Here is a 288358-nt window from a genome sequence, read left to right on the forward strand (position 1 = left end):
CACTATGATGGAACTTGTAATTAATGAGACAGACCATTTGGCTTAGTGAGAAGATAGATCTGAGGGTACACTCTGAATTCACCAAGAGTCGCTTGGCACCAATAACAGCTGGTTACAACTTTGCCAGAATTTCCAGATGTCCTTCAACACAAGGAATGCTAGGGGCATAAAGGCTCAAAAAACAACAGGTCCATCAGCAAGGAAAACGGCTCTATTGAAAACAAAGGGAGGGGAGGTCATCACCGACTGCAATAAACAGTTGGAGAAATGGGTGGGACACTACCTTGAGTTGTACTCTAGGGAGAACACTATCACCGAGGAAGTTCTAAACACCACAGAAAGCCTGCCTGTCAGTGCAGAGCTGGATACCGACCCCACAGCGGAAAGATTGAGCAAAGCTATTGACTCACTTGCCATGGACAAAGCTCCAGGTGCTGATGCTGTACTGAGCTCATCAAGCACAGGAAACCGGCAGTTCTGCAGCACCTGCATGAACTTCTCTGCCTCTGCTGGAGGGAGGGGTCAGTGCCCCAGGATATATGAGATGTGACCCTGTGCAAAAACAAGGGCGATTGCAGCAACTGCAACAACTATCAAGGCATCTCCCTGCTGAGCAACATGGGCAAAGTATTTGCCCACGTTGGCCTTGTCAGACTGCAGATCCTGGCTGAACACATCCACCAGAATCCCGGTGTGATTTTCAAATGAGAGGATCTACAGTTGACATGATCTTCTCAATCCAGCAGCTGTAACAGAAATGCCGTGAAAAAAGATCAATATATATTGCCTTCATTGATTTTACTAAGGCATTTGATTGTAACGGCAGAGGTGGTCTAATTAAGCCGCTGTAGGAAAATAGCAGCCTGCTGAAGTTGCTCAATGTGATCTCTTTCCATGACAACATGCTGGGTAAGGTCAGCTATGATGGGGGTGACCTCGGAAAGCTTTGAGGTCCGTAGTGGGGTCAAACAGGGTTGTGTCCTGGCACCAACACTCTTTGGCATATTCTTCTCTTTTTTGCTGTCATAAGCCTTCAGGTCATCCACAGAGGGTGTCTACTTATACACCAGAAAGATGTTCAGCCTTGCTCATCTGAAGACAAAGCTATGCCAAGTCCTCATCAGAGTATTTCTCTCTGCTGATAATGCCACACTAACATTCCATACTGAGGAACAACTTCAGCAGCAAATGAACAGACTCTCACACCTGTAAAGAGTTTGACCATCAGCATCAAGAAGACAAATATCATAGCCCAGAATATTGCCATACCACCATCTATCAGCATTGACAATGTGATGCTGGAGGTTGTTGATAGCTTCACATATCTAGGTTCTACAATCACCAGTAATCTGTCACTTGATGCTGATATCAACACACACATCACAAAAGCTGCAGTTGTTATGTCTAAGCTAAGTAAGAGGGTGTAGAACAACAGCATTCTGACTGAGAACAGCAAACTGCAAAGCTACCAAGCCTATGCCCTCAGTGCACTCCTCTACAGTGGTAAGACCTGGGGCAACATATGCTAGGCAGGAGAAAAGGCAAATAGTTTCCATGTTCGCTCAGACATATCCTTGGCATCTCTTGGCAGGACAAGGTCACCAAGAGGTCCTGGAGCATGCTAATTCCATCAACATGCACTCATTGCTAATCCAATGACATCTACACTGGTTTGGCCATGTTCATTCGATGGATGATGGCCGCAAACCCAAAGACCTTCTGTACGATGAACTGGTCGCTGGGTCACGACCTCCTGGGAGTACATACCTCCGCTACAAGGACACCTGCAAGCGAGATACAAAGATGACGGACATTGATACTGACAACTGGGAGACAATCGCTGACGGCCGTGACCTCTGGAGGCTGACTGTTTGGAAGGGAATTGGAAGAGGTGAACATAAATGAAAAGCTCGGCTGGCCAAGAAGAGGGTCCAGAGAAAACAAAGACCAGAGAATCATGAACCTTCTCAGTTCAGTGTCTTCCAGAGACTGCCGTGCCAGAGTGGGGCTCCTAAGCCCTATCAGGTGACGCTTAATACAGAGTTGACCACCACTGTGTAAACCATCGACAGAAGGCTGCCACGATGTTCCCACAATACACAAGGACATAAGAAATAGGAACAGGAGTAGACCATTCGGCCCCTCAAACCTGCTCCGGCATTCAATAAGATCATGGCTGATCTTCCTGTGTTTTGAATTCCACATTTCCATCTACCCCGATAATCTTTGATTCCCTTGCCTAACAAGAGTCCATCTACTTCTGCCTCAAAAATATTCAGTGATCCCACCTCCACCGCCTTCTGAGGCAGAGAGTTCCAATGTCACACAACCCTCAGAGAGAAAAAAGTTCTCCTCATCTTAGTCTTAAAAGAGCGACCCCTAATTTTAAAACAATGCCCCCTAGTTCTGAACTTGCCCACAAGAGGAAACATCCTTCAGGAAGTATTTCATTGGCTATAAAACACTGCAGGGTGTCCTAAGGTGGTTAAAGGCACTATATAAATGCGAGCTCATTCTGCCTATCATAGAGGACTGAGGGAGGCGGTCAGTTAGATTGTGAGAGAAGACTAGGCTAGGAGTAGGGGATTTATTGCCAACATAGTAAGGACAGAAGGGGAGGGTGGGTTATAGTTTTTGAAGCTTGAGGAACAAGAAAGGAAAGGTTACAGAAGCAACACACAAGGTGGCAGGAACAAAATAGAGAGAGAAGTCGGAGGAATTGGGACTCTAAGCTATAAATGGTCCGGAAAGTCACCATGCTACAGTGCACACCTCCAAGCGGGTAGGATAAATTTCAGCCTCTGGTACAAACAAAAGAATGTTTGAGATAAAAACACTATCCAATTGGCAAAATTCAACATGGACCTTTGACACTTGCCATTGCAACGGAGAGTTCTCTTGTTGAATGCCTATTCCCTGGGAATTGTGCACTTTATAGTGTGTTTAATAGGCCGGAGATTAGGACAGGTGATCAAAATCTTGGTCAAAGGAGTAGGTTTTAAGGGGCAACTTAATGAGCCTGAGTCTGAGACAGAGTCGGAATTCCAGGACTCAGGGCTTTGGCAGCTGAAAGCAATGAAAATTGGGGATATGCAAGAGTCCAGAATTGGAGAAGTGCAGACAATGGGGAGGATTGTGGGGATGGAGGAGATTGCAGAGATAGGGAGGGATTTGAAAACAAGGATGAAAGTTTCAAAAACCAGACTGGGAGCCAACGCAAGTCAGCGAGCACAGTGGGTGATGGGTGAATGGTACTTGGTGCAAATTAGGGTACAAATGCAGGTCAAGTCTTTACCAAGAAATTTGGCTGCGGGGTACTGCAGGAGTAAAGAGGATTTTAAAATGTTTCTGTCAGCCAGAGTCAGCTTAGCAAGAGGAAGAGTAGATATCAGGTGTCCAGCTCTTCTTCAGTTGGAGTTGCCAATTTTTGTGGAGCCTCTGTTCGATCTGATAGCTTCAAGAAAGCAAAAAGCTAAAACACAAGATACAGGGGGCTATTGGATGACAAACTGATCAACGATGTGTAATGAATAAACAGTATCACGTCAAGAATCACAAAGGTTAAGCTCCTCAGGTTTGTGGTGTTACAATGATTTGTGGAGATTTTCTTTGAACATACGAATGAGGAGCAGGAGTAGGCCACTCGGCCCCTCGAGCCTGCTCCGCCATTCAATAAGATCATGGCTGATCTGAATGTAATCTCAACAGCCTACCCCTGCTAACCTATCACCCCCTTGTTAATCAAGAATCTATCTAGTTCTGCCTTAAAAATATTCAAAGGCTCTGTTCCAAAGTTCCAAAGGCTCACAACCCTCTGAGAGAAAAAAATTTCTCCTCATCTCTGTCTTAAATGAACAACCCCTTATTTTTAAACAGTGACCCCTAGTTCCAGATTCTCCCACAAGAGGAAACATCCTCTCTACATCAACCTTGTCAAGATCCCTCAGGATCTTAAAAGATTTCATTTAAGTCGCCTCTTACTCTTCTAAATTCCAGTGGATACAAGCCTAACCTGTCCAGCCTTTCCTCATTCCTGGTATTAGTGTAGTAAACCTTCTCTGAACTGCTTCTAATGCATTTACATCTTTCTTTAAATAAGGAGGCCAGCATTGTACACAATATTCCAGATGTGGTCACACCAATGCCCTGTATAACTGAAGCATAATCTCCCTACTTTTGTAATCAATTCCTCTCACAATAAATGATAACATTCTATTAGCTTTCCTAATTACCTGCCGTACCTGTATACTAACCTTTTGTGTTTCATGCAAAAGGACACCCAGATTCCTCTGAATCTCAGAGCTCTGCAATCTCTCACCATTTAGATAATAAGCTTATGTTTTATTCTTCCTGCCAAAATGAACAATTTCACATTTGCCCAAATTATACTCCATTTGCCAGATCTTTGCCTACTCACTTAACCTATCTATGCCACTTTGTAGCCTCCTCACGTCTGCTTCACAATTTACTTTCCTACCTATCTTTGTGTCGTCAGCAGATTTAGCTACCATTCCTTCAGTCCCTTCATCCAAGTCATTAATATAAATTGTAAAAAGTTGAGGCCCCAGCACTGATCCGTGACACACCACTCGTCACATCCTGCCAACTATAAAAAGACCCATTTATGCCAGCTCTCTGCTTCCTGATAACCAGCCAATCTTCTACCCATGCTAATATGTTACCCCTTATACCATGAGATTTTATTTTCTGCAATAACATTTTATGCGGCACTTTAGCAAATGCCTTCTAGAAATGAGTACAATACATCCACCGGTCCCCCTTTAACCACAGCATGTCAGTCCTTCAAAGAACAATAAATTGGTTAAACATGATTTCCCTTTTACAAAACCATGTTGATTCTGCCTTGGATTTTTCTAGGTGTCCTGACATAACATCTTTAATAATAGCTTCTAATGTTTTCCCTATGACAGATGTTAAGCTAACTGGCCTGTAGTTTCCTGCTTTCTGTCTCTCTCCCTTTTTGAATAAAGGAGTTACATTTGCTATTTTCCAATTTAATGGCACCTTCCCTGAGTCTAGGGAAGCTTGGAAAATTAAAACCAATGGCATCAACCTTTCCACCACATAATGAAGACTCACATAAGCCTTTAATGCCAGTTTTAATTATAAGGTGTGTTAGATGCTGGAGGAAGAGCGGAAGAAGTTTCCGGGCAGAATAATTGGCTGGCTTATCTTAAGTCTTAATTGTTTATTATTCATTCTTTGGATGTGGGGGTCAAGGTAAGGCCAGCATTTGTTGCCCATTGCTAATTGCTCCTGAGAAGGTGGTGGTGAGCTGCCTTCATGAACCGCTGCAGTCCATGTGGTGTTGGTACACCCACAGCGCTGTTAGGGAGGGAGTTCCAGGATTTTGAACCAGAGACAGTGAAGGAACAGCGACATATTTCCAAGTCAGGATGGTGAGTGACTTGGAGGGGAAACTGCAGGTGGTGGTGTTCCCCAAGCATCTGCTGCCCGTGTATTTCTAGGTGGTAGGGGTCGCAGGCTTGGAAGATGTTGTCAAAGACGCCTTGAGGATTTGGTGCAGTGAATTTTGTAGGTGGTACATGCTTCTGTGCACTGGTGGTGAAGTGAATATTTAAGGTGACAGATAGGGTGCCAATCAAGCGGCTGCTTTTTCTTCGATGGTGAAAGTTTCTTGAGTGTTGTTGGAGCTGCACTTTTCCAGGCAAGTGGAAAGTATTCCATCACACTCCTGTCTTGTGCCATGAAGATGTGCTTTATGCCAAATAATGATTTTTAATCCACTGGCTGGAAACCTGAATTGAACTTTTAAAAACAGACTTTAAAAATATAGAGCCTATAACAGTGACTTGAGCTCTCAGCCTGAGATAGCTAACCCCAATTTGCATTACCATACATTCCACATTCCAATTCACTGGAGCGGAGTCAGTCTGTCTGTAATATCCATCAAAGCCAACGACTTTAGGGGAATGTGAAGGACTCTCATCTTGTCTCATTAGCAAGGCATCCATGGCAACCACCTGAGTTATTCAACTGTTGGAGAAAAGCTATTAAGACTAAAAGTCAGTTTTGGAATACACGGACAATTTATTTTTTTGAAATCCCCAGCAATTGGAGAAGGAAGGTCACATTACAAGCCAACCCTTTGCCTGTTTTAAGCACGGTTTCTCAGCAGAACCGAGGACAAGCAGCATCGGGAGAAGACCTAAATGGGATCCCTCCTGCCTTCTTTTCACTCCAACCCACCTGCTAAGCTTTGAGCTCTGTTTGCTCCCTGCTGCAGAGATTTCTTAAAAGAATTCAACCCAGCACAACTGCCTCTCAAAGAACAACCAACTTGGTCGTCTGTTTTAAACCAGAAGCATCAAGACCACTGCATTCGGCCCGACGCCAGCCAAGGCACCAGCCTACAGGCTGCATACTCTACTTTTTTATGGTCTCTAATTTGGCCAACCTGTCCTTTCTCACTCTGTGGTCTGTATTTGTGTGAATTTCGAGTGTTTATGTGTGTGTGAAAGTATCTTATTATTTTACTTAGATTGGTTTAATGATAATAAAGCTAACCTCTTTGTTGAACTCAAGAAAATCTGTCCTTTGGTTCATTTTTGATTACAGCATGTAAAAAGTTAAGTAATCGCTGAATTAGCAAGTATTTCCTTTTCAAACAAAAAAACGTTGCGGTCAAACACAGAGAGGGCAAAGAGGGGAGCCATTCCATCCCTCCTCACCTGGTTGTAGATGGTGGACATGCTTTGGGGAGTCAGAAGGCAAGTTACTCTCTGCAGAATTCCCAGCCCCTGACCTGCTCTTGTAGTCACAGGATTTACATGGCTGGTCCAGTTCAGTTTCTGGTCAATGGTAACCCCCAGGATGTTGATAGTGAGGTATTCAGCGATGGTCATGCCATTGAATATCGAGGGGAGATGGTTAGGTTCTCCGTGTTGGAGATGATATTGCCTGGTACTTGTGTATCATGTTACTTGTCACTTATCAGCTCAAACCTGAATGCTAAGTTTTGCTCATTGTGGACATGAACTGCTTCAGTATCTGAGGAGTTGTAGATGGTACTGGACATTGTGCAATCATCAGCGAACATCTCCACTTCTGACCTTATGATGGAGGAAAGGTCATTGATCAAGCAGCTGAAGGTGGTTGGGCCTAGGATGGTATCCTGAGGAACTCCTGCAGTGATGTCCTGGGACTGAAATGATTGCTCTCCAACAACCTCAACCATCTTCCTTTGTGCTAGATATAACTCCAGCTGATGGGGAGTTTTCCCAATTCACATTGACTTCAATTTTCCTAAGGCTTCTTAATGCCACACTCAGTCAACTGTTGCCTTGATATCAAGGGCAGTCACTCTCACCTCACCTCTGGAATTCAGCTTTTTTGGCCATGTTTAGACCAAAGATGTAATGAGGTCTGGAGCAGAGTTGCCCTTACAGAACCCAGATTGGGCATCAAGGAACATTTTTCCTTAGTTCTGGTGAAGAGTCATACGGACTCGAAATGTTAACTGTATTCCTCTCCGCAGATGCTGTCAGACCTGCTGAGTTTTTCCAGGTATTTTTGTTTTGGATTTCCAGCACCCGCAGTTTTTTGCTTTTATCAAGGAACATGTTATTGTTAAGTGCTGCTCGATAAAGTGTCAGTTACACCATCCTACACTTTGCTGGTGATTTGACAGTGGACTGATGGGACTATAATTGGCCAGGTTGAATTTGTCCTGCTTTTTGTGGACAGGACATAACTGTGTAATTTTGAATGTTGCTGAGTAGATGTCAGTATTTTAGCTGTGCTGGAAAATGAGGCACAGCTAGTGCTGGAGCACACATTTTCAGCACTACAGCTATGAAGTTGTCTGGGCCCATAGCCTTTGCTGTACGCTGTGCTCTCAGCTGTTTTGTGGCATCAGGTGGAGTGAATTGAATTGGCTGAAGATTTACATCTGGGATGCTAAAGACCTCAGGAGGAAGCCAAGATAAATCATCCATTTGGCACTTCTGGCTGTAGATGATAAATTATTTTCCAACACATGTCCAAAATGGACGTGGGACCGGAGTCACATATAGGCCTAGGGTGGGTAAAGGATAGCAGGTTTCCTTCCCTAAAGGACATTAGGGTAACAAGCAATGCTCAGGATTACCCCGCTTATTTCCAAGTTACGTTGTTATTCTAACACGAATTCCATTGAAAGCTCCACAAGTAATCCCAAAAGAAACCAAAGGTAATGAATCCAGGTACTCATGGACCCCAGCTCCCCTAGTTTGAGAATGGAGATCATTGTGATGTCAGTGCAACAGTGTAGTAATGTCACATGATTCAAAGGAGGCTGTAACAAGGGAGAATAAGCCCAATATTCTTTGACCTTAACCCTCCTACCTCACAATCAGGATGCGACTACCCCTACCCTGCTTTTGCAATCCTAACAGTACAGGTTATAGTATTCCTTATAAATGCTTAACTGCACTTGTTCTCATTTTCCTTCGGTATGTGTTTGAAGCAGTAACAATTGCCTACTTACGAGGAGCATTCATTTTACGGCTGATGAGATAAACTTGGCTTCTAAAGCAGATGGTGGTACAGGTCCGTTGACAGATGTTTAACTAAAGCCCTCCTCCCCTCTCAAGTGTGTCAGACTGGGCTATCCCCTATAGCAACTGTTGCTAGGGTTGACAAAGAAAGCAATTTCCCTCCCTTTTTCCTCCATTGTTTCCTTTCATTTAGCCTTTGCTGAACTTTGTACCTTATTTATTTGCAGCTTTTATTTGGTGCCCAAGTTACGTAAAGTTAAAAGAAGAATAAAGACCATTCTTAGCAAAAAGAAAACAGCTTGAGGAAGAGTGGAGCCAACTCAATTCCTATTTCACCTTGAATGATCCAAAGGGTTTGACATCAAAAACATGTTACTATGCTGTGCGTTTGGAGGCTGTTGCTTCGAATCAAATTTGTTCACCAGGCTGATTCCTGGGATAAGAGGGCGGTCCTATGAGGAGAGATTGAATGAGAGATAACTTCATTGAAACAAAATTGTTAACGGATTTGACAGGGTAAATGCTGGGAGGAGGTTTCCCCCGAGCTGCAGTCTAGAACTAAGGGTCACAGTCTCAGGATCAAGGTCAGCCATTTAGGACTGAGATGAGGAGAAATTTCATCACTCAGCAGGCTGTGAATCTTTCGAATTTCCTATTCCAGAGGGCTGTGGATGCTCAGTTGCTGAGTATATTCAAGACAGAGATTAATACATTTTGACGCTAAGGGAATCAAGATTATATGAGGATAGACCAGGAAAGTGGATTTGAGGTAAAAGATCACTCATGATCTTACTGAATGGTCTATCGTACTTATCTTATGAAAGTTGTGTTAAACTCTCCAATGTGACATAATCAAAAGGTGAAGAGTTAATGACTGTCTAGGTCATGGAGTCTTCCAGATGCCAAGGTGCCTCCACTGCTGAAGGTTGGCAGCCTGAAGTACTGTTTATCCATCCTAAAGAACTCAACTGCCTCTGAGACAGTCCAAGCAGGGCTGTGCTAATACAACCAAATAAAGACAGACTTGTATTTATATACAACCTCAGGATGCCCCAAAGTGTTTCACAGCCAATGAATTACTTTTGAAGAGCATCGCAGATGTAATGTAGGAGAACATGGCAACCAACCTGCACACAGGAAGTTCCCACAAACAGCAGTGAGATAATGACCAGGAAATTTTTTGAACTCTGGGGAGAACTCCCCTGATTGTCTTCTAATAGTGCCATGTGGTCTTTTACAACCCCAAGAACGGACTCGACTTTGGTTTAATATTTCAACTGAGAGACAGCACCATCGACATTGCAGAACTTCCCTCAGTACTGCACTGGGAGCGTCAGCCTAGATTTTGCCCAGGAGCAAAATAAACTACAGCCTTCTGATGTGGAGGTGAGATTGCTGCGAACTGAGCCACGGCTGACATTTTAAGGGTAACGTATATACTCTGAGAGGAAGAGCCCGAGAGTGAAAACCATCCTAGCTCTCAGGTCCATGAATCAAGGCTCTGCAAGTGAAAGTATGAGTATGGTGACGATCTCAGGAAACCTTTGGTACCCAGAAGTATTGAAGAAACCCCCTGCAACAGGTTGAGAAGTTGCGAGGTCTACAGTCGGTCAGAGTTAAAAAACGTCACATTCAAAACTCTGGCCATATTTAACTTGGGGATATGGTAGCATAATTCTAATAGTATTAGACGAATGATCTGAGCAAACAAGTTCAAATCACACCACAGCAGCTGGAGAATTTAAATTCAGTTAAATAAATCTGGAATAAACAGCTGGTCTCAGTAATGGTGACCATGAAACTACCAGATTATCATCAAAAACCCACATGGTTCACAAATATCCTTCAGGGAAGGAAATTTACCTGGTCTGGCATATATGTGACTCCAGACCTGAAAAGGCTGAGCAGTAAGCTATTCAGTTACATTCAAGGCAGCAGCTTATCACCACCATCTCGAGGTCAATGACACAGACACACCAAGGCTGAATAAAAAAAACGTAAGCTGCCCTCTGCTATTGCAAAGCTGAGAAAAGACTGTCAGTGACAGAAGCTATTGGGGGAAAGAAAGCGATTCGAAGAAATGATTCTGAAAGATTGTTTATCTCAGGTCTTGGCCCATTGGGCACTGTCAGGAAGTTATTACCTACCATGTAGGGTCATCATTCTCTGAATGACTAGCCTCTCTACAGTACATTACTAGACAAAGAAATAACTCCAATGGCCTGGGGCACCGGTAGATCCCATCATTCAAATTGGAACTAGACTGTTAAATGAAAAGGAGCAATGTGCAGGGTTATGGGGAGAAGGCAGGAGAATGGTACAAAATAAACTGCTCATTCAGGGAGCCAGTGCAGACACGATGGGCCTAATGGCCTCCTTCCATGCTGTAAAAACTCTGTGATGATACATGCTTAGATATGGGCTCTTCATGTCTATAAGGCATCAGGGCCAGCAAGCCAACAGAAAGTTTCTCTGCACCAGAGACGACTTTACTTTCTCCAAATGGCCCATTCTGCTGAAGGACCTGCCTCAGAAGGATGAATGGGTAGGTGGTGGTGTATGGAGATAGATAATTTGAGGAACAAAGACACTGTTACACACTAGAGAAACTCTTCTTATGGTTGGTACTGCTTAAACGATGAGAGTTTCATCCAAAAGGATGGAAAATATCTGAGGTTTGGGATTTAAAATGCTTTCCTGTGAACCCAATAATTCACTTACATTAGTTTTAATCAGCAGACAGAATGATGACACCCAATTGCAACCCACTCTTCTGATGGCCTTCACTACACATCCGAATTTGCAACAAAGACACGGCTTCCACATCTCACACCAGCCTAAAGCCGCGTTGCAGCTTTAGTCTAGATTAGGAGCAGGACATCAGGATGCAGTATCATAGAATCACACAGTACAGGAGGCCATTCAACCCATTGTGCCTGCGCCAGCTCCTTGAAAAGGTAATCCAAATAATCCCTCTCATCTTTCTTCATAAACTTACAAACTTTGCCCCATTCAAGTTATTATCCAATTCCCTATTTAAAGTTATTACTGAAATGGTTCCACTGCTCTTTCAGGCAGCGCATTCAGATCACTACCCGCTGCATATAAACATTTCTCATCTCCCCTCTCGTTCTTTTGCCAATAATCCAAAATCTGTGCCCCCCTGGTTACTGACTTTCCTGCCACTGGAAACAGTTTCTCAATTATTCTATTTAAACTCTTCATGAGTTTTGAGTTGCCCTGTTTGAACATCTTATCCAAAGGACTGTGCTGCATTCTCTCAAACTCGATTACATCCTCCGCAGAACTCCTGAGCTGGCCCTGAGGCACAAGAGCTGAGCTCCCACTCAGGCTGTGTTCTTCTGCCAACAGAACAGTCACAGCCGATGAATGAATTCATGTTGAAAAGTCACAGGAATTAAACGGAACATCCCACAGTTCATAGGCTTAGAAAATTCACACATATTTTATAAATAGATTGAACCACAAACTGTTTTTTTTTTTGGCTTTCAGGTGCAGGGTAAAGATCCAATTATGAGAGACACAGATGGCCAAAAATGCTGTGAGTTCAGGTGGAACATTCTATACATATCCCCCTAACCCACCGAAGCTTCACCCTTTGACCTCAAGATGAGTTTTACTTGCAGAAAGGTCTGGGTTGGCTCTGTAGTCGTTGGAAAGAGGGCCAGAGATTTGAGAATCTCAGAAAGCGTTCAAGTCCTCGGGTCCGTTTTGTAGGCAGAGGCAGGATGGCTGTAAAGGCACGAGAGTGAACTTCTCATTCGAGTCGTCAGGGAATGGCTGAACCTCCATCGGAGCTCTCTCTCTCACCCCGACCCCTGGGAGGAGGGACTCGGCCTCACATTATCACTCACAGTTTGACCCCCTGCAGGTTCTGTCTCAGGTTCAAAACCACTTGCTCCTGCCGCGCCTTCTCCACTTTAAATGCATTTCTGTTGGCTTTTTTCTCCACTCTTCGTTCCTGCATGGGAACCAGAGAGAGAGAGAGAGAGAGAAATGGTTAAAAGAGGCAACACATTTTCAGCAAGTATAATAAACTAAATATTAACGGAGAAATGGGAGAAGCTGGGATTAGACACGTTAGAGCACAGATGGCTAAGGGAGGAGATTTAATAAATCATGGTGGGTTTGATAAAATAAGGAGAAACTTTCCACTGGCAGGGCTGTCGATAACCAGGGAACACCGGTTGAACATAACTGACAAAAGAACAGAGTTGTGATCTGGATGACTGCCAAAAAGGGCTGCTGAAGCAGATTCAATAGCAACTTTCAAACATGAATTGGAAAGGAGTAAGTTTCAGAACTATGGGGAAAGAGGAGGGACTATGGGGGAAGAGGAGTGGGACTAATTGAACAGCTCCTTCAAAGAGCCGGCACAGGCACAATGGGCCAAATGGCCTCATTCTGTGCTATATCATATATCATAAATATGGTGAAGTGCCCTAGTGGAGTGGAGGGGAGAGAAGAGCAGCAGGTGACATGATCTGGGACCAGGTATCAGCTCAGACAAGTTCTCCTTTCAGGTGTTGTGGTAGCAGCAATGCCATCACAACAAAGCTGCTTATTTATGTTGTTTGATGAAGTATTTTACAGTCAGCCAACATTCAACAACATCCATTCCATGCAACCCACTTCATCCCTGCCATCAGTGATTCGAGACGTTTAGACACTTGCAGAGTGAATCTATTACGGCGTCACAATAATAAATGCCACCCAATAGCCATAGTTGAGTTGCATATACACACTAGCCAATCAGAACTTAGTTTTACTGAATCACCTTTGCTTATTACAGCAATCCTCACAGATAAACTGTACCAAGTCATTAAATATTTTTTTTAAAAAGGAATGAAAAGCTATTTTTCTATGGCCAAACTGCATCTTCCTGTCCTCTGACACACTCCTCACTTGTGTGTTATTGTGTACACAATACAAACCATCTGAACTCCTGGCTGTGATACTGCCCCATGATAAAGCCTGGAAACACGCCACAGAGGGTATGTTCTGTTTTTTATAATTCCTTAATGAGATGTGGGTGTTGCCCAGCATTTGTTGCCCATCCCTAATTGCCCTTACTAGGGCCATTTCGAAGGGCAGTTAAGAGTCAACCACATTGCTGTGGGTCTGGAATCACATGTAGGCCAGACCGGGTAAGGACAGCAGATTTCCTTCCCTAAAGGACATTAGTGAACCAGGTGGGTTTTTATAACAATCATTGATAGTCTCATGGTCGCTGTTACTGAGACGAGCTTTCAATTCCAGATTTATTAATTGAATTTAAATTCCATCAGCTGCTGTGGTGGGATTCGAACCTGCCTCCCCAGAGCATTAGCCCGGGCCTCTGGAGTACTACTAGTCCAGTGACATTAATATTACCACTACGCCTCCATGTCCCCCCGAATGACACTGCGACATTGCCCTGTGATAAACCCCAGTTACTCTCTGAGGAGTGTATGTTCTTGTGTTACGGAGCACACGATGTTCCTCACCTTCCGTTCTCCTTTAATTTTCTGTTTCCGGATTTTCCTCTCCTCTTTGCTCTCATCCCGTGAACGGGATTGCGTTGAAACTCTGGGTAGGTCGCTGATGTTAATTGTTTCTAGTCGTTCCAGCTGTTTAGCAGTCAGACTCCGTCTGGGTAAAACATCCAGTGGAATCCCAGTTTTCTTGGACACCTTGATTGGATTGAGCTGAAAAGAGGAAAAGTCACAGCCTGACGATTTACAACTTGTACTTATAAGGCACCTTTGACACAGTAAACCATTCCAAGGCATTAGGACAAGCACTCAAAAGCTTGGCCAAAGAGGTAGGTTTTAAGGAGCGTCTTGAAGGGGGAGAGTGTAGTAGGTGGAGAGGTTTAGAAGAGAATTCCAGAGTTTAAGGTAACTCCCCAAACCACAGCCACTCAGCTCCATGTCCAAATATAAAAAGCCATGGAATGCTTTGCTACGATTAATTGTTTCTTAGAAATGCAAGTCCTGTATAATGTCTGCACTGGTGGGGGAGACCAGAACCAGGGGTGATAAATATAAGATAGTTACTAATACATCCAATAGGGAATTGAGGAGAAATCTCTTTGCCCAGAGAGTGGTGAGGATGAAGAACTGGGGGACCCCTCTTAAACATGGCCCAGATATACTCCCAACCACTGAGCCTCAAAGTGTGTGTTCCAATAAATCGACTGCTACTCAGCTGGGGAGGGCTATCTGTGGCAAAACCCTAAACCCCCACCCACTTCATCCTACAGCCCAAGAGGTGTCTCAAAGGGAGGCTGCAGGAGGTTAGGAGAGAGGAACAGCATCAAATAAATGACACACTGTGTGATATAGATGAGAGAAGCTGGCCGATACATTCTGCCCAGAGAATCTCAAGGGAATGCCTGTGGTGGGGCATTCTGACTTTGACCAATTGCGTAAAGCGGGTGATACTGATTCAGCCACCTGTTATACATCCTGCCCCAATCCACTGACATCACCCATTCTACATTATAATTCAAAGTCAAAATCACCCCACACCACCGTAATCGCATGGTGGACTGTGGGAGAACAGCAGGTTCCCCTCGCTGAAAGATATTACTGAACCAGCAGGGTTTTTAACAACAATTTGAATCCAATTTTAACGGAAGTAGCCCAAAATTCACCAGGTTATTTAGTTTAATTTCACAACCCGTCATGGCTGGATTTGAACTCATGGCGTCTGGGTTTTACTGGTCCAGAGTTAGAAGAACAAGATGCCGTTCAGATGGACAGGGATTAAAGTTGCCTCCACTCTGCTGCAGCCTTGGGCCATCCTGCCCAGGCCAATACAACCTCACAGCCGCAGTCTTAGCGGGTGGGAAAACCTGGTATGAATAGGCAAACGCTTGGCGATCACGTGACATTCCTCACATCCCGACCCCCCCCCCCCCACCCGCACTTAACAAGAGGCAGAAATTGAGACGCATGAACATTCACAGCAGCATCCGTTGCTCATACCTTTGGTGGATCAGTTATCAGCTTCGGATGGTTGTACAGATTTGAATAGGTGCCTGTGCGAGAAAAAAGATTCAAACTGAGGATTCAAACTAATAGATCGTTACAATTCCGTCACATTGCCCCTCCTAAGCTGGGCTGCAACACACCACCCTGAACTGCACCAAACACAGGCCTCTTTGTTTTGGTGATGCTGAATGAGGAATAAATATTATCCCAGGATACTGGGGAGAACTCCCCTGCTCTTCCAAATATTGCTGTGGGTTCTTTCACATCTACCCGAAAGGGTAGATGGGACCTTGGTTTAATGTCTCATCTGAAAGAGCACCTCCAACAGTGTAGCACTCCCTCAGTGCTGCACTGGGAGAAGTCCCCGGAGTGGTACTCGAACCCCCAACCTCTTACTTAGAGGGGATTATGCTAGCTGCTGAGACACAGCTGAGACTGTGAAGATATTTTGATGGAGGAGGAACCAGTACTTACTGAGGATGGATTCACAGTCCCATTGTTCTGTTGGTTCTTCAATGACCAGCACCTCGATCTCTTCCTTCTCCTCTTCCTCCTCCTTTAGTAGGACGTCCCCCCTTGGCCCCAGGTCATCGGGCATTTGACAGCTGCCGGCAAGATTGAGAGAGTTGAGAATCCCCTCAAAAAACAAAGAAAATGACACAGCCCCCAACCCCGACTGAGCTGATAAAGGGAGCGGGTATCTCTGCACTACAGGACTTATCCCCACTGAACATTGATGGAGTTTATTTAAGGAACACATTTTCCTAGAATGGTACAAGGGGTGAGGGATTTCAGTTAACTGGGGGACACTGGAGAAGCTGGAATTGTTCCCAGTGGAGCAGTGGGGGTTAATGTGAGATTTAATAGTGGGCTTCAACATTGACATGCAGTTGGGAGGACACAGATTTAAGACAATTGGACAACTAACCAGTGGTGGGAGGATGAAGAGAATTGTTTTCTGCCTCATGTTGAGTGTTTAAGACCTGGAATGTGCTGCCTGAAAAGGCAGTAAAAGCAGATTCAATAATAATTTTCAAAAAGAAATTAGATAAATACTTAAAAAGGAAAAGAAACAGCAGGACTATGGGGAAAAACCAGGGGAGTGGGACTACACAGAATCTTTACAGGGCAGAAGGCCATTCAGCCCATCAAGTCTGCACTATCACCCTGAAAGAGCATTCTACCTAATCCCACTCTCTTATTCTTATTCCTGTAACAAAGCACATTCATTCCTTTCAGATAACAATCCAATTCCCCTTTGAATATATCAATCGAACCTGCCTCACCACCCTCTCAGGAAGGACGGTCCAGACTGCAACCACCTGATGAAAAACATTTTCCTCCCATCACTATTACTCTTTTTGCCAATTATTTTGAGTCTGTGCCCTCTAATCACCTCACACTTCTCTGCATTGTACGTCATCTGCCACTTGTCTGCCCAATCTACTAACATGTCTGTCCTCATGAAGTTCAAAACTATCCTTATCACAGTTGACGATGTTTCCAATCTTCATATCCTCTGCAAATTTTGAAATCATGCCCTGAACATCACAGTCTAGGTCATTAATATATATCAGGAGTAGCAAGGGTCCCAACATTGACCCCCGGGGAACTCCACTACAAACCTTCCCCCAATCTGAAAAACAACCATTTATCACCACTCTCTGTTTCCTGTCACTCAGCCAATTTCTTATTCAAGTGCTTACTTTCCCTTTTATTCCATGAGCTAGAATTTTGCTCACAGGTCTGCTGTGTGGCACTGTATCAAATGCCTTTTGAAAATTCATATACACCACATCAACAGCATCGCCCTTATCAATAATCTCTGTTATCTCCTCAAAAAACAAACATGATTTTCCCTTAATGAATCCATGCTGGCTTCCCTCAATAATCCTGCACTTGTCTAAGTGACTATTGGTTTTGCCCCGAACTACAGTTTCCAGAAGTTTCTCGACCACTGAAGTCAAACTGACTGGTCTATAGTTACCAGCTTTATCCTTGCACCCCTTTTTGAGCAAGAGTGTAACATTCACAATTCTCCAGACCTCCAGCACCGCTCCTGTGTCTAAGGAAGACTGGAAGATTATCACCAGTGCCTCTGAAATTTCCACTCTCACCTCCCTCAGTATCCTCGGAGGCATCTCATCCAGTCCTGGTACCTTATCTATTTTAAAAATAGCCTTCCGAACATCTCCTCCTTCTCAACGTAAATTCTTCTAGTGTAACAGTTACCTCCTCTCTCACCTCGGTGAGGGCAGCACCTTCTTCCTTTGTAAAGACAGATGCAAAGTACTCGTTTTATACCTTTGCTACTTCTCCTGCCTCCACATGCAAGTCTTTTTTTTTTATCACTAATTGGCCCTACTCTTTCTTTTACCACCCTTTTATTGTATGCTTATAGAAGGCCTTGAGATTCTGTTTTATGTTCGCTGCCAGTCTCTTTTCATGCTCTCTCTTTGCTTTTCTAATTCGTTTTTTTTCACTTCCCCTCTGGTTCTTCTGTATTCAGCCCGATTCTCCATTGTATTTTCTACCTGACATCTGTAATACACGCACTTCTTCATTTTCATCTTCACCTCTAACTCTCTTGTCATCCAGGGTGCTCTGGATTTATTCACCCAACCTTTCCCCTTCAAGGGAATATACCTTGACATTGCCTGCAATACTATTTCATTTAAGGTGGCCCATTGTTCAGCCATCGTCGTTTCTGCCAACATTTGATTCCAACTCACTCGACTCCGATGTATTCTCACCCCATCGAAGTTGGCTTTCCTCCAATTAACTATCCCTGCTCTGGATTGTTCCTTGTCCTTTTCCATTGGCCAATTTAAACCATATGATACAATGGTCACTGTCCCTTAAATGCTCTCCCACTGGTATCTGATCCACTTGGGCGAACTCATTCCCAGAACCAGGTCCAACAGTGCCTGACCTCTCTTTGGATCGGAAACATACCGCTGCAGAAAATGATCTTGAACACATTCCAGAAACTCACGCCCCACATCCCTTTGCACTATTCCTATCTGAGTCTATACTGGATAATTGAAGTCCCCCATTATAATTACTCTATAATTCTTGTACCTCTCTGTAATTCCTTTGCAAACCTGTTTCTCTACATCCCTCCCACTAGTTGGTGGTCTATATACTACACCGATGAATGTTATTGCAATTTTTTAATTCCTTACCTCTAGCCAGAGATTCTGTCGCTGACCCCTCTGGAACATCTGCTCTCTCCAGGACTGGAGCATCATCATTAATCAATACTGTAACTCCAACCCCTCACCGTCTCTTCTTCCTTTCATGTCTCTCCTAAAAACCTTGTACCCAGGAATATTTAATGCCCAGTCCTGCTCTTCTTTGAGCCAGGTATGTTATACCATAATATCATAATTCCATTTGTCAACCTGTGCCTACAGTTCACCAATCTTATTAACCACACTCCCTCCATTCACATACATGATTGAGGCTTTTTACTTTCCCCCTTACTCTGACCTCATCTAATGACTTACTATTGCCGACTCTAATTCTGTCAAACTCCATGTATTCTGTTTACCATGATACTACTCTCTGATACATCCTCCTTATCAGTTAATACTTCTCTACTTCCCACTGCCAGTTTTTCTCCTCCCCACTCTGAATTTCCCCTCAGGTTCCCAACCCCTGCCAATCTAGTTTAAACCCACCCCTAATTTGATAGCTCTTTCAAAGGGCCGACACAGGTATGAAAGGTTGAATGGCCTCCTGTGCGAAATCATTCCATTCACATTTTACATCCGCTTACTCTTTTGCTTTTTGAGTGCGATAATCACTGACGACTTCATCCAGCCGTGTGCTATCCACCTGAATAGGTCCTTCTAGTTCATGGTGATCCAGAGCTCCGATCTCATCATCATCATACTCTTCGTACAGCTAAAGCAGACAGAGACAGGGTTACTGCACGGAACACCACCTGAAGGGTTACACCTACTTTCAACACCTTCTAGAAGACAGATGTTTAAAGCAGAATTTCTCCAGCGCTGAGGAGTTCCATCTCTCCCGTTGCTGACAGGATAGGAGAGAAACTCGGCTGAGACTGAGAGTGAGAGAAAGGGAGAGAGATGACAGAAAGAGAGGAAGGAAATAAGAATATAGCACCTTTCACAACCAACGAAGTACTTTTGAAATCTTGTCACTGTTGTGATGTAGGAAACACAGCAGCCAATTTGTGTACAGCAAACTCCCACAAGCAGTAATGTGATAATAGCCAGACAATCTGTCTCTCTTGTGATGTTGATTGGGAGATAAATATTGGCCAGGAGACTGGGGATAGCTCCCCTGCTCTTCTTGCAATAATGGCCATGGCATCTTTTCCACCCACCAGAACAGGCAGACAAAGCCTCAATTTAATGTCTCATCCAAAAGACGGTAGCTCTGACAGTGCAGCATTCCTTCAGTACTGCACTGGAGTGTCAGTCTGAATTCGGTGCTCAAGTCTCTGGACTGGGAGTTGAACCCATGACTCAGAGGTGAGTGTGCTGCTCACTGAGCCACAGCAGACAGCATGGACTTTATCCTGTGTCTTAGTCTAGTATCTTTTGTGTAAACTGACCTTCTCAAACCGATCATCCAACAGGGTGAGCTGCTCGTTTCGTCTCATCACAGATGATGTCATGGAGTAGGTGGTAAAGCGACTCCTGGTCTCCTCCTCCATGAAGGGGAACTCTCTTTCCCTGCCCTGGCTGCTGGCAACCCTCGAACCATCATCATTAGAGAGAGCATCAGCTGAATCAAAGTCTTCATCCTCTGTATCCTCCCACTCCTCTTCATCATCCGAATCCCTAAGGAATGCAAAAACAATCTATTCACTTTGACATCTCATCACATCTCGGGTTGTCCCAAAAGAAAGCAGGTCACTGACAAGGAAACATTGCAGGAGCATCGTCATAACTGCTCTGAGGCAAAAACTGAGGCAAACGCAGCTGTTAATTTGTGCACAGCAAGATCCACCAGATTGTGAATGAGGTAAATGATCAGTTAAGTATGTTCAGGTGCAGTTGGTATGAGGCAGGAACGTTGCCAGGGGGTTGGGTGGCACCGAGAAAAATTTTTCTTTTCCTTCAAATAGTCCCCATAGGGCTTTTTACTGTCCGCCTGACCAGGAGGCAGGGGCGCATGAAAATAGGGGTCTCGCTTTAACAGCTGTGGGGCGAAAAACAGCCCTAAAACGACAGCACTGAGGTGCCAAGTTCATGTCACCAGGCGGACACGGGAAGAAACAGCCCATGCCCATTGCAAGAGTTTATTCCTCGTTCGGTTTGCGCTGCCGAGATTGTGCAGCAATGGGGAGAGGGTCCGTGATGTCGGGGTAGCATTGTGTCAGGACAAGATCAAGGGGCTAACCTCCACCCCTGTACACATTGACGTTAGGGGGTTGGGAAAAAAACAATGGATAATCGGGAAGGCCAGCACACTGTTATAGAGCCATATCACAAAACCTACACGTAAATATGCAAACAACCTATATTACAACCCACGATCGATCAAATAATCTCACCTTAATAACTGTACGAGGTGGCACAGAAAGCTCCCTCGGCTTACCGAGGTACTCAGTTTGTTTCAAGTTAAATGAAGGGTCGATGTCAGGAGTGAGCCCTGAAACAGGCTGTCAGCCTGTGCAGTGAGTGGGATTCACTGAATTCCTCTGAGCAAGCGTGGGACCTGTTTCTGACTGGGGTGGACATTACTTCTTACCTGATTATGTTAATCAGGCACAGTGTGGCCTCCTACACTCATCTCAATTGACTACGGGGGCCAGAGAGCAAGTTCCAAGATTTTTCCCCTGTGATGAGCCTAGACTTTGATCTAGTTTTTCAACTGTCTCAGCAGATTTTACAGCTGAGTGCCTGGACTGAGATACAAGGTACATCACAACTGTACTGGACAGGCTGGGTGGAGCAGAGGGTCTCGCTCTGCCCATCTCTCCACACCCTTAGCTTAATCTAAAGCCCCCTCTGCTGACCCTTGGCCAGCAGGCTAACCCTCCTTCGGTATCCCTCACTTCCCCGGGTTTAAATCACATACATCTGAACATCTGCCTCACTCCCTCTCCCGACAGCCTTCACCACAAAGTCGTCTTCCAAAACGTTTTCCGGATCATCAAAGTCAAAGTCATCATCGAGGGCAGCCACAATGTCCGGGTCGAGGTCCAGGCGAGGCCCTGAGGGCAAATCCAAACACACCCTTAATTTACTGTCTCAAATGTGAACGTGAATCACTCCCTCACTCACTCAGGAGTAGACAGCTGGTACTAAATGTTTGGTATGATTCACTGTATGACACGCACAGCTCATACAACGATGATTTACTCCAAGACACAGACACTGAAATTATCTCCAGCTCTTTCTGGTCCCATTTACCCCTCGACCTCCCTGCTTGTGTCAGTCAATTTAGCTCAGTAGGTAGCACCCCTGCCTCTCAGTCAGAAAACCTTGGGTTCAAGTCCCATCCCAGAGACTGGGCCACAAAAGCCAGACCGATGCTGCAGATTGCTGAGGGGATCAGTGTAAAGCAGGAACCTCAGTGTTACCCCCCCACCACCCCAAGTCTTACCTCGCACAGGAGCTGCTTTGTTCAGCAGTCCAGTCTCCTCTTCAAACTCGGAAGCAAAAACCGACGACGGCAGGTTAATGGAATGAGTCTGAAATCAAACACATCACAGGTTTACAGCTCACTTTACAAAAGGCTCCAGAAACCCTCATTGATACAGACAGTGGGGGCAGAGACAAAGAGAGGGGAGAAAGAGACAGGGGGGCTGACAGAAGGAGGGGCAGAGATAGGGAGGAGAGACAGAGAGAGGCGGGGGACAAACAAAGAGGAGGAGAGACGGAGGGAAAATAGATTCCTGCTGCAGTGAATGCAATTGGTTTACCCCTGCGCCCTGGGGCAGTCAGTAACATTGCCCCTTTCAGAGCAGTGGTTCTGTGTCAGTTGACAAAATTCAACCAAGTATGTCACTCTCTACCACCCCAAATCACCCTGACAGCAAAACAGAATAAATCCACTGTAGTGAGGATTTCGTGGCTGCAGTAGGCAGCACAACCACTGGGGAAAGTGGTTGGTGGGGTGGGGTAGAATAGACTCTTTCTCCCTGCAGCTCATTGCTTTTCTGGTTATGGTCTTTCCCCTTTCCCCATTGTGCATACATTTACTAAGTTCCCTCTGAAGCCACTCAGTTGTATCAAACCTCTACCAGCAGTTCACAATGACCCACCATCGCCTTCTCAAGGCAATGACAAATGGGCAGCCTTGCCAGAGACACCCAGATCCTGAGAACGAATCTCTAACACGCCATGAACACATAGAGGAATCCTCACTGACCACAGGTCCATTCATTAGTAGACAGGGGAGATTTAGGTCAATATGTAGAGGGTCCAACAAGGGACAGCGCAGTGCTGGACCTAATTCTGGGGAATGAAGCCAGGCAGGCGGCTGAGGTGGTGGTGGGGGAGTATTTTAGTGAGAGCGATCACAACATGGTACAATTTAAGCTTCTTACGGACAAAGGGATAGACAAGTTGCAAAAAAATGTTTTGGATTGGGGGAGAGCGGATTTTAGTAAAATAAGGCAGGATCTGGCCAAGGTAGACTGGGAACAGCTATTTGTGGGGAAATCTACAAAAGAGCAGTGGGGGATGTTCAAAAAGGGAATGGGGAGCGTACAGGCTCAACATGTTCCCTCTAGGGTGATAGGAAGGAGTAACAAGCCCAGAGAACCATGGATGACCAGAGATATTCAGGATACAATGAGAAGGAAAAGAGAGGCTTTTAGCAGGTACAAGAGAAGCAAATCAGCAGAGGCATTAGTGGAGTACAGAAAGTGTGGGGTGGAGCTTAAGAAAGCATTTAGGAGAGCAAAGAGGGGATATGAGAAAGCTCCGGCTGGTAAAAGTAGGGAAAACCCCAAGATATTCTATAAGTATATCAATGGGAAGAGGATAACCAGGGAATGAGTAGGGCCCATAAGGGATCAAGGGGGCAATCTATGGGTGGAGCCAGAGGACATCACTATAGTGTTGAATGAATACTTCACATCCGTCTTCACCCAAGAGAATGAGGATGAAGATATCGAACTCGGGGAGAGAGAATGCGAGGTTCTTAAGCAAATTGATATAGGGAGTGACAAGGTATTGGAGGTGTTGGCAGGCTTAAAAGTGGACAAATCTCCAGGTCCGGATGATCTGTGTCCCAGACTGCTGAGGGAGGCAAGGGAGGAGATCGCAGAGGCTCTGACTCAAATTTTTAATTCCTCTCTGGCCACGGGGGAGGTGCCAGAGGACTGGAGAACAGCTAATGTGGATCCGTTATTTAAGAAGGGTTGTAGAGATAAGCCAGGGAACTACACACCAGTGAGTCTCACGTCAGTGGTAGGGAAACTATTGGAGAAAATTCTGAAGGAGAGAATCTATCCCAACTTGGAGAGGCAAGGTTTGATCAGGGATAGTCAGCATGGCTTTGTCAGAGGGAGGTCATGCCTAATAAATTTGATTGAATTTTTTGAGGAGGTGACCAGGTGTGTAGATGAGGGTAGTGCAGTTGATATAGTTTATATGGGTTTCAGCAAAGCCTTTGACAAGGTCCCACATGAGAGACTTATAAAGAAGGCAAATGCACATGGGATACAGGGTAATTTGATAAGGTGGATTCAAAATTGGCTTAGTTGTAGGAGACAGAGGGTGATGACAGAAGGATGCTTTAGTGACTGGAAGCCAGTGTCCAGTGGCGTACCACAGGGATCTGTGCTGGGTCACCTATTATTCGTCATTTATATAAACGACATAGATGACTATGTGGGGGGTAGGATTAGTAAGTTTGCGGATGACACAAAGATTGGCCGGGTGGTTAACAGTGAGGTTGAGTGTCTTGGGCTACAGGAAGATACAGACAGGATGTTCAAATGGGCAGATAAGTGGCCGATGGAATTTAACCCTGAAAAGTGTGAGGTGATACACTTTGGAAGGAGTAATTTGACAAGGAAGTATTCAATGAACGGCATGACACTAGGAAGTTCTGAGGAACAAAGGGACCTTGGCGTGTGTGTCCATAGATCTCTGAAGGCAGAGGGGCATGTTAGTGGGGTGGTGAAAAAGTCATATGGGACACTTGCTTTTATCAATCGAGGCATAGATTACAAAAGCAGGGAGGTCATGTTGGAGTTGTATAGAACCTTGGTGAGGCCACAGCTGGAGTACTGTGTGCAGTTCTGGTCACCACATTATAGGAAGGATGTGATTGCACTGGAGGGGGTGCAGAGGAGACTCACCAGGATGTTGCCTGGGATGAAACATTTAAGATATGAAGAGAGGCTGGATAGACTTGGGTTGTTTTTGTTGGAGCAGAGAAGACTGAGGGGTGACCTGATCAAGGTGTACAAAATTATGAGGGGCATAGACAGGGTGGATAGGGAGCAGCTGTTCCCCTTAGTTGAAGGGTCAGTCATGAGGGGACATAAATTCAAGGTGAGGGGCAGGAGGTTTAGGGGGAATGTGAGGAAAAACTTTTTTACCCAGAGGGTGGTGACAGTCTGGAATGCACTGCCTGGGAGGGTGGTGGAGTCGGGTTGCCTCACATCCTTTAAAAAGTACCTGGATGAGCACTTGGCACGTCATAACATTCAAGGCTGTGGGCCAAGTGCTGGTAAATGGGATTAGGGAGGTAGGTCAGGTATTTCTCACGTGTCGGTGCAGACTCGACGGCTGAAGGGCCTCTTCTGCACTGTGTGGTTCTGTGAAGGGACATGTTCCCCTAAATTATTTTGGCACAGGCTCATTTTTTGCTTCCTCCTCACTTCCCCTCCAAATCCCAGATTTGTCCAATGCCTCGCTCTCAACTATGCCTTACGGGAATCTGCTTCCCCTCCTCTTCCAGTCTTCCATCTCCTGTAGTTATAGTGTCCTGGCCCTCCTTCAGGGGTATGCTGGAGGCCACAAGCTCAGCGACTGGAGACGCCTCCTTCAGGTGCTGCAGGTAATTGTAAGTATCATCGAAGAAGATGCCATATTTCCTCTCCTCCTCCTTTCGCTTTTGCACATCCGCTCTCTGCAAGAAAGGTGTTAAGACCGGGTTATACTGGCAGCCGGAAACCAACTCAACTCACTCATAAGAATTGTGCAACCCTCCCCAGGTCAGCTGTGGCACTCTCATTTGTGAGTCAGAACATTGTGGGTTCAAATCCCACACCCAAGACATGGACCCATAATCCAGGCTGACACTTCAGTGCAGTGCTGCACTGTCAGCAGATTCATCTTTTGCACATGGCATTAAACCCTCTGCCCTCTCAAGTGGGCAGAAAAGACCCTACAGCCACTATGGAGCAAAGGTGGCTAAATGGAGTTCAGGCACAGATCAGCCATGATCTAACTCAGTGGTGGAGCAGGTTCGAGGGGTTGAATTACCTCCTCCTGTTCCTAGCTGGATCCAAAGATTAAATTCAAATTCACGAGGAAGCGGCCCACACCCAGTGCCGAGCCCTATCTCATCATGTTTGTACAGAGCTCTCAGCTACACATTAAAGTGAACCACCTCTGCCGGCAGTAGAACTCTCTGTGGGGCCTTCTCATCTGCGACCAATGGATCCTTCTGGCTTCTGTGCACCAGGTGAAAGGTCACTGATGACTTCTTCTGGATGAAGGGCTTCTTCTTTCGGTGAGGCTGAAGAACAAAATTGGAATCAGGGTTAAGACATGGGAATGAGGCGCTGAGACTCTGGCTCATTCGGAGATCAGTGGAGATAACTCCATACACATGATTCAGCTTCACACAGACTGACCTTTCTGCATTATAAACCCAGCAAATATCACACCACACCCAGCTAGTGACCTAGTACCATGTCACTCACTGAGGGGTACAATCACGTCAAGGATTTCAAGGCCTTGGAGAGAGAACAGAGGAGGATTACATTGAATTTAGTAGCACAGAAACAGGCTATTCGGCCCAAATGGTCGATGCTGCTATATATACTCCACATGAGCCTCCTACCATCATACTTCATCTCACCCTATCAGCATATTCTTCTACTCATTTCTCTGTCATGTGTTTATCTAGCTTCACTTGAAATGTTTCTTTAATATTCACCTCAACTATTCCATGTGGTGGTGAATTCCACATTCTTACCACTCACTGGGTAAAGGCATTTCTCCTGAATTCCCAATTGGATTTATTAGTGACCATCTTATATGCATGATCTCTAGTTATGAATTTCCAGCAAAAGTGAAAACACCTTTTGCTGGAAAGGTGCGAGGGATAAGAGGTTTTAGTTACGCAGAGGGACTGTAGAAAGTGTGATTGTTCTCTTTAGGGCATAGAGGGTTAAGGGGAGATTGAATAAAAGATATATAAAATTAAGAGCTGATTTTGAGAAAGTCAGAAAGGAACAGGTTCCAGTGCTAGGAAATTCAGTAACCAGAGGCTACAGATTTAAAGTAATTGACAAAAGAACTAAAGGGATAGATGAGGATGATTTGTTTTATTTACACAGCAGGTTGTTGTGATCAGAAATACACTGCCAACGTAGGGGTCACCGAGCACAGGGGATAGGTGAATGGAATTTGGTGTGAGTTAGAATAAAGGCAGCAAGCATTTTGGATCGTCTTAAGTTTATGGAGGGTAGAATGTGGGAAAGCAGCCAAATGTTGGAATAGTCGAGTCTAGAGGCAATAAAGACACAGGTGATTGTTTCAGCAGATGAGTTGAAGCGGGGGCAGGGAGTCGAATAATGTTATAATGGTGAATGGCATCCTTCTGTGCTGTGACCATCCTGTGATTCTATTCTCGGTGGGAACAGGGCTTCGGGATGATGCGGATTTGTGGTCAGAAACTCACCTTGGGGTCAAACCAAGGTTGTGGACAGTCTGGTTCCGCCTCAGACCATTGCCAGCGATAAAGACAGACACTGCAGCAGGAATGAAATTTGTGGCAGAAAGCAAAGGCATTTGGTCTTCCGGTGGGGTGGGGGGGCTGGTTGAGAGAAGTGGTGGTGAGATAGAGCCGGGTGCTGCAGCGTACACAAGGAACCTGTCATTGTGTTTTTGGACTAAGTTACCAAAAGGGCCAGGGAGTAGACGACAGAGGGAATTTGATCTATGCTTGAAAAGGAAATCTTTTCACAGCCTATTTTGACCAGTCTGCCACGCAGTGGACAGAACGGTCTCCGGGTTCACTCAGTAGCGAGCACCCTTGAATTCACAACTTTCTACCTCAGAGGCAAGTCCCACTCTAGAGACTTGAGCACAGAATGCAGGCCGACATTCCAAGAGTGCTGCACTGTCAGAGATGCCATCCTTCAGTAAACTGAGTTAAGCTGCCTTTCAAGGTAAAAGATCCCGTGGTTGATGAACAAGGAAATTTTTACCAGTGATAAAAACATGTGCCGACAAATCTCAGCCGGTCTGGCAGCATCTGTGGAGAGAGAAATAGGGTTAACACTCGAGTCGAATACGACTCTTCAGAAGAATTGGAAGAAGCTATTCTGAAGAGCAGTCGTATTCGACTCAAAACGTTAACTCTATTTGACTCTCCACAGATGTTGCCAGACCTGCTGAATTTTTTCGGCATTTTCTGCTTTTATTTCAAATTTCCAGCATCTGTTGTGTTTTGCTGTTAAATTTTCACCAGTGTCCTGGATGAATATTTATCCCTCAATCCACATCGCGAACACAATCTGGTCATTTACCAAGTTGTTGTTTGTGGGATCTTGCTATTCACAAACCAGCAACATTAGCAGGGAACACATTTAAACAGCATTTCATTGCGATGGGCTGGAGGTGATGGAAGGCGCTATAGGAATGCAGATCCTCCCTGACCCCCCCCCCGCCCGGGTCCGGCTCCAGGTCCGCGCTGCTCACTCACCATGGCCGCTGGAGGCTGCCGCCTGTCTCCGGGAGATCACCCGGGATGAGAATGCGCGTCTGCGAGCTGCCCCCGGCCTCACTGTCCCCTCCGAGCCCGAGGCACCGAATCAAAAAGCGCCGGGTCCCCGAGAATCAGAACCCTTAGGCCGCCATGCGACTGCACGCCCAGCGGTGATTGGCTGGAATTGTGATGCACTCTGGGATACTAGCTGAATGCCGCTCTGACCTCCGACTCCTGATTGGCTGGGGTTGTGATGCACTCTGGGATACTGGCTGACTGCCGCTCTGACCACCGACTCCTGATTGGCTGGGGTTGTGATGCACTCTGGGATACTGGCTGACTGCCGCTCTGACCTCCGAGTTATGTTGGAAGATTTGCAGTCACTATAAACCAGATATGTGGGGAGGGTGGGATTATGTCTTCCCACACATTCAATCCTGTTTAAAAATGGACGTTGCGTAAAGTGTAAAATGTATTCTTTTTTTGAGTTCCCTCCACACTATCCCCCAGTTTTAGAATCAAACACTCTCAGGACAGGCACAGCACGGGGTTAGATAAAGACCCTATTTACGTGGGAAAGTTTTGCTGACTTGCTGGAGCAGCGCTAGGCTAAGTGAAAGACTTCCGTGGAAAGAAGGCTGTGACGTTGGCAGCTCAACCAGTCTTATCACCCCACCAGCCTCCGCATTCAAAGGATCATCCTTTGCCATTTCCGCCAACTCCAGCATGATGCCACCACCAAACACATCTTCCCTTCACCAGCCCCCCCCAGCAGCATTCCGTAGGGATCGTTCCGGGACACCCTGGCCCACTCCTCCATCACCCCCTACACCTCAACCCCCTCCCATGGCACCTTCCCATGCAACTGCAGAAGATGCAACACCTGCCCCTTTACTTCCCCTCTCCTCACCGTCCAAGGGCCCAAACACTCATTTCAAGTGAAGCAGCATTTCACTTGCACTTCCCTCAATTTAGTCTACTGCATTCACTGCTCCCAATGCAGTTTCCTGTACATTGGAGAGACCAAACACAAACTGAGTGACCGCTTTGCGGAACACCTTCGTTTTGTCCGCAAGCATTACCCAGACCTCCCTGTCGCTTGCCATTTCAACACTCCACCCTGCTCTCATGCCCACATGTCCGTCCTTGGCCTGCTGCAATGTTCCAGTGAAGCTCAATGCAAACTGGAGGAACAGCACCTCATCTTCCGACTTGGCACTTTACAGCCTTCCGGACTGAATATTGAGTTCAACAACTTTAAATCGCGAACTCTCTCCTCCATCCCCACCCCCTTTCTGATTTTTCCCCCTCCTTTTTGTTTTTTCCAATAATTTATATAGATTTTTCTTTTCCTACCTATTTCCATTATTTTTAAATGTATTTCCATCCATTGTTTTATCTCTACCTTTTAGCCTTTTTTGATTCCTTCACCCCACCCCACCCCCACTAGGGCTATCTGTACCTTGCTTATCCTGTTTTCTAGCCTTAATTAGCACATTCCTTTAGATAATATCACCACCTTCACCCCTCCAGCCTCCGCATTCAAAGGATCATCCTCTGCCATTTCCGCCAACTCTAGCATGACGCCACCACCAAACACATCTTCCCTTCACCCCCCCCGGCGGCATTCCATAGGGATCGTTCCCTCCGGGACACCCTGGTCCACGCCTCCATCACCCCCTACTCCACAACCCCCACCTATGGCACCTCCCCATGCCCACGCAGAAGATGCAACACCTGCCCCTTCACTTCCTCTCTCCTCACCGTCCAAGGGCCCAAACACTCCCTTCAAGTGAAGCAGCATTTCACTTGCATTTCCCCTAACTTAGTCTACTGCATTCGTTGCTCCCAATGCGGTCTCCTCTACAATGGAAAGACCAAACGCAAACTGCGCGACCGCTTTGCAGAACACCTGCGGTCTGTCCGCAAGAAAGACCCAAACCTCCCTGTCGCTTGCCATTTTAACACTCCACCCTGCTCTCTTGCCCACATGTCTGTCCTTGGCTTGCTGCATTGTTCCAGTGAAGCCCAACGCAAACTGGAGGAACAGCACCTCATCTTCCGACTAGGCACTTTACAGCCTTCCGGGTTGAATATTGAATTCAACAACTTTAGATCTTAAACTCCCCCTCCCCCCATCCCCACCCCGTTTCTCCCCCCCCTTTTTTTTCCAATAATTTATATAGATTCTTCTTTCCCCACCTATTTCCATTATTTTTAAATGTATTTCCATCCATTGTTTTATCTCTACCTTTTAGCCTTTTTTGATTCCTTCACCCCACCCCACCCCCACTAGGGCTATCTGTACCTTGCTTATCCTGTTTTCTAGCCTTAATTAGCACATTCCTTTAGATAATATCACCACCTTCACCCCTCCAGCCTCCGCATTCAAAGGATCATCCTCTGCCATTTCCGCCAACTCTAGCATGACGCCACCACCAAACACATCTTCCCTTCACCCCCCCCGGCGGCATTCCATAGGGATCGTTCCCTCCGGGACACCCTGGTCCACGCCTCCATCACCCCCTACTCCACAACCCCCACCTATGGCACCTCCCCATGCCCACGCAGAAGATGCAACACCTGCCCCTTCACTTCCTCTCTCCTCACCGTCCAAGGGCCCAAACACTCCCTTCAAGTGAAGCAGCATTTCACTTGCATTTCCCCTAACTTAGTCTACTGCATTCGTTGCTCCCAATGCGGTCTCCTCTACAATGGAAAGACCAAACGCAAACTGCGCGACCGCTTTGCAGAACACCTGCGGTCTGTCCGCAAGAAAGACCCAAACCTCCCTGTCGCTTGCCATTTTAACACTCCACCCTGCTCTCTTGCCCACATGTCTGTCCTTGGCTTGCTGCATTGTTCCAGTGAAGCCCAACGCAAACTGGAGGAACAGCACCTCATCTTCCGACTAGGCACTTTACAGCCTTCCGGGCTGAATATTGAATTCAACAACTTTAGATCTTAAACTCCCTACCCCCATCCCCACCCCGTTTCTTCCCCCTCCCTTTTGTTTTTTTCAATAATTTATATAGATTTTTCTTTTCCCACCTATTTCCATTATTTTTAAATCTACAACTAATACCTTATCAGTCTTTCCACCCCATCCCCACTAGAGCTGTACCTTGAGTGTCCTGCCATCCATTCTTAATTAGCGCTTTTCTTAGATAATATCACCACCTTCAACACCTCTTTGATCCTTTTGTCTGTGGCATCTTTTGATTATCTGCTCCTATCACTGCTTGCTTGTCCCTACAACCACCCCACCCTCAACTTCTCTCCCCCCGCCCCCCACCTTAAACCAGCTTATTTTTCACCTCTCTCCTAACTACACTCAGTTCTGTTGAAGGGTCATGTGGACTCGAAACGTCGACTCTTTTCTTCTCCGCCGATGCTGCCAGACCTGCTGAGTTTTTCCAGGTAATTCTGTTTTTGTTTTGGATTTACAGCATCCGCAGTAGTTTTTTGTTTTTATCACCACCTTCAACACCTCTTTGTCCTTTTGTCTGTGACATATTTTGGTTATCTCCACCTATCACTGGCCCTCTATCCAGTTCTCCTTGTCCCAGCCCCCCTTAAACCAGCTTATATTTCACCCCTTTTCTATTTTTCCTTAGTTCTGTTGAAGAGTCATTCGGACTCGAAACTTTAACTGTGTTCCTCTCCGCAGATGCTGCCAGACCTGCTGAGTTTTTCCAGGTATTTTTGTTATTGTTTGCAATGTGAGGCTCTGGCACTAGGTGGTGGCATGAGCTCAGTACCAAGAGAACAACTTCTCAATGCAATTAACACAAGACAAACAGTGGATGCTAATGTCAAGTTGCAAAGGTTCAAACAAAGTCTCTGGTTTTTAATGCTACATAATACATGATGTTGAAACATAATAGATACTGACTCAGATTTAATGTGCACTGATTGTCTTATCATCTGTTTGGCTGAGTCAGTGTTCTGGCTATTATCCCCTGCATCCAATTTAAACTGACATTTCGGTGCTGCATTAAAGGAGTTCCCTATTATTAGAGGTGCCATCCCTCTGGATGGTGATTAACCTTGCTAGTAAAGACCTGTTTGCTTTATAATATGAAAAATGCATTCGCACATATTGAATAAGGTCAGGTGAAAGTGTCCTGGCCAACATCCCTCCCCACTCAAAACCACCCAGAACATTTTAAAGCATCAACTATCTCACCATTGTTTGTGGGAGCTTGTTGTGCACAAATTAGCTGGCAGCCTTCCCCACATTGCAACAGTGACTGGGTTTCAAAAGTACTTCATTGGCTGTGGAGTGTTTTGCAAGGCCCTGAAGACATGATAAGATATTATATAAATGCAAGTTTTTTCTTAATATTTTACATAATAGTCAATCCCATGATATTGCAAATGGCTAGTTAAGACCAAGTGATATTTCCAACAGGAATGGGGTTAGGGCTGGGGGTAAATCAAGTAGGAACATAGGCTTAATTCAGTCCTTAATTTAAAGTCAAACAATCTCTGAGTTTTTATATTTCCATTGTAAATTCTGACATTCACATTTATAATGCTAACTGCCTATGTAAACATGTCACGTTGTAATTATACCCATCTACCAGTGGTGGTGATGCAATGCCTCCATTGGAGAGAAGGGGTACAATTATAGCCTGACATGTTTTACAAAGAGTTAGAGAAATAACCGCACAGAAACGCCATTCTCTCTCCATTCTTCATCTCACCCTATCAGTATAAACTTCTAAATAAAAACAGAAAATGTGAGAAAAACTCAGCAGGTCTAGCAGTATCTGTGGAGAGAGAAACAGAGTTAACCTTTCGAGTTCAATGTGACTCTTCTTCAGAAATAAGTTTCTTCTACATTCTCTCTACACCTCCTCCATCAAACCACTTCATCATTTTAAAGACCTCTATCAAGTCTCCCCTCAGCCTTCTCTTTCCTGGAGCAAAGAATCTCAGCCTGCTCAATCTTTCCTGATAGTTATAACCCCTGACTTCTGGTGTAATTCTTGTAAATTTTTTTTCCACCTTCCCTAGTGTTTCTATATGTTTTTTATAATGTGCTTCCATGAAAAGAGGAATAGGATTATAATGGAAAAGAGTTAATCAGCAGTGGATGCAGGTTTTTAATGTGTTCATGGCCGATCTCTGTGGCATGATCAGAGAAAACAGTTGCTCTCTTTCCTGTCTCTATTACTGTTTCTCTCTCTGTCTCTGTTTTTTTGTTCCTTCTCTCTCTCTCTCTCTCTCTTTCAGTTCATTTTTCCTAACTTTGGAGTAGGAGTAGGTAGGTAGTATGGAGATGGGTGTCACAGTGTTATAACTGCAGCCTGAATTTTGGGGTGAGGGATGCAGTAACAACATAGCACCCAGAGCCTTCCATCCTACTCCTGACCCTATTGCTCATCAACCCGTCAGCCCTTCACTTCCATGTGTCTCCTGGTTCTTCCTACATTACAACAGTGACAGAGAATAGTCCACTGGCCATGAATCACTTTGAGACATCCCAAGGCTGTGAAAGATGCTGTAAAGTTGTGAATTCTGTATCACTGCCTGGTGAGGTCCTGCTGATCACACAGACAACATTCAGATAATCTGCAGTGGCTCATACTGGGGTTCCATGACAATAAGGACTGAGTGGTTCAAGAAGGCAGCGCTCCAACACCTTCTGAAGGGCAATTAGGGGTGGGCAAAAAATGCCAGCCTTACCATCAACATGCAGATCCCAAGGATAAGTGTAAAGGCTGGACAAGAGTGAAATAAAGAGTATTTTAAGACTGTGTTTTTTTGCTGTGCATTGCCCCAGGATATTATGATACACCCAGTTGGCAAAGTTGTAGTTGTGAGGAGCCCAGTGACAAGAGCCATTAATTTAGAGCTAATCATAAGTGTTACTACACCTCAGTGTTATTCCAATGCTCTTGGAGTCAGACTTCCAGCTTTCACCTTCTACCCTCTGTAGCCTTGAGCTCATCCAAAATCCCGCTATCCTCGTCTTAACTTGCTCCAAATCCAGTTCACTAATCTCCCCTGTGCTCGCTAACTTATATTGTTTCCTAGTCCAGCAATGTCTCGATTTTAAAATCTTCATCCTTGAATCTTGCTGAAAAGAGAGACATGTTGCTGAAACTTTCTGCCTTGCACTCATCAGGACAAACACAAGAATGCCAAATTTCAAATGATCACAATAATTTATACTACATGAGAAAAGGGTGCTGATTGGTTAGCAAGTCGACTTTGATTGGCCGAGGCATTGCAATGTAGGAAGCAATGGGGAATGGGAGACTTCCAAACTCCCTGGTAATTCAAAAAAGGCACAAGGCTTGAACATATTCCTTTTTTGTTTTGCAGAGGACAGGGACCCTGTGTGTCTGTGTTCATCCTTGCTTTCAAATCTCTCAATGGCCTTGCCCCTCTCTATCTCTGTAATATACCCCAGGCCTAGAACACTTCAAAAACACTGTCATCTTCCAATTCTGGTCCATCTTGTTCTTCTCAAATTTTCATGCCATGCCTTCAGCTGCCTGGGCCCTAAATTCAGAATTCCTGCCCTAAACCTCTCTGTCTCTCTATTGCCTTCTCCTCTTTGTTGCTCCTTAAAAAACCTCCCTCTTTGACAAGCTTTTGGTCCCACTATCTCTTTAAGGGGCTTAGTTTCAAATGTTGTTTGATAATGCTCCTGTGAAACACCTTGGGGAATTTTTACTATGTTAAATGTGCTCTATAAATGCAAGTTATTATTATTAGTTAGGTGTAGAGGGATCCTTCTCCATTAAGAGAATTTCTCACAAGATTATAATTGAAATAAAAGACAGTGAAATACAAACAAGTTGCCTGTTGTAGACACTCTGCCCAGACTATGAGGGATGTGGAGATATTAAGTTTTTAAAAATTTGTGTGGAACAAAGTCTTTTTCCAGACCAGGTAACATGCTGACAGGTTACTCTGTGGTGCCAAAGAAGAACTTAACGGGTTTCAGGAATTGCTAATTGATTCCCAGGATAATGGAGGTTTAGTTTTCCGTGAACTGGAGTGTGAGACTGATACTTTTTCAATTTTAGTTTGAGAATAAAACAGCAGCACAATTGCTGGAATTCTGAAAGGGGAGATGGCAAATGAGGAACATTTGGAGCTACATTGCAATGCCTCGGCCAATCGGAGTCAACTTGCCAACCAATCAGCACTCTTTTCTCCTGTAGTATAAATTATTGTGATCATTTGAAATTTAGCATTCTTGTGTTTGCCCTGATGAGTGCAAGGTGGAAAGTTTCCGCAACACATCTCCCTTTTCAGCAATATTCAAGGCTGAAAATTTTAAAATCGAGACATTGCTGGACTGGGAAACAATGTAAGTCAGTGAGCACAGGGGAGATGAGTGAACTGGGTTTGGAGCAAGTTAAGTTTGGAGCAACATCGGACAAGGGATATTACAGGAGGATGATCTGCTGTTCACTCATCTCTCACACCCTTGGCCGAGGGTGGGAGTTCCACAGCTGCAATTGGAGATTGGGGCTTGGGGTATGCGGCAACAGGGGACCTCACTGCAGGTTTACAGAAAAGAAATGGGGGCCGAACCTCCATGGGAATCTCTTCATTTCTAGTTGTAACATTGGTGAATATTTAACAGAAGGACTCAAGTTAATACAATAACTTTATTTACCACCTTAAACACAAAACAATTCCCAATGTGCCTCACAGGACTGTTATCCAATAAGATTATTAGATATCGAGCCACATAAGGTGGTATTAGGGCAGCAATAGCCTAAAGCTTGGTCAGTTTAAAGGAAGATATGGCAGTTGAGAGGTGAAGAGGTTTAGGGAGGGAATGGTGTAGGGGGCAGGATGTCGTTCAGACATATGGGAAAACTGAACCCAGAAGGGCCACTTGAACTCAGTGCTAAGTTCAAACAGACTCATTTTCACTGGAGCAAGGACCATTTCCTGCAGTGTGTGGCTTACAATTTTTAAGGGTAGATGTGACTGTTTGTAAAGGTGGATAAGTTCTGTGAAACTGTCAATCTGTCAAGTTATTCCCTTCTCTGTAAGTTTTGAAGAAAAAAAACAGCCTGCTATGTCTCAGAGTTAAAAAAAATCGGTGCTTGCAATTTCAATATTTGTTTGTTAACATAAGCCTGAGGGCTATCATTTATAGTATTATTACTGCTTGACTACTTCCACAACCTATCATTACCACAATGGTGGGGAGGGTGGATAGTGGGGAGAGTGCTATCATTTCACTGCTTGATTGACAGCTCCAAGTGGTTGTAAAGGGTTTAGAGGTCTATGATGTGGGTCTATGAATACAAATGTTTGCTTTTTTATAAGGGATTAAGTACTTGAAAGGATTTTAATGTATTGATTGGGCTTTTATCAATGGGAGTGTTTTTTAATATACTGAACTCTGTAATATATACTTGGAACTTATTTTACTTAATCACTGCATGGCTCCTGAGGTCTACCCATGGTGGGTACTAGGTGAGTTGGCATGGTAGGTGGAAAGGCAAAGGGTGGTTGGTGGGAGGCATGGGTAAGCATGAGTTGGCACTAAGTTACCACAGGGGCTATAAGGAGCCATGGGGGTTGGTAGAGATACAATGGTTGGCATGGAGAGTATGAGGGGCCATGGGGTTGGTGTGATCTCACCAAGACACTGTACAGCTGCAGTAAGACATCCTTGCTCCTGTACTCAAATCCTCTCGCAATGAAGGCCAACATACCATTTGCCTTCTTAACTGCTTGCCGCACCTGCATGCTTGCTTTCAGTGATTGGTGTACAAGGACACCCAGGTCCCTTTGTACATCAACATTTCCCAACCTATCACTATTTAAATAATACTCTGCCTTTCCATTTTTCCTACCGAAGTGGACAACTTCACACTTATCCAAGTTATGCTGCATCTGCAATGTATTTGCCCACTCACTCAACCTGTCTTAATCGCCTTGAAGCCTCTTAGCACCCTTCTCATCGCTCACATTCCCACCAAGTATGTGGAAAACCTGCTCAGAAAATGTAGCAACTCGCCCAACTATTTGGTCGATTCATGCTGGGCAGAACCAGGCATAGGTAAGATAGGGCGTAAAGGAATATCGCTTTTGAGAACCATACAGGACTTGCATCTCGGTAGCAATGCCGTGTCCATGTGCTCGTTCGACATTGCTAGCTTATTCACCAACATACTGCTCAAGAAAGCCATAGACATTTGCACCTCATCACTATATCACAGCGATCTAGATGTGTTGCCATTGTTTGAATCGGTATTCATTAAACTTATGAACTCAGCAACCTGTGCAGTTGAGTTTAGTGTGTGTCCAGATAGATGGTGTTGCCATGGGACCCCCTCCAGGCCCAGCTCTCACAAACATCTTTGTCAGTTTCTACGAGAAACAGGTTTTTGATGGAATGATACCTAACCTCCTGCCCTTTGCATATTTCCAATATATAGATGATATGTTTGCTATATTTGAACCCACAGCTGCAAGTAAGAATTTCCTTACGCACCTTAATGGCTCCATCCTGTGCTCACCTTTGAAATGGAGCAGTCAAATGACCGTCCCTTCCTTGATGTGCTAGTTGAGAAATCTGCCAGGGGTTCTCTACTATTGTCTACCGCAAGCCTACCTTCACTGGTCAACATACTCATTGGAATTCCTACAGTTCTATGCGCTATAAGATTGGCCTTATCAGCAACCTCGTAAAAAGACCCGAACCATCTGCTCACCGTGCTTGATGCTGAAGTAAGGTGCATCTATTCTATTCACCAAGGCTCCTTCAACAGCACCTTCCAAACCCACAGCCACTACCATCCAGAAGGACAAGGGCAGCAGACACATGGGAACACCACCACCTGGAAGTTTCCCCTCCAAGCCACTCACCAGCCTGACTTGGAAATATATCGCCGTTCCTTCACTGTCGCTGGGCCAAAATCCTGGAACTCTCTTCCTAACAGCACTGTGGGTGTACCTACACCACATGGACTGCAGCTCTTCAAGAGGACAGCTCACCACCAACTTCTCAAGGGCAATTAGGGATGGGCAATAAATGCTGGCCCAGCCAGTGAAGCCCACATCCCGTGAATGAATAAAAAGAACCCTGCGGGATAATGGCATCCCTGATCAGATCTTTGCTCACCGAATAGCACACAAACTCATGAATGGGCCTAAGGATGCCACTTCAGTCCTGAGAAGTGCCCAGTCTACCTCAGAATACCCTGGAAAAATTTGAGGAACAGGTGAAGCTAACCGTTGCACACTGCTACTATGCAGTAGCAACACGGGTGGTATTCTCCATTAACAAGATGTTGCCGTCAAGCCAAAAAGGTGTTTGGCTTTTCACACAAATGAATAAAATGCTATATGAATTCAGTGCCAGTGTGATGCCAGGTATGTACACTGTACGTCCCAATGACTAGCAGATCGGATCAAACAGCGAGTCCCTTTGGCTGTTCACAACAGGCAAAGTACTGACTGTACCCAACCAGCCTGTGCTTGCAAAACCCAAGACTGAGTGTCCAACATTAGATGTGATTCCGTGATTAAACGTGATTAAACAGCCCTGATTGTGCTAAGAATTACATTGACAACCAATTTATGATTATCAGTTGGGCTCATAGTGTGGATCACTTATCCATGCTAGAAGCTACATATATTCACACACAGGACCCTGTACTTTGCAGACAGAAGGAGTGTCTCCATGCATTGCACATTTTTCAATTGAACAAAACCTTGGAGAACAGCCATTCCCTGGTTCATTTCCAAATGGCAATGCCTGGTTTGAATTTAAACTAAAGCCTGACAATTAATTGCTCCCTGGTGCATTCTCCATGACAACTCATCTACAATCACAGTCCACTTGCCAACCAATCAGCACTCTTTTCTCATGCAGTGTAAATTGTTGTTTCCTTTATAATTGGTATTCTTGTGCATTGATGAGCGCATGACGAAAAATTTTGACAGCTTTTTTCAGCAATATAGTGCCATTCACAGCCACTGGTTGTCTCAAAGTCCTCCACAGTCAACAAAGTACTTTTTTGAAGTGTAGTCACTGTTGTAATGTAGGAAATATGGCAGCCAATTTACAAACAGCAAACTCCACAAACAACAATTTGAATGTCATCAGATAATCTGTTTTTGTGATTTTGACCGAGGGATAAATATTGGCCCGGACACCAGGGATAGTTCCCTTGGTCGCCTTTGAATTAGTGCTATGGGGTCTTTACCTGGAGGGCAGACAGGGCCTCAGTTTAAAGTCTTATTGAAAAGACAGCACTTCAAACAGTGCAACACTCCTCAGTACTGCACTGGGAGTGTGAATCTTTGTTTTTGTGCTCAAGACCTGGAGAGAGGACATGAACCTGCAACCTTATGACTCAGACAAGAGGGTGCTACCAACTGAGCCATGTCTGATACCTAAGCAGTATTGCACCGAGCTGGAATTGTGTGAAATGTTGGTACACTAATGAGCACGGCTGTGTTTTTGTGCAATATTGGTATAGTGGTGGACACAGCTGGAATTGAATGTGATACTGGTAGTGGTGAGCACAGCTGGAATTGTGTGTGATTCTGGTAGTGGTGAGCACAGCTGGAATTGTATGTGATGCTGGTAGTGGTGAGCACAGCTGGAATTGTGTGTGATTCTGGTAGTGGTGAGCACAGCTGGAGTTGTGTGTGATGCTGGTAGTGGTGAGCACAGCTGGAATTGTATGTGATGCTGGTAGTGGTGAGCACAGCTGGAATTGTAGGTGATGCTGGTAGTGGTGAGCACAGCTGGAATTGTACGTGATGCTGGTAGTGGTGAGCACAGTTGGAATTGTATGTGATGCTGGTAGTGGTGAGCACAGCTGGAATTGTGTGTGATTCTGGTAGTGGTGAGCACAGCTGGAATTGTGTGTGATTCTGGTAGTGGTGAGCACAGCTGGAATTGTATGTGATTCTGGTAGTGGTGAGCACAGCTGGAATTGTATGTGATGCTGGTAGTGGTGAGCACAGCTGGAATTGTATGTGATGCTGGTAGTGGTGAGCACAACTGGAATTGTGAGTGATTCTGGTAGTGGTGAGCACAGCTGGAGTTGTGTGTGATGTCGGTACAGTAGTGAGCACAGCTGGAATTGTGTGTGATGCTGGCACAGTGGTGAGCACAGCTGGAATTGTGTGTGATACTAGCACAGTGGTGAGCACAGCTGGAATTGTGTGTGATGTCGGTACAGTAGTGAGCACAGCTGGAATTGTATGTGATGCTGGTAGTGGTGAGCACAGCTGGAATTGTATGTGATGCTGGTAGTGGTGAGCACAGCTGGAATTGTATGTGATGCTGGTAGTGGTGAGCACAGCTGGAATTGTATGTGATGCTGGTAGTGGTGAGCACAGCTGGAATTGTGTGTGATGTCAGTACAGTAGTGAGCACAGCTGGAATTGTGTGTGATGCTGGCACAGTGGTGATCACAGCTGGAATTGTGTGTGATGTCAGTACAGTAGTGAGCACAGCTGGAATTGTGTGCGATGTCGGTACAGTAGTGAGCACAGCTGGAATTGTGTGTGATGCTGGTAGTGGTGAGCACAGCTGGAATTGTATGTGATGCTGGTAGTGGTGAGCACAGCTGGAATTGTATGTGATGCTGGTAGTGGTGAGCACAGCTGGAATTGTTTGTGATGTCGGTACAGTAGTGAGCACAGCTGGAATTGTGTGTGATGCTGGCACAGTGGTGAGCACAGCTGGAATTGTGTGTGATGTCGGTACAGTAGTGAGCACAGCTGGAATTGTGTGTGATGTCAGTACAGTAGTGAGCACAGCTGGAATTGTGTGTGATGCTGGTAGTGGTGAGCACAGCTGGAATTGTATGTGATGCTGGTAGTGGTGAGCACAGCTGGAATTGTATGTGATGCTGGTAGTGGTGAGCACAGCTGGAATTGTATGTGATGCTGGTAGTGGTGAGCACAGCTGTAATAGTGTGTGATACTAGTACAGTGGTGAGCACAGTTGGAATTGTGTGTGATGTCGGTACAGTAGTGAGCACAGCTGGAATTGTGTGTGATGCTGGCACAGTGGTGAGCACATCTGGAATTGTGTATGATGTCGGTACAGTAGTGAGCACAGCTGGAATTGTGTGTGATGTCGGTACAGTAGCGAGCACAGCTGGAATTGTGTGTGATGTTGGTACAGTAGTGAGCACAGCTGGAATTGTGTGTGATGTCAGTACTGTAGTGAGCACAGCTAGAACTGTGTGTGATGTCGGTACAGTAGTGAGCACAGCTGGAATTGTGTGTGATGCTGGCACAGTGGTGAGCACAGCTGGAATTGTGTGTGATACTAGCACAGTGGTGAGCAGAGCTGGAATTGTGTGTGATGTCGGTACAGTAGTGAGCACAGCTGGAATTGTGTGTGATGTTGGTACAGTAGTGAGCACAGCTGGAATTGTGTGTGATGTCCGTACAGTAGTGAGCACAGCTGGAATTGTGTGCGATGCTGGCACAGTGGTGAGCACAGCTGGAATTGTGTGTGATGTTGGTACAGTAGTGAGCACAGCTGGAATTGTGTGTGATGCTGGCACAGTGGTGAGCACAGCTGGAATTGTGTGTGATACTAGCACAGTGGTGAGCACAGCTGGAATTGTGTGTGATACTAGCACAGTGGTGAGCACAGCTGGAATTGTGTGTGATACTAGCACAGTGGTGAGCACAGCTGGAATTGTGTGTGATGTCGGTACAGTAGTGAGCACAGCTGGAATTGTGTGTGATACTAGCACAGTGGTGAGCAGAGCTGCGTCCCATGCTGTGATTCAAGTTTAATTCCCAATAAGAACATTAAGTGGCAGGGGAGCTCTGTGGAGCACTCTTGCCTCTAGATGTGCTCATTCCTACTCCAGGGCTTGAGACATGGGCCGGAATTTCCTGGCCACGCGTGGCACGACCCGCGTAGGTGACGCGGTGACCCAGCCAAAAGTTCGCTGACTCTCGGTGGGACTGGACGATCCCAGCAGCAGGCGGCGCCGGAGAATCCGCCCATGATCTGACACGTGAAAGCCAAACACCTTTTGCCTGCTTAGCTTTAGGTAAACGACCACATGGTTTTATATGAAGAGGAGCAAGGGAGGCCTGACAGCACCTACCCCTCATCAGCACCATCACAGCAGAATAACTGGTCATTTATCACTTTGCTCTTTGTGGGATCTTGCTGTGCCACAGATTGGCTGCCCCGTTTTCTGTGTTACAACAATGACCACACTTTGAACATACCTCACTGGCTGTGAAGATTTTGGGATGTGCTGAGGTTGTGAAAGGTGCTGTACAAATCCAAATCTTTCTTTTATTGGCTCCTGAACTTGTCCATTTTGCCACCCACTCACCCCCATCCTCGAGGCTGAATTTTATGCTCCTCCACCCTCGGATGGGCTTCCCAATGGGTTCTCGCCCACATTGACCTCTCTGAAATTTTATGCAGGGGTGGGTGGGGCCTTGGTTGGCCCACCTGCCCTTGACCCAGTTAAGGACCTTAAGTGGTCAATTATTGACCACTTAAGGGCCGAATCCCGCCAAACCTCAATTTCAGGCTGGCGGGAAAATAAATTGGGTTCAAGATTCGGGTGGGAAGGTGGGGCGCCTCCATCAGCAGGTTCCCCTTTAACACCGGGCCCCTCCCACCACAACCTTTTGGTCCAGTAACCACAGGACCCCCAACCCTGCCAAGTGAGGGGCGGAAGTCCTGCCTCCAGCCAATTAACACCCTGTGGAGCGTGAAATGGCTGTGGGGCGGGAAGGGGAACCCCGACATCCTAAAAACGCTGGCCTTGGTGTGTAACCCATGCTGAACTTTGACATGTAACTCAGACTTTTTTTTAAATTCGCTCATGGGATGTGGGTGTCACTGGCTGGGCCAGCATTTATTGCCCATTCCTAATTACCCTTGAGAAGGTGGTGGTGAGCTGCCTTCTTGAACCATGTGGTGTAGGTACACCCACAGTGCTGTTAGGGAAGGTGTTTCAGGATTTTGACCCAGTGACAGTAAAGGAACGGCGATATATTTCCAAGTCAGGATAGTGAGTGGCTTGAAGGCGAACTTCCAGGTGGTGATGTTCCCATGTGTCTGCTGCCCTTGTCCTTCTAGATAGTGGTGGTCGTGTGTTTGGACATGTCTAAGGAGCCTTGGTGAATTCCTGCAGTGCATCTTGTAGATGGTCCACACTGCTGCTACTGTGCGTCGGTGGTTGAGGGAGTGAATGTTTGTGGATGGGGTGCCAATCAAGTGGGCTGCTTTGCCCTGGATAGTGTCGAGTTTCTTGAGTGTTGTTTGAGCTGCACTCACCCAAGCAAGTGGGGATTATTCAATCACACTCCTGTGTTGCGCCTTGTAGATGATGGACAGACTTTGGGGAGTCAGGAGGTGAGTTATTTGCCGCAGGATTCTTAGCCTAGTATTTATATGGCTAGTCCATTTCAGTTTTTGGTCAATGGTAATCCCCAGGATGTTGAGAGTGGGGGATTCAGCGATGGTAATGCCATTGAATGTCAAGGGGCGATGGATTCTCTCTTGTTGGAGATGGTCATTGCCTGGCACTTGTGTGGCATGAATGTTGCTTCCCGCTTGTCAGCCCAAGCCTGGATATCGTCCAGGTCTTGCTGCATTTGGACATGGGCTGCTTCAGTATCTGAGGAGTTGCGAATGGTGCTGAACATTGTGCAATCATCAGCGAACATCCCCACTTCTGACCTTATGATGGAAGGAAGGTCATTGATGAAGCAGCTGAAGATGGTTGGGCCAAGGACACTACCCTGAGGAACTCCTGCAGTGATGTCCTGGAACTGAAATGATTGACCTCCAATGACCCCCTCCTTTGTGCTAGGTATGACTTCAACCAGTGGAGAGTTTTCCCCCAGAATCCCATTGACCCTAGTTCTGCTAGGGCACCTTGATGCCACACTCAGTCAAATGTTGCCTTGATGTCAAGGGCAGTCACTCTCACCTCATCTCTGGAGTTCAGCTTTTGTCCATGTTTGAACCAAGGCTGTAATGAGGTCAGGAGCTGAGTGGCCCAGGCAGAACCCAAACTGGGCATCAGTGAGCAGGTTATTGCTAAGCAAGTGCAGCTTGATGACACTGTTGATGACCCCTTCCATCACTTTAATGATGATCGAAAATAGACTGATGGGGAGGTAATTGCCTGGGTTGGAATTGTCTTGCTTTTTGAGTACAGGACATACCTGGGAAATTTTCCACTTAGCCGGGTAGATGCCAGTGTTATAGCTGTACTGGAACAGCTTGGCTGGGGGTGCGGCAAGTTCTGGAGCACAAGTCTTCAGTACTATTGTCAGGGCCCATAGCCTTTGCAGTATCCAGTGCCTTCAGCCATTTCTTTATATCACATGGAGTGAATCGCATTAGCTGAAGACTGACATCTGTGATGCTGGAGACTTCCGGACAAGTCAAGATGGATCATCCACTTGGCACTTCTGGCTGAATTTTGTTGCAAATTCTTCAGTCTTATCTTTTTGATGTACTGGGCTCCCCCATCATTGAGGGTGGAGATATTTGTGGAGCCTCCTCCTCTAATGGGTTATCTAATTGTCCACCACCATTCATGACTGGATGTGGCAGGACTGCAGAGATTAGATCTGATCCGTTAGTTATGGAATTGCTTAGCTCTGTCTATCACTTGCTGTTTATGCTGTTTGGCACTCAAGTAGTCCTGTATTGTAGCTTCACCAAGTTGACACTTCATTTTTAGGTATGCCTGGTGCTGCTCCTGGCATGTCCTCCTGCATCCTGCATTGAACCAGGGTCAATCCCCTGGCTTGGTGGTAATGGTAGAGTGGGGGATATGCCGGGCCATGAGGTTACAGATTGTGGTTGAGTACAATTCTGCTGCTGCTGATAGCCCCTCATGGATGCCCAGTCTTGAGTTGCTAGATCTGCTCAAAATCTATCCCATTTAGCACGGTGATAGTGCCACAAAACACGATGGAGGGTATCCTCAATGTAAAGGTGGGACCTTATCTCCACAAGGACAGGTGGTTACTCCTGCCAATACTGTCTTGGACAGATGCATCTGTGACAGGCAGATTGGTGAGGATGAGGTCAAATATGTTTTCCCTCTTGTTGGTTCCCCCACCATCTATTGTAGGCCCAGGCTAGCAGCTATGCCCTTTAGGAATTGGCCAGCTCAGTCAGTAGTGGTGCTTCTGAGCCATTCTTGGTGATGGACATTGAAGTCCCCCACCCAGAGTACATTCTGCAGCCTTGCCACCCTCAGTGCTTCCTCCAAGTGATGTTCAACATGGAGGAGCACTGATTCATCTGCTGAGGGAGGGGCGTAGGTGGTAATCAGCAGGAGGTTTCCTTGACCATGTTTCACCTGATGCCATGAGGCTTCATGGGGTCTACAGTCGATGTTGATGGGCTCCCAGGGCAACTCCCTCACAACTGTATACCACTGTACCGCCACCTCTGCTACCCAGGGATGGTGATGTCTGGGACATTGTCTGTAAGGTATGATTCCGTGAGTCAGGCCGTTGCTTGACTTGTCTGTGAGACAACTCTCCAATTTTTGGCACAAGCCTCCAGATGTTTGCAAGGAAGACTTTGCGGGGTCAACAGGGCTGAGTTTACTGTTGGCATTTCTGGTGTGTCCGGTTTCATTCCGTTTTGACTTTCTTGCAGTGTGATACAACTGAGTGGCTTGCTAGGCCATTTCAGAGGTCACTTAAGACTCAATCGCATTGCTGTGGGCCTGGAGTCACATGTAGGCCAGACCAGCTAAGGACGGCAGGTTTCCTTCCCAAAGGATATTAATGAACCAGGTGGGCTTTTACGACAATCGACAATGATTTCTTAATTCCAGATTTTTATTGAATTCAAATTTCACCATCGATCCCAGGTCCCCAGAGCATTACCCTGGGTCTCTGGATTACTCATCCAGTGACAGTATCACTACGCTATCGCCTCCCCTTATCAACCTTTTTTTGTTGTTGGGTCAAATGATGATCACTGAATGAAGTGAAAAAAAAGTGAACATGTGATAAAATTTTATTAAAGAAATTTTGACAGGTTACAGAACGAATCAGCCAAGCCATGTACTAAGGCACTTAAAATGTGCTGTGATAAAAACCAATAGTTTAGCTTATAACATAATGTCACATTAAATACTCATAAAAGAGCTTATTATACAATGTAGGAACTTTTAACACACACAAACACACACAAGTAACCTGGGTTGGCTGTAGAAACATAACAAGAACAAAGCATGGCCTTTAAAACAGAAAGAGACTTGGGGTCTTTTTTTTTTGGAAAATATATATTTGCAACACTTTACAAAAACACGCGGACAGATTATAGAATCATTTGCCGATTCTAGACAGTGTAGTTTTTTTTCCAGTTATTTACAACCAATACAATTTATAAATCAAATTTACATTCGTTTGTTGTACATCTGTAGAGATCCTCCGTCTACAAGACGAAAGACTGCACAAAGTCAAAAGAACAATAAGGTTTTTTTTTAGCAGCTGCCAGTTTTAGGTTGTCTGTTGTGCAGGACAGTTGGGAGAAGTTGCTTTGCTTTTCCTGGAGTATCTGATCAGACATCAACAGTCAGTCTTATTGCCTGAAATACTGCCCGAGTGAAATCTAGAGCCCTGTTTGAGAGGTTAATTAATTCTGGGAACAACAGGGAGATGGGCTGATCCACGTATCTTGAAAATAAAACTGAGGCCTTTGATTTCATACTTGCAAAGTACATGGCAAACTTGTGTGGATTATTTATGCAGGAAATGCATCTTTAAAAATTCCGATATGCCAGGGCAGCATTTTACGGATTAAATCTGCGCTTTGTCTTCTCTCTCATTTTATTGTGTGTTTCAGGCCCTTTCGAAAGATACAGATCCTGTCATAAGGGATGTGGCAGGAGTGCCAGCCGTTCCTCTCTCCTGCTCCTCCGTAAGGAAGGATGTTGATAAACACAAGAGAATGGGTCCTCCTCTCCCTCCAGATTCCCGAGCAATACGAGAAGGATCAGGGATCAGAGGACAGGGAGGAAAAAAGTTGCTGTTCCCAGTGTTAGGAGGTTTATAACAGGGTTGGATAAATGTGGCAGATGTCGGAGGCAAGTCTGAATAAGCAGCTCTCAATGCAGCACAACATGGGACAGTTCACCTGGCAGCGTGCTGGGTGTGCACACCATCATGTGCCAACATCCACTTCTTCTAAGCTCGGTCACAGTTTACGTGAGGACATTAAATTCACAATCAGTTCGTGCTCCTTCAATGACCTGGAACCCTTTGCTTTCCTATTCCCCTCGCTGCCTATTTACAGGAAAGTCAAGCTTCAACAACGGGTAGCCAATCACCCACCGCATATCTGACACAAAGCTGCCCTGGTGTTTGTAACTCTGGTGTCCCATCGCAACTCATTAAAATAAATGCTCTCCTGAAACACACTCTGCCTTAAGGACTCTCTCCGCTCCCTCCTCGATCAACACCAGTTAGCCAGAGGGAACGAGGTGCACTATCAGGCAGCCCGTGTCTGTCCCTCCCTCCAATTCCCCTGCTTTCTCCCATACAGATGATTAAGTATTAAAAACAGGCTGACTGCCACAATCCATTTGGTCCTTCTCATTTCCAATTGCTTCCTTCAAGGTTAGAAACAGTAAACACAAGTGCTAAAACACAAAATTCATAAGCTGATACCAAATCTCTCTCACTTCGTCTTTTTTTGGTAACTTACGAGAAACTGAGTCAATTGGATGGAAAATGGGGAGCTCATGCTTTGGCACACTGGTATGGTGCAGGGGACATACTCAACTCCCCAACCTGCAGTAAGACATGGTGAGCCATGACTGTAGCTCATGGACCCTCTTCCCGATCAGTCTTTCAGATTGAGGCATTTTTCCCCACCCCCACTTCCTCTCCCTGATGAAAGACTCATAATTTGCAGGTGCTAAAGTCTTTGGATGATACACGTATATCTGATCCAAAAAAGTCTCCATCATTTGCCATCCTGAAGGTCACTGAGGGTGGGGAGACACCTGGGGTGGTGAGAGACTGTTGCGTCTGTGAGGCGATTGCAGAACATATATGAGGAAATGTTTGCATTTACAAAGAGCCTCCAGATCTCATCGACCACCAATTGCACCTTAGAAGGAGGCACCATTTGCCCAGGGAGCACCGCCCCCTTTGTCCCTCAAGTGAACAGCTTTCAAAGCCAGAGGGAGCTGTAAGTCAATGTGGGGTTTGGGGCCAGGTGAGTTAAAAGGCCATGGCCATTGGGTCTAATCTGCTTCAACCTATGCAGATCTCTTCCATCATTGGGCTGGTCTACTGCAGGAGGAGAAAGGCCCTATTGCAGAATGTTGCTCAACAGGTGCCTGTAAAGTTACAACCCTCCCAACCACCAGCTCTCCCTCTTCCACCCAGTGGGAAAGATGCCACTCATCCAGTCCTTGACCTGCCTCTCTACAGCTCCCAGAAGTCTGCACACACCTCTCAGCGCCAGCTTTGCAGTGAGTTCATACCTGTCTGAAAATCCCGCTCTGTCTCATTTTGTACATTTTTGTCGAGACACAGCAAAATAATAATTTTTTTTGAGTTAAAGATAGTGTCAACGAGAGCGGTCATCAAACACCCATAAATAAATATCACTGGCTTAGAAAATTAGCAGGAGGGTGGAGGTGAAAGAGAGACCAGTAACACGACATAGGCTCAGGCTAGAGACTTTGTTTTGTCCAATGTGTATTTTATGCAGGATATGAGCTGTATACGGCTTTGAGCTTTCATCAGGACAGCGTTAGAGCTCGAACAGGTAATAGCAGTCGGTTTGCTGTTAGTTACATTAAGAAACAGGTTCCCTTTTCCAGTCTGATTTGCTTCCTCACAAAAAAGTGAGGAGAGCGGAAACCAGTTAGTAAATGGCAGGAAAACATTACCCTGACCACAATTCTCAATATGGGAGAACATGACAGCGACGCACGACATCGATTATTCACCAGCTGTCTGACAGCACATTGGCAGCAAAAAGTTAATGACATTTGCTCTGCTCTGGCCGTTAAAAGTGCCCTTAATTCTGTCTGGGTTCAGTTCCGCCCTCTACTGCCATCACATCATCATCATCATCATTTCTTTCATCTTTTGTTCCCCCTCTAGTCACAACAAAAGAAGCTAGCCTGCCTCCACTGAGAAAGAATCTTTTAAAAAAATTACTTAGATATTAAAACTTCTCTTTTTTTTTGATTGTTTTTGCTGTAGTTGTTGCATGGTCAGCCCTCTGTTGAACATCTGCGTCTGACAGGAAGGTGCACAGAACACACGTTAAGTCCGGCATAGCCTCGGTAGCGATTCCACAAGCGCACCGTCTTCAATACTCGACAATATGAGTCTCTCCTGGAGCCTCTCGTTGCTTCCTTTATGGCCGATGGAACCTGGAGACAGGAGGGGAGGAGACGGGTTGAGATTTCATTCGCATCGACACCAATAACTTGTATTCCTATAGCTTTGTGGATATCGTAAGAACATTGCCAAACAAAATTTGACCCTGAGACACACAAGGAGATATTAGGACAGATGGCCAAAGGCTGGATCAAAGAGAGGAAGTCAAGGACTAGTGGGGGAGGGGAAACAGTTCTGTTATGCACCATAAATTCTATTTTTATTTCAAATGGCTCCCGGTTGTCAGCTACAGTTTGGGAGTCAGCTGCACTATTGCTTTAATGGCTGAGTAATTCTGTTGGTGTTCTTGGTTTGATCGGCCAGCAGGGGGTTCAAAGTCTGGCATTTGAGAGGTGAGGCAGAGTGTAGGATGTCTCAAGTACCTGTAAGTGACTCATGTGCTAAAGCACTGGGGGTGGTAATTGCAGTCTGAACAGCGCAAATTCATCAGCTGCCTCTCCTGCATCAGACAGGGGGAGGGAGGGAGGGAGTAGGGGGATTGTGGGAGGACCTGATGTCATAATGCAGCATTGACAACAGAAACACCAAGGACACTGATAAACAAACACAGTCTGTTGTGACAGAAGGTGAAAGGCGACCAAGAGAGTGTGAGAGAGACAGAGAGAGAGAGGGAGAGAGACAGACAGAGAGAGCGAGAGAGAGAGAGAGAGATAAACATACAGTGTGGGCAGGAGATAGAGAGGGTGAGACAGAGAGAAAGAAAGCGATGCAGTCAGAGAGAGTGAAAATGACAGAGAGAGAGAGAGAGAGAGTGAGAGAATGACAGAGCACAAGAGAAAGAGAAAAGGAGACAGACACAGAGCAAGGGCAGAGGGGGAAAATAAATGGAGCCCCAAGTCCAGCTTACCTCGTTAAATGTCGGCTTTCTTCATGGACTTCCATTTCTCGGCTTTTGAATTCATTCAGTTCTTTCCGTATTGCAGCCTTAGAGGGAGAGAGAGAAAGGAGAGGTATCACATGACTGAACACAGCAGGCCAGGAATTCAGCTGCATCTGATTACTGGCACCTTATTGAATGCTAGGAGTCCTTTAGTATCAAGCCGCATTGTTTCCAACCCATTAGCATCACAAGCCTTTCACTCTCTGCAGAATCCTGAATCAGCCTCTCCTAAGCATCCAAATCACTTTGAAATCAGCCCCACAGAATGCCATGTAATATTTATTTTGAATAGGCTGGGCTCACAGGGGAAATGTTAACTCAATTTTATATTTTCTGCTACAAGCCCTGTCCATCTCTGCCAGATGGGATCTTTCAGTGCATCTCACTTGTACTGAAGGACCAATAGTCACATCTCTGCACCCTTGTTGATTGCCAGAAATTAAAACCGCCATTATATTTCTGTCTCTGCTCCTCCCGCCAATGTAAATGTTCTTGCCCCTCCCACCAATATTGGCCAGGACATTAGGGAGAACTCCCCTGTTCCTCTTCAAAATAGTGCTAAGGGAACTTACACCCACCTGAGAGGGCAGACTGGTCCTCAGTTTAATGTCTCATCTAAAAGATGGTATCTCCAACAGTGCAGCGCTCCCCCAGTACTGGACTGAAATGTCAGCCTGGTTCACAGGCTCATGTCTCTGGAGTGAGAGCTGAAGCAACTGTGACTCAGAGGAGAGAGCGCCACCCCACTGAGCTAGAAAAATCAAACAGACTGCTCACTGTGTGCAGCAACACCCTAACTACATCGAGAAAGGTCAGCTCTACGATGACACAGCACACACTGACTACAGTACCTCCTTTCCTGATTCCAATCCTCTCTATAATAACCAGTAACTCTACATGCACAGAAACACATCAGAAAAGGGGCCCAAAACAAAACAGTCAATGAGTTGGGGAGGGGCGAGATGGGGGGAGAAAGAGACAAATTGGCCTGATTGAGATTACTGTAAATCCCTCTGCCCTCGCTGGTCTACATTAGCCCCATTAAGCGACATCTCAGTTTTAAAATTCTCACCCCTGTGTTCAAATCCCTCAAGAACCTCACCCCTCCCAATTTCTGTAACCTCCCCCAACCCCATAACTGGGATATCGATGCTCCGCCAATTTTGACTGCTGGTCTGTGTTAATCAGGATTAGCGGAAAGTGCTGCAGGTTCTCACTTTATCAGCAGGTGTCAGCCGGGTCCAGGGCTTGTCAGCTCGCCGGTCATAGTCCTGGGCCTCTGTCACCTCCACATACTCATTAAAGCGAAGGATGCGGCGAGCTTGCAACTCTGCGACTGTCGGCCTGAGGCTAAGCTGTAAGGGACAGAACAGAAAGAAAGATTGATCACTCATTAACCACAGAAGGTCTGGTAGACACTGTCAATTAAACGTTTCATCAGCAAGAAACTGGCATTGAAGAGTATAGCGGGCACCGTGCTGAATGGTACCCTCCATCACGGGCGCATGATGAGCTGAATGGCCTCTTTCTCTACTGGAAGATCCTGTGATCTTTGGACTCAGCTGTGTTATTACTTATCAAACAGGCACAGTGTCACAGTAACAAACAATGGAGTTTTGTACAAGTTTTAAAAAATTCAATGACTGGGTCCATTGAGTGACTGTATCCGGGTAACAGAGTCACAAAGGTATAGAATTATTCAGCGTGAGTGCAAAATGGCAAATCAGCAATTCTGTACGGTATGGCTTTCAATGGAGCTGAGCAGAAAAGAAGCCTAATTTGGGGGGGTGGGGGGGGTGGAATAAACTGACCACAGGTGAGGCCAGTTGCCAGATTTGCTATCAACTGATTTGTCTGACAATCAAAGAGGAACTTGCACCCAGAGTGCAGTTTCTTGTAGTAAAGTCTGAGCAGAGACTCAACCCACATTGAAGCCCAAAGATTCAAATGTCCACGTTGAGATTGGCTGATGTTATGTCTATAAAATTGTATGGTCCTCTGTTCAGTCGATACCTGGCATTTGAAATTCCACCATGAAAATAGAAATCAAATGAAATTGCTCTGCTATTTGCTCAGGCACACGGCAGGTAATGGTGCTCCTTGCTGGTGAGTATGAGTTTTGCTATGCACGCACAGCTCCTCTTAAAGCCACCAAGGCATTCCCATGTCCTGGGCAGTTAGGGAGCTACTTTAAGGGGCTCCCAAAACCCCATTCGATGACTGGACTCCCAGTCTCCACCCCCCGGGACTGTCCGCAATGGGATTTAAACCCTGCACCTTCTGACTTAGAGGCAGGGAATGTTAACAGAGAGCCGGCAGCACATGCTTTCCCAGAATGAAGCTTTGTAAATGTCCTCGTATCGTTCAAGAGAACTTTGATTGTACAGAAGATTCATTTTTTAAAAAAATCTGCTGATTTGCTTTTTCAACCGCTTGCCCCGTGTGTCCTGTTCAATCCAGTGTCTCTGAGGCAGAACCATTGGGGTTTGTTGTTCTTAAATTGCTTCAGGCAATGATGAGAAGTGAGGTTTACCTTGCGCGTCAGCCGTCTCCTGATCTCCAGTCTTTCCTCATGTTCCTCTTCTTCGTTTCGATCTGTTTTTTAAACAAAGGGAGAGGGTCAGACTCAGTGGAAGTTTTTTTGCAAAGGCAACAGCAGTCATTCAGCGCAAGGTAGACATAGGGGAATCCTGCCTCCTCTGACTTCCATTCTGACAGCTGTGACGTGTATTAAGCCACCCCTTACAGCCATGTCACTATGCGTTCCATTGCCTGTACCTTCCTATTTTTGGCCCCACGTGATGAGAGGCACACTCAGAGAGAAGGTGGGGGAGGAGGAGGGGTGCGAGGAACACCGTGGTTGGAGGAGAAACTTGAGGCTCAGACCCGGGGAGCTGCTTGGCAGGCAGTCACTGCACTGGTTGCCTCTCCTGAGGATCCTCCTCCCTCTCCTGATGTAAGGCAGGAGAACGAGAGAGATATAGGAGGTCTCCGTTTGGAAGCACAGACAGGCTTGATATATAGTGCAGGTGAGCTGAAATGTGAACTGGGTAGGAACACAAGCACACACAGACACACACTCACACACACACACATACCAGCCAAGCATTTCACTCTGCTGTGGCCTGAGTGGTCATAAGCAGTGACCATAACTCCAGGGCTAAAACAACTTGCTTTCATATAGACCTGTTCCAAGCAGCTTTCCAGGAGTGCTCGCCAACAAAGCTGGTCACTGAGCCACAAAAGGACACATTAAGGGAAAATGGAATTAATCTTGGTGACTGAGGCAGGTTTTAATGAGCAACTTAGGGGAAGAGAGAGGCAGAGAGGTTTAGGGAGACAATTCGTGAGTTAGGGCCTTGGCAGCTGGAGCTGGTGGCTTCTCTGGGATCAGGGGGTCAGAAGCCAGGAGCACAGAGACCCAGAGGCCTTCATTAATGAATGGAAGCAGGTTCACTAGTAACTTCCATGTTGGTATGTTCAAAAGGGAGTTACATAAATATGTGGAGGAGGGAAAAATGCAGGGCAGTAGAGCATGAGAAAGAGCATTATCCCTTCAGCTCACTATTAGTCCTCAAGATTCTACATTACACAGACTATTTATCTTTGCCAGTGACAGAAACACGAGTTAAAAAAATTTAATAGGATATTAATAGGACTGTTATCATCTTAAATTCCTGTGTCCTCTCCCCACCTCCTCCATCCTGCATTGACAGCAATAAAGCTTAACACTGTACAGTGAACATGGGGTTAATCTCACTGAGGCTCTGATCATCGAATGATGCAGCACAGACGGAGGCCACTCAGTCCATTGTGAATGTGCAGTTTCTCAAAAAGAGCTATTGGAATGGTCCCACTCTCCATTCTCTTTCCTCCGAGCTCTACCATGTATCCAGCTCCCTTTTGAATGTTACTATTGAATCACCTTCTACCAGGGTGTTCGGGTAGTGCATTCCAGATTGTAACAAACAGCTGTTTAACAAAAAAAAACTCCTCATCATCTTCGCCTGCTTCATCGTCAATGATCTTAAATCTCTGCCCTCTGGTTGCCGACCCTCCTGCCAGTGGGAACAGTTTCTCCCCAGTTATCAGAATCCAAATATCCTGTTAACCTTCTCTGCTCCACGGGGAATCCCAGATTCTCCTCAACGTAACTGCAGCCTCTTACCCCTGGCAAACCTTCAGTCAGTGCCGGAATCTTTGCCGAGGCTGTGGGTGAACCACAAAAGGTTACCGCCAACCCCCACCCCCCCACCCCTCCACAACACCCCCCACCCAGGACATCAGCAGCATCTGTTTGTATCCTGGTGTTCATTGTTGGCTTAAACTAAACTAATATCTGAATAAAAATGAGTGGTTCGTTAATTCTATAAAGTGGGTGGATGTGGGGAGGGTGGTAGTTAAAGGTGCTGTTTCATAGCCCCCTCACCCACAAACAAGCAGCTGGGGAGTGGGGGGGAGGGGAGAGGGGGCAATTGGGGGTGGGGGGGGATTCATAAGTGAAGCCGGAAGTGAAATTCCCCAGCGCTGAAACAGTTACATTCCTGCATCAGCTGCTCTGTGACGTCCCAGGGAAACCTCGATGACGGAGCTGGGAGGTGGGATTTTCCATCCTGGTCGCTCCCACACGCCCAGAGGGGGGAGGAGGGGGAGGGGATGCGGGGGCGGATTCCCCCCCTCTCTCCCCCACCCCCCCCCCCCCCCCCCCCCACCCCCCCTAACCCTCCTCCACATAGACGTGTGGTGCTCTGCGGCAGATTGACTTGTCTGAAGCTTAATTCCAAGCCACCTCACCAGGAAAAAAAAAGGCATTTAACCTTAAATGGAAGGACCACATCATCCGCTGATCAGATTCTCCTGCATCACCCTTTCAATAACTCTCTCTCTCTCTCTCTCTGCAATAGCGAAATTGTCTTTATTTTTTTTTTTTGCAACGAGTTAATTTTTAAGTTCACATCCAGAGTTATTGTAATGCAGACAGTAGCCGGGATGATCTTTATATTTCTACACATCAGTCCCAATTCACATTCCATTCCAGGCAACCCGCTCTGGTGCAGAAATTCCGCTGCAGCTTTCGGTTTAGCTTGAGATTGCAATTGTTGATTCGAGCACAGCCGTGAGACAGGCAGACAGAGAGAGAGAGGGAGAGAGACAGAGAGAGAGATATATATACCCTCTGCACACACCAATCAAGAACGCATTAGCTAAGCAATAAGAGCAGATCTCATCTTACTTACATCTCAAGATGTTCCTCTGTTCCAGTTCTTCCAGTGAGGGTCTCTGGCTGAGTCTCCTGCCGAACACAATAACAATGGAATAGTGCACCATGTTTTTAAGATAAAGAATTCCTTCCCTTATCCTCTTCTAAAGCGAAAATCAAGAGCTGACTGCTGGGCAAGAGTTGATGTTTTCGGCTGCTGAAATCCCTCGGTCTCCTGTGCTGGCAGTAGACAGAACTGTATCACTGTCAGCTTGCGATGATTCACTGGCAGAGTCTCCACTGCCTTTATATACGCTCTAGCTGACGGTTCCGGAAGAGCTGGGTGGAGGGGGGAGGGGGGTGGGGAGAGAGGGAGAGCTAGAGAGGAGGATCTAAACATCGTAACAAAAAATAAGCCTGGTCACATTATACATCCATGTGCTTTTTTTCATTCTCTCTCTCTCTCTCTCTCTCTCCGAGGATTGTCAATTTTTTTTATGAAGATAAATAATAGGATTTGTTACCTAGTTAACAGTCAGAGGGAGCTGAGGTTTTTTCCGCCCCAGAAATGTACAACACCCCAGTGCACTGAGAATAGCAGAAGCCTTCCCTGTATCCGGTGATCAGAACAGACACCAGCCATCCTCAGCAGACACAATATCCTACCCCAAATACCACCATCCTCTTTGGATGGGTGAAATGCCTACAGGTCAGACAGAAAGTGTCTGTGGTCACTCCATAGGAGAGAGGGGATGGGGTTGTCTCAAATATCAACACACTCAATAGTGCCACTCTCTCCCCCCCCCCGCCAAACACAAGACCCAGATGCTGCAAATTGCAATGTTTCCCCGGGTAAGGGTTCTCAGACTTAGAAGACTTCCCATGTCTAGAAACAAGCAGGGAAGACTACAACACCCTATGCTTATGTTCGCTTCCCATAGCTTGTTTTGTCTGGGTCACCAGAGGTTATAGTTTGAGGGGCTCTGCCCTGCATCAAGCATGGCTGACCAGGAGACTCAGTGCCCAGCACAGGCATGTTGGAAGGATTTGCAGGCTGACACCCAACCTGTTTGACCATCAAATCCTGGGGTGGGACTTGAACCTGGAGCTTCATGGCTCAGAGGCAGGGACTCTACCCACTGCTCCACGAGAGGTCCCCTCATGAGGGTTCAGAGAAATACATAAAACATTACAGTGCAGGCTGGAATTCGGATGAAAGGTCATTGACCCGAAATGTTTATTTTGTTTCCCTGTCCACAGATGTCGCCTGACCTGCTGGGTATTCCCATCATTTTCTGTTTTTATTTCTGGGCTCATGGTGACAGAAAGGAGAAACTCTAAAGGAGGTGCCTTGTTGTATATGTACATAAGTCATTGAAGATGGCAGGGCATGTTGAGAGAGCAGTTAATAAAGCATATAGTATCTTAGGCTTTATTAATAAGGGCATTGAGTACAAGAGTAAGGAGGTCATATCTACTTGTATAAGGCACTAGTTAGGCCTCATCTGGAGTACTGCGTCCAGTTCTGGGCATCATACTTGAGGAAGGATGTGAAGGCACTTGGAGAGAGTACAAAGGAGATTCACAAGAATGATTCCAGGAATAAGGAACTGTAGCTATGAGGATAGATTGGAGAGGTTGGGACTGTTTTCCTTGATGAAAAGGAGGCTGAGAGGAGACTTGACAGAGGTATTCAAGATCCTGAGGGGTATGGACAGGGTAAATAGTAAGAAACTGTTCCCACTCAAGAGAGCATCAATAACTGAAGGGCACAGATTCAAAATAATTGGAAAAAGGAGTAAATGTGATGTGAGCAAAAAAATTTTCACCCAGAAGATGGTTGGAGCCTGGAATGAACTTCCTGGGAGGGTGGTGGAGGCAGGTTTGATTGAGATATTCAAAAGGGAATTGGATTGCTACCTGAAAAGAGAGAATGTGCAGGGTAATGGGGATAAGGCAGGGGAGTGGGACTAGGTAGAGTACTCTTTCAGAGAACCAGTGCAGACTCAATGGGCTGAATGGTCTCCTTCTGCACTGTAAAGATTCTGTGATTCTGTGACCTGTTCTCCCCAAATGTGTACTTTGTTGTTAAAAGAACACGAGGCATGGCTGGAGAGGAAATATTATTTTGTCCAAAAGTATTAGAACCCCGAGAATGTGCAGTCCTTTCAAAAAATTAAATCTTAGGATGTGGTGGTCGCTGGTAAGGTGGACATTTATTAGCCTGAGAGGGTGGTGGTGAGTCTTCTTAAATCACAGGTATCGTTTGGTACAACTGAGTGGACTTTTCAGAGATAGAGTCAACCATATTGGTGAGGGACTGGAGTGACATTTGGGCCAGATCAGATAAGACTGGCATGTTTCATTCCTGAAAGGATATTAATGAACAAGCTGTTTTATTTTACAACAATCCAACAGCTTCATGTTGCCAGCTATGCATTTCAACGGAATTCAATTTCTTGAGCTGCTCTTTGTGGGATCTGAACTCGTGTTCCCTGGATTATTAGCCCAGGCATGTAGGGCACTCCTCCTCCTGCAGGTATCGTACCCCGAGAGGGTGTTGACAACCAGAGACTTTCACTAGATTGGTCCATGATTATGTTTGGCAAAGTACTGCAGTGTGCATTTCTGTGACATTAGTCCACTAATATAACCTTGACATTACAGTAACCCAGTGAAATCCCAGCCTGGTATCTCAGAGTTAGCAGAAGTAACAAATAACTAGTAACCGATCAAGGAACATCCTTTAATCGTGATCTACTTCGCTTGAACAGGTGTGAACAGGAAGTTCATTTCTCAAACTGTGGAATGCAACATTTAGAAACTAACATTGAACATTTTCAAAGGAGCAGAAACAGGTTTTGTGACAAGGTTTTGCAAGTGTTAGTGGCATCCATAATACATCAGCGTCAGGTTTACCCAAACATACGCAAAAGTGCCAAGTGTGGCAACATGTCACACCAACAGTGAACTCTGCATCAACAATTCAAGCAATGTCACTGGGAGTCAGAGAGAAGATGCACTCACACCAGAACACACAGGAGAGCATGTAATAATTGTTAAAAATAGGTACCAAATAAAATGTCAATGGACTGACAGAGTTATCAATTAAGTTTAAGATCAATTAATCAATTAAATCAATAATTAATTAAATCCATTAATTAATCCATTTAAGAGGAAGCTAGATAAGGACAGGAAGCAGGAGCGGAACAGAGCAAAATACTGATAGGGTGAGATGCAGTAGAATGGGAGGGGGCTCATATGGAGTAATATATAGAGTATAGAGTAATTGGGCCAATTGGCTTGTTGGAAGATTGTACAGGAATATCAGAGATATGAAAATGACATTCCACACACCATTATAAGAAAGAGAATATACAACAGGAAGGAATTTTAATGAGCCTCACTATTGGACTAGATTTTCCATACATTCATTATTTAAAGTTTGAAACTCTAGCTCATGAATTATTGCCACTGGCCCATGGTACAGACCAGGAAGCTAGAGTGTGGGGCAAAAGATCCCTTGTTATTGAGCAGCTCAATCCTCACCCTGACAGATTTACACAATGGCTCATCCTGCTTCTAAAAGCAATTAGGGGTGAGCAGTAAATGCTAGCCTTGTGACGATTCCCACATTAATGTTGTTGAGAGAGAAGAGGCAAGAAACTGACCCACCTGCCTCCTTTGTTCCAATTGAATGAATGGTAGATGAGCATGCGGCGTGGGGGGTGGGGGTTGGGGGGGTGGGGGGTGGGGTGGGGTGCGGGGGATTACAAACAATTGCTAGTTAAACAGGTGATGGGCATTGATTATCCCATCTAAATAGAATAAAAAGTTACAGCTGGAACACATTGTGTGGAAGCTACTTGGAAGTCAGTAGCACTGAGGAGTTGGCTTGAAAATAAACCAATTTGAACCAAAAGACCAGCCTGGATTAATTCTTCCACCACAACCTCTTATTGCCAGTAACAGGGTGGGGGTGATGGGTGGAGGGGTGGAGGGGTGATAGGTGGAGGGGTGGAGGTGATGGGTGGAGGGGTGGGGGTGATGGGTGGGGGGGTGATGGGTGGAGGGGTGGGGGTGATGGGTGGAGGGGTGGTGTGGGGTGTGGGGTGGTGGTTGGCTGTTGGGCAGGAGGCAGTCAGTCTCTGTTAAACTGTTCTGTTCACTCAGGAGGACAGATTAACAGTGACAAAGGCCCAGATTTTACTGGCTCCGGGGAGGCAAGCTGGGACACAATGGAGGCTGGTAAAATTGTGGGGAGTGGGTCAACTCCTCAATGTAGTCCACCTGTCCAGGCATTTTCCCAGTGGTGGGACTGGATGCTGAGAGACTGTCCAGTCCAAGGAGGTGGGCAGCCAAGTACCAGAATTAAAGGCCCTAATAAGAGCCATTTTACAGTGCCGTTGGCATTTTGCCGATGGCGAGGCGATGCCCAGCTGTGTGGGTGTGTTGCCATCTAAATGGAGGCAGCCTCCCTGTGGCAGCCCAGGGATGGGGGTGTGATCAGGTTCAATGTCCCAAAGGTGAGGAGGGAAGGCAGCCCCCGTGACCTCGCCGATTACCATGGAAGGGTTTCCCCTCTGACCCTTGGCCCCCATGCATTTTATATTGAAACATACCTGGCCCAGCTCCCGAGTTCTCTTGCCTGAGCAACATCCACTTCTCCTAGTACGACTGCAGAGGTTTCAGCCCTCTGATTGGGCTGGCAGTATCAGGAGCCTGCCCGCTGTCTGTCATTGGACGGCGAGCTTGCAGGCAGCCAATTAGGAGGCTGCCTGTAGTAAAATTCAGGCCGAGGAGCCAGGAAGTGATGGGCGAAGGTTCTGATTCTCACCTTTAATGAGCAGCCCCAGAGTATTTCTGATGCTTTAAATACAACAACAATTTTCCTTTACATCGCGCCTTTAACGTAATAAAACATTTCGAAGCACTTCACAAAAGCGTTACCAAAGTAAATTTGACACTGAGCTACATAGGGAGATGTAAGGACAGGTAACCCAAAGTTGGTCTAAGAATGGAAGAGCTGCGAGCGACCGCGAGGTTTCAGGAGGGAATTGCAGATCTTCCAGCCTCAGCAGATACCAAAGCGCAGTCGCCAGTGATGGAGTGATTAAATTCGGAAATGCTGACCTTGCTCACAACCCACACATCCCGTGAAAAAGATATACCCATCTTAAAGTAAACTTTCGGGTCATTCATCCACTTCCTCATCCCTCCCAACAAGGAATAGAATTTGTCCTCTCCTCTAAGGTAGTCACAGACGGTTTCTAAATCATTGTGAATGATTGAATCATTGTGAATCATTGCTTTGCACTGACACAGCCTCTTACAAATTCCACTGAAATGATGCAGTTAAAACTGAAAAGGTCACAATGTTACTGGAAGATGAAAACATGAGCTGAAGAGCTAATTACTGTGACTTCATAGCTACACACTTATCTAGAACTGAGAATTGATAATAGATATTTCTATAGGAAGCAGTTAGCGAGAACAGAAAATAGCAACTGAACTAGGGCATGAAACTAAAATGTGATGGTAGAAACCTGTCCCTCATTCTCTTCCTCGATATCACCTTTCAGGCTTTACCTCCCATCGAGTGGGTATATAACCTTCCCTCACTTCCTACATCTTCGGAAATTGCTAACAGGCAGCTATAGAATGTAATATTCCGTCTCGTAATATTCTGCCTCTCTTCCTCCTTCATCGAACGATATAGCACAGTACAAGGCCATTTGGCCCTTTGTGCCCATGCTGGCCCTTTGAAAGAGCCATCCAACTCACTCAATGCCGCCATCTACTAATTGGCTGTCACATTTCCTGCATTATAAGAGTGGCCACTCTTCAAAACGACTTTGCCTGTAAAGCTCTTGGGGGTGCCCTGAGATCATGGAAGGTGTTATATAAATGCATGCCTTTCCCCGTCTGCCAATCAGAATCAGGCATGGCCAATCAGGTGCTTGTGTCTTTTTTATTCATTTACGAAATGTGGGTGTCACTGGCTGGGCCAGCATTTATTGCCCATCCCTAATTGCCCTTGAGAAGGTGCTGGTGCGCCGTCTTCTTGAACCGCTGCAGTCCATGTGGTGTAAGTACACCCACAGCGCTGTTAGGGAGGGATTTCCAGGATTCTGACCCAGTGACAGTGAAGGAACGGCGATATATTTCCAAGCCAGGATGGCGAGTGACTTGGAGGGGAACTTCCAGGTGGTGGTGTTCCCATCTATCTGCCGCCCTTGTTCACTGATCCTAATGCCCACTGATCCTGAGGTATCTTGGTGGAGGGGTTACCCACAGAGGCAGAGTTATACTAAGATATGCCACCAAATCCATGTCCAAATGCAGCAAGACCTGGACAATATCCAGGCTTGGGGTGGCAAGTAACATTCACGCCACACAAGTGTCAGGCAATGACCATCTCCAACAAGAGAGAATCCAATCATCGCCCCTTGATTTCAATGGCATTACCATCACTGAATCCCCCACTATCAACATCCTGGGGGTTACCACTGACCAGAAACTGAACTGGACGAGCCATATAAATACTGTGGCTACAAGAGCAGGTCAGAGGCTAGGAATCATGTGACAAGTAACTCACCTCCTGACTCCCCAAAGCCTGTCCACCATCTACAAGGCACAAGTCAGGAGAGTGATGGAATACTCCCCACTTGCCTGGATGAGTGCAGCTCCAACAACACTGAAGAAGCTGTACACTGTCCAGGGCAAAGCAGCCCGCTTGATTGGCATCACAACCACAAACATTCACTCCCTCCACCACCGACGCACAGTAGCAGCAGTGTGTACCATCTACAAGATGCACTGCAGGAACTCACCAAGGCTCTTTAGACAGCACCTTCCAAACCCACGACCACTACCACCTAGACGGATAAGGGCAGCAGGTAGATGGGAACACCACCACCTGGAAGTTCCCCTCCAAGTAACTCACCATCCTGATTGGGAAATATATTGGCTGTTCCTTTACTGTGGTCGGGTCAAAATCCTGGAGCTCCCTTCCTAAGAGCACTGTGGATGTACCTACACCACATGGACTGCTTGGCAGAGTCTGTTCAGAGAGTCAGTATCTCCACTTCTCCTGCTCTCTAGACTGAGGGTGAAGGGGTGATCTCTGGGGACGAGCTATGGAAGATACCCCAAGGCAGCACTGACCCTCTGTGAAAAGCATGCAGGTCCTCAAAGGGTTAACAGTGAAATACTGTAAATCAACAGCTCCCACTCCAAGGGCCCATCTGAAAGTTATCAGCACACAGGATAAGGAGAGGAGAGCTCAGTGAGATGAACCAGGGAACTGGTCATGATAGGCTTAACGCTGTGCTGAATTCAGATGTTTTTACACCACTAGGGGGCTGCCTTTCTACTGAAGCTGGTTCATTATATTGGAGAAGGGAGGGAGGGAGGGATGGAGAGAGGGAAGGAAAGGGAAAAGCAAAAGAGGAAGATCAAGTTTAAAAATTAAGCTCCTTGTTTGTCAACCCGTGACCCTTGCCTGGTCTGGGTTGATACTGTGTGAACACGGCAGGGAGGCAATGTTTGCTGACTTATTTATTTTTTCCTCAGTCATTACACTCCTCTGCTCAACCTTCTCTCAGACACACTCAGTCACTCAAAAACACAGTCACCAGGTACCCTCTGCACTTTAATCCCCACACAGACTGTATCACTCGTTGAGACGCACGTAATCAGACGCCCACACATACACATACAAACTCTCACCCACTCCCTGGCATTACTCTGATTGCAGGTTTCACAGAATAAATAAAACCAGGGATTGGCTCTAAGGATAATACTGCTGGACTTGCTGTTCCATTTCGCTATTTGTTTTTTTTTAATTTAAAAAAAAAAGCGATGAAAGGCAGTTCAGATCATCTGAGTCATCTCAATCAAAGGGAGTGTGATGAAACAATCTGTGTAAATGGGTGACAGGAAGTCTGTCTCTAAAAGGATGTCAAGTGATTTTGAAGCACTCACAGTCATCATGTGGTACCAGATCTGCTGCTGTCTTTTTACAATTCACTTTCACCTTTATGAATATCAGCACAATACCCAGTCTTACGTTCACAAGATGTCACTGAAACTATTGCACCTTGGAGGCTAGAAATCATGGTCATCACTTGACATTTTAAGCAGGTTAACACCTTGTTAAGGCACAATCACACAAAAACTTTCATGTTTTTTGGGTGACACTCTCACTTCTGAGTCAGAAGTTTGCAGGGTTAAATTCCCACTCTGGAGACTCGAGCACACTCTCCCAGTGATACTTGAGGGAGTGCAACAGTGTAAGAGCTGCCATCTTCCTGATGAGGCCTTAAGCTGAGGCCTCGTTTGCCTGGTCAGGTGGATAGAAATAAGGCCACTGTTTAAACTTAAACAAGAGCAGGGCAAGGCCAGACCGAGATGGGGTGACTGATTCCTGAAGGATGCTAGTGAACCAGTTAGGTTTTTACAACATTGTTCTAAATTTATTGAATTGGTACTTACAACTTACCATGGGGGAACTTACTTAGGGACAATGTTGGTAAACTGATGATGCTTCTGAACTAGTAAACCAGAGGCCTAGGCTAATGCTCTGGGGATGTGGGTTCAAATCCCACCACAGCAACTGGTGGAATTTTAAATTCAGTTAATTGAGTAAGATCTGGAATTGAAAGGTAGTCTTCAGAATTGGGTTCCATGAAACTACTGTTGAATCACTGAACGTCCTTTAGGGAAGGGAATCTGCCACCCTTACCTGGTCTGGTCTACATGTGATTCCAGACCCACAGCAATGTGGTTGATTCAGAACTGCCCTCTGAAATGACTGAGCAAGCCACTCAGTTCAAGGGCAATTAGGGATGGGCAACAAATACTTGCCTTGTTGGCGATACCCACATCCCATGAAAGACATAAAAAAAGACAAGGTAGGATTTGAACTGATAATCTCTGGGTCACTAGTCCTGTACTCTTGTCTATAATTGGATTTATTCAACATTAAGCACAACGGTGTGATCATTCCTGTGAGAAGACAAACCGAGGGTGGGGATGTTTGGTGTCTTGCTTACCTGATGAGTTTGGTCCCAATTTGCTGCCGCAATTCCATCCGCTCCTCGTCTGATTTGCGGGGCAGGATATTCTTCTCCTCCAGCTCCTGTTTCGTTGGTCTGTTGCGGAGTTTAATGGCGAGCGTATCTCTCCGCCGTATTTTGTTGGCAAGAACACCTGGCGAGAAAGTCACAAACTCAGGGTTACCAAACGTCGCAGCTTGTGAGAGGGGGGATCTGAACACAAAGAGCTGGACAGGACGTCACCTGTGTTTCAAATGAGTAAAGTGGTTTGACAGGGTCAATACAGAGAAGCTATTTCCCTTGGCAAAGGAGTCCAGAATAAAGCAGCAGAGTTGTAAAATTAAAGCCAAACCATTCAGGCGTGAAAAGCCCGTCTGCTTCACTAATGTCCTTTAGGGAAGGAAATCTGCCATCCTTACCTGGTCTGGCCTACATGTGACTCCAGACCCACAGCAATGTGGTTGACTCTTAATGCCCTCTGAAATGGCCTAGCAAGACAATCAGTTCTCAAGGGCAGTTAGGGATGGGCAATAAATGTTGGCCCAGCCAGCGATGTCCACGTCCCATGAACGAATAAAAAAAATCAGGAAGCACTTCCTCACAAAAAGGGCAGTAGTGGAAATCTGGAACTGTTTACCTCAAAAGGCTGTGAATTCTGGGGGTCGATTGGAGTTTACAGAACAAAAATCAAAAGGTATATTGGTCTTGGAGGGAGGGAAGTAGTTTTGGTGTGGTAATGACATCAAGGATCATGGAGAAAAGATGTATAGATGGAGTTAATGACCTGAATCTTCTGGTTGGCGTGTGGGGGTGGGCCCTGCTCATGAACACGTAAAATGACGTGTGGTGGCGTCAGCTGTGTGTCCCGACATCACCACGCATCATTCTGATCTTCAGTTCGGCAGGCGTGCAGCGGAGTCGGCTGTGTGCCCGCCAAACTGTCAAAGGCCTGTTCGGGCCATTAATTAACTCATTTAACTGATTCTCAGGGCTGCCCGTCCGACCTTAAGGTTGTTGGGCAGGTGAAGAGCCCAGGCGGCCTTTGCATTTATCACAAAACCTCATCCATGGGCGGGATAAGGTTTCATGAAGTGTTTATAAATTAAATAAAATGTTTTATTAAAATCCATTGACATGTCTCAGCTCATGTGACACTGTCACGTGAGGGGACATGCCTGAATAATTTTTTCTTTTTTTTTTGGAAGTTTTCATAAAGAAAATAATCTCCCTGGGGCATGGAGCTGCCTCAGGGAGATTTCTGCGCTCTTTCGTGTGCATGCGCATGCGTGAAAAAGCTCAGGCCCCAACTCTCCCTCCTCCCCCCACCAGCACAGGGGGAGCTCAGCGCTTCTGCTCCCACCTAACCCGCCCGATTGGAAGAAAATTCTCCCCAGTGTACAAATCAGCCGTGACCTGATTGAATGGTGGAACCAATTCAAGGGGCTGAATGGCCTCCTCTTGTTCCTATACTAATCATTTCACACAGTTTAGGTTATATTTCAGTCTTAGGGCGATCTCAATGGTGGCTTATGTGAAAACTAAAATGCGGGTATCTAAGGGTCAGAGCACATTGTTGGAGCAAGACAAAGCACTTTAATTTGCTTCCAAAGAAGAGTCATACTGGACTTGAAGTGTTAACTCTGTTTCTCTCTCCACAGATGCTGCCAGACCCGCTGAGATTTCTCAGCATTTTTTTGGCTTTATTAAAGATTGTCAGCATCTTCGATGTTTTATTTTATATTATTAATTTGGATCTAATCCAGGTGGGAGTGTCTTGGGGGGTAACACAGAGAGAGCTTTACTCTGGAGTTAGCTTTTGGCATACCTTTGCTGGGACAGTGCAGAGGGAGCTTTATTCTAACTTTAACACATGACATTCCAGACTAGATTTGCTTCTTGAAGTTGAGCACATGCTGCCCTACAGGTAAACTGTTCTGAGTTGGACCAGCTATCTTGGACAGACTTAATAATACACTTAGAAAGGCATAGTATGATTAGAACAAGTCAACATGGTTTTACGAAAGGGAAATCCTGTTTGACAAATCTATTAGAGTTTCTTGAGGATGAAACTAGTAGGGCAGATAAAAGAGATCCAGTAGATGTAGTATACCTAGATTTCCAAAAGGCATTCGATAAGGTGCCACACTAAAACATTCATAGGCAGAGTAAGGGCTCATGGAGTTGGGGGTGATATGAGTGGAGCATTGGTTAATGGACAGGTAGGGATAAATGGGGAATTTTCAAGTTGGCAGGCTGTGACTAGCGGAGTGCCAAAAGGATCAGTGCTGGGGCCTCAGCTATTAGACAAAGAGATAGAGAGTAATGCGTATAAGTTTGCTGACAACACTAAGCTAGGTGGGAATGTAAGCTGTGGGGAGGACACAAAGAGGCTGCAAAGAGATGGCAGGTGGAGTGTAATGTAGGGAAGCGACAAGTTATTCACTTTGATAGTAAGAACAGAAAAGCCGAATATTTTAAAAGGTCTGAAACTTGTAAACGTTGATGTTCAAAGAGACTTGGGCGTGCTGGTACAAGCAATGCAGAAAGTTAGCAGGCAGGTAACAGCAAGCAATTAGGAAGGCAAATACAATGTTGGCCTTCATTGCAAGGGGATTGGAGTTGAGGAGTCTAGCTACAATTGTATGGGGCTGAGACCACACCTGGAATAATGTGTGCAATTTTGGTTTCCATATTTAAGGAAGGATATACTTCCATTGGAGGTGGTACAGCGAAGGTTCACTAGATTGGTCCCTGGGATGAGGGCGTTGTCCTATGATAAGAGGCTGTGTAAATTTGGTCAATGTTCTGAGAAGAATCTCATTGAAAGATTCAAAATTCTGAAGGGGCTTGACAGGCTAGATGCTGAGAGATTGTTTCCCTGTCTGGGGAATCTAGAACACGGGGGGGCACAGTCTCAGGATAAGGGGCCGATCATTTAGGACTGAGATGAGGGGAAATTTCTTCACTCAGAGGGTTGTGAATCTTTGGAATTCTCTAACCCAGAGGGTTTAAGGCTGGGATAGACAGATGTTTGGTCTCTCAGAGAATCAAGGGATATGGGGAGTAGGCGGGAAAGTGCAGTTGAGGCAGAAGATCAGCCATGATTGTATTGAAGGGGCGCAGCAGGCTTGATGGACAATGTGGTCTACTCCTGCTCCTATTTCTTGTGTTTCAGACAGGAATTTTACCTGTGTGGATTTCTCAATAGTATGGCTTAGAGCACTCTGCAGCACAGTGATGGGTTTGTAGGGCTCTCAACCAAAGAAAACTCACAAAAGTACTGTACATAACTTGTTTGATATTTCACCCAGAGATGCTTCACAAAGACAGAGTGGGTGAGAAGTATTCTGCACTAGAGCAGGGCAGCTGCTGGTGAGACCACTTCAGAAAGAGCTGTGCTGCATCTCAAATGGGTGCAGTAGTGAAGTGGTTCTGTTGCTGGAGTGGCTATTGAGAGGCCTGGACTAGTCAGCAAGGCCGGAGTAGTTATTCAGAGTCCAACCCTCACAATGCACAATTTGAGAATTTTAAATACAGCGGAAATAAAAAGTTGGTCTCAGTAAGAATGACCATAAAGCTAGTGGATTGCGATTAAAAAAAACCCCAACCAATTCAAAATGTCCTTGAGGGAAGGAAACCTGCCGTCTTTACCCGGACTGAGCCTATACGTGACTCCAGTCCATGCAGTTGATTCTCAACTGCCCCTGCTCAGGGTAATTAGGAGTGGGCAATAAATGCCTGTGACACCCACATTCTGAAAATGAAATAAAACCCAATGAGACTTTTTACTACCCTGACTGCTCACCTGTTAAGCAACCTCCTCAAGTCTGACCTCTTTCTCATGTGCAGTGAGGTTGGAGCAAGAAGCTGCAGCAGTTTTAACTTTTTGTAAAATGGCTGGCAATCTTTAGTACCCATCCCCAGGCGCTCTGAGGCTACAAAGAGTCAACCACATAGAGTGAGACTGGAGTCACATGTAGGGTTGACAGGATCCCTTCCCTGAAGAAGATCAGAGAATTCCTGCTGGTTTTTTAACAACAGACCAGCAGCTTTCATGGTCATGGTATTTCTGTGGTGGAGCCTCAGATTCCTGGACCTAATTTTACTGAATTCCATGTCATGACTTGCAACTGTTGGGACCGGAACTGGTAACTTCTCAGGATTACTACTGCATTGCCCAAACCAAGAGACTATTGGGCTTTCTGGGAGCTCTTGACTGCAGCCAATTGGTGGTGGGGCAAAAGCTGCAGTAGGATGTTGGGGGGCTGGGGGGAGGTGAATGTAGTGGTGTGTAGGGGGTTGTGATGGCTTGGGTGTGTGTGAGGGAATGTGGGGGGGATTTGGGTGTGTATGTATGTGGGAAATGGTAGGGGTTAGGGGGGATGTAGTGGGTGTAGGGGGCCGGGTGGGGGGAGTGGTGTCTGTCAGGGCAGGGGTTGGTGAGGTGGGTGGTACTTAGCAGAGCACAATTATTTTCTTCCCCACAAGGGGAATCTTGATAAAAAGCTTTTCCGGCTCCTCCATCGATACAGAGCTACAGTGGGAGATGTGGGAAGGGCCAAATAGAGAGACTGGAACATAATTTGTAAAAACAAAAGAATAATTTGAAATTTGGCAACTGTCCTAAAATTCCCTTCTAGACTTAGGGGGTCCAGGGACAGAAATCACCAAAGTTTATAGGGCAGCTAATGGAATGTTTGTCTGTATCCCAAGAGTGCCAGAATGCAAAGACGTAGGAGTCATGTTACAGTTACATAAAATTCATGTCACTCTCCGACTGGAGTCACTGCATTCAGTTCCGGACAGCTCATCTCAGAAAGGATATAACGACCTTGGAGGGGATTCAAGACAGAGTCACTTGAATGATACCAGGGTTATAATGGTTAGAATACCCTTATCTAGAGGCTTGTTTTCCCCTTGAGTACAGGCTAAGGGGTGATCTAATTGAGGTGTTTATGATGATTAAAGGATTTGATAGGGTAGTTAGAGAAAAACTATTTTCTCTGTTGGGGAAAGTGCAGAACAAGGAGAAATAACCTTAAAATTGGAGCCTGGCCGCTCAGGCATGATGTCAGGAAGCACAAAGTGTAATGAAAACCTGGAACTCTCCCCAACAAAGCTGGTGAGGCTGGGGTTCAATTGAAAATTTCACAACTGAGATGGTTAGAATTTGGTTGGGTAAAGGTATTGAGGGACACGGAAGCAAAATGGAGTAAAGGTACAGATCAGCCATGATCTAACCGCATGATGGAATAGGCTGAAGGAGCTGAATGACCTCCGCCTGTTCCTCTGGACAACATACTGTACGAGGTGTTAGCGATAGCATGATCAGAGTTCTTACTGTTTAAACATTCTTCATCTTCATCAGATTCATCAGATTCAGTCTTGTTCAGCAGTGAGCTGTCAGAATCGGAGTCACTTCCCAGAGAATCCCGATAAACTGCACTGGGGATGATGATGACCGGTGAAGTAGTGTCCAGCTGCACATGGCTCTTCTTGGTGAGAGGGCTCACTGCTGTCTCCGGCTTCTCACTCCTGTCAACTTCATCGCAACTACTGCTCCAAATAAAGGATGACACATGTGGTTAACAAGCACGCATTAGAGAAAGCATCAATTCTTGGCCTGGACCTCATGGTCCTGGGTGCACCTGGTGCACCAACCTTACCCCATTTAAAATAACAATCCCTGCGCCCCAGCCAAATGCCTGCACCTTAGGGCTGTCAATATTCCAGGGTTTGTCTGGAGTCTGCAGGAATTGGAGTTTAACAATCAGGACACACTGCTGCGAACAACATCCTGGAGAAAAAAACATCATTGGGAAATTCCAAAACATTGTAATTTCTATCTTAAATTTCTTTGACCACCTTAGTCTATTAGTTATAAAGACAATGGAGCTTGGGGAAAGGTTTGGTGGTGGTTGGGGGTGGGAGAAGCTCATGTAATGGACCCTCTGGGAATATGTCCAATTAGAGGGCGAGAAGGCTAAAAATACATTGAATTCAAAATTGGGCCATGCCTATTTTCCATGTCTAAAACAAGCATTCAAATCCTTTCTAATGAGAAGCCTGGATTCCGTGGACCTTCACCAGAAATTGCACTGCCTTCTGTGGAGCCTGAGGCTTACTTGACCACTTCAGGTGCTCAGGATGTGGACCTGGCCCAGCCAGCAAACACCACTGAAAAGGTGGAGTAATAATTTATTTTGATTTTTAAGAATCTAGGCTTGGCCCTCCAGGGCTCGCAATACATTTCGCAGCCACTGCGGCCTGCTGTCAGCAAACCAGTACCCTCCAAGAATTCACCCTCCTCACTCAGACTTACCTGCAGGCTGCTGACCTAGAATCGAGTGCTTCCCTCTGGTGGGCAGCCATGTGGAGGCGATACAGGCACCAATTGCTCACTGAGCACTGAGGTGAGACTCGTAGACCAATTTATTGTGGTCGTCAAACCCAGAGATGGTTCCCTGTGGCTATTTGGACTCACGGCACACAAGGTGGCTATTCAGCCCATTCTGCCAGTACTAGTGCTTTGGGCCTGCTACTTTAATTAGTCCCACTCACCCCCCCACTCTTTCCCCATAGTCCTGAACATTTATTTTCTATTCAAATATTTAGTCAATTTCCCCTTTCATTACAACTTAGGGTTAAGGGACAATTCATCAGAGCTGACTTCCGGTATAAGATGAAAAAAAGGAAGAAACTTGACTAGTCTGAAGGCCAGGAACACTGTGTAAAAGTTGGGGCATGTCTGGACAAAATGATAAAGGTCTAGGGGCTGAAACTGAAGGGTGAACTCACAATGACCCTGGGCCACCTCTGATAAATCATTGCAAAAAACAGAAGAGGGAACAGGTACTTGTTGATGGTATAAAGCAAATTCCAGGTCCTTGTCCCCAGCTTCAGTTCTAGAAAAATACAGAAATGGATTCCATTTGAAAAAAAGATGAAATAAATTAAATGTGTGACTTGTAATGATGTCTTTCAGTAAAGCTCAGAGTTAGACGCTTACTCCCCTGGTCAAGGCCACGACTTACAAACTCGCAGAACTTGGTGTTCTATCACCGAGTTTGAAGATCCAAAATCTCCCTGCACAATCTGTTCCCTCCCACAGAGGAATGCCTGGTGACAGCAAACAGGGGAACAACCACACACTATTGTCTCTCGCTTTGATAAGGTTTTCAGGATCCTCCCAGCGCCATCATTTAGAAACCTACAGCGCTCCACAGCTTTGTTCCCCCATCCTTTCCTTTAGCTCCTTACCCCAGCAACCCACCCACCTCGCCACCCCCCCCCACTCCCCTCCACCCCCCCCACCCCCAACCCCCCCCCCATTTTCCCCCTCCTCCTTTGAACTGTGGCTCAGCACCTGGGAGTTTTATTCAAAGAATCTTTCATTTGCTGCTCAAAATCCACTCCTTTTGGACAAAACGTTGGCCACCCATCACCTCCATTGAGCCATAAGGGCAATTCCCATCTGACTATCCCCTTCCCTTGGGATTTAAAAAAAATTCATCCCTAATTGCCATTGAACTGAGTGGCCTGCTATTCCTGAGTGAACCACATTGCTGTGGTTCTATCACAACCAGAAAAGATGGCAGATCCCAATTAGATGGTAGCTGTCATAGCTAGCTTTATACACCAGTTTAATTGGGTTTAAATCCAACTACCCTGGTGGGATTTGAACTCATATCCCCAGGGCATAAACCTCAGACAGCAGATTACTAGACCAGTGACATTACCATGACACCACCACTTTTCCCCACAGATCATTTGCTCTGTGACTAAACTCTAGATCAGTGCGAGATTTTGCAACAGCTTCCTTGTCATCTTATTTTATTTTTGGCACAATGACATTTTCACCACGAGATTTTAGAGGAGTTTCAGACAAGGTCCATCATCCTTTAACATTAGGGTAAGCTTTAATGTTAAAGGAGTTAATCAGTACAGCACCAACTCCTCTCCCAGGGAAGAGTGAACACTCACACTCCCATGAAACGTTGCCATTGAAGTATCAACAAGATAACATGAGCCAATATTGATTTTATTTATATTCCTGGAGCAGCTTGATTTGTTGTTACAGTTCTGTGTGCGTGGGTTTTTTTCACTCCTGCCAATTCTGCCTTTAATCCTGACTGGGCCGCCACACATTGCTCCCTGTCCTTGGACGGGATAGTGGGCTCCTTTGGATTCTGCAACACCACAGTGAAACTGTTTACGTGGATGTTGAGGGACAGTAGTCTCTGGAGAATGGCTCTGTCCAATGTCACTCAAGTGGGATTGCCTACCTCATGCCAGTCAAACACAGCTACATGCAAATCTAATGTAAACATAGGGTGATTCTGTGCCACCTAATCTTCCAGTTGCTTTATACACTCCCAAACCAGCAAAATTTAATTTGGATTTCCTTGCTGCTGATGTCTATTAGTGTCCTGAAGGGGGTGCTGTTTCCAATTTATTCATTCTTCAGCATCTTTTACCCAAAATTGCACAAACCTTTCAACCAAAAAAACTGCGCCTTGTATTGACTTCTACAGCAGGAAAAGTTGACATGTTTAAATTTTTAAAAAATGGATTATCTAAGTCTTGGTAACCAGCCATGAGCGTTGGAGAGATGGTTATTCCAATGGATTGGTTCTTGGCAATTCATTCTCGGCATGTGAAAGTTCTGGGTTTGGAAGGTGCTGTCAAAAGAGCCTTGGTGAGTTGCTGCAGTACATCTTGTAGATGGTCCACACACTGCTGTGGTGGAGGGAGTGAATGTTGAAGGTTGAGGCATGGGCGGTGCCAATCAAGTGGGCCGCTTTGTCCTGGATGGGGTGTTGAGTTTTTTTGAGTATTGTTGGAGCTGCACTCATCCAGGCAAGTGGGAAACATTCCATCACAATCCTGATTGTGCAGAAGCTTTGTGGAATTAGGCAGTGAGTCAGTCATTGCAATATACCCAGCCTCTGTCCTAGTGGCCACGACATTAACGTGGCAGGTCCAGTTAAGTTTCTGGACCAGCAGCACAAACGATTTGGTGACTAGAGGATAGCATGATGGAACAAGCAAACCATGCCTGAGATTCTCTGATCTGCTCTCATTTCACTCACCTGGCTCAGGGGGCAGCACTCTCATGTCTGACTCAGAAGGTTGCCCCACTCCAGGGACTTGCATATATAATGTAGGTTGACACTCCAATGCAGTGCTGAGGGAGTGCTGCATTGTCAGATGTGCCATCTCTCCAATGAGACATTAAACTGCGGGCCCTTCTCCGGTGAATATAAAAGGCCCCACTGCATTATTTTAAGAAAGAGCGGGGCAATTCGCCCAGGTGTCCTGGGCCAACATTTATTCCTGATCACTATAGAAAAGATGATCTGGTAAATTTTTCTCATTGCTGTTTGTGGAAACTTGCTGTGCACAAATTAACTGTTCCAATGCCCTACATTACAACAGTGAGTGGACACAAAAAATACTTAATTGGCTACCAAGTGATTTTGCACCTGCTGAGGTTGTGAAAGTGCGAGAGAATTTTTTCCTCCAAACAGAAGATAGTGATTATAGACTCAACTGAAGGCCATGAGGTCAAATTCAACCCTGACAAGTTGTGTAGCTGAAATCGGTTTCACAATTTGTTATCTATTGTGTATCCTTCTGGACTGCTCAGCTACCGGAAACTCAGCTTCTATTGTCCATTGTAACCATCGTTAAACCAAAACACGTTTGTCAACTTGCCCCATATAACATCTAGTGATATCCTGTGGAAGATCAACAACCCCAACAAAGGATCTTGTGGTCTTACCCCTTTTGTGTTTCTGCAGTTACTGTCAGGTCTTTCTCAGTCTGCTCCTGGGATACCTCCATTTCTCCATCAGTAACATCAGGCTTATTGGGCTGCCTGGAGTCAGCAAGGGGAGCTTCCTTCTCAAGGTTCTGCTGTTGGGACGGGTCAGACTGATCGACCTTTTGGTCAACAACCATCTCAGGTTTTTCAATCTCGGCCTTTGTCTTCTCCTCATGGTCTCCGGGCTGAGGCGGTGGCTGGGTTATGGCCGGAAGTCCGAAGGGGTCGTTATGATTCGATCGCAGAGAAGGAGATCGAGAAGGAAAGTCGGAATGTTTCCCAGAATTCGTGAGTGTGTCCCCCGTGCCTGGGAAGCCTGGAAGCTCTTGGGGTTGATTAGTGTTCATCGCTGAATGACGCTGAGAGGGCGATTGAGGTGGTGATAATGAACTGGAGAACTTCGCTAAATGGCAGGGCTTACCTGGAATCAGGAGTTACAACTGTCAGCATAAAACCAAATCAAAATTTTACAAAATAATTTGCTAACGAGCTACAGTAAACACATGAAAATATTTGAAACCATGACTTTGCAAATTACCCCAGAAACATTCTGTCATCAGACAGAGAATGAAATGGGTTAAAGTGGCCCTCAAGTGTTTGTCAGCTGTGGCTCAGTGGATACCACTCTTGACTCTGAGTCAGAAGGCTGTGGGTGTAAACTCCATCCACAGGCTTCTAAAGCGTTAAGTATTGTCAGAGGGGCCAACTTTCCGATAACACTTTTAAACTCAGACCTGGGTGTAAAGGATCCCGTGGCCCATTGACTTTTTCCTGATGTTGTGGCCAATATTTATCCCTCAACGAGCATCAGGAAAAGCAGATTATTTAGTTCTTAATCCCATTGCTATTTGTGGGAGCTTGTTGTGTGCAAATTCCCTGACGCCTTGCTCTACTTCTGGGGTAGGGGAGGTGGGGGGGTGGCAAGATGATTTCCAGGGCTCTGTCAAAAATAGAAAAGGTCGACGTGAAATCAAGCAGTCAGAATTGGAGTCAGGACAAGCAGCAGGCAAGGTGCCAACCAAGGGGTTCTGTCCAATGAGAGTGGATCAGAGCTGGCGCAGCTTTGTGTTTAAACAGGTTTTGGTTCAAATGTGGAGAGTAGGGTTGCCAACTGTGATTAAACGTATTCCTGGAGGTTTCATCACATTACTTGCCCCCGCGCTCCAGCCATTCATCGGCCAACACATCCATCCTTGCAAAGCACTGACATCCTGCGCCAATTGGAAAACAAAAAGACTCATTATCCAATTGGATGATGCTTAACCGTTGTCAGCCAAACAGTCTCTTTTCCCATTTACAATCATTTTATATCTGGTAAAGAGAAATGTTCAAACAAAATGACAAAAAAAAAATCTTTCTTTTAGTGTCCCGGTAATTTTTCTGTAGCGCTGCACACAGCAGGTATCCTGGAGATTGATCCTCAATCCCTGGTATCGCCAGGCTAATTCTGGACAGAGAGAGAGAGAAATCAAGCCAGCACATTAGGTTTGTGCTCGGATGCAGTTTTTTTCATTCATTCCTTGTGGTCAGCATAGGCAAGCCCGTCCCTAATTGTCCTTGAACTGAGTGGCTTGCTAGACCGAATCAAAGGGCAGTTAAGACTATTTGCTCTAGGCCAGACCAGGTAAGGAAAGCAGATTTCCTTCCCAAAAGGGGATTAAGTGAAGCAGATGTTGGCGGGAGTGGCGGGGAGGGTCTTTATGACAATCACTGGTCACCGTAACTGAGACGAGCTTTCAGTTCCTGATTTTATTAACTAAATTTAAATTCCACCAATGGCTGTGGGAGGATTGGAACCCATGCCCCCAGGACTAGCCAATGACATTACCATTACATCACCATCCCAAAGGCAGTACGATCTGAGTGGAAAAACACTAGTCAAGACAGCACTTGTTACAATTGCCATACAACTGAATTATACTAAACCTAATCATTAGTAAGTATTGTATACTTACATGTCATAATTTTGTAATCTTGTGAATGAATTTATATTAGTGGGAAAGTAGCAATTAAGTTATCATCTGTTGTTCTATCGGGAATTTGAATTCTATCCAAAATCATAATTATACAGCGCATGCTTTAAAAAATCTTACTTAAGTCAGAAAGAGCTTACAAAATGGGAGGAAAATTATGTGAGATTGTCTGGTCAGTGTGGAGAAAAGAGTGAATGTCAGCCCAAGGAGGGGAAAACAGTCAAGTTTTAAGTAAAACAATATATATGTATAATTGTATAATTATTTTTTATACTCAAAATAACTTGTGTTAAAGAGGGGCCATGGGATTTTTGTAACATGGGAGAAGTACCTTAGAAACAACAGGTTTGAGAACCCCTGCTCTACATTACAACAACTACCACACTTTAAGAATATATACATGCTTAGGCTGTAAGGAGCTCGTGAGGTTGTGAAAGGCACTATATAAATGTAAATCCTTTCTTAATATGGGGCAGCCATAAACTACAACGCAATCTATTATAGGACAAGATTTTAACTCGTTCTTTAACTTACACAGACTTAAAATTGTACAGTATGACACAGGTGCGGAGTAAAGCTCTCTCTACATTTCCCTCAATTAATGCATCAATTGCAACAGTTTCAGATCGAGAGTGACCTTCGGTCCATCCAGCCAAACTATCTGCAGCATTACCTTGGTGCATCTCTCATAGCCCCAGATCCCATTCGCTGACAGAGGACCCTGTGTAGTTGTTTCTTGAAATGTACTGAGGTTTCTTATTCCACCTCCTGTGTCAGTAATCTGTTCCTCACACTTACCATCCTTAAGACCAGAGTCAGAAATTCAATAACACGTCTCCCGGTTTATACTCGGCTTTACTGCAAGACGCTGATAGGAAATGGGAACAGGATTGAGATTACTCAAACTTGTCTGGCAAAATCCCATGATCATCCAATAGAAGAAACTGCCATCTGGTTTTCCTGGGTTGAATTTTAAGCAGTTCACTCGGCCAATAGGACATTGCATTAACCAATTACAATTTAGTCAAGACTCTATGTGCTTCCCAGAGAAGACAGCTTAGTACTATCACTGAACTCAATGTGTAGATCCAACTGTATGTCTGAATTCAATGTTTGCTTTGAAATGGTGCTTGAAGGAAGTGATAGAAAATGGAAACAGAAAGGAAAGAATTATCGAGAGCCTTCTGGGTAAGGAGGAGAGAAAAACCATCTAGAGAGACTATGAAGTGGGAGCTATGGGTCCACAACTGTCTTCACTCTGATGGATTTACCTTGGGGTTTGCTAACTTCGAAATGATGGGGCAAAGGCACTGAAGAGTTAGAACCAAGTAATAAAATGCCACCAAATAGGTTTTACAAAACAAACCTAAAGTGTAACAGTGTGAAGCAAAAATTATTTTATGTTGAATTTAAGTCCTTTAATCATGAAAGTGGAAGTCAAGATGAGATTACTGGAAGTAATATTGTTCAATCAGTGTAATATATACCTTTCTTTTTGTTTAAAACAAGTTCAACCTTCACACACAATTAGGATTTGTTGTCATTTATCTTGGAACATTGCTAAAGGAGTTAAACATTTCTGTTTGGAGATGTGAGTGCCTGGCAAGGCCTTTATTATTGCCCATGAGAAGGTGGTAGTGAGCTGTTGCAGTCCTTACAATGAAGGTGCTCCCAAGGTGCTGTTAGATAGGGAGTTCCAGGATTTTGAGGCAGTGACGATAAAGGAATGGTGATATTGTTGTGATCTGGAATGTGTTGCCTGAAAAGCCAATTCAATTGTAACTTTGCAAAGGGATCTGAATATTTACTTCAAAAGAAAAGAATGTAGGGCTGCGGGGAAAAAACAGGGGAATGGGACTGATTGGATAGCTGGAGAGCTGGTACTGGCATGATAGGCCGAATGGCCTCCTTCAGTACTGCATCATTCTATGTGTCCAGTCATGCTGCTCTATGACTTTGGGGGAAACTAAGAAGTGATTGTGTTGCTGTGACATTTCTACTTTTCCCCTCCTAGTGGTGGAGATCAAAGGGGAGAGAGGTGTTGTCAATGTAGCCTTGGTGAATTCCCACAATGCATTTTGTAGGTGGTACATGCTGGAGGGAGTGGATATTGAAGCCAATGTCAAGGACGCTAATCAAGCAAACTGCTCTGGAAGGTGATGAGCTTTCCAATGTTGTCCCAGTCGGATCATTTATAAAAGGAGACTCTTTCTTGTCAGGTTAAATCATTGCAGAGAAAGGTCCCCGCCTTAGATTTCTTAAAGACCATTCTCTAGAGGGACGGAAGGTCCCTAAGGAAATAATTCACAGGTCAATGTCCTCTGATGGAAAGGCATGCAATGTAGGAGATGCTTTAAAGCGGTTATGCAATTTGCTCAATGATTGCAATAGCCCTATGCACAATAACGAGGAACAACACAAACTCACAAGCTTGCACAGGGTTAGGTTAAGGGTTGAAAGTCAGACAAGGCCCCTCCCCTTTTGAAGAATAACACAGTCTATTGCAATAGTCCCAAGTCACCAGCATAGCAACACATTATAGCAACATCAGCACACAGCACACAACTTACGCTCCATATTCATACTCCAGTTGGTTGGTTTTGGGGGCACAGGAGGATACTTAGACACAGGCTGGGGGGTTTGTTTTACAGATTCATCTTCTTTAGCAGCAGCAGCGATGGTGGAGGAGTCAAGGAGTTGGGACACTGGCAGCGGCGACAGCTGGGCTTCCTGAGAAGGTTGGACTGTGCAAACTTGGCAGTTTTCAGGCGTTTCTACAGGACAAGAGAGCAGTACAAGCAGCAAGTAAAGGCCACATAGAGCAAAGCTTTAACCTCTCTGCCCTGGAGGAGACTCCAACCCTACCCACAGCTAGATCACCACGATGAGCTGGTGAGGGTGAAGCGTGTAATCATCATCCTTGAAAGGCTGCAGTTCATGCAATATGTCAATGTTACAGCTACATATAACCCTATTATAATGTACTTTGCAGTACAGTAAAAATGCTGCAGAATGGAGCTCTTGTTTCTCATGACCATTTTTGGCACTAAGGTTTTCACAAAGAACAGGAACTAACTGCCCAGGGTTAGAAAAGCTACATCAGCCCATCCTCTAACATACTGAATCCATCAGTTTTGTATCCAACTGCATCCTGAACACCCTTAATATCTGTGTTTCTGTCCCTTGTGACGTTCCTATATAAATGTACTCTTTGTCCTTTTAATGGATGCCCCATAAGATCAGAATCATAGGATCGTAAAAAAACAGGTGCAGGAATAGGCTATTTGGCCCATCGAGCCTTCACTGCCGTTCAATAAGATCATGGCTGATCTGATTGTGGCCTTAAGTCCACTTTCCTGCCTGTCCCCCCACAACCCGTGACTCCCTTGTCAATCAAAATTCTGTCTAACTCAGCCTTGAATATATTTAATGACCCAGCCTCCACTGCTCTCTGGGGAAGAGAATTCCAAAGACTAATGACCCTGTGAGAGAAGAAATTCCTCCTCATTTCTGTCTTAAATGGGTGAGCCCTTATTTTTAAACTGTGCCCCCTAATTCTAGATTACCCCATGGGGGGAAACATCCTCTCAGTATCTATCCTTTCAGGCCCCCTCAGAATTGTATAAATTTCAATAAGATCACCTGTCATTTTTCTAAACACCAATGAGTATAGGCCCTACCTGCTCAACCTTTCCTCATAAGACAATCCTTTCAATCCAGGAATCAGCGTAGTGAACCTTCCCTGAACCACTTTCAATGGAAGTATATCCTTCCTTGAAGAGAATTTTCTCCCTGTCGGGCGGGCTGGGTGGGAGTGGGTGTGTAGCAGATCGCCGCCCACGATTGGCTGCGCACCGCCATTTTACGTGGGTGGGCCATTTAAATCCCACCCAGCATGACGCATACCCGGAAGTGCTGAGCGCTCTCAGTGCAGGCGCGGGGAGGAGGGAGAGTTGGGTCCTGCACTCGTTCGTGCATACGCGCGGAAGAGCGCAGAAATCTCCCTGAGGCATGGAGCTGCCTCAAGGAGATTAGTTTGATTTTGCAAAATTGAAATAAAGAAAAAAAACGATTCAGACATGTCCCCTTATGCGACAGTGTCACAAGGGCTGGGACATGTCGGTGAATTTTAACAAAAATTTTTATTAAACTTATACACCCTTCATGAAACCTCATCCCACCCGTGGATGAGGTTCCATGAAAAATGCGAAGGCCGCCTGGGCTCTTCACCTGCCCCCCCGATAACCTTAAGGTTGGACGGGCAGCCCTGTTAATTGTTACAATTGATTTTTAAATGGCCTTAACAGGCCTTTGACAGTTCGGCAGGAGCGCAGCCGACTTTAGCGTGCGCCCACCGAACTGAAGATCAGAATGACGCGCGGTGACGTTGGGACGCACGCCCGACATCACCGTGCGTCATTTTACGCTTCGGCGAGCGGGGTCCGCCCCCACACGCCGACCAGAAGATTCAGGCCCTTAAGTAAGGAGACCAAAACTATACGCAGTACTCCAGGTGCAGTCTCACCAATGTGCTGTATAGCTCTAACAAGACTCCCCTATTTTTATACTGTATTCCCCTTGTAACATTCCACTTGCCTTCTGAATTACTTGCATTACCTGCATGCTGACCTTTTGTGATTCATATACAAGGACACCCAGATCCCTCTGTACTGCTTTTTTATTCTTCCTGCCAAAGTGGGTCACCTCACATTTCCCCATATTATACTACATCTGCCAAGTTTTTGCCCACTCACTTATCTTTGTATCATCAGCAAATTTAGCCGGTCCCTTCATCTAAGTCATTAATATAGATCTTAAATAGTTGAGGACACAGCACTGATCCCTATGGCACTCCATTGGCTACAGTTTGCCAACCTGAAATGACCCACTTATCCAACTCTCTATTAGTTAGCCAATCCCTCTATCCCTGCTAATATATCACCCCCAACACCATGAGCTCTTATCTTGTGCAGTAACCTTATATGTGGCACGTTATCAGGTGCCGTTTGGAGATCCAAATACACTACATCTACTGGTTCCCCTTTATCTGCTCTGCTTGTTACATCTTCAAAGAACTCTAATAAATTTGTCATGATTTCCCTTTCACAAATCCACGTTGACTCTGCCTGATTGTATTATGATTTCCTAAATGTCATGCCACAACCTCTTTAATAATAGGTTCTAGCAATTTCTCTATGACAGATGTTAGGCTAACTGGTGTATAGTTTCCTGCTTTCTGTCTCCTTCCTTTCCTGAATCATGGTGGTACGTTTCTGATTTTCCAATCCATTGGGACCCTTCCAGGATCTAGAGAATTTTGGAAGATTACAACTAATGCACCTATATCCTCTGCAGCCACTTCTTTTAAGACCCTAGGATGCAGATCTCATGGTCCCAGGGACTTGTCAGCCTTTAAAGAACAAAGAACAAAGAAAAGTACAGCACAGGAACAGGCCCTTCGGCCCTCCAAGCCTGCGCCGATCATATTGCCCGTCAAACTAAAACATTTTGCTCTTCCGGGGTCCATATCCCTCTATTCCCATCCTATTCATGTATTTGTCAAGCTGCCTCTTAAACACCACTATCGTACCTGCTTCCACCACCTCCTCTGGCAGCGAATTCCAGACACTCACTACCCTCTGCGTAAAAAACTTGCCCCACACATCTCCTCTAGAGTTTTCTCCTCTCACCTTAAATCTATGTCCCCTAGTAATTGATTCTTCCACCCTGGGAAAAAGTCCCGTTAGTTTTCATATTACTTTTTCCTAATGATTAGTTCCTCTCTCCTTTTTGCCTCCAGCTTTTCTACTATTCTTGGGATTTTTTTTAATGCTTCCACTTTAAAGACAGATCCAAAATACTTGTTCAAAGTCTCTGCTATTTCCTTTTCCATTCCCATGGCCCTGTCTTATTTTGTGTGATTTAATTTGTTCAATCCATTTAGTTTGCTCAAACATCATGGAGTGAAGGCTCTGGGCTTTGATCTTGGAATTCCAACTTGAACCAAGCCACCTTCCTGAAAAGCTGTTGTCCCCGTGATACAAGTCCTCCCACAGTGCTGTTAGGGAGGGAGTTCCAGGATTTTGACCCAGTGACAGTGAAGGAACAGCGATATAGTTCCAAGTCAGGATGGTGAGTGACTTGAAGGGCAACTAGCAGGTGGTGGTGCTTCATGCATCTGCTTTTATCCATGCAGGTGGTAGAGATTGCGGGTTTGGAAGGCGCTGCCAATGGAGCCTTGGTGATTTGCCGCAGTGCGTCTTGTAGATGGTACACCCTGCTGCTACCAGGCATCGGTGGTGGCATGAGTAAACCCTTAAAGTGCTTGATGGGGTGCCAATCAAGCGGGCTCCTTTGTCCTGGATGGTGTCAAGTTTCTTGAGCATTGTTGGAGCTGCACTCATCCAGGCAAGTGGAGAGTATTTCACCACCCTCCTGACTCATTGAAACATAGAAACTAGGAGCAGGAGTAGGCCATTTGGCCCTTCGAGCCTGCTCCGCCATTCAATATGATCATGGCTGATCCTTTTTCTCAATGCCATACTCCTACACTCTCCTCAAAGCCCTTGATGCCTTTAGAGACCAGAAATCTATCTATTTCTTTTTAAAATATATCCCGTAACTTAGCATCCATAGTCTTCTGTGGTGGAGAATGCCACAGGTTCACCAGCCTCTGAGTGAAGAAGTTTCTCTTCATTTCCATCCTAAATGGCCTACCCCGTATCCTGAGACTGTGACCCCTTGTTCTAGACCCTTCCAGCCAGAGGAAACATCATCCCTGCATCCAGCCTGTCCATCCCTGTCAGAATTTTATATGTTTCAATGACACCTCCTCTCATTCTTCTAAACTCCAGTGAATACAGGGCCTAGTCAGCCCAATCTCTCCTCATGCGACAATCCTGCCATCCCAGGAATCAGTCTGCTGAACCTTCGCTGCACTCCCTCTATGGCAAGTATATCCTTTCTTAGGTAAGGAGACCAAAACTGCACACAACACTCCAGGTGTGGTCACACCAAGGCCCTGTACAGCTGCAGTAAGTAAGACTCATGCTTTGTAGATGGTGCACAAGCCTTGGGGAGTCAGGTGATGAGTTACTTTCTGCAGAATTCCCAGCCTCTGACATGCTCTTGTAGCCACAGTATTTGTATGGCTGGTCTAGTTCAGTTTTTGGTCAATGGTAACCCCTAGGATGTTGGTAGTAAGGGATTCAGTGATGGTAATGCCACTGAATGTCATGGGGTGATGGTTAGATTCTCTCTTGTTGAAGATGGTTATTGCATGGCACTTGTGTGGCATGAATGTTTCTTGTCACTTATCAAGCCCAAGCCTGAATGCTGTCCAGGTCTTGCTGCATTTGGACATGCATTGCTTCAGTATCTGAGGAGTCACGAATGGTGTTGAACATTGTGCAATCAGCAGCGAACATCCCCACTTCTGACCTTAGGATGGTGAGAAGGCCATTGATGAAGCAGCTGAAGATGGTAGGGCCTAGGACACAACCCTGAGGAACTCCTGCAGCGATGCACTGGGGAGGGGTGAGATGTTTGGCTTCCAACAACCAGAACCATTTTCCTTTGTGCCAGGTATGTCTCTAGCCAGTGGAACGCTCCCGTTGGCTTCAATTTTGCCAAGGTTCCTTAATGCCACCCTCTGTTCTCAGCTTTCAATTATCAGCTGGTACCAAGTAAGTGAAGAGATTAGTTTACTGTTGGCTGTGATGATCTTGGAACTCTTGGCAATCAAATTCTGAAGCTGAGTCACTCAGCTCACTTAAATAAAAAAAAATAAAAATAAAATGGTTGCTGAGTAAGAAGTGTTGTTCATAGTTCAACCACCAGAAAACAATTATGGGATATTTTCATTTCATGGGGAGGCTGCATTTCAGATCCTTGCAAATCGTGTTCTCTCCCTCATGATTTGACAACATGTCTTGCCAACCAAACAGCTTGTTAACTGTGATATCTTGCTGAATAATCAGAAAGCAAGTCACAAGGCAGCAGGTGCCAGCAGTTTTTTTATATATAGAGCAAATTAATGTTTAAACAATGCATGTCTCTTTTTTAACCACTGGTGTGATCTACATAACATCCAGTCACTGCAGTTTCTTATCATCTGGAAGTTTAAGAGTTATGTAGAATGTAGCTGAGCAAGTTATTACTGCCTGGCTTCTTGAATTTACACAAAGCTTGGCAGTCAACTGTCAGTCATCAGTTAACCAGTGTATTCTTCATGGCAACATTTCTACCTATCAGAGTCCACTTGCCAACCAAACAGCACTCTCTTCTCGTGCAGTCTACATTGTTGTTCCCTTTACATTTGGTATTCTTGTGAATTGTCCTGATGAGTGCAAGACGAAAAGTTTTGACAACATGTGTCTTTTTTCAGCATTGCTCAAGTTATTACTCATGAAAAGATACACAAAATACGCTAATGTGAATCCCCTATGGGAACACAGCTGGTGGATGGTCTATGCCATTTAGGTCTACCCACCTTTTCCCACCGGTTTCCTGGACTAGAGGAGCCTTCTTCTCCATGGCCCATGTTCCATGCTTAGCCCACCCCTCACTGCCGCGCCCCCCCCCACCCACAACCACCTGTAAATTCTCCCTGACCATTAACACTGCCTCTAGACCCATCTTATATTTCTTTATTTGTCCCATTACCATTTCCTTTTGCCATTTATCTCTCATGCCCTGGGTGATGGCAAGGTTGGCATTTATTATCCATCCCTAATTGTTCTGGGAAGCTGGACAAAGGACGGCAGTTAAGAGCTAACTGTGTTGGCGTGAGACAGGAGTCACATATTGTGACAGCAGGTTTAGTTCCCTAAAGGACTTGTGTTTTCACGCCAGGCTTGTCCAATGGAAGGTCTGCAGGCTGCATGTGGCCTGCAAAACCCCTCTATGCGGCCCCCGGAGCCAGTTTTCAAATTTCTGGTCAAGCAGGTAAGTTTGAGTGCAAGATTCTGCTTGGACCTGCTCCTCCAATCACAGGCCGCTCATTATAAGACCATAAGACATACGAGCAGAAATTAGGCCATTCGGCCCATCGAGTCTGCTCCGCCATTCAATCATGGCTGATAAGTTTCTCAATCCCATTCTCCCGCCTTCTCCCTGTAACCTTTGATCCCCTTACCAATCAAGAACCTATCTATCTCGGTCTTAAATACACTCAATGACCTGGCCTCCACAGCCTCCTCTGGCAATGAATTCCATAGATTCACCACTCTCTGGCTAAAGGAGTTTCTCCTCATCTCTGTTCTAAAAGGTCTTCCCTTTACTCTGAGGCTGTGCCCTTGGGTCCTAATCTCTCCTACTAATGGAAACATCTTCCCCACATCCACTCTATCCAGGCCTTTCAGTATTCTGTAAGTTTCAATCAGATCCCCCCTCATCCTTCTAAACTCCATCGAGTATAGACCCAGAGTCCTCAAACGTTCCTCATATGTTAAGCCCTCCATTCCTGGGATCGTTCTCGTGAACCTCCTCTGGACCCTCTCCAGGGCCAGCACATCCTTCCTGAGATACGGGGCCCAAAATTGCTGACAATATTCTAAATGTGGTCTGACCAGAGCCTTATAAAGCCTCAGCAGCACATCCCTGCTTTTATATTCTAGTCTAGTGAGCCTATCAGCAGCAAATGTAAGAGAGAAATAATCTGTGATAGGAGGAGCAGTGAGCATCAGTGGCGGTGAGTTCAGGGCCCAGGGAGCCAAGAGTTGGGAAGCCGAAGAGCGGGGCCTGGGGAGTGGGGCCCAGGCATCCAGAGCGGGGCCCAGGTGTCCAGAGCGGGGCCCAGGTGTCCAGAGCGGGGCCCAGGTGTCCAGAGCGGGGCCCAGGTGTCCAGAGCGGGACCCAGGTGTCCAGAGCGGGGCTCAGACGTCCAGAGCGGGGCCCAGACGTCCAGAGCGGGGCTCAGACGTCCAGAGCGGGGCCCCGACATCCAGAGCGGGGCCCAGGCGTCCAGAGCAGGGCCCAGGTGGGCTGGGGTGGCTTGTGAGAGAGAGAGTCTGAAGGGGGGAGAGAGAGAGAGAGTGTGGAGGAGCGAGAGAGCGTGTGAAGGGAGAGAGAAAGTGAGGGGGGATAGAGAGTGTGAGGGGGAGAGAGCTTATGAGGGGAGAGAGAGAGAGAAAGTGAGGGGGAGAAAGTGTGAGGGTTTTGAGAGAGGGAGGGTGTAGAGAGAGGGGAGGAGGAGAGATTGTGTGCACGGGCAGTGTGTGAGTGTGGGGTGTGTTTGTGTGGGGAGTGTCTGTTCAGGGGCAAAGAGCATCCATAAGTCTGGCTCACTCCCAGTCTCAGGGTTCTCATTCACCCTCACCCACACATACCATCAGGCACTCTGGTCCACTCTCACAGTGGGGGAGGGTGAGTGAGTGAGGAGCCTGAGACTGGGAGTGAGCTGAATGCACTCGCCCTCAAACTCTATTACACTCCAATACTCATCTTTACTTATTACTCTTTTTTTTTTGGTCAGCAAGTTGTTTCTTTTCATACCTCAGTTTTTTTTTGAAGTTCATGTTTAATGTGCTAAACTTTACTTTTTCCAAAATTTGTTCATTGGCCCCTTGAGTGAGAAACATTTTGAAAAGTGCCCCCCCCACCGCCACGTGTAAAGATTGGTCAAGCCTGTTTTACACCGATTGGCATACGCCAATTTTCATCCTCACTGCAACTAATAACAGCTTTACTTCGCCAGATTTATTTCTAAACTTTGATCACGGAATTTGAGCTCATCTGGATTAGTTAGCCAGGCCCTGGATTACCCAATAACAGAACCAACTACACGCTGCCATACCTAGCTGTTATACTCACTAGTGGCCTCCTTCAGCCCTGACCTGGCCTATATGTGACTACAAACTCCGAGATGACTCATCGGATAATGTAGCACAGAAGGTCAGTCAGCACAAAGAGCTATCCGATTAATCGCATTCCCCTGCCGCTTCCTCAAAACCCTGAAAATCTCAAGTATTTATTCAATTCCCTTTTAACAATACAAGTTAACCTGTTTCCAGCGGCCATTCAGCCAGCGTATTCCAAACCACAACTTGTTATGTAAAAAGAATTGTGCTCATCCTTGCCCCTCAGTTTGTTAAAACTATGCCCTCTAGTTACTCACCATTTTGTCACAGGAAACAGGCTTTCAACATCTTATAAAAACCTTGGTTTTTTTTAAAAACCTCTCATAATTTGAATCAGTACTTTCACCATTACCTGCTACTTCTGGTGGAGTGGCTGGCTCTGTAGAACCAGCTCCTGTCGTGCTTTCCGCTGTTGGTTCTATTCTGATGGGTACAGCATGTATCGTGTGTCCATTTCTGAATGTCGTCTCAGCATTTCCATCTTACAGAAAGAAGAGGGTTTAAATAAGGTGCCCGTGAGTTTGGCAGCAGAACCGATCTTGCGATGGGCTGAGTCTTAAACAGCGGGTCAGATTTGGTTCAACAACAAGGACTTGCATTTATCTAACGCCTTTAACCCAAGCAGCTTCACGAGAATGATACCAAACCTAATCTGACCCCAAGACACATAAGGAGATGTTAGGGCATTCAACCAAAATCTGGATCAAAGAGTTGGTTTTAAGGAGCGTCTTAAAGGAGAAAGGGGAGCTAGAGACGTGGAGAGGTTTAGGGAGGAATTCCAGAGTTAGGGCCCAAACAGCTGATAGCACCGTCACCAATAAAATTGGGGATGGGCAAAACTTCAGAACTGAAGGCAGCCAGAGGGTTCGAGGAGATTACAGAGAAAGGGAGGGATGAGGTTAAAGAGATTTGAAGTCAAAGATGAGATTTCACAGCTTTCAAAATCACGATTGATAGCTTTCTTTCTCCAGTCGTCAATGATCATTGCCCTTTGATACTGGGAAACCTCTGTACAAGCAACTGGAAAACTGCGCTGCTGCCTTGTATGTGCGACAAGGTGGGGAATGGCCATGGTGCCCCACACTCCGAGCAGTAGCTCTTTATGTTGCTACTGTCTTCCAGGATGTGCCAGAGAGGGTAAATCTTCATGGACCTCCAGAGAAATAGAAGCCACATCGGTTACCTATGCACAGTTTCAGGACCCTCATTATTGAGAAAGAGAGAGAGAGAGAGAGAATAAAGAGGAGAGAAGTAATTCTGAAGCATAGTCATTGTGATAATGCCAGATACCGTAGACAGTAATTAAACAAATGGTCAAATAATTGGTCCCAGTGATGTTGCTCGAGAGATAAATATTGGTCAGGTTACCAGGAAGAACACCCCTGCTCTTTTTTCCCAATCACATATTTTGTTTACATCCACCTGGGAGGGCAGACATGACTTCTGTTTGATATCTCATCTGAAAGACAGCACCCCTGACAGTGCAGCACTCCCGCGATACTGCACTGGAAGTGTAAGCCTGGAATTTTTGTTTTGTTAAAGTGTTTCGAGTGGGACTTGAACACAGGACCTTCCAACTCTGAGGCAAGGCTGCTGCCCACTGAGCTTAAAGTTGAAATCGTGGATTTGCTAAGATGACTTCTGGGATGGGAAGCTACAGTTTAAAGAAGAAACTTGAGGTTTTCCCACTAGTGCAGGGAAGGGTAAGAGGAGATTTAAAAAGTTGTTTAAATTACAAAGGGTTTCAGTGGGGTGAACATAGGGTAAGAGTATTTCTTGTTTGAGACAGGAATTTATTGTCAGTATGAGAATGGGGAGAGAAATGGAGGTAAATTTCTTGACATAGAATTGTTAGAGCATGGGTTGCTTTGGCACAGGGAATGACTGAGGCAGTAGGGAGCAATGCGCCTTTTAAGGAAAGATCGGATAAAATCGGGAGCAGAGGGAGATGCAAGGATATTGAAAGAACGTGGGGCAGTAGAAATAATTTTTGGATTGCTTGAGCTAAGATCAGCCATAGGCACCACTGGAGTCTTTCTATGCCATAGTCTTCCAGGGCTTCACTATAGAGCAATTCCCAAAATGGGCTGCAAACCTTTGTTATTTCATTCTGCTGAAACTTAATGATGTGAAAGAGTTTGATATGGTAGATGCAGAGAAGATGTCTCCACTTGCTGCCGGTGGGTGGGGGTGGGGACTAAAACTAGGGGCTCATAACTGTAAGAAAGTCACCATTATGGAGTCAGGAGAAATTTCTTTACCCAGAGACTGCTGAGAATGTGGAACTTGTTATCAGAGGAAGGAGTTCAAACAAATCACTCCCTTTAAGGGGGGGGTTAAAAATAAAAATACATGAGGGAGAAAGAAATAGAAGGTTATGCTGATAGGGTGAGATGAAGTAAAATGGGAGAAGGCTCATAGGTAGTATAAACACTGGGCCAAATGGCTGTAAATTCTAAGTAATTCTTCATAGCTTTAAAAACATCTATTAAATCTGCCCTTAGCTTTCTCTGCTGCAGGGGAAATAGTCTCAACTCTCTCTTCAAAACTTAAGGTGAATGCAGCATTGATGAAAACTCTTTGTGCTTCCCAAAGGCGCGATTTATTTACCATTGAAAAAGCTCCTGTTTCTCTCTCTCTCGCTTGGCGGGTAGCTTTTCCTGGCTGCTGCTCCCATTTTTTCTTTTCTTCCCAGTGTGTATGGGTTTGGCATACTTATCCCCACTCAGTAACTTCCGTTTGCCATCCTCGGCTACAGAGGTGCCAAACTGGGATGAACCTGGGGCAGTATTTCCTAACGAGATGGCTCAGAACCTCGCAATGGGATATGTCACTTTGTCGCACAGTCAGGGAAATAAGGCCATTCATTGTCTGGATGATGCCATAAAGTTTGTCATTCCATGTTGCTAAGCAAAGTAATCACTGTCATTCCGTGTTGCTAAGCAAAGTAATCACTGTCATTCCATGTTGCTAAGCAGAGTAATCACTGTCATTCCATGTTGCTAAGCAAAGAGTTGCAATGAATTGTTTCATGTTACAAAGTCTCATGATCGTGATGACGTCACAATCGCTCTCATTGAGTTGGGCAAAAAGGATGAAATCATCATAACTGATGATTTTAAAAAAAGGGAAGCTGGATTAATGGGGTAAAGGTACCAATGGTGTAGTCAGAGAGCCAGGCTAGAAAGACTCCCCGCCGCCTTCCCCTCCAAAGGTTTGACTCTGGATTGGATCAGCTCTGGGCAAATGCCCCCAAGTCCTCTAACTGGCTTCAGGGTTCCTGAGTTTGGGAATGAAAGAATATGTTCAAGATCCCCAATCTCTATCCACTGTCTGCCATCAGAAAGTGTGTATCTATGTGTACATGTGTGTACACATGTGTATGGACGTGCACGCGCGCATGTACATGGTACACCCCTCTTCCCAGTCACTTTTTAAGGCTGAATCATACCGTTTGTAACCTTGACACCCAACCTGGCCCCTACCTGAGCTTCTGAGATCCTGTATCCTTTCTACTACCAACATCACCTATATCATCCGTGTATCATCACCCTTCCCCTCCCCAGCTCATTGGCTGATGAAATCCTCATCCATGCCTTTGTTACTTCAAGATTCAACTATTCAAATGCACTTGTGGCTGTCTCCTACCCTCCATAAACTTCAGCTTATCCAAAGCTCTGATGTCCGTATCCTAAATTGCAACATATCCCTTTCACCCATTACCCCTGTGTTCAGTCACTATGGTGGCTCTCCACATGGCAACACCTCAGTTTTCAAATTCTCACCCTTGCTTTCAAATCCCTCCATGACCTTACTCCCTCTCTATCTCTGTAACCTCCTCCAGCCCCACAAGCCGCCAAGACGCCTGCAATTCACCAATTCTGGCCTCCTGCACATTCCTGATCTTATTCGCCCCACCAGCAGTGACCAGGCCTTCAGCTGCCTGGGCCCTCAGCTCTGGAATGCCCTCCCTAAACCTCTCCACCTCTCTCTCCTCCTTTAAGATATTCCTTAAAACCTACCTCTCCGACCCAGCTTTTGGTCTCCTGTCCCCAATATCTCCTTATGTAGCTCGGTGCCAAATTTTGCCTGATTTCACTCCCGTGAAGCATCATGGGACATTTTAGGATGTTAACAGTGCTATATAAATGCAATTTGTTGCTTTAGTAGCATCAGGTTCCCACCTGTCTTAGGCGGGCTGCTCATGAACCCAGAAAATCAGATGTAAAAGTTCCAGTGTAGTGAGGATGGAGTGGCTGTTTTACCAACTTTCCTTAACTGCCATGCTGGGGATGATCTGGAGGTTCCTGAATAGATGCGATTCCTGATAGGCTGCACTAGCATTGTGAGGTGCCAGTTAGAGCACAGCCACTTCCCTTTGGACTGTCTCAGGGCACTTTCCAGCCACCAGGAATAGATTGGCACGGGCTGAGGATTGGGACCAAGTTATCTACCTGGAACGTTGAGCGATTTAGGGAAAGCAAGAGAGTGATAGAGAACATGGAATACCAGGGAGGCCTCCCCACTCCTATCCCCGGAGAGGGACTTGAACCCACAAGCTTCTCACCTCAGTCAGCTGGGTCATGGGTTCCACTCCAGACACCAGGCTGCAGTACTGAGGCAGTGCTGCACTGTCAAAGATGCCATCGTTCAGGCAGGGTGTTAAGCCAAGGTTAAAATTTCCAGGTGGATGTAAAAGACCCCATGTCCACTATTGGAAGAAGGGCAGAGGAGTTCTCCAGTGTGCTGGGCCAATATTTATCCCTCCATCACCATCACTAAAAGGAATTTTCTGGCCATTATCACAAGGCCGTTTGCGGGATCTTGCTGTGCGAAAAAAAAACCTGGCTGCCATGTTTCCTACATTACAATAGTGATTACTCTTCAAAAGTACTTCATAATGGTAGGAGGATATCCTGAACTCGTGGGAGGTGCTATAGAAAGGTAAGTCTTTCTGCCTTTATTCCTGTTTCTGGTTTTCATTAGCTCTGTTAGTTTGACTGAAGCAATTACTGGGGTCGCAGAATGATAAATGGCTTGTCCATCTCTTCACTTCAAGCACCACAGGGTATAATTTATTTGTCCTTACTGGAGAGGAGTAGCACTCTACAGGCTACAGAAAGTTGTCCGTACGCACAGCGTTGAGAAAAACAGGTTGGTTAAACTAAAGGGTAAGCTGTGGTTGCTATAGGGATAAATGGCCAGTGATCAGATTCTCATTATGCCTTAAACCTCCTCTTGTCCCTCCTTTCATTTAACAGGAGGTGCATTAAACTAATCACGCACTTAAGAGGAGAGCTGATTTTGATAGAGACAAAAATCAAATCCATATCAAAAGAGGAATTGTTAAAGCTTGGGTGTCAGGCTGGGAGCCGCTGAGGTTGGGGAGTGATGGGGAGTGGGGCTCGATGGGGAGTGGGGCTCGATGGGGAGTGGGGCTCGATGGGGAGTGATGGGGAGTGGGGCTCGATGGGGAGTGGGGCTCGATGGGGAGTGGGGCTCGATGGGGAGTGATGGGGAGTGGGGCTCGATGGGGAGTGGGGCTCGATGGGGAGTGATGGGGGAGTGGGGCTCGATGGGGAGTGACGGGGAGTGGGGCTCGATGGGGAGTGACGGGGAGTGGGGCTCGATGGGGAGTGACGGGAAGTGGGGCTCGATGGGGAGTGACGGGGAGTGGGGCTCGATGGGGAGTGACGGGGAGTGGGGCTTGATGGGGAGTGATGGGGAGCGGGGCTCGATGGGGAGCGGGGCACGATGGGGAGCGGGGCGCGATGGGGAGCGGGGCGCGATGGGGAGCGGGGCGCGATGGGGAGTGGCAGGGAGTGAGGCTCGATGGGGAGTGATGGGGGAGTGTGGCTCGATGGGCAGTGGGGCTCGATGGGGAGTGGGGCTCGATGGGGAGTGGGGCTCGATGGGGAGTGATGGGGAGTGGGGCTCGATGGGGAGTGGGGCTTGATGGGGAGTGGGGCTCGATGGGGAGTGACGGGGAAGTGGGGCTCGATGGGGGAGTGACGGGGGAGTGGGGCTCGATGGGGAGTGTCGGGGGAGTGGGGCTCGATGGGGAGTGACGGGGGAGTGGGGCTCAATGGGGAGTGACGGGGGAGTGGGGCTCGATGGGGAGTGGGGCTCGATGGGGAGTGGGGCTCGATGGGGGAGTAGGGCTCAATGGGGAGTGATGGGGGAGTGGGGCTCGATGGGGAGTGATGGGGGAGTGGGGCTCGATGGGGAGTGATGGGGGAGTGGGGCTCGATGGGGAGTGACGGGGGAGTGGGGCTCGATGGGGAGTGATGGGGGAGTGGGGCTCGATGGGGGAGTGGGGCTTGATGGGGGAGCGGAGCTCGATGGGGAGTGACGGGGAGTGGGGCTCGATGGGGAGTGGGGCTCGATGGGGAGTGGGGCTCGATGGGGAGTGACGGGGGAGTGGGGCTCGATGGGGAGTGGGGCTCGATGGGGAGTGATGGGGAGTGGGGCTCGATGGGGAGTGGGGCTCGATGGGGAGTGGGGCTCGATGGGGAGTGACGGGGGAGTGGGGCTCGATGGGGAGTGGGGCTCGATGGGGGAGTGGGGCTCGATGGAGGAGTGGGGCTCGATGGAGGAGTGGGGCTCGATAGGTAGTGGGGCTCGATAGGGAGTGGGGCTCGATGGGGAGTGACGGGGAGTGGGGCTCGATGGGGGAGTGGGGCTCGATGGGGAGTGGGGCTCGATGGGGAGTGATGGGGGAGTGATGGGGGAGTGGGGCTCGATGGGGAGTGACGGGGGAGTGGGGCTCGATGGGGAGTGTCGGGGGAGTGGGGCTCGATGGGGAGTGACGGGGGAGTGGTGCTCGATGGGGAGTGACGGGGGAGTGGGGCTCGATGGGGAGTGGGGCTCGATGGGGAGTGGGGCTCGATGGGGAGTGGGGCTCGATGGGGAGTGATAGGGGAGTGGGGCTCGATGGGGGAGTAGGGCTCAATGGGGAGTGATGGGGGAGTGGGGCTCGATGGGGAGTGATGGGGGAGTGGGGCTCGATGGGGAGTGATGGGGGAGTGGGGCTCGATGGGGAGTGACGGGGGAGTGGGGCTCGATGGGGAGTGATGGGGGAGTGGGGCTCGATGGGGAGTGGGGCTCGATGGGGAGTGACGGGGAGTGGGGCTCGATGGGGAGTGGGGCTCGATGGGGAGTGGGGCTCGATGGGGAGTGACGGGGGAGTGGGGCTCGATGGGGAGTGGGGCTCGATGGGGAGTGGGGCTCGATGGGGGAGTGGGGCTCGATGGGGAGTGGGGCTCGATGGGGAGTGACGGGGAGTGGGGCTCGATGGGGAGTGGGGCTTGATGGGGAGTGGGGCTCGATGGGGGAGTGGGACTCGATGGGAGAGTGGGGCTCGATGGGGGAGTGGGGCTCAATGGGGGAGTGGGGCTCGATGGGGGAGTGGGGCTCGATGGAGGAGTGGGGCTCGATAGGGAGTGGGGCTCGATGGGGAGTGACGGGGAGTGGGGCTCGATGGGGGAGTGGGGCTCGATAGGGGAGTGGGGCTCGATGGGGAGTGGGGCTCGATGGGGAGTGACGGGGAGTGGGGCTCGATGGGGAGTGGGGCTTGATGGGGAGTGGGGCTCGATGGGGAATGGGGCTCGATGGGGAGTGATGGGGGAGTGATGGGGGAGTGGGGCTCGATGGGGAGTGACGGGGGAGTGGGGCTCGATGGGGAGTGACGGGGGAGTGGGGCTCGATGGGGAGTGAAGGGGAGTGGGGCTCGATGGGGAGTGACGGGGAGTGGGGCTTGATGGGGAGTGATGGGGGAGTGGGGCTCGATGGGGAGTGGGGCTCGATGGGGAGTGACGGGGGAGTGGGGCTCGATGGGGAGTGGGGCTCGATGGGGAGTGACGGGGGAGTGGGGCTCGATGGGGAGTGACGGGGGAGTGGGGCTCGATGGGGAGTGACGGGGGAGTGGGGCTCGATGGGGAGTGACGGAGGAGTGGTGCTCGATGGGGAGTGACGGGGGAGTGGTGCTCGATGGGGAGTGACGGTTGAGTGGGGCTCGATGGGGAGTGACGGGGGAGTGGGGCTCGATGGGGAGTGACGGGGGAGTGGGGCTCGATGGGGAGTGACGGGGGAGTGGTGCTCGATGGGGAGTGACGGTTGAGTGGGGCTCGATGGGGAGTGACGGGGGAGTGGGATTTGGTGCGAAATACAATCTGAGCAGCAGAGCTTTGGGCAACTGAAGTTTACAGGGAGTGGGAGGTCAAACAGGAGAGCGTTAGAATAGTCCAGTCTGGATATGACAAGGGATGAGTGTTTCAGCTGAGGCAGGGGAAGAGGGAGAGGGGTGATGTTCGAGTTGGAAATAGGTGGTCCTGGTGATGGAAAGTATATGCAAATGGAAATGGAGCTCGGAGTCAAAAAGGATGGTGGGATTGCCAACAGCCTGGTTAATCTTGTGACAGTGACCAGGGTTGGGATGGAGCCATTGATAAAGTTGAATTGATAAGTTTGTATTAGGATTCAAAGACAATTGACTGAATTGTCCTGGTTCTGTGATGGTTGGGATTGGAGGCCGGAGTGCCGGGAAAATGTGAGGGATCTGTTTGGGATATCTCCCTAATGCATTCCTCTTGTTGCAGAACAGCCCCAGGAGCAGACTAGTGTGACAGGATTGGCTGCACATTTCACAGAGGCAGACAGACAATTAGCCCCAGTGCCCGCTCATCACACCCCCCCTCCCCGCACCTTGCTGTGGGCAGAAGCCACCAGCTCCATGGAGGTAGCCTCCCTGAGTTTGTGGAGGGTAGGGCTTCCTCAGAGCTGGAGGCTCCATACCCCATTGTTGGGGCTGCGATTATGAAAGGCTTCATCGTGCCTGAGGCTGATCCGTTGGAGAGAGTTCCCCTCCACCTCGATGGACCTGCTGGCCTAGGTTTCTTTCTTTGAATGCGCAGCTCTGCAGCCCAGCGAGGGGGCCTCCATGTTGAGGCAATGTTGCAGCCAGTGACCTGTCTCAGCAGTGCCCACCTCTCCCTCTGATTGGGCCTGTGGCATCGAGAATCTGCCATGGGGAACCCATCGCCTTCTTGCCCGATGCTAATTGCCCTGTAAGTGGGAAATTAATGCTCGCTTAAAGGCCCCATCCCGCTGCTTCTGGTATCAACCTAGCGGCAGGCTGAGGAGTCTCCACACGGGGAGGCACCGAAACCAAGCCCTGTTGGATTTGTTGCAGGTTTCTGGTGGGTGGGCTTCCCTCTCTCATTCAAAGGCACAAAGTGACTGATGGAGGGAGCTGACATCAGTGGGGGGAGGCGTTTGGGGTGCACTGAGAGGCATCGGCCTTCCCTCTCCTCTGGCCCCCATCTAGCCAACGACTTCCTCCCCACGAACACCATCCCGCCCTCAATCGCCTGTGACCCGGGCTCCTTGTGGATCCTGGGTCTCTGGCGGGTGCATTGCCAGCAGCAGCCACCACTCCTGATGGCGCTGACGGGCAATGAAGAGCTGCCAGCCTCTGATTGGCCAGCAGTTTTCAGGGGTGGGACTTCCACCCCCGAGGTCCTAAATCCTGGGGAAGGCCTGATGCTGGCTCATTAAGTGCCTCTTGGGCACTTAATTCCAGTGGGCCATCCTTAATGGAAGCGATCGGAATTCCTGCCAATTCTTAAGCCAACGGGCAAGACCCTCATCGCCAACATTAAATTCTGTCCAATGTTTTCCACGTGGGGAAGACCAGAACTAGGGATCATCAAAGATCGTCACTAATAAATCCAATAGGAAATTCAGGAGAAACTTCTTTGCCCAGAGAGTGGGCAGAATGTGGAACTTGCAGCAATTGAGGTAAATAGGACAGATGTCTTTTCAGAGGAAGCTAGATAAATATATAGGGAGAAAAGAATAGAAGGATGTGTTAATAAGTTGAACTGAGGAAGAGTGGGACAAGGCACAGGAGCACCAGCTGAGACCATTTGGGCCAAAGGTTTGTTTCTGTGCTCTGTGCATAATTTTATGTAAAAACCCTGTTAACAGTCATATTGTCAAAGAGGATGTGCGGTTAGTGGGAGTGTTCGTAACCTGCATTCACATTCCCTCTGACACAGCTGACTTCCTCATTCAGTAACAGAAGAAAGTCCTGATCTTAATCCCCGTTCCCCATTCCGTGCAAAGTCAGAAATAAGTTCAACTAACTCAAATATGAAGGCAGTTCTGTCGCCAATTCCTCTTCACCCTTATGACTAAAATTCTAATTGAGAAATGTTTACATCTGTCCTGCCTCATTCTCTTCCAAGCTGGGTTCCTTGGACAGTTGGTGAGGGATTTCAATTGCAAACGCATACATTAATTTCTGGACCACTCTACCTTTTCTGGGAGGGGCAGTAATGTTGAGGTGGGGGTGTGGGGGCACAGAGCAGATTCATTCCCATGGTGTAAAGAGAAACACAGTTTAGTTAACTCGCGACAGACTTGTGGTATTCTGAGTCAGCCCCGCCTCAGAAGGTCACAACACAATGACCAAAAGTTCATCCATAGAATGATACAGCACAGGAGGAGGCCCTTCAGCCCATCGTGCCTGTGTTGGCTCTTTGCAAGAGCTATCTAATTAGCCCCATTTCATTGCTCTTTCCCTGTAACCCTGCAAATATTTCCATTTCACGTATTTATCCAACTTCCTTTGAATCTGCTTCCACTTCCCTTTCAGGCAGCTCATTCCAGATCATAATTCTCCGGTCAGGATTTTCTAGTCCCACCACTAGCGGGCATCAAAGTAAGTGGGACAGGAAAATTTGGAGAGCAGCCAAAGGTCAATCAGAGAGGTTGGGTGGTGCACGGGGCATTAGGGATACTGAAGATGAGGTGGGTACTGTAAGAGGATGAACATGTGCCTTGGGACATTTTCTATGTTAATTACATACTAGTGTTGCTGCTTTTAAACTGAGACCCTGTCTGCCCCCTCAGGCGAATATAAAATATTTCATGGCACTATTTCAGTGAAGAGTTGGGGGGAGGGGTGGGGGGTTTCTTCGAGTGTCAGTTCTGAAATTTTCAACTGTGTTTTCAAATCCCTCCATGGCCTACCCCTCCCTATCTCTGTAATTTCCTCCAGCCCTATAATCCTCCGATATCTCTGCGTTTCTCCAATTCTGGCTTCTTGTGCGTCCCCAATTTTAATTGCTCCACCATTGATGGCTCTGCCTTCAGTTACCTGGGCCCTACGCTCTGAAATTCTCACCCGAAACCTCTCCGTCTCTCTATCCCCCTTTAAGAGGTCCCTAAGAACCTACCTCTTTGATCAAGCATTTGGTTTCCTGTCCCAATATCTCCGTATGTAGCTTGGTGTCAAATTTTGTTTGATAATTCTCCTGTGAAGCACCTTGGGAGGTTTTGCTAAATTAAAGTCACTATATAAATGTAAGATGTTGTTATCGTTGTCCCAGTTTAACATGTATTCGCTCAGTTATCATCACTGAAACAGAGCCTTGCGCTGTTAATTTCATTGCTGTTTGTTGGAGCTTGCTGTATGCAAATTGATGTTTCCTAGATTACAGTAGTGACTAGGCTTCCACAGTACTGCACTAGCTGTAAAGGGTTTTTAGATTGATATGAGGCACTATATAAATGCAAGTCTTTTTTTATACCAAATGGGGTACCCACAAAAGAAAACTTTAGGCAGTAATAACCTCGGGAAGATTTACAAAAAAAAAGGAACTAATTTAACCAAACAACTGCATGCGTGCACAGTCCTTTAACACAGTCATTGTTGAAATCTTGGCTGTGTTACACTCCTACTGCAGCTCCTCTCCCGGGCTTATGCTAGCTGTGCAGTGTGGTTTCAGCCTCTGCCCGAGAACAGTCAGAGGGTTAAAAGGAGCAGGTTTATGAGAATCATTTTAACCAAAATTCACACGCTCAAGGAGAGGAAAGCTCTAGTGGTGCAGTTTATTTATTTATCTTCAAAAGGCAGAAAGCAAAGGAAAAAGGGCGTCACTTTCTGACTGTCTCAACTGTGAAAGAGAGGAAACTCAAACAGGAAACGTTGACCAATATTTACACAGAGGTGAAGTTCAGCGCCAAACAGCATAGAAAAGGTGTTGAACTCAGACTATCAGAGGAAGTGGAGTCGGTGGGGAGAGGGAGAGGCACTGAAATACAATAGTATTTCACAGATTGTTCCATACAACATCCATTTTTAGCCAATCTTCCTGACCAATCAATGTTTGTGAATGTTAGAGAAGGAAATGCTGATCGCTGTGTTATATAGTCATCTCCTGAAGATTCTGGGGGCGGAGGGTCACACACTGAGGTAGTCTGTCCCTTCTAGCTCACTTCAGCTTGCTAGGAAAGGCATTAGGCCTGTTGAAGGGTCATGAGGACTCGAAACGTCAACTGTGCTCTTCTCCGCTGATGCTGCCAGACCTGCTGAGTTTTTCCAGGTATTTCTGTTTCTGTTTTTGCCAGAGAGAACTCCCTTCTTTTCTTCAAAACACTGTCCTGGGATCTTTCAGATCCACCTGAAGGGACTGCTGGGGTCTTAGTTTAACATCTTATCCGGAAGATGGGTAATGGACCAAAACAACTGTCACACTTTATTGTCTTAAGTTTCCCAAGGCCACATTATTCACAAATGTTACCAAAGTGCACACATTGCTATCACATCTACTGTCTCACCAGCCTGAGGGGTTACCTCTGTGATGTTTAAACGCGTCTCCTTCTATTTGGCTGGCAACTGTGGGACTCACCCTGATCAGGAATCTCCTTCAGAACTCCTCTCCTTATCAGCTCTTCCCGACTCTGTCTGGTTGATATTTTCCTCTCCAACACTAGCATAAAGAGGGTGAAGGGAGAAAGAGAGAGAGAGAGAGTGATTTAAATGCAGCAAATTATTAATCCATAAGAGATATCTAGTTAACGTATATATTCAGGGATCTTCCCAAAACAGAAGTTTGTAACAGTGGCAAATATAATATCAGGAAAACTTCAATTCCAACGCACACACATTTTCACAAGCCCATCAAACTGAGGATGCTGTTGAAACATATCTTCATGCTCAGCAGACTGAAAGAAAGGAATTAATTTCCAGAGGAGCTGAGAGCACAGTGGGTTAATACCAGGACCTGAATCATAGCTAATCCAGACTGTTGAAATGAGAGGTCTCTCTTTACTGATCTATATGCAATCAGTTAGGCCAATCTCAATTTAATTCTTGAAAGAGAGAACCCCACAATACAATCTGACCCTAATTTAGCACAAAGTTCTGAATTTCACTCAACAGAAACCAACGAAAGGTTCTGGTGTGGGAGGGACAGATGTCACACTGATGCAGTAACGGGGAGACGTGGCAAATAGACATTCTTCTTAAAAATTCTTTCACGGGATGTGGGCATCACAGGCTGGGCCAGCATTTACTACCCATCCCTAATTGCCCTTGAGAAGGTGGTGGTGAGCTGCCTTCTTGAACCGCTGCAGTCCATGTGGTGTACATGTAGGTACACCCACAGTGCTGTTAGGGAGGGAGTTCCAGGATTTTGACCCAGCGACATTGAAAGAATTGCAATATATTTCCAAGTCAGGATGGTGAGTGACCTGGAGGGAAACTTGCATGTGGTGGTGTTCCCATGCATCTGCTGTCCTTGTCTTTCTAGGTGGTAGAGGTCAATGATTTGAAAGCTGCTGTTGAAGGAACCTTGATGAGTTTGTGCAGTGCATCTTATAGATGGTACACACTGCTGCCATTGTGTGTCAGTGGTGGAGGGAGTGAATGTTTAAGTTGGTGGACGGGATACTGATCAAGTGGACTGCTTTGTCCTGGATCGTGTCAGGCTTCTTGAGTGTTGTTGGAGCTGCACTCATCCAGGCAAGTGGGGAGTATTCCATCACACTCCTGACTTGTGCCTTGTAGATGGTGGACAGGCTTTGGGGAGTCAGGAGGTGAATTACTTGTCACAGAATTCCCAGCTCCTGACCTGCTCTCGTAGCCACAGTATTTATATGGCTAATCCAGTTCAGTTTCTGGTCAATAGTAACCTCCAGGATGTTGATAGTGGGGGATTCAGTGATTGTAATGTCATTGAATGTCACGGGGAGATGGTTAGATTTTTTCTTGTTGAAGATGGCCATTGCCTGGCATGTGTGTGGTGTAAATGTTACTTGCTTCTTATCAGCCCGAGCATGAATGTTGTCCAGGTCTTACTGCATATCAGCACGGACTGCTTCACTGGAGGAGTTGTGAATGCTGAACATTGTGCAATTATCCGTGAACATCCCCACTTTTGACCTTATGATGGAAGGAAGGTGAAGTAGCTGAAGATGGTTGGGCCGAGGACACTACCCTGAGGAACTCCTACAGCGATGACCTGGGAGGTGAGATGACTGACCTCCAACAACCACAACCTCAACCTTTGTGCTAGGTATGACTCCAACCAGCGGAGAGCTTTCCCCTTGATTCCCATTGACCCCAGTTTTGCTGGGGCTCATTGATGCCACACTCAGTCAAATACAGCCTTGACGTCAAGGGCAGTCACTCTCACCTCACCTCTGGAGTTCAGCTCTTTTGTTGATGTTTGGACCAAGGCTGTAATGAGATCGGGAGGCGAGTGTCCCTAGTGGAACCCAAACTGTGCATCAATGAGCAGGTTGTTGCTAAGTGTCACTTGATAGCACTGTCGATGACACTTTCCATCACTTTGCTGATGATGGAGAGTGGGCTGATGGGGTGGTAATTGGCTGGGTTGGATTTGTTCTGGTTTTTGTGGACAGGAAATACCTGGGCAATTTTCCACATAATTGGGGTAGACGCCTATGTTGTAGCTGTACTGGAACAGCTTGGCTAGGGGTGCGGCAAGTTCTTGAACACAAGTCTTCAGTACTATCGCCGGAATATTGTCAGGGCCCATAGCCTTTGCAGTATCCTGTGCCTTCAGCCGTTTCTTGATATCATATGGAGTGAATCGAATTGGCTGAAGACTAGCATCTGTGATGCTGGGGACCTCAGCAGGAGGCAGAGATGGATCATCCACTCAGTATTTCTGGCTGAAGATGGTTGCAAATGCTTCAGCCTTATCTGTTGCACTGATTTAGGAAAGTTATGAAAGATGTGGAGCAGTCCTGACAGTAAAGGACACTGATTTGATTTGGGGGGAATTTAACCCTCAGTTTATGGTACTATAGGGTGCATGACTTGGGAAACCTCATTACATTCAATAACAGTCTTTGCAACAACAGCAAAGCTTTCCATTTCACAAACTGAGCAGTTCTGTCTGTCAATCATGAGGTGACCCCAACAACCAACTGTGTGACTGTGTGTGAGAGAGAAAGAGTGTGCGAGAGAGGGTGAGTAAGAGAGAGATGGAGAGAGACAGTGTGAGTTAGAGAGTGAGAAAATGAGAGAATGAGTGAGTGAGTGAGTGAATGAGTGAAAGAGACTGAGTGATATGTAGAGTCGAGGAGAGACAGAGAGCGAGAGAGTTAACAAGAGAATGGGACAGAGAGCGGGAGGGAAAAAGTGAGGGAGGGAAAAAGAGACAGAGACAGAAAAAGACAGAGAAAGAGAGGGGCAGAACAAGATAGACACATAGTGAGAGAGCAAGAGAATGAAAGGGGGAGAGATAGGAAGAAAGGGAGAGAGGGAGAAAGTGAGGAAGAGAGCAAGTATCTGTGAGAGTGAGTTGTACCAATGTGATAGCTGCCAAGCTAACAGAAGGGTGTATACTTACACACAGCAAGATCCCACAAACTGCAATGAGATAAATTACTGAATAATTTTATCTAAGTGATGTTACTTGTGGGATAAATTTCGACTAGGCCACCCAGGATACCCCCCTACTCTTTGAAATAGTAGCGTGGAAGTTCTTATGTCCATCTGAGAGGACAGGCTGGGCAGTTTTTATGTCTAACCCTAAAAGATGGCACTTCCAACAATACGGCTCATCCTTGGTATGTACTGCACTGAGCCTGGATTACATGCTCTAGTCAGTAGAGTGAGGTTTGAACCCACAATCTCCTGATTTAGAAACAGAGAGTTACTTAGAGATCCAAACTCTGGCTATTGCAGATAGTGATGCAACCTTACAGTCTAACTTATTCACATTAAATGTGGCTCGTGGACAAGTTAAACTGGCATTGGCTGAGGTTGTATTATGTGGACCAGAGTCTGCAACCCTGTTTTCTGGCTCCAGCTTCCTCAAATAGTGACACTATCACAGGCCCATGGACTTGGTCTGCATATGGGCTGCTGGAGAGCTAGATTACATTGGGTCTGTACTCATTGGAGTTTAGAAGAATGAGAGGCGACCTTATTGAAACATATAAGATTCTTTGTGGCTTGACAGGGTAGATGCTGAGAGGTTGTTTCCCCTTGTAGGAGAGTTTAGGACCAGAGGGCATAATCTCAGGGTCGCCCATTTAAGATAGACAAGAGGAGGAATTTCTTCTCTCAGAGGGTAGTGAATCTGTGGGATTCTTTACTGCAGAGGGCTGTAGGGGTTGGGTCGTTAAGTATATTCAAGGCTGAGATGGACAGATTTTTAATCAGTAAGGGAATCAAGGGTTATGGGGAAAAGGCAGGAAAGTGGAGTTGAGGATTATCAGATCAGCCATGATCTCATTGAATAAGGAGCAGGCTCGATGGGCCGAATGGCCGACTTCTGCTCCTACGTCTTATGGCCTTATGAATAGTATAAACTCAAGAAGCTGGCTGAAGGTTTGTGGTCTCTCAGAGTCAGAACTAAACAAGTGACGCTAATGAATTGGCTATGTTCCCCCAGCAACCATCCCATTTATCCAGGGCACGACTGAAACTGTGATACTTAATGGAGCAGTTTGAGATGATCCATTTGTGGGATGAGATCTTAATCTGAGACCCCACTTGCCTATCCAAGCGGAAGGTGAGCGATCGCACACATTATCATGACAGCCACTCCCTGGTGCCTCCCTCAAAAAAACACAAACAAAAACTGGTCATTCGTGGGATCTTGCTGTGTAGTGACTCCTCTCCAAAGTCATTTCTTTGGACAAGAAGCACACTAGCACCATTCTAAAGCATTTCAGAAATGCAAGATTTCTTTTTCTTTTTGCTTACAGTTAACCCTTTAGCCTGTAATCCTGTTCCTAAGCAGATACTCAATGCACCCTTTTGTGAGGGTATTAATTAACGCAGCATTGACTGGCGTCCTATCAAAGGGAGTCTGTTCCATGTTTCCATGACTCTGTGTGGAAAGAAAGCTCCCTCTAATCCCTGGTCCTGCTCGATGATTGCCTAACTTTACATGGAAGCTGTTCAGTTCTGCATTTATAATTAAATAATTGACTAAAGTTCACATTATCTGCATCTTTCAGTGTCTGAAACATTCCAGTGAGAAAAAAGTGTCATTTTGTCAACAAGTCAAGACTGCAACAGAACACAAGGGGATACTGAGAAATGTGCAGAAAGGGCATGTCATTGGCAAATATATTTCAATATGAACAAATGTGAGGTTATGCATTTTGATAGGAAGAACAGGAAGCCACTGGCCGCTTAGGAAATAAGAGCAAAAATAGGTTAGAGGATCAAAACGATCGTTGGGTACAGATTCACAAATTATGAAGAGTAGCAACATTGGTTAATAAAACTACAAATAGTGCAAGCAAAGCACTGGTGTTTATTCCTAGAAGGATAGAATTGAAAGGCAGAGAAATTAAGTTAAACTTACACAGAATCTTGGTTAAATGACATTATTGTGCACAGTTTTGGTTATAAAAAAGGATATAGAGACACTGGAGAAGGCGTAAAATCGATTTACAAGGATGATAGGTGAACTGATAGATCATAATTATCAGAAAGGATCACACGGATTGGGGATCTTTTCTTTAGAAAAGAGAAGGCTGAGTGGTGACCTAATTGAGGTCTTTAAAATTATGAAGCTCTTTGCTAAGGTCGACCATTGGGAAGATGTGGAGTAGCAATCAAAGTGAGGCCAATTAAATATTTAACTACGACAACACAGCTTGCATTTATATGGAATAAAAACATAAAACTCTGGAAATACTCAGCAGGTCAGATGCATCTATGGAGAAAGAAACAGATTGAATGTTTCAGGTCGAGAGCCTTTAGTCGTTTGGTAGTACAGAACTTGATTATTGCTGAAAAAAGAGAATTTTTTTGTTGAAGCTTTTTGTCCTGCACTCATCAGGACAATTCGCAAGAAAATATTAATGTCGGGGCAACAACATATTTATACTGTTTGAGAAGAGAGTGCTGATTGGTTGGCAAGTGGACTCTGATTAGTAGAGGCATTGCCATGGAGAATGCACCAGTTGATGGTGACTGACAGTTAACTGCCAAGCATTGTTTGAAATTTAAACCAGGCACTTGAATCTGATTGGTCAAAACAGTGCCCTGCAGAATGAACCAGTGAATGTCTGTCACTTATTTTGTTTTGCTGAAACAGGCACAATGTGTGTACATGTTCTTTCTGTCTGCAAAGAACAGGGCCCTGTGTATTAATATAGGTGGCTTCTAGTGCACCCAAATGCCCCACACTGCAAGCCTGGCTGACAATCTTCAATTGGTTGTGAACGTAATTCTTAGCACACTGAGAATTATTTAGCAGATGTTGTCCAATCACAGAATCACACCTAATGTTGGACGTTGTGTTATGAGCTTTCCAAGCACGGGCTGGTTGGGTAGGGTCTGTATTCTGCCTGTTGTGAACAGTGGTTGTTTGATACATTCCACCAGTCTTTGTGACATTCGGCCTAGCATCACACTGGCACTGAAATTCATATACCACATCACTCATATGTGTGATAGGCAGAACGTCTTTTTGGCTTGACGGCAGTATCCTGTTAGTGGCGAATACCCCTCATGTTGCTACTGCCTTGTAGCAACATGAAAAAGCTTCACCTGTTGCTCAAAGTTTTGAGATACCTCGCCCTTCCAGAGTAATCTAATCACTTTCAGGGCTGAAAGTGATGGCCTTGCGCGATGTACAGTACGAAATGACCTGATCAGGGTAGCCATTATCCTGCAGAAAGTCTTTGATGTGCCTTTTTCAGCACCAAGCTTGCATGCTGAGCAAATGGCTCAGGCCCTATTTACGAGGTTATGCAACCTCCACCAATCAGAGCACCCTCTTCTCATACAGTATAAACATGTTGTTTCCTCCGACATTGGTATTTTCTTGTGAATTGTCCTGATGAGTGCAAGACAAAAAGCTTTGACAAAAAAATTCCCTGGCCGGGATTTTCTGGTCAGCTCGCCCACATGTAAAATGATGTGGGATGATGCCGGGCAGAACTCCCAAGGTCACCGCACCCCATTTAAATTTTCAGGTAGGCGGGGGCTCAGCAAAATCAGCTGTCCACCCACCAACCTGTCAATAGCCAATTGAAGCCATTGATAGAGTCATTAAACTAATTAATGGACCTGCCCATCCAACCTTAAGGTTGGCGGGCAGGCTGGGAGCCCTGGCGGGCATTAGAAAAAGTATGAAGCCTCATCCACGGGCAGGATGAGGTTTCATGTAGGTTTTTAAAAATTTAATTAAAGTGTATTTAAAAGTTATGGGCATGACTCAACTCATGTGACAGTGTCACATGAGAGGACATGTCAAGGGAATTTTTTTTTCTATTTTTAATAGAGCTGATCTCCCTGAGGCTGCACTTAGCCTCAGGGAGATGAGCGCGCTCTTTTGTGCGCATACGCGAAAGAGCCCACTCTCGGCTCAGGGAATACCCCCCCCGCCCGGCCTGCACAGGGAGCGCACAGCGCTTCCGTGTGGACATCACGCTGGGTGGGCCTTCATTGGCCCGCCCATGTAAAATGGTGCCTCGGAGGCGCGACTCCGCCCACTCGCCCTTTAACTTCCCTCCCCAATGGGGGGAAAATTCTGCCCTCTTTTTTTTCAGCAATACTTAATAACCTTTTATCAGAACTGTTGAATGATGAAGCATCATCAAACTAAAATGTTAACTCTGTCCCTCTCTCTACAAATGCTGTCTGACCTGCTGAGCCTTATCGGAATTTTATGTCGTCATTTCCGATTTCCAGCATCCACAGTTCTTACTCTTGGATTTATTTAGCACCTTTAAAGCAGTAAAATCTTCCAAGGTGCTTCATAGAAGCATTATCAAACAAAACCTGACACCAACCCCATAAGGAGACTTAGGACAGCTTGGTCAAAAAAGGTTTTTTTTAAGGATCGTCTTAAAGGAGGAAAGAGAAGCGGAGAAGCTGAGGGAGGGAATTCCAGAGATTAGAGCCCAAGCAAATGAAGACATGGTCATCACTAAAATTAGGGATGCTCAAGAGGCCAGAATTGGAGGATTGCAGATACCTCAGTGGGTTGGAGGGCTGCAGGAGATAACAGAGATGGAGAGGGGGGAATTGAAAAGGAGGATGAGAATTTTAAAATCATGGTATTGGTTACCCGGGAATCAATAATGTAGGTCAGTGAGCACAAGGATGATGGGAGAATGGAACTTGGTGCGAGTTAGGATGTGGGCAGCAGAGGTTTGGATGAACTCAAGTTTGCAAAGCATAGAAGGTGGGAGCCTGGCCAGGAGTTCATTGGAATAGTCAGAGCTAGAGGTAACAATGGTATGGATGAAGGTTTCAGCAGCAGATGAGTTGAGGCAGGATGGTAGGAATAGGTAGCCTTAGTGATATTGTAGATGTGAGGTCAGAAGGTCAGGGTGTCAAAAATGACACCAAGGTTGCGAACAGTCTGGTTCAGTCTCACTCAGCTGCCAGGGAAAGGGATGGATTGGCGATGAGGGAACAGAGCCAATGAGAATGGCTTTGGTCTTCCCAATCTTTAGCTAGAAGAAATTCTGTTCCTCTGGTACTCAGACAAGCACAACAGGTGGAGGGGCTGAGGGATGTTGTGGTGAAGTAGAGCTGGGTGAATACTGATGCTGCGTTTTTGGATGATGTTGCTGAGGGCTTGCATGTAGATAAAGCCATGACAGCAGAATTCATTCTAGGGAAGATCATAATCAAAGGAAAGTGGTGGCAGCTGTTATTTAGTCTCTAGAGAAATGAAAACATTGTTGTGTTCCGATTGCCTTGTGCTGCAATTATAAATGTGCAATTATTAAAATAGCAGTGGGAGGAGATTTGTAAGATGGTACTATGCTTGCTGTTAAAAGCGCACAGCATGATTCCAATTACAGTGCCTTTGAAGAATTAACAGAAGCAAGAATTTCATGGTTGCCGAATTGAAGGGTATGAAGGAGACCAAAATGTATCAACTCAAGCACATAAATTCCCCAGGCTGGACCGTGTGAGCATTGAGGACATGAACTTTGAAGGAAGTTAACAAGCATAGAGTGCATTGTCTAAGAAAGAATAAATAGGTGGAAGATGTTACATCTGGAAAGAAATGGGTTTTTAAAGGAGACTTTGTGACACATAATGTACAGAAGAAATCTTTCCCAGAGTGGTGAGATGAATTCAACCCCAATAAATCGCTGAGTTAATGGAAAATGTGTCAAAGTATAAGCCATCAACCAAAGCACGGACAGAGCAATTTGCAAAGTCAGAATTGAATCTATACAGTGCCCTATCACATCTCTCTGAAGGGTCACAGATTGCTCTGCATGAATTATTTTAAAATGCAGCAACTTGCTATGCAGCAATTCTGCTCTGCACAGTAATGAGATGATTGAGCAGCTAGATTGTTTATGGCAGTGATTGTTGGAGGGGGGTTATCTGAGGTAACTCCTGCTCTTCAATCATTGCAACAGGCCCTGTTTTGCTGGTCATCTAAGGAGCAGCATCTTCGACAATACAACACGTACAGGGAACTGAGCTCGAAACAGAGCAAATGGGCTAGAAATTGCTGTCATATAGGGTAAAACGGCTTGCCGTTATTTAACTGTAAATGGCATAGCAACTTCAAGGGATGGGAAGACGTCATTAAATTCAAAAATTGAGAAGTAGCTATCTGAGATTCGCTGCTCCATTGTTAGATTATTGGAAGCAGTTATGCTGTCTGCCTCACCATAGACATGAACTGAATGAGGTGGAGTTCCTATGCTTGCGCCATAGATACAAAGTAAACTTCGCAGAGCAAATTAGGTCAGTCATTTCAAGTATAAACAGCCTCACAGCTTCCATCCCCATGCAGCTAAAACACTGGCACTAGAGTACAATATGGAAAATTGCCCAGGTATGTCTTGTACACAAAAAGCAGGACAAATCCAATCCGGCCAATTACCTCCCCATCGCCCGCCTCTTGATCATCATGGAACTGATGGAAGGTGTCGTCAACAGTGCTATCAAGTGGCACATGCTTAGCAATAACCTGCTCACTGACTCTCAGTTTGGGTTCCGCTAGGGCCACTAGGCTCCTAACCACATTACTAATTTGATTCAAACATGGATAAAAGAACTGAACTCAAGAGATGAGGTGAGAGTGACTGCCCTTGATATCAAGGCCACATTTAACTCAGTGTAGCATCAAGGAGCCCTAGCAAAACTGGAGTCAATGGGAATCAGGGGGACAACTCTCCACTGGTTGGAGCCATACCTAACACGAAGGAAGATAGTTGTGGTTGTTGGAGGTCGATTATCTCATTCTCAGGACATCACTGCAGGAGTTCCCCAGGGTCGTGTCCTCAGCCCAACCATCTGCAGCTGCTTCATCAATGACTTTCCTTCCATCATAAGGTCAGAAGTGAGGATGTTCACTGATCATTGTTCAGCACCATTCATGACTCCTCAGATACTGAAGCAGTCCATGTCCATGTGCAACAAGACCTGGACAACATTCAGACTTGGGCTGATAAGTGCCAGGCAATGACCATCTCCAGCAAGAGAGAATCTAACCAACCCCCTTGATATTGAATGGCATTACCATTGCTGAATCCCCCATGATCATCATCCTGGGGGTTATCATTGACCAGAAACTGAACTGGACCAGCCATTTAAATACTGTGGCTACAAGAGCAGGTTAGAGGCTAGGAATCCTGTAGCAAGTAACTCATTTCCTGACTTCCCGAAGCCTGTCCACCATCTACAAGGCACAATTCAAAAGTGTGATGGAACACTCCCCACTTGCCTAGATAAGTGCAGCTCCAGCAATGCTCAAGAAGTTTGACACCATCAAATTGACAAACCAGTCCACTTGATTAGCACCCCATCCACTACTTTAAACATTCAATCTCTCCACCACCAATGCACAGTGGCAGCAGTGTGCACTGCAAGAACTCACGAAGGCTCCTCCAACAGCTTCCTCCAACCCGTGACCACTACCCCCTGGGACAAGGGCAGCAGGCGCGTGGGAAAACCACCACCTGCAAGTTCCCCTCCAAGTCACACGCCATCCTTACTTGGAACTATATTGCTGTTCCTTCACTGTCACTGGATCAAAATACTGGAACTCCCTTCCTAACAGCACAGTGGGTGTACCTACACTACATGGACTGTAGCGGTTGAATAAGGCGGCTCACCAGCATGTCTCAAGGCCAATTAGGATTGGGCAACAAATGCTGCCCTTGCCAGCAATGCTCATATCCCATGAAAAACATTTTAAAAAAGACTTATTAATGCAATAATGAACATTGTGGTCATGAACATCACAGCTGAAAGTCCTTTCAGCAATGGACTCTGTGAAAGGAATCACGCGGTGATCGATGAAATTCTGCATAAAATCTTAGCTGATCAGCCAAACTGCAAGTTGACAACTGCACTGGCATGGATGGGGAGAAAGTGGGAGCAGGCTATTGAGTTGGATGATCAGCCATGATCATAAGGAATGGCGGAGCAGGCTTGAAGGGCCGAATGGCCTACTCCTGCTCCTAGTTTCTATGTTTCTAATTACTGCCAGTCAACCTCACTGAAAATGAACCAAAACAAATGTTGAGTTTCATTCATTCAGGTTTAACTTGTTGTTGGAGATTTAAGAAAAAACATTTTTGTTTACCTTTTTCTTTCTCTTTCCTTTATCTCTCTTAATCCAATCTTTGTTTTCCCCCCTTTATTTCCCATTCTGCACCTTTGTGACATTGAATTCACCCATTCTAACTTCCACATCCTTATCCAGACTCTGCACTGTTCATTTGACAATTTCTCAATCTGATTGATTAAAAAGGTATACAGTTGCCTGCCACTCAGATCCCAGAAGTCTTGCAGAGGTAGTTGTGCTCTTTCCTTCTACCACTGACAGCAACTTGCAATGCAAATTAATTAAACCAGCAAGTGCAAGTTTAACTAATGGAGGTCTAGTTACAGGAATATTTAGGCCAATGTATGTAGCTCTGGAGTGGGGCTTAAATCTGTACTCCCTACGTCTGTTACCAGCTGAGCCAAGGTAACACTGAGACACAGCCCTAACCATGGTGCGAGGTTATATGAAGAGCCCCTTAACAGAGCCGGGGTTAATGAGTAACTTACATGCAGATGTCTCTTGGAACTTCTCACTCGTTTTCTTTTTCCGCCATTTCCATGGTTTGAAGATTTTGCCTATGGAAGCCAACTTGCTTTTACGCTTCAATGGCGGTGTCCTAGATACAGGGGGCAATCCTTCTGAGTTTGAGACTGAGTATTTTTCCAGTCCATCAGCTGTAACCAGAAAGAGAAACAGGTGACCCCTCCATCTTCCTGCATTCGTGCAACATTCTATCATCCAGTAGTCGTGTGATATGACGATAATAGAGTTATTAACCAATCACAGTGCTCAATCTCCCTCAATGAGTCTAGAACAGAGACAGAACATGAGGTGTGGAAAACCCCTAGTGGGTGGAGAGCTTTGGGAACCTTAGGCCAAAGCCACCTGTTCCTCCCAAACTACACTCACCACACACCATGGTTTGGATCTCACATTAGACTGTGTCCCGAGATATTATTTTCAGAAAGAAATCCACCTGAATTGCAGTTGAATGAACTTTTCTACAGAGTCTGTTCTGTGAACTGATCATTCACTCACTGAGATATAGTTTTTGTAGATTAGTTTTGAACTTCCCCTCCTCAAGCTCAGACATGTCCTCTGGTGCTAATGTTCTGGATAAGGTGAACCAGTTTACATAACGAAGTCCATTTAGAACCCTAAAATATAGCTATCAGCTCACTTCTTAACCTTCTCTTTTCATACAATGACAATGAAATGACTGCACAGGCCATTCAGCCCATCCAGCTCATGTTGGTATTTATCCTCCACATGAGCAGTATCCTAATCCCCATTGTACTCGCTCAGTTCCTCTTTATTCCCTTCACTTCAACCACCTGTCTACACAGTTTTGTGTTCAGGAATCCAATCGGATTTAATAGCAGCATCCAGCTGATTAACATCCTTTTTGTCTCCTTTTCCCAGCCGGAGACAGACTGAGATGATTCTGGGGAGGCCGCGGCCAGGGAGTGGAGCAGAGGCAGGGAGAGGTTGGAGAAGCTTGGGTGGCGGAGATAAGACGTGAGAGGGTAAGGATCAGAAAGTCTGGAGGGGTGAAAACATGCCCAAATTCCATAATCATTCCTCATAGTCAAATCACTCAATCATTTGGTAACCTCTCAATAGCTGCAATATCCCTTCAGTATTGCAGTGACCAGAGCTATACACAGTGTAATAAGTGCAATGCATCAATGATTTATAAAGTGGCGGAATTACCTCACTATTTCAGCTCAATATTAACCTTGTAATACATCCCAACATCTAATTAGCTTCATTCACCTACAACCAAGTATTGCGATAGCTACAATTTAACATCAATCCAATGCAACATTGCTTTTATTTTCCATGCACATTATTTTCTTTCCATAATAATCTTTTACCATTGATTTTATTCCCATATGTAGCACTTTGTATTTCTCTACATAAATTTACATCAGCCACTGTCAGTTCAATTTCCCAGTTTATTCAAAACCTCCTGGACTTATCCTTTTTGGCTTAAGGAATCTATCACTGTTATTAGCTTTGTACCATCTGTAAATTCAGCCACTCTGCTCGTGGCTCTGAGCTCCCATTCGTTTAAGCTACTATTAGACATGAGATCACAAAACAGAGCAGACCCACCGTGGGACAGGACTTGTTAAATCCCCCAGGTCGATGACAATCCCTGTATCACCTTCTATCCATCAACAAATTACATGCCCATTGTAAAATATTTCCACTTCCTTTATTTTCAGTGCCAGCCTTTCCAAATGAACTGTTATTAGTGTCTTTCTGAAATCCAAGTCTACCTCATCCATTGCCTTTACTCCCATCAATCATCTTTATGACAGAAAACACAGTAAGTTAGGTTGGCAAGACACCCATTGGTGATCTTTTCTGATTTGATTTCTATCTCGATGCTCCAGCATTGTATCTTTAATAAGAATTTCTCTATAGCATCATCCACAATAGCCATCAAACTCAACGGTTTGAAGAATAACCATCAGCCCAGCACACTAGGAAAAACTTCCTTACTCTTTTTCCTTACTCTTTTTCCAACATTGCTGCTGGATCATTCACCTGAGAGAATAGACAGGATCTCAATTAGCGCCTCATCTGCGAGATGTCACTCTTAACCGTGCATCACTCCCTCCTTTAGGCTAGATTTTGTGCTTAAGGCCAGGATTTTCCTGTTGGTGTCTGGGGGCGGGCCCCACACGCCCACACATAAGATTACACGTGGTGATGCCGGGCGAGCATCCCGACCTCACCGCACGCCATCGCGATATTTCGTTGGGCAGGTGCGCGATGATATCCGATGTGTGCCCGCCATTAATTAACCGGCCACTTAAGGCTCTTGAGGCGCCAATCAACGGTGATTTTTCAGCGCCCGTGCAATCTTCAGGTCAGCGCACGGGCACAACGGGCAGGCGGGTAGGACACATTTGTATAAACCTCATCCACAGGTGGGATAAGAGGGCTCACTGGGGTCGCGAGTGTGCTCTGTCAAATATTGATTTTTCAAAGTCACTGATACTTGCCTGTGTGATCTGCAATGCTTCAAAACACACACCAGCTGCTTGGTCTGGACTCACAACCTTCAGGTCAGCACTCTGCAGTGAGGAATCTTTTCTGGGTCTGCAGGTTTCAGGAAGCCTTCCCTTAGCCTGGGAATGGGAGCTGAACTCTCCACTGGAGGCAGCTCCTCTGAGGAGGAAGGGAGGGCTAGAAGGGGGAGGAGGCCAGGAGTGTACATTCAGCCTCCAGGGGAGCCACCTTTGGGAGGACAGGTGCAGGCTCAAGGGGTGCAGGGACAAGAGGTAGTCCAAGGCAGAAGACACCACTATCCTGCTGCCAGGGTTTACAGGTGGTGAAGCAGCTACCTCAATATGTCTGAGGTGCAGTGCCGAAGGAGGCTCCATCTCTCAAGGGAGATAGTGAACTATATCTGTCAGATGATTGGCCCTGAGATCTCTCCTAACTGTGTGGGTGGACACCCCATGCCAGCGGCTCTGAAGGTCACAGTTGCCCTCCACTTCTATGCCTCTGGCTCCTTCCAGGGCTCGGTGGGTGATCTTTGCGGTGTCTCCCAATCAGCTGTCCACACTTGTGTCAAGCAGGTTACAGACGCTCTGTTCAGACGGGCATTGACCTTCATCCACTTCCGTTGTGACCAGGCCAGCCAGACACAGTGAGCCAGAGGCTTCGCGGCCATTGCTGGCTTCCCCTGTGTCCAGGGTGCTATAGACTGTACACATGTGGCCATCAAGGCACCAGCAGGTGAGCCCAGTGCCTTCATCAACAGGAAGGGCTTCCACTCCATGAACGTGCAGATAGTGTGTGATCACAGGCTGCTGATTCTACAAGTCTGTGCAAGGTACCCAGGCAGCTCTCACGACGCCTACATCCTCAGACACTCCCAGGTGCCGAGGCTCTTCAGTGCTCCAGCCCGACTGGATGGATGGCTGCTGGGTGACAAGGGCTATCCCCTCAGAAGGTGGCTCATGACGCCTCTCCACCATCCAAGAACAGAAGCTGAGCAGCGGTACAATAGAAGCCACAACTCTACAAGGGCTGTGGTGGAGAGAGCCATCGGTCTTCTCAAGATGCGCTTCCGATGCCTGGACCGCTCAGGGGGCGCACTCCAGTACCCCCCAGATCATGTCTCGGTGATAGTGGTTACATGCTGCACTCTGCACAATCTTGTGCTGGAAAGGGGGGACGCTGTGGATGATGAAGATGTAGACGCAGTGGCTGTGGCTGCACACGATGAGTCCAGCAGTGAGTCCGAGGATGAGCAGAGGGAAATGCTGAGGGGGTAGACGCTGACCCGGGCATACTGTAGGGAGGTAGGGACACCCAGGAGGCTTTAATCCAAAGAACCTTCAGCTAGCACACCACAGATGGACCTCCCGGACAAACCTGGGCCGCAGGCTCCATACTCGATACCTAAGTGCAAAATCTGCCTGGAGATACCTTAACTAAGGGCCTTCTTAATAAAGTTGAATATCCCACAAAACACTTATAACATTATTGGAAACCATCCACTGCAGAATAAAAGAGGCTCCCTCAGCCATGGTGACATATCTGAATTTAATATTACAACCAAAGGAACTTAAGAAAACAAAATGACAAAGTTGTTAAAAATCACACCAACTCATAAAGACCTCATTGCGGGCCAACACAAAAGCACCAGTGATAAATCCGTGGTGTGCCTAAGGTGCCTTATGTTTACGTTTCCGGGTGCTATGTCTTGGTGCCGCCCCATCGCTGGGAGTGGCATCTGAGCCAGCCTGCTCACTCTGCTGTCCTGTTGGCCTCGATGACCTTGGCCATTGTCCTCTGGCCTGTGGAGCCTGTACTGGCCCCGCCAGAGAGGGAGTTGCCAGCTCCACAGCTGGCATCTCCCCAGTCATCGCAGCCTCATTGGATGCCACGGTCACTGGCAGAAGGGCAGAGGAGCTGCCGCCCTCATCAGGAGCGCCCTGAGAGGAGCTCGCAGAGACGCCAGTCAGCTGCTGCACCAACGTGAGGTCGTTTCAGACCTCCCTGCTCTGTGGATGGATGGGCACCGAGCTGGGAAACTTGGTGCCCACACCATCTCCCGCATTGGCACTGACATGGTCAATGCCGATGTGAGGGCTTGCTGATCAGAGCACATCCCCAGGAAGCCCTGATGGGTCTCCTGGAGGAGCCTCTCCACAAGAGTCACCACTCTCTCCATGGAGGACGCATGGCGCTCGGACATGTGGCTCATTGCTTCGGTGATCGTCCATGTAGACTCCTCCACCACGGAGACCAAGCCAAGCACAGCCTCATGTATCTCCCCCAGATGCTCCCGCACACCCGGCCGCATTTCCTGCACCTGCTGCATCGCGGACGACTCCAGAGGCACATCATCAGGCACCGACTGAGCATGTGCCTGGTTCCCTGCAGTCCTCTGACTGCTGGCGCCATGGGCACTCTCTGTCTCTGCCAGCTCCTCCAGTGACTGTGAAGTGCCCTCACCGCTGTGCCCCGGGACACTAGCCAGTGACCTTATTCCCACCGAGGTGCTAGTATCTGCGCTGGTGCCTGCCTGGCAGAGATGATGTGATGCTGGTGGGTCTGAGACTTCAGGACCCTCAGGTGTGAGAGGGGGCCTCTGCTGCTCCTCCTCCCGGCCCTGCTCCGCTGATGCTGAAAGGAAGAACAAGGACATTGGATCAGTTAATGTGGAGACAATGTCAATGTGCATCCCTGTCCCCCGGATCATTACGCGCTCATCCTTCCATAACCAATGGTCAAGCCATGTTGCAAACTCCAATCACTGAACATTCAGCACTGCATTGGCTGCTGGGAGGACAATGGTGACCTCACTGCTGGGCAAACACACCTGCCCGTGGCACCCCAGCCTCACCGACACCGGTGGACCTGGGCACATGGTGCCTCTCCAAATCTAGGGCCTCCTGCTCGAAGCGGCTGAGAATCACCAGTTGTGCCGGCCCTCCGCCAGTCCTCACCCGCTCGGGGGCATTATGTGCATTCTTCTCCTGAAAAGGAGGGAAGAGCATTGATTAGTGCAACTTGTACCTGGAATCTCTTTGCGGATGGCCCACCCCAACCAGAGTGGGACATACCAGGGCTCCAGTGTCTCCTCACCCGCTGCTGCCGAATACTCACACAAAGATGCCAGGTCTGTCCCCCTGACTTGGCCAAATGCTGCTGACATCACATTAGGGACCACACAGTCTAACCTTCCATAGCAGATCGATCGGTGCCAACGCCACCTTGAAGCTCCCCTCCCAGCATCTCATCACCCTGACTTTGACATGTCCTGGAGTTCCAGCCCTGTGCCCAGGTACAGCTCCTCCAGGTTGTCCCCACACCAGCCATGTGGGTCTCAGTGTACCACATGCTGCAGGTGCAGAACCCATCTCTTCACCACCCTCTCAGGGTGACCTTGGCATGGGCAATATCTGCTGGCCCACCCAACGAAGAACACTTGTGGTCAATGATTCAATGCAGTCACTACACTCAGACTTGGTGGGAGGGGGGGCAGCAGGGGGAAAGCCTACCTGCTGGGTTAAGTGACCAATGCCAACATGATTCTCACCCTTCCTGAGTGTAACAGGTCATTGAAGCACTTGCGACACTGGATCCAGGTGCGTCGCACCACATCGCGGGAGCTCACCACCCCCGCCACCTCCGCCCAGGCAAGTTTCACCATGTGGTGGGGGGGGCCTCCTCCTCCTGTCCTGGAGAACGAGGACCTCCCGCTGTGCTGCCACCTCCTCGGGGAGAGCAGCAAGGCAATCATCAGAAAACCGATGGGCACAGTGCCCCCCTGCCCTCCCCTCCTGCCTGGCCTGCTCACCAGCAGCACCCTGGGGAGCCATTCCACTGGCCACGGTTCACAACCTGTGAAAGGCTGCAGCAGCTTTTTAAACCAGGCTGCCTGGGTCACCATTGGACCCAGTGGTCATTACAGTCCCCCTGCCGCCCGCCCACTCCCGCTGTCCTCGGGAGCCGCGATTCATGCTGGGCGGGCCTTAATTGGCCCGCCCGCGTAAAATGGCAGCACGGACTCGATCGTGGGCGGCCATCGGTCCTGCACCCATTCCCGCACCGCCCGCCCGACAGGCAGAAAATTCTGCCCCAAGTTTCTGGAGTGGGGCTTGAACCCACAACATTGTAACCCAGAAGCGAGAGTGTTACTCACTGAGACATGGCTGACACCCCAGCACAATCAGCTCTCATATTATATCACTACATATATTTTTAAAAATCAGAAAGACAATATTGAATGTAGCAAAGGTGCCCTCAGGAGAGGAATTAATTCAACGTGGCTCCAATATTCACAAGCCACTCACACGCTTGGGCCCTCTTAATGAAATGAACATTAAGACTTTATTTTTAAAAATGAGCATTAATGTTTGTTATGTTTCCAATATAACCAGCACATCAAGAAAACCACCCACCTACATAGATTATGTAGGCTTTAATTCCCTTCTGCACTGCCTGCAGGGTCTTTGCTAATCTGCTGACATTAAATTCCCACACCTACTATTTTAAACCAGATGTAAACTGCTTCATTTTAAGTGTTCTATGTAAGGCACATGCATTCCACTAAAAATAGCTCAAAGCATTGAAGAAACCCTGTATGACTTACTGACCTTCTCAACTGTTCCTGAATTCCCAAATCCATCCTGAACTTCATTATGCTTGTGTCACATGCCCATGAACACACAAAGGTGATGGATGTTTTGACTTTTTAAAAGCAGCATACTTGCCCCTTAACGAAATGGACTCCAGGGGAGTCAGGTGACCTTTTGATGGTTGTGTACTGACACAGGGATAGACATTTCTGAGCATATCTCTGGGAAGTCACTTAAAATGCATACTACCTGCCCAGGTGTTGATAACTGCCCCTCTCCCTTTTGACTGAAGAGACATAAAGTAACAATAGCTGTTAGACACATCGACCCCATGAAGATGGATAAAGACATTTCAGAGGCTTTTCATAGCTGGAATGTTGATGGGGCATCAAGCATCCTCCATCGTGTGTCAAATTGCTTATCCATCAGCCCGTTTATGTGGACAATGGAATCATTGATACCATTGCCACATGTCAGAAACTGGCATGATAGAAAAGGCCTTATTAATCCACAGGGCAGCCCAGTGGGTCAGCCTGGGATATGAAGATCGGAAGGAAACCATCTCATCCAGCAAAAGGAAGGACCCAGCTTGAAAAATCCACCATAGACAGAGAAGTGGGGCTAATCCATTTACCTGCAAGATATACCCTCGCTACGAGAATTTGTCTACGGCTTCAACTGGGGAAAATCCAGGAGCTTACAGTTGCAAGTAATCAGCCTTCCTGAGTTCATCAGCAGAAATTTCCAATGTCCATTGCCGTCAGTGAAACAAGAGAGACTTCTCAAGTCTGCAACATTTCATACAAACATAGGAACGTACGAATTAGGAGCAAGAGTGGGCCATTCAGCCCCTTCAGCCTGCTCCATCATTCAATAAGATTGTGACTGATCTGATTGTGGCCTCAACTACACATTCCACCTACCCTTGTTAACCTTTGACTCCATTATTAGTCAAGAATCTATCTACCTCTGCCTTAAAAATATTCATTGACCCTGCCTCCATCGTTTTCTGTGGAAGAGAGTTCCAAGGATTCATGACCCTCCGAGGGAAAAAGGCTTCTTCTCATCTCCATCTTAAATGGAAGACCCCTTATTTTTAAATTGTGTTCACTAGTTCTAGTCCGTCCCACAGGGGGAAACATCCTTTTAGTATCCACCCTGTTTCCAACTACCATCTTGAAGTGGAATAGTGATGTTTAAACTCTTTTTCAATATATCAATGCATGCTACATCTTTAGAAATCATCTTTTCGTGTGTGTGTGTGTGTGTGTGTTTGATGCGTGAATGAAGAGTGGGATTTTGTTGAGCTTACATTTTGGGCGTTGTGCAAATAAATGTCTATCCTTTCTTTTGATTTAAACTTACAAGAAAGTCTGCTTTTTGCTTTGTGCCTGTTCTTAAAATTCACAGCACTTAAGGGGTTAAAACACTTCTTCTCAAAAATCCACCTTTTGTTGGAGTCAATCAAGAGCTGAGAAAAAGAGGAAATTAACTCATATCTCTCTCCTGACCACAAGAAATTATAAACTTGGTGCAAGTTTCACTCCTGATGTGAACTGGCTTCAGTTTCAGAAACAGGACCTTTTTGTTACTGAATTTGACCCTGACCTGGTGGAAAAACAATCCCACGAAAACAGAGCAGTTCACACGATGGTGACAGGGAGATGATATCTGATATGTCCCTGATACTCCAGAGTTTACCCTCCTTATTGAGAGATAGGCACCAAATGGTTACCGACAAGTAGGTTAAGGTGAGATTTAATCGAGGCACTCAATATTATGAGTAGTTTTGATAGGGTAGATAAAGAGAAAAAATTTCTACTGGCAGGAGCTTCGGTCACCAGAGGGACACTGATTGAAGATAATTGGGAAAAGCACAAGAGGTGGAAATGTTTTTACACAGTGAGTTGTTGTGACCTGGAGAAATAGGTAGCTCATAGCAGATTCAATAATAACCTCCAAAAGGAAATTGGATATATATTTGAAAGGGGAAAATGAAAACTGCAAGGCTATGGAGGAGGAGCAGAGTGGGATGAAGTGGAGAGCTCTTCCCTACAACAGTGTCGGCAATTTGCAAATACTTTATTGGCTGGAAAGTACTTTGGGTTGACCCAAGGTTTGCTTTAAACAGGGGTTTCTAGCCTGTTCTAATATCCCAACACAATCAACTCAAATTTAACAGTGCAGCCGAATTAGTTAAGAGGGTTACACTTGGTGAGACAACTTAATAACTTTGTCAAACACCTCCGCACATATATAAATATATATAAGTCTACACCGACACACAGCACAGCTGTGAGCAAGGCTGTGTGTCAGGAATCTCATACATTAGCTTTCAATGGATTGTGGCAAGATTGAAAGCAGCAGACGCTTAATGCACTTGAAATATGATTTGTAACTGGATTAACTGATTACCCAGCCCACAACAGGAGGCGAGGGGTAGCGGGGAATGATGGTGAATGAGTGCGTGCCATCCCGAAATTGAATGGTCAAAATGGTGCTCCCTGAAAAGCACCCACCAGTCGATGAAATTAGAAGAGGCAGTTCAGAAATGGCTGAACCTGTTGGATGAAATATCAAACAGGGAAGGCTTGTGGTTGACAAAATTAAACGCAGACCTGCATAAGAGGTCTGCACTTAGGAAGGAAAGTGGAAGGACAGTGTTTGCTGTTGCAGGAGCAAAACCTGGAATTGGAAGAGGCCCATTAGATCCAGCACTAAAATGGCTAACCACTGTAGAGTGACGATCGACGGAACCAATGTTGGTTGACAGGACAGTGGAATCCAAGTCAGAAGAGAGAGCATGGAGCGAAAATTCAGCAAGGATTGAGAATTGTAAAAGCAGAGCCCATTGAATGGTGAGAAAATCATGGGATCTTCTAGCAAAGGAGGTCATACAGCCCATTGTAACTGTGCCAGCTATTTAAATTAGTCCTACTCCCCTGGCATTGCAAATGCCCCCTTTACAAACTTACACCAAATTTGAAAGTTGAATCCTCTTTTATGCAGTGCATTTCAGGTCACAACTCACTGTGCAAAATAAATTCTTCTCACCTCCTCAGCGTTTTCTTGCCATTTACCTTAAAATCTGTATTGTCTGGTTACCAACCTTGTCAGTCAACACAATTTCCACTCTATCAAAACACTTCATCATTTTCAGCACCCCTATTAAATTCTCCCTTCACCTTCTCTGCTCAAGGTGGTCAAATGGGTACCATAAGGTTTATTTCAGTCAGGTCCTGAAGGTGAGAAGGATTGCCGGACGTTAGCAATGTTTCATAAGTCTTCCATTGAGAAAGCATTGACAGCGCCTTTAACCAGTAAAACATCCCAAGGTGCTTCACAGGAGCGTCCTCAAAGAAAATGTGTCACTGAATGGAATAAGGGCAAGCTAATCAAAGGTGTGCTCAAAAAGATAGGTTTTGAGGAGCATCGAGGATGAGAGAGAGATAGAGAAGGGGAGAGGTTTAAGGAGGGAATTCCAAAGCTTAGGAAGCAGGCTGCTGAAACCACAGCTGCCAATGATCGAGCGATTAAAATTGGAATGCTAAGAAGTCAGAGTTAAAGGAATGCAGAGATCTTAGAGGGTTGTGGGGCTGGAGCAGATTACAGAGATAGGGTGGGGGCAAGGCCGTGGAAGGATTTGAAAACAAAGATGAGAATTTTAAAATCAAGGTGAAGTAGGAAAGACACAGGTGTAAGAATACGAGACAACTTGAAAGAATAAATAAGGGGTGAGAGTTAATAATTATGTCACAGAGAGCTTGGAATTTAAAAAGCTGAAGACTGGGACAGGGTGGGACAGGGTGAGGGTGGTGAGGAATTCCATAGACTTCTTGCCTGAGTAAAGTGGGGTAGAAGATAGAAACATCGAAACGTAGAAAATAGGAGCAGGAGTAGGTCATTCAGCCCTTCGAGCCTGCTCCGCCATTCAGTATGATCATGGCTGATCCTCTATCTCAATGCCATACTCCTGTGCTCTCCCCATATCCCTTGATGTCTTTAGAGTCCAGAAATCTATTTCCTTCTTAAATATATTCAGTGACTTGGCCTCCACAGCCTTCTGTGGTAGAAGATGATGAGATGAGCCTCAATCTCAAAAACATTGAGCACGCTGAACAGCATTTAGAGTTTAGGGGAATCAGGAAATGACACGTACAGAGCGTGGGATAAGTTCCAACAATTTGCCTATATGCTTTGTTCGGTAATGTGATAAACAGTCAGTTTGAGTTTAATGTCGCCCACCAGCTTTTATACTACACACACGATGAAAACGAAGGAACAGGAGATTGCATTTATACGGTGGATTGTCACAATACTTGGTGACGTCTCAAAGCACTTAATCAACAAGTTACTTTGAATTGTAGTCATCATGAGTGGCACCTTGTGAGTCACTCTCACAGTGATGCGTTGTACAAGAATGGCCCTGGTGAGTTTTTAAAAATTGAGGGATGTTTGATTGAGGGTTTTGCCAAACTTGTGTTTTTGAAGCCTCGAGAGACTGCAGGAGGAAAGAGGACCCTGAGGTAGGGGAGATTTCGGGGAAGAATGACTTGGAGTAGAGATCATTACGTGAAACTTCACCTTACCACGACAAAGATGCATGGAAGAGGACGGAGGAAAAACATTCGGAAGCATTTCAGAGCCAGTGAAACACTTTGTAACTGGAATCGCTATTATAATTTAGGGAATGTGGCAGCCAATTTTCACACAACAATATCCTACAAACAGCAAACAGTGGCCTGTTTCCATGTTGGAACTCCTACGCACTTCATTGTTGGGAGTTGCTGTCTTTCGGATGAGACATTAAACCAAGGATAAGAACAGAAAATGCTGGAAATACTCAGCAGGTCAGGTTCCATAGCATCTGTGGAGAGAGACAGTGTTAACATTTCAGGTCGATGACCCTCTCTCAGACCTGAGGAAAGATCGAAATGTTATAGGTTTTGAGTAAGTGAAAAGTTTGAGGGGGAGAGGAGGAACAAAAGGAAAGGCCTGTGATCAGGTGGAGAGCTGGAGTGATTTAATGACAAAGGTTTCATGGTACAAAAGCAAAAATTAATGGGTGACGTAAAGAAAGAAAAGATGTGTCCAAATGAGATGTGAATGGTTGGATAGCAACCATAGGAACTTAGAAAATAGGAGCAGGAGTAGGTCCTTTGGCCCTTTGAGCCTACTCCGCCATTCAGTATGGTCATGGCTGATCATCCATCTCAATGCCATACTCCCGCTCTCTCTCCATACCCCTCGATGCCTTTAGAGTCCAGAAATCTATCAACTTCCTTCTTAAATATATTCAGTGACTTGGTCTCCATAGACTTCTGTGGTAGAGAATTCCACCCTCTGAGTGAAGAAGTTTCTGCTCATCTCCGTCTTGGATGGTCTACCCCCTATCCTGAGAATGTGACCCTTTGTTCTAGATTCCCCGGCAACAGGGAATATCATCCCTGCATCCAGTCTGTCCAGGCCTGTCAGAGTTTTATATGTTTCAATGAGATCCCCTCTCATTCTCCCAAACTCCAGCGAATACAGGCCTAGTTGACCCAATCTCTCCTCACACGATAATCCTGCCATCCCAGGAATCAGTCTAGTGAACGTTGGCTGCACCCCCTCTGCGACAATTATATCCTTCCATAGGTAAGGAGACCAGAACTGCACACAATACTCCAGGTGTGGTCTCACCAAGGCCCTGTACAGCTGCAGTGAGACATCCTTGCTCCTGTACTCAATAGTCCTCTGGCAATGAAGGCCAACATACAATTTGCCTTCTTAACTGCTTACTGCACCTGCGTGCTTGCTTTCAGTGATTGGTGTACAAGGACATCTGAATGTAAAGTGAAGGAAGAAATAAAGAAATGAGAAAAAACCAAACCAGCAAAAAAAAAACGAAACAAGATGGAGACAGAGGTTATGATTCCAAATCGTTGAACTCAATGTTGAGTCCAGAAGGCTGTAGACTGCCGAGTTGAGAGATGATTAAATCAAGACTCATGGCTCTCTCATTGGGGGTAGAAGATCCCATGGTCCTATTTCAAAGAAGAGCAGGGGAGTCCTTCCAATAGCGTCCTGCATCAACATCTGTCTCTCAACCAACATCATGAAACATAGGCTGGGATCTTCCTGCCCCGTCATGGTGGGACCCATCGCGGGAGATTCGGCAGCCCAGCCAGCAATCCACTGACTTTCGGTGAAAGTGGATGATCCCGACGGTGGGCGGGGCTGGGAAATCCTGCTCATAGGAACATAGCCCCCATCGAGCCTGCTCAGCATTCAATTAGATCATGGCTGATCATCTAACTCAACGCTAGCTTTCTGAACTATCCCCGTATCCCTTGATGCCGTTAGTCTATCAATTTCTGCCTTGAACATGCTCAATGATTGAGCTTCCACAGCCCTCTCAGGTAGAGAATTCCAAAGATCTCCCTGACTGAAGGATTTTCTCCTCGTCTCAGTGTTAAATGGTCTGCTCCTTATTCTAAGACTGTGTCCCCTGGTTCTAGACTCACCAACCAGGGGAAACATCCTTCCCACATCTACCCTGTTACAACCCGTGAGAATTTTGTAAGTTTCAATGAGATCACCTTTCATTCTTCGAAACTCCAGAGAATACAGGCCCAGTTTCCTCAATCTCTCAGGATTATCTGGTCTCATTGATGTTAGTCGGATCTTGTTGTGTTTCTGCACAGTGCAACAGCAACAACATCGCAAAAGTGACTCACTGGCTGTGCGATTCCCTAAGGATGTGACAGCTGCTTGATAAATGCAAGGTTGTCTTTCAGTTTCATTCCCAGCAGAGCAGGACACCCACTGAAGCAAAAATATAATGTTACAATGTCAGGAGCTTCTTCTTCAAGCAAGTAGTGATCAACATGTTTTCCAAAAGGAAATAGCGGAAATGGAAGTCCCAGAACCACTTAAGAAACAGTCATTGTTAAAATGGCAGACTGTTAGATGCCACTGTGTGGATGAATTAAGAAGGGGAAACTTGGCCATCTTTGTTTAACTATTGTGCCAATCCTGAAAAGTCTGAACAGATTTGTGTAGCCATTCCCATACGGGAAAGATCTCTGCTACTTTTTCACAAACCAACTGTATACACATCTACTGAGTTGCGAAGGCTGGTATCTCTCGTACACTATGTACAGAACGTTCGCCGTTAGCCTGAAAGGAATGGTCAAACACATCAGGTTTGTGAACATTACCCCGGCATCTCTTACTGTCCAATGTTAAAGGGGATAATCAACCCAGGATGGTGAGCTTGATATAACTGCAATATGTATTGTTCTGAGTGGACAGGACACCCAATAAAACAAACAAAACTTTCTTTAAACTGTAGTACGTCCTTGATGACTGTTCTTAATGAATTAAAATATTCAACTGAAAACAAGCACACTGCATTAACCCATTTACTGCTGCAGTTCCAAGTTTTCATTTCTTTCCACATCTTCCCCGTCCCTACATCCTCTCCATCCCCCCCACCTTAATGAATCTCCTATTACATTGACTCCAGCCTCCTGTTTCCCTAACCTCTCACGTCACCACCCCACCATCCCCACTCAGCAATTCCCTTTGCCCAACTGGTGGTGGAACAATTTCGGACCACCTTTGCCCGACACTCCCTCCGCCCATCCCACCCCGCCTCCTTTCAAAAGCTGCTCAAAACGCTCCAAGATTACAGCCACCCCACTCTGGTCAATCTCTCCTTTTTTTAGTGTGGTGTCTGTTTTTCACATTGTGTGACATCCAGAGACGTTCTTTCCATTACGTAAATACCAGCCGCTTTCGTTTTTATCTTATTCTCAGGACGTGGGCATTGCTAATTTGAAGTTGTTTAACCCCGTGAACATCTTGTCGTTGTCAGCAGGTGGCATTTAAAAAATTTTTAGGATGTAAGCATCGCTGACATTTATTGCCCATTCCTAATTGCCCTTGAGAAGGTGGTGGTGAGCCATCTTCTTGAGCCACTGCAGTCCGTGTGGTGTAGGTACACCCACAGTGCTGATAGGGAGGGTGTTCCAGGATTTTGACCCAAAAAAGAGACATGCTTGTCTAAGCTTTTCACCTTGCGCTCATCAGGACAGCTCACAATATTACCAATAGTAAAGGGAACAATAATTTATACTGCAAAGCCTTGACCAATCAGAGCCGACCTGCCTGGTTTGAATTTGAACAATATCTTGGCGTTTAACTGTTCCCTGCTGCATTCTCCATGGCAACGCCTCCACCAATCAGAGTCACTTGCCAACCAATCAGTACTCTCTTCTCATGCAGTATAAATTGTTGTTCCCTTTGAGATTTAGTATTTTATGCCGGCTGCCCTGGTGAGTGCAGGATGACAAGCTTCAATAGCATTGCTTTTTTTTTTAGCAATACTCAACTTCTGTGCTACCAAACGATCAATGTGATCGAGTGACAGTGAAGGAATAGGGATATAGTTCCAAGTCAGGATGGTGTGTGGCTTGGAGGGCAACTTGCAGGTGGTGGTGTTCCCATGCTTCTGCTGCCCTTGTCCTTCTCTATGTGGTAGAGGTCATGAATTTGGAAGATGTTGTTGAAGGAGGCTTGGTAAGTGGCAGCAGTGCATCTTATAAGTGGCGAGAGAGTTTGTTTAGGCTGGAATGCTCTGCATTTAAACACTTGACTGTTCATCTGGTAAAATATAATGGGTCAGATTTTTTGCTGAAAAATTAACAACACGTAAATAGTGTTCACCGTTATTAATGTACTATTTTAGGAAGGAAGAGATGCAGTATGAACCGTGAATGACCACAAGTTGTTGGACGATTTTCACTCTTGCCCCATTACCTTTGTGAAATGACATCTTGTCCTCAGTCTTCCTGTGATTTTCAGTAAGTTGTTGTACTTGTACATTAATTACTCATGACACTCACCTCAGGGAGTTAAATCTAGTGACCAACTGTGTAAGTACCATTTTTACAAGGTGATAGTTATCAATCACTGTCAATTAACCTTTCTAGTCCTGAAAGTAAACAGTTCTCAACGTGGAATGTCATTCTTCCAGATTGTGATCCTTTTTTAGGAGATTTAAAAATTTCAGTCTTTAATATAAAGCAAAATACAATACTGACGAAAGGTCATCGGCCTGAAACGTTAACTCTGTCACTCTCTCCACAGATGCTGCCAGGCTTACTGAGTATTTCCAGCATTTTCTGTTTTTATGTCAAATCTTTAACTTTTCCTTCCTGTCCCTCTTCTCTCCCTCTCGTAATCCAAACTCTCTCTATTTCCCTTTTTGTACCTGATTTGACTCAAATTCATTCCCCTTCTCAGCCCTTCCCGTTTATTCCTCAACTCTTTAATCTCATTGGATGAAGCAGATATACTTTTGGCCCCAGGTGCTCTGAAAACCCTCACCGATCTATGATCCACTCACACCTCCAGCATCTCGGTGGGCTGAAAATCTATAAAATCTTAAACGTGCTCAGACAAGTCTAACTAACGGGGACTTGTTGGCAAAATCTGGTGCAAATGAATATTAACGTGACTGCTCTGTTCCAACATGAACCGCCCAAGCATTAAATCACAGCAGGCTCTACCCTATTGGCATTCTTCCCGAGAATGTGGCAGCAGTGACAAGATTTCCACGAGCTTGCATGGCTCTCCCTCCTACCTTCACACCTTGTTTTTTCTGCAGTAAGTGTGAGAGCTGCAACATATGGAGCAAAGAGGAGGTGTCTTCACAACAAAACCAGCCTGGGTTTTCCAACAGGGAATTTAACTGGTGGTTCCCTCATGTCCCATCTCCACCCCCACACGTGTGATTTTCCAAAGGCCGGGATCAAGGCTGGTGAAAGAACCTGCACCAATTGGACTCGAGCCCAATTCGCAGACTAGCCTATAGGCAGAGATACCCTTCGCACAGTCATTGTTATGCAGGATGTCCACTTCATATCACCCTGTGCAGCAGGGAACTTGCAGCTCCACTTAAGAATCTCTTGTAGTGAGCTGAGAAACAGGGATGTCACAGAACACAACAAGGCACTTTCAAATGTGGTTCAGTGGGTAAGGCTTGTGCCTTTGAGTCAAAAGAGTGCAGGTTCAAGTCTCACTCTGCAAAAAAAATAAATCTTAGCTGACACTCTCAGTGTGATGTTGAGAATGTGCTGCACTGTCCTTTGTGTGAGTCTTAAACTAAGGCCCCCATCTGCCCTATTAGGGGTACAAAAAAGGTCTTTACTTTGACGAAAAGCAGGGAAGTTTTTTCTGGTGTCCTGGTCAATATTTATAGCTCAACCAACATCAGTACAAACAAATTATCTGGCCATTATCACACCGTGAAAGTTTGCTGTGAACAAATTGGTTACCACAACTCCTCCATCACAACACTTCAATAGAACTTCATTGGCTGTAGAGTGTTTACAGTATGATGGCCCAGGAGCCTTTGGGGAAAAACATATATTTTATATTGGGCGGATGGTCACTTTAGAAACTAGGCTTCTGTGGAAGATGCTTTCTTGTAAAAAAACTACATACTTCCAGTAACTGATCATGTGACCAAGCAGCCTGGGAGATAAACAATAGTAAAGCCAAAGGTACACAAGAAGTTAGTTACAGGGGCAAATGGATTCCTGTGTGTGGTTCTGCTTTCAGGTGGTTAAGTTAAGAACACACTGGCTGCAGGGAACATCTCTTTCAAGCAGAATCCAGTTGAAATTCTGTGTGCTGGCTGAAAGAGTTTACAGCGCATGATAACTGAAGGATTCCACCATCTGTGAGTTGGACTTCTGATATAGCCAAGCTGAGAAGAGAAAGAGAAAGAGAGTTCTGAGAGTTCTTAGATGTAAGACTCCAGAGCTAAAGAATATTAGAATCAGGGGAGTTTTGGCCAGAGGTGCCTATGCTTAAGATGCTAGTGACACCTGTGTTGAACTGGGAGTCTACAACCGTAGAACGGTTGGTAGAGATTTGAAGGGATAACCTTGCCAGAAGTAAGCTGAAGGCCCAAGAAATCTCAGTCCTTATACAAATCTTCAAAACAGCACTCAGACCAAGTGGTTAATCTTCCAATTTCTGACGAGTATCTGACTTGAGTTCTTGGGGGTATAAGTGAAGTGGGTGTGGAAGGAAGTTTACGTAAGAAGTTTGGTTTGGAGTATAAGTAACCGTGTTCATTGTACTTTCAATATTTTTAACATAACTAACTATTTAAGATAGATTGTAGTTATTGGTATTCACATTCTTTGGCTGTTGTTAGTAAAATTCTTTTGAATTAAATCATTAACTTTACGGCTCAATTCTTTTAGTCAAAACCTGGGTTATCTGATTTCCAAAGAAAATAAGCTTACTGGTCTCAACCACCAACAATGGAATGTCCTGAAGTTGTGAAGGTGCTATAGAAATGCAAGTCTTTCTTTCTTCATGCTACATTCGACTTGAGTGTTTGATGAGGCTATATAAATGAAGCTTTACTCTGAATCTAATGCATGCCATGCCTGACTTTAGGCTGCTTGAAGGGAGGAGAGCAGATGGAGTTTGATTCTGTGAATAATCTACTGAGCTGAAGAATACGTGAACTGCTATAAATTGGAAAATGGTTCCCACAGGATGGTGACCTCTTGGTGCTCGAAACAGAAAGGTCTGAAATTGTACACAACTTCTCCCAATTTCCGGCAAGAACTTCGGCAAGGGATCCAGGGAACCGGAAAAATGGTGCAAACAGCAGAATTCCAAGACCAAACAGAAAAAGTACATTGTCTATTATCTCCAATGCTGTTGGTTAAAGTTATTGTGGAAACAAAGCTTTGGGGGTTTGAATGCGTTTTCTGGGAGGCAATGAGATTTCACTCACTCAATCTGCATCAGTTATAAATATTTAACTTGCCTTAGTTAGTCCCACACATTTTTAAATAATGCATTCTTAGTTGTGAAGCAAATACAAGTGAGGCGACATTAGTTAAACGAGAGAGCTCAGCAGATATTTGGAATAAATTACCAACAAATTATCTCAAAGTAAATAATGCCGATGGATTTTGAAAATCTATGAAGACAGAGTTAGATTGAAGGGAGCTCACATTTACACAGCCCGTTCCTCAGTGCACCGCCCCACCCCAACCCCGAAATTGTGACCCAACTACAAAATGAAATGTACAAGAAAGGTGTATGGAGGCCAATCCCTGTCACCAGCAATAATGGGGCAACAGCAAGTCTCTGTAAAAAGAGGGAACGTAAGAATGAAGAGCTGGAGGAGGTCCCTGGTGCCTGGATCCACTATTCAATAACATCATGGCTCATCTTGCATCTCAACTGCATTTTCCCATACTATCTCCATATTTCTTGATTCCTTAATGCCCAAAAATCTATCGATCTCCTTGATTGAGCTTCCGCAGCCCTCTGGGGTACAGAACTCCAAAGATTCACGACCCTCTGGCTGAAGAAATTTCCCCTCATGTCAGTCCAAAATGGTAATGGTCTAGTGTTGTCGCTAGACTAGAAATCCAGAGACCCAGGGTAAAGCTGTGGGGACCCAGGTTCGAATCCTGCCATGGCAGATGATGGAATGTGAATTCAATAAAAATATTGTCAATTGTCGTAAAAACCACTAATGCTCTTTAGAAACCACTTGGAGGAATCACTGAGAGTGGCAAGAGTGCAGAATGTACTCTGGTAGTTGGGGGGCAGCCTTCAATGTCCATCACCAAGAGTGGCTCGGGAGCACCACTACTGACCTAAAGGACATAGCTGCTAGACTGGGTTTACGGCAGACAGTGAGGGAACCAACATGAGGGAAAAACATACTTGACCTGACTCTCACCAACCTGCCTGCCGCAGATGCATCTGTCCATGACAGTGTCGGTAGGAGTGACCACCGCACAGTCCTTGTGGAGACGAAGCCCTGCCTTCACATTGAGGGTACCCTCCATTGTATTGTGTGGCACTACCACCTTGCTAAATGGGATAGATTTCAAACAGATCTAGCATCGCTTTGGGCCATCAGCAGCAGCAGAATTGTACACGAACACAATCTGTAACCTCATGGCCCGGCATATCCCCCACTCTACCATTACCACCAAGCCAGGGGATTAACCCTGGATCAATGAAGAGTACAGGAGGGCATGTCAGGAGCAGCACCAGGCACACCTAAAAATAAGGTGTCAACCGTGCCAAACAGCATAAGTAGCAAGTAACAGAACTAAACGATCCCACAATCAACAGATCAGATCTAAGCTCTGCAGACCTGCCACATCCAGTCATGAATGGTGGTGGACAATTAAAAAACTCACTGGAGGAGGATGTTGGGGGAGTCCAGCACATCAATGCAAAAGATACATTTGCTACAATCTTCAGCCAGAAGTACCGAGTGGATGATCCATCTCAGCCTTCTCTGAAGGTCCCCAGCATTACAGATGCCAGTTTTCAGCCAATTCGATTCACTCCACGTGATATCAAGAAATAGCTGAAGGCACTGGATACTGCAAAGGCTATGGGCCCTGACAATATTCCAGCAATAGCACTGATGACTTGGGCTCCAGAACTTGCTGCGCCCCTAGCCAAGCTGTTCCAGTACAGCTACAACACTGGCATCTACCCGGCAATGTGGAAAATATCCCAGGTATGTCCTGTATATAAAAAGCAGGACAAATCCAACCCGGCCAATTACCTCCCCATCTGTCTATTTTCGATCATCATTAAAGTAATGGAAGGAGTCATCAACAGTGCTATCAAGCAGCACCTGCTTAGCAATAACCTGCTCACTGATGCCCAGTTTGGGTTCTGCCAGGGCCACTCAGCTCCTGACCTCATTACAGCCTTGGTTCAAACATGGACAAAAAAGCTGAACTCCCGAGGCGAGGTGAGAGTGACTGCCCTTGACATCAAGGCCGCATTTGACCGAGTGTGGCATCAAGGAGCCCTAGCAAAACTGGGTTCAATGGAAATCGGGGGAAAACTCTCCACTGTTGGAGTCATCTGAGCACAAAGGAAGATGGTTGTGGTTGTTGGAGATCAGTCATCTCAGCTCCAGGACATCACTGCAGGAGTTCCTTAGGGTAGTGTCCTCGGCCCTACCATCTTCAGCTGCTTCATCAATGACCTTCCTTCCAGCATAAGATCAGAAATGGGGATGTTCGCTGATGATTGCACAATGTTCAGCACCATTCACGACTCCTCAGATACTGAAGCAGTCCAAGTCCAAATGCAGCAAGACCTGGACAATATCCAGGCTTGGGCTGACAAGTGGCAAATAACATTCGTGCCACACAAGTGCCAGGCAATGACCATCTCCAACAAGAGAAAATCCATCGCCCCTTGACATTCAATGGAATTATCATCACTGATTCCCCCACTATCAGCATCCTGGGGGTTACCATTGACCAGAAACTGAACTGGACTAGCCATATAAATAGTGTGGCTACAAGAATAGGTCAGAGGCTAGAATCCTGTGATGAGTAACTCACCTCCTGATTCCCCAAAGCCTGGCCACCATTTACAAGGAGTGTGATGGAATACTCTCCACTTGACAGGATGAGTGCAGCTCCAACAACACTCAAGAAGCTTGACACCGTACAGGACAAAGCAGCCCGCTTGATTGGCACCACATCCACAAACATTCACTCCCTGCACCACCGACGCACAGTGGCAGCAATATGTACCATCTACAAGATGCACTGCAGAAATTCATCAAGGCTCCTTCGATAGCACCTTCCAAACCCACGACCACTATTATCTAGATGGACAAGAGCAGCAGATAGATGGGAACACCACCTCCTGGGAGTTCCCCTCCAAGCCACTCACCATCCTGACTTGGAAATATATCGCCATTCCTTCACTGTTGCTGGGTCAAATTCCTGGAACTCCCTCCCTAACAGCACTGTGGGTGTACCTACACCACATGGACTGCAGCGGTTCAAGTAAGCAGCTCAAGGGCAACTAGTAATGGGCAATAAATGCTGGCCCAGCCAGTGAAGCCTACATCCTGCGAATGAATTTTAAAAATCCTGAAACTGTGGCCCTTGGTTCCAGACTCTCCAGCCGGGGAAACAACTTTTTAGCATCCATCCATTAAGAATGTTATATATCTCAATGAGACCACCCCTCATTCTTCTAAACTCCAGAGAATATAGGCCCATTCTACTCCTTACAGGGCACTCTGTAATCATTCAAGTGAGCCTTCACTGTACTTCCAAGACTTGTATAAACTTCCTTAGGTACGGAGTCTAAAACTGTACATAGTAATGGCAGATACATTGCGAAGGTGGGGGAGGTGGGGCTCAGAGCAACCTAGATGAAATGTTTGGGGCTGTATTTTGAAGTGTCAGATGGGGTACAATGCAACAAAGTAAGTGAGTTAAATATCCAATACCTAAATACAGGAATGGTCCCTCAAGGAGACAGACTGGCAGCTGAGATTGTCTCTTTAATCATTGACTATGCAGGGTGGTTAGCTGGAAATTAGCTCAGTGGAATATTTTGGTCTGCTAATCAGTGCTATTTTATATTAACTAACATATGGGTTTACAAAGCAATAATCAAACATGACCCTTGCCATCACTCTCATTTCAAGATAACCTGAGCTACAGTCTTGATTACACATTCTGCAAACCCACTGTCGCAGTACTGATGCAGATTAATGCGAGGGGAGCAGGCTGCCCTCTCCAACTCTTGGGTTTCGGACATCTGCCGGTAAAGGACAGTGTTATGCTGAGAGGTTTTGAACCACAGCACTGTGGATAGATTGGAGAACTCGATGCAGAAATCGGCTTGGCTGATTCACCTTGTTTTTTTGGGGGGTTAATTTTAATAGGCTAATAATCGGAAGCCACATTGAACCAGGTGCCAATTTCTAATGCCCCCTCTGAGTCAAAAGAGTGTCACAGGAAATGCCCATAAAAATGCCTGACAATCATACTGATGCAATACGGTGTGAGTTTGACTGTGGGGGCGGGGAGAGGTGGGCATGGATGGAGGGGCAGGGGAGCGTGGAAATTAAATTTAACGTCTGGAGAAGTTCAAAACAGCCAGTAGCGAAGCAGTCCCTGTCTGACTTTCCTTCCTATTGACATCATCCAAACATTGAAATCACCCACTTTGCGACCTCAATGATACTAACTCCTTCCCTGGTTATTAGAGAAACCTGTTTAGGCTCAAATTTTCTATCTGTAAAAGTGAAAAGATTTGTTCTGCCTCAGTGGAGGTTTAGAATCCAGATGTGACACGGGTTTTCGCACCTTTCGGACTTTAGTCACTAATATTGAGCGCGTTTAAAACCAGCATTCCACTTGACCCGCTTGGTTTCCCATCTGGCAATTTAGATTAAAATTACCCCCACACACATAGGCTGGGTCAAAATCCTGGAACTCCCTCCCTAACGGCACTGTAGGTGTGCCTGCACCACATGGACTGCAGTGGTTCAAGAAGGCAGCTCACCGCCACCTTCTCAAGGGCAGTTAGGGATGGGTAATAAATGCTGGCCCAGCCAGTGAACTCCACATCCCATGAACGGATAAACCTCGGCTGACACAGAGGTGTCAATATTCACTCTGTATCTAAGAATTGCAACATTCACCAGTGGAAATAACCTATCACTTCGCATCCAGCTGTGGCCCAAACAGCATTACCTGAGGATGCTTAAAGAATTGGGGCCGTGCTGTGTGAGCACCCCATACTCATATATATAAGAGCTTGGTATTGAGTTAGTCCTTGGGTGCACTCTCCTGTAAAAGAGGAGCATTGCCTGAGGGAACTCCTCTCCAACTCTGGTGAGCATCTACTGGTATCAGTCATCAGAGAAGGAATGAAAGAAACAGTCTGTTTCAAGATTGCCTCAGACACTTCCTCGGTTACATGTTTGAGTAACCCTACTTAAGAATGTGGTAATGCACACAACAAACTAAAGGATTGGTAAACAAAATTTCAGCACCAGCTCTTTATATTTATTTAAACATATGATTAAAAAGGAAAAGAATTACATACCTATGTTGGGCAAGGAGGGCTAATACTTCAGATATGGGGATTTGGCAGGCATGGAACTGCAGGCAAATTTTAACAATAATCTCTTTTTGCTGATTCTGATCAACCCGGGTCTTTAAATCAAGCCTTAACGTTATGAGTTCAACAATCTAATAGGGAACAGGAACTGTGCACTGTATTGACCCCAATTCCAAGATCAGGAGCAGGATTTTACTGGTGATCAATCAAAGTGCAAATCTTGGAAAGGGTTCAACGCTTCTTGTCGTGTCGCTACAGCTTTCCTCGGCACTGTTCCACAGAGGTTTCAGCTCAAGAGTTGAAGGCCTTCAGATCTTTAGGGCTGCATGGCTCTGGTAATAAAGGGCTTCTAGATGGTGTTTCGAGGTGGGATGCCTCTCTGCAGTCATAGGTGATAGAATTCGTTTGGCTGTATCCTCACCTCTGCGTAATGGCCTTGTAGCAGCCGACACCAATCCTGAGGTGAGTGAGACATAGCCAGGTAGGTCATGCTTCGTTGGCTCCTGGTGGGAGGGAGGGAGTCTCTGGTTCATTAGACAACTAATGTGCCTCGGTGACAACACTGACTTTAACAACGCAGCTAAACCCTTGCAGGAATAACTCTCACCCTTTTCCCATGTCAACTGTCAGTGGGTCATTCCACATCAGATAGGATTTTCTGTTCACAGTCCCACGCCAGAGGCTTCAGCAGATCATCTAGGCCAAAACCTTTGGGCAGTGCCAAGGGAGCACTGCACTCAGACGTGGATGTCGACTATCCTGAAGCTACTTTTCGAAGAGGTGAGTGTTCTCAACATTCTGACCAACATTCCTTCCTCAAGCAATACAATTAATAATAGAGTGGTTAGTATTTATCCTCAATTACTGCTTGTGGAAACTTGCTGTGTGAAAGTTGGCAGACACTTCTGGCTCAGTAATAAGAGTGCATTTGAAAGGTAATTTGTTGGTTGTATGTATTGGCAAGGAGGCTGTACAATATTGGCAAGAAGATAAAGAAATGCAAATTGTTGGCTTTCCTTTAGTGATTCTGCTGTGGATTTTCTCACTAGTTAGACTTAGTTGTATGTCTTTTTTTAAAAACACTTCAATTATAATTTCATACACTTCATTAAAATTCACTGGGACCTTATTTAGTGTTAGTTTTACCTCCAGTTAACTTAGCCATCATACCCACAGTCTGCCTCATGGGCTCTATTTCTGCATTGAATTACTTGGCAGGGTTTTGCTAAATATTTTGCTGAGTGTCTCCCTTTCTGCCACTGTTTGGCAGCAAACTTGTGACAGAATTCCCAACGCACCTTTAAATATGGAATGTTACGCCCCACATCTGCAGCAGAGGCTGTGCTGGCACCTTGTCTGAGTTAATCACAGCCCCAATCCTCTGATCCTCACACCCCGACCAGTATGACTCCTCACTTAGAAATGGAATTCCTACGAGGGTCCTACACCTGGAGCAATGTAGTTTCGTGCTTCAGGTAATGAACAGGCAACTTAGGGGCTGGGAGTTCAAGTCCCATCAGGGCAAGTTGTAAATGTGGCTAATATGAAAGCTGACAAGATTGTTCTAATCACTCAACTGATTTGCAGGGACAGGAATTACAGCTCTCCAATCCTAATCTATTACTACTGTGTGAAGTGGTCACTCGCTGGTAGCTTCAGGTACTCCCAGGTCAGCTTTAGTTTATTCCTGCTTCACTATACCTCATTCTTGGGGCTGGGGCAGCTCTCACACAACAGAAATAAAACCTTGCATTTATATAGCACCTACATGACCTCAGGATGTCCCAACTTGCTTTACAGCCAACAAAGTGCCCCCGATAAAAGCAAAAAAACTGCGGATGCTGGAAATCCAAAACAAAAATAAAAATACTTGGAAAAACTCAGCAGGTCTGGCAGCATCTGCGGAGAGGAACACAGTTAACGTTTCGAGTCCAAACGACCCTTCAACAGAACTAAGTAAAAATAGAAGAGAGGTGAAATATAAGCTGGTTTGAGGGGGGAGGGTGGGACAAGAAGAGCTGGATAGAGGGCCAGTGATAGGTGGAGATAACCAAAAGATGTCACAGACAAAGGGACAAAGAGGTGTTGAAGGTGGTGATATTATCTAAGGAATGTGCTTATTAAGAGTAGAGAGCAGGACAAGCAAGGCCTTAAAATAAAAACAAAAATAAAAACAAAAAACTGCGGATGCTGGAAATCCAAAACAAAAACAGAATTACCTGGAAAAACTCAGCAGGTCTGGCAGCATCGGCGGAGAAGAAAAGAGTTGATGTTTCGAGTCCTCATGACCCTTCAAGTCGATGCTGCCAGACCTGCTGAGTTTTTCCAGGTATTTCTGTTTTTGTTACAGATAGCCTTAGTGGGGGTGGGGTGGGGTGAAGGAATCGAAAAAGGCTAAAAGGTAGAGATAAAACAATGGATGGAAATACATTTAAAAATAATGGAAATAGGTGGGAAAAGAAAAATCTATATAAATTATTGGGGGACAAAAAGGGGGGGATTGGAAAGGGGGTGGGGATGGAGGAGAGAGTTCATGATCTAAATTGTTGAACTCAATATTCAGTCCGGAAAGTCTGTAAAGTGCCTAGTCGGAAGATGAGGTGCTATTCCTCCAGTTTGTGTTGAGCTTCACTGGAACATTGCAGCAGGCCAAGGACGGACATGTGGGCATGAGAGCAGGGTGGAGTGTTGAAATGGCAAGCGACAGGGAGGTCTGGGTAATGCTTGCGGACAGACCGAAGGTGTTCTGCAAAGCGGTCACCCAGTCTGCGTTTGGTCTCTCCAATGTAGAGGAAACCACACTGGGAGCAGTGAATGCAGTAGACTAAATTGAGGGAAGTGCAAGTGAAATGCTGCTTCACTTGAAAGGAGTGTTTGGGCCCTTGGACGGTGAGGAGAGGGGAAGTAAAGTGTGGTCACAGCTGTAACGTGTGAACAGCAAGATCCCGTGAACAGCAATGAGATAAATTACCAGATTGTTTTAGTGATACTGATCCAGTGATAAATGTTGGCTAGGATGCTGGGACTACTCGTTCTGTTGAAGAGTCATACGGACTCGAGGCGTTGGCTGTGTTCCTCTCCACAGATGCTGCCGGACCTGCTGAGTTTTTCCAGGTATTTTTATTTTTGTTTTTGCGCTGGGACTACTCTTTGGAATGGTGCCGTAGGTTATTTAACACCCAGCTGAGAGGGCAGACCCAAAATTGGGGGGGGGGGGCCTCATTTTAACACCTCATCCAAGTGATGCCACCTCCGACAGTGCAGCACTCAGGGAGAAATGTCAGCCTGGATTAAGTGCTCAAATCTACGGAGTGAAAATTGAACCCACAACATTTCTGACTCAGAGGTGAGGCAGCTACCAGCTGAGGCAAGACTAACATCTACATGTCACACATTGCTTGACTCACTCTTATCTCTGAATCAGAAAGTTAACGTTGAGCTGATAATTTAGATGATACCACAGCCTATCGCTGCATAACCGAAAATACTGCCTTTCAAATGACCTGCCAAAACACAATAGGCATGAGGCTAGCACACCCAAAATTCATCAGTTCAGGTGAGTGTGAAAAATCCCAGGCGTTACTTGAAAAATAATTCTCCCATTGTCCTCTCAATACTCATCCCTTTGTTTCTATCACCAGAACACACAAATTTATCTGGTCATTCGTTTCATTTGCTGTTCATACAACCTTACTGAGCACAAACTGAACACAATAGGGAGGGATTTAACAGTGCCTACAAGGATGGGAAATGTGGCATGCGGGGTAACTCCATTAGGTGGGATACGAAATGTTGATTTCCCGATGGTGGGCTGAGATGCGGAGATAAAGTCAGGGGCGTGTTTGCACCATGTCCAGCCTCACAGCGGCTGGGGGTAGGTTCATACTTTGTAACACATTTGCATTCCATGAATGCTCATGGATACGAAACAGTTTTCAAAAAAGTCCTACCTTCAGATAAAGTCAGCTGTGCACGAGAATCTCATGGCACCCGGATCACTATCGTTTAAAGGTGGTTTGCACCTCTTGGCTTTGGGCAGTTGTTTGTAAGGTCAGCGGTTTTTCTCGTTTAACTCTATGACACAAAGGAGGGGAGCAAGAGAATGGCAGCTTGCATGGACGCTCGGGACCGGGGAGGGTGAATCAGTGGTGAGGAGGGCTGCGAGGAGTGGGGTCGGGGTCATGGAGGAGTGGTAAAGGGATCCAGGGGAGGGCAGAGGGTGGGGCCAGAGGCATGCAGGAGTGAAGTAGGAAGGGCCTGGTGTCCTGGGTGTGATGGAGGGGGTGGTGGGGACAGTCAGTCAAGGTAAGAAACTAAGGAGCCCAACGAGCAGTGTCAGTCCAAATGTAGATCCATCTCAGGGTGTTGGCTGACAAAGTCCTTACAGGACTTTGAGTTCACCTACAACATTTCAATTGCCCCCACTGACAGTGATCTCGGACAATGTCCTTTTCAATGTATAGAAGGGAGGGCCAGCTGAACCAGCAAGTTCACCCACTTCCCACCGAGCGGCAAGTACAACACTGGACACTAACATGAACGTTTGATAAAGAGTGAACAAACAAAATACACATTTCCTTGACAGAAATCTTTGTATCCTCACTGGCTACGGGTGAGGTCCCAGAGGACTGGAGAATGGCCAATGTTGTTCCATTGTTTAAGAAGGGTAGCAGGGATAATTCAGGAAATTACAGGCCGGTGAGCCTTACGTCAGTGGTAGGGAAATTATCGGAGAAGATTCTTCGTGACAGGATTTACTACCATTTGGAAGCAAATGGACCTATTAGTGAGAGGCAGCATGGTTTTGTGAAGGGGAGGTCGTGTCTCGCTCACTTGATCGAGTTTTTCAAGGAAGTGACAAAGATGATCGATGATGGAAGGGCAGTGGATGTTATAGACATGGATTTCAGTAAGGCCTTTGACAAGGTCCCTCATGGCAGACTGGCACAGAAGGTAAAGTTGCACGGGATCAGAGGTGAGCTGGCAAGATGGATACAGAATTGGCTTGGTCATAGAAGACAGAGGGTAGCAGTGGAAGGGTGCTTTTCTGAATGGAGAGCTGTGACTAGTGGTGTTCCGCAGGGATCAGTGCTGGGACCTTTGCTGTTTGTAGTATACGTAAATGATTTGGAGGAAAATGTAACTGGGCTAATTAGTAAGTTTGCAGACGACACTAAGGTTGGAGGAGTTGCAGATAGTGAAGAGGATTGTCAAAGGATACAATGGGATATAGATCGGTTGGAGACTTGGGCGGAGAAATGGCAGATGGAGTTTAATCCGGACAAATGCGAGGTAATACATTTTGGAAGGTCTAATACAGGCAGGAATTATACAGTAAATGGCAGAACCCTTAAGTGCATCGACAGGCAGATGAATCTGGGTGTACAGGTCCACAGGTCACTGAAAGTGGCAACGCAGGTGGATAAGGTAGTCAGGAAGGCATATGGCATGCTTGCCTTCATTGGCAGGGGTATTGAGTATAAAAGCTGGGAAGTTATGCTGCAGCTGTACAGAACCTTGGTTAGGCCACACTTGGAATATTGCGTGCAATTCTGGTCACCACATTACCAGAAGGATATGGAGGCATTGGAGAGGGTGCAGGGGAGGTTTACCAGGATGCTGCCTGGTCTGGAGGTTATTAGCTATGAGGAGAGGTTGGAGAAACTCGGATTGTTCTCACTAGAGCGATGGAGATTGAGGGGCGACTTGATAGAAGTTTACAAAATTATGAGTGGCATGGACAGAGTAGATAGTCAGAAGCTTTTTCCCAGGGTGGAAGAGTCAATTACTAGGGGACATAGATTTAAGGTGAGAGGAGAAAACTTTAGAGGAGATGTGCGAGGCAAGTTTTTTACGAAGAGGGTAGTGAGTGTCTGGAATTCGCTGCCAGAGGAGGTGGTGGAAGCAGGTACGATAGTGGTGTTTAAGAGGCAGCTTGACAAATACATGAATAGGATGGGAATAGAGGGATACGGACCCCGGAAGTGCAAAATGTTTTAGTTGACGGGCAATATGGACGGCGCAGGCTTGGAGGGCCGAAGGGCCTGTTCCTGTGCTGTACTTTTCTTTGTTCTTTGTTCACAACATTGTTTCTTCCACAATAAAGGAAATGTCCCTAAATCCTCTGTAACCATCAATGTATGGCAACCATGAGGCGTACCAGTACATTTAGCCCTCTGACTAAGCTGGTCTCAACAAATAACCATGATGTACACAGGAATAAAGTGAAACTAATGGAATGTGAAATATTTACAAATGAAATTTAATTTTGAAAAACACCTTTGTTAATGGCAATGTAGTTGGACAGGAAAGTTGTGGCTGTGATACAGAGCCTCCCTGTTTGACCAGAAGATTCTCTACTTGGCCTCCTGTGGATGCATCATTGTCCGCTGACAGTGGGTTTCACCAATGTAGAGCTTCCCCAGCTGCTAAATCGAACATGTGTTGCGTGTACACCGCTGGCACTTAGAATTTCAATCACAATTGCGAGGGAAAGGGCAAAAAGATAGAAAGCAGATGTGGCATATAGTTCCAGTTAAAATACCCAGAATGGCATGCTGTTGACAAAATCCTGGCCATTGTGTGCGTCTATATAATCGGTCATAAAGTACTCTGAAAGAAAGAACTTGCATTTATACAGCACTTTTCACAACCTCGGGATGTTCAGTGCGCTTTACAACCAATTACATTTTGTTGAAGTGCAGCCACTATTGTAATGTAGGGACGTTTGGAATAAGGTTGTAACCAAGTGCTACATTAGTGCAGGTTCTTTCTTACTTACATATGCCTGTAAGGTCCCCTCTTAGACAAGTCCCTCAGGCTGAACCTAGCCAGTATCTTTCGCAGTTTACCCCTTCAACATCAGGGATAATCCACTCTCCAAGGTCTACATTGTCCCCTCATGATGTGGTAACCACAGTTGTATCATCACACGTGTTGGCAGCATCAGGTCAGGTGACGATGATCGCTTGGTGGGGAGACCGTCATCTCATTTGGAGATTCAGCAGCATTTGAAAGACAACAAGGGTGGATGGCAAAAAAACGTTTCTGCATCCATGCTGCATTGAGGCAGCCGCACATGGGTAAAAGAATGAGCACAGGCCCTATTGGTGATTCACTGAGGTAAGTGGATTAAGGGTCAAAATACTGGATATGAAGCTAACCGGCACCAGACAGCACCACACAGACTAAAAGGCAGACTGTCCAGTACAAAACCAGACATCGAGCAACCACAACACACACACACACACACACAATAAGAACTAAGAATGGTAAGAATGAGCTGGGTCAAATGAAGCCACCAGTTTGCAACAGTTGAATCCAATGATTTGGAACACCGAGGAACATCGCCTCTTACATTTCTAGTTTGCTGCCTGCCTCTCCTGATTTACACAGTGTAGGGGAGGCAGGGGGGAGTGATTTGGCTGTGGTGGGGGGCATGGGGCGGGCACCAGCTCCATGAGTATTAGCTCCCCCCACCAGGTGTCTGGTCAAAGCAGCCATTTTCAAATCTCAGCTGAGCTGATGAGTTTTAACAGGCTATTTAAACACCTGTTCAGCTAGAATCTGTCCTCACCTCAGGTCTACACAGTGACTAGCAAAGAGGCACTAGAGTGTGGTTAGGAGATTGAACCATGGCTGCTTTATCCCCTCCCTTGACCAGGAACACTGAGGTCATTTGTAGTACAAACTCCCAAGAGCAATCAAGCCAAGATCAGCAAATTCAGCCAATAGGAAGCAAGGCTGGGGACATTCCTGGTTTGCATGTACTTTCAGCAAGTCCCTGGTTACGTGTGTGAGCACAAAACTTACCAGCATGAATAAAACTCTCGCAGCAACTGTCAGCACCTTCACACAGAGAGGGAGGAGAAATTTAAGAGGTTAAAAAAAAGCGGATTAGACCAATCTACTCTTCTTCTTACTGTCCCTCCCTCCCCCTCCACACAGACAATTTGGTTTCACAACCCCCCCACCCATCACCTCTAGTTACAGCCCATCACCCAAATTCACTTCACCCTCACAATGTTCCTTCTTTTAGTTAGGGAAGCCCATCTCCCCCACACCAAAGTCCCCTACAAATGCTCCCACCCCTTGCACACTGACATTTGCCCCTATGCCCACTCTTATCCCCCACACTTGCCCCCTACGCCCATCCTTAGCCCCTACACCCTTACCCCCACACCCATCCTTACTCCTACACACTGACACTCACCCCCTACACTCACCCTTAGCCCCCATACAATCACACTCACCCCCTACACCCCGACACACCCTCTACACCTGCCGTCGTCAGAAACACCAACACTTGACCCATGTACCTGCATTCACCCCTCAACCCCTACTCACCAACACCTTCCAATAGCATGAAACCCTTCTCACCCATCCACTCATAACCCATGCAACCAACACCTGCTGACCATCCCATCACCCCACTATCGTTTGACCCACACCTGTCCCTCATCCTTACATTGGTCACCTCCTCGACCCCCACCCCCACACTGACACCTGGGACACCCCAATGCAGTCAGTGGAAGAGTAATTCAGAGGGTACAGTTAAATGCTGATTCACTATCGCCTGTTTTACATTTACTGCCTTGGTCACGCTGACTGTGTAAATAAAACATGCTGTAGCTCCTGGGAAGGAGCGGCCCTGTGTGTGTATGTGTGTGTGTGTCTCTCTCTCTCTCTCTCTCTGCTCAAGGCCAGAGGAGGGAACCAATGGACCGAAACAGTTCCATTTAGTTTAAAACACGTTCTCTCTGTGAAGCCCAGGTCTCTGCTCAGTGTGTGGATTCACATCCTTCCCACTCAGTGTGTGGATTCACATCCTTCCCACTCAGTGTGTGGATTCACATCCTTCCCACTCAGTGTGTGGATTCACGCTCTCCCTCACTGTCCCCCGATAAACACAAGGTACGATCCTAGTCGGGTGCCGACCCCAGAACAAGGTTAGCTGAAGGATTCCTTCTGCCAAAGCAAATTAAAAATGCAACTGCCTGAAAATCCCTTTCACTGAACGAGGATCTTCCACAGGTTTCACCCCCACCCCCATTACACCCAGTGCAGTCTTTAAGTCGCATCAAGTCAAAGATCTTTGTTTTGTGGCTGAGCACGTGTTTTGGTAATCCTCCACACACACACACACACACACACTGAGCCAACCAAAAGCCGCTTTGTGAACTTCAAAGGGAACAGCGTGTTGGAAGCTATTCCAAACTGTGAACGGGTTTTGCTGGATTCGACAAGGGGAGGGGGGAGGGTTTGCACGGGCTGGCAGGTCATTAAGCCGAGGGCCTAGGTTTAAGAAAATCGGCAAAGAGGAGGATTGTTTTGAAAACATCACGTGTTGGCATAATCTGAAACATGCAGTCTGAAGGGGAGATGAAAGCAGCTTCAACTGTAACTTTCCCAAGGTAATCGGTTATTTCTATAACAACAGGACTAGGGGAGAAAGCAGGGGCGAGTGGGGCGAATTAGACAGCTCTTTCAAAGAGCTGGCACAGGCATGATGTACCAAATGGCCTCCTCCTGTGCTTTATCATTCCATCCACTGACAACACACTGAAGGAGAATCACAGGGAGATGTTTTACACTGTCTTTCTTTTCTCTGTGTGCTGAACATTGCTCCATAGTTTTCAGCTTCTGACATTACCATACTGCATTCCAAGAAGCATTCAAATAAGGTGCCACATCAAAGGTTACTTCATGAAATAAGAGCTCATAGTATAGGTGGTAACATATTAACCTAGATAAAGGATTGGCTAGCCAACAGGAGAAAGAGAGTCGGGATAAATGGGTCTTTTTCGGTTTGTCAAGCTGTAACTAGTGGAATGTCGCAGGGATCAGTGCTGGGGCCACAACTATTTACAATCTACATCAATGAACTGGATGAAGGGATCAAATGTATGGTTGCTAAATTTGCCAATGACACCAAGAGAGGTAGGAGAGTAAGTTGTGAAGAGGGCATAAGGCTGCAGGGGGATTTAGATAGTTTCAGTGAGTGGGCAAAAATTTGGCAGATGGGAGTACAATGTGGGAAAATGTGAACTTGTCCACTTTGGCAGGAAGAATAGAAAAGCAGCAAATTATTTAAATGGAGAGAGACTGTAGAACTCTAAGGTACAGAGGGATCTGGGTGTCCTGGTACATGAATCACAAAAAGTTAGTATATAGGTACAGCAAGTGATTAGCAAAGCAAATGGAGTGTTGTTGTTTATTGCAAAGGCAATGGGACATAAAAAGTAGGGAAGCTTTGCTGCAGCTGTACAGGGCCTTAGTGAGGCCACATCTGGAGTACTGTGTGCAGTTTTGGTCTCCTTACAAGAAAGGGTTTAATTTCATTAGAAGCAATTAAAGAAGTTCACTCAGCTGATTCTTGGGATGAAGGGGTTGTCTTACGAAGAAAGGGTGAACGGGTTAGGCCTGTATTGACTGGAGTTCAGAAGAATGAGGGGTGATCAATTTGAAACATATAAGATCCTGAGGGGACTTGACAGGGCAGATGCTGGGGGGATGTTTCTTCTTATGGGAGAGACTAGAAGGACACAGTTTAAAAGTAAGGGGTCTCCCATTTAAGACGGTGATGAAGAGAATTTTTTTTTCTCGGAGGGTCGTTGGTCTGTGGAATTCTCTTCCTCAGCAGCGGAGGCTGGGTCATTGAATATTTCGAAGGCTGAGTTAGGTAGATTCTTGATTGACAAGGGAGTCATGAGGGGCAGATAGGAAAGTGGAGTTGAGGCCACAGTTAGTTCAGCCATGATCTTATTGAATGGTGGAGCAGGCTCAAGGGGCCGAGTGGCCTCCTCCTGCTCCTAAGGCATAATCAGATTAAAATACACCGCTGTTGCTGAATTGATTTAGCAAAAAGAAACTGGGAGGAGGTAAGGGCAACATAGGAAAACCGTCCTGGTGACAGTCTCCTAGTGTCACGCGCATACATCTTCTGCTGTTCCCTTTGCTGAGATGACCTGCTTCTGCGCAGCATTTGTATCAGCGCGTACCATCAGAAAGCACACTGCATCAACTTGCCAAGGCTTCTTCAACAGCACCTCCCAAACTCAAAACCTCGACCACCCAGAAAGACGATGGCAGCAGGCACCTGGGAACACCGCCATCTCCATGTTCCCCTCCAAGCCATCCTGGCTTGGAACTATATCAACATTCCTTCAGTCTTTAGGTCAAAAGCAGTGTGGGTGTACCTACACCACATGGACTGCAGTGGTCCAAGAAGGCAGCTCAGCACACCGCTTTCTCAAGGGATGGGCGCTAAATGGCAGCCTTGCTAACAAAGCTCACATCCTGCAAATGAATTAAGAAACATTGTGGTCCTTCTAGATCTTTTCAGATCAGTACTATCACCATTCAGGAGGTCTTGTGGTGCAGTGGGTAATGTCCCTGCCTCTAAGCCAGAAGCTCAGGGTTCGAGTCCCATCCCAGGACTTGATGGCCATGGAAGATTATTAGCCAAGGCATAGAAGATAAGAGCAGGGAGGTTATGCTGGAACTGTATAAAACGCTGGCTGGGCCACAACCGGAGTACTGCGTGTAGTTCTGGTCACCACATCGTGGGCAGAATTTTCTGCCTGTCGGGCGGGCAGGCCCGACCCAATCTCTGGCGGGCGGGGAGCCGATACCCGCCGGAGAAGCGGGCTGCGCCACCATTTTACGTGGGCGGGCCAATTAAGGCCCACCCAGCGTGACGTCCGGCGGGAAGCGCTATGCACTCCCTGTGCGGGTAGGGGGGTAATCCCTGACATCGAGAGTGCGCTCTTTCGCGCATGTGCACGAAAGAGCGCAGATCTCCCTGAGGCTAAGTACAGCCTCAGGGAGATCGCCTGGACTTTGAAAAATATTAAAAATAGAAAAGAAAAATTCCCTTACATGTCCCTCTCATGTGACAATGTCTCATGACTTGGGACATGTTCATAATTTACATAACAACTTTATTACAATTTTTAAAACCCTGCGTGAAACCTCATCCCGCCACTGGATGAGGTTTCATGTTTTCTCTATTTGCCGCCGGGGCTCCTGGCCGACCCGCTGACCTTAAGGTTGGACGGGCAGGTCCTTTAATTGTTTAAATGATCCTGTCAATGGCCTCAATGGGATATTGACAGGTCGGCGGGCCCACAGCTGATTTTGCTGCACCCCCGCCTTCCTGAAAATTTAAATGGGCCGGGATGACGTCAGAGGTTCTGCCTGACATCATCCCGCGTCATTTTACGGGTCGGCGAGCGGGCCCCGACCCCTGCCCCATAGGAAGGATGTGATTGCACTGGAGAGGGTGCAGAGGAGACTTACCGGGATGTTGCCTGGGCTGGAGGGTCTGAACTGTGAGGAAAGATTGGATAGGCTGGGGCTGGAGTTGTTTTCCTTGGAGAAACAAAGGTTGAAAGGGGACTTGATAGAGGTGTATAAGATTATGAGGGGCATAGATAGGGTGGATAGGAAAGTACTTTTTCCATTAGTAGAGGGATCAATAACCAGGGGGCATAGATTTAAGGTAAGAGGTAGAAGGCTAACAGGGGAGTTGAGGAGAAATGTTTTCACCCAGGGGGTGGTGGGAGTCTGGAACTCACTGCCTGAAAGGGTGGTTGAGTCAGAAACTCTCATAATGTTTAAGTAGTATTTAGATATTCACTTGTATTGCCATAGCCTCCAGGGCTATGAGCCAAGCGCTGGAAAATGGGATTAGTGTAGTCAGCACGGACATGATGGGCTGAATGTCCTCCTTTTGTGCTGTAGACGTCTATGAGATGTGTTCATAACATGGCCAAACAGGTTGAATATCAACCTGCAAATCCTTCCAACACACGCCTTTGGCAGGTGGTGAGAGCCGGAGAGATTCCTGGTCAGCCATGTGATGGGAAGAAAGCTGCAGCCTACATAGCTCCAGACTACAACATGCATGTAAAAATACGTGTTGCCACAGCAACTCAGATTCCCTGAGTGAACTATAACACACCAGCCCCATATATCATCTAAAGGGATGTCTGGTTTAATTCTCCAATGCATGATCATGACAAGGACATGAGGTGTTGAACATAGAGGCATAGGAAATAAGACCAGGAGCAGGCCATTCAGCCCCTCAGACCTGCTCCACCATTCAATTAGATCATGGCTGATCTTCTACCTCAATGCCTTCCTAACAGCACTGTGGATGTACCTACATCACATGGACTGCAGCGGTTCAAGAAGGTGGTTCACCACCACCTTAAGGGCAACTAGGGGTTGCCTAGCCAGCAATGCCCACATCCCATGAAAGAATTAGAAAAAAGTATCAATTGGTACGGTGCACAGTGGCATTGAGGTAAACTACAGATTTGATTCGGACTCTTTATGTAGGTAAATCAGACAACACACATTTTAAAAACTTGTATATGACGTAAGATGCAATAGGATCAAAATTTAACATTGTTGAACCCATTTTGTGGGCCTGAACCAGGAGCAATGATAAACCAATTTAGTCGGAGAGGGGCCCATACCCGATTGATGTGTGAGTATGGGTGACTGATAAACTGGTTCAGCGCCAGGCACTGGAGCTCAGTTTAGCATTGAAAAGAGGTTCTGACGCACATTTCAAAACCACGTTTCAGAAGGTGTGATTCCATCCCTTTATTGCACAATAAACAATAATACATTGACAAACCTTTGCTGTGCAGTGCATTAGACATCTGGTTTTCACCTGCAATAAGTAACCAGGCACCTCCACTGGCTATCCGATGAAATATCGGTAAGGATTGAACAGATTGGAGCGTTTTTCCCTAGAAAAGTAGAGAAGGTTGAGAGGTGGACCTGACATTGGCCTTTAAGATCATGCAAGGGTTCAGTAGGATAGATAGAATAAAGATGTTTCCATTTGTGAGGGAGTCCAAAATTCAAAGTCATAAATATAAGATAGGCAGTAATAAATTCTAATGCATGGAGCTATGGTGGTCTGGAATGTCGTGCCAGGAAGATTAATAGAAGCAGATTCAACAAGAACTTTCAAAAGGGGATTAGATAAATTTGAAAGGGAAATGTTGCTGGATAAGAGCTAAGGAATGGGACTGAATAGCTCTTCAAAGAGCTGGCACAGGGACAATGGGCCAAATGGCCTCCTTCTGTGCTGTATCAGATACTATTAAAGAGGGACTTCAGGGCAAACCACTTAAACTGGAGAGCGGTTAGAATGTGGAACTCATGACCGCAAGGAGTAACTGAAATGAATAGGAGAGATGCATTTAAGTGGAAGCTAGGTCAGTATTGTGAGGGACAGAGGAAGAGATGGGGATATGCTGATAGGGCAAGGTGAAGTGGAGGAGAGAAGAGGCTCTTGTAGAGCAGAAACATTGGCATGGACTGGTAGTGCTGAATGGTCTGTTTCTGTGCTGTAGATCCTTTGGTAATTTGGTGTAGTTTGGATAATTTGAATCCAGTTCCATATGGGCATGAGCCTGCAACCTAACAGTCCTCCTACTTTAACACAAACTTGGAAACAGAATGAAATAAGTCACATTGGTGCCCCAGAGGCTATGGTTGGGGCTCAGGTACATTGTTGGGGAAGGGTAGGTGGAACTAAGGGGTATGGGGATCAGGTGGGAAAATGGGTTTGAAGGCCAAGATCAGCCATGATTGTATCGAATGGTGGAGCAGGCTCGATGGGCTATATTGCCTACTTCTCTTATTTTCTTCTGTTCTTGATCAAACAAGTAAATGTGATAGAACCGGCCTGGAAGTGCTTAATGCCAAGAGTGGGTATCTGAAATGGAAACGCATTGCTCCCAATGACTACGATTCCTCTTCTTGGATCAACATGAACACACTGAAATGAATGTTACCCGTGGCAGGCGGGCACGATTGGCAGGCCCACGACCAATCGGGAAATGGGTCCGCGGTTGGCCCCTGACATCCACTGTGGCCTTTGGAGTGATATCAAGATCCTCTTCCTCCAGTGTGCCCCCCCGCCCCTTGCCAGTGCCAGATTGTGGAGGGCGCAGCATGCAACCACTATCAGTGATACCTGCTTTGGAGGGTATTGTAATGCCCCCCTAAACAGTTCAGACATCAGAAGCACATCTTCAGAAGACCTATGGTCTTCTCTATCACTGTCCTTGTGGAGTCGTGACTCCTATTATAACGCTGCTCTGCCTTGGGTGGCAGAGAGGCCTCATGAGCCACCTTTTCAACGGATAGCCCTTGTCACCCAGCAGCCATCCATCCAGCCGGGCTGGAGCATTGAAGAGCCTCAGTACCTGGGAGTGTCTGAGGATGTAGGCGTCATGGGAGCTGCCTGGGTACCTTGCACAGACTTGTAGAATCAGCATCCTGTGATCACACACTATCTGCACGTTCATGGAGTGGAAGCCCTTCCTGTTGACAAAGGCACCAGCTGACCTGCTGGTGCCTTGATGGCCACATGTCTGCAGTCTATAGCACCCAGGACACGGGGGAAGCCTGCAATGGCCGCGAAGCCTCTGGCTCACTCAGACTGGCTGGCCCCATCCAAACGGAAATGAATGAAAGTCAATGCCCGCCTGAACAGAACTTCTGTCACCAGCTTGACACAACTATAGACAGCTAATTGGGAAACTCCGCACTGATCCCCCCACTGACCCCTTCAAAGAGTTGGAGGTACAGAAGTTGATGGCCACTGTGACCTTCAGAGCCACTGGCATGGGGTGTCCACCCACACAGTCGGAGGTGATCTCAGAGCCAATCTTCTGACAAATGGAAGTCACAGATTCCCTGGAGAGGTGGAGCCTGCTTCGGCACCTCAGACATATTGAGGTAGCTGCATCGCTGCCTGTAAACCCTGGCAGCAGGATAGTGGCATCTTCTGCGGCCCCTTCCACCTTGGACTTCCTGCTAGCCCTGCGCCCCTTGTGCCTGCGCCTCTACCCCCACAGGTCCCTCCCCTGGAAGCTGCATTGGGACACCTGGCCTCCTCTCCCTTCTGCCCCTTTCTTCCTCCTCAAAGGAGGTGCCTCCAGCGGAGACCCCAATCCCCATTACCAGGGTCACAGAAGGCTGTCTGATACCTGGAAAGTTCCACATGGTCACAATCCTCTGGGGACCTTGGAGACACCAATGAGTCGTGGAATGAAGTCTGGAAATGCTAAGAATGAAGCTCAGAATGGAGATGAAGCTGTCAAGTTCACATAAGCAACCAGCAGCAAACTATCTCCTAAATTCCTCACTACTCACACTGGCAATGCTGATGAACCTTTTATCCCGGCTTTGGATGAGGTTTTTGCAAAATGTGGGCTGCCCACTTGCCTGTTTCGCCTGTGCAATGAGCGCGAAATCGCACGGGCAACATGAAATCAGTTTCAATTGGGTTTTTAATGGCCTTAAATGGCCTTTAATTGATGGCGGGCGCGGCTCTGCCTTCTGTGCGCGTCCGCCGACCTGAAGACTGTGTGAGATGACGTCGGGAGGCTTGCCCGACATCTTCTCATGCTATTTTACACCCGATCGAGCGGGCGTGCCCATCCGCGAGGCATAAAACTCTGCCCGTTGGTAGTGAATAGACCAGCTGAGTCGGTTTTGCTAATAATCTTTGATACATAGTTCAGTCACCTTGCCGTGACTGATTCTGATCACCGATTCCCAAAAGGAAGAGGCTGTTGAATTTGTGTGGGATCACATCAAACTGTTTTCAAGGCAGCTCTGCTTGGATTCCAGTAGTTGAGAACTGTTAATCTGTTACTAATTTGTAGAGGAACAATGAATTTGAATACAAAAATAACAAACTCATCCATTGTATATAAAAAAAATCAAGGTTTCATTTGCTTATCAAGTCATAAACACAATCTTTGTCCTGTTGTTTGAGATTTCCAGACACAAATCAAACACACAATCTTCACTACAGATCTCCATTCTAAACTGGGAGGCTGTCTCTCAGAGTTAATCCAGAGCAACACACAGGAAATCATTAGCTCCAGTATGAAAGTCATAAAATGTTAACAGAATCTGGCAGATTTTTTTTATTTATCCTTTCATGGGATGTGGGCTTCACTGGCTAGGCCAATATTTATTGCGCATCACTAATTGCCCTTGAGAAGGTGGTGGTGAGCTGCCTTCTTGAACTGCTGCAGTCCATGGGGTGTAGGTACCTCCACAGTGCTGTTAGGGAGGGAGTTCCAGGATTTTGAAGGAAGAGCAATATAGTTCCAAATCAGGATGATGTGTGGCTTGGAGAGGAACATGCATACAGTGGTGTTCCCAAGCATCTGCTGCCCTTGTCCTCAGAGGTGGTAGATGTTTGGAGGGTGTTGTCTAAGGAGCCTTGGTGAGTTGCTGCAGTGCATCTTGTAGATGGTACACACATTGCTGCCACTGTGTGTCAGTGGTGGAAGTGAATGTTTAAGATGGTGAATGGGGTGCCAATCAAGCAGGCTGCTTTGTCCTGTATGGTGTTGAGTTTCTTGAGTGTTGTTGGAGCTGCACTCATCCAGGCAAGTGGAGAGTATTTCATCACACTCCTGACTTGTGCCTTGTAGATGATGGACAGGTTTCGAGGAGTCAGGAGGTGAGTTTCGCGTTACTAAATTCCCAGCCTCTGACCTGGTCTTGTAGCCACAGCATTTATATGGCTAGTCTGGTTCAGTTTCTGATCAATAGTAACCCCCAGGATGGTGATAGTGGGGGATTCAGTGATGGTAATGCCATTGAATGTCAAGAGGAGATGGTTAGATTCTCTGTTGTTGGAGATAGTCATTGCCTGGCACTTGTGTGGCACAAATGTTACTTGTCACTTGTCAGCCCAAGCCAGCTCCAGTTAAAGAGCTAGCACCAATGTCGGCATGATAGGCTGAGTGGCCTCCTTTAACACTGTAGCATCAATTACGCTATGCCACTGTACAATGACCCTGCACTTTGTAGCAATGTGGTATCACTTCTTGTCCCACAAGAAGGGTTTTAGCGGTTGCAAACATAATTGTATAATTAGCTTTCCCAGAGCTCAGCTCTATTTAAAACAAGTCAACAGCTCAACTGTGTAAACAAGTAGGACCTTCAATATCACTTACTCTATTTGCACATAGCAAGGTCCCACAATGAATTAAACCTCCAGATGATCTGCTTTTTAAGTGATGTTGGTTGAGGATAAATATTGGCTAGGACACCAGAGTTCCTTTAAACCATGCTCATGGGATGTCTTATGCTCACCTGAATTGGAAGACATGGCTGAGTTCAGTGTCTCATTCAAATGACATACCTTTGGCAGTGTAGAACTCCCTCAATATTGAACTGGATGATACACTCAATTCGCTAGAGTGGGGCTTGAACTCACAACCTTCTGCCTCAAGAGCATGGCCAACTTAGCCAAAGCTGACAGTTTTATCTTGCTGCTAGAATCATCACTCTTGTCTCATGCTTCCTGAGAAGGAAATATTGTTTTTATTCTATTGTGTTGAATTCTAGATTCATGTCATGAAAATATATAGCAGTTTGAATTTCAAAAGAGAGGGTGAAATGTTACACTTAGCCAGAAGAAGCCAAACAGTGTGTTTATTTTTCCCAAAACTTACTGATAAAATTGGTACTATGAAAGATTTTTGTTATTAGAAAGGTAAAGTCCAAAGTCATATTGGAACAATGGGATTTACATTAAAAAGGGAGAAACATGCATAAAGGAGATAAGGTTATGTGTAAGGAAGAAGGCATTCTAAGATCTAACAAGTATGAAAAGCCTCCAGCCTCAATGTACCAAACAGGAGGAAGAGAGGGGCAGAAGGGAGAGGAGGCCAGGTCTCCCAATGTAGTAAACCTTCTCTGAACTGCCTCCAATGCAATAAGGAGACCAAAACTGCGTACAATGGATGGAATTTTCCCAAACTTGCACAAAGTGCGGTAAAATGGCGTGCTGCCCGCTGATGGCGATGGTGGGTTTTCATGCCGTATCATCCCGAGCCGCCTCGTTATTTATTCATTCTGGGAAACACGCCATTTCCATGGTGGGCGGGCTCCTCATTCACCTGCCCACCACCACCCCGCTGTTGCATCACGCCGGGCACCTTGTTTAAAGGCCAGGTGCAAGTGCAGCGCTCATTGTTTCCAGCTCACCACTGCTGCCCGGGAGCCATGGAGCTCAAAGACAAGAAGCTTGCAGCCCCCTGGTTTAATGATGGGTCCCTCGAGTGACTTCTGGATGGCGTGCAGAGCCGCCGGGATGTCCTGTACCCGCCTCTGCCTGCAGATGGGCAGCAACGTGACCAATCCAGCTTGGGAGGCAATGGCAGTGGTGGTCAGCACCAATGCCCTTCAGAGAGAACAGCCACCCAGTGCCGCAAGAGGATGAATGATCTCTTCCATTCCGCCAGGGTAAGTCATTCTCTTCATCACTCTCAATGCACACACTCACAAACCCATCACACATTCATAAGGCCCTCACACACTGGCAGCTCAAGGGACATCACCATTCACTCTCTCATACACACTGTCATTGTCCTCATCCCGTCCATGGGACCACTCACCACCTGCAAAGGCCAGGTACAGTTATCTTCTGGCCTGGCAGGTATCCTGCTTACACTCTCTCCATCTGTATCCATGCAGGACAAGCTGGCACACAACAAGAGGGAGAGGTCGCAGACCGGTGGTGGAATGTCTGAAATTAAGGTTCTCATGGACTTTGAAAACACAGCCATCCAGCTGGCCGGTGAGGATCTGGACCAGTCCTGATCTGACGGTGAGGTCGATGGTGCTCTACTGAGTTAGGATCCAGCAGTGCAACATCCATCAGATAACCATGCTGTGAGTGATGTGTCCTGTTTCACAGGCCACTGCCATGCACTAATTATCTCCCCTTGCTTTCACAGGCAAATCTGGGAAACAGCCGACAGAGTCCATGACCCCGAGCCTATAATCAAGCCCCGAAGAAACATCTGAAGAGGAATCTGGAGGCACCCTCCCTGAAGTCCCGTCACAGCGCTCACCCACACCCTCCACCAGCGCAGAGACACACACCTCGATGGGACTTAGCTTTAGAGTAGCCTCGGGATCACAATATGATGAGCACATCGCACTGTCTGATCCACAGCAGCCAGAGGCAGGGACTTCCCAGGTCCCCGGCACTCGGAGGGCTGCTGGAGGCCAGATATTTGCTGAGTGCGAGTCAGATGAGGAGCCTCTGGACTCGGTCATGTCACAGTTGCTGGAGCTGCAAAGACAAGCTCGGGAACATCAGGAAGGGATGTCCGCTGCACTCCTCAGATTGCAAGGCACGATGGAGGAGTCTGTCTGCCTTCAGGCTGAGGTGATGGCACCAGCATGCCAACGCACTGAGGTCAACACTGGTAGGATGGTGGACGCCATGGAGACCTTGGTCCAGGACTTTGCTCCTGTACTGCTGTGTGGGCTCAACTCCATCGCTGATGCCAAAGCTGGCCTCCAACATTGTGTTCGCAAGAGGAGCAGGTACCGGGCAGCTCGATCTAACTCCAGCTACCCCTTCTCCTGAAGGAGTCAACCAGGGGCCCTCGGACACCCATAGGGAGGAGGATCAGCAGGTGCTTACCCTGGGGCCACCCATCCAGGTGACTCTAAGATTGTCCGGCCCATCCGAATCCCCTCTTCCTGTGACGTCAGCAGCTCCAGCTCCACAGGCCGAGGAGGGTGTCACTGCCACACAGCAGGACCCCGAAAGCAGGCCGGGGCCCTCCAAGTCTCAGCCCTCCAGAGGATGCCCACCAAGATCATCACAGACAGGGCGTAGCAGTCAGCAGGCTGCCTCCACCCTCACTGTGGATGTTCAGGGAGCACCAAGGCATAGTGGAGGGTTAGGAAGGTTAAGAAGAATTAGTTGCATAGCCTGGGCACAAGTATTAATCACTTGTGCATAATGTTCACTATTGTCAATAAACTCCCAAGAATGTCTCCCTGCCTATGGCTCCTTGTTCTGATAAACAGTGTTCTTGTCACTCAGATGCGAAACATTTCTGCACAAGATAAAGGCAGGTGTCTCAGTCCAGGGCCTGTTCCCTGTGTCTGTGCAGCCTTCAGACCACAGTGATGGTCCAGCCTCACACTCCCTGGACATATTACTGATGCCTGCACCTCGGCGGTGCTGGTCATTGCTGCCGGAATGTAGTGGGCAGGTGCCACAGAGTTCTCTCATTCTCTCTGCGTGCTCTCAGCACTTTTAAGGTGGGGCTGGCCCCCATCTCTTCAGCATCTGTGACCAGTGATGCTGTGCTCCTGAAGGGATCAGGTGCTGAAGATGGACAAAGGATCAGATGCTTCTAAAGTTTCATGGCTGCGTCTCTATGATGTGACCCTGATCACAGAGTGCAAGCCAGCTGCCCTCGGCCAGACAGGAGTCAGACATTCTCAGAGGATTTGTGAAGATCTATGGAGTGTCCTCACTGCATGTCATCATCATCCTCCTGCATTTGAGTGACTATTAGGGTCTCCACTGCGTCTCCATGACAGGAGCATTCTCACAGAGGGTATTCGCGCTGCCATAAGCCAGACTGGAGTCAAACATTCACAAATGTGATGTGAGGATCTATGGGGTCACCTCACTGTATGTCATCATCATCCTCCACAAATCTAGCAGCTATGAGGGCCTCCCGAGTGCGCCTGCCTCGCCTGCGCGAGGGCCTCATCCCTGTCGTCATCGCCTCCGAGGACCTCCTTACCCTCATCCCCGTCGGCATCCTCCTCATTGGAGGAGACGTGCAGCTCCTCCATCACCTCAACCAGCTCCTCTCCCTGTTGCAGCACCAGGTTGTAAAGGGTGCAGCAGATGATGATGATGGGTGACACCCTCTGTATTGCAGGGCTCCACCAGACCAGGCACCAGAACCTCATCTTCAGCATCCCGATCGTCTGCTCCACCAAGTTGCGAGTTGCAGCATGAGCCTCATTATATCTTCACTCTGCTGCACTCTGAGGCTGCCACACGGGTGCCATGAGTCACGGCCTCTCCCTCGTCCCCGAGGAACCATCCCTGCATCTTCTGTGGACCCTGGAAGACTCCAGGGATCTGTGACCAGCTGAGGATGTAGGCATCGTACACATTTCCTAGAAACTGTGCAGACACCTGCAGGATGTGTCTCTGGTGGTCGCACACCAGCTGTGCATTCAGCGAATGGAGCCACTTGCGGTTGATGTAGTTAACCATGTGTTGTGACGGAGATCTGAGCACCACATGAGTGCAGTCGATCACATCCTGCACCTGTGGAAAACCCGAGATCTGGGCAAATCCAATCGCTCTTGCATCCTGGCTGTCCTGGTCCCGGGCAAAATGCACAAAGTTGTGTGCCCTCGTGAAGATGGCATCCGTGACCTCACGGATGCATTGTGGGTGGAGGCTTGTGAAATCCCACAGGGGTCACCTGTGGAGCCCTGAAAGGAGCCATTGGCATAGAAATTGAGCACCGCAGTCACTTTCACAGCCACTGGCAGTGGATGCCCTCCATGTCCCCGTGGCACCAAATCCTGCAGTAGCTGGCAGATGTGAGCGACCAGTTCCCTAGACATTTGCAGTCTTGACCCCCTCCCATCCCACCACCGGTCTCCTCAGAGGCAGGGCTGCCCTTAACCACCATCCCCCCCCCGCCACCAGTCGCCTCAACAGCAAGGCTGCACCTGTCCCCTCACCCTCAAAAGTCGCCATTGAGGCAGGGCAGCACTTAATCCCAACCCCCCGGTGCCCCTGAAGCCTGCAAAGCAACATGCAGCCCTGGTGAGCTCAGCAGAATGTAGCAGTGCACTCACCCCCAGTTCACCCAAAGTGCAGGCCGCCAAGTGCACATCACCTCTGTGCTGTTGTGAAACACGTCAGCGCGCTTTCCCACCAGCGGATGATCCAGCAGGGATGCCAGAGCCTGGTGGGATGGCCTGATAATGATATGTTGATGTATTACAATGAGGTTCCCAATGATCAATGGCGGGATGCGCAGCCTGCTGTTAGTGGGCTGAATGGACAATCATGACCTGTCTTCCTGCCCCATATAACTGGAGCATAACATCCTTACTTTTATGTTCAATTCCTCTCATAATAAAGGATAGCATTCCATTAGGCTCCTTAATGACTTGCTGTACCTGCATACTAAATTTTTGTGACTCATGCACGAGTTCACCTAGATCCCTCTGCACCTCAGAATTCTGCAGTCGTTCTTTGTTTAAGTGATACTCTGCTTTTTTATTCTTCCCGCCAAAGTGAACAGCTTCACATTTTCCCACATTATACTCCATCTGCCAGATTTTTGCCCACTCACTCAACCCATCTATATCTGTCTGGAACCTCCTTATATCCTCTTCACAACATACTTTCCTACCTAACTTTATATCATCTGCAAATTTAGCTACCATGCCTTCACTGCCATCATCTAAGCCACTTGTAAAAAGTTGAGGCCCCAACACAAACCCCTGTGGACTCCGCTCATTACATCCTGCCAATCAGAAAATGACCCATTTATGTATACTCTCTGTTTTCTCTCAGCCAGTCAATCTTCTATCCATGCTAATATGTTACCCCCTACACCATGAGCTTTCTTTTTCTGCTATAACCTTTGATGTGGCACCTTATCGAATGCCTTCTGGAAATCCAAATACAGCACATCTACAGTCTCCCCTTTATCCACGGCGCAAGTTACTCCTCAAAGAACTCCAGTAAATTGGTTAAAAGGAGACAGAGTTTAAGATGATTGGCAAAAAAATATCCAGGGAGGACCTCTTTTAACAAAAGCAAAATACTGTATATGCTGGAAATCAGAAATAGAGACAGAAAATGTTGGAAATACTCAGCAGGTCAGGCAGTATCTGTGGTGAGAGAAAGAGGGTTACAATTTCAGGTCTGTGACCAGAACTCAGAACAAAAGAAATAATAGTGACTTGAAGCAAATCTTTTTAATGCAGTGAGTTGCTGTGATCTGCAAGGGCAGTGGGAGCAGATTCGATATTTGCTTTGCAAAGGGGAGTGGATAAACAGAATAATAGCATGGTTACAGCACAGAAGGAGGCCATTCGGCCAGTGTGTCCATGCTGGCACTCTGCCAATGCAACCCACCTGATCCCACTCCTCCGCCTTTTCCCTATAGCCCTGCAAATCCTTTCTCTTCAGATAGTTAACCGGTTCCTTTCTCAAGGCATCGATTGACTCTGTTTCCACCACATTCTCAGACAGTGCATTCTCAGGCAATTCACTGCGTTAAAAAGTTTTTCTTCGTGTCACCATTGCTTCTTTTGCCAATCACTTTAAATTAGTGCACTCTGGTTCTCAACCCTTCCACCAATGAGAACAGTTTCTTCCTATCTACTCTGTCTAGACCCCCTCATGATTTTGAAAACCTCAATTAAATCTCCTCTTAAACTTCTCTTCTCTAAGGAGGACAACCCCAGCTTCTTCAATCTATCTACGTAACTGAAGTTCCTCATTCCTGGAACCATTCTCGTGAATCTTTTCACAACCCCTCTAATGCCTTCACATTCTTCCAAACGTTCCTCAGAAGTGGACACAATAAAGAGCTGAACGAAAAAAGAAAGGGAATTTATGAAGAGACTGCACAACAACACAAAGACAAAACCAGCTGGAGGAGAAACTCAAAGCTCCTGTTAATGTAATGAAAAATCATTTTCTATAATTACTGTCATGTAGCAAGCCCCAGAGCCTGCACAGCAGAGATACATGAGTAATGCAGCCAGTACCCTCAGGGACCCTGTAATGACACAGCCCTGTATCTACGGATACAATAATGATACCGTCCTGTATCCAGGGATACAGTAATGTCACAGTCCTGTATCCAGGGATACAGTAATGTCACAGTCCTGTATCCAGGGATACAGTAATGTCACAGTCCTGTATCCAGGGATACAGTAATGTCACAGTCCTGTATCCAGGGATACAGTAATGTCACAGTCCTGTATCCAGGGATACAGTAATGTCACAGTCCTGTATCCAGGGATACAGTAATGTCACAGTCCTGTATCCAGGGATACAGTAATGTCACAGTCCTGTATCCAGGGATACAGTAATGACACAGTCCTGTATCCAGGGATACAGTAATGACACAGTCCTGTATCCAGGTACGCAGTAATGACACAGTCCTGTATCCAGGGATGCAGTAATGATACAGTCCTGTATCTACGGATGCAGTAATGACACAGTCCTGTATCCAGGGATACAGTAATGACACAGTCCTGTACCTACGGATACAGTAATGACACAGTCCTGTATCCAGGGATGCAGTAATGACACAGTCCTGTATCCAGGGATGCAGTAATGATACAGTCCTGTATCTACGGATGCAGTAATGACACAGTCCTGTATCCAGGGATACAGTAATGACACAGTCCTGTACCTACGGATACAGTAATGATACAGTCCTGTATCTACGGATGCAGTAATGACACAGTCCTGTATCCAGGGATACAGTAATGACACAGTCCTGTACCTACGGATACAGTAATGATACAGTCCTGTACCTACGGATGCAGTAATGACACAGTCCTGTATCTACGGATGCAGTAATGACACAGTCCTGTATCTACGGATGCAGTAATGACACAGTCCTGTATCCAGGGATACAGTAATGACACAGTCCTGTATCCAGGGATACAGTAATGACACAGTCCTGTATCCAGGTACGCAGTAATGACACAGTCCTGTACCTACGGATACAGTGATGATACAGTTCTGTATCCAGGGACACAGTAATGATACCGTTTCACATCCTGCAATCCAGGGATACACCTAATGCTCTGGACCACAGCAATATCCTCACAACCTATTGCTTAGGTCCAAGGGTTAACTTCTTGTGACTGCTGTACTGGATACACAGCAGCATCCAGTCAATCAACAGCATTATTGCATTCTGAGCTGTCATGGAATGAATGCCCAACGAATGTTTAAATGAAATTTCTGATACTTTGAGCAGCAGAGAACTTTGCAAAGCTGTGATGAGCTGCAGCATCCCCGATGTTGATATAAAACATGACAGGCTCTCCCTCCCTGAGTGCCATGTCCCTCTGTTGGCCTCAGGTATGAGCTGTTACTAAGTGTGGGAGGTTAGAAGCCTCAGATGCATGAGCCTCTACTCTTTCAGGCAACAGGCTGGATGTCAGTCGAGCAGTGCCACTGAGATGATAGGATGGATGATTGAATGCAGTTGGGAGAATTTACTGAACATAGGAACTAGAACATAATAACATAGGAGCTGGTGTGGGCCATTCAGCCCATCGGGCCTGCTCCGCCCATTCAATTAGATCATGACTGATCATCTATCTCAACATCACTTTCCCACACTATCCGAAATAATCTACTGTTACTCCAATAAAAAGTCAGAAAGATAGTCACACAGTAATAGTCCATAAAAGCTCAGCAGCCACTATTAATCTTCTGTCCTTGAAGGATTTGCTTCCAAACCCAGTATCTGTGCAGTCACCATGTATAAACAACATATTAGCTTCCCTCATGTTTATTGCTAAAGGAAGGAAGTACTGGTCTTTGTCCCCCCATCGTTTTCTCATGTCTCAGCACTATCTCAAAGCTCTTCATGCCCCATGAATGACTTTCAGGCCCTGTGACTGTTATGTGGGCAAACATAGCTGTTGCTGTGGGCACAACATAGTTCCACAAAGCCCAAAGTGTCATGTGGCCTGTTGATCCCTTTAGGAGGAGGCTTTGCTGTCATTGCCCATATCACACAAGACATGTGGGATTTTTCAATCGAAACAGGCACATGGACCGCCCAGCTCAACATTTCTAGATGGCGGAACCTAAGACCGTGCAGCATTCCCTCAGTACTGCAGTGCAGCAGCAGCCCAGGTTAAGTTTTTAACTCAAACAAAAACGGAAAATGCTGGAAAAACTCAGCAGGTCTAACAGCGTCTGTGGAGAGAAAAACAGAGCTAACGTTTCGAGTCCGCACGACTCTTCTTCAGAACAGCATTTTGCTTTTATCTTATGTTTTTAACTTCCTGGATTGGGTTGGAAAAACAATCTTCTGACTCTGAGGCAAAAATACGGCCAACTGCATCAATCAGTGCTGAATTTCATCAGGAACCTACCCAAGCTCCCACTACAACTCTGACGGAACCCTGGAGAAAGAGCAACAGTGATGTTTAAGCTGCTTCTCTAAAGTTTCTGCTGATATTACACCAATATTACACTGATATTAGTGATATTACAGTGGGAGATATTACAGTGACATTACAGTGATATGACACTGATATTACAGTGGGAGATATTACAGTGACATTACAGTGATATGACACTGATATTACAGTGGGAGATATCACCTTGATATTATACTGATGTTACACTAATAGTAGTGATATTACGTGGATAATACTGTGATATTACACTGATGTTACTGTGGAAGATCCAGGAAACCATTGTGGGCAGTCTACCTGTGAATTTTTACATCAATTTACATTATCCTCACTGTTTGGGAGTGGCTTAAAACACATCAAACTTTAAAAAACATCAAAATTTAATGCATTTCTTAGAAATAAATCAACTCACCCTATTTTAAAATGAGAAAATCTAAATCCTATCGTTTTCTCAGCACTGACAGCTATGCCTTTTAAGATTAAATACTTTGTTCTCCCTCCTGAAGTTCACTGTTCGTTAATAAATGCAAAATACTGCGGATGCTGGAAATCTGAAATAAAAACAGAAAATGCTAGAAAACCTCAGCAGGTCCGGCAGCATCTGTGGATTGAGAAACAGTTCGCGTTTAAGTCCAATATGACTCTTCTTCAGAACTGAAGACAGGTAGAAATGTGATGATGCCATCTTCCACAACAGCGCTTCTGACATGCCTTCTTTTTCCTCAGCTGAGGATTCCGCCCCCCCCACCCCTACTGTGGCTAACAGGGCCCTTAACCATTTTCTGCACTTGTGCCCTCACCCCTTCCCCTCCATCTCATCTGATCATCCTCCACCACTGATGCCAACTCCAGCATGATGCCACTGCATCTGTCCCTATCGGCATTCCGTAGGGAGCGTTCCCTCCGTGACACCCTGGTCCGCTCCTCCAGCACCTCATCCCCTTCCCACAGCACCTTCCCATGCAATTGAAGGAAGTGTAACACCTGCCCCTTTACCTCCTCTTTCCTCACTGTCCAAGGCCACAGACACTCCTTCCAGGTGAAGCTGTGATTTACATATACTCCTTTCAATTTAATGAGACTAAATGCAGACTGGGTGACCGCTTTGCGGAACACCTTCGGTCTGTCCGCAAGCATGACCCAGACGTCCCTGTCACTTGCCATTTCAATTCACCATCTTGCTCTCATGCCCACAATTCTGCCCACAGCCTGCTACAACTTTCCAGTGAAGCCCCAACGAGGTGGTGGCGGTAGTGGTATTGTCACTGGACTAATAGTCCAGAGACCCAGCGTAATACTCCAGGGACCTGGGTTCGAATCCCACCAGGGCAGATGGTGAAATTTAAATTCAATAAAATCTGGAATTAAAAGCCTAACGATGACCATGAAACCATTGCTGATCGTTGTAAAAACCCATCTGGTTCCCTAATCCCCTTTAGGGAAGGAAATCTTCTGTCCTTACCTGGTCTGGCCTATATGTGACTCCAGACCCACAGCAATGTGGTTGATCCTTAACTGCCCTCTGAACAAGGGCAATTAGGGATGGGTAATAAATGCTGGCCTAGCCAGTGATACCCACATCCCATGAATGAATAAATAAATAAAAAACTGGAGGAACAGCACCTCATCTTCTGATTAGACACTTTACAGCCTTCCAGACTGAATATTGAGTTCAACAACTTCAGATCATGAACTCTCTCCTCCATTTTGATCTCCCCCCCCCCCCCCCCCCCCCCACACCCCCCAAGTACTGGTCTATATCTTGTTCTCATGTGTTTGCTTTCAGAAAGCGCTATCCTTTATTGTACTATTAACACATTCTGCTATTTTGCTTTCAGACAGTGCTGACCTTTAGACCATAAGATCTTTATTCTGCTATTAACACCTGCTTTAGTCTTTATTGCTATCATTACCACTCCCTTTGTCTTGTGTTCCATGATATCTTTGGCATTTAATCTCTCTTGCTTTCTAACCTATCCCTGACCTTCTATTTGCTCCACCTGCCTCCTCTTAACAGCATAAAATCCATCACATTTCTACCTCTCTTCAGTTCTGAAGAAGTGTCATACTGGACTCAGAACAGTAACTCTGTTTCTCTCCACACAGCTGCTGCCAGACTCCAGCATTTTCTGTTTTGTTCATTTTATGAAGTGAGCCTCATTGTGTTGCGTGTTATGGGGAAATGGTGGTGTGCCGGTAGTGTCATCAGACTACTAATCTGGTTAACGTTTTGGGGACAAAGGTTCGAATCCCACCATGGCAGCTGGTGAAAATTTAATTTACTTAATAAATCTGGAATTGAAAGCTAGTCACGGTCTGAATGCAGAATCATTGCTGATTGTTGTAAAAACCCATCTGGTTCACTAATGCCCTTTAGGGAAGGAAATCTGCCATCCTTACGTGATCTGGCCCACATGTGACTCCAGACTCTTAACTGCCCTCTGAAATGGCCTAGCAAACCGCTCAGTTCAAGGGCAATTAGGGATGGGCAACATCACCTTTCCAGCAATGCCCACATCCCAAGAAAGAATAAGGAACAAAAAAAACCTGCTGAAGGGAGCTTTTTGTGTGATGATGGAGTGTTTTGATGGTCTGCCTTGTGTTTTCGCAGAGAGCTGTGTTTTCAGACCGACTGTTCGTCAGTAAAGAGCTTCCTATGAAGTGGAAATATCTCCAGAGTTTCCCCTCTCACTCTCATCAACTCTCACCCACTTCCCTGGGCATTGAACAGACACAAGAAAAACAGCAACAGATGTTGGCCAAGGTGAAGCAACTTGTCAAGTTGTTACTTTGCAGATAATAAAAGACCTGCCTCACTGTGACATCGCACCAGAACAGAGAACAAAAAACAATCGAGCCTTGTTCTGCCCAAGGAGCCTTGTTGCTTTCTAAGAGTGATTGATTCCCACCTTTTAACCATATCCCTCAATTACATAGACTGGATAGCACAGAAACAGGCCATTCAGCCCAACTGTTCCATGCTGACTCCACACGAATCTTCTTCCACTCTTCTCCGTCTCACTCTATGAGCACATCCTTCTATTGATTTATTCCTCATGGGCTTATCCAGCTTTCCCTAAAATCATCTGTATCAATCGCCCCAACCACTCCATGCAATAGTAGGGTCCACATCCCTCTCTCTCTTGCTCTCTCTCAAAACAGCTCTTGACTCTTAATCCCATTTACACTTTGAGATGATTTTCTCTGACATCTTATCTCACAGCTCTATTCGCTCTCACAAAAAGTCCTTGGACTCCCCTTCTTCCTCGTAATTTTATTCTTTGTAACCTCAGCCCCTGGACATCTCAAAATCGTCCCCACATTTGGAACCCAGGTCCATTTCTCTCAATTGTCAATTGCCCTCCACTCAACAACAATGACTTACATTTATATAGCACCTTTAATGGAATGAAAGGTCCCAAAACGCTTCAAAACAAAGTATATGACTGAGCCACATGGGGAATATTAGGTCAGGTGACCAAAAGCTTGGTGCTGCCAAAATGGTGGGAGCAAAAGTGGGGGAGGTGGGGGCTGTTAAGACTGAGGGATTGGGACACTGGCAGCAGAGCACAGGGGTGTCCTGTGCATGAGCTGAAATACGGGACCAAGATTGTCACAGCACCAAATGACCCGTGACACGGAACAAATGCCTTAACTACGGGAACGTCCCATAAAATGCAGGATAATCAGTCACACTGGGTGCACAACGAGGCTAGGATTGGAGGAGCGCAGGTATTTCCGAGGGTTGTCAGGCTGGAGGAGACTACGGAGATCGGGGGGGGTGGTGGGGGGGGAGGGAGGGGGGTGAGGCTATGGAGGGACTTGAAAACAAGGATGAGAATTTTAAAATCCAGATGTTGTTTGACCAGAAGTCAAGGTAGGTCAGCCAGCACAGGGGTAATAGGGGAACAGGACTCGCTGTAAATTAAGACATGGGCAGCAGAGTTTTGGATGACCTCAAGTTTATGGAGGGAAGAATGTGGGAGGCCAGCCAGGAGCGTGTTGAACAGGACTTGAGGTAACAAAGGCATGAATGAGGATTTCAGCAGCAGATGAGCTGAGGCTGGAGCGAAGTCAGGCAATATTATAGAGATGGAAATGGGAAGTCTTAACGCTGGTGTGAATATGAGGTCAGAAGGTCATTTGGGGACCAAATGTGACACCAAGGCTGTGAACAGAATGGCTTAATCTCAGACTGTTGCCAAGAAGAGGGATGGAGTTGGTAGCTGGGGAATGAAGTGGGGGCCAAAAACAATGGCTTCAGTCTTTCTAATATTTAATTGGAGGAAATTTCTGCTCATCCAATACTGGATGTTGGATAAGCAGTTTGATTATTTAATGATCGCTTTGATTTAACAATGATCTTTGATCTGATGCAAGATCACTGACCTGAAATGTTAAATCAGTTTCTTTCTCCTCAGATGCTGCCTGATCTGCTTAGTGTTTGCAGTGTTTAATTATTCTTGCAATAAATAATAATTCCACAATTATACATAGATCACACACACACACACACACACACAGTGTGTCTCAAGAGCAGAAGAGAGCAAACAATGAGTGTTTGTGGTAGGGATGCCAATCAAGTGGGCTGTTTTGTCTTTGAGAGTTGTTGGAGCTGCACTCATCCAGGCAAGTGGAGATTAATCCATCACACACCTGACTTGTGCCTTGTAGATGGTGGACAGGCTTTGGGGAGTAAGGAGGTGAGTTACTTGCTGCAGGATTACTAGCCTAATGAATCCCCCACTATCAACATCCTGGACCTTAGCATTGATCCGAAACTGAAGTGGACCAGTCATATAAATACTGTGGCTACAAGAGAAGCTGGTTTGATTGGCACCCCATCCACAAACATTCACTCCCTCCACCACCGATGCACAGTCGCAGCAGTCACCAAGGCTCCTCCGACAGCTCCTTCCAAACCAATGACCAATCCCATCTAGAAGGACAAGGGCAGCAGATAGATGTGAACACCACCACCTGGAAGTTCCCCTCCAAGTCACTCACCATCCTGACTTGGAAATATGTCGCCGTTCCTTCACTGTCGTTGAGTCCTGGAACTCCCTCCCTAATAGCACTGTAGATGTACCTACACCACATGGACTGCAAGAACGTGGCTCACCACCACCTTCTCAAGAGCAATCAGGGATGGGCAATAAATATTGGCCTAGCCAGCGATACACCCACATCCCATGAACAAAAAACTCCTCTTATTCGAAAGGGGCTCTGATGGCAGCCCTCTCAACTTTGAGTCAGAAGGTCATGTGTTCAAGTCCCACTCCAGAGAGTGCTGACAATGCTTGCAGAACTGAGGGAACACTGCCCTGTCAGAGGTGCCGTCTTTCAGGTAATGTTTTAAGCTGAGGCCCCATCTTCCCTCTCAGGTGGACATAAAAGGCCCCACAGCACTATTCTAAAGAAAACTGGTGGAAGTTCTTCCTCATTTCCTGACCAATAGTTATCTCTCAAACAACATTGCCAAAACAGCTTATCTACTCACTTGCCTCACTGCTAGTCATGGGATCTTGCTATGCAAAAACTGGCTGCCGCATTTCCCTAAATTACAACAGTGAGTAAACTTCAAAAGAATGAGGTCATGAGAGAAGCTACTGGAACATAGGCTCTTTCTTATTGGACCACTGACCAGTCACTGAATAGCATTCATTTCAATCCAGGAGACCAACCCATTGCTCGTCAAAAATCCAATAATATACACAATGAACATCAGAAACACTTCATGGGAAGTATATGGGAACTTGGCTCTGCAACTACCAGCAGAGTTATCAGTGTAAACTTAAACAAAAGGTACAAGTGAGTGGCTTTTTTTTTCAATCTCTAGGAAGGATGCCAGCTGCAATTTTATCTCACCAAGAATGATAAGGAGCCAAGGTCATGACAGGAGAGGAATCATCAGAGCCTGCAGCACTAGCAGATCCTCCCATCCCGCTTACACGATGGATGTGCTGCATGTCATGGAGGGGCCTGTGTATGGTGCTACTTGGCAAAACAAACTGAGAAAGAAATCCAGTAGCACATACCCCCTTGGAGCACACTCTGACTGCCCCAGGCACATTACCCAGGCTGACACTCCCAGCGCAGTGCTGAGGGAGAGCTGCGCTGTCGGAGGGGCTGTCTTTCTGGGTGAGCTGTTAAACTGTGCGGCCTGGCAATGCAAAATGTTCCAATGCACTATTTCAAAGAGGTGCAGGGGAATTCTTCCTGTTGTCCTGGATAATATTAAATCCTTCAACTGACATTACCACACCCTCTGATTCACAAGGTTCTGGGTTCAAGTCTGACTCTTAGACTGGAGCAGGAAGGCTGAAACTACTGCTGCCTTTCGGGTGAGAGACTGAGGCCTTGTCTGCCTGCTCAGAGAGAGGTGCTTCTTATTTAGTTACAGGATGTGGGCATCACTGGCTGGGCCAGCATTTATTGCCCATCCCTAATTGCCCTTGAGAAGGTGGTGGCGGTGAACTGCCTTCTTGAACCACTGCTGTCCATGTGGTGTAGGTACACCCACAGTGCTGTTAGGGAGGGAGCTCCAGGATTTTAACCCAGAGACAGTGAAGGAACGGCGATATATTTATATATTTCCAAGTCAGGACGATGAATGGCTTGGAGGGGAACTTCCAGATGGTGTTGTTCCCATCCATTTGCTGCCCTTGTCATTCTAGGTGGTAGTGGTCGTGGGTTTGAAAGGCGTTGCCTAAGGAGCCTTTATAAAAGATCCAATGGCAATATTTTGAAGAAGAGTAGGGGGGGGGTTTATCCTCAATGTCCTGGCCAATAGTTATCCCTCGATCAACATCTCAAAAACAGATTATTTGGTCATTATCACATTGCTGTCTGTGGGAGCTTGCTGTGCACAAATTGGCTGCTGAACTTCCTACATTACAACAGTGACAACATTTCATTGGCTGTTAAGCGCTTTGAGACATCTGGTGGTCATCCAAAGTGCTATATAAATTCAAGTCTTTCCTTCTTTCATTGTTATTTGAGGGATCTTGCAGTACACAAATTAGCTGAAACATTTTCACCAGTTACGCAAGGCCTTCATCACTTGTAAAGCAGCTTGGGATGCTCTGAGGTCCTGAAAGGTGCTATATAAATGCAAGTCTTCTTTTCAACCATTAGCGTTGCAAACTAAACTCAAGAACTTGCATTAAGCAAAAGATAAGTTGCATTCTGAGTCCCACTGCCAATACAAACATACATAGGAAATAGGAGCAGGAGTAGGCCATTCGGTCCCTCGAGCCTGCTCTGCCATTCAATAAGATCATGGCAGATCTGTTTGTGTTTCGAATTCCACATTCCCATCTACCCTCAATAACCTTCGATTCGCTTGCCTAACAAGAATCTACCTCCGCCTTAAAAATATTCAGTAGGGAGGCTTGTGTTTCTTTCAGGTATCTCCTCTGATACCCCTGTCCCTTCACTTCAGTGTTGGTGTTAGAGTTCTCATTTGTGTCCACCCAGCACCTGGGGTGGGGTGTATTGAGGAAGAACTATTTTACACAGTGAGTGGTAACGACCTGGAACGCGCTGCTTATGAGGGCGGTTGGAAGTGGAGAATCAATGATTTCAAAAGGAAATTGGTTGGGCACGAGCGAAATAAACTTGTGGGGCTACAGTGATACAGCAGGGGAATGGGGCTGATTGGATTCTTCTACAGAGGGCCAGCATGGATGCAATGGGCTGAATAGCCCCCTTCTGTGATGCTATGACTTTATGACCTCCCTTGACCTCTTGCCCATGGTTCAGCACACATCCTTCACTGTTGTCCCTTGTAAAGACCTTTGGTTTGGGTGTGGGAGGGGGGAGAGGTGTGTAGTGAAGGCGCTGTACAAATTTAAGTTGTTGCAGTAGTAGTCAGTCAACCCTCCAATCCCACTTCAGCATTTATTTCCTTCACAAATGATTTCAGAATTTCCGTCTCCAATCCTTTATATGGGAACCTAGTCCATGTGTTGAAAAGTTGTCGTGTGCATTGAAAATCTGGCCTCATCCCTCCCTCTCTCTGTAACCTCCTCCAGCCTTACAACCCCTCCAAGAGCTCTGGGTTCCTGAAACTCTCTTCTTTTCTGCACACCCCTCCCAGTTCCTTCGCCACAGCATTGGTGGCCATGCATTCAGCTGCGAAGACTCTAAAACTCTGGAATTGCTGTTCTGTAAAGCTGGCTCATCCCCTGAGGCGATGATTCTGCCCACGTCTGCCATGTTACCTCACAACTGGCCCAGGTTCTAGTTCCTGGCTCCGTCTTTTCCTCATCCACCTGCTGGGCTCTTGGCACTGACATCATCACCAGCAGCCTTGTCTTAAAGCCTCACTCGTTGACATCATCAGCAGTAGCCCTGTCTTAAAGCCTCATTTGTTGACATCATCACCAGCAGCCTTGTCTTAAAGCCTCACTCGTTGACATCATCACCAGTAGCCCTGTCTTAAAGCCTCATTTGTTGCATTGCTTTCAATATTTATTTGATAATGTTTCTATCCAGTCACTAGTGTGGAGTGTTACACACTGTGGATGTGAGAGTTGGACCCTGAACAAAGAGGATGAGAGGAAGATAACAGTTTTTGCAATGTGGACATGGTGGAAGATGGTCAGAATCATCTGGAAGGAGAGAAAGTGAAATGAGTGGGTTAGAGCAAGAGTAGAAGTTCAGGAATCGAAAGGGTTTCTCAGCACAGTTAGAGGAAGAAAGATAACAAGTACAGACATTAGAAACAAAGACCTGACAGCTTTGTCTTGGCAACAGTTAACGGAGAAATTGAGGGCAAAAACAGAAGTGGAAGAAGAAAACTCAGATGGGTGAATAACATTGAGACATGAACTGAGGAAGGATTGAAGAAAACCAGAGAAGAAGCAAGATGATGTCAATGGCCCCGCTAAGGCTATAGTGACAAAGAATGGTCCTGTGAAGCACCTCAGTATGTTTTACAATGTTAAAGGTGCTATATAAATGCATGCTGTTGTAGTTCCTAAGCTCAGATTTGCACCTTTTGATCTAGCAATTGGTCAGAAAGACTCTTCTCCTCTTTGTCCCATGTGTCTAGTCATTACTCACACATCAAGGACAGCAGGAAAATCAGATTCCCCACCTCCCTGAACAAAAGTGTTTTGCAGTGGAGTTATTTAACGTTATTAGCTCACACCAGTGTCTTCAGCTCAGACGTGAATTCAGAGTTTTAGTTCTGGGTGACACAGGAAATCCTGCCTCCTTCCTCCCTCTCAAAATGTATGACTTGACAGAGAATAAAACTCAGCTTCAGCATCTTTACCTAAGGGAAACAGGGTATTCCCTATTAACCTCTTCTTATGGCTGCCTGAGAGGGCAAGTCGGTTAAACACCTCATCCAAAGGCTGACAACTTCTGACAGTGTGGCCCTCCCTCAGTACTGCACTGGGGGTCAGCCTAGATTTTACACTCAAGACTTAAGTGGGACTTGAAATCACAACTTTCTGACTCAGAGGTTAATTGGCTCGCCCACGTAAAATGGCGGCGCCCAGCCGATCGTGGGCAGCGATCGTCTGCTCACCCGCCCACGCCCGCTCCCATCCAACCCCCACGACTGGGAGAAAATTCTCCCCCGTGAGTAGTTAGGGTTTGGAATGCACTGCCTGGAAGTGTGGTGGAGGCAGGTTCAAGTGAGGCATTCCAGAGGGCATTGGATGATTATCTAAATAGAAACAATGTGCAGGGTTACGGGGAAAAGGCAGGGGATTGGCACTAAGTTAAAATGCTCAGAGAGCCTGTGCAGACACGATGGGCAGAATGGCCTCTTTCTACATCGTAACAATTCTGTGAAATACATGCCCGCACACACACACACACACACACACCCACACATGTACACACACACCCACACATGTACACACACACACACACACACATATATACACACACCCACACATGTACACACACACACACACATGTACACACACACACACACATACACATGTACACACACACACACATGTACACATGTACACACACATGTACACACACACATGTACACACACACACACATGTACACATGTACACACACACATGTACACACACATACACATGTACACACACACATGTACACACACACACACATACACATGTACACACACAGACACATGTACACACACACACACACATGTACACACACACACATACACATGTACACACACAGACACATGTACACACACACACATGTACACACATGTACACAGCTCCACTCTGTCCTTCCTCTTCCTGGAAATCAGCCTTTTGCATAACAGCAGCATTTATACCAGGATTGCCCTGTGACAGAACTGAGCAAACACTCACCACAACAATGCACAAGCAGACATACACAGAGCCACTAACTGGAAAGGGAAAGTTCTGAATTGACAGATCATTCTGCCCAACAATTCTATGCCAGTGTTTATGCTCCTCACAGCCTCTTTCTACTATTTACTTCATCTATCACCCTATCAGCATAGTCTTCAATTCCTCTCCCCCTCATGTATTTATCGGGCCTCCCAGTAAATGTAAATATACCTTTCATCTCAACTATTCCGTGCAATAGTGAGTTCCACATTCTCACCAGTCTGCGGGTAAAGAAGTTTCTCTTGAATTCCCTATTTGACTACCTTATATTTATAGGAGGTCTTGTGGGACAGTGGTAGTGTCCCTGCCTCGGAGCCAGAAGCTCTGTGTTTGAGTCCAACTCCAGGACTTGATGGTCAAGGAAGTTGCATACATAACACAGCCAAACAGGCTGAGTATCAACCTGCAAATCCTACAACCTACACAACCAATGGCAGGCTGGTAAGAGCGGGAGAGATTCCTGGTCAGCCATGTGATGGGAAGAAAGTTGCAGCCTCTACCATCACTATCCATAGCTCCAGACTACAACATGCATGTAAAAATGTACGTTGCCACGGCAACTTGGACCCACTGAATGAACTGTAACACCTTATATTCATTGGTAGTTCTGGTCTCTCGCACAGGTGAAAACATTTCCTCTATGTCAACCCTGTCAAAGCCCCTGATAATTCGAAAGACCTTCCATCAGGTCACCACTCAGCTTTCTCTTTTCTCAAGAAATGACAGACGACCTGTTGAATCTTTTCAGGTGGTGGATGGCAGAAGCAGCCACATACCTGATGAGTTTACCATGAATATATTCTTGCACTCCTAGTAGCAAAGAGGTTTCGAAAATAAGAATTCCTGACAGAGGTGGGGACTGTGAATAATTTCACGCTATCGAAACACATTCCCTCATTAATGCTCTTGGGTACTTATTCATGCAGCCAGGTACACACACTGTCCACTGTACCCTTCAAAATACAAGACAACACTATCAAATACTTGGAGCTGTGCCCACTGGGCATTTTCACAATGACTGACACTTAACATTCCTTTGGGCCTTTGCTCACTCTGCCAATGTAACTTTGACAGGAGAATGATAGAAACCCCGTTTATGCGTATTGTGTTACCAGTAGCTGCAATGTGTTTAGTGTTCACTGTTAATGGACATCGGAAAGGCACCACAGCTTGCACACTATCATGCGGTAATCCAAAAATTGCAGTCAACCAACACTACTCCTGAAGGTTCAATACTTCAAACGGTAAGTATGGAACCAGCCCAAATTGGGGCTAATTTCTTACTAATTCCAAATTAATTGCACTCTAAATTTTACATTTGTATTTTCAGGCACAGGATCAGGTCACTCCTGTCTGTATCCCTTGAAACTTTATTGAACAGAATTCTAACTATCTCGGTTTTGAAAGTTTCATTTGAAGCTCAGTATCCACAGTCTTTTGGGGAAGAGAGTTCCAAATTTCCACTGCACCTTGCGTGAAGAAATAATCCCGATTTCACTCATGAGGGGTCTATCTCTAATGATAAGTCTCCCCATAATTTAACTCTTTAAGCCCCAGCACCTTGCTTTTGAATCTGTGCTGTAATCCCACCAACTCCAATATATCTTTTGCCCAGATGCCGCTCTCAGAACGCAATTGCTCCAGATTAGGGTCTGACCAAGGTTCTGTAAAACTGGAACATCACCTCTCACCCCCCACACCCAATTATATTTCAGCTTTTACCAACCTCAGGATGGCCCAAAGTGCTTTACGATCAATGAGGTACAATCAATACATGTGAAATGTGGCCACTGTTGCAATGAGGAGCGGTGGGGAAAGTACAGTGGTGGGGGAGTGTGTTCTAGTGAGAATGGCCAAAGGAGCTGCAGACCCTGCCCCCATTGAGTGAGGGAAGGGCTGAGGAAATGGGTGGGGGAGGGGCTGCAGAAAGACCCAGAGTCATGTGACCACTGGGTGCTATTTGGGATAAGAGGCTTACTTAAGAAAGGATATACTTGCACTGGAAGAAGTTCAGAGAAGATTCACTCGGCCGATTCCATGGATGAAGGGGTTGTCTTAAGGGGAAAGGTTGAACAGGTTGGGCTTGAACCCATTGGAGTTTAGAAGAATGAGAGATGATCTTATTGAAACATGGTGGGACTTGACAGGGTGGACGCTGAAAGGATGTCTCCCCTTATGGGGGAACCTATAACTCAGGGACGCAGTTTAAAAATTAGGGATCTCCTATTTTAGACAGAGATGAGGAGAAATGTTTTCTCTCAATTAGTCTGTGGAATTCTCTTCCTCAAAGAGCAGTGGAGGCTGGGTCATTGAATATATGCAAGGCTTAGTCAGATTTTTGATCGACAAGGGAGTCAAGGGTTATGGGGGACAGGCAGGAAAGTCACAATCAAATCGCCCATGAGTTTAATGAATGGCAGAGCAGGTTCAAATGGGCTATGCTTGTGTCCTTGTGTGTAAACATGGAGGAACATCAAGATAAGGACCAGCATTTGAATTCCAAACACACGGTGGGGGAAGGGTGGAGGGAGGAGTGTGGTCAGGGAACCAACACAGGACAATGGGGAGGATCGATAAGGGCTGGGCGAGACATGGTAAGGAACAGGATACAGCAGAGAGTGAAGGGATTGGGGACAGAGTTTAGAAAAAGTTAGAATTCATGGAGTGACAGAGAATGGGAAATTAGAAAAGTGGGTATGAGAGAAATCAGATCTGGGTGCGATTTTCTTCAAAACTAATCAGTCAGAGTGAGAGCTCAGGTTCCTGAAGAGCACTCAGGGTGAGAGAGAGTCTCACACACCAATTGGTCAAAGTAAATTATCTTTGATCACAATTTGTTGCTTCCATTATATCCAAGTTTGCTTTGCAAATGCTCCCCTTTGGCCTATCACAGCTCATCGCATAACCCATTCGCAGCTTCAGTGCCACAGGTATGTATGTCCATGTGCAAAACAATATTAAGAAATGGAATATCTTATCACAGTGTGTTACTGAAGTCAAGCCAATCACAGAATCCAGGTGGGAGTTAAACACTTGAAAAAGCAAAATGTTAAAGAAAGGATGTGACTTTGACCAATTTGTGTTGTGTCTGACTGAATGCAGGAAATCTAACAGCCAATCTGCACAGCAAGATCCCACAAACAGCAATGAGATAATCACCAGCATTTTTTTTTAGTAGAGGTGTCAGCTGTGGCTCAGTTCATAGCACCCTCGCCTTTGAACCAGAGGGTTGTGGGTTCATGTCCCACTCCCGGAAACCAAGAACTGTGACTGTACTCGAAAGAGTTGCAATCTGTGACTGTTGATAACTCGAAAGAGTTTGAAGAGCATTTTTTTTTAGTGATTTTGGTCGTGGGATCGATATTGACTCAGGGAGAACCCCCTGACCCAGTCACCTTTGAATCGTGCTTCAGGGCTCATCAAGTGTCAGCCTGGATTTTGTGCTCAAGTCTCTGGAGTGGAACTTGAAGCCATAGGCTTCTGACCCTGAGGTGACTGAGCCACCCACTGAGCCAAGGCAGATGCCAAAATTATTTCTGAAGTGTGGTCACCGTAGAAAACACAGCCGCCAATTTGCCCACAACAAATTCTACAAATAGCAACGGGAAACCCACTTTACTGGTTAAAGGGTAAATATTGGCCAGGATGCTGGGAGATCTTCCAACTCTCCTTCGCGATGTGGAATCGTTTGCATCTGCTTGAGAAAGCAGATGGGGTTTCATTCGAAAAATGGCACCTCCCACAGTGCAGCACTCCCTCCCTATAGATTACCCACCCCGTCCCAAGGGCCGGGGCTTAAGCCCGTAACCATCCTGACAGATTCACCAAATAAGCCAGGCTGGCATTTAAAGAGTAGAGAGAAAGGGTATGGAAATAGAATCAGAGCAGACAGCTCCAATGTGGGGCTAGTAAAGGCCAGTGCAATGGGACAAATGGGCTTCTCCTGCTGGGAGAGTTTCCTGGCTCCAGGGTTAACTACATATGATGAGCCAACATGGAAAAAAATACTCTAAGTTGGCCGGCACAGACGGGAGAGCCTAGAGGAACGTTTTACTTGATTTTTATACAAAGGAGTTTCCATTCAGACCCTGACTAGTCCCTAACTGTGCCGACAGGAGAAGGAACCAAAGACGACAAATTGTTGGCATCTGAAACTAACCAAATTGCACCAAACAATATCAAAAGGATATCAAACTTCCCTCCTCCCAGTCGTTACTATAGGCTTCATATGTGAACAGGAACCTCCCAACAATCGGTCCAAACTCTCAGGAAGACAATCATTCCAGAAACTTTCCTTAATACAGCAGAATTGGCCCTTTAGGAAATGTCCTGTCCTTTAACAATTTGATGAAGAAACCCCTTTTCCCAAACTCATTCTGTGTTATCATCAGAATGAAGTCAGCTCCATCTATACTCAGAAGTGCTCTTTGTAACTAAACTCTCCCCTAAGCTGCTTCACTTTGAACACCCAGGAAGCACACAATTCTCTTAAAGACAAATAAACGCATCCTCGCCACATCACCACTTCCTCCCCATGGCAAGATCATTTTGTGACCCAAATTAGACTCCTTTATCCAGGAGAGGATGTGATTGGCTGATGATCAGCCCATTTCCATTTGATATCTTTTGGTTCCCTCTCCGTCCCCCTTCCTGCTTTCCCTCCAGCTACTGTAACTGTTGGTGTTCCCTCTTCCTCGGGGTAATTAAGATGCCTCCCTGAACATTCTAATGCTTCTCAGTCACTAAAGCCTCCTGCTTGGTACAGGATTCCACTATCCCAGCTTATTTTTATTGTTCGAGGGCAGTTAGGGAAATAGAGCCAAGGCAAGTAGATAAAATTTCAGGTACTGATCGGCAGTGATCTAACTGATTAGCGGAAGGTGCTCGATGGGCTGAATGGCCTCCTACTCTTCCTAAGCTCTAGGTGAGGCAGCCCACTCTCAAACTCCACTGCCATTGCTCTCAATGACAGGAGGTGTAAACAATCACCCTTCACTACTCCTTCCCACACCCACTCCTCAGTAGGAACAATGCTTCCTCAATCGCCTGGACCTGCTGCACCCATCTCACCCAGACGGAACAGCGAGAAGGTCACAATGCCAATGTGTGTCTGGTGTCCCACAGAGAGTAGCACCTCTCTGGAAAGTGAAGAAACTCTTCACTCCAGACAACAGGTGTCAGCTGTAAAGCGCTCACTCCAGTGACTGCTCCAGAGGCTTTGGGATATTCAGCACAGTAAGGGTTAATTCTCACTGTGCGTATTCAACACAATGAGTACATGGGATGCTGCAAGGAGAAATGTCGATAGTAAAACCGCTCAAGAGATGAACAGCAGAGAAAAACAACGGGATGTTCATTGCATAATATTCAAAGTAACTTTAAAACCACTTCAAGCATTTCATTTCTTTTATTTGGTTGATGGGTTTTTTTTTAAAAAATCACAATGTTAACTGATTTTTATTGGAAAACTATATTAGTTTTCTCTTTTCTAAAAAAAGTCAGTAACTCCATTCATTTGAAACAAAACTGCCTGCACAGTCTGGGCTGAATTGCACAAAGCTCGAACCACAGTTCCACTCACCGTTTGTAGGCTGATTGAAGCTCGACACTGAAGTCTGTCCCATTTTCTTCCTGCTTCGACAGGAGACCCTTTATCCTCCTTCGCATGAAGTCAGCAAATCGTCAGAACCGTCCCAGACACTGTACACAGCCACAGTTCCTCCAGTCATCGAGGCACCCTGAGTTCATTTCACTTTCTTTCCACAGAGAGGGTTTCTGACGCGCTCTCTCTCTCTCACTCACACACACAGATACTGATTGAAAACTTTCCCAGCTCACTCTCTGTCTCTCTCTCTCTCTCTCTCTCTCTCGTGCACACACCCAGCCCTTATGCTGCTTCAGCCTGCCGTCTGTCTGTTCCTGCTCAGCTAGAATGCTTGTCATTCCACTATGCAGATTAACTCGGAGAGGTCAGAGGGCGTGGGGAGGGAGTCCCAAGCTGGTACAGCGTTATTGGAAAGCAAATTCTCTCCTGTGGGTCTGTTCCTTGTACCCCAGAGAGGAAATAAACTTGAAGGGGTGGCAGTGGGGGTGGGAGGGGGAGGGAGGGAAGGGAGGTAGTCTGATTTTTTTTTTAGAAAGGAGATTCTACACCCCTACAATTAAAAATTAATTTAAAAAAAGTAGATTTTCATTAAAGGTCAAAGTAGAACCATTTCAAATCTAGCAGCTGCAATCTTATCAGGGCAAAGAGGGTAATAGAAATAATTTCAGCGCAGGATAAGCAGACATTGTCAACGAGCTCGAGAGTAAGTGTGAAGGAAACATTAGGCTTCATTTAATAATTAAGTGCCTTTTAAATACAATTGGCTATTCCAAATCTTTTCTAAGTATTTTAAATAAAGCGTTTTGTTAAATCCTTATTTCCATTATTCAGTTTTTTAAATCTCCCTGTGGGTTTCTGGCACTCATCGAGCAGGAGGCTTGGGCGCGTCCACAGGGTGAAAGACAGTCTCAAACCCACAAAGATCTTCTGCACAGTGAGGCAGCTGGAGCCAGGTGACCAGAAGGAAGCCCAAAGGCTCTGCTTCAAGGATATTTACAAGTGTGGCATAAGGGCCCTAAACATCGATCCTCGCACTTTGGGAGGCACTAGCTGATGACAGTAAGAAATGGTGATGTCACCGTGCGCTGGCATGCATCTCATTGATCAATGGCTACAGCGGCTTGGCAACAGGTGCCAACACCAAAAGCACCAACCCACAATGACACCGGATAACCAGTTCATATGTGGCACTTGTGGTAGAACCTGCCTCTTGTGGATTGGTCTCTTCAGCCATCATCAAAAGTGCACATTATGAAGCTGCTCCAACGCCAATGGATTTAATTTGCTGTCATGTCCATCGTCTTACACGGATGGAAGGATGCTCATGATGACAGAGTTTACTGAGGAAAACCTGGGCCCAGGCCATCTGTCATTCCTACCCAGAGACGGAGGCCTGGTATCAGCCCCTGAGCCCGAATCTGGCCCACGGAGCCCCTGATATTGGGCCTCGAGCGTCATCATCACCCAGTCGGCAATTCAGCAATGGAAATGCAGGGCCCCTCAGAACATAAGACGGAACAGGAGTAAACCACTCGGCCCCTCTAGTCTGCTACACCATTCAATGTGATCATGGCTGATCTTCAGCCTTAACTCCACTTTCCTGCCTGCTTCCCATATTCCTTGATTGCCTGAGAGGCCAAGTGAATGTTTTATTGGGATTGGGAAGGAGGAGGAGGTGAGCAGTGGGTGCACGATTTGGGTTAATCAGAAGGGCCAGGCGGTTATTCTGGGAGTCAGGAAGTGGTGAGTAGCGATTGGGAGGGCAGAGGTCAGGAGAGGAGGGGGGAGGAGAGGCTCCCCATGGCAGCCCCCAGGCTTTGAATGTGAGATGGAGAGAGGGGGCATTTGTCATTGGCCGTGGATTCGCAGGGAGGCCTGATTTTTCTGATGGTGATCACCTCAGGGAACCCAACACTGCACAGGGGCCCTCAGTGGAGCTTTAGGCCCTTTATTTGACTATGCTGTATAGGCTGAACATCAGTTTCAGGGCCTGCAGGAGCAGCTAGTATTTTGCTGACAAATATAGCAGGTGGGGCAATTCCAGTTCTTAATACACGTGTGCTTCCTACATATCACATGAGAGAGTCAGGAGCCTGCTCAGTGCCTGAATATCTGGTGTGAAGCAGCAGAATTCCCCGACCAGCATGTCAGAATGTGCAAAATAGCTTCCCAGTAATGATTTCCCTCCTCTCTGCTCTGTGGACCTGGCCCCAGCTCGCCTTAAAATCTGGCAGCCACGCTGTGTAGGGTTACCAACTCTTGTCCTGGAGGTTGGAGCATTTGACATGCTGATCACATGACATCTGAGCAAGTTGTGCCCGATCTCGTGACATCTACAAATGTTCCTGAACTCAGCTGGAAGATTGGGGATTTCTGCTTGCGGTTTCATAAGTGTCTGTTTGAGAAGTTCCAAGAACTACGAGTCCACTTGTGAACAGCAGAAAAGGGGAAACTGAGGGTGGGGAATAAGGCAGTGTTAATGGCACGTTTATTGTATTATTAAGATTAAAGATACACAGGCGGGTGTCGTTAATTGGGGTTTCTCTTGAGCAGAAGACACTCTCTGAAATTATGATGGGGTTGAGTTAGGAGGTATATGCTTGTAATGCTTCACGCTGTAAATAAATGTAAGACTGAACAAAGATTAGCTCCAATATCATCCTTCACCAACTGGCTTTCCGGGATAGAACAGCTGAGGTGTAGCAATGATGTACAAAAGGTTTAGTGTAGCTTACTTGCTTTTGTACTCTTTGCCTCTATTTATTTGCCCAGGAACCATATGTCATTTTAAAAACCAGCTTTATTGATTTTTTTTGGAGAGAAAGATTTTCTGGTTTATGAGGGAAGTGAGACTAATTGGATCGCTCTTTCAAAGAACCAACACAGGCATGATGGGCTGAATGGCCTGCTTCTGTGCTGTATCATTCCATCACTTGACACCTTCAAAGATTTGCATATGGGAACCCTCAAATTTCTTTCTTCCTCCAGTTCCTTTAAAATTGTACCATGCAGTTTATATTTCCTCTCCCTGTTCTCCCTGCCAAAATGCACCACTTCACACTTCTCTACATAAAATTTCACTTGTTGTGTAGAAGCTCATCATAAAGCCAATTCAGAGTGAAATAGCGCAAAGGATTTCCAGTCCAAGAGAGTGACAGATAGATGATTGTGGAAGAGTGGAGGCAGACACAGACTCTGGGTTGAACAATGACAGAAATCACAAAAGCCACTGAACAGGTTTAATTAATCCAGATTAGAATGGGCATGGCAAACACTTTGGACAACGGGCCACATATTACTGGTCAATTGTAATCTGAAAAAGCAGCAGTTTGGTTTTATGTGCCTGCAATTAATCCCAGCGACAGAAAAGGACAGATTCAGAAACCATCTGAATGAATTCCATCACTTTCCCCATCCTGAAGTGAAGGGAGTGAGTACTGACATCGTTGTGTTAGCCAATGAGGTGGAGATGGTGCAGGGTTTACACCAATGAGAGATTATTTAAAGAGAGGGGTTATATCAGGTTTGCCCCCAAATTCAGGGGCAGGAATTGTGATGCATGATTAGCCCACCCCGATTTAAGTGCTGCAGGCAGATTGCAAATTACATGCTGCCTGTCCATTTAAGTGATTGTGGCGTGCAGCCCAGTGCAGCTGAATAGCTGCATGCTCCACAGGGGGCCCTCTGTTCGTGTGAGACTAACGCCGCTAAAAGCTAGTCCCCACTTCATAAAGCCAGTCTGTATCTCTTGGACAATATCGGAAAACCTTCAGGAAGGACCCAAAATGATAACAGGGGAGCCACAAAGTTTTCAGATACCAAACCTCAGTCATTGGCACAGAAGGTCTATAGAAGAAAGGAAGTTCTCTTTGAGGGAGAGGGCTTGAAGGTCCTTTCGACATGTGTTGAGGAGGGAGTGAGAGCAGGTGGCCTTGGTGTTCAAAGTCACCAGACCAGCGGTGAGCATCTGGATATAGTGCCACAAGAAGTTTAATGACCTCACAGGAGTCATCACGGTCAGTCAATGTATGTCTACAAGTTATTTTCTACCAACTTCACCACAAGCCTCACATCTAGGGCAGGATTTTTCACTGAGCAGGTGGGAGTGCGCCCGACCCGCTCGAGTGTAAAATGACACCTGCCGACAATTAAAAGGCCTAGTAAGGCCATTAACAAACTACTTGAATTAAATTTTTCGCTGCCCATCCAACCTGACGGTTGGCGGGCGAGTGAAAAGGCCCAAGCGGGATCGGCATTTTTTGCGAAACCTCATCCACAGGCGGGATGAGGTTTCGATCTGTCATTTAAAAAAACCTTTTTCATGTTAATTTCTAACCTGTTCGGCTTCCTGACTGCTCCCACCAACACCCCCCCCTACACCGCCGCCCCCCTCCAGCAACCCCGAGCCCGCCCGACCAGGACAAAATTCTGCCCATAGTTCGATCACCACACCTCACTCACTCACCAAGTCAATGTCAGCCTCAACTCAATCACACGTTCATGTGCTTTGGCCTCACCCTCACACATTTAGCGCCGTTACGAGCTGCACACACACGTCTCCAGCTTGTACACACTGCTAGCTATTCAACTGTGGCAGGTACATCACCCAAACAGATGGCACCACACACGCTGATACACTTCCTTCTCTCTTGCAGGACAAGGAAAAATTTCTCCTCTCAGAGGACCGTGAATGCCTGGAATTCTCTAACCGAGACAGCATTGAAGGCCGAGGCATTGAATATATTCCAGGGTGAGACAGACAGATTGTTACCAGGAGAAGTTATGGCGAGCGGGCAAGAAAGTGGAGTTGATGCCACGATTGTATCAGCCATGATCTCATTGAATGGCGGAGCAGGCTCAAGGGGCTGAATGGCCTACACGTGCTCCTAATTCTTATGTTTGTATGGTCCATAGTCAGCGACAGCAGCAGCCTCCATCCTCGCTGCCCAATCAGGGGCAATGGGCGGGTTCCAGAGACAGGAGCTGAGGGCATAGCGGATTACACCAATGGAGACTGGCAGCACCCCACTCCCACACCCCCACCCACCTCCATTGTGGAACCAAAGGGAGCAATGCTGATGGTCAAACTGATGGAGTGGCCGGGTGGAACTGCAGCATCCGGGGAGCAGAATGAAAATAAAAATGCATCTGGCTCTTCCCGAGCAATCAGGCAGCAGGAGCGTTGCTTCAGCACGCTGGTAGTCTGCCCAATAACATTCCTCATTGCAGCATGGCTCTCATTGCACAAGTACCAGCCATATGTAGTTCAGTGGCAGAGGGGGGTCATTAGCCAGACATGTGGCAGAGAGCCCTTGTTGCCAAGCAGCAACTTTCTGCTTCAGTGTGATGGCTGTGAGGTAGCTCGACATGCAGGCTGGTGCAGGATGAAAGCATCACGACTGCTGCCAGGATAACGGGCATTGACCAGCATGACAGGCGGCGCGTGGTCACACACCAACTGTACATTCAGCCAGTAGGTTTTGGTACATTTCAACATTGTGATACAGCCCCTGCAGAGACACGTGTGTGCCGCTGTTGGCTCCTTGCAACATTGGGAAGCCCATTCCTCCTGCTTCTCCCTGCTTAGAAAACAACCAAGTCCTCTCTCCTGGTGCGCATTGCCTTTGTGATCTCCCAGGTGCAGTGACGACTGATAACTGCGGGGTGTTTATGATGCCACCTTCTCAGCCTGGTAGGGTGCACCAGCGAAAAGCATTAATGGCCACGGCCGCCCTGAAGGTCACAGGCAGCACCGCCCTCACCCGGTTCTGAAGCTGCAGGCCTGGCCTCATGAGGCAGCACAGTTCTCTGCCATCTCCTTGGTGAAATGCAGTCACCAATCACTGCTCCTGGATTGGGTACAAGTGGGAAAAGTGTTCCTCCCTGAAGACCATGGCTGGGTAAGGCCTCCTACAGAGAGCCCACCTCCTCCTCCCTCTATGAACATCTTGTCTTCCCTGCTGCCTCAGTCCCATCTCCCTCTGATGCTGCAGCTCAAAAGGAGCTGCAACTATATCACCGTGACTGAGGGTAACTGGTGTGCTCAGAGGTCTTTTAAAAAACAACACCTTCCAAACGTCCAGCACAACTCCCTTCTGACTTTAACAACTTCTCGCAACTTCTCTGACCACCCAGTACTTCCATGAGCTCTGAAACAGCAATGAGATTGTTAAAAGCATCTCACCTGCAATTTGGATGGTTTTGGGGTGGGGTGGGGGGCAGTGAAGTATCTGATGCTGCTGAGCGCATGTTCCAGCTGTGCATGTGTACTAATTATAGTTTTGAAAAATGTTGGACTGTAGCTTTAAGAATAATCCTGTGCTGTAAGATCACATGATCTGTGCAAACCAATGTGTTAGCAGCGCGGGGAACCTCAACAGGAGAGATTTCTTTAGTTATGGAGTTTGATGAACCCATGAAGTTGCTACCGCTGTCTTATAAATAAAGCAAATGTTTCCACTGAGAAAAACTGTCTGAAGATCAACTCTATAACAAACTGGTGATGAGGATAAACAGAATCGGTGCTGTACCTCGCCCAGCGATTGTGATTATCTAAGTTCGTTAAAAATAACAGAAGATACACTCATCCAAAATGCCACAGTCTGGCAGAGTCAATCCTGCCAGGAAGATATAATAATTTTCATAATGTTATTGGAATTTACTGTAAAGTAGAGTAATAGTGGGGTCTGTGTCTATGCCTGAGTGTGTGTGTGTGTGTGTGTGTGTGTGTGACTTAATTGAATTAAAGGCAGCTGGTCCGAAGGCTTTAATGTATTAGAAGATAAGCTAGGTTTAAAATGTTAAGTAGGTAAACATAGGGAAGTTTTATAATGTAAGAGGTAAAGGGAACATTTGCATTTTAAATAAACTAGACTAGCTTGAATTCAAAGGAGGAGTGCAATGTTTCACCTAGCCAGGAGAAGTTGAGGAACAGTGTGTTTATTTTTCCCAAAGATTACTGATAAAATTGGTACTATGAGAGATTTTTATTGTTAGAGAGGTAAAGTCCAAAGACATAGTGAAACAATGGGAATTTGCATTCAAAGGGGAAAATATGCATAAAGGAGAAAAGGTTGTGTGTAATGGTGGGCATTTTAAGATCTAAAACAAGTGTGAAAAGCCTCCAGCATCTAAGCCTCAAGCTGCTGTCTACAAAGAACTGAAGTTAAAAAAAAACTCACTTTGAACTGGATTGTTCAGGGTATCGTGGTTCTTTGCCTGAATCTTTTAAAATCTGTGTCTTACTGTTGCCTTAATGAAAGTGTAACTGGGAGTTAGATTAACTAGGGGATTTAGAAGTTATTATAGTAGTAATTTATAGATATATGTGTGTGCTTAAAATCATTTATTCTATTAATAAAGGTTTAATTTAGTTTAGTAAGAAACCTATAAGCCTCGGTGGTCTTATTACTACTGAATTCAAGGCACGCATCTTGAAATTTGTACAAATTGCTAAATAGTTGTGGCAGTTGTTTCAAGTTTCCCTTTGGGATTTGAGCAGCTCAGCATTGACTATCAGCTGTGCCATAACAATCCCTTTGAGCCAGTCACGGATGATTGGTCTCAGTGTGAAGGACGTCTGGCGTTCTTCTTTCAAGCAAATGAAATCACAGGGGAACAGAAGAGGAGAGCGATTCTCCTGAGTATTTGTGGGAACAAGATCTACAGTTTCATTCGAAACTTGATGGCCCCCAATTCCCCAGATTTGAAGACTTTCAGTGAATTAGTTGACCTCGCTAAGGGACATTTCAACCCGGGCCCTCAGTCACAATGCAGAGATTCAGGTTCAAATCGAACCCCAGGTGAGACAACTGCTATCTACATTAAAGCAACTAACAGAATACTGTGATTTTGGTGAAACCCTGAATGAATGTTTAGTATGTGGCGTGCAGGAAGACCCTATACAGTGAAGATTTCTGGCTGAAGTGAAGTTTGATTTTAAGAAAGCATTAGAAATAGCGCTGGCGGTGGAAAGCGCTGTAAGGGATTCACAAGCAATTCAAGGGGGCACAAAATGGGGCCGTGCTCCGGATCGGGTGGGAACAGTCAGCCCAAAGTGGGGCAAAAAGCCGGGGTTCCACCCTGAAGCCGGAAACAGCCCCCCAGCTAACCGAAAAACAAGAGGAAACAGCTTAGCGACTAAATCGAAAAATAACTTTCAGCGAGGTGGAAACAATCATTCTTCTAGCGATTGGCAATATAAAAAATTAGAATGTTATTTATAGCACAGAAGTGGACACATAACGAGACAGTGCAAAGCGAGATTTAAACAGGGGCCCAAACACCAATCGAAGTCCAATGAAGTTTATGGTTTGGAAGAGCTGGAAACAACCAATTCTGACATTTATTCAACATTCAACATTCAAGTTGGGAAGACAGAGCCAATATTTGTTACAGTGCAAATGGATGGTAAACCATTAAAAATGGAAGTAGACACGGGAGCTTCCACCACTGTAATAGGGGAACACGCTTTCAGATATTTAAATAAAGGTGATCAACAATTAAATTTGGAACAAACATCTGCCAAGTTGAAAACATACACAGGCGAAGAAATCCAAGTAAAAGGTATCACCAGAGCAACTGTTCATTATAGACACCAATCGGCAAAGCTACCAATGATGGTGGTAGAAGGTGAAGGGCCAAGCCTTCTAGGGTGAGATTGCTTGAAGGAGATTAAATTAAACTGGTCTGAAATCTTCCAGTTGAGAGCAGGTGGACTACCAGAGCTGCTAAAAAAAGACACTGTCTTCAAGGATGAACTGAGGAAAACCTACGGCCTACAGGCCAAGATTTACATAGATCCAGAAGCAACTCCTCGCTCCTTGAAAGCAAGACCGGTGCCATACACCTTGAGAGAGAAGGTTAATGCTTAGCTGAACCAGTTAGAGAGGCTGGGCGTCATAAAAGCGGTTCAGTTCTCAGAGTGGGCAGCACCTATAGCCCATGTCCTTAAACCAGACCAGACTGTCCAGATCTGTGGGGACTATAAACTAACGGTCACCAGAGCAGCCAAACTGGACAGGTACCCTATTCCCAAAATTGAAGACTTATATGCCAAACTAGCAAGAGGGACAACATATACAAAGCTTGACATGAGTCAGGCATATCAGCAATTAGCAGTATTAGTGATGAATTTTCATGATTCCTTGCCAGTCTGTGCCAGACAGATAAGAAACTGGATGAATCGTGATCCAGTCCTGTCTCGAGTGAGAGACCCAGTGTTACATGGTTGGTCCCAGGAACCAGTCTCTGATGAAATGAAACCATTCTTCAACCGAAGACACGAGATGAGCAGTCAAGATGGTATCCTATTATGCGGTGCACGGGTAGTAGTTCCTCCACAGGGAAGGGAACCACTTTTAGTAGAGCTACACAGTGCCCATCCAGGGACCTCCCGAATGAAGACCATAGCACGCAGTTATCTATGGTGGCCAGGGATGGATGCCGATATTGAAAATGTCATAAAATACTGTGTGCAATGTCAGCAGCTACAAAAGCTGCCGGTGACAGCCCCAGCACACCCATGGAAGTGGCCTAGTAGACCCTGGGTGTGATTGCACATGGACTACATAGGTCCTTTCCTTGGAACCACGTTTCTACTGATTATAGATGCTCAATCCAAGTGGTTAGACATTTATGAGGTAAAGTCACAAATGTTGGGCACGACTATAGAAAAACTACGCCAGAGCTTCACCATCCACGGATTGCTGGAGGTAGTTGTCTCAGATAATGGCACTGCCTTTATCAGTGCTGAGTTCCAATGATTTATCAGCCTCAACGGTATCAACCACATGAAGACTGCACCGTACCATCCGGCATCAAACAGACTGGCAGAAAGGGAAGTACAAACTTTTAAGGCAGGAATGAAAAAGTTAACAGGTGACCCAGTGGAGACCAAACTTGATTGTTTCCTATTTCACTACAGAACAGCATCCCCCCAACACACACTACGACTGGAGCAACACCTGCAGAATTACTGATGAGACGCCATCTTCAGACAAGACTAAGCCTGATACTTCCTAATTTGGAGGGGAAGGTGGAGAAAAGTCAAGGGAACCAAAAAGCGTCTCATGATTTGCAAAGTTGTGAGCGACAATTTACTGTTGGATGAAGCAGTCTGTGTAAGGAATTTCCTCCACCAAAGTGGGGACCGGGTAAAGTAAATTCAGTGACTGGGCCATTATCGTACCATGTGCAAGTGGAGGGCTGGATCACCTATAAGCATGTGGATCATTTGAGAAAAAAACAGAGAGATACCCCAACAAGATATTGTTCCGGCTGTAACCGTGACTGAACCAGCATTTCCTGTTGAAGATGCTCAACCAAGGACAGACATGCCCGATGTCTCTGTCAGAGTGGAAGACACTGAACTGCGTGTGCCTAATGAGGTACCTGATGTTAATGTGGGTCCAGAGAATGTGGTTCCTGCAAAAGAATCTGAAGTGGAGCTGTGATGTTCCACATGGATCAGGAAACCACCTGAAAGACTGAACTTGTAATTTCATGACCTTTGTAAACATTGTAATGTCATGAAATAAATATCCTAGCAAATACAAAATGCACAGAAAAGTTAAAGGGGGAGGAATATAGTCATTACAGTTTTGGGAAATGTTGGACTGTAGCTTTAAGAATAATCCTGTGCTGTAAGATCACATGATCTGTGTAAACCAATGTGTTAGCAGCGCGGGGAACCTGGAGAGGGGAAACTTCTTTAGTTATGGAGTGTGATAAGCGCTGGTAGTTGCTACTGCGCTCTTGTAAATAAAGCCAAATGTTTCCACTGAGAAAAGTTGTCTGAAGGTCAACACTATAACAGCATGTTTAGGAGAGGGTGTTAATAGGAACAGCAAGGCGCAAAATGTCACGTTGGGCACTAAATCAGCATTAGACGCTGGCTGACAATGTGGTCTTCTGAGGCATGTCCACACTATCACTCCCCGCAACATGCCAATCAGCACAGGTCATGTCAGAAGTGGGCAGGAGCAGCCCTCTGCCATCTTTAATCTCAACCGGCTGCCAGGAGTGCCAGCCAGGGACTGTTTACACTGAGTCTTTATGAACTGCAGCAAACAGAACTCATGATCTAAACTGCAGCAACATCTCCCAACTGAAGCTGGATTATTTCTCCAGCAAAATGCAGTTGAGTGGAGGATAGAAACGCAATCCCAGCAGTGTGTGTGTGCTTGACAGGGGAATTAGCCAATCACCTCCAATCTGACTGAGTTTTGAAGCCCAAAAAAAGATGAAAGTGTTAATCCATCGAGGCATAGGCTCCTGGAGAAAAGAACACCACAGGTGCAGCATTGTAGATGCAGAGTGAAACACCCTCTATGCTACCAAGACAGCAAGCCTTAACCCCAGTCTCGCACTGTGCTGACTCTCAACCCTCTATGGTTACAATACTAGCCTCTCTGATTCAAATTGGGGCTGGATTCTGAACTGTGAACTAACGGGACTAAATGTATCCCAACTTGCTAAGAGAAGGAAGGGACAACGTAGTAGAGAGTCTGACCATCATTTTCAATTCCTCTCACTACAGGCGTGGTGCTGGAAGACTGCTAACATTGTACTGTTGTTTAAAAGGGATGGACCTTGTAATTACAGGCCAGTCAACCTAACCTTGGTGCTGGGCAAATTAGTGGAAAAAATAAAACAGAAACAAAAAATGCTGAAAAACTCAGCAGGTCTGACAGCATCTGTGGAGAGAAAGACAGAGTTAACGTTCCAAGTCTGGCAGATTTCCAGCACCCGCAGTATTTTGCCTTTAAGTGGAAAAAATTCTGAGAATCGATGTAAATCATTTAGAAAGACATGTGCTGATCAAGGACAGTCCGCATGGATTTGTTAAGGCAAGGTCGTGTCCAACTAACAATTACATTTTTTGAGGAGGTAACAGGGAAGGTTGATGAGGGTAGTGAATTTGAGGTAATAAGCATGGATTTTAGCAAGGATTTTGACAAGGTCACAGATGGCAGACTGATCAGCAAATTAGAAGCTCATTGGATCCAAGGGAAAATGCCAAGCTGGATCCAAAATTGGCTCAGTGACAGGTCGACAGGTGTTTCTGCAAGATTGCTACCAGCGGGAATCCTCACAGCACAGTACCGGCCCCCATACTTTCATGGTATATATCAATTATTTTGACTTAAATGCAGCGGGCATAATTAAGAAGTTTTCAGATGAAACAAAAATTAACCATGTGATTGACAATGGGGAAGAAAGCTGTAGACTGCAGGGCGCTGGGGGGGAGGGGTCCCTGAGTGACAGTGTGAGGGAGCTGGATTAACATCAGTAGAGATACAGTCAGTAACACAGGGCGCTGGGGGGAGAGGGGTTACTGAGTGACAGTGTGAGGGAGCTGGATTAACATCAGTAGAGATACAGTCAGTAACACAGGGCGCTGGGGTGAGGGGTTACTGAGTGACAGTGTGAGGGAGCTGGGTTAACATCAGTAGAGATACAGTCATTAACACAGGGTGCTGGGGGAGAGGGGTTACTGAGTGACAGTGTGAGGGAGCTGGGTTAACATCAGTAGAGATACAGTCAGTAACACAGGGCGCTGAGGGAGAGGGGTTACTGAGTGACAGTGAGAGGAGCTGGATTAACATCAGTAGAGATACAGTCAGTAACACAGGGCGCTGGGGGGGAGAGGGGTTACTGAGTGACATTGTGAGGGAGCTGGATTAACATCAGTAGAGATACAGTCAGTAACACAGGGTCCATTTGGCCATGAAATGTTTAGTGTTTTGTCAGAGCGGTAATGAAAACACCAGCATTCAGTTACAATCAGGCTCCTGCATGAACTCCTGGCATGTGAGGCTGCCATGTGTTGGCAAAAGAAAATTAACAATATATTTTTTCAGTGAAAGGGGTGGGAAGTGCAAAGAATTCCAATGATATACTTTGAAATGAAAACATGGCAGTGTTATGACAGGTGACAATTGGCCTGTTTTGTAAACAACATCCTTGATGGTGTTTAAACAGCACTGACACAGAATTAGTGTACAGTCAAAATAGAGAGAAAGGTTACATGCAGCATTACATCTGTTTTCTATTTCCTGAGCAACACTTACATTTGAGAGGAATTCCTGCTTAGAAGGTGAGTTAGTTCCTGTGTTTCTGTACCAGTCTCACAGTCTCTTTCTCTCTCTCACAATATTTGTCTGTTTAAACCACCCTAACCCCAACCCCCAGCCCTGTCAGTCTTGAGGTTTTTTTTGATCACACTTCAGTTGAACATATTTTTGGAGGGACTAGGAAATTTCTTAAAGACTGAAAAAACAGAAGTTATGAAAACCAACAGGTTTACAGAAACCTCCCCGTGAACAAGGAAGCTAAATTCTGACTCTGCAGGGAAAGTGAGATTAGTGGGTGCCTGAGAATGATGGAGTCTCTACGCTCTGGAATTCTCTCCCTAAACCTCTCCAGCCCTCTACCTCTCTCTCCTCCTTTAAGACACTCCTTCAAACCTACATTTTTGACCAAGCTTTTGGTCACCTGTCCAATAACCTCTTTACGTGACATAAGTTTTGTTTGATAAAGCTCTTCAGAAGCACCTTGGGATATTTTACTATGTTAAATACAAGTTGTTTTGCTTTTATAGACTGGAATCTAATCGAGGGGTTTGGGGAATTGTGTGGGGTTCATATAGGATAACAGGCTAGCGAGAGTGAGTTAGAAGCTGGACTCAAATCGAGGGACTTGGGGAAAGGTATTTATATATAAATCCCCAGAAGAGAGCTATAGGCTGGAATCTAATCGAGGGGTTGGGGGTGTGGAGGGGGCAGTTATATATAGAATAACAGATAACTGGGAGTGAATTACTGGCTGGAATCTAATCATAGGGTTTTGGTTAGGTGGGGGTTAGGGGGGTTGACAGGGACGGGGGGGATGGTTTTATACCTATATATAGAATAAAAGATACCCAGCCAAGAGTGCATCACAGGCTGGAATCTAATCAAGTGATCTGTATAGTTTATATATATAATATATAGAACAAGAGAGTCAAAGGTCATCGGGGATAGGCAGGCATGTGGAGTTGGGGCCACGATCATGATCTTATTGAATGGTGGAACAGGCTTGAGGGGCTGAATGGCCTACTCCTGCTCCTAATTTGTATGTATGTTTGTATAACAGATACCCGGGAGTGATTTATGGGGATAATGAAAGAGGTTAAATGATCTCTGACCCTTCTGCCACACACAGTCCAGAAGAGAACTGGAATGAGCAGAGGTGAGAAATGGGGCAGGGAGTTGCTTTGCTCGAGGATGTAGATCAGCAATGTGGTTATGGCTAGAGGGAGGTGAAGCTACTGGTGGAAACAGAAACTATTCAAATGTGGAGCACTGCGAGCAGTGCACTAAAATAAATATTCATTGCACTTTAAAAAAGTCAATAACCACATGGGACACTGCATGCTTTCAAACAGGTCAATACGTAATTGGGCCCTTGAGAGAGCTAGGATTTCCCATTATGAAAGAGAATAAAACTCCTGGCTCTCAAATCCTGACTCACTGCTTACTCATCGCATCAAATTAGGCTTCAACTCTGATTACAAAGTCTTTTATGCAGCATTATCGTCCGAACAATTGATCCCAGCATCACTGTAATCACCAGAGGTCTGACACACTCGAAGCACAGAACATACTTCTCTCACATTGCACATTCGAAATGTTGCTCAGTAATCTTTCTGCCAATCGAACTGAAGGAACTTTTTTTCCAATTTTGGACATCTGGTGTCAGCATCTGAGAACTCAAGGTCAAGTTAAATCATATGTTCGGCACAGAGTGAAGCTCCCTCTACACTGTCCCGTCAAAAACTCCCAGGAAAGGTACAGCACGGGGTTAGATACAGAGTAAAGCTCCCTCTACACTGTCCCAATCAAACATTCCCAGGACAGGTACAGCACAGGGTTAGATACAGAGTAAAGCTCCCTCTACATTGTCCCGATCAAACACTCCCAAGACAGGTACAGCACGAGGTTAGATACAGAGTAAAGCTCCCTCTACACTGTCCCCATCAAACACTCCCAGGACAGGTACAGCACGGGGTTAGATACAGAGTAAAGCTCCCTCTACACTGTCCCAATCAAACACTCCCAGGACAGGTACAGCACAGGGTTAGATACAGAGTAAAGCTCCCTCTACATTGTCCCGATCAAACACTCCCAAGACAGGTACAGCACGGGGTTAGATACAGAGTAAAGCTCCCTCTACAATGTCCCCATCAAACACTCCCAGGACAGGTACAGCACGGGGTTAGATACAGAGTAAAGCTCCCTCCACACTGTCCCCATCAAACACTCCCAGGACAGGTACAGCACGCGGTTAGATACAGAGTAAAGCTCCCTCTACACTGTCCCCATCAAACACTCCCAGGACAGGTACAGCACGGGGTTAGACACAGAGTAAAGCTCCGTCTACACTGTCCCCATCAAACACTCCCAGGACAGGTACAGCACGTGGTTAGATACTGAGCAAAGCTCCCTCTACACTGTCCCCATCAAACACTCCCAGGACAGGTACAGCACGGGGTTAGATACAGAGTAAAGCTCCCTCTACACTGTCCCCATCAAACACTCCCAGGACAGGTACAGCACGGGGTTAGATACAGAGTAAAGCTCCCTCTACAATGTCCCCATCAAACACTCCCAGGGCAGGTACAGCACGGGGTTAGATACAGAGTAAATCTCCCTCTACACTGTCCCCATCAAACACTCCCAGGACAGGTACAGCACGGGCTTAGATACAGAGTAAAGCTCCGTCTACACTGTCCCCATCAAACACTCCCAGGACAGGTACAGCACGGGGTTAGATACAGAGTAAAGCTCCCTCTACACTGTCCCCATCAAACACTCCCAGGACAGGTACAGCACGGGGTTAGATACAGAGTAAAGCTCCCTCTACACTGTCCCCATCAAACACTCCCAGGACAGGTACAGCACGGGGTTAGATACAGAGTAAAGCTCCCTCTACACTGTCCCCATCAAATACTCCCAGGACAGGTACAGCACGGGGTTAGATACAGAGTAAAGCTCCCTCTACACTGTCCCCATCAAACACTCCCAGGACAGGTACAGCACGGGGTTAGATACAGAGTAAAGCTCCCTCTACACTGTCCCCATCAAACACTCCCAGGACAGGTACAGCACGGGGTTAGATACAGAGTAAAGCTCCCTCTACACTGTCCCCATCAAACACTCCCAGGACAGGTACAGCACAGGGTTAGATACAGAGGAAAAGTCAGGGAAGAGCTATGCTTTGCTACTATTCCTGTATCACAGAAGGGTTGCTGCACTCATCTTTATTTGAATTACTGCGTGATGGTAAGGGCACTCAGGCTGGCTACATCAACGAACTGGGAGTGCTTGCAGTCAGAACCCACTTAGGGGAGTTGGTGGTGGGGGGGAATCGTGTAGGGAGGTTGGGTAGAGGTACGGGAACGAGGGGTGGGAGTGCAGGAGATGAGAGCAGAAACAGAGGATTCGGGAACGAGGAATAGATTGAGAGCAGTGTCACAGGCGTAAACAGGCACAACTGGAGAAACAGCATTCACAAGGACCCCAATTGTCACATGAGGTTGGAAAGAGTTGAAGAGAGCAATAAGTGAGCTGGAGTGTTCCTTCACCTCCATAAAAATAATCCTGGCCATTACTGCCGTGCGACAGTTTTCAACACAAATGCAATCTCTCCCCAACAAAACCAGTCGTTTATGTTTCCTCCACGAGCTTCTCCTCCATCTCGCCATCCCCACATTGCTGACACACATCCTTGGGCAATGCAACTCCCTGTCCCATTCCTCACCTCTGCTCATTCCAGTTCTCTGCTGGACTATGTGTGGCAGAAGGGTCAGAAATCATTTAACCTCGTTCATTATCCCCGTAAATCATTATCCTCGCACTCCACACTTCAAGGCCAGGCGAATATTCATAAATCTCAATCTGGTGAACCAGCTCTGTGTGTAGCCCCTTTGGCATCCCGCAGCCCAATGTTAATGAGGTCATACCTCAAAATCGCTGTTATATTGCTTCAATTCAGAATCAATCCCATGCAGGTAGTATGCCTTCAGTTTTGAGTTTCTCAAGGGTTTGAAAAATTACCTTAACTACTTGGGCAAGGGAATCCTCCCACATTGATCAACAGCTTGTTAATATCAGTCAATCATTTATAATTCAGGACTTCATCGCACTCGTCCATCATCGAACATGGGCCCTTCAGATTAGACAATACACTGATGACCTCTCTGTCTGCTCCAGTGCTTCAGGTGGTCACAGTAATGGAAGAACAGGAAGGCACAATGGGCTGCATCTTCCTAAAAGGGTCACAATCCCGATGTCGGCCTCAATTCCAGGTCAGGAACTCAAGTGACCTTGGCGGGATGTAGTCACAATATTCCAGGAGGAGGCCAATTAAGAAGCCACCTCTCGTGGCCATTCAAGTAATGGCAGTGAGTGGACCAATGAAGGGGATGCCCAATTGGAGGGGCTGCAGCGATGTCTGGTTGGCAGCCCTGCCAGGAAAGTTGAGGTAGGTAGAGGAGCGTGAGGGCACTTCAGGATGGAGGTGTCCCTGGTTTCCACCCCAGAAGCCATCAAATAAAAGAGTCCTGAAGCCGGTGGGGCCACTGGGTGGAGGGAAAATGCCTTTGGAGTAATAATGATGGATACGGTGCATCCCTGTTGCCATGTCACTGGGCATGAAGTCTTCAGTTCCGATGGCCCCCAGCCTGCCATTGGGAAGCTGCCTCTAATACCTGGCAGCCTCCAAAATCGGTGAGGTTCCATTCCAACAGCCGGGAAATATCATCGGTGTCGCAAAATGGCTCCTAAGTGGGACCTGGGTGGCACTAACTGGTTACCTTTAGCCATGGAGTGGGGAGCTGATTCAGTTCTGATCCTGCCCTGGGAAAGTCCCCCACAGGCAGGAGGGGAGCTGTCCTGAGGCAGCGTCCACCCGGATCAATATCAACTTCATTTTCCCACCCTATCCTCAGATCCTTTAATGTCCAAAAGTCTATTGACCTGAGGCATGAATATACGGAAGACTGAGCCACCACAGCCTACGGGGTAGAAAATTCGAAAGACTCACAACCCTTTGAGTGAAGAAATATCCCATCATCCCAGTCCTAATTAGTCGAACTCTTATCCTGAGACTATGATCCTTCTAGACTCTCCAGCCGAAGGGAAATGGCTTCTCAGCATCTATCCTGTCAGGCTTTTTAGAATTTTATACATTTTAATGAGATCATCTCCCATTCTATTCAATCTCTCCTCATAGGACAACTCTCTCACCCCAGGAATCCATCCAGTGAATCTTCATTCCACCCACTCTAACGCAAGTATATCTGTTCTTAGGTAAGGTGACCAAAACTGAAGTTAGTGCTCCAACTGTGGTCTCACCAAAGCTCAGCACTTCCTTACTCTTATACTCTAACCCCCTTGCAATAAAGGCTAACATATCACTTTGCCTTCCCAATTGCTTGCTGCACCTGCATGCTGTTTTTGCGTATAATGTACAAATCCCTCTGAATACTATCAGTCTCTCACCTTCTCAAACACATTCTGCTTTTCTATTCTTCCTGTTAAAGTGGCTAATTTCACATTTATATAATCTTTCTGTCGTCTTCTTGCCAATCGCTTCATCTGTTTATATCTCTTTGCAAATTCATCGCAGTTAATTTTCCCATCTAGGTCCAAATCATCAGCAAACTTGGATCCGTTAAAATTGGTCCCTTCACCTAAGACGTGAATATAGATTGTACGTAGCTGGAGCTAAGCATTGATCCTTGTGGCACCCTACAAGTTGGATCCTGCCAACTTGAAAATCATCCGTTTATTCTTACTCTCTACTTTCTATCCTTTAACCAATTCTCAATCCAAGCTAATACATTACCCTCTGTCCCATGAGCCCTAATCTTGTGTAAAAACCTCTTGTGTGGCACCTAATTGAATGGCTTTTGAAAATTCAAATATACTACATCCACCAGTACCCCTTATCTACCCTCCTACACCCTCAAAAAATTCCAATAGATTTGTCAAGCATGGTTTGCCTTTCATAAAACCCTGTTGACTCTGCTGAATCATATTATGATTTTTGCAATGTACTGTCGCCATACTCTTAATCATAAATTCTAGCATTTTCCCAATGACTGATGTCAGGAGTTTCCTACTTTACTCTCCCTCCTCTCTTGAACAGTGGAGATACATTTGTTAACTTCCAATCCATTAGGACCATTCTAGTATCTAGGGATTTCTGGAATATCATAACCAATGCATTTGCTATCTCTGTAGCCATCTCTTTAGGGAAGCTACAGGATGTCCTCAAAGCAGCCCTGAAAAGGTCAAACACCCCCATCCACTCTTGGGAGACCCTGACTTGTGACCGACCAAAATGGAGATGGTTCATTTGGGAAGGCACTGAGGCACATTGGGAGACTTTGTTGAGAATGTGCAGAGGTGAAGTCAAGGCGTCGGAGAGAACCCACAAACCTCCCAACAACCCATCTGCTTGTGGCTGAGTCAGCAGATCGTGTATCTGATGATCAGCCATCTGAGGACCCCTCGAGCTGGATTGATCCTCAATCCTGAGGGACTGCCTAAGAAGGAGAAGAGCCTCCTCTTTAAATCGTTTTCCATTTGTTCATGGGATGTGGACATTGCTGGTAAGGCCAGCATTTGTTGCCAATCCCTAATTGCCCTTGAGAGCAGTTAAGAGTCAACCACATTGCTGTGGGTCTGGAGTCACATGTAGGCCAGACCAGGTAAGGACGGCAGATTTCCTTCCCTAAAGGACATTAGTGAACCAGATGGGCTTTTACAACAACTGATGATAGTTTCATGGTCACCATTACTGAGAGTGGCTTTCAATTCCAGCTTTTTAAATTAATTTAATATATTCCTTGAATTTAAATTCCACCAAGGGTTGTGGTCTGATTTGAGCCCATGTACCTGAGCATTCACCTCTGGATTTACTAGTTCAGTAACATTAACATTGCTGTACCATCTCCCCATAGACATGTCTTTGGATGTTGGTCATCAGGTCCAGGGGATTTGTCGGCTTTCATTCCCATTAATTTACCCAGTACTTTTTCTTCACTATTATTAATTATTTTAAGTTCCTCACTTTCTAGAAACAATAATTCAGGGCAAAATTAATAGTCACATGGACAAATGCGGGTTAATTAAGGAAAGCCAGCATGGGCTTAATGTAAAATCATGTTTAACTAACTTGCTGGTGTTTTTTGAAGAGGTATCAGAGAGGGTTGATGAGGGCAATGCTGTTGGTGTGGTGTAGATGGACTTTCAAAAGTCATCATCGCCATGGAAACCGGGCAATGAGTATAAGATCCACCATCTGGAATATCTCAATGGCTTTATCTGGTGGACAAAAGCTGCAGCAAAATGAAACCTTCAACCATCTTGGTTTCCTTGCCATTGAATCAAGGTTTTGTTCTGTCAAGACACATGTGCAAGCTGGTGTGCAACAGTTTCTCCATGCTAAAAGATGTCCCACACAGGCTTCCTTTCTTTTCGAGCACATCTCCTAAGTCCTTTGGTGACCAGAAAGTGGCAACAGGAGCAGGATCGTGTTGTCTGGAAGCTTCTATTCATGATCTGGCACTGAGGTGGCTGTTACAAAATGGCCTTCTAGACTCGGACGAGGCAGGGGTGCCTTTTGGCAGCTGGAACTACAACTGAGCAGTTCTTTGTAGGACCCACTCTGCTCACTCCTTATTGGGGAGGGGAATGGACAAGTTGCCCGAAACATAATCTGCCTCATTTCTCCTGACTAGGTAGCCACATCCAGAGGAATCATCTTCTGCAGCAGAAACTCATGAAAGACACAAGTAGTAAAGTTTGGGACCTAGAAAATCAGGACCTTCATGGACACACCAAGTGAATGCCCAAAGCGTTGCGCTGTGACATCGGCATTGCCGCTCTGAGTGAGACCTAGTGACCTTGAGGGGGGCTGCTCAAGGATCTCCGAGATGGACAAAATTTCTTCTGGAAAGGGAATTGAGAAGAAGAACACAGAGTTCAGGGAGTTGGATTTGCCATCAAGAATGAACTTGTGAACCAGCTTCATTCGCTCCCTCTTGGAAGAAATGAGCGCCCCATTACTCCTCGTCTCAAACTGGTGAGGAGCCAATTCACCACCATGGCCAGTGCATATGTCCCAACTCTGGACACCGATGACGAAATCAAGGAAGATTTCTGTGCCATATTTGACCAAGCTCTCCGTTGGGTTCCAAAGGAGGACAGGCATATTCTTCTCAGAGGCTTCTGCACCAGAGTTGGAAGAGATTACAATCTCTGGAATGGAACTGTTGGCAGGGAAGGAATTGGAAATGTCAACTCCAATGGCATTCTTCTTCTTACCAAATGTGCAGAACGTGGGCTTATCATCACCAAGAAGAACAAACACAAAACGCCATGGCAGCACCATGGTCCAAGCACTGGCACCTGATCGATTACATCATTGTCCGTGCCCAGAACCGCAAAGATGTCTGCACCAGTAGAGCAATGACATGGGCCAATGACAGCTGGACCAATCACCGACTTATTCAATTATGTCCATCAAGCTGGCTCCCAAATGATGGGTGCAACAGAAGAGGTTTTCACGAAGGATCAACATCAAAGCTCTGAAGCAGTCAATCAAAGGAGACCGATTCCAACAATAGCTTCGGGAAAACCTTTCAACTTTCACTCAGCAACAGAAGAAGAGTGTCCACAATGTTTGAGATATCCTTAAGGCCAATGTCATCAACACCTGCAAAGAGATACTTGGATTCTCTGTCGGGAAACATCAGGGTTTATTTGATGAAAATGATCAGGATAGCAGCGAACTGATTGATCGCACAAGCAAGACTTTCTGCACCTGGCTGAATGACCCAAACTCAAAGCAAAAGAAACTGGTTTACCAACAAACAAAGGCCGAGGTACAAAGGTGCACCCGTGACATGAAGAACATGTGGTGGGCAGACAAGGCAAAGAAAATTCAACATCTTGCCCACATGAATGATATCAGTGGCTTTTTCACTGCCACAAAGACCATTTATGGCTCAACTGCTCAAGGACCAGCTCCTCTGAGGCCTAAGGATGGGGGAGATCTGATCAAGGAAAGGGAAGCTAACAACATTGGAGGAAGCATTTTGAAGATCTTTTCAATCAAGAATCAATTTTCGATGAGAGTGATTTCAACTCCATCCCACAACACCCAGTTACAGGTGAGCTTGGAACTCTGCCAATGCCTATGGAAGTGATGGAAGCCATCACACAAATGAAGAACAACAAAGCAGCAGGAGGTGATGGAAACTCCACTGAAATCTTTAAGCATGGAGGAGAAGAATTAACATTCCAGCCCCATGCCCTTACCCTATAGATCTGGAATCAAGTGGAAGTCGTGAATGACCTCAAGGACGCCATAAATGTGACGATCTTCAAGAAAGGTGATAAATCCAACTGTGGGAATTACAGAGACATGTCCCTGCTTTCTATTGCAGAAAAGATCATTACACGGACCCTTCTGAACCAACTTATTACACTTGCTGAAAAGCTACTCCATGAATCTCAATGTGAGTTTGGGCCATCAAGGGGCACGGTCAGCATGATTTTTACAACTTGTCATGATGACGGGCAATTGTGGCTGAGTGATATATACCTATAACTTCACCAGCTAACCAAAAACATGCTGAACTATTTAAAAGGGACTTTTTTTTTGAAGACAAGAAAAAAAGGGCACGGGCTAAAGATGGCTGCCACAAGTCATCTGATTTATGGAAGATGGAAGTTGACCACTAAGTTACCATATGGATTGTCTTACAGGAATGCCCTGACATGATTGCTCGTGGAATGCCACGGCTGTAGGTGTCAAGGTCCATTTCAAAAAGGACTATTGAAAGGAAGGTATTAAAAATGCTAAGAGCTGGAACTTTAATCAACTGTATCCTATCAAGATAATGGGGAATTGCTGGGATATACAACCAACAAGCACTCAAACCCCTGTGGAGGATGAAGGAACCCCACCTCCTGTTGGTTTTTATCATCTTGAAATGTACTGAGATGAGACATTAAAGTGTGATTATTTGATCGACAACAATGACTACAGCAGACTTGGTAATCCAATTCCTTTGGGCTATACATCTACAGCAGGGCTTCAAGAACTGGGTTTTAACAAGCCAAAGTAGTCACCATCAGAGAGATTTTGCAACAAAATTTCAGAGGAGACTGCTCTCTCTCCCTCCCTGGGAATAAACATAGCATCCAGTTCAAGAAATCGGACTGCCCAGAATCTATCAACAAACCAAGAGCTGGTAAGAATGGCAACATCTTCTGCATCTACCTGCTTCAAGGAACCCGATAACTTCAATCAGCCGCAACATTTAATGATCTACACCTCAAAGACAAGCAAAGGACTCCTAACCGAATATTCTTCTAACTTTTATTTGGACTCTAACTTTCTTTACTTCTAATAACAGTGCGTGTGATGTCACATCTTTTATTATTTTCTAACTCGGGTACAGGAGCTAAAAAACTTGCTCTTTCTTTGACTCAAGAAAACCTAATTTGATTAGATCCTCATTGTTCACTGCATCGATAGTTAAAAGTACATTTGGATTTGGAAAAGGCATTCACGGAGGGAAAGGAAATTTAAAAACATTTGTTGTGATCAACCGAGGAGGCTCAATAGATGGGAGCCAGTTCAGCCCTCCCCACCTGGCCACAACAAGCTCGCCAACTATAAGAAAAACATTGTGAACAACATCAGCTTCTCTACCTAGCGTTCTTTGACTTGACAAAGGCATTTGAGTCTGTAAATTGTGAGGCTGACTGGAAGATTCTGCTGAAGTGAGGTTGTGCTCCAAAATTCGTTACCATCTTTCACCTGCTTCTTGATAATAGGCGAACAGAGATCCTCAACAACGGATCCATTACAGACCCTTTTGAGGTTAAGACAGGAATCAAACAAGGTTGTGTTATCGCTTCAATTCTTTTTTTCAACCTTCTTTGGTGCCATTCTCCGTCTGACTAGACACAAGCTCCCTGCTGAAGTGCCGCCTATTTATCAAATGGACGGGAAGCTATTTAATCTCCAATCAAAAAACAAAGACCACCCTGACCTCATTCAGTGAGTTCCAATACGGTGATGATGCCGCTGTAAGTGCTGTGTCAGAGATGGACCTCCAGAGAATCGGCGATGTGTACATACAAGAAGGTGGGACTAACATTCAACATTCAGAAGACCAAAGCCCCTCATCAGCAAACTCCAAATTCACTCATCCCAGCCCCAACGTCATAGCAGAATGAGGAAGGAGCCTTTGCATAGTCAGTTTGACGAGCTAGGCACCAAATTAAGAAGCAGAACCACAAAGGTAATAATTTCTGGATTATTACCTGAGCCACATGCAAATTGGCATAGGACAAATAAGATTAGAGAAATGAAAGCATAAAAGCAAAATACTGCTGATGCTGGAAACCTGAAACAAAAATAAAAATAGCTGGAAAAACTCAGCAGGTCTGACAGCATCTGCGGAGAGGAACACAGTTAACGTTTCGAGTCCGTATGACTCTTCAGCAGAACTGAGGGATTATAGAAATGAGGTGAAATATAAACTGGTTGAGGGGGGTGGGAAGGGTAGAGCTGGGTAGAGGGCCAGTGATAGGTGGAGGCAAAGGAGAGATTGCCAAAGATGTCATAGACAAAAGGACAAAGGGGTGTTGACAGTGGTGATATTAGCTAAGAAATGTGCTAATGGTAACATTAAGGGTAGAAAGCAGAACGAACAAGTGACAGATAGCCCTAGTGGGGGTGGGGGGAAGGGATCGAAATAAGCTAAAAGGTGGAGATAAAACAATGGATGGAAATACATTTAAAAATAATGGAAATAGGTGGGAAAAGAAAAATATATTTTAAAAATATAAATTATTGGAAAAGGGGGGATCGGAAAGGGGGTGGGGATGGAGGGGAGAGTTCATGACCTGAAGTTGTTGAACTCAATATTAAGTCCGGAAGGCTGTAAAGTGCCTAGTCGGAAGATGAGGTGCTGTTCCTCCAGTTTGCGTTGGGCTTCACTGGAACATTGCAGCAAGCCAAGGACGGACATGTGGGCATGAGAGCAGGGTGGAGTTTTGAAATGGCAAGCGACAGGGAGGTCTGGGTAATGCTTGCGGACAGACCAAAGGTGTTCCGCAAAGCGGTCACCCAGTCTGCGTTTGGTCTCTGCAATGTAGAGGAAACCACATTGGGAGCAGCGAATGCAGTAGACTAAATTGAGGGAAGTGCAAGTGAAATGCTGCTTCACTTGAAAGGAGTGTTTGGGCCCTTGGACGGTGAGGAGAGGGGAAGTAAACGGGCAGGTGTTGCACCTTCTGCGGTTGCATGGGAAGGTGCTGTGGGAGGGGGTTGAGGTGTAGGGGTGATGGAGGAGTGGACCAGGGTGTCCCGGACCCCCTCTGGTGGCATTCCGCAGGGATCGTTCCCTCCAGGACACCCTGGTCCACTCCTCCAACACCCCCGACACCTCAGCCCCCTCCCACTGATGCATCAGAGGAGGACAGAAGCCTTTCAAGGATGTGCTGAAAGCCTACACGAAGAAATGCAACATTGACACTAACTTCTGGGAGACCATCCCCTTGGACTGAACCAGAGGCAGCAGAGTCTGTGGGAGGGATCCTAACATTTTGAGACCCAACGGCGACAAAATGAAGAGGAAAAGCGAGAGCGGCGAAAACAACACGACCTGACCCACATTAAAAACACACGACCAGACATCCCACATGACAACAAATGTCCCACGTGCCATAAAGTCTGCAGATCCCGAATCACCCTCATCAGACTTCTTCGGACTCAAGGGAGACAATCACCCTCGATAGCGGGAGACAGCCAACAATAATAATAATTGTGTAGAGCTTCAGATGGACATAGACAAGTTGGTAGAATGGGCAGACAGATGGGAGATGATGTTCAATGCAAGGAAATGTGAAGTAATTCATTTGGTAGGAAGAGCCTGAGGAGACAGTGTAGGATAAATGATACAATTCTAAAAGAAGCAAAGAGATCTGGGTGTATATGTGCATAAATCATTGAAGCTGGCAGGACTGGTAGAGAGAGTGGTTAATAAAGCATACAGTATCCTGGGCTTTATCAATAGGGACATAAAGGTCAAGAGCAAGGAAGTTATGTAGCACACTAGTGCGGCCTCAGCTGGAGTATTGCATCCAGCCTGGGCACTGAGCTTTAGGAAGGATGTGAAGGCATTAGATAGTGTGCAGAAGAGACTCACGAGAATATTTTCAGGGACGAGGAACTTTATGAAGATAGATTGGGGAAGTTGGGATTGTTTTCCTTGGAGAAGAGAAGTTTGAGAGGAGATCTCATGGAGGTATTCAAAATCAAGAAGATTCTAGACAGAGTAGATAGGAAGAAACTGTTCCCACTTGGGAAAGGATCGAGAACGAGAGGGCACTGATTTAAACTAATCAGCAAAAGAAGCAAAACTTCTTTTGAGGAAATTGCTGTCCAGCCCCGATGATGGGAGGTGGTCGGCTTCCTGACCGTCCCAGCCTGCCCACACCGAGCTCGCCCACACCGAGCCCACCCGCCCACACCGAGCCCACCCGCCCACACCGAGCCCACCCACACCGAGCCCACCCACACCGAGCCCACCCACCCACACCGAGCCCACCCACACCGAGCCCACCTACACCGAGCACACCCACCCACACCGAGACCACCCACACCGAGCCCACCCGCACTGAGCCCACCCACCCACACCGAGACCACTCACACCGAGCCCACCCACACCGAGCCCACCCGCCCACACCGAGCCCATCCACACCGAGCCCACCCACCCACACCGTGACCACCCACACCGAGCCCACTCACACCGAGCCAACCCACACTGAGCCTACCCGTACCGAGCCCACCCGCACCGAGCCCACCCGCACCGAGCCCACCCGCACCGAGCCCACCCGCACCGAGACCACCCACACTGAGCCCACCCACCCACACCGAGACCACCCACACCGAGCCAGCCCACACTGAGCCCACCCACACCGAGCCCACCCGCACCGAGACCACCCACACCGAGACCACCCGCCCACACCGAGCCCACCCACACCGAGCCCACCCACCCACACCGAGACCACCCACACCGAGCCAGCCCACACTGAGCCCACCTGCACTGAGACCACCCACACTGAGCCCACCCACCCACACCGAGACCACCCACACCGAGCCAGCCCACACTGAGCCCACCCACACCGAGCCCACCCGCACCGAGACCACCCACACCGAGACCACCCGCCCACACCAAGCCCACCCACACCGAGCCCACCCACCCACACCGAGACCACCCACACCGAGCCCACCCGCACCGAGCCCACCCGCATCGAGCCCACCCGCACCGAGCCCACCCGCACCGAGCCCACCCGCACCGAGACCACCCGCACCGAGCCCGCCCACACCGAGCCCACCCGCACCGAGCCCACCCACACCGAGCCCACCCACACCAAGCCCACCCACACTGAGACCACCCGCCCACACCGAGACCACCCGCACCGAGCCCACCCACACCGAGCCCATCCACACCGAGCCCACCCACTCCAAGCCCACACACACCGAGCCCACACACACCGAGCCCACCCACACCGAGCCCACCCACACCGAGCCCACCCACACTGAGACCACCCGCCCACACCGAGACCACCCGCACCGAGACCACTCGCACCGAGCCCACCCACACCGAGCCCATCCACACCGAGCCGACCCACCCACACCGAGCCCACCCGCCCAGACCAAGCCCACCCACACCGAGCCCACCCAACAAGGTTAAAACTCTGCCCTATGTAATTGGCTTTGTTTAAATTTAAGACCCTAGTTTCAGGCTGAGTGTCCATGTCTATGCTCTAGATTCTATGCAGCTCCATAAAGATCTCTGTCCACATAATTAGCATTAAAACAGACTGCAGAAATTCAAACAAGAGCAAAAAACTCTGGATACCGGAAATCTGAAATAAAAACAGAAAATGCTGGAAATACTCAGCAGGTCTGGTAACATCTGCAAAAAGAGAAACAGTTAATGTTTCAGGGAACAGCTGTGATGAAAGGTCAGCAAATGTTAACTCTGTCTCTCTCTCTCTCTCTATCTGCCTCCACAAATTCAGACGTGATGACTCTGTCTCTCTCTCTCTCTCTCTCTATCTGCCTCCACAAATTCAGCAGAAATTCAAGTACAATTGGCAGCTCAGTCCATCAACAAGCCTCCGACAACGATTGGGGATTAAATAAAATGTTTATTGGAAGTTGCGAATGATAGCCAATAATGGATTTTTAAACCTTACCTACTTGTTCCCATGAATTAACTAATGAACTGGATTTGCTGTTAAGTGTATTTGAATTTTGATCTTTAAGTAATATTAGATACCTTATAGTTTTATTTCACACATACACACATATATACACACACACATACATACACACCCACATGCACACACTCACATACACACACACATATATATACACACACACACACACTCACATACACACACACATACATACACACACACATACATACACACCCACATGCACACACTCACATACACACACACATATATATACACACTCAAACACACACACTCACATACACACACACATATATACACACACACACACACACTCACATACACCCACACACACATACACCCACACACACTGCAAAAATGTGGTAGTCGAACTTTTCCAGTCAAAGACCATCTCCCAGCGATCACCTTAATCTTGACAAACATATATTCCCTTCCCCCAATAATATCAGCACAATCCCTGGGGAGTCCTCACCTCAAATAATATCAACACGTTCCCAGGGAGACCCCCTCCCCACTCAATATCATAACAGCCCCAGGGACCCCTCTTCCCAATCAATATTGACACAGTCCTGCGGAGACCGCTGTCCAAATAATATCAGCACACTCCCGGGAAGACCCCTCCCCAATCAATATTAACACATAGATCCCTCTCCCCAATAAATATCGACAGGGTCCCAGGGACCCCTCTCCCCAATTAATATCAGCACAGTCCCAGGGACCCCTCTCCCCAATAAATATCGACACAGTCCCAGGGACCCCTCTCCCCAATTAATATCAACACAGTCCCAGGGACCCCTCTCCCCAATTAATATCAACACAGTCCCAGGGACCTCTCTCCCCAATAAATATCGACACAGTCCCAGGGACCCCTCTCCCCAATAAATATCGACACACTCTTGGGGAGATCCCTGCAGAAATGATTCACTTCCAGGGACTACCTGACTTAAGTTAAAAAACAGTGCCAGTTACCAAAGGGCAAGTGGTGTTTTCAATGCAGCAAACATTATTTTTATTTGTGCGCAGCAGTTGGGTGCTTGTTGATTAACAAGCACAGACTCTTCTGATGAATGATAGAAATTTGATGGTTTCACAAAGCACCTGGTCATCACCTTCTGGTCCCCTCAATAGCCATGGACCCCAATCGGAATGTACATGCCTGGCTCACTTTGGTTTGGCTGTAGTAAGTTCCAAATACAGTTAACAGGTCTGGACTAATTTCAATTTTGTGCAAAAATAATTCCACCTTCATTGACTAGAGAGAGAGGATGAGATTAGGAAAATTCAGATTTTTCTCTGCAAATATAACACAAACCTGAACAGGAGGGGGTGTGTTTAATTATAAAACAAAAACAGAATTACCTGGAAAAACTCAGCAGGTCTGGCAGCATCGGTGGAGAAGAAATCAGTTAACGTTTCGAGCCTTCACGGCCCTTCAGCAGAACTGAAGCATAGTTAGGAGAAGGGAGAAATATAAGCTGGTTTAAGGTGGGGGGGGCGGGGGGGGGGGGAGAAAGAAGTTGAGGGTGTGGTGATTGTGGAGATAAGCAAGCAGTGATAGGAGCAGATAATCAAAAGATGTCACAGACAAAAGGATCAAAGAGGTGTTGAAGGTGGTGATATTATCTAAGAAAAGTGCTAATTAAGAATGGAAGGCAGGATACTCAAGGTACAGCTCTAGTGGGGGTGGGGTGGAAAGACTAACAAGGTTTTAGTTTTAGATTTAAAAATAATGGAAATAGGTGGGGAAAGAAGAATCTATATAAATTATTGAAAAAAAAGGGGAGGGGGGAGAAACGGGGTGGGGATGGGGGGAGGGGGAGTTTAAGATCTAAAGTTGTTGAATTCAATATTCAGCCCGGAAGGCTGCAAAGTGCCTAGTCGGAAGATGAGGTGCTGTTCCTCCAGTTTGCGTTGGGCTTCACTGGAACAATGCAGCAAGCCAAGGACAGACATGTGGGCAAGAGAACAGGGTGGAGTGTTAAAATGGCAAGCGACAGGGAGGTTTGGGTCTTTCTTGCGGACAGACCGCAGGTGTTCTGCAAAACGGTCGCCCAGTTTGCGTTTGGTCTCTCCAATGTAGAGGAGACCGCATTGGGAGCAACGAATGCAGTAGACTAAGTTAGGGGAAATGCAAGTGAAATGCTGCTTCACTTGAAGGGAGTGTTTGGGCCCTTGGACGGTGAGGAGAGAGGAAGTGAAGGGGCAGGTGTTGCATCTTCTGCGTGGGCATGGGGAGGTGCCATATGTGGGGGTTGAGGAGTAGGGGGTGATGGAGGAGTGGACCAGGGTGTCCCGGAGGGAACGATCCCTGCGGAATGCCGTCAGGGGGGGTGAAGGGAAGATGTGTTTGGTGGTGGCATCATGCTGGAGTTGGCGGAAATGGCGGAAGATGATCCTTTGAATGCGGAGGCTGGTGGGGTGATAAGTGAGGGCAAGGGGGACCCTATCATGTTTCTGGGAAGGAGGAGAAGGCGTGAGGGAGGATGCGCGTGATATGGGCCTGACACGGTTGAGGGCCCTGTCAACGACCGTGGATGGAAAACCTCGGTTAAGGAAGAAGGAGGACATGTCAGAGGAGCTGTTTTTGAAGGTAGCGTCATCAGAACAGATGCGACGGAGGCATTACAAGCCTACCGACTCCCACAGCTACCTCGACTACAGCTCCTCGCACCCCGCTTCCTGTAAAGACTCCATCCCATTCTCTCAGTTCCTTCGCCTCCACTAGAGCTGTACCTTGAGTATCCTACCTTCCATTCTTAATTAGCACTTTTCTTAGACAAATATCACCACCTTCAACACCTCTTTGATCCTTTTGTCTCTGACATCTTTTGATTATCTGCTCCTATCACTGCTTGCTTATCTCCACAACCACCCCACCCTCAACTTCTCTCCCCCCGCCCCCCCCCACCTTAAACCAGTTTATATTTCTCCCTTCTCCTAACTATACTTCAGTTCTGCCGAAGGGCCGTGAAGGCTCGAAACGTTAACTGATTTCTTCTCCACCGATGCTGCCAGACCTGCTGAGTTTTTCCAGGTAATTCTGTTTTTGTTTTGGATTTCCAGCATCCACAGTAGCTTTTAGCTTTTTGTTTTTATCTCTGTGTTTAATTATAGTCTTGTGAAAGCACAATCACAAATGGTTTAAAAGTGCTAAAACCCACATGCACCACTTTGAGATGTTTATTTACACTGTTTCATTTTTTAAAAATCACACTCGAAGAAGTCCAATAACATTCAACTCACCATCAGAGATATTCATGGCTTGAGAAGTGAAGAAAGCTGCGTGAGTTCCGAGTAGAACAATACGTCTCAGCTTCCAATATTAATGAATGTTCCCGTCACTCTGCAGACTAACCACCCATTTCAAGCACAGGCTGCAACAGAAACCATCAGGATACACAAATGTCTCCAAGGATGCCATTAGCTGCATTATAGGCTAAGTGAAGGCAGCAAGAGTCCATCAACTGTCCACGAGAAACCACAGGCTATTTTTTTTCACTCTCTCTCTCTCTCTCTCACACTCCCTCTCTCTCCTCCTCCTCTTTCTCCATCTCCCCATTACCACCCTGCTACAGCTGTAGACTATGCAGAGAGTTAAAACGAAAAGAAATGAAATGTCAGAAATCCACTTCCCAAAGTTAACAGGATTTTTTTTCTCTCAAGTAAGAAAGCAAAATGCTGGGGATGCTGGGAGCATGAAGTAAAAACAGGAAAACACTCAGCAGGCCAGAGTGTATCTGGACAAACAGAGAGGGAGAGGGAGAGAGAAAAAAAACAGAGTTAACAGGTCAATGGCCTTTCATCAAGCCCCATCAGAGGATATTTAAGAACTCAGTCCCAGGGCAGTTCAGAAGTACAGTGTGCACTTTACAATGCAGCAATTCTATACTCAGAGCCAGTTGCATTTCAATGATTGTGCAATAAATTTAGAGAATGCAGTAAAATATTTATAATGCTTTCAAAGGAGAGGAGAACAGTGATTTGGAACTCTTACCGACATCCCAAGGTGCCCCACAGGAACGTTGTAAAGGAAAATCGTTACACGGAGCTACATCAGGAGATTTTAGGGCAAAAGCCTGGTCAATAAAGAGATACAAATCAGGAGCAGGAGTAGGCCACTCGGCCCCTTGAGCCTGTCATCAGCGTATATGTGAAAACTAACAGATCGTGTCACTGAGGGGCAACATGAATATATATATAAGAGGGAAAGAGATAGATTTCTAGACTCTAAGGGCATTAAGGGGTATGGGGAGAGAGTGGGAGTACGGCGTTGAGATGGAGGATCAGCCATGATCATACTGAATGGCGGAGCAGGCTCGAAGGGCTGAATGACCTACTCCTGCTTCTACTTTCTATGTTTCTATGTAAATGAGAAATAGGAGGGGACCAAGAATAGATCCTTGGGGGGTACCAGAGGTAACAGTGTGGGAGCAGGAAGAAAAGTCAATTATGGTATTTTCCTGGCCATGGTTAGATAAATCACAGTAGATGTACATATGTGTGGGAGATAGAGAGAGAAGTTGCCTCAGTGTACTGTGTTACAATCCTTGGCCAGAACCTGTGGGAGTTCCGATTAGGGTTAGGTTTTGTTTAAAGTAGACAACGTTTGAGTTTCAAGATGCTTATTAAGTGACCAAGGCCAAGAGATTCCTCAGGTTTGAACAAACAAAAATTTACTTTATTGTACAAGTTCAGAAAGATAAAACAATTTACAATATCGATCTTATACTCTAACATTCAGGGTAAATATAAGGTACAGGTGAATTAACAGGCAAATGGTGGCAGAATACATCCCACAACGGACTAAATGACAGATGTGATCCAAATGGATTCCATGGATTTCTCACCAACCCACCCAGACGTTAGTCATGCTGTCAATCAATGAATCTCACTGAAACTTTGTCTCTCTCATGAGGGCTTCCAGTCATCACCTTCGAAGATCTTGCCTTGGAATTCGCTCCAAAAATTGACCCAGCTCAGACATCTTCAATGATGGCCCACCTCACAGGGTTCAATCTCACCTCCTGAGGTTGCATTTTCCTAGGTTCTTGAGTATACTCAAGCACCAACTTACAGCACAACTTCAGATCTTGAGCCGTGTGAAGCAGAACACCACTGCCCCAAAGGGGAACCTCTGCCCCAACAGCAACCTTCTGCTGCCTTTGTAGATCTTCCAGGCTTCTCATGAGCCGACTTCACTTAAAGTCTGCTCGCTGCAGCTCTTTTTTTTTAACTTGGAGCCTATTTCTCTGCTCCTTTCTTTTAACTTAACTGGGATCCATTTCTGTCCCTTTTGCCTCTGTCCCTCACCTGGGACAGGTGGCTGACTGATTCAAACTGACTGTTCACTGACCCTTGAACTAACCTGGTGACCTATCAAAACACTCCAAGAGGGTTCTGTCCTTATTACTAGATAGGGTAGGAACAAATATAACAAGCGATGGAACATCATGTATCTTAAATGTTACAATCTCCACAGACTACAACCTTACATAGCACACAGAGACACAGAATGAATTGATTTCATAACAACAGAGCTAATGAACACACTAACCTCAGTCATAACCCTCCAAGGGGGTAATCTGAATTAATATCCTTCATCACACAAACTTGGCCATCTCTTGCCACGCTGATATCGGCAACCAGGGGCATGGTCTAGGGATTCATGCCCCCCCATTCTTGGGCATGCTGTGAGGTGGGGGGGATGGGGGGAGCAGAGTGGATACCAGAATGATAAGACTCAAGCTGCCCCAATACTGGGCTTTGGGCCTCGTTATAATGGACCCGGCAAGGGCCCCCAGTAAAACGTTCTTCAAGATTGTGCAGCTGATCGTATTTGCATCACAGGGGCACTCAGGTCAGGGGTCATGAATTGAGGAGAATCGGGGGTGGTGGTGGAGGGGGAAGGGGAGAGCAGAAGAGGGTGGGGATTAGGAACAGCAGTGAGATTTCATTAAATGCGGGGGTCAGCAGGAAAACTGGAAAACTTACTTTTCAGGGCACAGACAATCCCAAGAAGAGTCACATGGACTCGAAACGTTCACTCTGTTTCTCTCTCCGCAGATGCTGCCAAACCTGCTGAGTTTTTCCAGAATTTTCTGTTTTTATTTCAGATTTCCAGCATCCGCAGTGTTTTAGTTTGATTATAACCCCAAGATGCTGCTCTCCCCAAAGTCCAGCTGCTTCAAGGTGAAGAAACTTAAAGTGGGGGGCCTCAGACTGGCTTCAGGCCCCATCTCTCCAAGTGCAAGGAGCTGCTGGATGAACAGAAAAGCCAAGGTCCACCTCAGTTCTCTTCCCACCGTCCCAGCAATCGCACCGCACAGAAATGGAATTCAGTCTCAGCGAGCGTTGAGTCTGCTTCACAGTTTAAATGTAAAGTGGTGGCCAAATCAATATCCTCACGTTTCCCTCCTGGGCGCACATCGATCCACGTTACTGGGACAGTTTTCAAACACTACGCACAAACTTGATGAAGCAACAGATTGAAAAATACAATTTACCGGCTGGTGGAGGAGTTTTATGGCCTTGTCATTGGCTGGGGGGCAGGGCCAGAAAATGCCACGAACTGTTCAAACGTCCATTGACTTCAGCGGGACCGGAAAATCCCGCCAATGAGGAGGAGCCGGAAAATTCCAGCCAATGAAAATGACAGAAGTTGCAGTTGTTGAACTGGGCTGTAGGATTGTGCATCATAGACAGCAGCTTGGAGCTCTCTGCCCTCACAATGCCTCTCAGGCCCTGCAATGTCAAAATGATAAAGGGCCATTAACTTGGCCGGTTATTTCTTAGGCTAATATGACTCAGGCTGTTGCAGTTTTGTATGTTCTGTTGCCTCAAAACGCCTTAGAATTTTGCTTCTGCTGGTCTCATTTCTCGACAGAGACATGGGTTTTGGTTAGTGAATTGAATTTTTGACCATTTCTGGGAATTTTATTCAAGTTTCCGAGTTTTAATTCATTGCCTATAACTTTTGGATGAGGTAAACATCTGGCTGCCTGTTGACCCTTAAGTGAAATGTGGACCTTGTTGCATTTATTGCCCGTCCCTCTTTGCCCTGAGAAAGTGGTGAGCTTCTTGAACTGCTACATAACAGAACTTGGTACAACTGAGCGCTTTGCTAGCCCACTCAAGAATCAATTACATTGGCTTGGGACTGGAGTCACATATAGGTGCATGCTAGGTAAAGGGGGATGGTAGGTTCCCTTCCCTAAAGGTTTATGAGTGAGTTTTTTATGACAATCTCACAGCTTCATGGTCACATTTACTGGATTTTATTTGCAGATTAAAAAAAAAGACTGCATTCAAATTCCCCCCACAATGGAATTTGAACACATCTTCTCTGGATTAACACTAACAACAACTGCACTACCCCTACCCGACTCTTTGTGTAGGGGGTCACGGATGAAGATTTCCACATAGCTAAGACACTGGAATGAGAGGGTGGCATTTGTCAGACTAGAGCGTATGAAGAAGCCCTGTCTTCAGCATGAGAGGAGGGAGCTTCAGGTGTTTTTTTAAATAGAGCTCCTTCCTGTAAATAACTCTCAGTAAGGATGGATTTTGCATAACCCAACGCAGACAACAGGACAGCAGCAGAAGAACATTCCTGGCACAAAGAGCTCCAGATGGCAGTAAAGCCAGGGAGATAACCAGGGGTAGTCAGAGCCACTGGTTAAACAAGAAACTGAGGCTTGATTAATGGAATGAATATCGCTAAACTAGTTTCTTACCGATGCATGTCAAAAGGTAAAGAGTGCACTTCTCAGAATGGAAATACAGCAAAAACTGGGAAATAAGAATACTGGTCCGAACTGGTCTTGTATACCTTAAATTGGAACATCAGTAAAAACTAGGAAATAAGGGTACTGGTCCGAGCTGTTTTTTCCCTTCTGAGTGATCGTTTAATATATTATATCCTGTCTTTATTTCATTCCCCCGGAATGCTACAGTGAAAGTAAATGTTGTACAAAGTCATGTGAACATCTTTCCGGATAGTGTGATCCTTATATATATTTTTTGAAACTGCCTCTATTTAACCAGGGCTCCATAAAGGCACTGAAATTCATCTCTGGAATTCAGTGACTGGGAACAGACATTCATTGCAATAGCACAGAATCATAGATAGCACATGATGCTCAAAGCTGGAAATAGCTGCTCTCCCGCTAGCCCCCACCCTCCGCTCCTCCACCCCACACCCTCTCCTTTCTGGTTGCTGTCAAGTTAACACAGTAGCTCCTGTAAATTAAGCACAGACAGCAGTCCGCCCAACACTGAATGCGGGAGCGCTGTCACCCAGCTCCTCCTCAGCTCACGAGAGGATTCACAAAGCCACTGTCCACCTACCATTGTAAGCACGTAAAACCAAATCCCAAAAGATATATTCTTCAAAAGGGAAAGTGTGCTGGGCTATCGGGCAAAAGAGCAGTGGGATTGGCACTGACTGGAAAATTCTTTCAAGGATTCAGCACAGGGACGAGGGGCCAAATGGCCTCCTCCTCTTGCACTGCAAGTTTCTATGTGTGCTCATGCAGGACTGCTGGACCAGTGCCTGTGTGCTGTGCATTGGTAGCAGTGGTTTCTGCATTGCATAACAGCTGCCCAACACACAGCCAGAGGCATATATGCAGGGCTTAGGTTAGCAATTGGTTACAATGAGATATAATCTGCACTGCACTGGGAGAGTGGGGCAGTACCAGGAGGAAAAAACTGCCCAACCAGAATGGTCAAAACAGCTGCCAACTGGGAATTGAGACCAACAGAACTCAACTGACAACAAACTCCCCCCTGCCAAACCGAAACCCCCCCTGGTTGCCGGGTAGCTGACATTTCCCGGTTGGAAACAGCTGGCACTGGGTGGCTATTACTGGGTGGAAATAGCCATCACCAACAAGTTTTTCCCGGCTGTAAAGCAGTTGTCAATTGTTGCTTATCCATGTTGTGCCCAACTTATATAAGGTGAATAGTCACTTGGTAGTACAGAACTTGGGTAGTATAGAACTTCAGTAGTACAGAACTTCAATAGTATAGATAAAAGCAAAATACTGCAGATGCTGGAAATCTGAAACAAAAACAAAAATAGCTGGAAAAACTCAGCAGGTCTGACAGCATCTGTGGAGAGGAAGACAGCTACCTGTCCCACCCCCACCTCAAACAGCTTATATTTCACCTCATTTCTATTTTTCTTTAGTTCTGATGAAGAGTCATACGGACTCAAAACGTTAACTGCCTTCCTCTCCGCAGATGTTGTCAGACCTGCTGAGTTTCAATGGTATAGAACTTGATTATCACTGAGAAAAGGGACATGTCAAAGCTTTTTGTCTGCACTCATCAGGGCATTTGCAAGTATACCAAATTTAAAAGGAAAAACAATTTATACTTCAGGAGAAGAGAGTGCTGATTGATTGGCAAGTGGACTCTGATTGGTAGAGGCATTGCCAACAACAATTTATACTTCAAGAGAAGAGAGTGCTGATTGTTTGGCAAGTGGACTCTGTCTGCTTCGACATGTGTCTTTTGGTTATAAAAGGAAATTAGCAAAGCTGTTCCTATAATAAAGACCTTGGAGATCAGCATGATTATGTGCGCAATTGTGAAAAGCCAGTGAAGAAACTGAAAGACACTGAACTGAAAGACACTGACTAGCATTTATTGGTAAAACACAAATTAAGTGGTACATAATAAGTAAAGAATTCATCCTCTGGCCAAGGACAGAATTTCAGAGGTGCCCTGGGATCTTGATCCCAATATTGCACCTGTGAGTAAAATCAGTGATGGATCAGTGTCCCATATCGAAAATCGGAAAATATTTCAATTGATAGTTTTTAAGGTTCAGGTATCAATTGGCACTGGGTAAGTTTAACACTGCAGCCAGTACTGTTCTACAATCTGTTGTAGCCACAATTCAGGCGATGCTCTGAAAATCATTTAAGGTTAATCACCTTGCCGTCAGATGGATTGTACAGGTTTTCAGCTGTGTCTCCGAGGCTTGGAAGCATTTGAGGATGACTCTGCTTCGATGTTGCTGCTGCCACTGACACTCTTGCTGCAATGATGAAAAATCACCAGTGACATTCTGGGATGCCACTGGGCCAATGAAAATGTATGCATCTGTTTCCCATTTGGTGCTGCTTTAGCCATAGAAGGAGATGTAAGTAATGTACAAATAAATAAGTTACCTGATTCTGAGATTGCCACAATTTCATTTTGCAGCTTTACATTCTAAGCCCTCTGGCGCTGTGCTGCCCTCTCTTCCTGCAGGCATTCTCCCATTGTCTGGCCTTGGGTATAAGAGAGGGAGTGAGATTGCCCAACATAGACCCAAGTCACTTAATGATCCGCAGGTGATGTGCAGGACAACAGCACACATGGCTACCAGCTGGAGTCATTGGGTTACATCACACACCACATGTTGTTACAGCAAACTGATTGGGTCAGGTGGAAACAACAATTTTTAAAAAACAGCCTTCGGGCTCACAAATCTATTGAATTATAGTTCACCTTTGATGCTTTCATTACGTTGGGAGCCAGAGAAAAGTGTGCAACACAGAAGCAGCTACTGCATTTCTATACCACCTTTCATGGCTTCAGGATGTCCTAAAGCTCTTTAAAGCTAATTACTTATGAAGCCTGGTCACTGCTGTAATGGAGGAGATGTGGCTGCCAATATGAACAAGATCCCATAATGACATAACTCACTAGTTATTCTTTTTAGTGATATGTAATCGAAGGGTAAATACTGGCCAGGACTCTGGGGGTAAATCCTAAGCTCCTCTAGTGCCACAGGATCTTTTACATCACCCAGAGGGCAGACAGGGGCCTTTGTTTCACATCTCATCAATGCTGCACTGCAAGTGTCAGCCTGGATGATGTGCTCAGGTCACCAGCGTAGGACTTAAACCCACACACAGCCTTCCGATCCAGAGGTGAGAATGTGATGCACAGGAGTGCAACCCACTGATGGCAAGTCAATATCGATTGATATTGCCTGGAATTCCATGAGTTTTAACCAGGGCTTTTGGAAACTGCACTCTGCAACCCTGTTTGCTAATCCCAAGTGGGCTGGAAATGTGGGCACTGGCACAGATTTTTCTCTTTGCTTGTGTCCTGCATTACTGTCATCCCACTCCATTCCTCAGAAAACGTGCTCCATTAGGGGACCTGACAAAATTAAAACTGAGCTCACTTTGTTATTTGGGGTTTCCAATCAGAGATGTCACATATATCGGAATTGGAGGAGGCCATTCAGCCCCTCGAGCCTGTCTTACTGGTCTTTCAAATCATGGCCGATCGGTATTAACTCCAGCTATCAGCCTTCACTCCTTAACCCTTAATATCTTCACCTGACAAAAATCTATCAATCTCAGTTTTGAGGTTTTCTATTGATGTCCCAGTCCCAACTGAGAGGGAGAGATTTCCACTACCCTTTGTGTAAAGAAGTGTGTCCTGACGTCACCCCTGAATGGTCCAGCTCAAATTTTAAGACCCTGTCTCCTTGTTCTGGAATCCCCCCAACAGAGGTAATAAATTCTCTCTATCTACCCCACGAAATTCTTCAATAATCTTAAACACCTGAATAGGTGTCACTGTCCAACTGTTATAGAAATTATAACAGAACCTAATCAGCACTAATACTATGGAGGATGAATTCGTGGAATGTGTACAAGATGGGTTTCTGGAGCAGTATGTTGAAGATCCAACTAGGCATCAGGCTATTTTAGATTTAGTATTATGTGATGAGAAAGGGCTAATTTGTTGTAAAAGAGCCTTTGGGAAATAGTGACCATAATATGATAGAATTTTACATTAAGTTCGTTCTGAACTGAATTAAATCTGAACAAAGGAAACTATGAAGGTATGAGGGGAAAGTTGGCTATGGTATTTTGGGAAAATATATTAAAAGATTTGATGGTAGACAGGCAATGTATTTAAAGAAAATATTACATGGTCTGCAAGAAATGTACATTCCTCTAAGGCACAAAAATCTAACAGGAAAGGTGAATCAACCGTGGCTAATAAAAGAAGTCAAAGATTGCATTAGATCAAATGAAGGGGCTTATAATGTTGCCAGAAAAATGGTAAACCCGAGGATTGAGATCAATTTAGAAACCAGCAAAGGAGGATGAAGGAACTGACTTAAAAAAAGGGTAAAGAGAATATTAATACAAGCCAGTGAGTAACATAAAGGTGGACGGTCAAAGCTTCCTTAGGTATGTAAAAATGAAAAGATTAGCGAGGACAAATGTGGGTCCAATACAGGCAGAGGCAGGAGAACGGGGAAATGGCAGAGAAATTAAACAATTAGTTTGTGTCTGTCTGTCTGTCTTCAAGGAGGAAGATACAAAAAAATCTACTAATAATACTAGGGGACCAAGGGACTTGTGAAAATAATGCACTGAAAGAAATTAGGATTAATAAAAAGGTAGTACTCAGAAATTAATTGGATTGAAGGCTGATAAATCTCCTGGACCTGATGAGCTACATCCCAGAGTATTGAAGGAGGTGTCTATAGAGATAGTGGGTGCATTGATGGTTATCTTCCAAAATTCTATAGATTCTGGAAAGATTCCTGCAGACTTGAAAGTAACAAATGTAACCCCACTATTCAAGAAAGGAGGGAGAGAGAAAACAGACAGCTGCAGACCTGTTAATTTGATGTCTTAGTAGGGGAAATATTAGAATCTATTATAAAGGATGTGATAACGAGACACTTAGAAAATAATGATATGATTGGGCAGAGTCAACATGGACTTATGAGAAGGAAATCATGTTTGACAAACTTGCTGGAGTTTTTGAGGATTTTACCTGTAGCATAGATAATGGGGAACCAATGGACGAGGTATATTTAGATTTTCGGAAAGCCTTTGATAAGGTCCCACACAGGAGGTTAGTAAACAAAATTAGAGCACATGGGATTGGGGGTAATGGATTGAGAATCGGTTAACAGACAGAAAACAGAGTAGGAATAAATGGGTCATTCTCAGGTTGGCAGGCTGTTACTAGTGGGATACCACAAGGATCAGTGCTGCGGCCACAGCTGTACACAATCTATACAAATGATTTGGAGTGGGGGCCAAATGTAATATTTCCAAATTTACTGATGACACAAAACTAGATGGGAATGTACATTGTGAGGAGGATGCAAGGAGCCTTCAAGGGGATTTGGACAGGCTAAGTGAGTGGGCAAGAACATGGAAAATGGAATAGAATGGGGATAAGTGTGAAGTTATCCACTTTGGTAAGAAAACCAGAATGGTAGAGTATTTCTTAAATAGTGAGAGATTGGGAAGTGTTGATGTCCAAAGGGACCTGAGTCACTAAAAGCTAGCATGCAGGTGCGGTGAGCAATTAACAAGGCAAATAATATGTTTTTTTTATTCATTCACAGGATGGGGGCTTCGCTGGCTGGGCCAGCATTTATTGCCCATCCCTAATTGCTCTTGAGAAGGTGGTGGTGAGCTGCCTTCTTCAATCGCTGAAGTCCATGTGGTGTAGGTACACCCACAGTGCTGTTAGGGAGGGAGGGAGTTCCAGGATTTTAACACAGCGACATTGAAGGTGATATATTTCCAAGCCAAGATGCTGAGTGACTTGGAGGGGAATTTCCAGGTGATGGTGTTCCCATGTATCTGCTGCCCTTGTCCTTCTAGATGGTAGTGGTCGTGGGTTTGGAAGATGCTGTCGAAGGAGACTTAGTGAATTCCTGCAGTGCATCTTGTAGGTGGTACACACTGCTGCTACTGTGCGTCGGTGGTGGAGGGAGTGAATGTTTGTGGATGTGGTGCCAATCAAGCAGTTGCTTTGTCCTGGACAGTGTCGAGCTTCTTGAGTGTTATGAGAGCTGCACTCATCCAGGCAAGTGGAGAGTATTCCACCATACTCCTGACTTGTGCCTTGTAGTTGGTGGACAGGCTTTGGGGAGTCAGGAGGTGAATTACTTGTTGCAGGATCCCTAGCCTCTGACCTGTTCTTGTAGCCACAGTATTTATATGACTAGTCCAGTTCAGTTTCTAGTCAATGGTAACCCCCAGGGTGTTGACAGTGGGGGATTCAGTGATATTAATGGCATCGAATGTCAAGGGCGATAGTTAGATTCTCTCTTTTTGGAGATGGCACTTGTGGGCGCAAATATTACTTGCCACTTGTCAGTCCAAGCCTGGATATTGTTCAGGTCTTGCTGCATTTGGACATGGTCTGCTTCAGCATTTGAGGAGTCATGAATGGTGCTGAACATTGTGCAATCATAAGCGAACATCCCCACTTCTATCCTTATGATGGAAAGAAGGTCATTGATGAATCAGCTGAAGTTGGTTGGGCCGAGGACACTACCCTGAGGAGCTCATGTATTGATGCCCTAGAGCTGAGATGAGTGACCTCCAACAAACACAGCCCTCTTCCTTTGTGTTGGTATGACTGCAACCAGTGGAGAGTTTTCTCCCTGATTCCCATTTCCAGTTTTGCTAGGGCTCCTTGATGCCACACTTGGTCAAATGCAGCCTTGATGTCAAGGGCAGTCACTCTCACCTCATGAGTTCAATCCTTTTGTCCATGTTTGAATCAAGGCTGTAATGAGGTCAGGAGCTGAGTGACCCTGGTGGAAACCAAACTGGGTGTCAGTGAGCAGATTATTGCCAAGCAAATGCTGCTTGATAGCACTGTTAATGACCCCTTCCATTACTTTACTGATGATCGAGAGTAGACTGATGGGGCGGTAATTGGCCGGGTTGGATTTGTCCAGCTTTTTGTGTATAGGACATACCTGGGCAATTTTCCACATAGCTGAGTAGACGCCAGTGTTGTAGCTGGAACAGCTTAGCTAGGGGCACGGCAAGTTCTGGAGCACAAATCTTCAGTGCTATTGCCAGAATATTGTCAGAGCCCATAGCCTTTGCAGTATCCAGTGCCTTCAGCCGTTTCTTGATATCACATGGAGTGGATTGAATTGGCTGAAGACTGGCATCTGTAATGCTGGGGACCTCCAGAGGAGGCCGAAATGGATCATCCACGCGGCACTTCTGGCTGAAGATTGCAGCAAATGCCTCAGCCTTATTTTTTGCACTGATCTACTGGGCTCCTCCATCATTGAGGATGGGGATATTTGTGGAGTCTCCTCCTCCAGTGAGTTGCCACCATTCATGACTGGATGTGGCAGGACTGCACAGCTTAGATCTGCTCTGTTGGTTGTGGGATCGCTTGTCTATCACTTGCTGCTTATACTGTTTGGCACGCAAGTAGTCAGTCCTGTGTTATAGCTTCAACAGGCTGACACCTCATTTTTAGGTATGCCTGGTGCTGCTCCTGGCATGCCCTCCTGCACTCTTCATTGAACCAGGGTTGATCCCCTGGCTTGATGGTAATGGTAGAGTGGGGGATATGCCAAACCATGAGGTCACAGATTGAGTTTGAGTACAATTCTGCTGCTGCTGATGGCTCACAGCACCTCATGGATGCCCAGTCTTGAGTTGCTAGATCTGTTCGAAATCTATCCCATTTAGCACAGTGGTAGTGCCACACAACACGATGGAATGTATCTTCAATGGGAAGGTGGGACATCACCTCCACAGCGGTGGTCACTCCTACCGATACTGTCATGGACAGATGCATCTGCGACAGGCAGGTTGGTGAGGATGAGGTCAAGTATATTTTTCCCACTTGTTGGTTCCCACACCACCTGGCATGGACCCAGTCTAGCAGCTATGTCTTTTAGGACTCGGTCAGTAGTGGTGCTACCAAGCCACTCTTGGTGATGGACATTGAAGTCCCCGACCCAGAGTATACATTCTGTGCCCTTGCCACCCTCAGTGCTTCCTGCAAGTGATGTCCAACATGGAGGAGCACTGATTCATCAGCTGAGGGAGGGGGGCATGTGGCAATCAGCAGGAGGTTTCCTTGCCCAATGTTGAGGACTCCCAGGGCAACTCCCTCCCACTGTGACGCCACTTCTGCTGGGTCTGTCCTGCCCATGGGGCATGGCATACCCAGGGATGGTGATGGCGGTGTAAGATATGATTCTGTGTGGATGACTATGTCAGCTTGACTAGTCTGTGAGACAGCTCTCCCAATTTTGGCATTTGCCCCCAGATGTTTGTAAGGAGGGCTCAGTTAACCATTGTCATTTCCGGTGCCTAGGTCAATGCCAGGTGGTCCATCTGGTTTCATTCCTTTAAAGTGATTTAATATTACTGAGTGGCTTGGTAGGGCATTTAAGAGTCATCTACATTGCTATGGGCCTGGAGTCACAGTGATCAGACCATCTGATTCCCTTTCCTAAAGGGCATTAGATTGGCCTTTACAAGAATCTTTAATTCTAGATTTTTATTTAATTCAAATTCCACCATTTGCAGTGACCGGATTCGAACCTGGGTCCCCAGAGCATTATCCTGGGTCTCTGGATTACTAGTCCAGCGACAATACACCATCACCTCCCCCCTCATCACAATGGGATTTGAGTACGGGAGTAAAGATATCTTGCTGCAATTGTACAGGGCCTTGGTGAGACGGCACCTGGAGTGTTGTGTATAGTTTTGGCCTCCTTACCTAAGGAAGGATATATTTGCCACAGGGGGAGTGCAACGAAGGTTCACCAGACTGATTCCTGGGATGGTAGGTTTGTCATATGAGGGGGGATTGAAGAGGCTGGACCTGTATTCTTGAAAGATGACCTCATTGAAACATACAAAAGACAGGTCTCGACAGGGTAGATGCGGAAAAGATTTTTCCTGGCTGTGGGGAGGGTCTAGAACCAGGGGACACAGTCTCAGAATAAGGGTCAGGCCATTTAGGACTGAAATGAGGATGAATTTCTTCACTCAGAGGGTGATGAATCTTTGGAATTCTCTACCCCAGAGGGCTGTGGAGGCTTAATCATTGAGTATGTTCAGAACAGAATTTGATAGATTCCTGGATATTAACAGCATGAAAGGATTTGGGGATAGTATGGAAAAATGGCGTGGAGGTAGATGATCAGCCATGATCTAGTTGAATGGCAGGATGAGCGCAATGGGCTGAATGGCCTATTCCTGCTCCTATTTCCTATGCCCCTAAAACAGGCCTTTTGACCTAATCAGTCCTTGCCAGCATTTACCACACACATAGCAAATAACCCCATTCACGTTTACCTGCTCTGTCTCTTCAACCACAATTCCTCCATCTGCTTATTCCAATTTAACCATGATGATTAACATAGGGCAGGTTTCTACAGTGAGATTTGGGTCTCTTGGTGTTGGGACTTAATGGGGATCCTGAGCCTGCACTTGGTGACAGCAAGACCGATTAAGCCAGCCTCCTAACTGGCTGCCTCTGGACTCACTGTCCAATCTCCGGCCGGCAGGATGTAGATGCTGCTGGCTCGATCAGATGGCCGAGTTCTGGAGGCTTGACAAGCCCAGGGGGAGAGATGAGGCAGCTCGGGGATCGAGAGGGAGCCTCAACGTGGAACCACTCTCGGACAGGTAAATTAAAACATTTTTCAAAACGCTCAATGTGATCTTCCCCAATTTGGCCAATTACTAGCCAGAGCATGGTCTCACTGTCTAATAAAGGATGGGGTGGCCATGCTATTAAAACAGGAGGCCCAATAGGATGCTTTTGCAGCAGGATGTCATGGTAAGTAAGTGAGGGACAGGGTGTCCCAAGGTGGAACTGCTCTTTCTCCAACTTATACAATTCTCAAACAGAGAAAGAGTCTGCCAATGTGGAGGTGGCAGTGGGTATTGGGCTGGGGGCAGTGTTTGGGGGGGTGGGGGGGTGTGGTGGGTGTGGGGGGTTTGGCGGGGAAAACGCCCTCCACAGGGGTGGCCTGTGTCTGTGGCTGCAGCTGAACCCCAGCTGATAGGAAGGGCCTCTAAGCCAGCCTGGTGCTTCCAATCTGCTGCCGGGTGGCCGCCTCCATTTGCAGGGGCCTGGAAAATCCCAGTCGGCCTCCAACGATAGGCCTTCATCAGCCTTTAAGTGCCACAATTGGGTACCCAATGCTTGAGGGCAGGTAAGCCCTGCCGCACCTCTCCCTATCCCCCATACCCCCTTCCGGGGGTGAGACGGAGCGGGGGTCCTGGCACATTGGTTGGCCACATTAAATTCTGCGCCTGCCCATCTCTGTGGCTCTGCCCCACGGGGAGCTAAAAAATTCAGCCTGTTAACTCTGGGTCTCTGCCCCCAGATGCTGAGTGTTTACAGCAGTTTCTGTTTTTATTTCAAATATCCAGCGTTTGCAGTATTTTGCTTTTGTGTTAAATTACCTTCAGTTCCTTTCTCCCTCCTGTGTTTATCCAGCTTCCCTCTTAAATGTACCTGTGCTCCACCCGCTGTGGTAGCGAATTCCACATTCTCGCCACTCTCTGGATAAAGATGTTTCTCCTGAATTCCCCATTGGATTTATTAGTGTCCATCTTGTCTTTATGGGCCCTGGTTTTGGAGTGCTGACAAGTGGAAACATTTTCTCTCCATCTACCTTTTCAGACCCCTCATAATTTTAAAGGCTTCAATCAGGTCTTTGCTTAGACTTCTCTTTTCTATATAAGAACATAAGAAATAGGAACAGGAGTAGGCCATTCGGCCCCTCAAGCCTGCCCCGTAACTCAACAAGATCATGACTGATCTGCCCCAGGCCTCAACTCCTCTTTCATACCAGCTCCTCATTGCCCTCAATTCCCTCATATTTCAAAAACCTATCTACCTCCTCTTTAAGTACTTTCACTGATCTAGCCTCCACAACTCTCTGGGGTAGAGAATTCCAGACATTCACTACCCTCTGAGAGAAGAAATTCCTTTGCAACTCAGTTTTAAATGAGTGTCCCCTTATTCTGTAACTATGTCCCCTAGTTTGAGATTCCCCCACTATTGGAAATATCTTCTCAACATCTACCCTGTCAAGCCCCCTCAGAATCTAGTACATTTCAATAAGATCACCCCTTATTCTTCTAAACTCTAGCAAATAAAGGCTTAACTTGTTTAGCTGTTCTTAATAAGTCAACCCCTTCATCCCAGGAATCAGCCTAGTGAATCTCTTTTGAACTGCCTCCAATGTCAGTATATCCTTTCTTAAATATGGGGACCAAAACTGTACACATTACAACAGGTGTGGTCTCACCAACACCCTGTACAGTTTTTAAGCTCCAGTCCTTTAGCAACAGAGCCAAAATTCCATTTGCCTTCTTAATTACTTGCTGCACCTTCATGCTAACTTTTTGTGTTTCATGCAGAAGGACACCCAGATCCCTCTGTGCTGCACTTTTTTGGAGTCTCCCTCCATTTAAATAATAGTCTGCCTTTTAATTCTTCCTACCAAGGTGCATGACCTCACACTTTCCTACATTAAACTCCATCTGCCAAGTTTTTGCCCATTCACTCAACCTGTCTATATCCCCTTGCAGATTCCTTATGCCCTCATCACAACATGCCCTCCCACCTATTTTTGTATTGTCAGCAAATTTGTATACATTACACTCTGCCCCCTCTTCCAAGTCATTAATATAGATAGTAAATAATTGAGGGTCTAGGACTGATCCTTGTGGCACTCCACTAGTTATGTCTTTCCAACCTGAAAAAGACCCGTTAATCCCGACTCTGTCTTATATGTGTTAACCAATCCTCAATCCATGCTAATACTTTACCCCCAATACCGTGAGCTCTTATCTTGTGCAATAGCCTTTTATGCGGCATCTTATCAAATGCGTTCTGGAAATCCAAATATACTACATCTACTGGTTCCCCTTTATCAACTCTGCTCGTTATATCCTCAAAGAACTCCAGAAAATTTGTCAAACATAATTTCCCTTTCAGAAAGCCATGTTGACTCTGTTTGATTGCATTAAGCTTTTCTAAATGTCCTGCTATTTCTTCCTTAATAATGGACTCTAGCATTTTCCCAATAACAGATGTTGGACTGACTGGCCTATAGTTTCCTGCTTTTTGTCTTCCTCCCTTCTTGAACAGGGGCATCACATTAGTGGTTCTCCAATCCGCTGGGTCCCTCCTGGAATCCAGTGAGTTCTGGAATATTTCGACCAATGCCTCAACTATCTCTGCAGCTACTTCCTTTAAAACCCTTGGATGCAGGCCATCAGGTCCTGGTGACTTGTCTGCCTTTAGTCCCATTAGTTTCTCAAATACTTTGTCCCTCGTGAGAGAGACTGTTACAAGATCTTTCCTCCCATTAGCTTCTTGCTTATCTGATATCTTTGGGATGTTTATAGTGCCCTCCGCTGGGAAGACCGATGAAAAATATTGATTTAAATTATCTGCCATTTCCCTGTTCCCCATTATCAATTCTCCAATTACATCTTCCAAGGGTCCCACACTGACTTTAGCTACTCTCTTTCTTTTTATATACCCGTAGATGCTCTTGCTGTTTGTTTTTATATTTCTTGCCAATTTACTTTCATCATCAATTTTCTCCCTCTTTATTAGTTTTTTAGTCATCCACTCCTGGTTCCTAAAAAAATCCCAATCCTCTGGCCTATCAGTTTTTGATTGGATACTCTCCTTGACCACCTTTGTTAACCATGGGTGGCTCATCTTTCTCATCGAGTCCTTCTTTTTGACCGGGATAAATTTTTGCTGAGTGTTATGAAATATCGGCTTAAATATCTGCCACTGCTCATCCACTCACCTCCCCCTTAGTCTATTTTCCCATCCCAGTCTAGACAACTCTTTCTTCATACCTCTGTAATTGCCCCTATTTTTAGTTGAGGACCCTGGTTTGAGACCTGAGCTGCTCGCCCTCAAGCTGAATTTGAAATTCTACCATGTTGTGATCGTTACCCCCTAGAGGACCCTCAACTACGAGATCTCTTATTAATCCCATCTCATTATACATTACTAGATCTAAAATAGCCTGTTCCTGGGTAGGTTCTCCAATGTATTGCTCTAAGAAACAATCCCTGATGCACTCTACAAATTCGTCTTTCATGTTACCCCTGCCAATCTGATTTGTCCAGTCAACATGCAGATTAAAATCACCCAGGACAGTTGTAATGCCCTTCTTACATGCCTCCATTATTTCCCGATTTATACTTTGCCCTACAGTGAGGCAACTCTTTGAAGGGCCTATAGATGATACCCGCCCATGACATCTTCCCCTTGCTATTCCTTATTTCCACCCAAACTGATTCCACATCATGATCAGGAGAGCACCAGCCTAGTCAATCTTTCCTCGTCGTTAGGAAGGATGTGAAGGTCCTTGAGAGGGTGCGGAGGAGATTTACCAGAATGGCTCCAGGGATGAGGAAATTTAGCTACAATGTACGTAATAGAAGTTGGGATTGTTCTTCTTGGGGCAAAGGAGATTGAGGGGAGATTTGAAAGAAGTGTACAAGATTATGACAGGTTTAGATAAGGTAGACAAAGAAAAACTGTTTGCATTAGCTGATGGTACAAGGACTAGGGGCAGATAGAGTTGAGGTTTTGGGGAAGAGCTGCAAGGGAGATGTGAGGAAGAACTTTTTTACACAGCGAGTGGTAATGACTTGGAGTGTGACAAAAGCGGAGACGATCAATGATTTCAAAAGGAAATTGGATGGGTACTTGAGGGAAATAATCTTGCAGGGCTACGGGGGTAGAGTGGGTCAATGGGACTGAAAGGATTGCTCTGCAGAGAACTGACATGGACTTAATGGGCCAAATGGCCTCTTCTGTGCTGTAGCGACTCTCTCACTCTATGACCACTTGGTTCTCACGACATCCCTGTGAATCTGTCTGTATCTGTTCCTTCACTGTTGCTGGGTCAAAACCCTGGAACCATAGGTGTGCCTACACCACATGGACTGCAGCAGTTCAAGAAGGCAGCTCACCACCACAACCCTTGAAAGAATAAAAATAAATCTTCCCAAAAGCATCCATCGTTTTTATAATGAGATGAGAACTGTGCACAGTACTCCAAGTGCCCAAGTGTAAGATCAAAATTTAAAACAAGATTAGTGATACGAAGCATAGGAAAAACTGGCTAATCAGCAAATATCACTTGTGAAGCAGTAATGTTGCCAAATTTATTTTCAAACGGGATGGGATAGAGCATTTGTACTGCGATTAAAGCGGAGCTTCTCAGAAATAAATCACAGTTAGGTTAGAACTTTCACAGGGATCTCTGTCCTTCACTCTGACTCTGATAGACTTCTATTTTGAGCTGTCTGCATTTCCATTATCATTACACTGGCACTGATGCCATCCTCCTGTTTGGAGGATAAATTCGCCAGCAGTTATTTGCCAGTTTTAGAGCTGGCAGGTTTTTTAAGGGGGCGTCTTACTTTTCTGTTTCCCCCACACCCCCCCTCAGCTGTCTAATAGGAGTGGCAATGACATCTTCAGAATTCCATGTTCAGAATGCACTTAGACCAGCAGATCCGTCACACTGTAGCTATGTATGTAGAGAGAGAGTTTATAAAGAGCCTGTCGTTGCTCCCTGCTGCTTTTAATGTATTTTTTTCCTCAGGGAACAGATTTTAATTATTAGTTTTGCACCTCCTTGTAGGCTTTTTGCTTGCAGAGCAGACAGTTCGACTGCCTGAACGCCTCCCTCATATGGTAGCGATCCCGGATGTCAGGGAAATGCTAAAAACAGAAAGATTTGCACGCATTCACTTGCCAGATCCATCTGACAGTCACACACCCACACTTGCCGCAATGTGTGATCCCCTTTTCCTTAAAACCACACCTCCCACGCGCCAAGCTGCTCAGGGATTTTCCAGCTGAGCTCATTAAAATTTATTTTAAATAAAAGTGTTCGAAACTGATGCCAAACTGATTTGAAGCAGCTAGAGAGAGAGAGAGAGATAGAGGGGGAGAGAGAGAAAATCCATCACCTTCAATTAAATGCCAGAGGTAGTGAGTCACTCACCTCGGGAAAAGACAGCTCTCTCTACACATTGCCGGATAATTGGTTCAGTTTGGACAAGGAGGATTGTTAAAGCTCAAAATGCACAGGCTCATTCCACCTTGAGGCAGTCATTGAGATAATGAGTGATTTTATGACAGGTTTTCCCATCCCTGGTAACTTTTTATCCACCCTGTTTAGCCAGTCAGGGACTGGCGCAGCTGGTGGTATATTATAGTCAGGATGTTGTTGGGTTATGTCCCATTCCACAGCACCTAGGCTGCCACTTCAGTGTAACACTGAGGGAGTGCTGCACTGCCTGATGTGCCGTCTTTCAGGTGAGATATTAATTAACGAAAGTGTTCAAAGCAAATATAATAAAGAAATTCACAATTCCTTTTAATGTGCCCCCACCCCCACCTCATTAATTTTCTTCTAGAGTTTTTGGCGACAGTGGCTGGGAGACAAATCGTTCATTCCTGGAGACTCCAGGGCGACTCTGGAGTGTTGGCAACCCCTTCTCCGAATGAGAGCACCAATCAGAGCTGAATTAGGGGCAGTGCTTCACTGTAAGGGCCCTTGCTCACTAGGAACTGAACTGAGACCAGGCAAACTCATTTCACACCGGACCTGACAGGTCTCATTATTGTGTGTGGGATCTTGCTGTACGCAAACTGGCTGCTAAGCTTCCTACATATGGCTACATTTTAACAAGCACTTTGGCTCTTTGTAATGGCACTTTGGGATGTCCTGAGGTTCTGAAGAAAGGTGCTATAAAAATGCCAGTCTTTCTGCCTTTTATCCCATCAGTCTTGTCCGGAGTTAGAGCTGGATTCTCAAAGGTGAAAGCACAGTGTTTAAACCCGGTCTCATAGGGATTGTTTTAAAAAGTAAAATGTTTTTTCTTACCAATCACCTATTTTCTCATCGACTCCCTCTGGTGTCCCAAGACAGGTAGAACATCTATTACTCAAACCTATTATCAGCTGGTTTCCTGAGCTATGCCCAGCACGTGAACACTTCGGGATGGAGTTTCCCCATCTGGATTAGGCACCCGGATACCCAGTGCCTGTGGGTCTCCTGACCCCAAACCAATGTTTCTGGGTCTCTACCAAAACTTTGCCAAAATCTTTCCATCGACAATTTCAGAACACAAACAAGTTGCAGCACGACTGCAGCTCCAAAGGAACAAAAAAAAATAAACTTTGAACATTTCCGGTTTATTGTGGAATGCTTTTTGCCTGAAGTGGAATAAGAGGAGCTTTCTAACCTGGAGTTTACAAAGTAACATCAGCCCTTAATTTGACGCAAAAACAAAAATTGCTGGAAAAACTCAGCAGGTCTGACAGCATCTGTGGAGAGAAAGAGTTAACATTTCGAGTCCAGATGATAAGCGTGGAAATTCATCACATGGGTACTAATGACTAGGTAGCCAATCGCATAGTTAGTGGTCCGAAGACCTACCCTGAATACATCATATGATCTGTGATGCCGTCTTTATTAATTAATTACATTAACATAGGAAAATCTGAATTCAGTTAACATATTTATAATTAATATCATGCACCCACCACCAAAATAATGAACAAAGATAACTGCCAAAACCATAATGCTGGACTAACATAATCACTGTACTAACAGGCGTTGGACTCCTGACTCTGGGGATATACAATACCCATCTCAGAGCAACGTCCCATCCTTCATCTTGGGTCTTGCGATATCGAACCAGGTGAGCTCTGTTGGACGATTCTCTGATTACTGGTCTCCAAAAATTTGCAAAAAGTTCCAAGGTCAGAGAGATCGTCAGTCTCGAGATAAGCAGGGCGAAAGACTTGTATTTCTGGATCTTCAGGAATCGCAATGAGGGCTGTTGTTCAAAAATCGAGCCACTTTCCTCTTGCTCCCATGACGAATCTGAAGAAGTTCACAGACGTACTCCCAGTCAGCTCTCATATTTCATCCTTCAGGTGTTGATAGTTCTGTTCTTTCTCTGCCCAAGCTTTCTCCAACGAATTGTTGTTGTCTTCAAACCGCACTGTGACATCGACAACTGCAACTACTCCGTCCTTGACGAGTACCAGGTCTGGCTTCCATAGTCTTTTCCGAAGAGCCTCGGTTCCAAGTGGGATGCCCTGCCTTACGTCAAGGTTAACTATTGCAGGTGGTCCAGGGTTTTATTATGTCTTTCGATCCGGGCGTTCTTGACGAATGGACAGTTACCGGAGATGTGGGCCAATGATTCGAAAGGGGCCTCACATCGTCTGCAAGACTTGTTTGCGTGGTGTCTTCCCCTGTTTATGGTGGTCACCTGGGCTCGAAACGTTAACTCTGTCTTTCTCTCCACAGATGCTGTCAGGCCTGCTGAGTTTTTCCAGCAATTTTTTGCTTTTGTTTCAGATTTCCAGCAAAAAGTATTTTGCTTTTATCAGCCATTAATTTCCCTGGATGAAAATCACTTTGGCTCCACCAGCAGGTCTTTGCAGGCACTGCCGGTGGTCAGAATGTGGTACCTGACCCAGGCAGGCTGAATGACGGCAGCTTAAAGGAAAACAGACACGGAAATGCTGAACTTTTGCAAATCACGGGTTAAGCTCCAGCTGAAATGTTCTGTTCAGTTCCGGGCACCAACACTTAACAAAAACTATCAAGGGGCAGGAGGGGGCTGCAGAGGAGATTTATTTGACTGGTTTGAAGCTGAGGGACTTCAGTTACACGGAGAGACTGGAGAAGCTGGGATTGTTCTCTTTGGAGTAGAGAAGGTTAAAAGAAGATTTAATATAAATGTCCAAAATTACAAGGGGCTTTGGTTGAGTAATTAAGGAGAAACATCTCACTGGCAGGAGAGTTAGTAACAAAAGAATACAGATTTAAGATAATTGCCAAAAGAATCAGATGGGAAGAATCTACAAGACAATTGTGAGACCGGCCTCATTATGCAGTGCAGAAACCTGAGTGGCATCAAGACGGGAGGAACAATGACTGGATACTAATGAGGAGTGGATGGTGAGATGGATGTGTAGAGTAAAGAGAAAGGACAAGATCAGGAACCAACACATCTGGGGGTCAGTGAAGATTGTGAGAGCATCGAAGAAAGTAGCTGAGAAGAGATTGAAATGGCCTGGTTGTCCGCTGTGGAGAGAAAGAGTGGAGATGAGACTGTCAGGAAGGAGGAGAAGAGAGAGGCCTAAGATCAGATGTGGTGGTGAGAGGCTTAAATGCAGAGGGATTGGAAAAGGAATGAGTGACTGACAGAAGGAGATGGAGAAGGGTGATCGGACCAGCATTGCGATGACCCCAAGTAAAATGGGAGAAGCTGGAAGAAGAAGACAAAAGAGCCAGAGGAGAAACGAGGAATGTTTTTTAACACAATGAGTTGTTATGATCTGTAACATGCTGCCTGAAAGGGTGGTGGAAGTAGATTCAATGACTTTCAAAAGTGAGTTGGAAATGTACTTAAAAAGTTTTTCAAAATCAGGACCAAGGGAAAAGAGTCGAGGGGAGGGGGACTAATTGGATAGCTCTTTCAAAGAGCCAGCACAGGCACGAAGGGTTGAATGGCCTCCTTCTATGCTGTATCATTCCATGAAGAAGAGATAAACTGAGTGGATTAGTCTGAGTATGTACATCTATTATGGGAATTTAAGCAAACATTCCAACCCCTCCATGGCCTCCCCATTCCTGATCACCTCCAAACACCAATCCCCCTTCACTACCCATTCCACATGTTTCCGCATTTACCCTCCTCCTTTCTTCCACTATTGCCTTCAAATGCCTAGGGTACTCTTTTTCTCCCTAAACCTCTGCACCTCTCTCTTTTTGAAGCTTGCCAAAAAACCTCCCTAATGTCTCCCCCATTGCCCCCCAGCCCCTCTCCCCTTAGCTCAGTGAGTTGCCTGTCTGAAAAAATAGAAGTGATGCATAAATGCCAAGTAGTTGTCGTCATCTGTTGGGAATGTGATCCTTGTGGTTCTTGAGCTTGGTAAGGAGCGAGATGTACCTTCCTTTGTTATCAAAATAGCTCAACATTGTGACTTTCACTGCCTGTCTGACTGCTCATTGATAGTCTGGATAAAGGGTTATGAAGCATTGGAATGGAATCTGATCCCTAACGTCAGCTAAAAAATTCAATTCAAAAATTAACCTTGTGTGAGCAATGAGTAAATATTGCTCTTCATATGCAGAGGCCCAGGTTTTTACTATGATGGAGAGGCTCTCCACCGTGACGAAAATCCTGGAAATGGCGGGAAATTCTAAGTCCCGCCTCCTAATGCGGCACTTCCTATTTTCGCGGGGGGTGGGACTGCGTCAGGCTGGGGTTCATGTATAAGCAGTTTACAGAGGCAGCCGACCATTTAATTCATCAGCTGCCTCCACTGAAGTGGGACTTTGGAAGGCCAGGAGTGTGGAATCCGGAACGTGCAGACTAGACCAGGTTAAAGGAGGCCTGAGCTTGGTGGATTCGTTTGGATAGCCAGGGTACTCCTTTGGATAGGGTCCTGGAGCACCTTTGAGGTAAAGCACCCTTTGGAAGAGGTAAGGCGCCCTTTGGGATTGTCAAAAGTAAACATGATTGTGTATAAAAAGTGCACCAACTCATTGGAACTGTCAAAGCTGGCAAAGAACTGTCAAAGGATAGTGGTGACTGGCATGGAGGGAGTAAGGGCAAAAGGTGGTAGGTGGGGGAATGGGTTGGCATAAGTTGGCACTAAGTTGGCATAGGTGCTATAAAGGGCCATGGGTACATGGGGGCATAGGGTGTATGAGGGCCCATGGTGGGGGGTGGGTGAAAGGCATGAGGTAACATAGGTTTCCATGGATGGGGCATGGGGAGTGTGCAGGAGGGTTGGTGGTGAGGGCTGGAGGGCTGCTTTTTGCTTTAATATTTTTAAACATAAATTAAACACAGTGCCGGTGCACAGAGGCAGGCCTTCTGCCCAGCCTGCCTCTGCACCCGCCAACCTCTGCCCTCGTTCAGGGGGCGGCAGACCCAACTTGCGATCCATCCCACACCCCTGGGACAAAAATCAGAGCTGCAGGCGTCCATTTGTAAAGGCTGGGTTTGCGGAGCCGGGAATTCTCGTGTCTGTGTGCACTTGAACCGGGAGCGAAAATCTGGGCCTAACTCTCTGCGCTATCTTTTTCACGGGGATGTTACATTACGCAGACTCTTCCGAACGGAAACAGGCTATTTGGTCTGGCATTTGGTCTGGTCTACCCCGGCATTTACTAAAACAGATTACCCCTGGTCCATTGACTCATTGCTGTTTGTGGGATCTTGCCATGCAAAAAATGACTGTTGCATTTCCAACATTTCAACAGCGACCAAACTCCAAAAGTACTCCTTGGGCCATAAGGCGCGTTGGGATGTCCTGCGGTTGTGAAAGGCGCTATAGAAATGCACGTTCTTTCCTTACTCAAAAAATTGGAAAAGACTCTACACCTTCCTCACACAACACTTTAAACTCCAAGTGATATATAATTACACAGCAACCTCAGTGACAGGCTATAATTTAGTCACAATGGCAGGAGCAGAGGAGAAGAAGCCTATGTTGAATTGACAGGAAAGTGCTCTACCTAACACTGACCGAAACAACAACACCTTTCAGAATTCCACACCTTCAGAAGTCTTTTTGCTCATGAGATGTGAGGATCGCCAGCATTTATTGCCCATCCCAGATGACACTTAAACTGCTGCGGTCCATATGGTGCAGGTACATCCACAACGCTGTTCAGGACAGAGTTCCAGGATTTTGACCCCGTGCACTTGAAGCAATTCAGATTTCTAGATCCCACCCAAAATAAATCGGAACAAAACATTTTGGGGCCAAATCACTGGGTTAACTAGTTAGAGCGACAGACTTTCTCTTTCCAAAGTATATCTCATTGAAAGGGGATTAAGCCGGTATCTCTGATGATTTAGTCGGTGGAGGCCCTGAACCTCAGAGACCTGGTGTTCCTCCACATCAATGTGGAGAGTAATGACAAAGCTGCCTCAGGCCTTTCAGCTGTAGGACACCGAGGGGAAAATTTGGGCCTGAATCTTTCGCTCGTCGGGCGTGCGTGACTGGCGGGTCCCGGGGCGGACAGGAAACAGGCCTGACCCCGATCAGCACCGCCCCACCCCCTCACCGCGATTTCACGCCCGCTGGCCAATTAACGGCCAGCCAGCGTGAAACATGCGCTGAGAAAGGCTCAGCACTGCCCGTGGGGGCGGGTGAGAGCTTCCAGTGAGCTCCCTGAAGGCAGACGGCTGCCCCAGGGGGCTTCAGGCCTCCACAGAATAAACCAAACAACAAAAAAATGCTGCAAAATATGTCCACACAGCACAATCAAGCACCAGATGGTCTCTTTTTATTTTATTTCCCCACGGAGGTTTCACCCCGCCCTGAATCGAGGTTTGAGAAAACATGTCAAAGCCGCCTGACCGATTGGCCCGTCCGCCAACCGGAAAAGTGGACGGACCATGAAAAATCGCTTTCAACTGCCTCCTTAACGGGCCTCGATTGCCCATTTAACCGCCAGCGGGCGCACTTCTGACTGCCGCGCGCGCCCACCGAGCGAGGTATCACACGAGTGCACAGTGACGTCAGGACGCTTGCCCAACGTCATCACCCGCTATTCCGCAGCCAGACGGGTCGAGCGTGCGCCTGGCCGCAGAACGTGGAAATCTGGCCTCGGAGAGCCCCGCCGCGGGCTGTATCCCTGACGTTGGTTGTACTTGGTGAATATCAAGAGCATTGAAATTGTATTGAGGTACCTCAGAGAGGAACATGCTGCGATTTTCCGAGATTTGTCAGTTTGCAATGTCCTGCCCTCAGGCTGTAGGATTGACACGGAAAGCATATTGTAAATATCACGAGAATGATAATTGTATAGAGGTACCTGGGAGGAATGGAGACAAATAAAATTTTATTGCACTTCCTGTAATTTTCAAGTTGAAAAGTTTGGTAACGTCCTTCTACAAATTTTATGAATGAAGTATATTTTGGGAAAAATAACACAAGGTAGCCATTCATGCAAGTTACAAAGGCCCTTTCTTTCCTAGACAGTGTATCAACAATCCTGCTTCTCAAGGACAATCCCACAATGGAACAAGCTACAAAAGGAAATCGTCACAGCCCCATCACTGGAAATCTTCAGGACCCAGCTTTAGATTATTTCCATTTACAAGTTTCCATTATTAGGACAACCATCTCAGCAGGTCATGGTTAACTAGTGTGACCCATGTAAACGTTGGCGGAATACGGATAATAGCCTGCAGTGCTGACACAACTAAAGCAGAAACAGAACCAATGGTTCCCAAGGTCAACCCTTTGCCTCTGCTCTACAGCCAACCCACAGGATTGGATGTATTAACTGTAAAGCCCTCCACATTGTCATGATGATGTGACATATGCATGATGCATTTTAATCTTTAATTTCATTGGCTGGTCAAATATATATATTGAACTTCTCTAAAAGGACTTTTAAAACAAGCAAAGACACTGACTTAAGATGGATGCCACAGGTCACCTGACACATCGGCAATTACAAGTTGGTCAGTTTCTGGAGGTTTCCAATGTGGGTTATAATGAGCACCTGCCAAGGCAAACCTCCTACGGAGTTTTATACCTGCTGATGTTAAGAATTACTTCAAAGGTGAACTGAAGCTTGTAACTGCCTCTCACCATTTGCATTACTATAAAGCTATGTTCGAAGCTGTCAGGCAGAGAGTTTACAGGAACAATGGCTATATAGGAGGTGTTGATATGGTCTTCCTATTCCATCACAGGGAAGAATGGTCTATTCAGAAATGAAGGCTGGGACGTTTTTAAAAAAAACTAATTACCTAGGTCATAACACAATAGGAAAGGTCTGTCCAGACATGAGCTAATCAATTACCTTCTGCGGAATATTCAAATCATTATGGAGAGGGGTCATGTGACCAGGAACACAACTCTGAAATGTCTTTTATTACCACACCCTGATTGTTTTTTGGCAGTCTGAAGAAGGGGTCTGCAGATGCAGCAGGAACACCATCTCTCTCCCTGCTGTCTCAAGTTTGGAGCCCGACCTCTGTCACATTTTTGGAATACATCACAGAGACAGGGAATTTCAATCAAAATGAACTCTGCCTGTTTAGATCATACTGGAGTCAACACACAGAGAAGTTTGGAGGGCATTTCAAAATCCCAAAGCAGTGTTTCCAGGGGAAAAAAACAGGACCGGCGTTGGAGAAAATGGCCTCAACCATGAACACCAGCGAAGGACTGATCAGGGATTGATCACAGATAATCAGCATGGTTTTGTTAGGGGAAGACCATGTCTTACTAACTTAATACAATTTTTTGAGGAAGTAACAAGGAGGATTGATGAGGGTAGTGAAGTGGATGTTGTCTACATGGATTTCAGTAAGGCCTTTGACAAGATCCCACATGGTCAGGAAAGTGAGAGCTCATGGGATACAGGGGAAAGTGGCAGGTTGGATCCAGAATTGGCTCACTGACAGGGAACAAAGAGTAATGGTTAATGGCTGTTTTTGCGAATGGAAAAGGGTTTCCAGTGGTGTTCCACAGGGCTCAGTATTGGGGCCCTTAAATGTGGGAAGCATGATTGGAAAATTTGCAGATGACACAAAAATTGGCCGTGTAGTTGATAGTGAAGAGGATAGCTGCACGCTCCAGAATGAGATCAAGTTTGGTTGAGTGGGCGGAGAAGTTGTAAATGGAATTAAATCTGAAAAGGTGTGAGGTAATGCATTTCGGGAGGGCAAACAAAGCAAGGGAATACTCAATAAACGGGAAGCTATTGAGAGGGGTTGAGGAAGTGAGAGGCCTTGGAGTGCATGTCCACAGGTCCTTGAAGGTGGCAGGACAGGTGGACAAGGTGGTCAAGAAAACATATGGAATGCTTTCCTTTATTGGGCAAGGTATTGAATACAAAAGCAGGGATGTCATGATGGAACTTATAAAATGCTGGTTAGGCCACAGCTGGAATTTTGTGTAAAGTTCTGGTCACCACATTACAGGAAGGACACAATTGCTCTGGAGAGAGTGCAGAGGAGATTTACAAGAATGTTGCCAGGGCTTGAAAATTGCAGCTATGAGGAGAGATTGGATAGGCCGGGGTTGTTTTCCTTAGAACTGAAGAGGCTAAGGGGTGGCCTAATTGAAGTGTGCAAAATTATGAGGGGCCTAGATAAAGTAGACAGGAAATACTTGCTTCACCCAGCTAAGGGGCACAGATTTAAAGTGATTGGTAGAAAGATTAGAAGGGACATGAGGAAAAACTTTTTCACCCAGAGGACGGTAGGCATTTTACTGCCTAAGTTAGTGGTTGAGGCTGAAATGCTCAACTCATTTAAAAGGTACCTGGATCTGCATTTAAAGTGCTGTAACCTGCAGGGCTATGGACCAGGAAAGTGGGATTAAAATGAGCGGCTAGTTTCTTTTTTCTCTTTTTGGCCGTTGCAGACACAATGGGCTGAATGGCCTCTTTCTGAACTGTAACTTTTCTATGCTTTTATGGTTCTATGGTTCAGATACAGTGGGCTCTGTATTCTTTTTTGCCTTTTATCATTGAATCGTAATTTGGCCAAAAGTTAACCTCCTCCACAGTATAGCTTGTAATTTTGCATGCGTGTGCTGCGAATGTCAGGATGTGTGATTACCTTTTAAAATTTCTTTACTTGGGTGGGTTTTTAGCACAATAAAAACAAACCCCTTTTGTGTTCAAACTCGAGAAAGGTTGTTGGACTGAGTTCTTTGCAAACAGCACGTAAGCGTTTAAGTGCAGACACTGAATCGACGCCTTCATCCTTATAACTTTAAAAATTCTTGTTATGATCAATCAAGGAGTCAACCAAGCACTGGTCCACATCAGGTCATAACAACATTCAAAAGGCCCATCAATGAAAAGGCTGACCAAGTTACTGGGCTGGTATTTTCCATAGCCATAGACTCCCATCCTCCATGAAACTGTGCTTGAAGGACACCAACATAGAAAGAAAGACTTGAATTGATAAAGCGCCTCTCACAACCACCAGCCATCCCAAAGATCTTTACAGCCAATCCATAGTTACATTTGTAATGTAGGAACCACAGCATCCAACTTGTGCACAGCAAGCTCTTGCGGACAAGGAGATAAATATCCAGTTGATCTGCTTTATTAGTAATGTTAGTTGAGGTTGATCTAGACATTGGGGAGAACTTCAAATTATTCTTCAAACAATGCCGTGGGATTTTTACATCCAGCTGCGAGGTCAGAAAGGGCCGTGATTTAGTGTCTCATCCAAAAGGTATGACATGATGCACCCTTGTTACAGCAAATCATACGGTGTCTTTAAACATACAGCACTTCAAACGCTGAGGCAAACTCTGAGTGGTTACCACGTAAATCTACATTCCAGTGTTGAACTTGGCTTTGTTAATCAATCATCTTAAACATCAAAAGCAACCGAGAGCTGAATAGCATTGTGAAAAACATCACCTCGGGCAAAGAAGTAAGAAGCTTTTGTTTAGAAGGACACACATAGACACACACGCGCACGTGTGCTGATGCCTTTCCACAGGATGTTCTGCCCATATATGGAACCAAGCTGGCAGATTACATGGAGACTATTGAGCTCATCAGCAGCCAGTTCTCATGGCAACCAAAAAAATCACTGTTTCTGACGGAGCCGGGTTCGACGTGGTGGAGGGGAGCGGTGGTGGGGGGGGGTGTGTGGGGGGGGGAATGAACTGATGAAGATGGTGACGCGAAACATGGTGCCAGAGAGAGAGAGAGAGAGAGAAAGGCGGGGAGGAGAGGGGTCTGCTGATTCCCTAAGCCCATGGTTCATTGAAGGTCAAAGGTTCCAACACAGACAGACACGAACTGCAGTAGGAAACTGTGCGGAGTTAGAGAAAGCAAGACACTAAATAGAGAATCTAGAATTACCAAAATCTCCACTCACATTCCTGGAGTAGGACTTGAAGCCACAACCGTCTTACCTCGGAATCGGATAGGTTCCACTCTAGCTCCTTGATCGTGTAACCCAGGCTGATACTCTCTGTGCCGCACTGAGCGAGTGCTGTACTGTTGGAAGTGCCGCCTTTCGGGTGAGATGTTAAACTGAGGCCGGCCCCTGCCAGGTGGATGTAAAGAATCCCATGACAATGCTTGAAGAAGAGCAGGAGGGTTCTCCCTGGTCTCCTGGTGGATATTTACCTCTTAGCCACATCATTAAAAAGCAGTTTATCTAGTTATTATCACGTTGGTGTTTGTGGGATCTTGCTGTGCTCTAATTGGCTACTGCATTTTCCTATGTTACAAAAGTGAATATATCTCAAAAAATGCTTCCTTGGCTGTACAGCCCTTTAGGGATGTCCTTGTGCCGCGCGCTTTGTCAACACTACTCCTTTTCTCCCTTTCACTGAAGCCAACAGTATAAAATAGAACAGAACCTTTGAATGGTTACATGAAAACTGCAACTAAAACAATTGGGTGCTTTCTGGCACAGAAACAGGCCATTCAGCCCAACACCTCCATGCCAGGCTTTATGCTCCACACAAGCCTTTACCCATCCTATCAGCAAATCCTTCTATTCCTTTCTCCCTCATGGATTTATCCACCTTCCCACTCAAAGCTTTTTCTGGAGTCAGGAAGGATTAGGAAAAATGATAGGACGGTTTTTTTTAATTCATTCACGGGATGTGGGCTTCGCTGGCTGGGCCAGCGTTTATTGTCCATCCACAATTGCCCCTTGAGAAGATGGTGGTGAGTTGCCTTCTTGAACCGCTGCAGTCCATGTGGTGTAGGTACACCCACAGTGCTGTTAGGAAGGGAGTTCCAGGGTTTTGACCCAGCGACAGTGAAGGAACGGCCGATATATTTCCAAGTCTGGATGGTGAGTGACTTGGAGAGGAACTTGCAGGTGGTGGTGTTCCCATCTATCTGCTGTCCTTGTCCTTCTAGATGGTAGTGGTCGTGGGTTTGGAAGGTGCTGTCTAAGGAGCTTTGGTGAATTCCTGCAGTGCATCTTGTAGATGGTACACACTGCTGCCACTGTGTGTCGGTGGTGGAGGGAGTGAATGTTTGTGGACGCGGTGCCAATCAAGCGGGGCTGCTTTGTCCTGGCTGGTGTCAAGCTTCTTGAGTGTCGTGGGAGCTGCACAGTTGGATGGGGTTGATCCTGAGATCATAAAAATTACTATATAAATGCAATGGCCAGAAATTTTGCAGTGCAGCAGGGGGTCCGGCTGCCGGGTCGAAAAGATTGTGAGGGGACGGGCTTTGATTCTCCTTCGGCAGGTGGCAGGACCAGGGACCACGTTTTACCAGCCAATGGCCAAGTAAGTACCTGCCATCGGGGCTGCTGTCCTATTAAGGGCTGGCAGCTCAACAGCCTCAGCAGCGCCCCTGCTGGTGGTGGCCACTGCTGGGACTGCACCTGGAGGAAAAGGACACAGCAATGGTCGTGCGCCCACAAAGTAAGATAAATGGGCTCTGGGGGCCTGGGGCCAGGCATGCAGGCCCCAGTGATATGGGGGGTGGTGGGTGGTGGGGGGGCGCGGGCGGATGGTCGCTGAGGGTAGGCAATGTCAATGATGTGGGGTGGCCAATGCCACCTGAGGGCCAAAGAGTGCCAAAAAATGGGCCCCTCCCACCATGAGGGGGCCACCACGTTTCACTGGACAGCCTCCCCATGGCCCCTGCCCACCACTGCCACTGGTAAAAAGCCAGCAGAGATGGGCAAGGACCTTAATTGTCCATTAAAGTGGCTCAGTTGGGTTGTGGGTTGGCGGGCTATCTGCTATCTTGCCCCCTGCTGGCAAAATGGCATGGCGTGTGAAGGCACACCCCTAGACCCCTTGCCATGCCATTCTGCCAGTCTTCCCGCCTACCAGCCTGTCCCAAAAGGGCTGGCAAAATTCCAGCCAAGTTCTTCCTTAAAAGGGACAGGTTTAGAGCAAAAGCTAATCACCTCTCCATGTTTCCATAAAGCCTTCAGCCTTTTTCTCTACTAACTGATGTAACCCTGCTCCTCCCCTTCACTATAATGAAGTCAATCTGATTCCTACTGGATGTTAACGAGAGAGTTCCTGGGGCTTAGCCAACCCATTAATTCAAACTACCACGCTGTACGTTCCTGTTGTTTCCATGCTTGGAAGAGAAATTTCATCGGGGTCAGGTGGCGTCTACTCTGCCTCGAAACAGAAAGAGGCAAATGGTAACCAGGATGATCAAGTTAAATCTCAATGCCATGGAGAGGGACAGGCATACAGTGGTGGTAGTCCTTAGGCCCTCAGCAAGCGAGAGCTCATTGAGTGCAGGCTGCTTTACCCCTGTAGAGTAAAGGGTTAACTTCAGAAACATACATGATGCTGATGTAGTAATGTCAGATCACATGACTGAAAAGATCTGGAAGGAGAAGCTCCAACCGGGTGTAGAGGTCCAAACATGTAAATAGTTGTTGTAAATAAAGGGTAATGGTTTTGAGAAACTACAGACTTAAGCAGCATACTTTGGGAGGAAAGACAGCCCACAAACCCCTGTCTAGACCCCAACCACACAACGAAACACGGTGGCAGTGAGTAAAAGACCCAGCGAACCTTAAAAAGAAGATACAGGGCTGGCAAGAAAAGAGATCCTCAAAGGAGGGAGAAAAGAAAATAAATTAAGACACACCAAGATGTCAGAACATTGTGGGATGAATGTATGTAAGCTGAGGCACAGGCCCTGAGACCAGGCAGCAGTGAGATCAGGCCCAAAGCTGCAAACAGCAGCATAGAATCAGGAACAAATCCAGAGCTCAGCAGAAGCATGGAATCCACACTACTGCTGCCAGAACCATTTCAGAGTGCAGAAGGCTCACAACAGGCCTGGAACTGTGACAACTGGAGAAAAAGGTTCACAAGGTACAGAACTGCTTCAGAATTACACAAAAAATTTCAAAATGACTAGGTCAGTACACTATTTTATGCAGTAGGATCTATCGCAGAAGACGTGATAGCAAGACAGGGGGTTGATGAGACTTCAGCTGCATACGAAGAAGTCCTGAAATCTTATTTTAGCATCTGTCAGAATTTCATAATAGAGAGGGAAAAATTTAATAAAAGAAAACAAAGACCAGGCCAAAGCATGGATTTGTTCTCTATAGTCTCACAGGGAACTGCGATTCTGGAATCTTAAAGGTTGAGCTGATTCACAACAGAATCACAGTCAGGGTGCGAGATGAAGCATGACCAGATCTCTTACAGAGAAAAGAGGATTTAACACTAGTAAAAGCAGTGCAGAATGTCAGGCAAACCGAACTCAGGAAACAGAATCGGGTGTTTATTTGCAGGGAAGGGGAGGTCCCGAGGAGAAGAACAAGTCAGACCATTCCGCTTGTGGGCCAGAAGAGAGAAAGCGTGCCAAAGCCTCGGGGGAAAATGGGAAAAGCACGCCAACTTCCATTTTGAAATGTCTTCGGTGTGGCAGGAACAAACCCACACAAGTGAGAAGAATGTCCAGCAGGCGTTAGCAGAATGCCACAACAGGGGAAAATTAAGCCATTTCAAAACTGTTTGTCGCTCCAAAACACTGACAACCTTTAAAAAGAGGGAGAAAATATTAAAACAGCCATATACAAGAAATGGAAGAACCAAAGCAAAGGAACTAACCTTCCTGGGGTAGCCGGGCAGTAGGGTGGGGAGGGTGGGGATGGGGGAAGTGATACGGAAACTGGCATTGGAGTATTAAACTCAAAGTGGATGGACACCCCACAGAATTTAAACTAGACACAGGAGTAGGAGCTTCTATTTCATCAGATGAAGTCAAATGGCTTAAACAGATTACATCACACCCTTCATCTGTCAAATTCCAAGGTCCTGGTGGGACAACTTTAAAAGGGAAAGGCCAACTCATGGAAAAGCTGAAATATAAAGACCGAGAAATCTCGAACCTCTTTGTGTCATTCAAAATCAAGAGTGCTGCCTACTAAGCAGAAAGGCATGCCTGAAACTGAAATTAATCTATAAAGTGGATGAAGTTGCTGATGAGATTACAGCAGTACATTTCGAAAGAATTTCCAAAATTGGCTACAGGCCTAGGGAAGTTGAGGACCAAGTGCCATATCATCCTACGAGCTGATTCTAAACCAATTTGCCTCTTCACACTGAGGAAAGTCCCTCACCCACTCTTGGACAAAGTCAGGGGTGGAATTGAAAAGATGCAGCAGCAATGGGGTTATCTCACCGCTGCCACGCCAACAAAATTGTGTTCAGGAATGGTTACTGTCCTACAGCCAAATGACTCTATAATAATCTGCGTGGATTTAACTCAACTAAACCAATCAGTGTGACCTGAGATCCACCCAATGGCTTCAGTGGATGAGAATCAGCCAAAAGTACTTTACTTATCAAATTGGATGTGAGCGTTGGATTTTGGCAGTTCCCTCTGGACAAAGGTCCCAGACTGCTGACCACTTTTACAAAGTCATTCAGAGATCATTGTTTTAACAGATTAACATTCGGAACAATGTCCGTTTCAGGAATTTTCCGGAGAACAATGTCTCACATTCTAGAAGGCATGGAAGGAGTAACATGTCACATGAACAACATACTTGCACATGACTCCATGAGAGAAGAGCATGATCGCAGGATCAGAGCAGTCCTGAGAGTTTTACAGGAAGCAGGTCTAACATTGAATGAAAAATGTGGGTTCGCCAAACCTATGATCAAGTTTCTCAGTCACAATGAACAAGCCACCGGAATCACAGCTGATCCACAGAAACAAAAGTAATCAGAGAATTTCCACAACCCAGGAACATTACCGAACTGCAAAGATTCCTCTGGATGGTCAACCAGGGAGGCAAGTTCCTGTCAAATTTCGCAGAGGTCAGTGAGACCTTGTGACAGCTGTTGAGACAGAGTCAACAGTGGTGTTGGATTGTGGACCAGCAAAATGCTTTTGAAAAGATTAAACAACTTTTAATCTTCTCTGAAATTTTGGCACATTACGACCCAGAACTACCAACCATAATAGTAGCAGCAGATGCATCGTCAACAGGGTCTGGGGGCAATTTTATTTCAATTGCAGAGAGACTGCAAGCGTAGATTAGTCTACTCTGCTTCTAGGTCACTAACAGAGACAGAAGAGTGATATGCTATGATAGATAAAGAAGCATTGGCAACAAAGTGGGCATACGAAAAGTTTTCAGACTATTATGGGATTCTGTCTGAAAATCTAAACAGGCCATAAGCCTCTAGTCACCCTTCTGAACATGAAAGAAATTGCAAAGATGCCGCCCAGAATCCAATGGCTTTAGATTAAGATTGATGAGATATGACTCCATCTCAGAGTTTTTGCAAGGGAAGTAACAAACAGTGGTGGGCACACTGTCAGGAATACCATCAGAAAGAACCAGACAAGAAGATTCACACCTCATCGAGGAGGTTGAAGCATATACTTTCTTAATCACTCAGAACTTACCACCTGCTGCAAAAAAGTTGCAGGAAATAAAACAAGATCGGCAATGAAATGAAGAATGTCTCCAGATCCAAGAATCTTGTCTGGAAGGATGGTCAGACTATATCCCCATTAATCCAATACTACGGCGGTACTTTGAACAGCGCAAGCAGCTCACTATCATTGATAACTTACTAGTCTTCAACATGAGAATAATCATACCGCAGCACTTTGTCTTGATATTCTTCAATATCAATTCTTCACATCCGTCTTCACCCAAGAGAATGAGGATGAAGGTATCGAACTCAGGGAGAGAGAATGCGAGGTTCTTGAGCAAATTGATATAGGGAGTGACAAGGTATTGGAGGTGTTGGCAGGCTTAAAAGTGGACAAATCTCCAGGTCCAGATGATTTGTGTCCCAGGCTGCTGAGGGAGACAAGGGAGGAGATCACAGGGGCTCTGACTCAAATTTTTAATTCCTCTCTGGCCATGGGGGAGGTGCCAGAGGACTGGGGAACACCTAATCTGGTTCCGCTATTTAAGAAGGGCTGTAGAGATAAGCCAGAGAACTACACACCAATGAGTCTCACCTCAGTGGTAGGGAAACTATTGGAGAAAATTCTGAAGGAGAGCATCTATCTGCACTTGGAGGGGCAAGGTTTGATCAGGGATAGTCAGCATGGCTTTGTCAGAGGGAGGTCATGCCTAACAAATTTGATTGCATTTTTTGAGGAGGTGACCAGGTGTGTAGATGAGGGTAGTGTAGTTGATGTAGTTTATATGGATTTTAGCAAAGCCTTTGACAAGGTCTCACATGGGAGACTTATAAAGAAGGCAGATGCACATGGGATACAGGGTAATTTGAAAAGGTGGATTCAAAATTGGCTTAGTTGTAGGAGGCAGAGGGTGATGACAGAAGAATGCTTTAGTGACTGGGAGCCAGTGTCCAGTGGCGTACCACAGGGATCTGTGCTGGGTCCCCTATTATTCATCATTTATATAAACGACATAGATGACTATGTGGGGGGTAGGATTAGTAAGTTTGCGGATGACACAAAGATTGGCCAGGTGGTCAACAGTGAGGTTGAGTGTCTTGGGCTACAGGAAGATATAGACGGGATGATCAAATGGGCAGATAAGTGGCAGATGGAATTTAACCCTGAAAAGTGTGAGATGATACAGTTTGGAAGGAGTAATTTGACAAGGAAGTATTCAATGAACGGCACGGCACTAGGAAGTTCTGAGGAACAAAAGGACCTTGGCATGTGTGTCCATAGATCTCTGAAGGTGGAGGTGCATGTTAGTGGGGTGGTGAAAAAGGCATATGGGACACTTGCCTTTATCAATCGAGGCATAGATTACAAAAGGAGGGAGGTCATGTTGGAGTTGTATAGAACCTTGGTGAGGCCACAGCTGGAGTACTGTGTGCAGTTCTGGTCGCCACATTATAGGAAGGATGTGATTGCACTGGAGGGGGTGCAGAGGAGATTCACCAGGATGTTGCCTGAAATGAAACATTTAAGTTATGAAGAGAGGTTGGATAGACTTGGGTTGTTTTCGTTGGAGCAAAGAAGACTGAGGGGGCGACCTGATCGAGGTGTACAAGATTATGAGGGGCGTGGACAGGGTGGATAGGGAGCAGATGTTTCCTTTAGTTGAAGGGTCAGTCACAAGGGGACATAAGTTCAAGGTGAGGGGCAGGAGGTTTAGGGGGGATGTGAGGAAAAACTTTTTTACCCAGAGGGTGGTAACGGTCTAGAATGCACTGCCTGGGAGGGTGGTGGAGGCGGGTTGCCTCACATCCTTTAAAAAGTACCTGGATGAGCACTTGGAACATCATAACATTCAAGGCTATGGGTCAAGTGCTGGTAAATGGGATTAGGTAGGTAGGTCAGGTGTTTCTCACACGTCGGTGCAGACTTGATGGGCCGAAGGGCCTATTCTGCACTGTGATTCTGTGATTCTGTGGAGGACTTCATCAAGGTCATCTAGGATTGTCAAAATGTCATATGTGAGCGCAACAATCAGTCTGGTGGCCAGGCATTACTCACTCTCTAGAAGAAATGATTTCTAACTGTCTTACATGTGCCATAAACAGCCAAGAACAAAAAGAACCATCATTACCTTCTACTTTTCCATCAAGGCCATGGGAGTGGCTAGGAATGATAAACCTTCCTTATTGTCAATTATTATTACTCGTGGTGGATTGAAGTAAACAGATTGCACAGCATCAGGATGAAAGCAGTCATCTAATTCCTCAAGAGAAGTTATGCAACAGATGGCATTCCAGGCTTTGTAGTGTCTGGCAATGGGCCAAAATGGGCTTTTCCCCAATTTCACAAATGAATATGGCTTCACTCATCTAACCGGTTCTCCTCACTGCCCTCAAGTGAATGGAGAAGCTGAGAGGGGTACAAACCGTCAAAGCTTTATGAAGAAAAACGAAGACCTTAATCTAGCTTTTCTGAATTATCAAACCCCACCACTACAAAATGGTTTCGCACCATGAGAGTTACCAATGGGTAGGAGATTGAGAACATAACTTCCATCTCTAGCAAAAAACCTCAAACCCAATATCACCAGGAATGACCACGAGAGGGTAAAACAGCATGAGGAAGAGCAGAGAAGGAAACAGGCTTTTAATGTTAATCACAGGCATACGACACATGCGTTACCAGTGCTGAAGCCCCCGGAGAGAGTATGGGTCCGAGAACAACAGAAGGAAAGCACAATCCTTAAAATGCCTCCACAACCAAGATCATACAACCAAGATTGAGACAGACCAGGCTATGATAATAGAAGAGAAATCGTAGCACCTTAATGTCCTTGGAGAGAAAGCCACTTGGGCTTACTATTCAGATCCCGATGTAAAAGAAGACTTACTACAAGCTGTACAGCCACCCAGGAGAAGAACACTCACACCAACAGAAGGGCGAGCACGGAATATCCTCAACCCAGAACGAGATCAGAGAGAGTTGTCAAGGCACTAACTCTGTGAAGTCTGAGGTGTTGTGGGGGAGATATAGGAGGATGTAAATATGATGGGGATAAAGACTGGTTGGGAGATGTGGAGTAAAGTGTTAACATCAGAACCATACATGATACTGATGTAATAATGATGTCAGATCACATGACTGAGTAGTGAGAGAGGTCTGGAAGGTGGAGAAGCTCTAACCTTGTATAGAGGTCCAAATGTGTAAAAACTTGCTGTAAATAAAGAGCAATGATTTTGAGAAACTTCAGGCTTGAGCAGCATGCTTTGGGGGTATAGACAATCCCCAAAACCTCCATCTGGACCCCAACCACACAATGAAACAATTCCCACAGTGGGTGCGAAGCAATCAAGAGCAAAGAGACTTGTTGGGTTCCAATCTCACTGTTGGAGACCCAGTTACAGGAGATGTTGGCAAGATCCTGGGCTTGGTGGGATACACAACCTACAGGCTTCAGGCTTCAAGAACAGGCAACAAAAGAATGAAAAAATAAGTTATTGCAAATTTATCCTTATGCTTATGAAACTAGATGACAGAGGTTAAAATAAAAGCATAAACATTCTCTCACTTCTCTAAGCTAGCATTTCAAAAACATGTTTTTATCCCTTTTAGTAGAGGCATTCTGCTTTTCTTCCAGGTCAGTCAAGGCAGTATGCTGACTACTTCTTCACTTCAGGGGCTTGGACACCCAGGCCTGTCATAGAAAGAGTCTTGTGGCACTTTTCCCATGTATGGGAACAGTCCTGTGGGACTCCTGACAGTGTATGGAGACTGTCCTGTGAAAAACCATTGATCATAGGACTGGACATGGCAGCTCAATTGTAACAAGTGGCTAAACATGCTGTTAGCTTGGAGAAATAAATCATCCTCACACGCTTTAGGCCAGCACTCTGAAGTTTATGGTATGTGTAACCCTCTGGTACACCCTGCTTATTACTTTCAGTTAGTGTTCAGTCTGTATAATGAAGAGAAATATACAGTATAGCTTCCAGCATTCTGCTCTAATTAATACAAAACTGCTGAATGTTGTCAGATAACCTTCGGTTGCGAGATTCTGTACAACTGACTCAATCTGTAATTATGCTAATCAAGCTCCTTCACGGTGTCTGACTCAGCTACACCTCCGAGTGCTGTCTTATCCCTAATGATCTTAATTAATTCAGCTCACTCACACTGGGGTGCATTAACCCTTCCCCAGCCAGTGTTGTATTACAAACTTATAACAACTTGCATTTATATAGCACCTTAATGTGGTACAACTTCCCAGTGTGCTTCACAGGAGCTTTATCAAATAAAGCTTGATACTGAGTCACAAAAGGAGAGGTTGGGATATGCGACTAAAAGCTTGGTCAAAAAGATAGGTTTTGAGGAGCACCTTAAAAGAGGAGAGAGACTTGAAAAGTGAAGGGATTTAGGGTGGGAATTCCTTAGCTAAGAGCCCAGGCAGCTGAAGGTGAGGCTACCAATGGTAAGGCGATTAAATTTGGGGATCTGCAAGAGGTTGAATTGGGGGGGCGCAGAGATTGTGGAGTATTGTGGAGCTGGAGGAGGTTTCAGGGAGAAAGGCCAAGGAGGGATTTGTAATCAAGGGCGCGAATTTTAAAATTGAGGCATTTTGGTGGACTAGGAGCCAATGTAGATTAACGAGCACAGGGGTGTAAGGTGAATGGGATTTGCTATGGGTGAGGCTGTGGGCAGCAGAGTTTTGGATGAGGTCAAGTTTATGAAGAGTGGAAGATGGGAAGCTGTCCAGGAGAACAGTTGTCAAGTGCAGAGGGAACAAAAGTTTCAGCAGAAGTTGAGCTGAGGCAGGAACTGTGACGTGTAGTGTTACAGGAGTGGAAGTGGTCTTGGTGATGCAGTGGATTTGTGGTATGAAGCTCACCTTAGAGTCAAATCTGACCCCAGGGTTGTGAACAGTCTGGTTCAGCCTCACTCAGTTGCCACGAAGTGCGATGGAGTCAGTGGCAACAGAATGGAGTTTGCTTTTCCACTGTATTGGGTGGAATTTTAATACCACCCCTTCCCTCCCACCCACAAACTCCAAGAGCAAATTGGCAGGTGGTGGGGAGGGGTGGGAGATGAAAAATTGGGTGCCGTAGTAGCAACACTGTACTCGCCGCCGCTAGTATTTGACCAGGGTAGGGGGAGACAGCCCACTTGCCTATTGGCCAATTGAGGCCCTTATATGGTCACTAAAGGGCCTCCTCTTGCTGCCGCTGGTATTTTACCAGTGGTGGTGGCGGTGTTCAGGCTGTTCAGCAAGACAACCAGGTAAAACCTGGCGGCCTTCTTACCCGGCTGGGGGTATGCCACCTGTTTGGGCATCCTGTGCCCAACAAAGACCTCACCCAAGGTAATTCCCCTGCCTACAGCATATTCTTCCCCCTGCCCTGCACAACTTGCCACCCCCATCTCTCCCAACCCACCTCACCAGGGCCTCCTAGCCTTGAAGTCTGACAACATGGTCCCTCTTCATTGGGGATGTTCTGTAGTCCCAGCAGCGGCCACCAGGGCAAGTGGCACTGTTGGGACTAAATAGCTGCCAGCCATTTGATTGGTCAGCAGCTCTTAGAGGCTCAAGCCGAATAACAACCCAATGTTTATTCAATGGCTGTGGATGACCTGGCTGGGGGGTGGGGGATGATCTCGTCCCTGGATTGTATGCTGTGGGTAGGGCCACCACCTCTGTGTAAAATGCTTCCCCATGGATTTGGCCCTGCCACTTTCTAGTTGGAGGAAATCTCTGCTGTTCCAGGAGTGGATGTTTGAGGATGCAGTGGAGAGGTCGAGAGAGGGGGTGGTAGGCTAGAGCTAGCTGGTACCAGCGAACGTGTGGAGCCTGACATTGTGTTTTCAGGCAATGTTGCTGAGGGCTATCATATCGATGAGAAATAGGAGGGACTGAGATAGATGGGGGAGATGGTGGCGTAGCAGTAATGTCACTGGACTATTAATCTGGAGGCCTAGGCTAATCCTCTGGGGGTGTGGGTTCAAATCCTACCATAGCAGCTGGTGGAATTTAAATTCAGTTTTAAAAAATCTGGAATTGAAAACGAGTCTCAGTAATGGTAGCTATAAAATCATGAAGTTAACATAAGAAATAGGAACAGGAGTAGACCATTCGGCCCCTCGAGCCTGCTCTGCCATTCAATAAGATCATGGCTCATCTTGTGTTTCGATTTCCACATTCCCATCTAACCCCAATAAGCTTTGATTCCCTTGCCTAACAAGAATCTATCTACCTCTGCCTTAAAAATATTCAATGACCCCACCTCCACCACCTTCTGAGGCAGAGAGTTCCAGAGTCACACAGCCCTCAGAGAGAAAAAAATTCTTCTCATCCCTGTCCTAAAAGGGCAGCCCCTAATTTTAAAACAGTGCCCCCTAGTTCTGAACTCACCCACAAGAGGAAACAGCCTTTCGAAGCCCACCTTGTCAAGGCCATTCAGGATCGTATATACTTCAATCAAATCGTCCCTCACTCTTCTAAACTCTAGTGGAAACAAACCCAGTCTGTCCAACCTTTCCTCATAAGACAACCCACTCATTCCAGGTATCAATCTAGTAAACCTCCTTTGAACTGCCTCCAACGCATTTACATCCTTCCTTAAATAAGGAGACCAAAACTGCAAACAGCATTCGAGGTGCAGCCTCACCATTGCCCTGTTTAACTGAAGCATAACATCCTTACTTTTATGTTTAATCCCTCTCATAATAAAGGATAGCATTCCATTCACCTTCTTATTAGTTGCTGTACCTGCATACTAACTTTTTGTAACTCATGTACTCGAACACTTAGGTCCCTCTGCACCTCAGAATTAATTATGCAGCCGTTCTCCACTTAAGTAACACTCTGCTTTTTTTGTCCTTCTTGCCAAAGTGCCAAAGTTGTAAAAACCCATCTGGTTCATTAATCTCCTTTAGGGGAGGGAATCTGCCACCCTTACCTGGTCTGGCCTACATGTGATTCCAGACCCACAGCGATGTGGTCGTCTCTCAACGGCCCTCTGCAATGGCTGAGCAAGCCGCTCAGTTCAAGGGCAATTAGGGATGGGTAACAAATGCTGGCCTTGCCAGCGATGCCCACATCTCATGAATGAATAAAGGAAAAAGATCCTTGGAGGACACCAGAGGTAACCCTGTGGCAGTGGGTGGATTACAGGCAATTCACTTGTTTTGACTGGATAGTTAAGAACGGAACAAGGTGTGAGAAGTCCCACCTAGAGAGGCAATTATATAGTAAGAGGGATACAGATAAGGAGGATAGTTTACAACATTCCCAGTTAATTTCTCTAGCTTACTCCACTGTGGGAATTTGCACCCATAAGACAACATGAATCACAACAGTAAATATGAGTATAATTTTCATGTGGGATTTATGACAGTTTAATAGAAAAATTTTGCATCTCTTTTTAATATATTAACACCTTGTGCTGTACAGTCATAACACATGATATCTTGGAATAAAATTAAACAGTTACATCATACAAGCCCTATTACATATATTCTTCCTCTACACCACCCTACCTGAGGGGATTGCGTTAGCTCGTGTGAATCAGCGAATCGAGTTTGTGATGAAGCAACCCCTGGAAATCCTTCAAAGTGAAATTACCAGCTCGAATTACACCAGCACACAAGTACTGCTGTTCGATTAAGTTCTCACACAGTGCTCAGCATGTCATCATGTTCATATCTCACAACAGCTTAATAAGGCATGGGATTGCCTTGTGTGTGTGGTTGTGTGGTTTCTGTGGATTTCATTTTTAATTCCTACCGTTAATCTGGCGCTTGCAGGTACACAGATGTGGCCATGAGATGTGAAGATTGGAGAGCAGAATTAGCTTACTTCTTAAAGCAGGAGAAATCGGAAGAATATCAACGTCCATTGATCCCCCACAAATCCTCAAACCAGGGGATCTTTGACTGAGATCTCTGAACTCTTCCGATCTGGCCTCTTGTGTATCCCCCGCTTCCATCGCTCCACCATTGGTGGTCATGCCCTCAGCTGCTTAGGCCTTAAGCTCTTGAACTCCTGCCCTAAACCTCTCCCCATCTTTAGATCTTTTGATCAGTTGTCCTAATCTCTCCTTCGGCTTGGCATCAATTTTTTGTCTGATTACTCTTCCATGAAATGCCATGAAATAATATTAAAAGGCGCTATATAAACGCAAGCACTTATTGTTCAACAGCAGGCCATGCATAGAAGATTAAATGTCTGAGATTTAGAACAGAGGACAGGAAAAACATCTTCACACATAGAGTTGTGAGGCTGTGGGATTGACTCCCAGGGTTAGTGATTGAGGCAGGGACTAGATCAACATTCAAGAGCAGAGTGGACAGGGGGAAGAAGAAAAATGGGGTTGAAAGGATTTAAAGACAAAGGATGTAAACATAATTTGAATTATATCCTTGTGTGGAGGGTAAGTACCAACATGGACTAACTGGGCTAAATGGACTGATTCAGTGTTGTAACTTCTATGCTGCAGCTAAAAGCAGTTGAAAGGCTCATATTTCTAGGAATTTACCTCGTATGTACTTTTACAATCAGTGATAATTGTACTGAACTAATTCATACTGCAATCAACTGCATCAACCTCTCACCCACAGTAGGGTCATCTCAACCCGGGCTCAGAGCACAGTGAGGGAGCCAGAAACCTTGATTATCAGTGGCGATTACACTCATTAACAAATACCTAGGAGCTGGTTAAAAGGTGTAAGCGAGCATTCAAAAAAAACCTGAGATTTAGGGAGGGAATTCCAGAACCAGGTGTCACAGCATCCCTGTACATGGCAATAAAAACAGAAAATGCTGTAAAAACTCAGCAGGTCTGGCAGCATCTGTGGAGAGAGAAACAGAATTACAGAGTTTTGAGTCCATATGATTTCTTCAGAGTCCGTATGACTTCTTCTGTACATGGCAACCCTTGCTGTAGAGGACCACAACTGTGACCTGGTTCAATTAATTGATATAATACCAAGAAATTAATGTTTTCAAGTCTGAAAACATTTAAAATGATTCGCAATAAAGCACATTCACCTCTATTTTTATGAAGACATTGCATATTCACAAGGGTTTTGAATTCTCTCACTGATATTTGACCAGGCCATTATGCAAATTGATATATATACACTTGAAAATGAGAAATCTGCAGGGCCGTAGGGAAAAAGCAGAGTGGGGAATGGATCCATTGTTCGGAGTGCCAGTACAGGTACAATGACCCCTTCCTATGCTGTAAGATTCCATGACATACTGTCAGATACTTTTAGAGTCCATTGTATATTCAAGTATATAATGACATTTTACAAAAATATACATTCTAGAAATAAATTTTATGAACTCGTTAGATCTTTTGGTTTAGCTGCAGCTTTTCTAAATAATTTTGTTTTGTCAGGAACAATGAGAATGTCCAATCATAGACCTTCTTCCCACTGGATTGATGCATCTTTGTTGATGGATGGGAGGGGAATAAATGGAGAAACAAGACCACTGGTTAGTCCCCATTCTCTCCCTTTCCCAATGTGGGTGTAGGAACAAGGTTAAGCCATTCAGCCTCTTCATCCTATTCCACAACTCACTCTGGGCTGATGTGTGCCTCAACTCCATGGACTCATCTTTGTTCCATATCCCTTAATGCCCTTACATGACAAAAATCTATCCATCTCAGCCCTGAAAGCTTCAATTGACTCCCAGCATCCATAGCCTTTTGGGTGGGGGGGGGAGAGTTCCAGATTTCCACCACCCTTGAGAATTTAATAAACTCAGCCTGACAACATATGATCTCTGGACTTTAACACAAAATGCAGAGTGCAGTAGTTTTTTCAGTTCATGGAATTAAAAATTAAGGACACTCATATTTTGCATCGTATTGCAATTATTTACATGCTGAAACAGTCATAGTTGTGCAATCCTTTTATTATTTTATACTTTAATTTTATTTTTATTTTAATAATTAACTATGTCATGAGTTATGATCATTTGCTTTATTTCTATCATTGTCAGAATTCAGCACTTGCTACCATGATGATTATTCAATAAGTCAACCGTCTGCCCTTCTGTCCATCCTTCCATATCCATCCGTCTATCCTTTCTGTGAAAAAATGTTTCCTGACATCACCTCTGCATATTTTAATATGTCCCTTGTTTGTTATTTAAGTAATGAGGATTTAGTTTCTATCCAATCAACACCTCAACATTTATAACATCTTGGACCCCTCAATTTTATGCAATCTGTCTCATGATTTAACCTTTTTAGCCCTGGAATCTTCCTGGTGAATCTGCACTGCGCCCCTTGCACGGTCAGGATATCCTTCCTGAGGTCTAATGACGGAACTGAAAATATCCAGATGTGGTGGGTCTAACCAAAACTCTGCAAAAATGAAACATAACTTCTTCCCTTTTGTCTTCCCTTGAAATAAACGTCAGCATTTCATCAGCTGGTTTGATCATTTTCTTGTAGTCATACCATAGATAGTGCTTTTAAAAAAATTGATATCATGTTTGCGACGATATTTGAGTATAACAGATCAAAATGGACAGTAGCATTGATATTAGCTTATAACACAACAATCTTTGACACTTAGTGCTAGAGTGTTTTGCATTCAGTGTTCTCTCCCATCACTCTCTCACCTCCAACCCCACAACCAGAATCCCAGATGCCTTGCGTCAATCCAGGGTGGATACACAAGGCTCTTTTCTCCCCAGATCAGCAATTCAAACTGTGCTACTGAAAATGAAGACCAAAGGCAACAGGCTAGCAAATTACATTCACACCTCGACAACACTGAAGAAGAGTGCATACATAAACTAAATAATGTAAAGGTATAATAACCTCAGAATACTTGCATGACATAACACATCATAGGCCAAATTTTAGCAACGCTGAAAAGGAGAGAGTGAAGAAGAGAGAGAGAGAAAGACCGAGAGTAAGAGAGAAAAAGAGAGAGAAAAAAAGCGAGTAAGAGAGAGAGAGAGAGAAGGAAAGAGAGAGAAAGAGAGAGAGAGAGAAAGAAAGAGAAAGAGAGAGAGAAAGAAAGAAAGAAATGCATTTATACGAAACCTTTCACAACCACAGGCAAGATGAGGCAGTATAGAGGGGATGAGAGAGGAAGAAGGAATGGGAAGGGGAAGGGTGGGAGAGGAGGAAAAGCAAAGGCACAGAGAGAGAGAAACCTGCATCTATATAGCACTTTTCACAACCTCTCAATGTCCTGAATCACTTTACAGGCAACGAAGTACTTTTGAATTGTTGTTACTGTTGAAATGTAGGAAACACGGCAGCCAATTTGTGCACAGCAAGCTCCCACAAATTGTAATGAGTTAAATGACCAGGTAATTTGTTTTTTTGAATCATGGTGTTTGAAGGATAAATATTGGCCAGGGTACTAGGGATAACTCCCCCGCTCTTTGAAATCATGTTGTGGGATCTTTTACATCTACCTGAGAGAACAGGCGAGGCCTCAGTTTAATGTCTCATCTGAAAGATGCCACCTCCAACAGTGCAGCTCTTCCTCAGTGTGACATTGGGAGTGCCAGGGTGAATTTTGTTCTCAACTTCCCGGAATGGGATTCAATATTTCAAACCCCTATCTCCATTCCCTCAGGGCCAGCCTGTCTCAGAATCAGTAGGAGTTGGAACATGATGTCTCCCTCTCTCTCTCTCTCTCCAATTCCAGCCTACACAGACCAGAGAAAGATATCAAATACAGAGCAAGCTTGTACCACACTTTGCCATTAATCTGCAAATGCAGACCTAAACAATAATTGAAACCGCAGGGTTCTGGTGTCATCTGTTTAAATTTAATTGCGCTGTAACAGGATTTATTATTTGAAAGTGGAAGAGATCACACGATGCAGAATGAAATTGTCCGTTTATGGTCACTTTTTAATCTTGTGTATCCACCACTGTCGGCCAGCAATGGAAAATATCCAAACAAGATTTTGATAGAAAACATCGAACACTTTCCACCAGCTTTGTTGCATAAAGTCTTAACTAAATCAAGCCTGTTAAAAATGGTGACCTGACCCACTAATGTAAGTAACAACAGTTTTACTGCAGGAACCAAGCAGGAACAAGGCAATACCATGGTGTGGCGAGTTGGTATATCAACACTATTCTCTAAAGCAGGGCGTGTCTGTTTATACATCCATCTCACAAAGGGTCAGGGGTGAGACACAACACCTGGATATCAGGTACTTGTAAATGGTGCTGAAAGATGAATTCAAGTGACAAACATTTTATCACCCGGCGCATATTAAGTATGGAAAGGAATTCAGGGATCCATGGTGACTGAGCTGACTAAGCCAGCAGGTAGATGAGCCAGGCAGACTAGGAAAGTCCCAGGCTCAATCTCGGCCTGCACCGAGTGATTTCAGCTGGAGCGCCACCACCAGTCTCTGTGCCTCCAGGTTAAGGTGGAAATAAACAGTCTGAGTTTCTGTTCTTGCTGCCTATCCAGGGTCCAGCTGCTATGTCCTTCTCACACGAATAGGCAGCCAAAACTGAAATTGCTTCGGGACTAGACCAAGCAACTTTAAGGTCTATCTAGTTCACCTTCTGTATTGGTAGTCACATGACACAATGATAACAGACGTTGATTAATTAATTGTATAATCACGTCCTATCAATTGGTCTACGACAGACAAGATTTTGTTTGAAAACACAGGCCTGAATCTTCTGGTCGGCGTGTGGGGGCGGCCCCGCTCGCTGACGGGTAAAATGACGCACGGTGATGTCGGGCGTGCGTCCCATCGTCATCGCGCGTCATTCCGATCCTCAGTTTGGCGGGCGCGCCCCAGAGTCGGCTGCGCGCCTGCCGAACTGTCAAAGGCCTGTTAAAGCCATTTAAATAGCAATTGAAGTAATTAACAGGGCAGCCTGTCCAACATTAAGGTTGGCGGGGGGCAGGCAAAGAGCCCAGGCGGCCTGTCCAACATTAAGGTTGGCGGGGGGGCAGGTGAAGAGCCCAGGCGGCCTTCGCATTTTTCATGGAACCTCATCCATGGGCGGGATGGGGTTTCATGAAGGCTTTATTAATTTAATAAATTGTTTCATGTGAATTGATAAACATGTCCCACCTCATGTGACAATGTCACATGAGGGGACATGTCTGAATAATTTAATTTTTTTACTTATCAAATTTTTATGACTTTCCTCAACCTCCCTGAGGCTGCTCCGTGCCTCAGGGAGATTCCTGCGCTCTCTCCTGTGCATGTGGGAAAGAGCACAGGCCCCGTCTCTCCCTCCTCCCCCCTCCCCCCGCCGCCTGCACTGGGCGCGCTCAGCACTTCCGGGTGCGCATCACGCTGGGTGGGACTTAATTGCCACACCCACACAAAATGGCGGCACCCAGCCAATCGCGAGCGGCGATCAGCAGCACGCCCGCCCGCCCACACCCGCTCCCTCCCAGCCTGCCCGACAGGGAGAAAATTCTCCCCATGAGGTGGGAAAAACACCCAGTGGTAGAGAATTTTGGGAACCATTGGTCCAAAGTCACCTGCTCCTCACAAGCTACACTAGGGGGGCAACGATGGTATAGTGGTAACATCAGTGGGCAGGTAATCTAAAGGTTCAGGTTAATGCCCTGGGAGCATGGGTTCAAATCCCACTGCAGCTGGTGAAGTTGAAATTTAATTAATAAAGCCGGAAAATGATATTAGTCCCAGTAATGGGTGAGGGCTGTTTTTTGTTTGATTGATTTTATCATAACTGGGACCGAATCTCAGAGCACAGAGGACGGCCTTTTTAACAGCCTGTCTCCATGCCTGGCAGCCCCTGTGGCTGTTTCCAAACTCTTCCAGGGGGTGGTAGGCCTGACGCAGCCGCTTGGCCCGGAAAGAAAAACCCGCCTTTGCGGGCACTTTCACCCCAGGCCGGGGTGTCAAGCCAGGAAATTTCCTGACTCCTCTAACCGCCTCTCGGTTGAAAGTTCAGCCTATCAGCTCGGTTTCTCTCCGTGGATGCTGCCTGAGCTGCTGAATAGTTCCAGACTCTTTTGTTAGACTTTCAGATTTCCAGCATCCCCAGTATTTTGCTTTGGCGCCTGTTGTACGTGTTCATTGAGGGATAAATATTGGCCTGTGCACTGGCGAGAACTCTCCTCTTCTTCAAAATAGTGCCATGAGAACTTTTATGCCCACCTGAGAGGGTAGACGGGCCTCAGTTGAGCTTCTCACCTCCAGTATTGAACTGACTCAGAAACAAAATTATTTCCTGCCTTACAATACCCCGCTTTATGTAAAGGGAGGAAGACTACAGCTCCAACACACTGTGTAAAATCTATACTTGACACTTCAGGCTGGATTTTACCAGGCCTCCGAAGATGGGATGGGGTAAGAGATGGGGGCCCAGGTTTTATTTTCCTTCCAAGGGATGTGGGTGTCGCTGGCTATACCAACATTTGCTGCCCAACTTTAATTGCCCCTTGAGAAGGCGGTGGTGAGCTGCCTTCTTGAACCGCTGCAGGTACACATATGATATAGGTACACCCGTAGTCCTGTTAGGGAGGGAGTTCCAGGATTTTGACCCAGCGACAGTGAAGGAACGGCGATATATTTCCAAGTCAGGATGGTGTGTTGCTTGGAGGGGAACTTCCAGGTGGTGGCGCGTCTGCTGCCTTTGTCTGTTTCAGTGGTACAGGTCGCATGTTTAGAAGGTGCTGTCAAAGGATCATTGGTGAGTTGCTGCAGTGCATCTTGTAGATGTACCCACTGCTTCCATTGTGCATCAGTGGTGGAGGGAGTTATTGTTTAAGATAGTGGATGGGGTGCCAATCTAGCAGGCTGCTTTGTCCTGGATGGTGTCAAGCTGTTTGAGTGTTGTTGGAGTCGCACTCAACAGACAAGTGGGGAGTATTCCATCACATTGCTGACATATGCATTATAGATGGTTGACAGGCTTTGTGATTCAGGAGGTGAGTTACTCGCTGCAGAATGCCCAGCTTCAGACTTGCTCTTGTAGCCACAATACTTATATGGCATGTCCAACTGAGTTTCTGGTCAATGGTAACCCCCAGGATGTTGATGGTGGGGGGGGTACAGTGATGGTAATTCGATTGAATGTCAAGGGGAGATGATTGGATTCTCTCTTGTTGGAGATGGTCATTGCCTGTCACAATGTTACTTGCCACTTATCAGCCTAAGCCTGCATGTTGTTCAAGACTTGCTGCATAAGGACACGGACTGCTTCAGTATCTGAGGAGTTGCGAATGGTGCTGAACACTGTGCAAACATTAGTGAACATCCCCGCTTCTGACCTTATGATGCAGGGAAGGTCATTGATGAAGCAGCTGAAGATGGTTGGGCCGAGGACACTGTTTTGTTGTGTGGCAGGCATTTAGACAGGTTTGTGGGAGACTTTTTCCCTGATTCAAATGTTTAGTGTCAAAGACAGTCACTCTAATGTCACCTTTTGAGTTCAGCTCTCTTGTCCATGTTTTGGACAAAGGTTGCAATAAAGTCAGGAGCTGAGCCGCCCTGGAAGAACCCAAACTGAGCATCAGTGAGCAGGTTATTGCTGAGTAAATGCCACTTGATAGTACTGTAGACGACATCTTCCATCATTTTGCTAATAATTGAGAATACACGGATTGGTCAGTAATTGGACTTGTCCTGCTTTTGGTGGACAATACATACCTGGGCAATTTTGCACATTGCCGGGTAGATGCCAGTGTTGTAGCTGTACTGGAACAGCTTGGCTAGGGACACAGCTGGTACTGGAGTACGAGTCATCAGTACTATTGCTGGAATATAGTCAAGGTTCATAGCCTTTGCAGTATATGGTGTGTTCAGCTGTTTCTTGATATCACGTGCAGTGAACTGAATTGGCTGAAGACTGGCATCTGTGATGCTGGGGACCTCCGGAGATGGCCAAGATGGATCATCCACTTGGCACTTCTGTCTGAAAGTGACTGCAAATGCTTCAGCCTTATAGTGTATATTTTATAGCTCAAATCAATGCAGAGAGGACACCTCCAGCTTATGTGTGTGTGCTTTAAAATGTCTACTCCATGTTTCTCACTCTGACTTCCAGCTCTTTCCACGGCTTTGTTTACTTTTCCCTGAGTCCACACCCAGGCTTAACCAATCAAGCACAGGGAACATCAATTCTGAACAGACTCACATAATCAAACTCAGAACAATTGAACAATACACTTGTCTTTTGCACTGATGTGCTGGGCTCCCCAGTCATTGAGGATGGGTATGTTTGTGCGGCCTCTTCCTCCAGTGAGTTATTTAATTGTCCACCACCATTTACGACTGGATATGGCAAGGCTGCAGAGCTTAGATCTGAACGGTTGGTTGTGGGATTGCTTAGCTCTGCCTGTTGCATGTTGCTTTCACTTAATTGGCATGTAGGTAGTCCTGTGTTATAGTTTCACCAGATTGACACCTCAGTTTTAGGTATGCCTGGTGCTGCTCCTGGCATGCCCTCCTGGACTCTTCATTGAATCAGGATTGATCCCCTCACTTGATGGTAATGGTAGAGTGGGGGATATGCCATATGCCATGAGGTTACAGGTTGTGGTTGAATGCAATTCTGCTGCTAAGGGAGGAAATGGCAAGGGTTGGAGTGCCCTTCACCTTCCCACTACCATGGCATTTTACCAGCGGTGGGGAAGGTGGAGATGCCCCTTCCCCCCAGAGGCCAATTGGCACTTTACCCAGGGGAAGCAGGCCCTCTGCTACTTGGTGAACCCTGGCAGCCACCCTATGGTTTTGGGAGAGAGTGCCTCCTAGTTCAACACCTGTCACATTGTACAGGTGGACACTGCATGGTGACTCTCGGCCTCCCAGGAGTGGGCAATGACTGCCCTGCAGAAACCCTCCTGCTGCCCTCACCAACTATGCTGCATCCTCCTCTCTGGAGTCTGCCTGACTCCAGACCCCACTTCCTTTGTTCTAAGGCCAGCATCCATCGCAGCAACTCTTGCCTGGGTGCAGTCTCAGCATTGGCCATCGCTGCCGATGGTGCTGCTGAGACCGAAGAGCTGCCGGTCCTCTGATTGGCTGGCAGCTCTTGGACATGACTTCTCACCCCTGAAAGGATGGGAGCCCAGAGGGAAGCTTATTAACTGCATGATGGTCCTAAAATGTGGCTGGGAGTCCCACAAACAGCTGAGGCAAGATTGTCCTTGGCTTTCTGCCCTGTTCCCCCAACAAAACTCAGCCCTTCCTGTACAGCTAACAGATCTTCCCTAGTGGTTTGAGAAAGTTTGTAAAAACCAATGAAGAAGGAGAAAGTGTATATTGTTGGATATGAGTGATAGAAGGGCACTGGGCAAGAGCAAGCTTACAGCCGATTCTGTCTACAGAAACATTTCTACTTGCAGGATCTTGGCAGCAGGAACCCTGGTGGGACCCCAGCAGTGAAGAAACCCTCTGATTGGCTGGGAACACAGACTGACCTTCATTCACACGTCACATGCTCTCCCCCGCAGCCCATGTGGGGTGAGGGAGGGGTCATTCTGGCTGCTTGGCCTCTCTGTCTCTCTTCCATGGTCTTGCCCACTCCTGGGAGGTCTAGAGACAGCACGCAGTGCCCACCTGTACAATGGGACCTCCTGTGACCAGCAACAGCTGCAGGGATTGGAATAGGGTTTCTTTTCTTGAAAGTATATTTTGAGTTTTTCCTTATTATTTGACCCTTGTATAATAAAAAGTGCATTTGTACATTTGGTTTCCTGTTGATTACACTGGGGTAACCTTTGTTAACTCATTAACAGGATCAATGGGTTGCCAGCAGGGCTGGCATTTAATGCTCAACCCTAATTGCCCTTAAGTAGGTGGTGGTAATCAGCTGTTTTGGCAGCAGAGTGGCTTGCTAGGTCAGAAAGCAGCTGAGAGTCAACCACTTTGCTGTGGGTCGGAGCAGATCATGGTGGCAGATTTTGTTTAATCCAGAGGCCCAGGCCCAGATTAATGCTCTGGGGACATGGGTTCAAATCTTACCAGGGCAGCTGGTAGAATTTGAATTCGATTGATAAAGACTGGAATTGAAAGCTAGTCTCAGTGATGGTGACTGTGAAACTATCATCGATTGTTGTAAAAACCCATTTGGTTCAATAATGTCCTTTAGGGGAAGGGAATCTGCCGCCCTTACCTGGCCTGGCCTACATGTGACTCCAGATCCACAGTAATGTGGTTGACTCTTAACTGCCCCCTGAAATGGCCTAACAAGACACTCAATTAGGTCAATTAGGGCCAAACAAATGCTGGCCTTGCCAGCGACACCCACACCCCATGAATGAATGAAGAAAAAAATGTTGTTCCCTCATGAATCAGATTGGTTTTGATGACAATCCTATAGTTTCATGGTTATCATTACTGAGACTGGCTTTTTATCCCATATGTATTTAACTCATTGAATTTAAATTCTCCAGCTGCCCTGGTGGGATTTGAACTCTTGTCTTCAGGTCATTAGTTCAAGCCTTTGGATTACAACTCCAGTAACAACACCACTATATTGCTTTTCTCTGTTAAACTGTCTAATCATTATTGATTGTTCAAAAAGACTGCCCCCCTCCCAGTTTTGTTGCACAAAATGTGAACTATTATTAACTCACTGCATCAACGTTAACATTTAACACTTAGCAGCAGCAGCAGGAATTACAACAACGACTTGACTTTATATAGTGCCTATAACAAAATAAAGCAGGAGGTTTTGTAGCGCAATGAGTAGCATCCCTATCTCTGAGCCAGAAGTACTGGGTCAAGTCCTTCTCCAAGACTCCTTCACTCAGTTCGCAAGCATGACCCAGACCTCCCTGTCGCTTGCCATTTCAACACACCACCCTGCTCTCCTGCCCACATGTCCATCCTTGGCCTGCTGCAGTGTTCCAGAGAAGCCCAACACAAACTGGAGGAACAGCACCTCATCTTCCAATTAGACACTTTACAGCCTTCTGGACTTAACATTGAGTTCAACAACTCCAGACCATGAACTCTCTCCTCCATCTCTACTTCTTCTTATATCCAATTTATTTATTTATTTTTATGTATTTAATAATTTGTTCATTTTTCTTATCCTTTCCCCCCCAACCACCCCCCTTTCACAGAGCGCTGACCCTTGTTCTGCTATTAACACCTTCTGTTATCTTATCTTTATGCCACTATCAGCACCTTCTTTAGTCCCTACCACTACCATTAACACTCCCTTTGCCTTGTGTCAGTGATATCTTTGTCAATCTCTCCTTAGCTGTCCTGATCTATGCCTGACCTTCTTTCTCGTTCCACCTGCTCTGCCCCTCATAAACAGTATAAAATTCATCACATTTCTACTTGTCTTTAGCTCTGAAGAAGAGTCATACGGACTTGAAACATTAACTCTGTTTCTCTCTCCACAGATGCTGCCAGGCTTGCTGAGTTTTTCCAGCATTTTCTGTTTTTATTTCTGCTCCCGGACTCGTTGGCCTTGGAAGCAGTGTTTGTGACATAGTTCAATGGGCTGATAATCTGCCAAAAAATACTTCCACCACCTGCCCAAAGGGAAAAAAATGTGTGTGAAGATATGCTAAAAACACAAAATAAAACACTTCAAGGTCATTAGCAGAGGCCTAATGAAACAAAATCTGGCATCAAGACATATAAAGGGATATTAGTGCAGATGATGTATAGCTTGGCCAAAGGAGGTTTTAATGAGGGCCTTAAAGGAGGAAAGAGAGGTTTAGGGAAGGAATTCCAGAGCTTGGGTTCCAGGCAGCTGAAGGCATGGCTGCCAATGCCGGAGTGATTAAAATCGGGATAAAAACAAAAAACTACTGCGGATGCTGGAAATCCAAAACAAAAACAGAATTACCTGGAAAAACTCAGCAGGTCTGGCAGCATCGGCGGAGAAGAAAAGAGTTGACGTTTCGGCTCGAAACGTCAACTCTTTTCTTCTCCGCCGATGCTGCCAGACCTGCTGAGTTTTTCCTGATTAAAATCGGGAGTGCTCGAGAAGCCAAAATTAGAGGAATGCAGTGATCTCAGAGGGTTGTGGAGCTGGAGGAGGTTACAGAGGTAGGGAGGGGGATGAGGCCATATAGGGATCTGAAAACAAGGATGAGAATTTTAAATTCGTAGTGTTGCTTAACCGGGAACCTCTATTGAGCCTGGGCTCGATGGATAAATAGGACTCGATATGAGTTAGGACACGGGAAGGCAAGTTTTGGATGAGCTCAAGTTAACGGAAGGTAGATTGTGGGAGACCAGCCAGGACTGTGTTTGAATAACCAAGTCTATAGGTCACAAAAACATGAATCACATGCAAACTCCATAAACTTTATCTGACGTTCAGGTACTTAGCCATTCATCTGACCCAAACAGATAAAGTGACATATTTACAGGTATCTATGAGGGATCTATCACCTGTTTCTGCTGCAAGTCACAGGAATGTACTTTGACCCACAGAACTCATCGCTCAACACAGGCCACGGAAAGGAATTGGAGCCGTGATCAAGATTAATGGGGCAAGGTGAATGTGAAAGGCAAACAACCCAGTTGTATACTCATACCAAAATCAGGGGAGATTCCTGCTGTCAACAATGTGATGTGAAATTATAATCCCAAGTTACACCAGCACAATCAGCTCAAGCGGTCAGTGTCTATGTTAGCCAACCATGGACCAATCTTCAAACACAGTTTACAGGTTCACTATAAGCAGTAGAAATCTTGCCAACAGTAATGGTAAAATCCGACCTTATATTCACATAGTGCACCAAGAGAGATCACAAAACTCCCAACATTGTGTTTGAATCATTCCATGCCCTCACCCCTTTACCATCTCCCTAGTCTCCACCATCCCCACAATGCTCCAAGATCTCAATGTTCCTCTAATTCTGGCTTCTGGTGCATCTCAGATTACCATTATCAACCATTGGCGGCCATGCCTTCAGCTGTCTAAACCCTTAGCTCTGGAATTTACACCCTAAACCTCTTCACTTTTCTATCCTCTCTCCTCCTTAAAACCTATCTCTTTGACTAAACTTTCAGTCACTTGTTCTAATATCTCCTCATGTGGTTCAGCATCAAATTTTGTTTGATAATGCACCAATGAAATGCCTTGGAATGTTTTACAAAGTTGAATGTTAAATGTAAATGCCATCTGTTGTTGTGACATACTGTGACTCACACAGGAGCTGAGGTTCATGTCTCTCACCATGCATGGAGAGTACAAAGGCTTTTTGTAATCAAAATACTTCTAGCCACTTTTTCATACAACACTGTCAGGTGTCTAAAGTGCCCCTTGTGTCCAGATAGATTGTTTTATAGTTCAGTTTGCACTTTTCTTCCCTATTGAATTATTGTTCTGGAAACAGTGCAATTCCATCTCATGTCACACTCCTTGTGACCCAGTTCTCACTTGAAATGGTTTCATACTGGTGCTAACACACTAACTTGGACTACAATAATACATCTTGGGGGTGAATGAGACACAGCGAAGTGTCCAAAACTTAAATATTAACAGGAACTGTCATCCTTGTGACACGTTCCAGCCGGGGTAAATTCAGGGCAGCACGCCCTCACTGCACATCGCCGATGGAGATGACAGCTGTCTTTCTCCTTATTCCTGATTCAAAATTCAATAAAACAGAACCAATAACATAAGTTGGGAAGAGAGAAAAATGAAATGCACACCCACATTGTAATAGCTGCAAAATAGTCAATGCAGAGGGGCTGCACCAACAACAGAGAATTGACCACCAGAGCTCATGTTTGCAGCTCTGACCATGACCTTTCGTCATGAAGATTAAACTATCCTTGAGCATTGCGTGTCACAATTGTAAAGGTCAAAAGGATATCTAAATGTGATGCTAAAGCCCAGCAATGTGTCTGCTTATAGAATGGACTGCACCCAAGAACCGAGCCCATCTGAAAAAAACCCTCTAAGGCACATCAGTAAACCTCCTTAGTATTAACCATAGAAAGCTGCACAGGCACAGCTGGCCTGACCGTAGCTAAGAGCAGACAGATTCTTGTTTTGGGGTAAAGGGATCCCCTTGCCCCCAAACTTTCAGATGCTGAAAATATGTTTGCCTCCACAGTTGTGTATGGACACGGTACAGAACTAGCCTCCCAGAGGTTGGCAGTTTAATTCTTAACATGGAAACCTGGAGAGACTGAAGAAACAGTTGAATTGACATAAAAACCCCAAGAGATTTGTGAATATACTCCAGTGAAGGAAACCTGCTGCCCCTCCCTGGTCTGGCCTACATGTGACTCCAGCCCACACTGTGTGATAGCTTCATAGTGTTCCCATGGTAACTAGGGATTGGCAATAAATGCCATTTTGACAGTGTTAGCAACATCCTGAAGAATGAGTATAAAATATTTCCAGCCTTTTCTATCTTTTTTTAAGCTCCCATCAATGGTCTCCCCCTCTCTAGATCCGTTAACCTCCTCCAGCCCAAACCCTGCGAACTCATTGCGTTCATCTAACACTAGACCTTTGCACATCCCTGATTTTATCACTTCACTATTGATGGTCGCGTCTTCACCCTGCCAAGGCCTTAGGACCTAGAATTCCCTCTCTAAAGTCCTCTGTCCTCTCTCTCCCCTCCTTCAAGACCCAACTTGAAGCTCAGCTCTTTGGCCAAGCTTTTAATCACCCCTCTTAATATCTCCTTTGATTTTATATCCATTATTTGATTAAGAGCCTTGGAATATTTTTCTACTTTAAAAGGATGCTGTATAGATTCAGGTTTTTGCTTATTGCAGAATCAAGCTCGGGCAGTATCTTTTAAGTAGATAATTAAAAATAAATGAAAAGAAATTGCATATGCTGAAAATCTAGTTTTACTAAATCTGTAACCTTTGAATTCAAATTTAGACGGAGTCTTATCAGATCTCATAAAACAACTCAAAAGGATTTCAGAGAGTTCCTGACTGAAAAATAGCAAGTGCTCACAGTTACAAACCAAAACTCTGCAGAACTGACAAAGAGCAGAGAACAGGAGCATCTGAACAAACTGATAAAAACAAAAGACAAGTTACAGAACTAGAGGCAGACAGGAAACCAGAGCCCCAGTTTTTGATTATAAACACCAATTCTACATCAACACCTCACTCCAGTCGGTTAAAAATAGTTAAAACAGGTTTTAGTGCATATTTGGAATGAGTTATATTTTCATTCGGCAACGTAGTTTTAAAAAATGCTAAACTGTGTGATTGTACAAATGCAAAAGCTAAAAACCAATGTATCCAGTATTTGAATTTGTAACATTGCTGTGTTAAAAGCTGGATATAAAATGTAACTGTTCTCCTTTCAATTTACTCTGTTACAGATACATTAGGCCTGATTTTAACTCATTGAGGTAAAAAACCATTTACTTAGACAGAGTTAAAGTCAGGTTATTGTGGATGATACAGACTCTTTCTCGTGCTCTCTCTCAATGCCATTTACCTGAGTTCAGGTGATTCCTCGTTTGACCCTGGCTCGAGACGGAGCTGTCACTCTTGGACTGGCCTCTAAACCGCATGACTGGGGTCTGAGTGGACATGTAGAGCTCGTGAGGGGTGAGAGTCACCCTGGACATCTCACTCACTGGGTGCAGGAAAACACTAACCAGAGCAACAAAGTGCTGCCCTTCTCACGCAGAGTTTCTTGTAGGACCGCCCACTCCTTATTTCAACTCAACAGAGATTATGTTTTGCACTGACTCTTATTTGACATGTTTGCCACCAGGAACTTAAAAGCAATTGACCTGGCATTCACAGACTCTAGATTGGGAAGCTGAAACAGGAACATCCCATGATAAGGTCAAGATAAAAGGGGCTGTTGTTTGAATGCCAGTAATTATCTGGTATCTCACTATCTGGAAGTTTTGTGATATGCTTTATCCCATGAGACTTGACACTGAGGTTATCCCAGACTCATTCCATTTCAGATCCAGCTGGAAGTAGGACTGAGTGGAAGCTTTTATCCTCAAATTTGCCACCCAGCACCATTGGGAGGACTTTTACCCCATAGACTGACATGGCACAAGGTAAGGTTAAGAGAGTTTGAAACCAACACCAAAAATAGTTGTAACATAAATTTTAACTACTTTTGACCAAGTCTTGACATACTCTATGTCTCTAAGCAGTAGTCATACTGAGAAATAAGCACAATCACCTTGTTTTCCTCTGGGTAGAGACGTAACCTTCATCATGGCTTTCATTGTTTCTCTACACATTGTGCCAGAGAGCTCACGATCTTTATAAGCCTCAATTCACACACACTGGCATAGCTGTTTTTTAATATGACATGACAAATGTTTTATGAACAAGATCCCAGAAATGAGGTAGTGCCTATAGAACATCAAATACTAACTTGTTTCCCATTTAAGCATGCAACAATATGTGAATGCACGCAGGGTGCTTAATAAGATTGCTGAGTTACAGGCGCAGACTGACATGTGAAAATATAATGTTGTGGCTATAACAGACCCGGCTCAAAGAAGGGCTCAAATATTCCTGTATACAAGGTGTTCAGGAAAGAAAGTAAAGAGGGAGGTGGGGCAGTATAGATTAAGGAGAACATTGCAGTGCTGGATAGAGAGGCTGTCCCAAAGGTATCAAGGACAGAATATATTTGGCTAGACCAAACGAACAAAAAAGTTTCAATTACATTGCTCAGTGTAGTCGATAGGCAGCAACTAGCGGGAAAGATATAAAGGCACAAAAATGACAGAGAGGTACAAATATTATTGAGTAGTTATAATGGGGAACTTTAATTATCCAAATATGGGATAGTTGTGTAGAGGGCAGAGAGGGTCAAGAGTACCTAGTGCGTGTTCAGGAAAATTTTACACAGTGGTATGTTTCCATTCCAATGGGAAAGGAGGTACTGCTAGACCTGGTCCTTGGCATGAGGTGGGCCAAGTGGATCAAGTGTCAGTAGGACAACATTTAGGGGATGGTGATCATTGCATTATAAGTTTCTATCGCAAAGAACAAATCCAGAGTAAGAATAATTAACTGGGGAAAGCCAACTTCAATGGGGTAAGAATTAATCTGGGCTGAATAAATTGGAGTCAAAGGTTAGCAGGTAAGATGGTAATTGAACAATGGACTACTTTTAAAGAAGAGATAGTACTGGCACAGCCAAGGTATATTCCCTTGAAAGGGAAAGGTAGGACAAACAAATCCAGAGCTCCCTGGGTGACAGAAGAGATAGAAATTGGGATAAAGAAGAAGTGTGCTTATGACAGATGTCAGATAGAAACTACAATTAAGAACCAGGCTGAATGTAGAAGGTTCAGAGGGGAGGTGAAAAAGCAAATAAGAGAAGCAAAGAGGGTGTATGAAAAGAGACTGGCAGCCAAAATAAAAGGGAATCCCAAAGTGTTCTACATACATAAATATAGAAAAAGTGTGGTAAAAGGAGGAGTAGGGCGGATTAGGGACCAAAAAGGGAATTTACACATGGAAGCAGAAGGTGTGGCTGAGCTATTAAATTAATACTTTGCATCTGTCTTTAACAAGGAAGAAGATGCTACTCAGGCCATGGTGAAAGAGAAGGAAATTCAGCCACGAGAAGGGTTTGAAACTAAATGGAGGAGATATTAGTAGGTTGTCTATACCTAAAGTAGACAAGGCACCAGGGCCAGGTGAGAAGCATCCAAGGATACTGAAAGGAGTGGAAATTGCAGAGGCACTGGCCATAATTTTTCAGTCTTCCTTAGACCCAGGGGTGGTGCCAGAGGACTGGAGATTTGCAAACATTACATCTTTGTTCAAAAATGGTTGTAAAGATAAGCCAAGCAACTACAGGCCAGTCAGTTTAATTTTGATGGTGGGGAAACTTCTAGAAACAATAATTTGGGACAAAATTAATAGTCATTTGGACAAACACAGGTTAATTAAGGAAAACCAACATGGGTTTCTTCGGGAAAATCATCTAACTTACTGGAATTTTTTGAAGAGGTAACAGAGAGGGTTGATGTGGTCAGTGCTGTTGATGTGGTGTACATGGACTTCTAAAAGGCATTTGATACAGTGCCACACAACAGACTTGTGAGCAAAATTATAGTTCGTGGAATAAAAAGGACAGGAGCAAAATGGATATGGAATTGGCTGAGTGACAGGAAACAGAGAGCAGTGGTTGATGTATGTTTCTCAGACTGGAGGAAGGTTTGTAGTGGAGTTCCCCAGGGGCGAGTGTTGGGACCTTTACTCTTCCTGTTATGTACTAATGACCGAGACCTTGGTGCACAGGATCCAATTTCAAACTTTGCAGATGATACAAAACTCGGAAGCATTATGAGCTGTGAAGAGGACAGTGTATAACTTCAAAAGGACATAGACAAGTTGGGTGGAGTGGGTAGATAGGTGGCAGATGAAATTCAATGTGGAGAAATGTGAAGTGATTCATGTTGCTAGGTAGAACATGGAGAGTTAATATAAAATAAATGGTACAATTCTAAAGGGGGTGCAGAAGCAGAGGGACCTGGGTGTACGTGTCATTGAAGGTTGTAGGACAGGTTGAGAGAGCAGTTAAAAAAGCATATGGTATCCTGGGCTTCATTAATAGGGGCATAGTGTATAAGAGCAAGGAGCTGAACTTGTATAAGACCTCAGCTCGTGTAGTAATTCCAGTTCTGGGCATCGCACTTTAGGAAGGAATTGAAGACATTGGAGACAGTGCAGCAAGGATTCATCAGATTGGTTCCAGTGACGAAGAAATTAAGTTATGAAGATTGGAGACGTTGGGAGTGTTTTCCTTGGAAAAAAGAAGACTGAGAGGGGATTTGTTAAAGGTATTCAAAATCATGAAGGGTCTGGACAGAGTAGATAGGGAGGAACTGTTCCCATTGATGGAAGGATCGAGAACGAGAGGGCACAGATTTGAAGTAATTGGCAAAAGAAGCAAAAGTAACACGAAAAAAAAGCTTTTCACTCAGCGAGTGGTTGGTGGTCTGCACTATGGTCCAGTCTTGCTTGGTGATTGTCACTGTGGTCTGGAATGCACAGGCAGGTCTGGAACGCACTTACTGAGAGTGTGGTGGAGGCAGCTTCAATCGAAGCATTCAAAAGGGAATTAGACTGTTATCTGAAAAGGAAGAATGTGCAGGGTTATGGGGTGAAGGCAGGAGAGCAGCACTAATGAATTGCTCATTCAGAGAGCTGGTGCAGATGTGATGGGCAGAATGACCTCCTTCTGCGCTGTAACAATTCTGTGATTCTTTGATCCTGCGATCACCTTTGCCCCACTGTCCTATTTCCTATCTCAAATCTATCTTCATTCCCAAAGTAGTCAGCTGGCATCATCGCCACATCCTGAGTCAGTTGTTGAAGCTGGGAGGTCAATTTAAAATGTCAAAACTGAGATTAATAGATTTTTGTTCGGCAGATGCATTACAGGATATGAAACCTAGGCGAATTAATGGAATTAAGGACCTGGGCAGCTATGATCTAATTGAATTGGAGAACAGGCCAGAGGGCTGAATGACCTCCCGTTGATGCCACAGTAATGAATGTTCAATTTTGTCAAGATTGGCATAACCCCTTATTATTCTATCCAAACATTAATGAACAGCTTTTATAAAAATGGACAAATAAGCTGTTGCTCGAGTTCAGCATTGGTGTCGGGCCAGCAACAGTGAAATGTGAGGTGCACAGCGGTTTCAAAGCTCTCTTCTCGTTCCTAGTGCTCCCGATGGGAGGGTGAAGGGGACGCGGTGCGCTGCAGGACCCAGCGGAAATGCACCGCAAATAGCAGCGGGCAACGCCTCTCCCCTGGCATTTCCTGGTGGAGATGGTTCCAAGCCTTTCTGGTGTCAGTGCGATGGGCTCCGCTGCCCTGAGCGGCAGAGTTTGCTGCCGGTACCTGGCCCTGATCTGCCTGCACCTGTCAGTCATCCGCAGCCAAGCTCAACAACCAGTGCCAGCCCCGAGCTGGGAGGCGATTGACTCGCGTCCCCTGCCCCCCTGGTATGACCAAGCCAAGTTTGGCATCTTCATTCACTGGGGAGTGTTCTCGGTGCCCAGCTTCGGCAGTGAGTGGTTCTGGTGAGTCAGGATGTAAATAAAAAACGTTCATCATTGTCCCCTCTTCTCTCTGAAACCCTCCTCTGTTACTTCACTTGTTTACACCATTAGCGAAGGCTGTTTTTGTTACTTCCGTGATTTTCCTTTATCCGTTCATGCATCGCTGGCTAGGCCAGCATTTATTGCCTATCCCTAGTTGCCCCTTGCTCAAAGGGCATCTAAGAGTCAACCACTGATGCTGTGGGTCTGCACTCACGTGTAGCCCAGACCAGGCAAGGATGACAGATTTCCTTTCCTAATGGATATTAGTGAACCAAATGGGTTTTTACAACAATGGTTTCACGGTTATCATTAGACTCTTAATTCCAGGTTTTTATTGAATTCATACTCCGTCTGCCTTGGCAGTATTCAAACCCAGGTCTCCAGAACATTATTCAGGGGTCTCTGGATTACTAGTCCAGCGACAATACCACTATGCCATCACCTCCCCCTGGGTATTTTGATACCTCCCCCAGTATTACACACCGGAACTCTCTCGGGGATTTCCTGCTCTCAAGGCTCCCATAAGCAACACCCCTGATCAAGAGTTCATTTGGCCTGAAGACATCTGGTCAGTGGTTGCTGGTCATTGTCCAGTCTTGTCTGGTGGTCACTCACGGTGGTCCAGTCTTGTTTTGTGGTCACTCACTGTGCTGAAGTTTTGGTTGGTGGTCACTCGCTGTGGTGAGGTTTTTGCTGGTGGTCACTCACTGTGGTCCAGTGTTGTTTTGTGGTCACTCACTGTGCTGAGGTTTTGGTTGGTGGTCACTCACTGTGATCCAGTGTTTTGTGGTCACTCACTGTGCTGAGGTTTTGGTTGGTGGTCACTCACTGTGGTTCAATCTTGTTTTGTGGTCACTCGCTGTGGTGAGGTTTTTGCTGGTGGTCACTCGCTGTGGTGAGGTTTTGGTTGGTGGTCACTCACTGTGGTCCAGTGTTGTTTGGTGGTCACTCGCTGTGGTGAGGTTTTTGCTGGTGGTCACTCACTGTGGTCCAGTGTTGTTTGGTGGTCACTCGCTGTGGTGAGGTTTTTGCTGGTGGTCACTCACTGTGGTCCAGTGTTGTTTTGTGGTCACTCACTGTGGTGAGGTTTTGGTTGGTGGTCACTCACTGTGGTCCAGTCTTGTTTGGTGGTCACTCGCTGTGGTGAGGTTTTGGTTGGTGGTCACTCACTGTGGTCCAGTCTCAGTTGATGGTGTTGTGACACAGCAGATGGTAAATGCTGAGCTGTTCAAATCCCAGAAGGAAACTTGAAACAACTGTCACAACTAATTTTCAATTTGTATAAATTTTGAGATGCGTGCCTTGAATTCAGTAGCAATAAGATCACCAAGTCTTGTACGTTTTTACAAAACTAGATTAAACATTTATTAATAAGAGAAATGGTTTTTAAATACATACATGGATCTGCAAATTACTATTATGATAACTTCTAAATCCCCTAATCAATCTAACTTCCAGTTACACTTTCGTTAAGGCAACATAGTCATAGAGTCAAAGAGGTCTATATAACAGAAAAAGGCTCTTCGGCCCATCGAGTCTGCGCCAATCAAACAAATACCTAACTATTCTAATCCCATTTTCCAGCACTAGGCCCATAGCCTTGTATGCCATGGCACTGCAAGAGCACATCCAAATACTTCTTAAATGTTATGAGGGTTTCTGCCTCTACCACCCTTTCAGGCAGTGAGCACCCTCTGGGTGAAAAAATTCTTCCTCACATCCCCTCTAAACCTCCTGCCACTTACCTTAAATCTATACCCCCTGGTTATTGATCCTTCCACCAAGGGGAAAAGTTCATTCCTGTCTACCCTATCTATGCCCCTCATGATTTTATACACCTCAATCATGTCCCCCCTCAATCTCCTCTGCTCCAAGGAAAATAACCCCAGTCTATCCAATCTCTCCTCATATCTAAAACTCTCCAGCCCAGGCAGCATCCTGGTAAATCTCCTCTGCACTCTCTCTAGTGCAATCACATCCTTCCTATAATGCAGATTCCATAACTGTACGCAATACTCTAGCTGTGGCCTAACCAGCGTTTTATACAGTTCCAGCATAACCTCCCTGCTCTTATATTCTATGCCTCGGCTAATAAAGGCAAGTATCCCATATGCCTTCTTAACCACCTTATCTACCTGTCCCACTACCTTAAGGGACCAGTGGACATGCACACCAAGGTCCCTCTGATCATCGGTACTTCCCAGGGTCCTACCATTCATCGTGTATTCCCATGCTTTGTTTGCCCTAAACAACATAGATTTTAAAAGACCCAGGCAAAGAAACATGATACCCTGAACAAGTTGAATTCAAAGTGAGTTTAGTTAACTTCAGTTCTTTGGAGACAGCAGTTTGAGGCATAAATTCTGAAGGTTTTTTCACATTTGTAAGATCTTAAAATGCCTACCCTTACATAACAGCCTTTGCTTCTTTATACATATTTTTCCCTTTGAATGCAAATACCCATTGTTTCACTATGTCTTTGGACTTTATCCCCCGATAATAAAAATCTCTCGTAGCACTAAGCTTTATCAGTAACCTTTGGGAAAATAAACACACTGTTCACTGTTTCTGAACTTCACCTGGCTAGTTGACACATTTCACCCCTCCTTTGAAAACAATCTCATCTAGTTTAGTTAAAAATGCAAATGTTCCCTTGACACCTATGTTTCTAAACTTCCCCATGGTTACCTAATTAACATTTCAAACCTAACTTCTTACATAGAAGCACCCAGACTAGCTGTTTCTAATTCAATTAAGTCTTACACACACACACACACACACACACACACAGACACCGATAGACACATCCCACTTATTACTCTATTTCACAAATTCCGATAATATTATGAGAATTATTATATCTTCTTGACAATGCTTACTCACTGTGATCCAGTCTTGTTTGGTGGTCACTCACTGTGCTGAGGTTTTTGCTGGTGGTCACTCACTGTGGTCCAGTCTTGTTTGGTGGTCACTCACTGTGCTGAGGTTTTTGCTGGTGGTCACTCACTGTGATCCAGTCTTGTTTGGTGGTCACTCACTGTGCTGAGGTTTTTGCTGGTGGTCACTCACTGTGGTCCAGTCTTGTTTGGTGGTCACTCGCTGTGGTGAGGTTTTTGCTGGTGGTCACTCACTGTGGTCCAGTCTTGTTTGGTGGTCACTCGCTGTGGTGAGGTTTTTGCTGGTGGTCACTCACTGTGGTCCAGTCTTGTTTGGTGGTCACTCGCTGTGGTGAGGTTTTTGCTGGTGGTCACTCACTGTGGTCCAGTCTTGTTTGGTGGTCACTCGCTGTGGTGAGGTTTTGGTTGGTGGTCACTCACTGTGGTCCACACTTGCCTGGTGGTCATTTGCTTTTGAGAGTGCCTGTAAATGGAAATCACCACAGCAATCACCATTCTCATTACAGTTTCTGACATAATTAAAGACATTTGGCTTATTTGTATTTTCTCTTCAGGTACTATTGGCAGAAAGAAAAATTGAAACCCTATGTCGACTTTATGGAAAGAAACTATCCGCCTGAATTTACATATGCAGATTTTGCTCCCATGTTCTCTGCTACCTTCTTCGATGCAGCAGAATGGGCCGACCTCCTCAGTGCCTCAGGGGCCAAGTATGTTGTTCTAACTTCCAAACACCATGAAGGTAACCGGATATTCAATGCACTGGCTTTACATCCATTACCCTGATGTACCAAACCCCCGCAGGGAGGGTGCGAGTGTCAGATGGCCTTCCGGTCATGAAGTATAATGTGAACGCGGGCAGGTTGTTTGTTAACTCTCAGCTCTGTATCTTCAGGTAGAAGTTATTTTTCATTTTGTCTGTGGGATCATCCTGGTAGGTGGTCTAATTTTAAATGGAGTAGAGAGGCCTCCAGTCATTTTTTTTATGATTATTTATTCATTCATGGGATGTGGGCATCACTGGCAAGGTCCATCCCTAGTTGCCCTTGAGAAGGTGGTGGTGAGCTGCTTTCTTGAACTGCTGCAGTCCATGTGGTGTAGGTACACCCACAGTGCTGTTAGGGAGGGAGTTCCAGGATTTTGACTCAGTGACAGTGAAGGGACAGCGATATATTTCCAAGTCAGGTTGGTGAGTGACTTGGAGGGGAACTTCCAGGCGGTAGTGTTCCCATCTATCTGCTGCCCTTGTCCTTCTAGATGGTAGTGGTCGTGGGTTTGGAAGGCGTTGTCGAAGGAGCCTTGGTGAGCTGCTGCAGCACATCTTGTAGGTGGGTACACACTGCTGCTACTGTGTGTCAGTGGTGGAGGAGGTGAATGTTTAAGGTAGTGGATTAGTATACTTTTGCTCACTAATTCTTCGTCCTCTCTCCCTTCCATTTGACTGAGACTCTACTGCCATTCCATCACTCCAAACTAACACTTTTATCACCATCCCGCACTTCCACCCACCCCGGTACTCTCTTCTCTACCCTGGGATAGATTTTTGATCGACAAGAGATTCAAGGGTTATAGAGCGCAGACAGGAAAGTGAAACTGAGATTACAATCTTATCAGCCATGATCTTACCAAATGGAGAAGCAGGCTCAAGGAGCAGATTGGCCTACTCCTGTTCCTAATTCTAGTGTGTTCTAAGCAAATGCTGGCCCTCTCTCTCCTCCCCCACCTAAGTGTCAGTCCCAGTTTCTTCCCCTTTTTCATTACTATCCATTGCCTCACTTCCTTTTATTACCCATGTATTTCACTTTCATATAGCTCTCTCTCCATTAGTTCCCTATTCCTCTGCACCTCTTTGCCACCCACTGCCCACTCAGCCCTGCTGCTACCTGAGTCCCTTGCGAATGTATTCGCCTGAGTCCTTGCTCCTTACAGCAGGATTTGCAAAAACTATTGACAGGATCTCATTATTCCCACACGAGTTTCCGTCAACATTGTAGAGCGACTGCAATCCTGTCGATTGTTATTGGGAGTGGCACTGAGACGATAGAGGAATTGAGAGCCCAGCTGTCAGTGTGAAATGGTGACTGTTGCTATTTACTTGATGCTCAACTACTAAAAATGGAAATGTTTCTTACCTCAGGGCTGTTATTCCTACTCTAATAAGCACAAAGCATTTTAGCTCCTTGCAAAATTTATTAGGACTAATTTTCCCTCATATTCATATTAATCCAACCCCGATGCAGTTTCTGAGTTGGCTCCGTTTATGTAGAACTAGAAATCAAAAGACAGAGGTGTCCCGTCGGTTTGTGGCAATGGTAACTCACCGCAAGCAAATAGTGATTATCACGTTCATCCACTTTGTTCCCAAATACTTTCATCCTCTTCCTTCATCCCCGTCTTCAGTCTAACCTTGAATGTTAATGTTGTCACTGCTTCAACTGCTAACCCGGAGTGAATCCCACAGCCTCGCAACTGTCCGCATGAAGACGTTTTGCCTGGCTTCTGTTTTAATCCTCTTGCATTTAATCTATAAGCCCCATGTCCTTGGCTTCTCAGCTACCTGCTCAAGTGCTTTGAACAAACTCAGTGTACTATTTACAAAAACATCGATTAAAAACAGAACATGCTGGAAATATTCAACTGGTCTGGCAGCAACTGTGGGAAGAAACGGAGTGTATGTTTCAGGTTGATGGTCTTGTATGTGTGATTTTTTTTAAGGCTTTACACTGTGGGGATCCAAGTATTCTTGGAACTGGAATGTGATTGACACCGGTCCTCACCGTGACCTTGTCGGAGAACTTGCTGATGCTGTTCGAAACAGGACAAAGCTGAGATTTGGCCTGTACCATTCTCTCTTTGAGTGGTTTAACCCAGCCTTCCTGGAAGATGCTGGCAATGTGTTTAAAACCAACAAGTTCCCCACAACCAAGAGCTTGCCCGAGCTGTATGAAATTGTGAACAAATACCGGCCAGAAATCCTGTGGTCCGATGGGGATGGGGATGCACCTGATTCCTACTGGAACAGCACAGGCTTCCTGGATTGGCTCTATAACCACAGGTAGGGACCTGCGTACATAGGTGAATGGCTTGCGTTGATTTGAACTCCTCTCACCTGGTAGAAACTAGGCAGGGGCAGCAAATTAAAGTAAGGGTACTGTCTCTCCCCCCCACTCCTCCCCACTCTCTTCCCCCCTCTGATCCCATTCCTCTCCCCACCTCTGACCCCATTCCCTGCCTCTGATCCCATTGCCTTCCCCCTTCAATCCCACTGCCTTCCTGTCATGTCTTGGTACTGGTCTGTTCTTCTAGCTGAGCACAGCAGCAGCAGGAAGGCAGTGGGACCTGGATTTAATTGTTTAACTGGAAACCTGAGTGATGGTCAGTGATGAGCGTCTAGAAGAGCCTGCCCTGCTCTGGCCTTCACCCTTCCCCTCCCCGATCACACCCACAGCACAGTCGAGACAACTGATGTAAACGCGGAGATCGGCCTGTTGTCCAGGACTTGGACTCTCCTGCTTTGCCTTCATTTCTATGCTCGTGTCTGACCCCTTTCTCTTTAACATCGGGGCCTCTATGTCAGTAAGTATGAGGCACCAGAATGAGTTGGTGTTAACTAGAATTCCATTACGTGATAACCCCTGGTACCCAGGAATGCATCAACATTCAACTGTGGAAAAAAAAAATTAAAGCTTTTTGACAAGAGAAAGCGCTTAAACCACAGGAGATTCGCTATTGCTAAAAGGGCTTTCATTCTCCCGAATGATGTCACATCACCTTTGCTGTTGTTTTTGCACTGTCTGTTCGCTGGAACACAGGTTCTAATATTTGCCACAGTCCTGCTGTAAGTTTGTAACTGGACTGTGGAGCTGGCACTGTAGCCAGCCTCTCTCCCCACACAGCCCCTCTCTACTTCAGGGGACCTAGCATTCACCTCTGCTGTTGGAATTTCAGGCCCTCCGTGTGCAAGGCAGAGCATAGTGATGATGTTACTGAATTAGCAAGCTGAGGCCTGGGCTAAAGATTTAGAGAATGGCAGCTCAGTTTATAAAAATATAGAACTGTAGGATAATATAGCGCAGAATGGGGCTATTCAGCCATTCAACAGTCTGTTCTGGCTCACTTGAAGACCAATCCAGTTAGTCCACTCACTTCCACCCGCCCCCCCCACACTTGCCCCATATCCCTGCAAATTCCACCCCCCTCCCACCCCCGCAGTATTTACCCAATTTCATAGAGAGGTAAGAATCTGGTATCAGTAAGTGAGACCATGAAGCTGTCGGCTTGTTGTAAATACATAATTGGCTCACTCATTTTGTTATTTAGGGTGAGGAAAGCTGTATATAAAATGTCTGAGGCCTTCGATTATACACAGCTAATCTCTGCTCTGTTATTGTTATTCTAGTCCAGTTGGGAAGACGGTTGTAACTAATGACCGCTGGGGTTACGGCACAATCTGCAAACATGGCGGCTTCTACACATGTACCGATCGGTATAATCCAGGCCACCTCCTGGCTCATAAATGGGAGAACTGCATGACCATAGACAGCAAATCCTGGGGATACAGGAGAGAGGCAAAGCTCAGTGATTATCTTTCGATAGAACAACTGGTGAAAGTAAAACATACCTGTCGGTCTCTGTTTGTCTGTCTGTCTGTCTGTCTGTCTGGCTGGATTTCCACGTGCCTCTGGAGTGGGCTGGCAGTCCAAAGGCAGGAGGATGTAAAATTGGGTGGGCTGGCAGAGGGGGTGCTGAGCCTGTCACCTTCCTGCTTACCAGCAGCAGTGTAATTGGTGAGTGACCTGCTCACCCTGAGGCCGATTGAGGGCCTTAAGTGGCCAATTAATGACCACCAGGGGCTTCAGCCGCTGGTATTTTACTCTCCTGACTGGGCACCCTGTATCCCAGGAGGGCCCCCCACAATAGCAAGGGTCACCCTGATGGAAGCCCCCTCCCCTCCCCCACCCCTCCCCTCGGAATCGACTCCCCAAGCCTCCCCCATCACCAGGGCCTGCCTGATTGGTCCTTGGGGAGCCCTGGCCCTCAGTTACCCTGCATTCTGGATCACCTCATTGGTGGTGCTGCTGGGACTGAAGAGCTGTCAGCCTCTGATTGGCCAGCAGCTCTAGGAGGCGGGACATCCTGCCTCAGAGGGCTGGAAGCCACGACTGCAGCAACCATGGCCTGAACCATGTCAAATTGAGTTATGGCTTCCAGGGCCTAGTGGAAACAGGCTTTCCCTGACTTTCGGCTGGCTTTTAGGGCCACTGTCTCCATGTAAAATCCCGGCCTCTATGTCGCAGTCTGCCTGCCTTGTTGTCTATTTGTAAATGTAAAACATATCTATCTATCCGATACAGATTGAGTTTTGTGATCAAATCCTGGATCCCCACTCCAGGACTTCAGTACACAAGTTATGAGTGACACTCTCTATTGCAGCATTCGAGGGAGCGCTGTACTGCTGGAAATGCCATCTTTCGAATGAGATGTTAAACCGAGGTCCTGTCTACCCTCTCAGGAGGACATACAAGATCTCATACCACTCTTTTGAAGAAGCACAAGGGAGTCCCCCTACTGCCCTGGCCAATATTTATTCCTCGATCATGATCACTAAAACAGATTAGCTGGTCATTATCATGTCGCCGATTGTGGAAGTTTGCTGAGTGCAAATTGGCTCCTGTGTTTCCTACATTGTGAAGGTGATGACACATCAAAAACATTTCATTGGCACCTTGCAATGTCCAGTGGTTGTGAAAGGTGCTATATAGATGCAAAGCTTTTTTTTTTATCTATGTCCTTCTCTGACTGCCTGTGTCTCTCTTTATCTCTTTATACTGTTCCTTCTACATCCACCTACTTCTAGCTCTGTCACTCTCTCATTGTAATCCTCTAGCCCTCTACCTCTCTCTTTATGTATCTAAGCATCCCTGTTCAGTCCCCTGGGCATCTATCTTTATTACTGATTGGCCTGTATTGGGCCTGCTGATTGGTGGGATGCATTTCATTGATGGGGTTGTCAACCAGTGAGATTGCAGGTTTGATCGCGGCCTGACCAATGTCTGATCATTCTGATTGGTGCAGCTTACTTCACTGGCAACTCTGTGGACCAATGGGATGGGAGATCTTCAAGAGCCAACCAATAGGGATGTAATGGAATGGTGCAAACCGGCAATTGGCACTAAGACAGTCCCATTGTTAAATTTGAAGTCGCTCTGAAATAGAAGGTTTATAATTTAGATCAGTTACACTGTCAGAGTCCACGAGGGATTATAACTGGTCTGTTGGAGATCTTTACCCCTCTCTAAATGAAAAATGAAAATTTAGGGTGAGATATGTCAACGGAAGGAAAATTATTTGCAATGTGAAACAGGTTGCTGATTCACTGTGGGAACATTTTGCGATATACTAGCGGAGAACAAACTCCAGCCTACATTTATATAGCACCTTTAATGTCGTAAAACAGCTTTACAGTAGCATTATCAAGCCAAAAAATTTACACTGAGCCAGCATTGGCTTTTTGGGCTGAATAGCCTAATCCTGTACCATATATCCTATGGGCCAAAGGTTAAGGGTAAATATTAGGACTAGGTGACTAAGTACTTTCTTCTCGTGATATCGCATTTTGAGGAGGAGTTCCACTGAGACGAACATCACTATGCTGTGTGACAACAGATTGAAAAATATTTACTGAAGATTTGTCTGTGAAGAGCGTTGCTACTTTCACTGCTCTCTCCTTTCAGACCCTGGTCGAAACCGTTTCCTGTGGAGGAAATCTCTTAATGAACATTGGGCCCACTCACGATGGGCGGATACTCCCCATCTTTGCGGAGAGGCTGCAGCAGATGGGACAGTGGCTACAAGTAAACGGAGAGGCGATATACAACACAAAGACTTGGAGAAACCAGAACGACACTATCACCCCCGGGGTTTGGTAGGGTTATAAAGAACGCAGCATGGAAAAGGGGCTTTAGACACATAATATCATTGACAAGGTGTGAAACACATTGGCTTCAGCCACGGCTCATTGGTTAACACTCCCACCTTCGAGTCAGAAGGTTGTGTTTTCAAGTTCCACTCCAGAGACTTGAGCACAAAATCCAGGCTGAGGGAGTGCAGCACTGTTGGAAGTGCCACCTTTCAGTTGAGACTGTAAACCGAGGCCCCTTGGGCCTCTTGGGTGGACATAAAAGATCTCACGGCATGATTAAAAGAAGAGCAGGGGTGGTCTGATCCATATTTATCCCCAACCAATATCATTAAAACAACTTAATTGGCCATTTATCTCACTTTTGTTTTGGGACCTTGCTGTGTAATCTCACCTGTTGTATTTCAAGGCCCAATTCTAAAGGCAGCCAAAAAAAAAGAGTCCTTGGAACAGGGTGACATGTTAAGCATTCCTTTCAACCGATTCTCTCACCCAGCATTTTGATCTGCTTACTTTTCATTCGAAACGGAAGAGGCCGATTAGCCCCTTGAACCTGCTCCTCCATTCAGTGAGATCATGGCTGATCTGCAACCTAACTCCACATAGGTGCCTTTGTCCCATCTTCCTTAATGCCTCTGGTCTCCAACCTTGGAGGTGGCATTGGTTACCTGGGCACACGTTTCCATTCTAAATGTGTGAGGTTGGGCGCTGTTAACTGTTGGAGACACTTTGTATCCTGAAGGTGGATTATCTGTTTTGCCAGGTACACGTCTGCAGCTGAGGAAGGAGTGGTTTATGCGATATTCCTCAACTGGCCAAAACTGGGACAGCTGACCCTTGGTGCTCCCCATGTTACAGCAGAAAAAACAAAGGTTTGAATTATTTAACCATACATAATTGAGTGATATCCCATTAAGCACAGTTCAATCCAACTTTCATATCATTGTGTTTATACATGTGGATTATTTTTATAAATAAGGTAAACCTCGTTGGATACGCTGAACCTCTGCAATGGGAGAAGACTGGAGAGCAGGGACTGCTGGTAACGCTGCCCAGTCTCAACATCAGACAACTACCTTGTCAGTGGGGTTGGACACTGAAACTCAGTAATACATCTTGATGGGATCGAGCAGAATCGAATGACATTCTACCAGGGTTATTGCACTGTATAGCTGGTGTCCCTGCAGCTGGACAAATTTCATTCCTTTTCTTTTTCACTTGTTTTGTTTAACCTTTTACTTTGGACATTAAAAATTTCAGTTACTGAAGAAAAGTTGTGGTTTTACCAGATGCTGAAAGTGATTTTGTTGGTGCTGTGAACATTAAACACAAATAATCTTTTTATCTCTCCTTCTTTATTCCTGTCTGCAAGTGTGTAAAATATCTCACACTCCTTGGGAGATGTGGATGCAACTTGGTACCTTGCCAAGTTGGAAACATGAGACTGTTATATAGTGGCTATATTGTTATTTGACTTTGTGACAGGTCTGCTGTCTTAGAGCCCAGCCAGTCAGCGTGGGTCTGACCAGGGAGGGGACAAAATATTTTTTTGAGGGTCTTTTTGAGAAGCAAAACTTCCTAACTTAATTTTGTCAAGAGCTACTTTTTGATTTTTGGGAATCCTTTTTTAGGCAACCTTCTTCAAACCCATTCATTTGAAAATATGGGCCCATGCACCAATGCACGGGTCAGAATAAAATTAAGCGTTGTCAAGAGTTAAGCGTTACACTCTTTTATAAATGTTCTTTAAGGCTTATAAATCCCAATGCATTCATAGTATATATTTGAAAACACTTGCAATTATCTCAAGTTTTGACTTAATCTGTACCCTTCCAGTGCTTTCCAAACACACACACACACACACACATTACACCCAGCGCCCCCCACATACACACAACACAAACTACACCCCCCTGACACACACATACACAGTAATCAGCCCCTCTTCCTCCCACACACACACATGATGGCGTAGTGGTATTGTCGCTGGACTAGTAATCCAGAGACCCAGGGTAATGCTCTGGGTGCGAATCCGCCCAAAACAGTTGGTGATATTTGAATTCAATAAAAATGTGGAATTAAAAGTCTAATGATGACCATGAAACCATTGTCGATTGTTGTAAAAACCCATCTGGTTCATTAATGCCAGGGAAGGAAATCTGCCATCCTTACCTGGTCTGGCCTACATGTGACTCCAGACCCACAGCAATATGGTTGACTCTTAATTCCCCGCTGAAATGGCCTAGCAAGCCACTCAGCTGTATCAAACCGCTACAAAGCCTCAAAAAAGGAATGAAACCGGACGGACCACCCGGCATCAGCCTAGGCACCGGAAACGACAACTCAGCCCTATCGACCCTGCAAACTGGGAGAGCTGTCCCGCAGACTAGTCAAGCAACAGCCTGACATAGTCAACCTCCTGGAATCATACCTTACAGACAATGTCCCGGATGCCACCATCACCATCCCGGGATATGTCCTGTCCCACCGGCAGGACAGACCCAGCAGAGGTGGGGGCACAGTGGTATACAGTCGGGAGGGAGTTGCCTTGGGAGTCCTCAACATCGACGCCAAACCCCATGAAGTCCACCAGGACAAATATGGGAAAGGAAACCTCCTGCTGATTACCATGCACCACCCTCCATCAGCTGATGAATCAGTGCTCCTCCATGTTGAACACCACTCCTAGGAAAGGGAGCCCAAGAAGCTTGACACCGTCCAGGACAAAGCAGCCACTTGATTGGCACCACATCCACAAACATTCACTCCCTCCACCACCGACGCACAGTGGCAGCAGTGTGTACCATCTACAACATGCACTGCAGGAACTCACCAAGGCTCCTTAGTCAGCACCTTCCAAACCCACGACCACTACCATCTAGAAGGACAAGGGAACACCACCACCTGCAAGTTCCCCTCCAAGTCACTCACCGTCCTGATTGGAAATATATCGCCGTTCCTTCACTGTCTCTGGGTCAAAACCCTGGAACTCCCTCCCTAACAGCACTGTGGGTGTACCTGCACACATGGACTGCAGTGGTTCAAGAAGGCAGCTCACCACCACCTTCTCAAGGGCAATTAGAGGTGGGCAGTAAATGCTGGCCCAGCCAGCGAAGCCCACATCCCCTGATGAATTATGAAAAAGGAAGTACTGAGGGTGGCAAGGGCGCAGAATGTATTCTGGGTGGGGGACTTCAATGTCCATCACCAAGAGTGGCTCGGTAGCACCACTACTGACCAAGGTGGCTGAGTCCAAAAGGACATAGCTGCTAGACTGGGTCTGTGGCAGGTGGTGAGGGAACCAACAAGAGGGGAAAACATACTAGACTTCATCCTCACCAACCTGCCTGCTGCAGATGCATCTGCCCATGACAGTATCAGTAGGAGTGACCACCGCACAGTCATTGTGGAGGGGAAGTCCCAGCTTCACATTGAGGATACCCTCCATCATGTGTGGCATTACCACCATGCTAAATGGGATAGATTTCGAACAGATCTAGCAACTCAAGACTGGGCAGCTACGAGGGACTGTGGGTCATCAGCAGCAGCAGAATTGTACTCGAACACAATCTGTAACCTCATGGCCTGGCATATCCCCCACTCTACCATTACCGTCAAGCCAGGGGATCAACCCTGGTTCAATGAAGAGTGCAGGAGGGTATGCCAGGAGCAGCACCAGGCATACCTAAAAATGAGGTGTCAACCTCGTGAAGCTATAACACAGGACTACTTGTGTGCCAAACAGCATAAGCAGCAAGTGATAGACAGAGCTAAGTGATCCCACAACCAACGGATCAGATCTAAGCTCTACAGTCCTGCCACATCCAGTCATGAATGGTGGTGGACAATTAAACAACTCACTGGAGGAGGAGGCTCCATAAATATCCCCGTCCTCAGTGATGGTGGAGCCCAGCACATCAGTGCAAAAGATAAAGCAGAAACATTTGCTACAATCTTCAGCCAGAAGTGCCGAGTGGGTGATCCATC

At 46.0% G+C, this 288358-nt stretch overlaps 3 protein-coding genes across 6 annotated transcripts; 1 reads left to right on the forward strand and 2 right to left on the reverse strand.

The window, feature by feature from the left end:
• Nucleotides 1-11961: 11961 nt before the first annotated feature.
• ltv1 (LTV1 ribosome biogenesis factor) lies at nt 11962-28578 on the reverse strand. The gene is made up of 11 exons (XM_078557490.1): nt 28400-28578; nt 26075-26203; nt 25394-25591; nt 22106-22193; nt 21578-21713; nt 20106-20334; nt 19299-19426; nt 15992-16122; nt 15512-15564; nt 14027-14227; nt 11962-12501 (listed from the first exon to the last, which is right to left on the reverse strand). Exons 1-11 carry the CDS (start codon nt 28400-28402, stop codon nt 12391-12393), a joined length of 1407 nt encoding a protein of 468 aa, XP_078413616.1. The 5' UTR covers nt 28403-28578; the 3' UTR covers nt 11962-12390.
• A 17804-nt stretch (nt 28579-46382) lies between these two features.
• Nucleotides 46383-179324, reverse strand: phactr2 (phosphatase and actin regulator 2). Of its 4 annotated transcripts, XM_078557495.1 has the most exons (13): nt 178969-179321; nt 111936-112103; nt 100303-100383; nt 87960-88088; nt 79319-79522; nt 74734-75196; nt 70291-70505; nt 64947-65103; nt 55928-55983; nt 53224-53285; nt 51908-52045; nt 50658-50734; nt 46383-49782 (listed from the first exon to the last, which is right to left on the reverse strand). In XM_078557495.1, the coding sequence occupies exons 1-13, from the start codon at nt 179009-179011 to the stop codon at nt 49767-49769; spliced, it is 1809 nt and encodes a 602-aa protein (XP_078413621.1). In that variant the 5' UTR covers nt 179012-179321; the 3' UTR covers nt 46383-49766. The 4 variants fall into 4 exon arrangements, with proteins under 4 accessions (XP_078413621.1, XP_078413624.1, XP_078413623.1 ...); XM_078557498.1 differs by lacking the exon at nt 79319-79522 and having other exon boundaries at nt 178969-179323; XM_078557497.1 differs by lacking the exon at nt 111936-112103 and having other exon boundaries at nt 178969-179322.
• Nucleotides 179325-274265: 94941 nt separating this feature from the next.
• On the forward strand, nt 274266-285712 carry fuca2 (alpha-L-fucosidase 2). Its single transcript, XM_078557517.1, has 7 exons — nt 274266-274534; nt 278007-278194; nt 280168-280507; nt 281852-282062; nt 284187-284377; nt 285135-285243; nt 285351-285712. Exons 1-7 carry the CDS (start codon nt 274281-274283, stop codon nt 285489-285491), a joined length of 1434 nt encoding a protein of 477 aa, XP_078413643.1. The 5' UTR covers nt 274266-274280; the 3' UTR covers nt 285492-285712.
• The last annotated feature ends 2646 nt before the right edge of the window (nt 285713-288358 follow it).

This window comes from Cetorhinus maximus, chromosome 14 (genome assembly GCF_964194155.1).
Source record: "Cetorhinus maximus chromosome 14, sCetMax3.hap1.1, whole genome shotgun sequence".
NCBI classification, from domain to species: domain Eukaryota; kingdom Metazoa; phylum Chordata; class Chondrichthyes; order Lamniformes; family Cetorhinidae; genus Cetorhinus; species Cetorhinus maximus.

Bases quoted from the DNA above. Each gene is read 5' to 3' on its own strand.
- ltv1 (XM_078557490.1), bottom strand. The intron at 22,194-25,393 runs GTAAGGCATAGT...GTTTGATTTCAG, and splicing joins AGGAGGGGAAGCAGATTCCC to ACTCATTCCATTAACCTGCC. The intron at 14,228-15,511 runs GTATGAGCAACG...TCCTCTTTTCAG, and splicing joins TGATAACTGATCCACCAAAG to CTCAATCCAATCAAGGTGTC.
- phactr2 (XM_078557495.1), bottom strand. From the start codon at position 179,011: ATGGGACAGACTTCAGTGTCGAGCTTCAATCAGCCTACAAACG. The intron at 112,104-178,968 runs GTGAGTGGAACT...TTCTGGTTACAG, and splicing joins CTTCAATCAGCCTACAAACG to CTGATGGACTGGAAAAATAC. The intron at 88,089-100,302 runs GTGAGTCCCACA...TCTTTCTGTAAG, and splicing joins GAAGGAGATTCCTGATCAGG to ATGGAAATGCTGAGACGACA.
- fuca2 (XM_078557517.1), top strand. From the start codon at position 274,281: ATGGTTCCAAGCCTTTCTGGTGTCAGTGCGATGGGCTCCGCTGCCCTG. The intron at 274,535-278,006 runs GTGAGTCAGGAT...TTTTCTCTTCAG, and splicing joins TTCGGCAGTGAGTGGTTCTG to GTACTATTGGCAGAAAGAAA. The intron at 282,063-284,186 runs GTAAAACATACC...CTCTCCTTTCAG, and splicing joins CGATAGAACAACTGGTGAAA to ACCCTGGTCGAAACCGTTTC.